The 283,421-nt window shown below is 48.0% G+C and overlaps 2 long non-coding RNA genes across 5 annotated transcripts; one reads left to right on the top strand and one right to left on the bottom strand.

Annotated features, from left to right (window-relative positions):
- The first annotated feature begins 16,926 nt into the window (after positions 1-16,926).
- LOC135177527 (uncharacterized) lies at positions 16,927-87,714 on the top strand. Of its 3 annotated transcripts, XR_010303091.1 has the most exons (6): positions 16,927-17,015; positions 17,310-17,436; positions 40,884-40,967; positions 75,036-75,152; positions 87,291-87,430; positions 87,553-87,714. It is a non-coding gene; the product is annotated as an uncharacterized LOC135177527 (long non-coding RNA). The 3 variants fall into 3 exon arrangements; XR_010303088.1 differs by lacking the exon at positions 87,553-87,714 and having other exon boundaries at positions 87,291-87,505; XR_010303090.1 differs by lacking the exons at positions 40,884-40,967; positions 87,553-87,714 and having other exon boundaries at positions 87,291-87,505.
- A 17,391-nt stretch (positions 87,715-105,105) lies between these two features.
- On the bottom strand, positions 105,106-245,788 carry LOC135177521 (uncharacterized). 2 transcript variants are annotated; one of them, XR_010303087.1, is made up of 5 exons: positions 245,658-245,788; positions 119,629-119,730; positions 119,056-119,160; positions 111,183-111,376; positions 105,106-105,523 (listed from the first exon to the last, which is right to left on the bottom strand). It is a non-coding gene; the product is annotated as an uncharacterized LOC135177521 (long non-coding RNA). The 2 variants fall into 2 exon arrangements; XR_010303086.1 differs by lacking the exon at positions 111,183-111,376.
- Between the last annotated feature and the right edge of the window lie 37,633 nt (positions 245,789-283,421).

The raw sequence follows: 283,421 nt of genomic DNA, 5'->3' as shown, positions 1-283,421 counted from the left end.
AGGCAGCATGTGCTGGGACATCAACGAATCTCTTAATCCTGCAGTAACGCTTTCACCTCTCACTTGAAACAGCTCTAACTTTTATTTGATGTAAGAATTGTGTATTCTTGTCCTTTAACCCATTGGCCATTTCTAGCAGACTTTGCTCACAACCGCAGCTCCCAGTGAGGACTGAGCCTCGTCTCGCCCGCATGCTGCAGTTGCGCATCTTCAGCCCTTCCTGGCAGCCTTTGTCCGCAGCCCCAGCTCCCGGTGCGCGTCTCCCCTCGGATGGCCTGTGTGCTGCAGCTGCGCATCTTCAGCCCTTCCTGGCAGCCTTTGTCCGCAGCCCCAGCCCCCGGTGCGCGTCTCCCCGCGGCTGCCCTGCGTGCTGCACTCCCACAGCTGCCTCTTGGGGCGCTGCCGGAGCGGGCCGGCAGGGGGCGCCCGCGCACCGCCGCCGCACGCGGACAGCCGCCGGGCACGACGGAGGGGCCGCGGCCGGGCCCCGGCGGCGCTCCCTGCCCTCGGCAGCTGCCCCACGGGTGCGGTGACCACGGGGACACTATTTGAGCTCTGGATTCCGGTTGCACAACAGCCTGAATCTGTCTTCAGATACTCTGCCAGTGAAAATGCACCAAAAGCGCCGATAAGCGGCGTTGAAGGCGGCACGCTTGCAGCTCTGCCCTTGTTGCTGTGCTGCCCAGGTGCAAGCGGGAAGCACCTGCAGGCAATCAGGCCCTGTGACCCGTCCGCCGGCCCGGCCAGGGCATTTCCCACCTGGCCAGATGCCCACGGCTCTCCCTCTGCTAGTGCTGCAGGTCCTGCACCCGGGGCACACAACCCCACGGTAAGTGACAGACGTGGGGACGTGCGGTTGGAAAGCTGCGACCTAGAAAGGCACCCGGGGCTGTTGGTTGAACGGGAGCCAGCAGTGCCCAGGTGGCCAAGAAGGCCAGCGGCATCCTGGCTTGTCTCAGGCACACGGTGGGCAGCAGGGACAGGGGTGATCATCTCCCTGTGCTCGGCACTGGGGAGGCCACACCTCAAGTGCAGTGTTCAGCTCTGGGCCCCTCACCACAGGAAGGACATTGAGGGGCTGGAGCCTGTTCAGAGAAGGGCAGCGAGGCTGGAGAAGAGTCTGGCGCACCTGGGCTATGGGAAGGGCTGAGGGAGCTGGGAGTGTTCAGGCTGGAGCAGAGGAGGCAGAGAGGAGACCTCATTGCTCTCTACAACCTACAGGGAGGTTGTAGTCAGGTGGGGGTTGGTATCTTCTGCCAGGCAACCAGCAATAGAACAAGGGGACACAGTCTCAAGTTGTGCCAGGGGAAGTATAGGCTGGATGTTAGGAGGAAGTTGTTGGCAGAGAGAGTGATTGGCATTGGAATGGGCTGCCCAGGGAGGTGGTGGAGTCACCGTCCCTGGAGGTGTTCAAGAAAAGCCTGGATGAGGCACTTAGTGCCATGGTCTAGTTGACTGGATAGGGCTGGGTGCTAGGTTGGACTGGATGATCTTGGAGGTCTCTTCCAACCTGGCTGATTCTATGATTCTATACAGCTCCCTACAGGGAGGTTGGTACAAGTAGGGGGCAGCCTCTGCTCCTTGGTGGCAAGAGGCAGGAGCAGAGGAAATGGTTCCAAGCTGTGCCAGGGGAGCTTCAGGCTGGATTCTAGGAAATACTTCTTCAGTGAAGGGGTTCTCGAACATTGGAATGGTCTGCCCAAGGCAGTGCTGGAGTCACTGTCCCTGGGGGGTGTTCAAGTGGGTCTTGGCTTAGTGTTGACCCTTCAGTGCTGGGTTGAAGGTTGGACTGAATGATCTTAGAGGACTCATCCAACCAGTCTTAACTCCTGATAGAATCGTTTAAAAAGCTTTCAGGTGTACCTTTTTAAAAGACAACATGTGGAGACACATGTTCGTGTTAAGTGTATCTCTAGGCCATTAAAAATGGCATTCGTTGTAGTGTAGATGTGAGAACCATTTCTGTTAGTGCTGAGAGCTTTCCCTGTGTATTTCCTAGCGCTGCAGGGGGTTGAATATTTTACTGAGAAGCATTGCTACTTTTTGCAGTGAAGCAAGTCATAACATGGCATTTCCAGCATCCTGGATCTGGAGGGACAGTCTCAAGGGCAATAGCAAATACTCCATCAAATGCAAGAAGGTTCCAATATTATGCTTTTCAGATGTAATTTTCTTTAGCAATATGCCCGATAATTGATACACAGGGGAGGCTTTGGAGAAAAAAAACACCTTGGTTTTTAAGCTTTCAAAGCATTTGTTTGCTTCTGGGCAGGGTTAGTTCTGACTTGGAACACCGTCTTCCATTTTGGAAACATATAAGAGATTTGTTATTGAGATGTTAGAGAGAGAGGGAGATCTTGTGGTCTGACACAAGTTTCAGAGCTCTAATTCCACATCCTCCTCAATATTTACAAGGCAATTCACTTGGATGTAGTCTGGCTTTACTCAGTGTAGTTCCTCCTGATCCATACAGTGCAGGAGAAATCAAAACCAGACACTCCACATCTGGTTCTGGTTTTCCACATGGGAAAAATACCTTGGAACCAAACCCCCAGCATCTGAGCTTCAGTCCATACATTTCAGTATTTCAGCTGAGGCATACCTCCAGCAGGGCTGCCTTGCCTGCTGAGGTACAGGTTAATTGAGTAGTATCTTTAAACAAAGCAGAGCACCAGAAGTCCGGACCTGTCAGTCACTGCAGTGCTGCGCCTCCAGCTAGCAGTGCCCTTCTGCCTGGCCTCAGCAGCCAGCTTTGACAGCCACATGTTTTCTGTGTGTCGCTCTCAGGTGCACCAAAGCAGCAGCACTGGCATCGAGACCCAGTGTGGCAGGGTTTGAGACCTTGCCAATGTTACCTCATGGTTATAGCTCTAAATGTTGATATATAGAATAAATTATAGGCCCTGAGGTAAAATCCTATAAGCATTGTGCACTGAGGGGATGATGACATTATAATTAACCCCGAGAGAAAGACTCCAGAGCTTGCTGTTGTCACCAGAGCCTTTTGTAATTACAGCTTTGTCTGTGGAAAATTCCTGTTTCACTTCTCTCCCTTTGTAATTCAGAGAACCAGTACACATTTTTAGTAGGAAAGTGGTTGCTGGTGGAGGAGTATAATCTGACAGCTAAAAATTATGACTATCAGCATTGGTATTTTACAGAGCTTAAATGGTTATCAGCCTCAAGTGTACTCGACTGATTGTGACAGTTCTGTCAGCAGGGGATTAATACTCACTGGAAGTTTTTTTTTTTTTTTGTCAAACCTACTTCTCCCTGCACAGAAGTCAGAGCAGGCAGAGAATGCATTTCAAGGCGTTTCAGTGTCTCAGAAGTTGAATGGTTCCCTTTGCAAAGAGGTAATGGCTCTGTGGAAGGGGCTTCAGGACATAGCACACTCTCTGCCTTGGGCATAGGAAGACCTGGGTATGTTTGCAGTATGAAACGGAGAAGGGAGATGGGGCATAGACATTGGTGGGTGTGCTCGGGTGAGTGGTTTTGGGACTACAGGTCTCTGTTCTGCCAGTCCGCTCTGGTGAGACCTCACCTGGAGCACTGCATCCAGCTCTGGAGACCTCAACAAAGGAAGGACATGGACCTGATGGAGCAGGTCCAGAGGAGGCCACAAAAATGGTCAGGGAGCTGGAGCACCTCTGCTATGTGGACAGGCTGAAGGAGCTTGGGGTGTTCATCCTGGAGAAGAGAAGGCTTCAGGTAGTCCTAATAGCAGCATGCCAGTGCCTGAAGGGGAAACAAGAAGGCTGCAGAGGGACTGTTTGCAAAGGCCTGCAGGGACAGGCGAGAGCAAAGGTTTGAAATGCGAGCAGAGCAGATTGAGATTGGATGCAGGAACAAGTTCTGCACCATGAGGGTGCTGGGACACTGCAGCAGGCTGCCCAGGGAGATGGTTGAGGCCCCATCCCTGGAGATCACAGGATGTTAGGTGTTGGAAGGGACCCAATAAGATCATTGAGTCCAACCCTCCTGCCAGAGCAGGACAATACTACCTAACACAGGTCACAGAAGAACACATCCAGACAGGCTGTGAAAGTCTCCAGAGGAGACCCCACAACCTCAAGGTGAGGCTGGACACGGCTCTGAGCAACCTGCTGCAGTGGAAGATGTCTCTACTGGCTGCAGGGATTGAAATGGATGACCTTTGGAGGTCTCTTCCAACCCAAACCATTCTAGGATTCTATGATTTTCTGTGCATTATAGAAAATATCCTTAGCAATGGAAAGATGAACAGAGAAATGCAGTTACGTCTACACTAAATGACTCAGTGATTCCTCTTTGTTCACTGAAACGGATGCAGCTGCAGCACTGGAATTGCAGTACTGTACTTTAGAAACTCATGGCACTTTTTTTCTCACAGGATCAGGCTCCAAATTGCATTTCTGCGTTTCAAGCTTTGGAAGGGGTTTTGTGAGTGAGCTTACAGCTGCCTGCTAGTGAGCTTACAGATTACTCCCTTGTCTTAAGCATCTTGAAATTTACCTTTTATAGACTTAGTAAATTTACAATTTGAGAAGAAAAGCCTGGCTGAGGCACTTTGTGCTGTGGTCTAGTTGACTGAATAGAGCTGGGTGCTAGGTTGGACTGGATGATCTCGAAGGTCTCTTCCAACCTGGTTGATTCTATGCTTTTACTGTGATTTAATGCTACAGCGTTCTGTTTGTGCCTTTGGATGTATCATAACTCCTTGCCTGCAGGTGTGGGTACATACTGATTCCATCTCACAGAGAATTACAAGCTTGTTAGTAAGGACAGCTCTTACTGCCAGAAGCCCTGCACCTTGCTGGGGCTTGCCTTGTTTGCAGCCGAGGGGGCAGCCTTTTCCTTCTGCAAGTGGCAAAGGGGCCCTGATTTTTTAGTTAGGTTATGGCATTGCACATCAGACAGTTATCTCAGTTGGGAATTCTGGCCAGTGTTCCTGAATATCCAAGTGCCCAGCATCTACATCATTACCCATGTTTGCCTTGGCAGCCTCAGGCTTAAACAATTCCAGCAAGTAGTGAGGTGCCCTTCCCTTCCTGCGACCGCAGGGCCTGGCCTGGGTGCGAGATCTGCACCTCTCTGCCCTTTGCTCTCCAACAACTGTTTCCAAGACTGTCCCCACGACCTGTGCAAAGCTGCAGAAATGTCTATCATTTCCTGATCAATGGGGCCTAAAACCAGCCTTGTTTTGGTGGCTTGCCATACTTTCAGTTTCTTTTCTCTAGGGTGGAAAAGCCATCATTTCCTACCAGACTTTCTGTGGGGCTGACTTCAGCAGGGACATCCTCCACTATAGCCTTGTCCAGCCTGACCTTGAATATCTCCAGGGATGGGTCTCAACCACCTCCCTGGGCAAGCTGTTGCAGTGTTCCAGCCCCATCGTGGTGCAGAACTTGCTTCTCCCATCCAATCTCAATCTGCTCTGCTCTCATTTCAAACCACTGCCGTCATCCTGCCCCTGCAGGCCTTTGCAAATAGTGCCTCTGCAGCCTTCTTGTTGCCCCTTCAGGTACTGGCAGGCTGCTGTTAGGTCTGCCTGGAGCCTTCTCTTCTGCAGGCAGAGTCAGCTGTGACTTTATTGATTGTTTATTAGCCTGAGAATATTTCCCCCTGTTAGCAGTGGCATTTGTGCAGTCTGATTTCTTACTGTTGTATTTCAGGATGTTTTAAGTTAAAGCAAAACCTGTGGGTACATGGCAAGGTCTTGTGACTGCTCAGAATCTTTACTATTCTGGCCTCAGGAGGGTGTATTCCCTAGGGACCAGAGATTTAATTCAGAGGAAAGTGGGACAAATAAAAAGTTTTTCTTTCGCATAGAAGCATCTCCAGAGCTGCTGGTGAGCTGGTGCGCTCTGTGCAGCTTTCTTCATGAGGACTAGGGGACATGGTAAGCTGAGTGGCCTGATAAGCAGTAAGGTCATTTGGCTGAACTTTGCTGTGAGCCAAGGAAAGTATTGATGATGACAGATGGACAGGCTCCTTTCTCCAAGCCTTGCTGTTCCAGGCCTGTCCTCCTCCTGATAAGTTACCTTCTGACAAAATCAGCAGCCGATATTTGGGGTCACTCTCAGCCTTGTGCTATCAGTTTTAGGTTGCTCGGCTAGCATTTTGCAATGGGGAAAGGGTTGTTAGTGCTTGTTATGCAATATTTAAGTTAAAAGGACTTGACTGCAGTAAGAAAAACAGATGGGAAAATCGGCTTAAAATTTGGCAAAGTAGAAAATCTTTTCATAACTTTTGTGGTAAATTGAATTCAAACTCACATTTGCTGTGCATATTATTCACACAAGACCCTTTTTGGCCATCTGCTCTTGCCAAATGCTAGAGATCCACATTTCATTTCTTAGCTGTGGCCTGCCAAGTTATATAAAGGAAACGTTTGCCCTCAGTGTTGTTTTTCCTAAATTATTTGGAATGCTGTGTCTCAGCCTCCTTTGGGTCTATTAATTTCACAGAGGTTCTGTATTCTGCTCTGTCTGTTCATCTTCCAATAACAGCAAATGTCTTCTAGCCAGAAATCCTTTATTCAGTTACTGTGCGTTCCTTGATCCCCAATGTGCTTCATACAACCTATGTCCATCTTCACTCTCAGGGAAAAACCCTTTTAGGAAGCTTTTTTTCCCCATGCTTTTTACATTCATCCTTGATCGATTTTTCCTTCCCTGACTCACTCTTTCCGTGTTTCCCTCTGTCACACTGATATCATACTTCTGTAAGCAACAGAAAAGGGAATCAGAATTTGCAATGGCAGAGCCAAGTGGACATGAAGGAAGGAGTCTTGCCTGGAAGATTTAGGAATACCTTTTGTGGAGACAAAGATGATAGCTTTCCCTGGAGCCTTGTTGAAGTGGATTAAATGTTCCTGGTATGTTGGTAGCTAGTGAAGTGTGATCTTGAAATGTTGTCTGTCTTTAAACATAGAGTCCTAGAATGGATTCTAGGTTTGGAGGAACCTCTGCTCCAACCTGCCCACCATGAGCAGGGACACCTCACAAGTAGACTCAGCTGCTCAAGGCCTCATCCAGCCTGGCCTTCAACATCTCTAGGGAGCAGGCAGACACAGCTTCTCGGGGCAGATTATTCCAGAGTATCTCCCCTCCATTCTCCATCCTCCTACTGAAGAACATCTTCCCCAGCTCCAGTCTAAGCCTGCTCTGCCTCAGCTTCAAACCATTCTCCCTTATCCTGTCTCTAGACACCCTGATGAAAAGTCTCCCTGCAGCCTTCCTGCAGGATCCCTTCAGCTATTGGCAGGCAGCTCTAAGGTCTCCTTGGAGCCTTCTCTTCTCTGGGCTGAAGACTCCCAGCTCACTCAGCCTGTCCTCACAGCAGAGGTGCTGCAGCCCTTGGATTATCTTTGTGGCCTCCTCTGGACTCACTCCAGCAGCTCTGTGTCCTTTTTGTGCTGGGGATCACAGAACTGGAGGCAGGATTGGAGGTAAGGTCTGAGCAGGGGACAGCATCCTCTCTCTTGGCTTTGCTTGCAGCTTGTTTTCAGAAGTGCAATGCTCTGGAAGTAGGTATAGGAATGTGGAGTTTACTAAGCCTTACCCAAAGCAGAGCTTTACTGCACACCCTTAGCTAGATCTTGGGCTGTTTCTGGGTGGTTTCATGCATACTGAGTGAGAGAGACCACAAGGTGAAGTGACACAGAGCCGTCACACATGGTGACACAGAAGGTGTTATTCATTTCTGTTCTCTGAGAAAAAGGAGTGATTCCACTAAAATTTTTCAGTGAATTTAAGAGTTGCACCAGTACAGATGTGTGTGTTTGTTTTTTTTTCAGTAGGCCATCCCTGTACTGTGGCTTCATTTGGCAGCCAAGAAAGAGTGCAATTTCCTGAGTAGCAGTGACAGAGAAAATAATTTGGCTACTGTGTTTTAGGGGCTGATTTAATAATTAAACAATCCCAGTTTCCAAAAGAAACCCATCTGGCTCTGGACTTCAGCATGGATGGGGTCTGCATCCCTGTCACTGACTTTCTCTTCTGTTTGAAAAGGTGGTGAAATAGATGTCAGTGTGAGAGGCGCATGGCTGAGGTCACACCGGCAGAGCCCCAGGCCGAGGCAGAGCTGTGCCTGTGCAAGCCTGAGCGTCACAACTGTGTCACAGTGGTGTGTGACTAACAGTGCAGGACTGTTGAGAAGGGTCGTGCCAGTGACATTATTAATGGTGGAATTCCAGGCACGTGTTTGGATTACCTTTTCGTTTCAGCCCTTTCCTGTTGTTGAATCTTTCTAGCAGTAATTTTTTCCAATTACAGGACTGGTTAGGGTTTTTTTCCTGGAGACACTAGACCTTTAGTGTAGGTAGGAAAAGTGCCTGCAATATGATTTACACAGCCATATCCTCCAAGGAGCTGCTGCATAGTGTGGCCTTCAAAGCTCTGCAGAGTGCATACCACAGCCAGAGGATGTAGAACATCTCAAGGGTCCCTGCGGCTCTTTAAGTCTTTGAAATAAACTGTTCCTTCCACCATGAGAAGGAAAAAATACACATTTGATTGCCAAAGCTGTGCAAACATTCGTCCAAATAAGGCTGATCAGTTGTGTAAAACTGAAAAGGAAAGAGCAGCAGCTAGGAGAGAGTTTCTGCTTGCACAGAGAGCAGCCTGGTGTTTGCTTTAGGACTGTGAGAGCAGAAGGTGCAGCATTTGAAAAGCAGACCTGTTTTCAGGAGCACACAGCTTCTCCTTCGTGGGTGAAGGGGTAGAAGTATCACAGCATCACAGAATGTTGGGGGTTGGAAAGAACCTCCAGAGATCATCCAGTCCAAGCCCCCTGCCAGAGCAGGAGTGCCCAGGACGGGTCACACGGGAGCACATCCAGGTGGGTTTGGAAAGTCTCCAGACAAGGAGACTCCACAACCTCTCTGTGCAGCCTGCTCCAGGGCTCTGGCACCCTCACCATACAGAAGTGTCTCCTTGAGTTGGGGTGGAGCCACCTGTGTTCCAGCTTGTACCTGTTGTCCCTTGTCCTGTCACTAAGCACCACCAAAGAGAACCTGGCACCTTCATCTTGACCCCTACCCCTCAGATGTTGACAGACCTTGATCAGATCTGCTCTGAGCCTTCTCTTCTTCAGACTAAACAACCCCAGATCTCTCAGCCTTACTTCACAGAAGAAGTGTTCCAGTCCTACAGTCATCCTGGTAGCTCTGTTGGACCCCCTGCAGCAGATCCCTGGTCAGAAGTGCTGGTCATGCTAGTTGTGGAGCAAAGTATCTCCATTTACTAGTACTGCCAAAACCATTTGATACTACCCAAAATGAGACTGAAAGTGGAAATCCTCAGCAGTTGTGGCAGTTTGCTGAAGTACTGTTCTTTCCCCAGTGTCTTATAGTTAGATCATACTCAGCTTGCACAAAGATGGGACAAAGGCAGCCTTGCCTATGGCAGAGGTGAAACCTATCATGCTATTTGTAACTGTAAACATTCAAATGGTTCCATCAGCAGTTCTCTGTGTGAAAGTCTCCTTTGCTAGAGGACTCTGCACAAATTTGCCCCCCTCCTAGTAGATGTGGCTCATGATGCTGTTCAGGCTCACCAAGTATCAGTCCTGCCTTTCTCCTGCTGTAAAGGAACTGACAATGGCAAGCAAACAGATTTAGAGTAATTGACTTACATATTACTAATTCCTTCTTGGTTGTCTCAAGTCTTTGTTAACCCTCAGTTTTATGTTTGCATTTCTTGCCTATATGGTCTTGCTTTCTTTCAGGGCCTCATTCTAGCTTCAAGTTTCTTCTTAGCACACTTGGTACTTGATTCTTTGCAGCATGAAATGTTGCTGCTCCAGGATACAGAGGAAAATTAAAGGAAAACAGTGAAATGATTTGTCAATGGTTACTTGTAAACTAGAAATAGAATCTAAAAGACATTGTTTGTGCTTGCCCACATCTGGCTAAATCAGACATTGAAAGAGAAGAGCTTTCAGAGTGAAGCTGAGTGCTTGGAAATAAGCTCTCAGGGTTTAAGGGATGCCACCAACAAGCTGCTTGAGGAGCAGTCTCTTTCTGTGTGTCCTGCAGACAATTTTTGCTCAGTCAGGGGTCAGTTATGATGTTTTATGATAAATAGTGATGGAAGCTTCTATTTCATTTTGATGAAGTCCTAAGCAGCATTTGCATGCTTCTTCATGTGCGTGACTGGGGTTAAACTGCTGCTTGAAAGGACATCTTGGGCAACATCATCACTCCTCAAGTGTAGTTTCCTGTCGTCTCCATAACTGGCCAGTCAAGACAGTACAACGAATACAGCATGCCTGTGAATGTAGAATGTTCTTGCATGCAGTCAAGACCTTCTTTGCCATCTGTGGGCCAACCTCCTGCATACTCTTGAAGTTTTTCTGCAGTAGAATTCTGTGAGACAGAGGCTGCTACGCTTCCCTCTCAAGCAAAAATGGAGGTTGTAAACTTCTTTCTAGACAAGGCCCTGAGCACGTAATGGATAGGAGGTCAGAACAATGCCCATCGGTGTGGTCTCTGCAGGAGTGGCTCTTTGGACTGCTGCCTCATCTGAGTACTGTGGCATGAAATGTTGCTGTCCCCTAGGCGGCTGAAAACCCAAAGCACTTGTCACGCACGTGGAGGATACGAGGGGAGAAATTATTGCCTGCAGACATTTTATGAAGGGCTGGGGCTTGCCGTGCCTTTGCAGCAAACTTGTGAAGGGTTCTTAACAACTCTGTGACTTAGAGTAAGAGTTCAGCTGAGAGGGGATTTTCCCTTTTAAAAAATTACAAAAACTGGAGGCTTGCTGTTCTAAAAGAGGACCATGTTATCTGAGCAGCATGGAAACCTATCATCTGCATGATGCTTTTGTGTCTGCACAGAGCACGTCATTGTCTAGGACTTTGTCCCAACGGGAGACAAATCATTGGGAGTGTTACACGGGTATAATCTCCTACAGGAACACTTCTATTAGAGGAGCAGAAGTTCTTGCTTACTTTAGCTTAGCACTCTTTTCATGTGATGCAAACAGCCCTAAAAAGGCTTTGTGGGATTGGAATCAGAACATCCTGGTATAATATTCTAGTTGTATTACTTCAGATGTACAACAAAAATGTACCCAGGCCATTCTTTTGTGAGGAGAAGACTGAGTCCTGCAACCTCATCTACATGGTCAGCAAAAAGGAGTGATTGAAAAAGCTTGCTGTGCTCCACCAAATGAGTAGTTGGGAATGACAGACTTGAGAGAGAGTAATCCATGGCTAAGGAAGAAAATCACTACCTAGTGGGTAGGAGGAAAAAAGGTGTAAAAGATGGCTGTTTTCAACTGAGGAAGCCCTAGAATTATATTTACATGTCTCTAGAAAAAGGAAGATCCATTTAATTACATGTAGGCATTGTTTTCATAAAGCACAGACATATGAAGAGAAATACCCAAATGTGAAATAAATAGCAGGCTGAAACCTCAGCATTGGACACTGGGAAAGAAAAAAAGTAGTTATGAGCTCTCCATGCTTCCAGGCCTCCTGCCTCAGGACCCAGTCCTTCTCATTCCAATAATCTTAACCAGCTGCATGCCGAGGTAATGCACCACAGGTGCAAGCTGCAGTCACTTCAGTGGGTTTATCAACAGCTGAAAACAGCAAATGGTAGAGGTGTTGCCATCCAGAACAGTTTGTGCCACTCAGATGTTTTGCTAAGGTGAGGGGTGGAGGGGATGCTATCTCAACCAGCAGCCACATGTGCCTTAAAGACTGCCATCTCAGAGTGTCTCATCTCCACATGAAATGTCAGCCAGCTGCTGCTCTTCTGGCACTGAGCTGCCTGTGCCTGTCTTCTCTTCAGAGAAGTTTCCAAGTGATCAGTGCTCTCCTAGGGGCACAGCCCTGCTTACCTGGAATTTTGTGTCTCCATGGCAGGCTTGTTCTTTACAGGTGGTGCCTCCTTGTAGTGCTGCCCACTTTGGAGGGCACCTTGGTTCAACACAGCCTTTCAGCAGGCTGCCACTGACCAGCAGCACCACAGGATGCTATTTGAGTGTCTAAATGACAGTGACTGTGTCACACCAAAGCCAACTGCTCGCTTATTTCCTTCTCAGGTTTCAGAACTTTCAGTCACACAGAGAAACCACAATGCCTTGTTTGCTTCAGAACACAGAGGGAGAAGGTTTACTCTTTAAGATGGGCTGCTTGGACACAAACTGTCCCTCAAACTGAAACAGATAGGACTGGGGATTTCCAATATCTGGCTTATCAGAATGAGTCTAAGTTGTCCTGGGATTGCTTCAAGTCAATCCTCCATGAGGGTTAGTTTATACATATACACAAAATGTATTACAAGAGGTTTGAGTTTATTTCTTATCTGTCATTTTTCTGTATCAAAGCCACAAGTTCTGAAGTGTGTTTTCAGTGGCCAAGCTTATGGCTTTGCATCACTTACTTGTGGAACCACTCCTCCAATCCTGCCTCCAGTGTTGGTGTCATCAGCAGAAGAGGACACTCAGTGGAGTGAGTCCAGAGGAGGCCACAAAGATGATCCAAGGGCTCGAGCACCTCTGCTGTGAGGACAGGCTGAGGGAGCTGGGAGTCTTCAGCCCAGAGAAGAGAAGGCTCCAAGGGGACCTTAGAACTGTCTGCCAATAGCTGAAGGGATCCTGCAGGAAGGCTGCAGAGGCACTTTTAATCAGTGTGTCTAGAGACAGGACAAGGGGGAATGATTTGAAGCTGAGGCAGAGCAGAGTTAGACTGGAGCTGAGGAAAAATTTCTTCAGTCCATGCATGGTGAGACTCTGGAGCAGGCTGCCCGGGGAGGCTGTGGCTGCCTGCTCCCTGGAGGTGTTGAAGTCCAGGTTGGATGAGGTCTTGAGCAGCTGAGTCTAGCTGCGAGGTGTCCTTGCCCATGTTGGGGAGGTTGGAGGAGATGAGCTCTGAAGTCTCTTCCAACCTGAGCCATTCTAGGAGTCTATGATTTATTACAGGCATTACTGGGAAGCATTAGTGGAGCAGCTTGGGCAGACCTTCATCATGGCACAGGAATGATTCCCCCTCAGGTCCTGGTTAGCCAGAGATAAGACGTGAAAATGGAGGTTGACCAGCACCAGCAGTGCTGAATACATTGGAAGAAGCCCAGAGGTGACTCCAGATGGGCTGTGCTGTCACCCTTCCACTCCCAGTTTCATCAGAGACTGCAAATACTGGGGTTTCCTGCAGGCCAAGTTGATTATACCATTTATAATGATTACTCTCATCCACATCTTGTCTTTCTTGCTGGCAGATACTTCTGATTACTTTTTTCACTGAAATTAATCCTCAAGTTCCCATTCATAATTCTAATGTTGTGTTCCTCCAATGAAAGCCACCAGTAGTGGAGTGAACACGAATTTGTGCCTCTTCTTTTTATTTCTTTTCCCTGCTTGGTCACCTTTCATTTATCTTCTCCTCCTCCCTTGACTTCCTTTTCCTAATACATTATTTTACAGAGAATCTGCTCTTTTTTCAGGAGTCCTCTCTGTTTTCTTTCCTGACTTTTTGGTGGTTTTTTTTTCAATGGAAAACTATTTTTTTCTCAAGTGCTGCTGATGTCAACGTGAGATGCACTTGTTTTCATCTGGCCAGCAAAACAAATGCTGGTTAGTATTTTTGCTGAGCTGGCAGGCTGGCAGTCTCTTCCAGTGTCAGGAGAGAGCAAACACCACTTGTAATAACAGATGCATTATGGTCACCCTGACTTTAGAGTGAAAAGGAGGAACCATACTTCAGCTGGAAAGAGCTGTCCATGTAATTACCATTCCAGCTGCAAATAAATATATCCCAGCAGTGGTCAGGAGAGGAAGTCTTGCTGTACAGCCTGTATGTCCTCCAGGCAGAATAGACAGCAGTGAGCTCAACCTGCTTCCTGCTGGCTGTCAGCTCTCCAGAGAACCATCAAAGAGCAGGTAGAAGTTGCCCTTAGGTCACAGTAATGCCCTCTGCATTTGACAGTGTGGGGCTCTGTAGTTGCTCTCTTAAAGGCTGCATGAAGAGTTGCTCTGATTACAGGACAGAAAAGCAACAGGAGATGTGAATCAGAGAATTACAGAACCTTAGAGGTTGGAAGGGACCCCCAGAAGTCATCAAGTCAAGCGCCCCATGCCAAGCAGGATCACCTACTGAAGTGATAACCAGTTGGGATGTACTTATTTGTTCAGAAAATATGTTTAAAAGCTGCCATGGGGCTTCATGGCAAGAAGGGAGCTCATGGTCCTTAAGTGAGGTCCAGGTTACTGTATATCATTGCAGTGGTGTCAGGAGAAGCTTTTAATCAGTGTGGTGCTACTTGCAGATGTTAAATTGTGAAGCCAGAGGGAGGGAAAGCAGGGTTTTAGGCACACAAGTGCTGCTTGCGTTTGAATCATAGAATCAACCAGGTTGGAAAGTTGCTTGGCAGAGAGGGATCTGAGGGTGCTGGTCTACAGGTGACTGAGCCAGTGGAGTGTTCAGACAGCCAAGAAGGCCACCAGCATCCTAGCTTGTATGGCCAGAAGGACCAGGGAAGTGACCTTAACCCTGTGCTTGGTACTGGTGAGGTCACCCCTCAACTGTGTTCAGTTTTGAGTCCCTCACTGCAAGAACGACATTGAAGTACTGAAGCTTGTCCAGAGAAGGTCAGTGAGGCCAGTGAGAGGTCTTGAAAACAAGTCCTGTGAGGAACAGCTGAGGAACTGGGATTCTTCAGCCTGGAGGAGAGGAAGCTGAAGGAAGACCTTACTGCTCTGTACACCTGCCTGAAAAAATGTTGTGGTGAGGTGGGGGCAGGCCTCTTCTTCCAAGTAGCAAGTAACGGGACAAGAGGAATGGCTTCAAGTTGCACCAGGGGAGGTTTAGATTGGATATTAGGGAAAATTTAATCACCAAAAGGGTCAGGTGGCACTGAAACAGGCTGCCTAGGGAAGTCGTGGAGACTTCATCCCTGGAGGTGTTTTAACGCTATCTAGATGAGGTACTTGGAGATACGGTTTCAGAGTGGTGTAGAAGGAGTTGTTAGGTTCTGGTTGTACTCAGTGATCTCCAGGTCTTTCCTAAGCAGGCAATTCTCTGAGTCCATGACTAAAGGAAGGCAAAGTAATGGAGCTTTTGCACCCAGGAGTGGAAAGCAGTAGGACCTGACAAGTCTGCAGAGGAGCTCTTCTTGCTTTGACCTCCTCATCCTTTGAATAGTTTTTCTTTCTTTCAGTGGAAAGTGTTGGCTTCCTTTCCCACCTTGTTTATTTTTCTCTTTTCTCTCGGTGAAAACATGTTTCCTTCCAGAAACGCACTCTGCCTGCCTGCCTGCCTGCTGGCAGGAGCTTCCCGCTGCCCCTAACACCTCTCACGCTAACCTGGGCTAACTCTAATGTGCCCATGTGCTTCTCACAGCTTGTCCCAATGCCAGCTGAAGGTCACTGCACCCAAGTCCCACCAACATGTGCTGGAATGACCTGGCTGAGTGTCTCCCTTTAAGGCAGTAGTTCTTCTGGATGATTCACAGGGACTGCATTTTTTGCTGCTGTTTCGGTACTAAAGACACTATTTTGATGACTCTTAGAAGCAAATCCCACAGTACTCACTCAGCAAAACTTCTGTTGACTTCAGTGACCTTTCCTGAGCAAAAAATGGCTTCAGCATTTGGCTGGAAATAAGCTCCCTGAAATGTGCATTTTTTGCAAAGCATGGGCAAGGTGTGTTGATTTTATTTGCTCCTGAAAATGACATCTGCCCATGACTTGGTCATCAGCTTCCCGAACCAAGAAACCCCCTCCCCATTGCTGAACCTAAATGGCCTTTAGGCATCTGATTTCCCCAAAGAATGCCAGGACCAAAATTCCTTTCTAAAGTGTTTGTGAACTGGAAAAAATGTGTGTTCTGGTTTCTGGCACATCTGTAAGCAAAGGTTGGCTGCTTTTCCTCTGCTTACTTTAATGATCATAATAGCTTTCCGTTACTTTTTGATGCCTATTAATAGCTTACCAGCAGGGAATCACAGTCAAAGAAAGGCTGACAAAATTCTGACTCAGGTGTAGCAAATAGTGAGTTGGGTGAGCAGATTTCTATGGCTTAGCAAAATGGAAGGTGCTGGTGGTGGGTCTGGACATGTTACTGTGATAGACTCAGCAGTGGTGTGTGGGTTCATTACTACAAGGCCAGGCTGGATGTGGCTGTGAGCAACCTGATATAGTGTGAGCTGTCCCTGCCCGTGGCAAGAGAGTTGGAACTAGATGGTCCTTGAGGTCCTTTCCAGCCCTGGCAATTCTGTGATTCTATGATGACATGTACCCAAAAGGGAAGATAAAACTGGACACCTAGCTCCTGCTTCAGTTCTGGAGGCACCTGTTTCTGCTGAGTGGCAGAAAGATGTGTGACAGCTGCTCACCTCCTCATTCACAACTGGAGATGCCTTCTGGCTACAGCTGGAGAAGTGAAGGAGGTAGGCTAAATTGAGGGCTAAAATTTGTCCAGGTTTAATACTAAAGCTCTTGCTTAGTGCAAAATAAAATGGATTTTTTTGGGTGCTCCTTAGCACTGTGACAGGACACAAGGTCCACCCAGCTCCTCTGTCAAAGCACACATAGTGTGGTGCTTTGAAGGGAGCAGATACAGGCATAACAGCACACGAGCTGCAATGGAAACATTCTGGCTGCCCGGATCTTGGCTTTTTTACTTGTGCAGGTGGATGAGGAAAGGTTATTTACCCACAGCTGACATCCCTGTCCTTGCCATGTGGGAAACAAGAAGTGCTGAGAATCAGAGGATGTTAGGGGTTGGAAGGGATCTCCACAGATCAAGTCCAACCCCTCTGCCAGAGCAGGACCGTAGAATCTAGTACAGGTCACAGAGCAATGCATCCCATGGAGACCTTGCTGAAAGACCTCATGCTTTGTATATATATATTTATAATCTGTATTTGGTTTTCTTTTTCATTTTTATTTCTTAGTTTCCTCCTTATTTCCTCATTTTTTCCTCTTAGGTGTGATTTGCTCTTTTTCAGCCAGCACAGTAAGCTAGTGAAGATGTCTGGTTACTACTCCAAGCAGAAATGACAGAGGGTTGGCCACGAACAGGTTGATTTCAATGAAAACACTACAGGCCAGTTTTCTTTTTTCTTTCTTTCTTTTTTATTTTTAATCTCCCTTCTCCCCCATCTCCCTTCTTTCCTTTCCATCTCCTATTTTCCCCCATCTTTCTTCTTTCTATCTCCTTCCTTTTCTCCCATCTTCCTCTTTTCATTTCCAACCTTTTTCTCTTCCATCTCCAACCTTTTTCTTCATTTTTTCACAATATCTGCCCCTTTTGTACCCCACACAGCACTTTCCCCTTTTTTCCCCCAAACTCAGAGCACCTGGATTCTCTTGCAGTCTCCTCCCAGCCCAGGTGTGACCACTTTGCTCTTTCTGCCCACTCCCCCTTATAATCGGCCCCAGGAAAGGCTGGAGCTCCAAACTGTGTCTGCCTGGGCAGAGGATCCTGCTCCTGTCGTCACTGGTGAGTCCCCATGGTGTGCACTGGGTGAATGGTAGTGGGACAAAGGCTGGGGGGGCCTGGTGGCCCCCCCCAGTTAGGCAGGAAGAGGCTGGATCAGGACAGTGGCACTTGTTTGGCTAGTGTGAAGAGTAACTGCTGAAGTTCAGGCTTCTGCTGGCTAAGCACCTAGCCCAGGAAGCGCCTTCCAATGTCACAGGTCATGCAGAGGCTGTACGGCCAGACAGGCAGTGCTGCCTGCAGCAAGACTTCTTTAAATGGCTTCTGCTCCATGTCCTGTGGCTTCTGCTGAACTTACTGCTCTTCTTTTGCTGATCCCATAGGAAGCTGATACATCATCAGTCATCCTTTCTCTCTTAAAATACATCTTTAGGTGATGCCTAATGTCCCTTCCAACCTAACCCATGCTATGGCATTGCTCTTTTCCTGTCTTGCTTCTTGTAACTGATTTCTGCACTGCAATTGATGTACTGCATTTATCACAGTATCACAGTATCACAGTATCACAGTATCACCAAGGTTGGAAGAGACCTCACAGATCATCAAGTCCAACCCTTTACCACAGTGCCCAAGGCTAGACCATGGCACCAAGTGCCACATCCAACCTTGCCTTGAACTGCCCCAGGGACGACGACTCCACCACCTCCCCAGGCAGCCCATTCCAGTGTCCAATGACTCTCTCAGTGAAGAACTTTCTCCTCACCTCGAGCCGAAATTTCCCCTGGCGCAGCCTGAGGCTGTGTCCTCTTGTTCTGGAGCTGGCCACCTGAGAGAAGAGAGCAACCTCCTCCTGGCCACAACCACCCCTCAGGTAGTTGTAGACAGCAATAAGGTCACCCCTGAGCCTCCTCTTCTCCAGGCTAAACAACCCCAGCTCCCTAAGCCTCTCCTCGTAGGGCTTGTGCTCAAGGCCTCTCACCAGCCTCGTCGCCCTTCTCTGGACACGCTCAAGCATCTCAGTGTCCTTCCTAAACTGGGGGGCCCAGAACTGAACGCAGTACTCGAGGTGTGGTCTGACCAGTGCAGAGTACAGGGGCAGAATGACCTCCCTGCTCCTGCTGACCACACCACTCCTGATACAAGCCAGGATGCCACTGGCTCTCTTGGCCACCTGGGCACACTGCTGGCTCATGTTCAGGCGGGTATCAATCAGTACCCCCAGATCCCTCTCTGTCTGGCTGCTCTCCAGCCACTCCGACCCCAGCCTGTATCTCTGCATGGGGTTGTTGTTTAACTGCCTTCTGGGGGGTCCATTTTCTATAAAGGGACTGACAAATGCAAATGTTACTTTGATGTTTTCCCCTCTGTGACAATTCCCATATGGGTTAGGAATGAGGAGCTGAGGAGAAAGGAAACAATTCTTTAAGTAATGATTGCTTGCTACTGCTGGAAAACCTAAAGGTTCCTCAAGGGACCTCAGAGTATGTCTGCTCCAACCTCCTCACTATGGGCAGGGACACCTCTCAACTAGACTCAGCTGCTCAAGGCCTCATCCATCCTGGCCTTCAACAGTCCCAGGCAGGAGACAGCCACAGCCTCCCCGGGCAGCCTGTTACAGAGTCTTTCCACCCTCACACTGGAGAACTTCCTCAGCTCCAGTCTAACCCTGCTCTCCCTCAGCTTCAAACCGTTCCTTTGTTGTTTTGGCTGATAGACTCCTTCATCAGTACCTTGTGCTTGCTGATTTGGCAGATTGCTTTGGTAAGATCTCTAGCTGGATGTTCATGTGGGCAAATATATTCTCTGGAGCCTACTGAAATCTGTGCCAGTAAGCAATTAAAGTGAGTGAAGATCTCAGCGGTGGAAAGCAACAAAGCCTGTAAATGCGAATGTTAGCTGGAGGCTTTCAGCACTTAATCTGCATAGTCATCTGCCAGGATTGAATATATTTTGCAAACAAATAAATATACTTGCAATGAGACAAGCTCACATTTAAGGCTTCCTGCTGAACAGGATCCCATAATTGTCACCTAATTGCCAAACAAGCTATGTTACATGGGAAGGAGGTTGGCTTTGGGATACGATTCCAGTAATTTTGGCTGTGCTGTTGATGGCTGGTCCACAGCCAGTGACATTCACTCCCTTGATCGAAGGGACTCGGGATCAGCTCTCTGCAAGAATCACGGATTTCTTCCGTGCTTCTCCAGAGGAAGCTGCCAATCATTCTTTTGCTGACTTTGAAGCTTCCTCCTTTTTTTAAAGCTATTGACTAACTCCCAGCTATTTAACATTCCTGAAGAAATTAGTAGTTTTCTCTAGTTGTCTCATCTTAATCACAGGTGAACTCGAAATGAGGAGTGTTGCAGCCATTGACACCTACTCAAGGAACCTCCTGATAAGTAGCAGGGAGCTGTCTGAAAAAAGTGTCTCTAGATGGTTCTCTGAAGGTTTAGTCCAGAAAAAGGAGCCCATGAAAAACAGCAGCCTTGAGCTTTAATGCTTATAGTCTTTTCAGGTCATGGGCCAAACTGCAGGCATGAGTCAGCTTCATCAGTTAAAATTGCAATATGTTGGCCTCAAGAAGAGAAAAGCAGTGTGAAGGAGCTGGTTCTGTTTTGTTCTGTTTTGGTTTTCCTCTGTCATTTTTGTAAAGCTAGAGAAGGTCTAATGTAAGTCTTGGTCAAAGAATTAAGGGTGGGTGAGCTGAAAAAAACACTACTTTGGAATTATGACTGAAGAGCAACAGTTCATTCTGTGCAGGCTGATCTGCAGAGCCGGGGCTGTGAGGAGAAGAGAGCAGGGGAAGTGCAGCAGTAACGAAGCCAGACCCTGGCTGCAGCTGAGCAGCTGCCAGCAAAGGGCAAATTAGCTATAGTCTCTTCCACATAAATGAAACTAGCTGGGGTGAAATAGCAATGGTCGCAGCTTGCTGTGCGCTCATTGTAGTCGCAGCAGAGTTGCACTGATGTGATTGTGACAAAAATTAGTCTCATGAATTTGGTATTCGCAGGTGGGAATTCTGATCCAGGCCTTGGAAAATCTGTACCATGTCCTGCTGAAAAGAGCTCAGCATTCATGCTTGGAGCCCAATTAAGGGTGTTAAGAAGTTTGAACCTTGCTTTGCAACCTGCTGTTGTTTTTCCTGGGAGCAGAAATCAAGGATTAACTTTAAGTGCTGCAGAAGCCTGCAGTAGACAGAAGGATTTATCAGTGGTCTTTTCTGCAAAAAGAAGTAAAAAATGCTTCAGGGGGGTTTATTTTTATTTGTTTCAACTGAAAGGTGGGAGATGCATGAAGGAGCAGGTGTGAGATTATAGACATTCTTCCTTTGCCTTATTTGCTTCCTTTGCTTTCCACTACAGACCTTTTGGCAGAGCCTTGTGCAGGCTGGCTCTGCACAAACTGGTCTTGCACAAACTGTTGCGGTAATGCCCTTTATTGTCTAAGGGCTTCCGTTGTCATTGTTTGGGATACCTTTGGCTAAGGTTCTTGGGGGGTAAATCAGCTTTTCTTTTGGAGAGGTTTTGGGTGACACATGACATCTCGCTCCTATTGCAGCAGTAGCTGGGCTGGAATGATGACAGATCTTGCACTCAGATTGTCTTCCACCTGGTTCTGAATACTCTAGGATGACAAATTGTGTTCTGACTTCCAGGCCCATAGTTTCAGCCCATAGTCCCCAGGATGCCTTCTGAACGGGCAGGTTGGGCTCTTCACACTCAATGGCTTCCTGGCAGTATTTCCAACAAATAATTAAGATGTTGAAAGCCTGAAAAACCCTGAAAACAAAATACCTGTCCTCAGATAGCTCTGCCAGATGAGCCTCAGGTTCCTTAAAGAAGGTATTTCCAAAAGCACAGTATTTAAACTGTGTCAGAGTAATAATCACAGAATGATCCAGAGATCATCCAGTCCAAGGCCCCTGCCAGCTTGTCCCTGTTATTCCATGTCCTGTCACTGAGCTCTACCAAACGGAGCCTGGCACCTTCATCTTGGCACCCACTCCTCAGATGTTGACAGACCTTGATCAGATCCCCTCTGAGCCTTCTCTTTTCCAGACTAAACAACCTCAGGGCTCACAGCCTTTTTTTATAGCAGAGGCATTCAAATCCTTTCATCATCCTTTTGGGTCTCCACTGGACCCTCTGCAACAGGTCGCTGTCTCTCTTGAACTGGGGAACCCAAAGCTAGACACAGTTTAGCAGGTGTGGCCTCAGCAGAGCAGAGGGAAGAAGAACCTCCCTAGCCCTGCTGGCCACACTTTTCCGGATGCCCCCCAGGATGTCATTGGCCGTCTTGGCCACAAGGGGGCACACTGCAGTCCATGCAGAACTTGCTGCCCACCACTACTCCAAGGTCCTTCTCCATGGAGCTGCTTTCCAGCGGGACAGATTCTAGTCTGTACTGATGCCTGCTGTTGTTCTTCCCCAGATGCAGGACCCTGCATTTGTCCTTAGAAAATGGGGTTTTGTAGTTCATGTGATTAATAGCATTCCTTTTTTTATCAAGGCTGTCTGGAGAGTAGAAGTAGCCTTTGCTTTAAATGTGGGTTTGTGTGCAAGCAACATTTAAAGAAGTGGTAAGATAATAAGTGAAGTTTCACTGTTGAGGAGCCAGCAGATCTCTATCTTTGGCTTGCAATGATTGAGTTCCATGTCCCAGTGGGAATTTTTTATTTCTTCTAAAAGACTGCAAGTGAAAGCTGCTGGTGTAAACACAGAAGAGCTGATGCCATTGGATTTGGCTCTGCTCCATGTGCCAGCAGTACCTGCTGCAGCCTGTGAAAGTGTTGGTCAGCAGAGTCTGAGTGAGGGCTGTGGTGGGAGTTGAGGAAGTTATCCCAGAGGTAGTTATGGTTTTACAGAAAGGGAGGAGGCTCTGGACAGAGCTGTGAGGCTGCAGGAAACTGCAGTGATTCTGAGAACTGATTTCTGACAGGAATCAGGCTGAAGAAGTTTATAGGCTTTCTCCTCTGCTAGGACATTTTTATTCCATAACAAAGCTGGTTTTGCTGAAAATATGTGGATGTATTTACAGATAAGTACTGGATTACGTTCCCTGTGGAATGTGTGTTTGGGTAAGCTCTGCATTATCTTCAGTTTATTCCAGAAAAAAGCAGAGACCAGAGGACAATTTATTGATAATGTGCTAATAGAGGGAAATGCAGTGAGAACAAAAGTGGGAGATGTGGTAGACAAAACAACTCGTGCACTACATCCAGCTAAAGAATACCAAATGCACATGCACAAGATGCTGGGATATAGGCTCTCCAGGTCCTTGCTTTGAGCCTTGTGTTAAAATTGTTCTGTGTAGTATTGCTGGGTGGTCACTGTCAGACTAGAGTCACAGAATGGCTCAGGTTGGAAGGGATCCCAGGGCTCATCTGCTCCAACCTCCCCAGTGTAGGCAGGGACACCTCGCAACTAGACTCAGCTGCTCAAGGCCTCATCCAGCCTGGCCTTCAGCACCCCCAGGCAGAAGGCAGCCACAGCCTCCCTGGGCAGCCTGTTCCAGAGTCTCACCATCTCGCTACCCTCCTCCTAAAGAACTTCTTCTTTGGCTCCAGTCTAACCCTGCTCTGCCTCAGCCTCAGCTTCAAATCATTCCTCTTTGTCCTTTTGCAAGACATCATGATGAAAAGTCTCTCTTCAGCCTTCTGCAGGATCCCTTCAGATGCTGGAAGGCTGCTCTAAGGTCCCCACCACCACCTCCGTGCACTTAGTAGAAGGAAAAAGAAAAAAAACAGACATTTTGCATGCTGAGAGCTACCTAACAAGGACAGTACATAGAACACATCTCCTAAGTGCTGGGTGGAAGGGATTGCTTGGCCCATCTGCTGTCCTCAGGGGTGTCGATGTTGTCCATGCTGTTGGGCAGATGGCTCCATCAGTGTTTCTCTGTGCTTAGGTAGAGCTTGAGTTCAGAGGATTGCTGAATGTTTTTACTGAAAGCAAGTTTTTGCACGGGCTGAACTGAAGTTGCTTTGCCATTTGTGATTAGCTGTTCTGCATTACCACACAGTGGAGAGATCAGTCTAGATTCTTACTATGATATAGCCAGGAGTGAAGACAAAAGCAAAGGGATGTTTCTGCTATGAATTGGATGGAACTTGGGGTGACTTTCAAAGCACATGGTCCTGTTTTTGCATTGGCTTTGCCACATGCACCATGAAGTGACTGTTGCTGCTTATTGGTCGGATCCTTTCTCATCATTGTGATGATCTCCCTCTCAAACTCTTTGACTTACCCATAACATCTGTAAGACACTGTTTTCTGATGCTTGTAGATCCAGGTGCTAATGATGCCTTTTCCTAAATATTTATCAGAGGGACCTATGCCACATGGCTTCACCTGAGGGGCTTTTCTGTGCTGTGTGGGAAGAGGAAACTGGATGAGCTCCTGCCTTTTGCAGTGCTGTTTTCTTACCATAAGTGTCCCCAAAAAAGGAGACTACTGTCAAGCTGGCTTTGAAAATACCTGACTCCTATCAAGGCAATGTCCAAGGAGTTCTCTGTCAATCTTTGAGATCTTTCCAGTGATGTTATTGAATGCAGTTTATTAACTGTGCAGGTATTCACAAACACCCACTCTTCTCATGGCCATCATCATGCTTTTTACTTCTTCTTGCATGGGCAGACCTTAGCATATCCTGTTTCAGTTGGACCTGTGTAAGTTAGAGTGTCTCATTGCTGCTGGTAATCTAAGAGAAAGCTCCCTTTCTAAACTTGTAGAAAGCTTTGGGAAACAGCCATTTTTGGTTGTTCCTCTGTTACTGCTGCAGGTAGGAGCAGTCCTATCTTATCTAATTGTTCATGACTAGGAAGCTAAGAAAACATAGAATTACCTTGAGGAACTCAAAATGGAAGATTTTCAGCAAACTGCTCCCTTGTAAGGTCTCCAGAGAGAGTGTGACTGTCCTCTGCTTGCCTAAATCTCCTCTTCACTTGCTTTGATGGGAGCTGTCCTTGCTCCTGCCCGAATGAGGACTGAGGGAGAAGGGCTTGCCCTGTGCTGAACGTGGAGTCACATAGGGCTAATACTGGCACTCAGTTTTTCACCTTCACGAAATCTTGTTGCCATAAGAGAAAATAGTTGCTTACTCCTGGGTGTGAGGGTTTGTGTCAGCATAAGCCAGAAGAGCCCCAGCCATGTCTGCGTTTTGGCCTTGCTGAAGGAGCGTCAGCAGAGCGCACAAAGCTCCTCTGTCTGCTGCCTGGGGAGCAGCTATCTGATACTCCAGACGTAGCCTGCCCAGCCACATGCCATGCTGCCATTCCAAGCCCTGACAGGCTGTATGTTTCTTTTTCCTCTTACTAGGAATTCCATGCTTAGGCTAGCCGTCAGAAGTACAGTCAGGTATTTGCTGGAGACCTGAACCCAGGAGAGAGAGTTTTTCTGGGGTCTCTTTGGCTCTCTGAACCTTTCCATGCACTCAGGTGGCCCTCAGGGACCATGTGGAGACCTATCCTCAAAACCAAGGTGCAAGAAAGTGAAATGTTTTCATGGGCAGAAGAGGTAGCGACCTGAGGTGGCCCCTGTAAATAACGAAAGTGTGCCAATGGTTTTGGTTGCATGAGCAGAGAAAGAGTTTGAGCTATCTAGAAAAATAAGGGGACAAAGAAGGCATCCATGGAGGACACAAGAATGGTGTGAGGAGAGTGGAAAAGGCAAAAATGGGAGTTTTGTGCATCAGGCTACAAGAATGAGAGATGGGAGGAAAGAAGAAAAGGAGGGAGTGGGTGTAAAATTCATGGCAGAATCTTTGTTGGGGTTTCTGTGTAGGAGAGTAAGGCAGAAAATTACTCAACAGGGCAAAGGATGGAAGAATTATGAGAAGAATAGATGCAAAAAAACTTCAGAGCTGCCTTTGCTGCAAGAAAAGGGATGAGATTCTGGAGGTAGGAGCAAGCTGACTTCTTGAGGACAAGACACAGTGCCTAGAAGCTTGTAGGACAAAACAGGCATAGAAGAAGGATCAAACATTGACCCAAAGCTGGAAGGGATGTAAGAACTGCTACTGATCTAAATGAGTGGGAGTTACCCAGGGCTGTTGGTGTGTTCTGAGCGTGAGGCCAGAGAAGGGATTTAGCTGTCACAGTACAGCCTTACCACTGTAGTTAGTTTAGTGTTCAACTCTTACAGCTGCATTAATTGCAGATGCCCTCCCCTGGGGTCTCTGTAGCTGTCATTGCCCCAGCTCCTGCTCCCCCCAGAGGGATGTCTCTGTCCCTTGGCATGGCTGCAGGCTTCAGGCCTAGGAAGAGCCTTGGTCTTGCTGTGGTTGAGCTGTTTCTCTCTGAAGGTTGGCACCTAAAGCCATTCTTCTTGTAAAGGGTGGTTCAAAAGAACCCAACAAACCCAGTTGTATGGCAGGTAGGAGCCTGCAGCCATTTTAGCAACCTCTGAGCTGTCATTTCCCTTCCACCCTCCTTGTCCTTGAGGAAGGCTCAGAAGGTGCTGCTCTTCAGATGCAGTCTGCTAGTCCTGACTCTTCTGGGGACTGGCAACAGCTTTCTAACTGGCAGCATAGTTCCATTCTTTGCATAGTTTCATTTACTGCGGTTAGGTTCCAGCCTCAGATGCTATCACCTCCTTGGTGTTCCAGAAAGATTAATTCTGTGCCCTGCTGAAGCTGCTGCTGTGACATAAACTACCTGGAGTATTTAAAGTGTGTGTCTGTAAGGCAAATGCTGTTCTTGTTTATCTTGTAGATCAGGGTTAAAAGCTTCTGTAAACGATATTTGGGGTGAACAATTCTCTTCACAGAGTCACAGAATGGTAGGGGCTGGAAGAGACCTTGAAATGTCGCAGAAAGAAACACAGGGGTTGTGCAAAGGGTTGGTGAACCTTAACTGCACACAAGGCTGTGCTCCAGGGGAGGAAACTGGAACTGATCCTTTGTTTGGTTCTTCCTTAATGTGCACAGTCTTTTCTATGAGAATACAGCTTTTCAAGGTGATGCTTTCTAAAGGTGGCTGTGAGTCTGCACCCAACTTTACTAAACTCTGTACGAGGAGGAAGTGGGTGGAGGTCATGATCTAAAACTAGATCCATGGCCACAGTTTGCAAATGACTCTCAGAAAAAAGACCTGAATGCCTGTAAGCTTTGAAATGCTGCTGCTGGAAATCTAGAGCTGCCTTCTGCTGTTGTACCTGAGGCTTTTCCCTTTTCACTCTTCAGCCATGACTCTGCCATGGAAATGTAAAAGAGCCTTCAATATGCCCCTTGGTTTCAGCATTGCTGATGAGTGGTCATCACAGAGGTGCAGCTGAGCAAAAGCCTTGCTGAGGAAGGGGAGTTAGCATGGCAGGCCCAGCACCTGTTGTTAGCACTCACAGCTGCCTCCAGTTCCAGCAGGCAGATTGCAGCTCAAGACCTGAATTGCTGTGACTCCATACGTTTTAAGTGGGGCTGCTTTGATTTATAGCAAGAGGGGCCTGGCATAATAAGAGTAACTTATCTCCTGCATATGGCATTGCTGATTGCTCTATGGCCATTGTTAGTGGAGAGGGCTGGGAATCCAAAAGCACAGCTCCTGAGGAGGCTGGGGCTGTTTTGCCAAGAATGCCAGATGCCAGCTTCCCCCTCAGGGTAATGTCTGCTAAGTCCCTAGCAGATCTGTTTGCCGTTGAAACAGAGTTAATATATGTGGCCTTTTAAAAGGCTGCATTGGTTCTGAAAAGGACTCTTTTGGGATTGGGTTGCAGAACTTGATACAGAGACGTAGAAGCTCATTAAAGAGCTTTATGGCATGGAGTCAATGCCACTGCCACCACAAGTCTGCACCATTTTTCCAAATGGCAATTCCAAGCATACTTTGGTTTCTTCTGAGCAAACCCAAGTGACGCTGTAGGAAACTACAGGCTAAGAAAAGAAGGAGGTGGCAGATGTTTCTCCATCCCAGGGAGTGCTGCTAACGTGCGGTGCTGGGCTGAGTATCACCATGAAAGGTTTTGAAATGCTAAGCAAAAGACAGTGTTATCCATAGGCCCCCCACCTACAAAATAGAGTTCAGATGTCAGTGACTGAACTCATGAGCTGATTGACAACTTGTTTTGACCAATTTCTGCTTTAAGAAGGGTCTGATCTTGGGTGATTTTCCTCCCAATGACATAAAATCTGACATTCTTGATGGTGTGCTTGATTATACCACATGATAGCAAAAACTAAAGCTTAGGCACTGGATTGGAATTTAAGAATTCAAGACCAAATTCTGAACAGTGATTTCCAAGCCTTCACTTCCTCACCACTTGTATAGTTCTGCAGCTACCTGTGTAACGTCCCAAATCCCCAGGGAGATGAAATTTTGCCTCTCAGTCTGTACAGAAGCATTTCAGTTGGGGTTTACCTCAGCACTTCACAGACATTCTGGCAGCCTGACAATCCTACACTTCAGTTGCTATCATGAGGTGACTTTGATTTTTCTTGCTGGAAGAATTCCAGATGAAAGTAATAAGAATTGCAAAGCACACTTTTGATAGCCTCAGCTTTGTTTTCACAGCTTCCTAAATGATTTGGAAGAAGCTGCAAATATTGAGAATTATTGTTTTGTAATTCTAATGCAACTTCTGCTCTGCCCAGACCCCACCTCCAATCCTGCCTCCAGTGCTGGTGTCCCCAGCAGAAGGAGCACACAAAGCATTAGAAGTAGTGAGTCCAGAGGAGGCCACAAAGATGATCCAAGGGCTGGAACACCTCTGCTGTGAGGACAGGCTGAGGGAGCTGGGGGTGTTCAGCCCAGAGAAGAGAAGGCTCCAGAGGGACCTTGGAGCTGCCTGCCAGTACCTGAAGGGATTCTGCAGGAAGGCTGCAAAGGGACTTTTCATCAGAGTGTTTAGAGACAGGACAAGGGGGAATGATTTGAAGCTGAGGCAGAGCAGAGTTAGACTGGAGCTGAGGAAGAAGCTCTTCAGTAGGAGGATGGAGAGAATCTGGAACGGGCTGCCCAGGGAGGCTGTGGCTGCCTCCTGCCTAGAGGTGTTGAAGGCCAGGCTGGATGAGGCCTTGAGCAGCTGAGTGTAGTTGTGAGGTGTCCTTGCCCATGTTGAGGAGGTTGGAGGAGATGAGCTCTGAGGTCCCTTGCAACCTGAGCCATTCTAGGACTCCTTGATTACAAGAAAACAAAGCAAGCAAAGGAGATGTCTACATATTTTTGCTTTCAACTTGGGTGACCATTCAGACACCAGACACAAAGGAACACCACAGAAGAGCTTTCACTGGTGTGCAGATACATGAACGTTTTGATCAATGACCTGACATTGCTCACATTCAGGTGGACTTGTACCTGCTGCTGTTCTCTGCCTCTACAGCAGACTGAGCAACACCAGAGAAGGTCCTTGTGTCCCTCTTGAAGAAATGCTCTGTTTCGTCTCCACTAGAGACATGACAGAGCATTTCTGCCTGCAGTTATCTTATGGCAGATGCTGGAAATAGAAGAGTGGTTTGGCTGGTACCCACCCACAAAGACTAAGACATTAACTGATGTTTCTGCAGTGCCATGGGACATGGCTCAGAGAAGCTCTGCAGCATTTGCTGTGAGATCCTCTGCACACCTGCAGAGTACATCTGCCAGGCACATACAGGAGTTCTGATCCAGCCTATCTTAGACATCTGTCACTGGTAGAGCCCTTCAGCAGAGCTGCAGAAACAGAAAATTCAACCCACACTGGCTTTTCAGGTGGAGGCACTTTCAAACAGCTCGTAAAAGGAACTTTACCACTACAGCTGTCCTAGTAGAACTTAACTAGTAAAGCTGTCACAGCTAGTAAACTATAGGTATGAAAAAAAGCTTTCATTATCAGAGCTTTGTGCACTATGACAGAGCTAAAACTACTCCTGCACTTCTCTCCCTGCCCATTGCTTAGCTTAGATGCTGTGACGCATGTCAGAGCTCTCTGCTGTTGCACTGACTACTGGCATAATAATTTCTATACGCTGAGTGAAGAAGTTATTTTTGGCTTCCCCTGAATAATCTCAAGTACAAAAATGTGAAGATTCTATGACACAGTGAAACAGGTCAGCAAATTGTGTGTTCCAAACTCCAGCTGGGGTGAGAAGATGAATATCTGGGTACTTCTTATGCTGGCAAGATTAGACACCTTGTACATATTGGCTGTTTTTTCAGAATTCAAGCAAGCACAGAGTCCTAGAGTGGCTCAGGGTGGAAGGGACCTCAGAGCTCATCTCCTCCAACCTCCCCAACATGGGCAGGGGCACCTCGCAACTAGACTCAGCTGCTCAAGGCCTCATCCAACCTGGCCTTCAACACCCCCAGGGAGCAGGCAGCCACAGACCTCCCTGAGCAGCCTGTTCCAGAGTCTTGCCACCCTTCTACTGAAGAACTTCTTCTTCAGCTCCAGCCTAACCCTGCTCTGCCTCAGCTTCAAACCATTCCCCCTTGTCCTGTCTCTAAACACCCTGATGAAAAGTCCCTCTGCAGCCTTCCTGCAGGATCCCTTCAGCTATTGGAATGCAGCTCTGGGGTCCCCCTGGAGAGTCGTCTTTTCTCCAGGCTGAACGCCCCCAGTTCCCTCAGCCTGTACTTACAGCAGAGGTGCTCCAGCCTCAGGTTAGACCCTGAGTAGACTGTCTTCCAGCACTGGCAGCCCTCCCTCTGCCAGGTGCTGCTGTGTGAGCACTGGCAGATGGCCTTTCCTTGCCTGGCATTTCACAAGATAAAGTACTCCTGCAGAGTATTGAGGACTGGAAGAGCTCTTGTCAGGGAAAGGTGTTTGCTTTCTCACACAGCAGCCTGTTGTTGTGACCATCAGCCTGTTGTGACCATCAGCCCACTGACTAAATGCAGTGAATGTAAAAACCTGAAAAGTAGTGGTAGGGGCACAGCTGAGTAGCCACTTTGGGAATTGCTAGGGTCTCTTTGGTGGCACCCACAGATAGGACAGAGAACAGTGGGTGCAAACAGGAACACAGGAGGATCCAACTTGGCATGAGGGCTGCCCAGAGAGGTTTTGGAGTCTTCTTCTCTGGAGGCTTCCCTAACCTGCCTGGATGTGTTCCTGTGTGACCTGCCCTGGCAGGGGATTGGAGTGGATGATCTCTGGAGGTCCCTCCCAGTCACTGCCATTCTGTGGTTGAAGCTTTGTGTTACAGACATCATACTCTTAAATATGCTTAACTAAAGCCCAAATGAGATGATCTTTTGCAAGAGCAATAAAAGCCCCTCAGATTCTGCACAGGTTGGATGAGCAAAGCAGCTCAATGAATGAGCTGAGCAAAAGCAGCTTGGTTGGCCCTTAGCTCTTCTGACTCTGGTGGGGATTTTATAACAAGCCCAGAAGAGCAACTCTAATAGGGAGCATCTGTTAAGCTTTCTAGCTGAGAGATGATGTTGAGGTGCAATTTTAATTAGGGTTGTGAGAGAAGGACAATAGAACAGAGCTTTTGCATTGAAGCAGGTGTGAGTCTGAAGCATTTGCCATCATAGCTAGGCACAGAAGCCAGGTTTACATTCATTGACCTTTGCCCTTTTGCTGCTGGATACCTTTTGTACACTGACTGCCTTTTGGAGTTCTTGTTATCTATTACTTTGTTTTCTCAGTCGAGGGAAGAACAGCATATGAAAAGCAACTGAGCAGGAAGAACTTTTTCTAGTGACTGTGGAAATCTGGCTTATCTGAGTTTAATGTCTGCAAGACTACTCCTGAAGCAGGTGCCTTAGTTATGTAAACTGCTGGGTTTAGCTTTACTTGTAGCCTACACATCTCCAGAACTTTAAAAAAGTGTAGATTCCATGAGGAGCAGTAAGTGAATGCCAAGCCCCCTCTTTAGCTTTTGGTCACATTAAATTCTTGCTCTGTGAATTCTGGGGCTAGTACAGTCCTGTGCACAGTGCAATATTAACTACTAAAACTTGGTTATATTTCTTTAGCATCTTTAACTTAATGAGTGCTGATGTAAATCCTTTCAGCAGCTTTCTCTCCTTTAGCTGCTGGGGGATTCTGCAAAGCTGCCTCACTGCTGTCTTTGTGTCCTTACCCTGAGAAGAGCTGCAGCACCAGTGACAGCCAAGAGATGGGCAAACAGCTGCATTTACTTCTCTGGGTTCAGCTCAGCTAGCAAGCTGGCTGCTCCCTTGGAAGGCAGGGCAGGTAAAAACAGTTGCTGCTTGCATCAGGTGAGCAGTGTTCTGCAGGCTCTTTGAAGGTGGGGCCACATTTGCTGCCCTGGCTGAATGCTGCCCATATAAACATCCCACCTCAAAGATGCCCTCGCTTTCAGACAGGCTTGCAGTTGTTGAGAGGAAGTGCACCACTGTGCCAGCTACCAGAAGCCAGACCAATACACTTTGAATCTGGGGAAGGGAGGTAAGAAGGAAAACACCCAACAAACTCCTTGAGTGATTTTGGAGACTTAAACAAAACAGCCTGAAAAGCTGAGGTCATATCTGAGATTTATCACTGTGTTTTGATAAGCCTTTGGGCTTAGCCAGTCCCCCCTACTCGAGGGACTCAGTGAAACTATAGCACACACCTTTGCAGCAGAATTTGTCACATCAGCTCCATACCTGAGCCTTCCTGACTGATGAATTACCTGCACAGACAAGTGAGGAGTTCAGAGCAAGGGGGAATCTTCCCCTTAGGAAAGTTAAGCCTGAGCAGTGTCACTAGGGAGTGTGACTGCAATGAGAAGAGTGGAAATTGTTCGTTTGTAACAATCCTTATCTAAAGGTAACTTCTGGATCTCCTGAACGAGAATTGGACCAAATCTACTAAATACCAAATGACTGTGTTGACATCTTGCTAGGAAAAGAGCTTCATAAAAAAGATGCTGTAGAAACTACTTAAGTCTTGGGTTAGTTGTCCAGTGCCTTTCACACTGCATGAGCACTGAGATGTTTCAGCAAGGGAAGCCAGCTTGGCTGTCTGCTTGGAAAAGCCAGAGAGAGAGTCCTCCTTACCAAACTTTAGGGCTCTGTTCTTTTCCAGTTCTCCTCTTACTAGATATTTATGCAAACAGAGCACATCTTTGACTCAAAAGCTGCCAACAGACGTATCCCTAGAGTATTCTGTAGGTAAGGGCCCTGCCTGAATGTCTCAGCATGCTGTGGTCATCCTTCTCTTCACTCAAGACAGAGTGGTGCCACTAGAAGTGGTCTCCTACAATGCTTCTAAAGACACAGTGGAAATCCATGCCTCCCTGACTTGCCTGTTTTCCTTCCTCTGTTTCTTCAGCTTTAGGAGAAAGCTGCCTGGAACCAGGGTGTTTGGGGAAGATTTTGGTCTCCTATCATACTCTTTTTAAAGTGCTTTTCTTCTTCCTTCATACATTTTACAATGTGGGAAGCAGAAGTGGAAAGTCCATGGGCACCTAACTGTCTGCTGTGTTCCAGGTCACGGTCCCTGTCCTGTGAGACTACATTCCTTCTGGAACGTTGCCATGTGTTTCCTCTTGGCTGAGGGGAAAATAAACCAAGCAGTAGGTAACATGCTGACAGTGCCAGCTGAATTCCAGCTGTGGTGACAAGTGCCTGGCATCCTCTGGACTTACCTACAGTCTTGTTAGTGAGGCACATTCCACTGTTGGTTGTTTCCAGAGAATCAGAGAGTCATCCAGGCTGGAAAGGACCCTTGAGATCATCAGGTCCAACCATGAACTGTACTCTGCCAAGCTAACCATTATAAACACACTGCTAAGCACCACATCTAAAAGACCTTTAAACACCTTCAGGGATGGGGACTCCACCACCTTCCTAGGCAGCCTGTTCCAATGCCTGACCACTCTTGCACTGAAGAAGTTCCTCCCAATGTCCGGCCTAAACTTCCTCTGCTGCAGCTGGAGGCTGTTCCTACTTGTTCTGTCATTACTGACCTGCAAGAAGAGACCAGCACCAACCTCTCTGTTGTCCTTTCAGGTAGCTGCAGAGGGTGATGAGGTCTCCCCTCAGCCTCCCCTTCCTCACACTGGACAGTCCCACTTCCCTCAGCTGCTCTCCACCAGACTCACTCTCTGGGCCCTCACCAGCTCCATTGCTCTTCCCCTCCAGCCCCTCAATGTTCTTCTTGTACTGAGGAGCCCAAAACTGACCCCAGCACTCCAGTGGAGTGGTTTTACCAATGCCAGGTACAGGGGGACAATCCCTGTCCTGCTCCTGCTGGCCATACCACTGCTGATCCAGCCCAGGATGCCTTTGGCTTTCTCTGCCCTCTGGGCACGCTGCTGACTCATCTTTAGCCACTTGTCCATTAGAATCCCCAGGTCCCTTTCTGCAGGACAGCTTCCCAGCCACACTTCCCCAAGGAGTGTTGCATGGGCTTGTTGTGGCACAAGTACTTGGCCTTGTTGACACCCATCCCACTGACCTCAGCCCACTGATCCAATCTAAGTCTCCCTGTAGAGCCTCCTTACCCTCAAGCAGATCAACAGTCCCACCTAACTTAGTGTCTTCTGCCAGTTTACTAATGGTGTGCTCTAGGGGTCCTAATGCTGAGCCCTGAGGAACACCACCTGGGACCAGCCACCAGCTGCATTTACCTCCGTTGAGCAGCCTGTGTTGGATCCAACAGAGTTTTGCCTTAGCAAGTAAGAAAGCAGTTCTGAACTGATGGATAGGTGCCAGCCAGCCGTGCACTCAGGAAGGTATGTGGAGCAGTGCCTATGAACATCAGCACTCTGTAACCCCAGGTACCAGGCTGTCCACGGCCGTCTGTGTGCCTGGCAGGGTGCAGTGACATGTGGAATGAGCCTGCAAAGGGTTCCTGAGGACAGAGGATGCATTTTATTTAAAGAAAGTGACATTGTACCTCATGCCAAGCTGAGGTCATTTCCTGCTCCTTTCTCTACTTCCTAGCTTGCCAGATTTATAAGTTTTTCTGGCACTTGCCAGAGCTCACCTGAAGAAAGCATTACTCAAATAAAGGCTGAAGGAAATATTTTAGTTCAGAATGCAGAGCCATAAAGAGTGACTACTGTATGCTAAAGAAAAAAATCCTCTCTAATTTTACTACTGATTCTGCACAGAAGCTGCATAAATAGGTCAGTGTTGCTGTGCTGAATAGCAAATTCACACCTCGCTGCTTACAGCAAGGCCCTGAGGCTGCCTTCCCTATCACTGAGCTAAGGAGGGGATCTCTTCCCATGTAAAGTTTGTCTGCTCTTAGCGTGTGCACTGGAACATGGTCTTACTGGCTGCAAGAGTGATCACCTTCAGGGTCTGCTTCAGTCAGTTACCCAAGAACTCAGTTACTACTTTTTAGAAATAAAGGGGCTTTAGTGTAATTAAATTTACTTGGAATGTGTAATTGAGTGGTTCCAGAGGGACTGTGGTGGCAATGCTGATGTTAATAAATTATTTCAAAGATAGAAAGATCCATCAGGACCTGGAGTCCCAAGGCCATGTGTGAGTGTAAGGTGCCTCTCAGTCACAAAGCTGTCATGCAGCTGCTGCTTCAAACTGTAGGAGCATAAATTCCCTGACCACGAATAAAGCTTTTTGGGTGCCTACAGTTGCAGCAGGGCCTTGTAAGTTCTGGCAAGATTGAAACATGTGCCAGTTAAACTGGGCCTGGGCTTCAGTGCCCTGGTAGTGTGTGACTAGTTATAATTCAGTGAGACCCTGGCTTCCCATGTGGTGTCTTTGGGCACCCATGGCTCCATGTGGGCAGGCAACTTGGGTATGTGAGGTCAACAACTATCACAAAATTGCTTTTTCCTAATGCTAGAGAAACCTGACTTGGCAGGGAGGTTGGACTTGATCTCTGGAGGTCCCTTCCAACCTCTGAAGTTCTGTGATTCTGATTTATTTGTTTATTTGTTTTACCAAGGAAAGGAGTATGACCTTGGTCTTTCCTTCTTTTTCCATGTGGAGTCACTAGCCAGCAAATTCCTCACCTGTGTCCTGGCTTCCTGATGGATATTTCCAGCACAGTGCAGATGCTCCCATCCATCATCTCTCTTCCCAGTCAGTAATGTTTCACAGCAAACTGGAGGTGCAGATGAGTCACTGGTCTCAGCAGTGACCCAGGTCTGCCAGCTCTGTGTGGGAAAAGAGTTTGTACAAATATCTCACCTGCTTCCATTCGTTCCTGAGCTGTGGGTTCCTCCTGTTCCATATGCTGGGGGCTCTCAGCAGGTGGACTGCCTGCTTAGGCTGTGAGGTGTCCCTAATGTGGTGGTCACAGAAATCATCGCCACATAAAGCAGTTCAACACTGCCTATGCCTGACCTGCTGAGTGTTTTGAGTGGTCTGTGGAGCACATGAAGTCTGAAATTGTGCTTCTATGCAGCAGGAGATGCTGGAGTTGCTTCTTCCTGGTGCTGTTTGATGAGTATGGAGTCTTGTTGGGTACATTTTGGGGAAGTTTTGCATTCCAGTGGTTAAGGGTAATGCCTGAGATAGCTCAGGCTGATGTCCCTCAGCTTTGCATCTTTAATACTATGCAGACAAAGGTGAAAAATAATGAAAGAAAGAAATGAAAACAAAAATACCTCTAATTAAATTGCCTTTTTTTTTTTCCAATTAATGAGGGATTTTACCTGTACACTGTCCTGAAGCCCCCTGTGAGAGTATAAAGAATGAATCAAGAAGGATGCTTTATCTCTTCTTTCTCTATAAGCAGAGAATGGATGTAGGTTTCGGTACTGATCTGCCAAGGAAAGTGGCTGCAGCAGTACTGCTATGTACTTTGAATTACAAGCTGAGTGGACTCCACTTGTAGTGCTTGGGAATGCAGTCTTTGGTCTGTTCTCAGTGAGAGATAAAATCATTGCAGCAGCAACAGATTGTAGGCACCGATGGACGTAAGTTCTAGGTTGCATCCAGGGGAGTGTGGGCACCAGAGCAAGGGAGGAGATTGTTCCCCTTGACTGCTGAGACCCTACTTTGAAGACTGCCTCCAGTTCTGCTGTCCCCAGCAGAAGGACACACAGCTGCTGGAGTCACTCCAGAGGAGGACACAAAGGTAATCCAAGGGCTGGAGCAGCTCTGCTGTGAGGACAGGCTGAGGGAGCTGGAGGTGTGCAGCCTGAAGAAGACTCCAAGGGAACCTCAGAGCTGCCTGCCAATAGCTGAAGGGATCCTGCAGGAAGGCCGCAGAGGGACTTTTCACCAGGGTGTCTATGGAGACAGGACAAGGGAGAATAGTTTGAAGCTGAGGCAGAGCAGGGTTAGACTGGAGCTGAGGAAGAAGCTCTTCAGTCCATGGGTGGTGAGACTCTGGAGCTGGCCGCCCAGGAAGGCTGTGGCTGCCTCCTGCCCATGGTGGGGAGATCGGAGCAGATGAGCTCTGAGGTCCCTTCCAACCTGAGCCTCTGTAGCATTCTGTGAGTCTGACTTGAGTGCAGCTATATTAAAACATAGCAGCAATAACTATGGCCCTCTGCATGCTAGGTTTACTGAACTAACACTTTAAATGATGACTGTGGACAGTGACAATTTTGGTCTTTCAATTTGATTTTGTTAAAGAAAACAAATATTAATTGACTCTGAGGTATTTAATACAGGAAATGAATGTGTTAGTGAGCATTGCTCATGCAGCTCTGAAGACAATGCTAGATTATCTCTTCCCTTGAAGAAAATGGGGGAGAGAGAGATGTGACTGGTACTTTGATACTCTGTGTGTGCTTGAGAAGGACGCTAAGTTCTCAAAGTGTTGCAAAGAAGTTTGGTTGGATGGTAACCAGCTAGTGAAGGGATTTCTTCCAGAGACTCTGGTTAAGAGGGAATTTCAGTGAAATGGGAGGGTGGGGATTTAATAAATACACAAATCCAGCCACAAGTGTGTGTCCCCAACAAGACAGTGGAGAAGATACTAAAAACTGAGGTGTGTTTAACCTTCTCCCACTGCAGGGTTTTTTCTTGCTAAGAGGCAGATTTGCACATCTGGCTGTAGGAGAGAGATTAATCTGAAAGGACACCTCTGGAACTGTGGCTGAGAGGAAAAAAAAGCAGAACATATTTTAGACCCACACTGAAAGGTTAGCCATGTGACTGCACAGCCTTGCAGGTCTTCTTACAGGAACACAAAACTTCTTTTACAGGCCAGCATCCAGCTCTAGGATGTAGAGACTGCTGGTGCAAAAGTTCTGGACTGTGCCAGCAAGCAGTGTGGGAAGTGGGGGTGCACCTGCCTGTGCACTGCAGCACACCTGGCAGCTGGGCCCAGTGTTCATTGTCCTTCTCTGTTCTTTCTATTTGTAATAAAATCAGAGAATCCTAGAACGGGTTGGGTTGGAAGGGACTTCCAGTCCAACCTCCCTGCAGTCAGCATGGACATCCCAACTAGATTTGGTGTCTTAGATCATTCATCAGCGTAATGTTGTTGAGTATCTCCAGGGATGGAGCCTCAGCCACCTCCCTGGGCAGCCTGCTGCAGTGTTCCTGCACCCTCCTGGTGCACAACTTGTTCCTCACATCCAATTTCAGTCTGCTCTGCTCTCATTTCCAACCATTGCCTTTGTCCTGTCCCTGTAGGCCTTTGCAAACAGTCCATCTGCAGCCTTCTTGTAGCCCCTTCAGGTACTGGCAGGCTGCTGTTAGGTCTGCCTGGAGCCTTCTCTTCCCCAGGCTGAACACTCCCAGCTCCCTCAGCCTGTCCTTGTAGCAGAGCTGCTGCAGCCCCCTAAGCGTTGTCATGGCCCTCCTCTGGACAATGCTCCATCAGGTCCATGTCCTTCCTGCGCTGAAGGCTCCAGAGGTAGCCACAGTGCTCCAGGAGACTCCTCAACAGAGCAGAAGGGCAGGATCACTTTTCTGGGTGAAGATACCAGACTGTCCCTGTTGCATTGGCCACTGTGCCAGGGGACCGTGGCTCTTGCAAGAGAATCTGTTCTTGTCTGACATGATTGACTCTAAGCAGCACTTTGGACACTCTTTATCATGCTGAGGCATCAAATGAGAACTGTTTTTTATTTTCTCTTAGCTAATTCAGGCTACAGTGTTTGGTTGCTCAGTGGTCACAGGATGGGCACTGTTATAAACAAAATCCTGGGGAATGGGGTTGAGAGCAGAAGGAGCAGTAGAAATGGGCAGAATGCTGCTGGAACATGGTCATCTGGGAACCTAAGGGAAGTCAAGGACCACTCTGAGCAGCAGAGGGATGTTCTCAACTCTGAGTAAATTCTCACACTTCTCACTCCTTGCCTTTGAGATTTTTGTGATGTGGGCTGATGCCTCTTACATGAATGTTTGCTGTGAAGTCTCTGGCATATGGAAAGGATCTTCCTAAGTGTTCTCTCGTTAAAATGCTTAGTAAAAAAAAAAAAAAGTTACATGTTTAGCTCTATAGGAAGGGGCAGAATGGAACAGTGGAGTTACCCTACTCAAACTCTAGGCAGATTTCTCTTTCAAGTCTACATCTAAACTCCACAATTTACAGCTCCATCAGCTGGTGGCAGCCAGGCGTTAGGGCACAGTGGTAAAGGGAAAGTCCTCCGAGGAAAAGCAGTAAAGCAATCCTGCTGCTGCCACCTTCCTGCCTTGTTATGGAAATAAGTAGGCAGTGTAGCTGTGACTCCCCATACCCATGGTGGTTACAGGCACACTATCCATCATCCTCATGGCCAGAGTGGTATTGCAGCTTTAACTGTTTTGGCTTGGGAATGCCAAGGGCTGGTGTTTATTTTAGGAAAAGGCAGCATAGTTTTCAGTGGCTGTCAGAAACTCTTGTTTTGTAAAAGCACTCCCACTCGTAAAACCAGCTACTACCTCTTGGAAGCTCAATCCCAGCCAAGATCATATGGCTTTCTGTCAGTTACAGGTTTTGAAAGAACCATAGAGTGGTCAGGGTGGTGCTAGAAGTATAGCCTGAATTTAGGCTGTGGTTTTCTTCTGTGTCCCTAAGCCATCAGGATATTGTTTTCTTCAAACATCAAGAAAACAACAAAACAAAGTAATTTCTGTGGTTTTGATGTTAGCTTGAGGATACACTGCAGCCCAGGCAGTGTGAGGTCCTTACCATACCATCTTAGAGTCACAGGATGGCTCAGGTTGGAAGGGACCTCAGAGCTCATCTCCTCCAACCTCCCCACCATGGGTAGGGACACCTCTCAACTAGACTCAGCCGCTTAAGATCTCATCCAACCTGGCTTTCAACACCCCCAGGCAGGAAGCAGCCACAGCCTCCCTGGGCAGCCTGCTCCAGAGTCTCACCACCAACAGACTGAAGAACTTCTTCCTCAGCTCCAGTCTAACCCTGCTCTCCCTCAGCTTCCAACCATTCTCCCTTGTTCTTCTCTAGACACCCTGATGAAAAGTCCCTCTGCAGCCTTCCTGCAGGATCCCTTCAGCTACTAGCAGGCAGCTGTAAGGTCCCCTTGGAGTCTTCTTCAGGCTGCATACCCCCAGCTGCCTCAGCCTGTTGTCACAGCAGAGGTACTCCAGCCCCTGGATCAGCTTTGTGGCCTCCTCTTGAGTCACTCCAGCATCTCTGTTTTCTTCTTCTGCTGAGGACAGCAGGACTTGAGCAGAATTGGAGGTGAGGTCTCAGCAGAGCAGAACCAAGGGGCAGAATCCCCTCTCCTGCCCTGCTGCCCACACTGTTCTGGCTGCAGCCCAGCACACAGCTGATTTCTGGACTGCCTGAGGGCACTGCTGGCTCCTGGGGAGCTTCTCAGCCACCATCATCCCCAAGTCTCTTTCTTCAGAGCTGCTCGATAGCAGGTATCAACATTTCTCTCAGGAGTACAAATGTACTTCTGCCTGAACAAGGCAGGTGGAGATCAGTGTGGGGACAATATTTAGCGTTACCAGAGTTGGAGCTGTTTAGCAGGCTGTTAAAGTGCAGAGTAGTTGCCACCTGTTTCCTAACGCTTACTGGTCTTGGAAGCATTCACTGAATTTAATAGTAAGTGGCATTCTCCAAAGATACCAAGGCAGAAGTGATGCTAGAAGTGTAACTGGAATTCCTTCCTTTAATCATGCATATTTAGGATGTGGAATTGGAGTCAGCTTTGTCAAACTATTTAGTGCCATGATTTAAAGAACTTGCAGATGTGCTTTAATATTTGCCATTTCCATATTGTCTATGAAAGGTTTGTAATATTCATGAGGCAGATAATCAGATGTGAGTTTGGGGTATTACCTGGCTTTAACTTGCTTTCTAGTAGTCTATTCTTCGTGTTTAATGTTTGAAATTCAGCTGGGTTTGATTGCATATCTTGCAGTGAGTCAGTTTTTAGTTTCCATTCAAGAATATTATAAAAATAGGTCTGATTTACTCTCTTAACCTCCTCTTTTCTGGATACTCTGAATAGGACTTAAACAATTGGACTAAACAATTACTTGGAAACATTACCCCCCCAGAAAAAGATGTATAGAAGCTGTTCCCTTCCTCCCCCCGAAGCTGTATACTTTGTCCTGCCTGGTAATTTCTGGCCTATATCAGAATTGTTTCTAAATGAAATTCATGAGCTTGTTATGGAAAAGTTTTGGGTGGTTTGTAAATGTCTTCTTTTGAACAAATCTGTGGAATGAGCAACCAGCCACTGTGTATTGCTGGAAATCTCACAATTCAGCCCTTGATTCACACAAAGGTCTTCTGTGCTCTGCTCTATAGGTGACAGTGCCTGAGGAGGTATAGCAAAGGAAACAGGAGGCTGCCTTCCTCATCTCTGAGGTGTTTGGCTGCAGACACTGCTAGGTACGATGCCTTCAAATGATGTGAGACACAGTGAGGCAGTTGTGTGTTTTATGTAGGGCTGTTTATTTTTAAAGCCTAGAGGAAAGGAGGTGAAGGTTTCCTGTATTCCATAAATACAGCTAGGTCACTGGATCCTATAACCTTGTGGTTGTCCAAGAGGAAATTCCATGTAACTCTAAGTGATTATGAGACTCTGTCTCTCAGTTTGTTTTCATCATCTCCTGAAAGCCTGCTAGGAGAGAATCAAAAGGTTAAAGAGAAGTTAGGGCTCAGTGTTGGGATGTGCTGAATGCTTCCTGCATCCCCCCTTCCTCCAGATAAGTTAATGGAAGGGAAAGTTCAGCTTTTCAGAGCAGGTGCTGGTCTGCACCAGCAATGTTCCAGTTCACTCCTTCTTGCCCCTCATGAGATGGTGACAAGTTAAGAGGTACAGTCTAGTGGTCACTGGAGATGCGCTGAGGTGCGGATGAGAGACTTTCAGTGAACACTTGGGTGCTAAGAGAAATGGGTTGTGTGACTCAGCATCACTCTTTCCTCTAAATATATATAAAGCAATATCCCAGCAGAGCAGGTCAGGACAAAGCCCTACAAGCAGGACTGCATTTTGGATAATAGAGCTGTCAGTGAATGTCCTTCTCAGATCTAGTTGCTAGGTTTTGAAAACAAACTGGTCTGAGGCTCAGTGCACTGCTGGAAGGCTAATCTAGGCAAAGTGATTCTGTATTCACAAAGTACCCCTCTGGCTTGGAGAGCAACAGACACAATGTTCTTCTTGCCTCCTCCTGCCGCGCTTAGGCTTGCAGCCTTTGGCTTCGGACTTTTGTTTTGGATCAGGTGTCAGGATGCTCCCTGGAGGTTGTGTTCAGAAACTGGGGGAGATTTTCATCCCTTAGGCAGTCAGGAGTTCTACCATAAGAATGTGGTTGGCCCAGATTTTCTGGATGTCATGGTTTGAGGGGTCCCAGGTTGTCCCAGAGCTCTCAAGAAAGCTACAGAGACTGAGATCCGTCCCAGGGGATGAACTGGTCGCTCCTGGATATTGCAGTTATGCTACTCAATCCTGCAAACACTTTAAAAGGAAGCAGCAAAGTCAATTCTCTCTCTCTTCTCCCTGCCTCTTCAACTCCCCAGAGGGATCCAGTGCTTATCTGGTAACTACCTACGTAAGCATAGGCTCTGTAGGCCGTAGCCTTCGAGGCCACCAGCCGCAGTGAATCTGGCCTGCTTGGGCCTAAATGGGAGGCAATGGTGGGGGGAGGAGAAAATGAGCACTGGGGGTTCGATGATGGTTTTTGGTTTGGCTGGGAGGAAGGTTTTAGGAGGAATTCTCACGTGTAAGGATTCGTGTATCGCACATCTTTAAGTACAACCTCTCTGTATTTCCCTCCCCAATTCAGCGAGAGTGGCTCTGTTTTGTGGCTCCTCTTCCTTGGGAAAGGAGTAAGGGAGAACAACCGGAGTCTGTCGCGCTCTCGCACAAAGAACTGTGAGCACAGCGTAAGGGTGGAGAGTGCGGGCAGCACGGGAAAAGTGCTGTCCCCCAGACAAACCGTTCTGCATTGCAGAAGCGCAGACGTGGTGAAAGGTGGCTGCAGTGCGTAGCGCTGGACAGCAGCTTGCACGGCGCAAGGTGAACGAGGGCGCTAATGCGGTGCCTCCACACCCGAAGCATTCCATGCTTGTGCAGACCTCCTGCGTGGTGCCGAGCAGTGTGGTCCCGGAGTGACCACGGAGCTGGCCATGTCGTGTGTTTCTTCTCCTCCTGCCTGCAGAAATGCCGGCGGCTGTCGGAGCCGCAGAGCCATCGGCTCCAGCCGTATCGGCAGTTAGACCCCCAGTTCCCAGCCCCGATCGGGAGCTGCCCAACCCAGCAGCAGATACTGCAAAGATGGCACTGGGCAGGCTCTGTGCTTTTGTACTTCTTTAGTGCCAGGCCAAAGCTATGACAGTGGATCAGATTCTTTTGATAGGAGTGAAGATGAACCTTTGAGTCCGCCTGGTGCCTTTAGTCTACTTCCAGCACTGCCATTAAATTCCTTGGATGAATAGTCACCCAAATGTATTGTATAGTTGCTCTCCATTCAGACAATTGACACTTGCTCTGCTCTGCCTGTCAGGCATTTCAGTCTGTCTCTATAACCATTTTTTGGGGGTGTTTAGCCTTATGCTTTAAGCAAAAGAGTAAATAAATGGTCACGTAAGAGAGGAATTAAAGCAGTGTTTTCCCTTCCAAGGAAATATGCAGGTTAGAGAGTTCTGTATGTAAGATGAACGGAATTTATCCAGCTGTGTCGGTGCCAGCCTTGCTAATGCCATCCCTGTACTTCATTTAAACTTGGAACGTTTCAGTGATGTTGGCCTGCCAGCAAGGTGGTTTTCTCTGGGTGTTGAGGACTGGAAAGGTTTCTGCCTTCATTTGTCCCTTCAGAACACCAAGCTGATAGCACAGGTGGATGTCCTCTCCTCTCTGTGCCCTGCTGTCTCTAGCCAGTGCAGTAGTTTTAACCAGCAGGATGGGAACACCAAGAGGGCACTGCTGCTCTGGGCTGAGACAAAGCTTTAGGGAGCTGATCTGAAATGTAATGAGAGAAGGTAATCATATGGCTGCTTTTTTTCTTTATGAAGTGTGGTGGCCTACTGCTTGCTTTTAAAGTTCTGAGGTGTAGTATAGTAGAGGAGAAGAGGAGGCTGAGGGAAGAACTCATTGCTCTCTACAGCTCCCTGGAAGGAGATTAGTCTTTTCTCCCTGGTGTCAGGTGATAGGACAAGAAGAAATGACCTGAAATTGTGCCAGGAAAGGTTTAGGTTAGAGATTAGGAAAAAATTGTCTACTGAAAAAGTGTTGAGCTGTTGGAACAGGCTGCCCAGAGAGGTGGTGGAGTCACCACCCCTGGATGGATTCAAGGAAGATGTGGCCATGGCACTCAGCAATGTGGTTTTAATGGCCATGGTGGTGCTGGGTTGATAGTTGGAGCTGATGATCTTAGAGGGATTCTCCAACCCAAGGAATTCTGTGATTCTGTTCTATGATCCTGTCGAAACCTCAGCATGCTTGATAGTAGGCTTTGTGTTGTTGCTGTGCTTGGGATGCAAAGTGGAGAGCAATTGCTGGTAGCTGTTATTTTCCAAGTGGATAACTGGGCATATGCAACATGGTCATTTAGCACAGGAGCCAAACAGACAGTTAATGACATGAGCTGTGTTTTATGCCAGATATTGTTAAACCCAAGAGCATTAATTCCACCAGGATCTGGACTTCTCTGAGGGATTTAACTCCTATCTGCTGTTTAAACAGGGAAAATGTATTTTGTTTCTCTCTTAGGTTTTGCAACATAACACAAACAAAGTAAGTTTGTAGCACAGGAAGACCAACGTTGTTTCTGCTTGCAAGCCAAAGCAGTCTTCACTGAAAATACATCTAAATTACACACTAAGAGAGTTTGTAGCTGGGATTTCGCTCGAAAACTCAGAGAAGTGACTTGAAATAGGTACACTATGGTTGCCATTAAATGTTCCCATTTGCCTACAGCCACCACATGAAACACTGGGATCACAGTTGCTGCTTGTGTAGCTGGAACAGAATGTGTGTTTGGGCTACCAAGGAGAACGTCCTTGATGTGTGATTTCCACAGTGCTTCAAGACACAGATCAGGAGAAACAAATGAATCATGCTTTAGATTCAAGGTATCTTCTCTTATGCAAGATTAGAAATAGATATGTCCAAGCAACACAAAATCAGAAGGCAGCTTCTGAAAGGCACTGGTGGAGTAGTCACACACACTGTAACCTCAAGAGAGAACTCCAGAAGTCCTATGCACTGTGATAGTACCTCCTCAAGCAAGTGAAAATGTTTGATGTAGGTCCAGTAAACAAATCCTCAGTGTCTACAGAGTGTTCACCCCAACTTCACCATCAGGGAAGTAACTCTGTCCCATCACATTTAACCAAGATTTGAGGATGCTGCCAGCAAAGACTTTGGTTCCTAGTGCCTCATCTGTCCTGAGCAACAGCTCTTCTTTCTGTGCTCACTTCTCTGACTGAAAATATTGCTTTGGGCAGGGAGCTGCTCTTTCCAGGTTGTGCTTTCAGAAGGAGATGAAAAACAGCTCATGTTGTAATAAGAACAGGTTTCTGATGTTTTCATCTTCTGGTGTCCCAGAAATACCAGGAAATCAGCCTCTTCAGAGGTAGGGACATAGGAAAAAACAGGAAAAAAATGTTTAGTCCAAGGGGTGAGTCATTCAGTCACAACCAATTCAACAGTTCCTCAGTCTCTCTTCTTATCTCCCATGGTTTCCCAATGCTTGCAGATGATTCTAAGGTTTATTTTCCATCAGCACAAGCTTAGCAGATGCGCCACACCAACTCTCAACAGAAGTCATACTGATTACAAGGAGCTGTTTTCATTCACAGAGCTGCAACTGCTGGGAGAGATCACATTGATGATCACCAAGAGACTTATTATCTCTGATGCTGAAGTTTTCTCTTTATCTCTCAGCAGGGTAAAATATATAGGAATGAAATAACAACTCCCCTTAAATCAAGTGCCAAGGAATATCATTTTTATGGCCAACAAAGTGGAACCCTGCCTCTCCTCAGCTCTGGCAGTTTTTTGCAGTGTCTATTGCTTGTACCACAGATTAGCCACATGGCTCTCAGGAATTTCACCAAGCTTTAGGCATAGATGTCCCTCTCCTGTGTACTGCTGCTTAGTGTTTGTCCTCACAGAATCACAGAGTGGTATGGGTTGGAAGGAACGTCCACAGATCATACAGTCCAACACCCCTGCCAGAGCAGGAGCACCCAGGGCAAGTCACACAAGAACACATCCAGGTGGGTTTGGAATGTCTCCAGAGAAAGACACTCCACAACCTCCCTGGCCAGCCTGCTCCAGGGCTCCAACAACCTCACAGGGAAAAAGTTTTCCCTCTTGTTCCCATGGCACCTCCTCTGCTCCAGCTTGTCCCCAGTGTCCCTTGTCCTGTCCTTGGCCATCTCTGAGCAGATCCTGGTTGCATCCTGCTGATGCTTCCCTGCACATCTTTAGCAGCAGCAGTGATGAGGGCAGCCCTCAGGCTCCTCTGCTCCAAGCCCCAGATCCCTCAACCTGTCCTCACAGGTGATGTTCCACTGCCTGCAGCAGCTCAATGACTCTGTGCTGGACTTCTTTTAGGCCATTCCACACAAAGGAGAAGTCTCTAGGTTTAAAATCTTGTTTTAAACCTGGGCATCATTGCTGTCAAAACAGCATTGTATGTTCTGAACCCATCTCTCAGTGCTTCACTTCCAGAGCTTTCTCAGTCCCTAAATGCATCATTATCCCTGAGGCAAACTGGATAGGGTTAATCTTTCCATGGGGAACTATCAGTGGGCCATGTTCCAGAGCAGATTCCTTGCACACATCATGCTTACATCAGATCAAATATATTTATCTAGGCCTTCAAATGCATTGGAATGGCTTTGAACTTAGCCTCTTTGGTAGTTTCCTTGGAAGACATCTTGAAGATGTGATGTGTGAAACAGATACCAGAGTCTTCAGTAAGATCTCTGTATCCTTAGAATCCACAGTAAAACACCTCTGCTCCTTCTGACATGTCTTTATGTGTTTTCTTCTGGCACTTTCAGACCAGGTAAAAGAAACACTAATCATTGCTAAACTCTCTTTTCTTCTTTTCCTGGAAGTCTGCTTTTATACAAAGATGCTAACCACACATTGGGCCCTCACTTAGCAGTCATTTGATGTAAGCAGGAGGAGCACTGCCTTGCAGGGCAGACTGGGAAAGCCATTGTGTCCAAAGCTGGGGCTGGGCTCCTGCAGAATGTGTTCCCTTCCTACTGAAACTGGATCCTCTGTTTCCAGTCTTTTCCTATCCCCATGTCCTGCCTGACACCTTGAGCAGTTTTGTACACATCTTAAATCAGTACAGCTCAGGTGGTGTGAAGCTCAAGCTTCACTCTGCTGCCAGTGGACTCTTTGATTACTACTGGGTGTAACCTGACACGTAGCTGGGGCCTTTTCCCACCTTCTGGTGTGCAAGGAAAATTTCCAGAGCCAATTGTGCTGTCTTTAGCGTCAGCTGCTGAAAGAGGCTTCTTCTGCCCCTGAAGTGCTCAGTCTGTTCCATACAGCTTCTATGGGGCACACACTGTTTTCTTTTGGGTCCTCTGGGGCTGTCCTGAGGGCCAGTGATTATGGTGCTGCCTGCTTCTTGAACAAAGGATGCTAATAGAGCCAGGTTTGCAGATAAAGGCAGAATCTTTTCTTAGAGCAGCTATTACAGCTGGGCAGAGCAAACAGACCTTCAGGCTGGACACAAGCCTGTCCATCCTTTTATCCTCCTATCAGAAGTTACTGTTTCTGCGTGCAGAATTGGTGTGGAGCACTTATAGAGGTTTAACAGTCATCTCACTTGGAGTGTTCTGGTTTGCCAGCCACCTCAAATCGCAGTGAATTCAGTCCATAGATAAAAACACCTATGTGTAATATTCAAAATGCAGTGCAGCTGTCTTTTTTTTTTAATACAGAAAATCTGAAAAGAAACCAGAAGAGCTCTGTTTAGCCTGCTCCCATAAAGTTAAGATTTAAAAGTGCCTCTGTCTTTCAGTTGTGTATCATTTGGCAACTTCAGCAGAGAGCCTCTCTAGCTAGAACAGATTTCAGCCATGGATTTTAATAAGGGTCTGGTCAGCACTAATGTTTTCCCTCACACTTCCTTTCTCCAAAAGCTCATATGCTCCTGGAATTAACTGATTTGAGGGCAGTAATCTCATTCCTCTAGCTAAAATAACACAATAGGACACAAAGCAGCTGGCAAGCTATACCTTAGTTCTAAGTCTTGTCCTTGTACAGAGAGGCAGGAAGAAGCAATTAGTCAGCTTCTGCAGCTGGCCTTGACCAGAGTGATCAACCCTGATCAATATCCAGAGCAGTACCGTAAAGGTCTTAGGGAAGGCAATCAGTTTGTCAAGTCAGAACCTCTGAGACAGAGCATTTCCTGCAGCACCCGAACTGGCTGCCTGCTCTGCTCCAGGTTGTGGGCCAGGTATGGACCTTTGTAATGTGGAATGTGGCGTTCCTCAAGGAAGGAAAATCAAACACAAATAAAAGTAGCATGTACGAACATGACAGAAAAAGGAAAAGGCTCAACTTAGCTTCCATCCTTAAGCTTTTGGTACCTGGAAATGTTAAGGAAAAGAAGTCTCATGGGAATGTTTGACCTGTCCTGCCAGAGCCTCTGGTTCATTCTTGTGCTCTCCTTGAAGTCATATGTGTCAATCTGTGCAGCCCAGAGCAGATCAGCAGGGACATGTACAGTGAAGCACTAGAGCACAATTTTTCAAGGACTTGCAATTCACTGAATCTAATACTAAAAATGGGATTTAATTCACTCAACCTTTTAGATCAATAAAAATATTTTAATGGGAAGTGAGGCAATTGTAAATACCTTTTCTCTTTAACAAATCCTAGCCAGCATTATTCAGCAAGGGACAATTAACAGCTTCTAGTTTTCTAGTAATTGCCCCTTCTTCATGATCTCTTTAAAGGCACTGGATCGTAGAATCACGGAGGGTGGAAATGACCTTTCAGATCATTGAGTCCAACCAGAACCCAACAGCCATGACCACTAAACCGTATCCTGAAGCACCACAGCTACAGCTTCTTCAGTGCTTCCAAGGATGGTCCCTCCCCCACCTCTCTGGGCAGTCTGTCCCAACCCTTCACCACTCTCTTAGTGAAGAAGTTTTTCTTCATGTCCAACCTAAACCTTCCCTGGCACAACTTTAACCTATTTCCTATCTTCCTATCCCTGGTTACATGGAAGAAGAGACCAAACCCAGCTTTTGGCTTGAAATTCCCCACAACTTGGTTGCATCAGATCCATTTTTTTGTCAGGCTTATCTGTACTGTTCTCCTCCTGCATCTCTGTTCTAAACATGTTTTTAGCGTAACCAGACCTGTATCTTGAGAGGTACCAAACAGGCAGTGCCAGAAAGTAGAGACCACAGTGTTAGATTGGTCAGAAGTGTGAACCTTCAGGTAGAGACTAATGAGCTGTTCCCTTCTGGAGGGCATTTTAACTGTCTGTGTTTTGCAGCATGCTGCTGGCACATGTGTATGTGTCCAGAGTTCTATTAGGGAGCTCTCTGCACCTCGTGGCAGGCGCTGGTGTAGGTTGGTGTGACACAACTGAACAGTGTGTTCCTGTTTCAGATTACAATAACAGCTTCAGCTTTTGGGAGCGAGGACTTCATGCTGAGGCTCACTGACAGGCATCCTAACCAAACATCTTGCTAATCAGCACTTAGTAGCTTGAAGCCAATTGCAAGAAGCTGAAATTATTCCTAAAGATTTTACTGCTGCTCTAGAAAAAGGTTTAGACTTGCTGTATGTAGCTTTGGGGTTGATTTTAGTTTGGGATTTCCATTCCTCACTACACATCAGCACCCTTGGGAGTACAGTGAGGCACAAAGACCTAAGGTGGGGTGTATGAACCACCATGGCATTCTGGGGTATCCACAGATATTGTTCTTTGTTCTGTAGCTGCATTAAGAATGGAGCAAGTCTAGAGGGGGCCACAAAGATGATCCAAGGGCTGAAGCACCTCTGCTGTGAGGACAGGCTAAGGGAGCTGGGGGTGTTCAGCCTGGAGAAAAGAAGACTCCAGGGGAACCTCAGAGCTGCCTGCCAGTAGCTGAAGGGATCCTGCAGGAAGGCTGCAGAGGGACTTTTCATCAGGATGGATAGAGACAGGACAAGGGGGAATGGCTTTAAGCCGAGGCAGAGCAAGGTTAGACTGGAGCTGAGGATGTTCTTCAGTAGGAGAGTGGTGAGACTCTGGAACAGGCTGCCCAGGGAGGCTGTGGCTGCCTCTTGCCTGGAAGTGCTGAAGGCCAGGTTGGATGAGGCCTTGAGCAGCCGAGTCTAGCTGTGAGGTGTCCCTGCCCATGGGAGATGATCTGTGAGCTCCCTTCCAACCTGAGCTATTCTGTGATTCTATGATCAGAAACCCATGAGAGCACAGTGAGGCACAAAGCCCTAAGGTGGGGTGTATGAACCACCCCAGCATTCCAGAGATACTGTTCTTTGTTCTGTAGCTGCTTTTAAAAAAGAAGGATGTGATTGTATCTGAGCTGCACAGAGCCTGTCTATGCTAAAGCTCCTTTGTTTACCTCAGCCTCACAAAGACTCAGAGGACCTGTGCACGTCACAGCTCGCAGTGCTATGACAGTGCTGGTTGTAACGGAGTAGAAAACATTCCTGAGTTTGTGTTTGCCTCTGTGGTTCTTATCAGCTGAATTTGTAAAATCGTGGTGCTGGGGTCCACCAATGCATCTTCTGCAGCTGTGTGCATCTCTAGGCATCTGGAGGGGCTGAGATGTGCTGAGCCAAATGCTGTTCAGCAATCATTTGAAAGCTCAGCGTCCTGCAAAAGCCTCCATCTTCAAAGGAGTTTGAAAGCAAGGCCAGTAACATCAGCTCCCAGCAGTAGCTCATGTGGTAGGGTCTGAGTCGTGTCAAGTGATTGAGCACACAAGAAAATGAGCAGCTTTCACTAGTGCCACTGCTCATTTCTTCCTGCCTCCTCTCCTTCCTGTCTCAGGTTTTGGAAACCACCTAACATTCTTCCTTCAAGAAATTACCTAAACACTGCTCTTGGCTTGCCATTGTGTGCCCCGAGGTTTCGATACTGAAAGCATCTCAGTGGTCAGATCATAAACCCTTGAGAATTAGAATCCAGCAGACAAGCATTAACAGACCCTTAAGTGCAGTAACTCAACCCAAGATGCTATAAATTATGGGGTGGTGGTGTTAAAAACGCTGCCTTCCTGGTAGCTGGCACCCAAAACGTTTTCATTTGGGTGTATATCAGGCTGCAGGGAGGCTGCCACTTGCCACTTGGCCAGTGTTCAGCTGGCAGAGATGTTTGTTTAAAGCTCAGGCCAGTCCAGGGCTGCAACTGAATATTGTGGTGTTGTGCCATGAGAAATATTTACCCTGCACTGGTTTGTTCTCCCTCCTCCAGTCATTCCCTTTCCTACCCCGGGTTTCTGGGCGAGACAATACTTGCCAGGTTTGGCCACTGGATCTACGGGCACTTGTGGCACACTGCTCGAAGGAGCTGATTGCTGTCGTATAAACATGCATGCAGTCAGGACAGCTTCATGATTTTCTCATGGCTCATGCACATGTGGTACACTTTCCTTTGCGTGACTGTGTGGGTTGTGTGATGCAAGGGGCAAAAGGAAGCTTTAAATTCAGGTTTCTCAAAAAAATTGTAGTTGAAGACTCATTTAGTTGAAATTTTCAATAAAAGGAAATGTTCTGTCCTGTGTGGAGCACTAGCTGCAAAGTGACAGAGAGCTCTGTGCTGTGACATAGCCAGGGAAGTTCAAGAGCCCTGTCCCCATGTGCTGGCTCTGGGAGCAGCACAGCTATGGCTACAGTCAGCCAAGCAGGACACTGCTCTTGGCATGGATTTTCTGAAGAAGCAGACAAGGAGACTACCCACAGTGCTGCAGACTGGTTCTAGGGATCCTGTGCCTGTGTGGAAGAGATTGTCAGGGAGCTGACTGAGAGACTCCAGCACAGAGCCGCTGAGCTGCTGCAGGCAGTGGAACATCTCCTGTGAGAACAGACTGAGGGAGCTGGGGCTTGGAGCAGAGGAGCCTGAGGGCTGCCCTCATTGCTGCTGCGGCTAAAGATGTGCAGGGCAGTGTGGGCAGGATGCAGCCAGGCTCTGCTCAGGGATGGCCAAGGACAGGATGAGGGGCACTGGGGGCAAGCTGGAGCAGAGGAGGTGCCATGGGAACAAGAGGGAAAACTTTTTCCCTGTGAGGGTGTTGGAGCCCTGGAGCAGGCTGCCCAGAGAGGTTGTGGAGTCTTTTTCTCTGGAGACATTCCAAACCCACCTGGATGTGTTCTTGTGTGACCTGCCCTTGGGTGCTCCTGCTCTGGCAGGGGGGTTGGACTGTATGATCTGTGGAGGTTCCCTCCCAACCCCTAACATTCCGTGATTCTGTGACATAAATCACGGCAAACGGGCAGGGAGATGACCCTTGCATGTGACATCCTCACAGAGGGGTAACCAGGGTTACTTAACAAAAGAAAGCAAAAGAAATGCAGACAGCTTATAAGGAAAACATCACTTAACTGTAGCAGTCACTTAGACTATGGAATAGATTCCCAAGGGGAAACAGGAAGCTGATTGTCTGAGTCATTTAAAAAGAACTTCCACAAAGCAATGGAAAATACAGTGTAGAACAGAACCGTTTTGGCAGCAGATGGAGCAAACTGCTTAGCACTACCTTCTCCTCTCTACCAGCTATGCTTTCGGAATGCAGAGCCAGACTCTAAACCCAGAGGTCAATATCCCCAGTCACACAGACCTGTGAATTTGATCACAGTCGGATTCCACTCTAGAACTGGACTCTGAAGTTAGGAAGCCTGGGAGGAGAGTGGGAGGCATTTTCCCAGGGAAGCCCAAAGCCAGAGTTCTGCCTTCATTTGAGAGAAAAGGGATCAGATTCTTCTCCGGGACAGGAATATTTTCCACACTTTTAAGAACTTGAATTGAGTCAAAAGTGGGTTGGAGGTGAAGATGGGTGAAAATTTGCAGAAGTTAAATAAAGCCTGGTTTGAGAATACTGGCTGGGTTCCACTTGTACCCTTTGATTTTGCTGCAAGTCACGCCAAGAGGATAAAAATACAGATGGATCAGAACTGGAACATGCACAAAGTCTGGAGAAGTCTTTGTTCAGATGCACCCAGTACTTGTATCCAAACGGTGTTGTGGTCCTCTCTGACCTGTAATTACAGACAGAGTGGTAAGAGAAGCTGCAGTGGCCTGAAACATGATGCAGGACTGCAGCCGAGTTCATGAAGAGCCCTGGCAGTTGGGTTGCTTTTGTTCTCTGCGGAACTTTTGCTCATCAGTGGCAAAAAGAACCAGAGTTGAATAGAGTGGTTGTCAGTGGCTCACACTGAAAAATCCAGAGACACCAGAGAGGTTTCCTTCCATCAAATCCCCAGACAAAATGCTAGAAAATAAGGATTTTTCCAGTGCTTTGATTGTTGTTGCAGGATTAGAAATCACTCAGGAAGTGTCAGCAGTGAACTAAGAGTGTGGCTGCTTCCAAAGGGTTCTGGTTTAACTTAAAGCTATCAATTCAAGGAAAGTCAACAGAAAAATAAGGATAGGGATGGGACAGAAGAGATTTATGAGGGAAACCTGTTTGGCTCATTTCTTGTGATAGATTTAGTGCATCATATCCTTCCCTGTCAACTCTACAGGCATTATGTTGCCATAATTACAGAGCTTTGGGTTCTTTTTCATTACTTAGCTAAAACAGTAGAGGAGCCCAGAGGAGAGCTGGGGAGATGTTTTGGTCTGCTTTTGAAAATGCAGAAAATATTTTCTGCCTCAAGTTTACAACAAAGCCTTTGGCCAGAGTCCAGAGAAGGCCACAAAGATGATCCAAGGGCTGGAGCACCTCTGCTGTGAGGACAGGCTGAGGTTGCTGGGGGTGTTCAGCCTGGAGAAAACTCCTAGGGGACCTTAGAGCTGCCTGCCAGTAGCTGATGAAAAGTCCTTCTGAAGCCTTCCTGCAGGATCCCTTCAGAGTGTCTAGAGACAGGACAAGGGGAAATGATTTGAAGCTGCGGGAGAGCAAGGTTAGACTGGAGCTGAGGAAGTTCTTCAGTGTGAGGGTGGTGAGACTCTGGAACAGGCTGCCCAGGGAGGCTGTGGCTGCCTCCTGCCTGGGGGTGCTGAAGTCCAGGCTGGATGAGGCCTTGAGCAGCTGAGTCTATCTGAGAGGTGTCCTTGGGCATGGTGGGAAGGTTGGAGCAGATGAGCTCTGAGATCTCTTCCAGCCTGAGCTGGAACTCCTCCAAACTTTCAATACATCCCAACAGTTGTGTTTGCATAGGATCAACTGGGCTGAGTGTTGCAATCTGGTTCAGGACCACAAATACAGAGAGATACTCTGTTGTACCAGGAGTTGATTTAACCATAAAAAATGTCCACATCTGGTGGCTTTGACCAGCACTTCTATAGACCTTTTTTCTCTGGAATCCTTGCCTGCAAAGCAGTGCACCCCCATGGTTGCCTAAATTCACTCTGTTTTCAACGGTGCTCTTGGTTAATGGTGTTCAGAATCCAGCCCATGACATCTAAATGACCGAGAACTGCAAACAGTGACAGGGAGAGGCTGCTTAAGTTCAAGGCTAGTGAAAGCAGTGTGAGAGGCTTTGGGGGGCTTCACAAACCCTGAGCAGCTGAGCAGGCAGTAAAGGGATTAGTTTGTGCAGCGGAGCAGTTTTGCCTGAGGTGTGCCAGATGTCTGAGCTCCCTGGGAGGACAAAGAGCAACATTCAGAACCCCCTGAGTTACTGAGAGCATCCTCCAGGCTGTGCTACCTCCCAGGCTGCTTTGTGGCCTGAAGAGCAAGTCTACTGGCTGGCACGCTCAGTGTAGCCCCAAATGAAAGCCTGTTTTATTGCTAATGTTACCCAACGCTAATATCCTTCCTCCAGGAAATACTGAGCTGCTTCTCTTCCTTAGAGCAGTGCTAGCTGACTCTGAAATCAGAGACCCTTTCCAGAAGTAGCAGACCTGACACCACCTTCATCTTCCCTCTGAAAACCATCTGTGACTGTTTGAAGCTAGGTTATCTCTACCCTTCCCTTCATTTTAGTTAAAAAATGAAAAGAAGGCAGTGGGTTGACACTGGTTGGACATCAGGTGCCCACCAGAGCCTCTCTGTCTCTGCCCTCCTCAGGAGGACAGAGGAGAGAAAATAAAATGAAGGGTATATGGGTTGTGGTAAGGACAGGGCTATCTTGCAGCAGCTACCACCATGGGCAAAACAGAGTCAGCTTGGGGAAAATTAATGTATTGGCAGTCCAATCAGAGCAGAGTAGAGAGACAATAAACCTACATCTTAAAACACCTTCCTTCTAGCCCTTCCTTCCTCCTGGACTTCACTGCACTCTCTATTTCTCTACCTTTTCCACCAGTGTGGGTCCTTTCCATGGGCTGTAGTCCTGCAGGAGCAGCCTGCTGCAGCGTGGGTCCCCCACCTGGGGTCAGAAGTCCTTCCAGCAGTGGGCTGCAGCAATGGGCTCATCTCTCCACAAGTTTGCAACTCCTGGCAGGAGCCTGCTTCAGTACAAGCTTCCAACAGGTCCACAGCCTCTTAGGGTTACAGCCACCTGCCCAAGTGTCCTTTTCATGGGCTGCAGGTGCATATCTGCTCCACCATTTACCTCTAAGTGCCACAAGGGACAGCCTTCCTCACCATGATCTTCATCATTCCTCAGGGGAATCCCTTCCCCAGCATCTGGAACACCTCCTCCCCATCCCTCTCCATTGACCTCTGTGTCTGCAGAGCTCTTTCTATTGCACATTCTCACTCCTCTCTTCTGGCTGCGATTTCTGCTTCACAGGTTTTTTTCCCCTTCTTAAATGGGTTACCCCAGAGGTGCTACCACCACTGCTAATTGGCTTGGCCCTGGCCAGCAGTGGATCTACCTTAGAACTGACTGGCATTGGTTCCACTGGAAGCTTCTAGCAGCTTCTTAGCAAAGCCACCTCTGTAGGCCCCTGCCTACCAGAACTTTACCACCTAGTACAGGTCCATAAAGTAAGCATGAAATGCACATCTTTCTCCTCCTCCCAGAAGGAAGCACCCTAAGTGAATCACATCTTTGTTGTGACCTCCTCATCTAGCCCCATAAAAAGGCTTCCAGAAAGGTGCATGTGGCCAGCAGGAATACAGAAGTCACTTTGCAGGTCAGAGGAGTCCTAGGCATCTTAGTGTAAATATATCTCTGGAGTGGTGCAGGACTGATGCAGAGTGAAGTGCTGGGTGTGGACATTCACTTCATTTAGCCTTTTCCCTCTAGTGCTTTCTGGCTTCCTCTGAAGAGTCTTCCTCTGCAGAGTCTTCCCCTGCCCGTGTTCCCTGGATGTCTGAACAGCTAGAATTCCGAGGTGAGGTACTGTGGCATTACCCAGAAGCCCTCCATTTGAATGAGAAACAGATGAGTTTTCAGGACTAGGAGAGTCTGAAGCCATGGATGCCATTTCCCATTGGATTTTCTGGGAAACTCCATCTCAGAAGGGCTTGAAAACTGGAATTGCTCTGCTCTACATTCAGAGGCCCTTGCCAGAGTATTTCATTTGGGTGTTGTTCACACTCTGCAGGCTTTAGTGATCCTCTGACTCAGGAAAGTAGATTTTGAACACTGCAGACTGAGTAATGTCTCTTTCCATCAGGACCTCTTTACCGTAGCCTGTGACTGGCACAGGTAGGCATGACTTACGCTGAAGCCTCACCAGAATCCTCACTTTTTGCCTGATGACCACCTTGTTCTGCTGCCATTTTACTAGAGATAGCTCTCTTCTGGGTTTGTGCCTAACTACATCATGCTTCCTACACAGCAGGGAAAGCTCTCTTGACCTTGCTTTCCATTGTCAGTGGAAGTTTGTCTCTAAATGAGTGCATTAAGAGAAGAGTTTCCACCACTTAGAAACAAACTTGGAAAAATCAGGGTACTTGAAGCTCATGTTGGAATGAGTCAATCTTACCCTTAGTTGGAACCTTCCTAGACTTGCTTTCACCTATAGTGCCATAAAAGATGGTCACAACCCCTGCCAATGCAGGTGCAGGATGGTTGACAGGAAGAGCTTTGTGAAGCAAGGACCTTGCAGTCCCATATCAGCTGTAACATTGCTCTCAGCAGGGCCAAATTCCTTCATGTGCTTTATTTCAATTTCAGTCACCAACATGTCAAATGTGTTTGGTTTGCAATGCTCCTGCCAGGAAATGGGCAGTGGCACCAAAATGCATCACCCAGGCCTGAGGCTGTGCTTTCCTGTGAAGCTGTAGTTGAGCTGGTAGGGATCCATGCAGCTATGCTGTTCCCGAGGAGATGCTGCAGTCCCTGTTAGCTGCTTTTCTAACCAAGTCAGAGCAGAATTCTGAGAACACTTCCAGGCACTCTGGGAGAGTTTTCATAGCCATTTGCTATGAACTTTTAATGAATAACCTCCTAGGCTTGATTCTGAAATCCTCTTATATGTTAAGCCAGTTTCTATTTAGTGAAATTACTTTTGATTTGCACTGAGAGAGATCAGACTCAAACCCAGAACCTCATTACACTCTTATTTCCTTTCTCAGACATTGTAAATCCTTCCTTGAGTAAGAGCAAACTTTGCATTTCAGGAGTGTAAAAGGGACTGATGTGCTCTAGACAGTTCCAAAGTTCACAAGATAAGGCTGGTACCACTTCTTCTGACCAAGTGGCAGCAATCCCAACCCATTCCCGAGCTGTGTGTTTGTTCAGCTGTGGCTGGAGTGCCTACTGAAATCATTTACAAGACTTCTGGTGCTGTATTTGCCTCATGCCAGAAGGTAACACTTCTGTGGTATCCCTGAAGTGAACTGGCAGAGAAGCCCTGTCAAGTCTGAAAGAGTTGTCAGTTGCCTGCGTGAATTGAACAGTCTGGCCAAGTGCCCTGCTGAGCTAAGGCAGCTGATAAAGCATGCACAGGCAGGACTGAGGGGAGAGTTGGGCTTGTGCTCCAGAGCTGCAGAAGCTGGTAAGGCAGGATGGAGTTCAGTGGAAGACAGCTGTATGTACCCACAGGTACCGTTCTTCAAACACAGTTACACACAGCCTGTGCCCTGCAGTGGCTCAGGAGCAAACCCAGCAGTTCACCCTTTCACAGTTCTGGTTTTCTAGACCTGACCTAGTGGGCTGAGCCAGGAGTAGCTGACATGCATGCAGTGCAGGGCACAGACCTCTAGAAGAAAAGCTGTCCTAAAGAGAGCTCTTCGTGCACAGTTGAGTGCACTAGAGTACAGCCCAGTCCCCAGAGGCAGGCAGAAGCCCAGCTGCCATGACTGCATGCAGCAAGGCAGGGTGCAGGCAGTGCTCTGGCAGGAGCTGCAGATGTAACTCCAGCTGTGATGCTCCTTGGTGTACTGAGCTGAGGCAGGCTGCACTCCATCTGCCCAGCCCTCAGCAGCCTTTCAGTGTGTGCCATTTTTCAGTAGCTGCTGAGACTGTGCCAGCCATCCTGGTGCAGATTGACTCACTCCCCCTGTAAAAGGCACATTGCCTGGACACACTCTGAATTGCCATCGTGTGGGATGGTTGCACTCCTTGTTGGGTCTGGCTGCAGTGATCTCTCTGGCCCCAAGAGGAGTGTGAAACCCTCTTCTGCAAACAAGAAAGAGTTACATTTTGGGGCTTGTGTCTCTGAAGTAAGAGGATTGCTTGGGAATAGAATTAAATGATGGAGAAAGTCTGCTTTGGACTAGAAGAGAGGTAGAAAATAGAGGGAGTTTATTTATATATATAAATATAGTAACTTTTTGGAAGTTGTGATTTTTCCATTGCAAGAACACCTATCTGTAGATAGTAAGTCTCATTATAAAACTGGAGCCCTGTGGCTTGATTGATTTTGATGACAATTGTTCTAAATTCCATGTTTAACCTGTAATCATCTGAAAAACAAAACCCTGTTAAGCTCTCTGTATAAGTAGATCTGCTCTTTGATCTGAGTTACACTGCACTTTGACAGCTGGATGTGTCAAATTGTTTTCTTCTAACGTAGAGGTGTTTCTTTCTCTCCTACTGACTTTCTTCTATCTTAGGATCAGCAGAACAGCATTGTTGTGCACTGTGCAGGGACTGGGGAATCCCAGGGCATTCCTCAGTCCGAGCGATAGTGACCAGGAAAGTGTTGGTACTGCCAGGAAATGAGTATTGCACACAATCACAGAAAGGCAGGGCTTGGGAGGGACCTCCAGAGAACATCAGTCCAACCCCCCTGCCAGAGCAGGAGCACCCAGGGCAGGTCACACAGGAACACATCCAGGAGGGTTTGGAATGTCTCCAGAGGAGATTTCATCACCTCTCTGGGCAGCCTGCTCCAGGGATCCAACACCAAAGTTTTTCCTCCTGTTTCCATGGCACCTCCTCTGCTCCAGCTTGCCCCCAGTGCCCCTTGCCCTGTCCTTGGCCATCCCTGAGCAGATCCTGGCTGCATCCTGCTGACAGTGCCCTGCAACAGCAATGAGGGCAGCCCTCAGACTCCTCTGCTCCAAGCCCCAGATCCCTCAGCCTGTCCTCACAGGAGATGATCCACTGCTTGAAGCAGCTCTATGTCTCTGTGCTGGACTCTTTCAAGCAGTTCCCTGAGGCTCTTCTTGAGCTGAGGGAGCCAGAACTGGACACAATACTCCAGGTGTGGATACACCTGGACAGAGTAGAGGTGCTGGAGAACCTCTTTCAACCTTGCAGCCCTAAGAAGCATGAACTAACCTTTTTCTGTATGTACACCATAGCAGTATTTCTTTTGTCTAAGGGAGGCAGCTGCAGACCAATTAGTAGTAAGCAGAAACATTGTGTTTTTCTGCAGTAATTTTGGAAAGCTGGAGGTGTTCAGCCTAGAGAAAAGAAGGCTCCAGGGAGACATTAGAGTTGCCTGCCAATAGCTGAAGGGATCCTGCAGGAAGGCTACAGAGGCACTTTTCATCAGGGTGTCTAGAGACAGGTCAAGGGGGAATGGTTTTAAGCTGAGACAGAGCAAAGTTAGACTGGAGCTGAGGAAATTCTTCAGTAGGAGGGTGGTGAGACTCTGGAATAGGTTGCCTAGGAGGCTGTGGTTGCCTCCTCCCTGAGGGTGTTAAAACCCAGGCTGGATGAGGCCTTGAGCAGCTGAGTCTAGTTGTGAGGTGTCCCTGCCCATGGTGGGGAGGTTGGAGGAGATGAGCTCTGAGCTATTCTGAGACTGTATGAGATCTCTTGGTGTCAGTAAGAATAACTTTACCTAGAATCTAGCTCGGAAGCTGGATCATCTCTGGACTTTTTGTAGTATGTGCCAGTGACAGAATGTTTTGCCAAGGGAGCTCCACCATGCAACAAGCTTCCAAGCTACCTGAGGTGTTTCTGACCTTGTAGCCTCTTTCTGCATATGCTCCATATAAACACAGTCCAGCAGACTGGTCCAGCTCAAACACTTAAAGCTCAGCTTGGTGTCTCTGTAATGCAAACCTGTTTAGCTTTAGCCTGTAACACCTACAGTGCCCTGCAGTCTTATCTGAACAGTCAATAGAGCTGAGCAATGAGAGAAAGAGGCCTGTTAAGTAATCTCAGCACTGCTGGATGCAGCTCTGACCCAGCTGGGAAATGTTCATTGAGTTACTGATGTTGCCAAGGGCTGAGTATTCCTCCAGTGATAAATTTGGAATGAGTTCTTGTTTTTCAGTTGTTTGTTAAGTCCTTTAGGCTGTGCTGCCTTTCAGTGATTGATTATGTAAGGAAAATATTGTGAAGATGTTGAAGTAAAAATAAAAAGCAGATATTTGCTTCCTGTTTGTCAGGAGGAACCAGAGACCATGCAGTGTGCAGCCTACACAAGCACTTCACTGCTGTCATGATAGGTGTGATGATATCAAACTCATGTGATTAGGACACATAATAAAATAAACTAAAGTCCTTCATCCCATCCTGGATCAGAAACATGACTCTGGCAGTTTCTTCAGTGGTGGCAGCCATATGCTGAAAGCTCTGGGCTGTTGCTTATGTTCTGTGTCTTGCCTGCATGTCTAAACCCCTGGGTCTTATGGCAACCGTAGCATACACTCAGAGAATGGGTTGAAAGGAACCTCCAAAGGGCATCCAGTCTGACCTCCCTGCAGTCAGCAGGGACATCCTCCACTAGAGCTGGTTGCTCAGAGCATTCTCCAGCCTGTCCTTGAACATCTCCAGGGATGGGGCCCCAACTAGCCCTAAAGGCACCCTGTTGCAGTGCTCCAGCACCCTCATGGTGCACATCTTGTTCTCACATCCAATCTCAATCAGCTCTGCTCTCAATTCAAACCATTGCCCTTGTCCTGTCCCTGCAGGCCTTTGCAGACAGTCTCTCTGAAGCCTTCTTGTAGCTCCTTCAGGTCCTGGCAAGCTGCTGTTAGGTCTGCCTGGAGCCTTCTCTTCTCCAGGCTGAACACTCCCAGATCCCTCAGCCTGTCCTTGTAGCAGAGATGCTACAACCCCTGAGCTTTTTCCTGTCCTCTTCTGGACTGCCTCCATCAGGTCCTTCCTGTGCTGAGATGAGGGCTCCAGAGCTGCAGGTGAGGTCTCACTGGGGCAGAGCAGAGGGGAAGGATCCCCTCTCTCCATCTGCTCTTAACTGGAGGGAGGCAAAGCAGTGTGAAGCTGAGCTGCTCTTCCTCTGCCAGCTGCTCCTCTCTCTTCACATGTCCATACTTGGAAGAAGAGCAGTGAGTTCTTTTGGACTCCTTCAGGCTCAAGGTTAGAATTTGAGGCTCCTTGCTGTTCAAAAGTAAAAGAGAAAAAAAGATTGATTGTGTTTTGAGCGTGCTCCTGGGTGTCTTATTGCTGTACTGTTTCTTTCTTTCCAATGAAAACCCAACAGATCTTTTGATTTGTGTGGCTTCCCACAAACCCAAGGCTTTGCTGTTTTCTTTCCTGAGCGGGAACACCAAAGTGATTCAATTTTAGAAATGCTGTGGTTAAAAATAGAAGGGCCCAACCGTTTCTCTCCTCACGGTATGTGAAGTCCAGTCAAAGTGTAATATTTTTGCCTACTGGTAGTTAGATTAAGTTTCCCTGGGCAGACAGAGTGTTGGAAAATTAGTAACCTCCTGCTGCTTCATAAACAATATCACACCTAGCTGAGAGCTTGAGAGGGACCCTGATGCTACTGCTGTATCCTTATTTCCCCTGATTTCTCCTTTGCAGTGCTGTTACCGTAAAGCCCTGGGGCCACTGGAGTGCCTGTGCTGCCCTGCACTAACGGGTGCTGCTCATGTGCATAGGGACAGCCTCAAACAACACATCAGCAGAGGAGTGGGGCTTGGAGAATCACAGAATGGGCTGGATTGGAAGGGACCTCCACAGGCCATCCAGTCCAATCCTCTGCACTCAGCTGGGACATCCTTCACTACGTCAGGTTGCTCAGAGCCCTGTTGAGCCTCACCTTGAATATCTCCAGGGATGCCCAACCACCTGTCTGGGCAACCTGTTCCAGTGATCCTTGGGAATGAGTCAAACAGCTGTCCCCAAGAAAAGCTTTGCCTGGATTTAAAAAGGAAGCAGCACAGGGTTTCTGTCTCTAGCCACTCTCTTTCAAGATGTGAACTGAAACTGCAGATTCTGATTTTTAGACCAATTCTCTGATGGTCTTGCTAGCTCAGACAGAAGGTCAGAAAAAGGAGTGTGGATTGATTCCATCTTTTGGGTTTGTGCCCAAAGGACTTGTATGACTCTGAAGATACCTTATGAGGCATCTCAGCCTGTCACTCAAACAGGGCATTTCTGTTTGCACAGTCTGCCATGGTGACTTCTTCCCCAAGGCCAACATCCAGCCCAGCACACCACACATTGCATTAGCAGTGGGCGTTGGCACAGCAGTCCTTGGACTCTTCTGAAGAGCTGCCCCACAGAGCGCTTACTGCAGTCCTGCTGGCCAGCACCCAGCAGAAGTAAGGAAAGCCTGTGAGTGACTCCTCCAGTAGCTGCTTGATGGTTGGTTGAGCCCGAGCTGGTAACCATCTTTGCCATACCTGCCTGCTGGCCACATTGCAAAAGTAGAGAGGCTTATGAGTGGAAGCTGACAGTGAAAAAATAAACAAAAGGGCTACCCTGACTAATCCTCATCATGGTCGCACCTCTTGTTGTAGAAACCATCAGAGGAAGAGAGACTTGCAGTGCTTCTAAATCTACTAGAGCCTCAGAAAATCCATTAGGAATTTATCTTCACTGCTTAATAAGAAGTGAATCTTACCCAATCAGACTTACTACCTCTGATTCAAGTAATTGGACAGCTTTTGTGTCTTTTTTTCCCTACATATTTATACTCCTAAGGAACTCCAATCATGATTTTACTCAACTACAGATAGTTGAGTACAGAGTAAACAGCAAAATGTGCTCTACGTCCAAGTACCTCTTTGACAGGCTGTTACAAGATTGCTCTGAATCTCACTCTTTTTTCCTTTGGCAATCATGGGTTTTTTTCCCCCCTTGTCTTCTCATTTTCTTGTTTGGGTTATGTTTTTTGAGTTGTTTTGGTTGGTTTGTTGAGGACGGGGGACACAGAATTTAGTAGTTTATTTACCGATATGCATGTATAAACTCTATCAGTCAGTACAGCCTGATTTCAGAATGATAGAAACACAGAATGGCTTAAGTTGGAAAGGACCTCGGAGCTTATATGCTCCAACCTCCCCACCGTGGGCAGGGGCACCACTCAGCTAGATTCAGTGGCTCAAGGCTTCATCCAATCTGGCCTTCAACACCCCCAGGCAGGAGGCAGACAGAGCCTTCTTGGGCAGCCTGTTACAGAGTCTCACCGCCCTCCTGCTGTAGAGCTTCTTCCTTGACTCCAGTCTAACCCTGCTCTGCCTCAGCTTCAAACCAGTCCCCCTTGTACTGTCTCTAGCCATCTCTGCAGCCTTCCTGCCAGGATCCCTTCAGCTATTGACAGGCAGCTCTAAGGTTCCCCTGAAGTCTTCCTTTCTCCAGGCTGAAGACCTCCAGCTCTTGGATCATCTTTGTGGCCTCCTCTGGAGTCACTCCAGCAGCAGTGTCCCCTTCTGCTGGGTACCCCGGAACCTGAAGGAGGCTTGGAGGTGGGGGTCTTAGCAGAGCCAAATCAAGGGGCAGGATCCTCTCTCTTGCCCTCTTGCTGCGCAGGATGTGCCTCTGGGCTGCCTTTCCTGTGCAGCAGGATTGTGCAAACAAGCAGAGCAGCTGGCCCCTGGCAATAAATTTCTGGTGTGTCAAAGCTCGCAATAAGCAGCAGCTCCACAGAGAGCCTTGGCTTCTCATAGCCCACAGATCACAGCTAAGATGCTTTCGGGGACTGCTGAGCAGATCCAAGGACAGGCAGCCCTACCAAACAAGAACAGAACTTTGTTATTGTGTATTGCGAAGAGCATGACAAGGAAAACATTTGGAGACAAATGGGAGTGCATCAAGATGCGAAGGAGCTTCTAGGAGGCTTTATTTAACTTATTTATTAAGACTGGAATTCAGCTCAGGCCAAAACATTCTGTGACATCCTGGAAAAAGTGCCCAGGGAAATGCAGAACAGCTGCGTCCTCCTGCCACTGCTCCCCGCAGCAGCGGCTGGCACCACGCTCCACCAAAGGGGCTCTTCCCTTGGGTGCAGCTTTGGGGTACAGAAGGAACCTGCAGAATGTGTACTAAAATGGTGCCAGATTGGCACAGGCTCAGCAAGTCATGATGGAACTTGTGTCTCATTCCTCTGTGGATTCAGCTGCTGTCCAGCCACCATGAGACTGCTTTCCCAGCCATAGTAATTTCAAAAGAGCCACAGAGGTGGGTAGCAGAGGCTGAGTTTAACATTTCAGATTTCGTGTCAGAGACAAGGATTTTTTCCTAGACTTTCTGTGCCCTGCTGCAGGCAAGACAAAGCTGCCCATCTGCAGGGATCGAGGGAAAAGCCAGTCTGAGTCTGCTAAGCCATTAAGACGTGCCTGCCCTTGTGCAGTGCAAAGCACCATGGAACAGAGCAGGCATGGCTAAGAGAAGCACCAGCAGAGGCTTTGGGCTGAGTTCCAGCACAGGCAACAGCAGGCTTAGAGAACATGTTCCAGGATTGCTTGAGACATAAGCAATAGAGCTTGCTAATGTACTGCTTCCCAGAAAAGAACAGGAATTCTGTCCTTACTGGGAAGACAACAGTTCTACTAAGGCAGAGGGGACTGGCACCACTAAGCCGCTCAAATCAGCTTCTGTGCTGTAAAGTGGTCACACTAGCAAGAGATGAATTTTTACAAGAGCAGGTCTAGTGAAGCCAAGCTCTGAAGCAGTTCAAAACTGATTTGAACTAAGCATTTTGCTCCTAGCAATCTGTTGAAATCAGTGTCATGATCAGCACCATTGCTGCTTCTGTTCCGCCGGGTCCTACCAGCATCCCAGCAAACTAAGCAAGCAAACTTCATGTGGAGTTGTGCATTCCTCCTTATGCTGTTCATCATCACGTAGCAGAGTTCCACAGACCAGGCATCAGGAGATTTAGATCTTGTTTTGTAGTCCGTGTGCAGGACATTAACAGATAAATACAATGGTTAAAAAAAGAATCCCAATGCCACCTAAGGATTCTCAGTCTAACTCCTGTCCTTCAGGAGGTTAATGGATACCCTCCAGATGCTATCTGATGTGTAATTAGCAAAGCACAAGTCATTAACTTTCCCAAAAGGCAGGTGCCTTGTCCCAGCTGAGATCATTGTGAACTTGCTCAGGTGGGACATAATGTTGTGTAAAACTCAGCCTTGGCACCTAGATGAAGACCTGAGTTTATTCATGTGGGATTTAGAAATGCTCACTTTCTCCAGGAAGACTTCAGGGGTACTTTTCATCAGGGTGTCTAGAGATAGGACAAAGGGGAATGGTTTGAAGCTGAGGCAGAGCAGGGTTAGACTGCAGCTGAGGAAGAAATTCTTCAGTAGGAGGGTGGAAGGAGTCTGGAACAGGCTGCCCAGGGAGGCTGTGGCTGCCTCTTGCCTGGGAGCGCTGAAGGCCAGGGTGGATGAGGCCTTGAGCAGCTGAGTCTAGTTGAGAGGTGTTGCTGCCCTCCCCCTCCCAGGTTGGAGCAGATGAGCTCTGAGGCCCCTTCCAACCTGAGCTGTTCTATGATTCGGTGTGACTTTGCCCTTTAGCAGAAGAGAAATGCATCAGCACATGGTTATGTGCCAGGGGCAGACACTGTAGAAAGTGTTGCCATGCTTTGCCTGCTCCAGAGTGTCTTGTTTGGGTTTCAAAGCACTGAGAGAAGTCTTCTAACGTTCTGGCAGGGACCCTTTTATTTTTGAACAGTGCAGAAAAATAACTGCACAGCAAAACTGCTGGATTTTGGGCTTCATTAATTTACATGAAACACTCAGAATTTTCCCTTTTTCACAAAGCAAGCTGCCACTGAGTCCCTGTGTGGCAGGGCTGGTAGCCTTCACAACCTTTCCTTACTTGAATGAGATATTTTGCTGTCTGATTGCCTGTACTTGATACAAATTGGGATGTCCACCCAGTAGGAAATATCAGTGTTTAATTGCTTGACTTCAATCCCTGTCAGTCTAAGTAGCTGAAATGCCACTCTCTGTTGGTTTGGGGCCCCTTCCTTCCTCTTGGCATGAGACATTCCAGAGTGTGTATGCAGAAACACCCACATCTTGTGGTGGGCTTTGTTCTCCAATGACATATTTCACTACTGAACAATGAACATGTGCTGATTTGATTTGTTGATGTGACCAGAAATATTTATTTTCATGTTCACACTGAATCCTGCTTGTCTAGAACAGTGAATTATCTGTATGCAAATTCCCTCTTGAGAACAGGAGAATTCCTGTTTCACCCTTGGAAGTGTTTTTTTTCCTAGATGACCTTCCCTATGAAACATTAATCTATTCAGCTGAATGTTTGCACTGTCTTAGGTGAGGACTTGGCATGTGTCCTAGGTGTGAATTGAGTGCCTGAGCCAGACCTCTCCAGAAGCAGTGGGTCCCCATATGCTGACCTTACTTCTTGGATTTTTAAGCTTCTCTTCTTCTGTTGATCTTTTTTATGTGGTTGGTTTGTTTGCTGGAAATTATTCCCTTCCTTCCACCTGCCTGGACACATCCTTTTGTGATCTGCTGTAGGTGATCCTGCTCTAGCAGGGGTCCTTTCCAGCCCCTGACATTCTGTGATTCTGAATTCCCTCCTTCCCAAATTCCTTCCTTTGGAATTCCTTCTGGAATTCCTTCTTTCTTTCTGACTTCCTCTCCTCCAGAGCTGTTGCAGCCGTGGCTGAGCCTGGCAGACTGTAACACCATGTCATACCCATAGCTCCAACACTCCTGGCTAGCATGGCCCTGTCTGCTGTTCCCTGTCCAGATACCCTCTCCCCTCAGGCCCATGGCATACCTCAGTGCTGTCACCTGTGACCATGGGGATACTGTGGAAGAGACTGAGTAGAGTCTTTCCTCTGAGCTTGTGGCTTCCTTCTGCCAGCCCAGAGCCTTCTCCCTAGGCTGTCCACAGCCTTGTGAGTAGATATCCAGTGCCCAGTCCTTCATTTGCTGCCCTGCTTTTCTGCCTGCAGTGGTGCTGGTTGTCTGTGGTGTGACACTCAGCCACAGCCTGCCCTTGCTAGGCTAACAATGTCCATGTGCCACACTGCAGGCACCACTGTAGGACCAAGTGCAGGCTCCTGCCCTTTGGCCACAGTAACCCCATGCAGCCATACAGACTGGGGGTGAGTGGCTGGAGAGCAGCCTGGCAGAGATAGACCTGGTAGTGCTGGCCGACAGCAGCTGAGCATGAGCCAGCAGTGTGCCCAGCTGGCATGGAAGGCCAGTGGCATCTTGGCCTGTATCAGGAACATTGTGGTCAGCAGCACCAGCACTGTCATTCTGCTTTGTACTGGCACTGGGGAGGCCTCAGCTCAAGCGCTGTGTGCAGCTCTGGGCCCTCGCTGCAGGAGAGATACTGTGGTGCTGGAGTGGGGCCAGAGGAGAGCAATGAGGCTGGGGAGGGGCTGGAGGGGAAGGCTGATGAGAAGAAGCTGAGGGAGCTGGAGGTGTTCAGCCTGAAGAAGAGGAAACTTAGAGGGGACCTTATCACTCTCTACAACTACCTGAAGAGAAGCTGTAGTCAGGTGAGGTTCAGACTCTTTCCCCAAGCAACCTGGGACAAGAGGGCATGGCCTGAAGCTGTTCTAGGGGAGGGTTAGGTTGGATATTAGGAAGCTCTTCCTGATGGAAAGGTGATTAGGCACCGGAATGGACTGCCCAGGGAGATGGTGGAGTCACCATCCCTGGAAGTCTGTAAGAAAAGATTGGATGTGACACTTGGTGGCATGGGTTAGCTGATGTGGTGGTGTTAGGTCATAGGCTGGGCTTGATGATCTCAGAGGCCTTTTCTTGCCTCGGTGATTCTGCGATTGGTTGTATTCTGCCCTGCACACCTGGAGTATGGAAGCACAGCACACTGGGAGCAGAGAAAGCACACAGAGGCACAACATTTCGCTTGTGTGTTTAGGACTGCTGCTAACGTGTTCCAGCATGTGGAGAAGGACAGATTGTCTCATTTCAAACTATGATCAATGAAGTCCTATAGAGCTTGGTTATGTGAACTGAAGAAAGTCTTAGCTGTGGGCTCCCAAGGGAAATGTGATCAAGCCTGACCTGCAGCAATGCCTGTGTGACAGCATTCTAGAGAACTAAGCAGCTCAGATGCATCATGTGAAGAACTGGCTGTGTGGCAGCTGTCAGCTCTGTGGCACGTTGAAGAAATGATTAATTTACTGAGAAGCCACCAAAAGGGGAGAGCTCTGCACAGGAGCACACAGCCTGAGGGTGCTCACACGGTGCCTACGGAGGTTTTTAACCTATTACTTCTTGAAGTAACTCATGGCACATTAGGTTGTTTCCTGTGCTGCTTTCTTTAGTTAGAGACCCGGTGGATGTCTTTGTGGTGATGTCAGATGTTGTTACTGGGAAGTAAAGCTTATCCCCTCAAGTGTATAGCACCAGGAGGGAGCAGAGAGTGACGAGTGGCTGGAGAAACTGCCTGGTAAGCAGCCTTCACAGCACAGCAAAAACCTCATTCAGAGAGTGAAGCCAAAGGAGAAATTAAACCAAAGTCAGACCTCAATGCTCTTTCAGGTTGCTGGTTTAACAATCAGGTGGAGAAGTTAGCTGGGCTTTGTTTTTCTTATTATTAAACCAGGAGCCTAAAAATATGAGGCCACTGTCACAAATAGAGCTGGGCAGGCTATTTTTACAGAAAATGGATTTAACAAAGCCTTTCTACAGTCCGACTGACCCTGAAGTCCAGTGGCCACTCTGCTGCCTTTGGCAGTATCTCAGAAATAGAAGGAGGACTAAAGAGATGATAGGAAATGCCTGGAGCTCCCAGAAGGGCTCATAGATCTAGCAACTGGGACAAGAGACAGAGCTGGAAACGGCTGCCTTAGGGCCTGGTCAGGGCAACCTGAGAGTAAGAACAAAAGAAGTGGGGAAAATAGCATGGCAGAGAACATCTGAGACAGAGAAAAGTGTTACAAAAGAAGACATCATAGGAAACCTGGTAAAAGTGAGATCAGTAGGTGAAATCTGAGGAGCTGGAAGGATGCTGGGCAACTTTTGCCATTGCACACAAAATGGGAAACTGAATAAAAGCAGGAATGGACAACAGGCTACAAAAGCCCAGAAAGCTTTTCCTTAGGAAGGGCTCCATAGGTCTTCAGGTTGGCTGTGTGCCCTTTGCCCAGTCCCCTGCCAGGAAGGCTGTGCCTGTGCAGCCCTCCACCTGATGCTTTTCCAGGTGGTCTGTGCCCAGTACCAAGCCTTCTGTCAGAGAACAACCTGAGTCACAGAAACTGGATGGGGATCCCCTTTGCAGACTGCCTTTTGTGTTGCCTTTGAGATCCTAGCCACGGCCCTGGCCTGAGTCATGGCAGAGCATGACCTAACCTGGGAGCAGGCCACTTATGTTGGATTTGCAGCATGTCTGCTGCTGGGGCTAAGGGCTCCTGGCTGCTCTGGAGACTGCTCTGAAGGGGTAGGGCAGCTCCAGCTGGAGGCCCCAGCAGCCTCTGTGCCATCCTTGGCCTATGTAGGGTAAGCACAGCACTTTTTTGTTTGGGGTTTTTTTGGTCAGTTGTGAGACATTAGAAATGTATTTGAGTGGCCCAGGGATGGCTTTTGCTAGTGCTTCATTGTGACTTCAAAGGCTGCTCTCAGTAGCTGTGCCGGTGGGAACTGTGTTCATACAGGCACTGCATCTGCTGCTTGGCAGCACCAGTGCCAGGCTGGCTGTGCTTAACTGAACTTTTCTTGTGAACACTTCTCTCTGGAGAGACCTTCTCCTGCATCCATGCTTGGGGCCACTTGGCTATATCTTATCTACTCTTACACATAACCTGTGGCATTTGGCACAGGTATTTTCACAGAAGAAAAGCAAAAGGCTTCCATGCTTTATAGAAGCACAGAATGGCTCAGGCAGGAAAGGAGCTCAGAGCTCATCTGCTCCAACTTCCTCACCATGGGCAGAGACACCTCACAACTAGACTCAAGGCCTCATCCAGCCTGGCCTTCAATACTCCCAGGCAAGAGGCAGCCACAGCCTCCCTGGGCAGCCTGTTCCAGATTCTCTCCCCACTCCTACTAAAGAACTTCTTCTTCAGCTCCAGTCTAAGCCTACTCTGCCTCAGCTTCAAACCATTGCCCCTTGTCCTGTCTCTAGACACCCTGATGAAAAGTCCCCCTGAAGCCTTCCCGCAGGATCCCTTCAGCTATTGGCAGGCAGCTGTAAGGTCCTCCTGGAGTCTTCTCCAGGCTGAACACCCCCAGCTCCTTCAGCCTGTCTTCACAGCAGAGGTGCTCCAGCCCTTGGATCTTCTTTGTGGCCTCTTCTGGACTCCCTCTAGCATCTCTGTGTCCTTCTTCTGCTGGGGAGCCCAGAACCGGAGGCAGGATTGGAGGTGAGGTCTGAGCAGAGCCAAAGGGCAGAATCTCCTCTCCTGCTCTGCTGCCCACAGTGTTCCGGCTGCAGCCCAGCACACAGCTGCTTTCTGGGCTGTATGAGGGCACTGCTGGCTCCTGGGGAGCTTCTCAGCAACCAACACCCCCAAATCTCTTCAGAGAGTGCTCTCAACCCACTCTGCACCCAGCCTGGATTTGTGCCTGGCATTGGCCCAACTCAGATGCAGGACCTTGTACTTTGAATACAGAATCTTCACTTTAATGCAGGACCTTGCCCTTTTAAAGGATGAAATGACATTTTAATGCAGAAACGCTACTAAACTGCAAACCCAAAACCCCGACTAGGGAAGCAGACTGTCAATGTGTGCGTTTCATTTCAGCAGTACTTGTGCCTCCAGAAAACTCTATTTCTTTTACCCAAAGGAGAGATGGAGAGAAAAAAACTTAAGGTCATGGTAAAACTGAAAAATAGAAGCATCCCCATAGCAGATGCTAGCTCTGGGTCACACTGGAGTTGTCACAATGCTGCAGCATTCTTACTAAATGTGAATGTGATGATGGTTTAGAGCACAGACTGATTGGGCCCTGCCTTTGAACCTGCTCTGGAATGAAGGGCAGCAGAGGTACCTGGTGGGCTGCGGGCAATGCACGTTCCTTAGCCCCTGTTGGGCAAAATGCAGCAGCTGAGCTAACCCTGTCCAAGAGCAGCCCAGGCAGGGCTGTCCAGGTGCTCACAGAAGCAGATGAGGAAAGCACAGCAGTCCTGCTCTGCCGAGAGGCAGCAAAATGATCCAGCAGAGTTGGGTATCCAACCATGCCTGACTGTGCCTCTGAGTGTTCTGCACAGGTTTTGCATCTGAAGATCTTTTCTCAGGCTTCAATTCTCAAGTTGTGCCGGGGGAGGTATAGGCTGGATGTTAGGAGGAAGTTTTTCCCAGAGAGAGTGATTTGCCATTGGAATGGGCTGCCCAGGGAGGTGGTGGAGGCACCGTCCCTGGAAGTGTTCAAGAAGAGACTGGATGAGGCACTTAGTGCCATGGTCTAGTTGACTGGCTAGGGCTGGGTGCTAGGTTGGGCTGGATGATCTTGGAGGTCTCTTCCAACCTGGTTGATTCTACGATTCTGTGATTCTATTCTATGATTCTTGGAATATGTTCCCTTTTATAAAAAGATGTAGGCTATGGTTGGTGAGAGGTCCACACACATCCCTCAAGATCTGAATTCATGAAATCCTATTTTGTTTGGGAATTTCTGTTCATGAGGTGAAGGATGTAATCTATTACCTGAACTGTAAACAAACCCCTCAGGAAGGTCCCCTAGGAGAGGAAGGAGAGCCTTTACAGTTCAGATTTTGGAGGTTTTCTGTCACAGCAGCAGAATTGCTGCCCTGGTCACAGTCCTGTGGCATCTGCACCTTGGGTGGGTTTGCCACTTACACAAGTGGGGTCCCAGTGCCCCATGGCTGGACATCACAGACCTGCTGCTGGCCACGGGGAGGGGCAGAGTTTCCGTGCTGGGCAGCCCTGCACCGCTGGCCTGTGGCCCTGTAGTCCTGGGAGGGATGCTCCCGGGAATGCCAGTGCTTGGGTACCACCTGTGCCGCCTTCCAGTGGCTTCCCTTATAGTTCAGCACCAGCCGATAGGGCCTCAGACCTCCTTGCCTCTGGCCTCTCTGCAGTGCCCGAATGCCAAGCATCCTGAACATGCATTTTCTGTGTAAGAACATTATTGCAGATGACTGTCTGGCAAAAAAGGCCTCTGGCTTGGAAAAGCATACCAGCTTGCAGCTGCTGCCAAAAGCACTGAACCTTTTCTGAGGGCAGACACTCTGGATGCTTCAGCTGGCAGCGGATCGCTGAGGGCTATTTTTCAACATCTAAAGTAGTATCCTTTGGGAAATGCCCAGTTCTGTAGAAGAATGTAAAGTGTGCCCACAGGATGCTGGAAGCCAGCCACCTGCACTGCTAGAGTAGGAATAGCTTCTGCAAATCAAAGTTGGGCTTTGCATTTTAACAGGACTAATAAAATAGACTGAAGGAAACTTGCACTAGAGCAGGAGTTTATTTTTAGGCAGCTCAGTAGCTGAAAATAGAAATCTCTATACATAGGAACCACATTTTGCCTCTGGTAAGGGTGTTTCTGCCTGAGCAGGCTTGGATGTGACTACTGGTGATGGATGAATTCTCAGTTCTGCAGTCATGGCCAGCCTCCCTTGCATCACTTTGGAACTGAAATGCTAAACCCAGAGCCTTAGACAGAAACTCAGAAAAAATCTGCATCAGTCTCTGAGGACACAGACATTCTGTGGTATGCTCCAACTTGCATTGAGAATGCAACATCCTTGCTCACTGCTACCTGCTGGGGCTTTTAGGAACATTTTGGAGTGAATCCCATAAGAGCAAGCCCTTTCTCCTCTCTGTTTCTCCTTTTTATTGATGTTTCCTCCTATCACACATGGATCTGAGAAGAGCTGAAGCATTCTGGGGGAGAGAAGGTAGAGGCTGTTGGAGCTGCAGAACAGTGAGCAGCATGCCAAGGATTGCCTGCCTGGTTATGTCAGGCTGCCTTATCGGTTACCATGACCCAGCAGGGTGAGATGAGCTGTAAAACTGGTTGAGAAATGAGTAGGTCAGAGAAGGAGCTCGAGTTCATCCTGCTGTGATTGCAGACCCATGACACTTTCCCCAGAAGCAGATGTGCAATGAATGATGTCATTTTGCCTAGGCTTAGTTGCCACCTCTGCCATCATTTGTTTGCATACCCAAGAGTTCAAGCAGCTCAAGAGGAACTTATCCCTCCTTATTCTAACTGGTTTGTTCCTTTGCCTTTATTCTAGTTTGTTGTAAAAGAGCAATTCACGATGCATTTGATTATAGCTATTTGTTCTAAGTAGCTACTCTGCCTTGGTGAAGTCACATCTTGGAATATCATGTCCAGTTCTGGGCCCCTCAGCTCAAGAAGAACCTCAGGGAGCTGCTTGAGAGAGTCCAGCACAGAGCCATGGAGCTGTTGCAGGCAGTGGAACACCTCCTGTGAGTCCAGGCTGAGGGAGCTGGGGCTCTTTAGGGTCTGGCTGTATCAGGGACCAGAGACTCACCCGTGGACATCTCCAGGTGGTTTCTAGGAAGTTTTAACCCATCACAGTCTGGCCTTGAAATGCCTGCTTCTGTTCTTGGAACAGCTCTCTCAAACTGTATTCACATCAGAAACTTGCCTCACCAGAAACTCCATTCTTCACTGTCTGGGTCAAATAGGTGGGGTGAGACATGGTGCTGTCAGTCCCAGGGGTGTAGCTGAGGTCCAGAATGGTGTCACACCTCTGTTCTGGTTGTGCAGAGGCAGCTGCCTCTTCCCATGCTCCCATCAGCCAGCAGAGGCCACCTGAGCCATAGAGGCAGTAGGAGAACAGCCCTGTGGCTGAGGCACCAATATGCCCACTTGGCTGAGCTTCCCTGTGAGGTGGGGAGGGGGATCAGCTCTGCCGGGCTTCAGCTGAAGCCAGGTAACTGAGGGGTGCTCCTCATGCCTTTCAGTCACCAGTGGGAGACAGGGTCCTCCAGAGTGAGTACAGGAACAGCTGCCTGATGCTTTTGCTCTGACTCATTCTTTAAAGCAGCCTGGCAGCCTCCAGGGACGATTCTGGGAGCCTGGCAGTACACGTATCCCAGAAAATGATCCTTGCTCAATGACTAAGGGTGCAGGTTCCTAACTGTTGCTCTGAATCACCTCACTGTGGCCAAGCATCTTCAGCTGTTGAGACATCTAAGCTTAAAGCAGACTCAGCCCCAGGAGTCCTGTTCACAGACACTTCTGCAGCTGTCACAAACCACACTGCTCTTTGCTGCCTCTAGGTATTTCCATGATTTTAATTGCCTCCCAAAACTCAGGGCTACCTGATATATTTGACTTTGAGACACACAGGGGCAGTTCTGATTTAAATGCAGAAGCAAAAGAGGCTCTGATCATTGTCCTCTGTTATTTCATAAGGCATGAATTTTAATGAGGCAGGAAGAGGTAGCAGCACCTTGATTTTGGCTTGCTGGGCTGTTATCTGTAATCTGTTTACTTGCTGCAGCTCTCTGAGAATTTTCTCTTAAATGCTGCAGTGTGCACAGCCCTGAGCAGTTTGTAACCGTTTTGGCCCCCATGTATTTCCTGGAAGCTGTAACTAGAAGCAGCTCCTCTGCTATAACCGAGGGCCTGGGTTCAATGCGGCTGCTTTCCTTGAACGAAGCTCAAGTCCCACCAGAGGGAACAGATGGGAGCTGGGTCCTGTGCTAGAGAACCCTGTCTGCAGCTTGTCCTGCAGCCAAAGATACCAGAATGCTTGTAACTCTGCCATGACTCTGCACCCTCTGCTTTCCCCTGTCACTTGAAATGGGTTCAGCCTTTCTAGGATGACCAGTGCATGCAGCCCTTTCTGGGTCTCCACTGAACCGAGGGGTGGTGGTTTCACCTGGAGATACTGGCTCTCCAGAAAAGAAACACAGGAGCAAATTTCCAGGCTGTTTGTAATTTTAATCATCTCCTTCCTTTCCCCAGGCCTTATCTCCAACTGCCAGGGCACAGACTTCCAGCCTAGAGAGTGCCGAGTTTCTGCCTAGTGTTTTCTCGTGGCTTTATCTCTCACTGCCTGGGTGGCTCCTCAGCTTTTCCCAGGTAAGCAAAGGCATTCCTAATCTCAGATGAAGTGGCTCAGGTGCCTCAAGTAGCAGCTTGCAGTGCTTGTGGAATACCCTCTTCACTCCTGGCAGACAGTGCTCGGGTTCTCCCTGCCTCTCCAAGCTTCCTGTGGCTGGCAGTGCTGGGTAAGCCCTTTCTGTTTCTGTGTGTTTGCCATTTTAACAAACACCTTCCAGTGTAAAAGGCATTAATATGGAACTGGCTTGGCCTTTAGTGGGTAGAAGTCTTGCATGTTACTAGTAAAGGGCTGCATTAAGTTCAAGATGAGAGAGGGAGTCTGTGTAATCTTTTTTCCTGGTGTTACTGCTCCAGTCAGAGACAAGGGTTAAAAATGCACCTGTTGCACAAAGGCTTCTTGCATGCTGATACGTTGGAGAATGCAACTCTTTGTTCTCTTCCATTCCTTATGGTGTGCTCATGCAAGCTTGTGCTTAATTTAATCCTTCTGCTTCGCTTGTGGTTTCTTGCTTAGTTTTTAGGATTGCTTTCTATTTTCTCATTAATTCCAAAGGGCAACTTCTACAGAGAAGAATTCATGTATCTGGCTCACAGGGGACACTGATGGCTTGATATGTGCAGTTTCACTGCATACTCATATTATCAATGTCTGAGAGAGTCTTGCTCCAGTCAAAAGTAGCAATCACAGAATCCTAGAATGGCTCAGGTTGGAAGGGAGCTCAGAGCTCTTCTGCTCCAACCTCCCCTCCATGGGCAGGGACACTTCTCAATTAGACTCAGCTGCTCAAGGCCTTATCCAACCTGGCCTTCAACAACCCCAGGCAGGAGGCAGCCACAGCCTCCCTGGGCAGCCTGTCCTAGAGTCTCAACACCCTCTTACTGAAGAACTTCTTCCTCAGCTGCAGTCTAGCCCTGCTGTGCCTCAGCTTCAAACCATTGCCTTTTGTTCTGTCTCTAGACACACTGATTAAAAGCCCCTCTGCAACCTTCCTGCAGGATCCCTTCAGCTATTGGAATGCAGCTCTGAGATCCCCTTGGAGCCTTCTCTTCTCTGGGCTGAAGACTCCCAGCTCCTTCAGCCTGTCCTCACAGCAAAGGTGCTCCAGGCCTTGGATTATCTTTGTAGCTTGCTCTGGAGTCCCAGAGCATTGTGACCCTGTCCAAAAGCAGGAGATGAGTGTGAGGATTCCTGTGTGACTTCTGAAGAGTTTCAGGTGCAGAACTGTGATTTTGCCTTTGCCACAGAGCCTGGTGAGCTGGTCTCTTATCTTTGAAGTGTGAAGGTGTTTCAGCTCAAGGAGCTGTCTGGGTGACTAGCCGAGGCTTCCTTCTACCCTGTTCTCCCCGGAGCACACTGCTGTAACAAAGGGCATCTCTGTGCCAGTAGGGTCCAGCCTTCTTCTGGTGTGAATAGGCAGTAGGCAGTGTTTACTGCCAGGGGTGTTTGTGGGCTCTGCAGTTTGGAGCAGTCACTCCCTCAGTCCTGAGAGACCTTCTCACTTGTTGCTGTGTGCAGAATTCCTTCTGAATCAAGATCCTCTGACCACAAAATCTGGGCTTGCTGTGGAAGTTTGCACTTCCAGCTTCTTCTGCTACCATGGGTGGCTTTGAACTACAATTGCAGATGCAGCTGCCATCTGTGCTCTGTGTAGCAATCACCTTTTCTGGCACCACTCCCATTCCTTTTACCAGTGAGAGGAAATAAGAGGCTCACAAACAAGCTTCCACCTTTCTGCTCATACCATTCATCAGCTAAAATAAGAGAGACACCTGGGGAGAAAGCCAAGTCTTTCCTCACTGAATTAAGGATTTGCTTTCTGCAATTAATACAAATTATGACATGGAGAAAAGGAAGCGAGAAGAATTTCTTGGCCATGAATTTCAGAGCTCTGCCAATACATTTCAGGAGGGCAGATGACCTGACAACAAGCCTGGGTCCTCATCTGGTAAAACAATAAAGAGAATTCCTCTGCAGTCTTCCACTTTAATTGTGCCAAGGGACTTCTTATAAAGGAGTTTAGGTAGGGGGAAGTGGAAACAGAGAAAAGCACCAATTAAATTACTTTGTGTCTTCTACAGTGAACAACTGGAATATATTACTGCACCTTGTCCTCAGTTATATTTCTTTTTGACAGAGGGAAGTTTCCCATTAATCAAAGGCTAATCACAGAGCTTTTCCATCTTTCCTTTTCCCTCATTTCTTACAGTCAGGGACATTGCCTGGATCAGTGTTAGTTATATAAGAAACTGATTGTAGAGGCTCCTTGCTTGCTTTAGAAGATGGAGTGCATAAGGACACGTTGCCATCTGCAGACCTTGTGGAGGCCCAGGCTGGCGCAGTCAGTGCAAGTCTTTCCAGTGACATCAAGGGGCTGTGGCTCAGGGCTGAGTGCTGTGTTTGCTCACTGCTCAGCTCTGCAGTGCTCTCATGCTGAGCAGTGCTGCTGGTGATGAGTTGATAGACCTTGCACTTTTTGGTGATTCTGCATGAGTGCCAAATCTTGTGTTTAGAAGAGTCTTTAGTGCAGTGAGCTTTGCCCTTCCTTAGAGATCACACAGAGCCCACAGGAAGAATATCTGTGCTTGGAGGACACAGATGAGCAGGACAGCTGTGTAGGGGCAGTTTTGGCTAAAGACTGTCAAACCCCAGAAAATTCAGAGTTACAGATTGGGTTGGAAGGGACCTTAAAGATCATCTAGTTCCAAACCCCTGCCATGGGCAGGGACACCTTTCACTAGACCAGGCTGCTGACAACCATCCAACCTGGCCTTGAATACCTCCAGGGTAGGAGCCTCCACAGCTTCTCTGGGCAGCCTGTTCCAGTACCTCACCACCCTCACAGTGAAGAACCCCCTCCTAATGTCTAATGTCAGTCTAGTTTCTTTATGTTAGAAGTCATTACTCAAGCTGCCATGAGACTTCAAGGTCTCAGGTTTAACTTCCATGTGTCCTTCCACACCTTCAGGGCAAACACTCCTCCTTCTCCACCTTATTAACCTTAGCAGTCACTGTTTGATTTGAGAGCAAACCAAAGAAGAGCTAAGGAAAGCAGAGTGTGTGACTGAGAGATGGTAACGTACTGAGCTCAGTGTCCATGAGTGTCCTGCCCTTTCTGGAACCAAAGTGGCCTACAGATGGCCAACGCTACTCATCCTAATAGTTCTGGAGTCACTTTGGACTTAAGCAGGGAAGATCCTGGAGATCACTTTATCTGAAGGGGAGGATGGTTGAGTTGTTCACCTGGAGGAGCTCCTCTGGGGAGGTGAGGGAAAGGAAGCAGCACAGGGTGCTGCTGTGGCACCTGGAGCAGGCCAGGCTGCCTTCTCTCTTGAGTTCACCTAGTTCATCTTGGTAACTGAGTGATTGGAAGAGCCTCAGCAATACAGAAGGAGGAACTGGGACAGGCTTGCTGCTTCTTCCCTGCTAAGAGTGGTAGGACAGCAGTGAGCAAAGGTCAATGTGGGTCACTCAGCCTTCCTGTAAACAACAGCAACCTTTTTAACAGCAAAGTGCTGCTGTGCATCACATTGTGGTTGTGTCTATAAAAAGAACAAAATGCCTCCCCCAGCCATTCCCCACCAGGATACAGTAATGAGATGCCCAGCTGCAGATGCAGCAGAAGCCCTTCCAGTTCTGCTCAGTTATTGTCTGTCTCATCTTTAGCAGATGGCTGGACGATGATGTCTGCAGTAATAAAAATATCAGAGCCCAAAGCTGCCAGCTGAGTTGGAAAAGTGGCTAATTGCTATTTCTGTCAGCTGGAGCCATTCTTTCTGAAGCCAGTAAGGGCCATCTTCAGCAAGAGCCATGTGAGAACATTTAGTAGCCAGATGAAGCACTACCAAACTGCTCCATCCCTGGACTTCTGGAAAGAATCATAGAATCAACCAGGTTGGAAGAGACTTCTGAGATCATCCAGTCCAACCTAGCACCCAGCCCTAGCCAGTCAACTAGACCATGGCACTAAGTGCCTCATCCAGGCTTTTCTTCAACACCTCCAGGGATGGCAACTCCACCACCTCCCTGGGCAGCCCACTCCAATGGCAAATCACTCTCTCTGGGAAGAACTTCCTCCTAACAGCCAGCCTAGACCTCCCCTGGCACAACTTGAGACTGTGTCCCCTTGTTCTGTTGCTGGTAGCGTGGCAGAAGAGACCAACCCCACCTGGCTACAACCTCCCTTCAGGTAGTTGTAGACAGCAATGAGGTCACCCCTGAGCCTCCTCTTCTCCAGGCTAAACAACCCCAGCTCCCTCAGCCTCTCCTTACAGGGCTGTGTTCCAGGCCCCTCACCAGCTTTGTCGTCTTTCTCTAGACACATTCTAGTACCTCAACATCTCTCTTGAATTGAGGAGCCCAGAACTGGACACAGCACTCAAGGTGTGGCCTGAGCAGTGCCGAGTACAGGGGAAGAATAACCTCCCTTCTCCTACTGGGCACACTGCTAGCTCATGTTCAGCTACTATGTGCCAGTACCCCCAGGTCCCTTTCTGCCTGACTGCTCTCCAGCCACTCTGTCCCCACCCTGTAGCCCTGCTTGGAGTTGTTGCGGCCAAAGTGTAGAACCCTGCACTTGGTCTTGTTAAATCTCATCCCATTGGCCTCTGCCCACCCATCCAGCCTGTCAAGGTCCCTCTGCAGGGCTCTCCTACCCTCCAGCAAGCTCCTAGCTTGGTGTCATCTGCAAACTTACTGATGCTGGACTCAATCCCCTGGTCCAGATCATCCATAAAGATACTGAACAGGACTGGACCCAGCACTGATCCTTGCGGGACACCACTAGTGACTGGCTACCATGCACCACCATTCTCTGGGCCCAACCTTCCAGTCATTTCTTGACCCACATCAGAGTGAATCTGTCCAAGCCATGAGCTGCTAGCTTTGCTAGGAGCTTGTTGTGACAGACTGTGTCAAAGGCTTTGCTGAAGTTCAGGTAGACTCCATCCACATCCTTCCCCACATTCACCAGGTGGGTAACCTGATCATAAAAGGAGATCAGGTTGGTGAGGCAGGACCTGCCCTTCCTAAACCCATGCTGGCTGGGCCTGATCCTTTGGCCATCCTGTAGGTGCTTTGTGATGGCACTCAAGATGTCCTGTTCCATCACCTTGCCTGGCACTGAGGTCAGCCTGACAGGTCTGTAGTTTTCTGGCTCCTCCTTACGACCCTTCTTGTGGATGGGTATCACACTGGCAGCTTCCAGTCTTTGGGGACCTCTCTAGTGAGCCAGGACTGCTGATACTTCGGGTTGGAAAGGACCTTCAGGATCATCCAGTTCCAACCCCCTGCCATGCACAGGGACACCTCCCACTAGATGAGGTTGCTCGAGGCTTCATTCAACCTGGCCTTAAACAGCTACAGGAAGGGAACATCCACAACCTCTGTGGGCAGCCTGTTCTCCCCACCCTCACTGAAGGAACTGTGTTAGCTGTGTCACACTGGTAGCAGCAGCAGACATTCCTCCTCAGTGAGCCAGAGCATGTCAGAGGCTTGCTTCAGCACTGCTTGGGCACAGGCACGTGCATTGCATAGCCAAGCACCACATGGCATGCCTTTGGAAGGGCACAGCTTACATTCCAGGTTCTCCCTGTGCTTCTTGGCACATGCTAGCTTTGATTAGCTGTGGGGCATAGAAACAGGTTCTGTGTTCTGGATTACACAAAACTAGGAGCTAAAGCATGAACTGAGAGCTGTCAGGAGGTGCTGAACAGATGGCCTGTGGTCTGCCTTCTCTTTGTATTTGGTAGCTCTCTCGATGCCAGAAGATCACACAGCACTAATTAAGTGCCTCATGGCAGTGGTCCTGGGAGGAAACCATTCTTCCACTCCTGGAGAGTCAGGTTCTTTCAGTCTTGGAGAGTGAGATTCTATGCCTCTGTCACTGAGAGGCACATTCTGGGCTGTATTAGTAACTTCTGTGAGCTTTTAACATTCTCAAAATGTAGATGAAGACTTTTGCAAAGGGCAGGTGGTCTTCAGAGCTGGGGGTTAATCACTCGCTGTTTGCACTCTTAGAAGTTCTGTTGCCTGTATTCTGAGGGCAATATTCATAGTTGAATGACTGTGCTGAGAGGTAGAGGGTTGCTTTTAATACTAAAGAAACTCAGTACCTTATGAGAACACTCCATTTGTTTATGGAGTGTGCTTGAGGAATCCTGCTTCTGGTGTTTGAGACCTTATATTTAGTTTCCGTTAGCATTATCTGTGTTATTAAAGAGAACAACTTCTGGATCTGTCCCACCTTTCTATTCCAAGTTCCATTCAGCAAGAGGACTTGAAGAAATGTTGTCCTGTTGCAGTGTATTAGGCTCTTAAAGTGTGTAGTGCACAGATTAGTGTTAGTTTATTCCAGGTTCTATGGCCAGGAAATGAATCAGTGTTTGGTTTGAGTGAAGGTTCCCAAAGCAGTTCATACACATTGCTTGTGTTTGCTTGCCTGTGAGCAGAGAGCTGCTTGCTTGGCTGGGCTTTTCCTTTCCCTGGTCACACTTTCTTCACTGGTTTGTTTTAGGATGCAAGTATCACAGAGTCATAGAATGGTAGGGGCTGGAAGGACCTTCAAAGTTCATCTAGTCCAGATCCCCTGCCAGAGCAGGAGCACCCAGGGCAGGTCACACAGGAACACAGCCAGGTGGGTTTGCAGTGTCTCCAGAGGAGGAGACTCCACAACCTCTCTGGGCAACCTGCTTCAGGGCTCCAACACCCTCACAGAGTTTTCCCTTCTGTTCCTGTGGCACCTCTGCTGCTCCAGCTTGCCCCCAGTGCCCCTTGTCTGGTCCTTGGCCATCCCTGAGCAGAGCCTGGCTGCATCCTGCCCACACTGCCCTGCACATCTTTAGCAGCAGCAGCAATGAGGGCAGCCCTCAGGCTCCTCTGCTCCAAGCTCCAAGACCCAGCTCCCTCAGCCTTACCTCACAGAAGATGCAGCAGCTCAGTTGCCCGAGGCCATTCTTGAGCTGAGGGGCCCAGAACTGGACACAATATTCCAGATGTGGCCTCACCAGGACAGAACAGAGGGGCAGGAGAACTCTTCTGGATCTACTCACCACAGCCCTTATAACCTGCCCCAGGATGCCCTTGTCTTTCCTAGCCATGAGGACACATTGCTGGCTCGTGGGCATCTTTCTGTCCACCAAGACCCCCAGGTGTCTCTTTCCCCAGAGCTGCTCTCCAGCAGATCAGCCCCAAACCTATCCTGGTCCATGGGTTTGGCCTTTCCCAGATGCAAGGCTCTACACCTGGCCTTGTATCCTGTACTGAGACTCTTCCCTTACCATTCCTGTACCCTGACAGCCACACTGACTGGTTTCCCTCTCAGTGACAGCCAGCTGTGGGCCAAAGCTGTGAAAGCAGCAGTGCCAGTTGTGCCTGGTCCTGATCAGCCCTTTAAAACAAATGCAGATGCTGCTGGCCCACCTTGGCACCGTGTGGGGAATGATGTCTGGCAGCAGCGGTGGCCTGGAGTGCAAAGACTGAGGGAAGTGACTCTTACTCTTTGTTTGCTGTTTCCCAGTTGCCATTTCAGAATCCCCAAGAGAACACAGCCTTTCTCTCTGGGTGGTTCTGTCCATTAAGGGTTATGTTTAAATCTGAAAATCCTCTAGATTCCAAAAATGTCCTTGGAGCCTTGCTTTATTTACAGAATAATCAACTTTTGAACCAAAAGTCCTCTCTCTGACTCGAGCAGTTTGCCACTGGAGGATTTCCTGAGCTAGGCACAGACCCTACACGTTTACCATCTCTTTCTTCCTCAAGTTCTGTGCTCTCCTCATTTCACTGCAGCTTCACACCTGCGTGCAGCCTTCCACCTTCCTGACACAGCAGGCAAGAACATGCCTGCTGCTGCCTGCTTTGAACTTACCACTCACGGTCCATACTTATCCTTGAGGAGGTGGTGAGCAGTTGGTCCCAATCCACCTTTGGTTTGCTTCCCAGGATTTTATAAAGCTTTGTGTACTTCTGCTCAGCTGAGTGCTTGCCAGGCACAGAAGTTCCTGTTCCTTGGTTGCTCTGGGCGTGGCAGCTGGTGCACAGGCTGCCATTGCTACTGCCATTGTCCACACCTTTCCTAGAGGTGCTGCATCTGCTCTGGAGACTAGGGACTCGGCTGCAGGTGGCATTCGACCTACAGCAGGGGTTTACACTCTGGCACAGCTCTGTGCTTTTCCTAAACTTCGTTCCCTACCTGAGAATTCCCAGAGTTGTATTTGCTGCTTCAGCTGCTGCTGAACAGAGAGCTTAAGTTAAACCTGTCCTATCTTCCAGACTTCTCCTGTGCTAGTGGAGGCCATCTCAGAAACTCTCCTGTTATATATTTGGAGTTTGTCCCCTCACTGATCAAAGCCCACTTACTCCTGACTGGTTTGGGTCTGCCATGGGCCTGCTGGGAGGAAGCTTTAGAAATCTTTCAGGGTGTTTTTAAAAGTCAGTTCACAACACTTTAAGGAATCTCCTTAAAGTGGCAGGAGATGCTTTCCATGCTCCTTAGCAGAATTCCTCAGCCAGGTGTGGGATAGCTGACCTGATGATGTGTTACCCTAAGAGCTTGCAGGCAAGAGATGTTGCTTGTAAGATTAAAGTATTGAATGGGACACTCCTGAGAGAAAGAATTCTCCCAAACATAGCTGAGCCTGGCACAGAGCCACTCCAAACATCTGCTTGGACCAATGTTAACATTTCTACCTTGCAAGGAACTGACTTTGAGATCAATGGAAATCTTGTGCTCAGCATTTTGCCTTCTCTTTGCCTTTGTGAGGCTGCAGTATGAAGTGTCACGGGGCAGGCTTCTCTGTTGCATGCTTCTGGCACACCCTCAGCACTGGTTCTGTTCTCTGCCATGAAGCTTGCTCTTGACAGCAGTTTTTCATTTCTCAGTGCCTGTGTGCTCTTCCATCAGCAGCTGTAGCAGGCAGGTCGTGTTCCTTAGCCACAGAACTTCCCCAGGAAGAGAAATCTCTGGTGCCTGTAGAACGGAGTTTGCAGGGCATTGCCAACCACCATGCTTAACGAACAGCCTCTTTGCTGCTGACCTCCTGCAGCAGGTTGCTACTCGAGGCTGCTGCACGCTTGCTGTGCCACCTCTGAGGGGAGCCATTAACCAGCAGTTCTGATGAGTGCCAGGGAAACCTCTCTTTGTCATGCTTGCGGGGTGACATGGGCCCGATTCTGCTCCTCTGCAAGTGATGCGAGTCACACACAGCCTGCAGCTGCAGGTCTGCACAGCAGCTGTCAGTAACACAGACATAAAATGAGATTAAAGCCCTTGCAGTACAGTCTGTTGGTTTCAAAGAGGTACAGGGATGAGAGAGTAAAATGAAGAAATCAGTTTCCATTCTTGTGCATGTGAATAGCTGCTTGTATGGGATTCAGTGAAGCTTAGCTGGGAGAGAAGACCTTCTCCACTCCAGAGTGTGATCACATCAAACTGTATCAATATAGAATAGTACTCTTGAGTTCAGCCTCTGTTGTAATGGCATTTTAGCCATTTGTTCAGGGGTGAGAGCATGTTGTAGAGTTTAAAAGTTCATTTTCAGCTGAAACCCTGAGTGACAAGCGTTGTTTGTAGGAAGACGATTTCACCTGCAAAGCTAGAGATGGGGCGCAGGAGGAGGCAGGGTACAGCATCACCATGGCATGTGCTGGCTGGTGTTGGCAAGGGAAATAAATATCCAAGGGCTTGTGCACTTTGTGTTACTCTCTAGCCTGCTGGAGTCTGGGCTTCCACTGTTAAGTGCTGAACTCTCCTGCTATGCTCCTAGGAGTACAGTTTAGTTTTTGGCAAGGCCATCAGCAACAGGACTGAGAATATGGCATTATTAGTTACAGTGCTCTGAGAAGCAATCCTAGGACTCTGGAGAAGTGGGCAAATGAGGTAGCTGAGGGCTGCACTGTGGGTGAGAGGTTAGTGGAAGCTTTCCCTTCTCGTGTGTGCTGGTCTGTGGGATGCTCATCTAAGTGCAAACACAATATGGCTTCATGGCTGCAGTGGAGTCCAGACACACAAAGACACACAAACAAGTCCCTAAAAGAGGGCACTTGCCTGTCTTTGAAACACACCAGTGTCCTGCAGGCCATTTCCTACCTAATCCCTCCAGCTGGAGCAGTCTGACTTTACACCTCCCAGAAGGCAAATGTCTGAAAAGTTAATTTGGAACCAGATTTGGTGCACGAGCTCTTCAGATGGCTGAAAAGTAATTCAAAGCACATTTTGTTCCTCTTCACTCTGTAGATGCTCAGGAGCAGCGTGACAATGCCAAGTGTGCTTGCTGAGATCCTGCTGCCATCTCCAGCTTGTGCAAAAATAAGTCAGGACAAAACCACAAAGGGGATAGTTGGTGCATCTGGTACCCTTTTTTTTGTTTTTCCTCCTCAGCAATGTTTTTTTTCCCCTTCTTAACAGAGGAGAGTCAAGAGAACAAAGGCAGTGGTGTCATTTCATCACCCCCAGCCACCCTTCCTTATTTCAGACATGCAGGGCAGACCCCCAGCAGGCTCTTGCCTTATGTTTTGTGACTCTTACCAGTGGTGCAAACTGTGAGGTTTTGCGAGGAGCAGAGGCACTTGGAGATTGCAGCTTGGATTGAGACCACTGCTAGATCACACAAAAAGATAGAATCCCAAAACCCAATCATATGATAACTTCTGGCTGAACTTCTGCCCAACTTGAACTGCAGTCAAACCTTGCTTTAGCTAAGCTAAGTCTCCCTTGGTCCTGGCTTTCACATAAAGGAGTTGTTATTTTTCTTGTGTTTTTTTCCATAGCAAATGAACAAATCTGCTTGGGATGTCCGTGAGGCTCCATGCACTGATTCACTCCCATAGTAGATGACTTAGCAAATGATCTGAGTTTCTGATTTCATGGCTGGAGGGAGTGAGAAGTGCTGTGTGGCTCTTGGCTGCCAGGCACTGCTTCAGCACACCTCCATGAACGTGCCAGTGCCTGCACTGATGGCTGCTCTGGGTCCTCTGTTTGATAAACCTTATGGGGCTCTCCCTGGAAAAACAGCAGAGTGGTTTGGCTTATCTGCTGTTACCTTGGCATGAGGAGCCCTCGTCTCTGATCAGCTGGGTTGAAGCGAGATGGGAGGACAAGTTCCACTGAAGTGGCTGCCTGCTGCTCAGAGCTGAACAGCTCTTTGCTGACAGCTCATGCACTCAGCATCTGGGCAGGCTTCGCATGGCCCAGCACCAGAACAACACATCACAGGAGGGTGTTTGGAGTGCTTGAGAGGCGATGATCTAAGGCTAGCGTTTAGTCCAAACCTAAAGAGCTGTTCCAGTGCGTTCCGGTCAGCCCTTACCTTGGGATTTAGGGCTGAAGGCAGGGATTCAAAATCTGCTTTTATTTATGAACACTTTGTGGGAGACCTGCAGAGTTTAGAGCTGAATAGCTCTCAGCTCTATAGCGATAAACATGCTGTGGAGTGCTGGGAGGATGCTGGTGGCTTTCTCAGGTGACTCTTCTGTACCCACAGGTCTGTGTGGTGCTTCACAGCTGCCACACCATCAGACATAGCAGGCAAGAGGCAACAGGCCTGAAAATCGAAGCTGTAATAATATAAATAAGTCATTGTTACACTGTAGCCAAAACCTATTGGCCTTTGCCAGATCTGGAGAGGCAGACACTGCAAACAAGTCTTTGGGGGAATAATGAGGATTTTACTGTAATTGCAAGTCATGTGCTTGCAAATTGCCTAACAAAGCTCTTACTATTCCTGGGCTGGGGCTGGAGTTGTTTGGGTTTTGGTTGTTTTTTTTCATGGTATGGAAATAGAGATTGGGATGCAGTTGTGGTTCTTAAATGCTGAGGTAGCTAACAGAAAGATCTGGCCTCCAGTTCAGAGCAGGACAGGTAGTATGGATTTATTTGGTTGCTATTGAAAGATGCTTCCAGCGGCTTCTGAAATGGAAAGCAAAGCAGCTCAGCTTGAAATGGAAGGGTAAGTTCAGCCCAAGTTTGTAACTGTGACATTTTAGTTTCTTTTCCTTGCTGATTCAAAGGTGGCTGTTGCCAGCTCTTTGGAAGTGATGTGCATATGCAAGAAACTCCTGTGCTCACTGCTTCAGGCCATAACTTGTGAACAGCCCAAGCTAGGAAGTGAATGGAGGCAGCAACTTCCACAGCATTGCCTAACAAGGCTCTCTTCCATTTTCAGGACAGCAGAAGGATGGGGGCAAAAGTTACAACCAGCTGAATGGACGCATCCTGAGCAAGCCAAAGGCTTCCTGTCAGACTAGGCAGAGATAAGCTTCTCGCTGAGCTTCATCTGCTGGCGTGTTTATGACCTTACCACAGGTATACAAAGGCCTCTCTATTTAACTGACCTGTTAAACTACTACAGCTTCCCAGAGATTCTTTCCTGCTCACTCATTTCTTCTGTTTCTTTGTTTTCTTCTACATGATCATTAAAAACAAAGGGCATAAAATGAAAATAGCAAAAGAAAATGGGAGGAGGAAAGTAGAAAGGCAAGAAGAAGAAAATCAAACCCTGGAGAGTATTTAGTTTTCATACCTTTTTTCTTCTTCTAACTTCACATTGAGATCTTGAAAAATGTAAAGTAAACATGAAGATTTGGGAATTTTCCTTGAAACATACTTCCCATTTTTCACCCAGCACTGCTGCCAACTTTCTGACTCCGTAGTACAAACAGCTTTTCAGCTGCTCCTACAATGGCACATTCAGAGAAAGATGCTTGTGCTGGTGGCACCTGCACAGCCACTCATCTGTGGCAGTGGAGGAGCAAGGGAAGGTGCCAATCAGATACTGTATGCAGACTGCAGAAATGCTTCTCCAGCTACCTGCCTGTGTGGGGTACTGCAGCTGAATGAAGGGAAGGTCCTGGAGTCTCCCTGTGCAGCTGTGCAGGGGCTGTTGGAGTCTCCCTCTCTGCAGATATTCAAAAGCCACCTGGACACATTCCTGTGTGATCTGGTATAGGTGATCCTGCTCTGGCAGGGGGGCTAGACTGGACAACATTTCAGGGTCCCTTCCAACCCCTACCACTTTGTGATTCTGTGAAAGCAGTGGGTAAGTTCTCCAGCGTGCATCCGTTTTATCTTTAGCGGGGAATGGTTTTTTTTGCAATGGCAATGTAGAATGGACACAAGCAGCACGGTGTAAAAGAAGTTAACATGAGCAGCAGATGTGAAAAAGAACTTGTTCCTCGCATCCAGTCTCAGTCTGCTCTGCTCTCATTTCCAACCACTGCCCTCATCCTGTCCCTGCAGGCCTTTGCAAACAGTCCCTCTGCAGCCTGCTTGTAGCCCCCTTTAGGTACCAGCAAGCTTCTTTAGGTCTCCCTGGAGCCTTCTCTTCTCCCTGAGCTACCTCAGCCTGTCCTCACTGCAGAGCTGCTCCAGCCCCTGATCGTTTTTGCAGCCCTCCTCTGGACCCCCTCCATCAGGTCCGTGTCCTTCCTGTGCTGAGCGCTCCAGCACTGCAGGTGAGGTCTCCCCAGAGCAGAGCAGGATCTTCTGTCTCCATCTCTGGCCACGCTGCTTTGGATGCAGTTCAGGCTGCCGTTGGCCTTTTGGGCTGCCAGTGCCCATTGCTGGTTCCTGTCCAGCTTCTCTCCCACCAGCACCCCCAGATCCTTTTCTGCAGGGCTGCTGTCACTTCATCCCCCAGCCTGCATCGATATCTAGGACTGCTCCATCTTGCACTTTGCCTTATCAAACTTCAGGAGATTCTGCTCAGCTCTTCAGCCTGCCCAGGTCCCTCTGGATGGCTCCCATCCCTTCCTCCAGACTTACCCAGAGGCTTACCTGAGCAGCAGCAACCATAGCTCACTCTTTTTCTTGTAATGTAAATTTGTAGAGATCTTTTTATCTTTTTTGTAGCTATAATTACCTGCTTGCATTAAGGAAGTGTGTGTATGTGACATGATGGATATCACAAACAGCTGTGTCTGTGCACTTCACTGCTTGCACTGCTTGCTGAACTGCAGAGGGCATGTTCCTCTCCACGCCTGAAAATCCCAGGGCCTAAGGGGTATTGGCTAGACACACAACTAGAGCTGTGAAATAATTCTTGCCACCAGTGTTTCTAATGAAGACCATCTGCAAATAGTTTTATTTTTGCTTCAGAAAAACAAAGAATTCCAATTGCTTTTAATCCAGCTGGACATTTGAGGGATTAGCTATTATCTTCTCATTACTCCTTTCACTGACAAATTGCTTTTAGGAGAAACTCCATGGCTGAACCAGTTCAGCAAGCAGAATATTCCATTTCATACATGAAAAAAAAACAACAACCAAAACCAAAAGAAAAAGCACAGCACCCCCCAAGAAAGCAGAACATAAGCCCCCCAAAGCAAACCAACCTTTTGCCTCACTATAGGTTGAGCTTCAGATTGTCTGGGTTCTGTTGGTGTGTTCTATTAGCTAATAATCACCTGTGTAGTGTAGGCCTCTGAGTAAGGTATTTCATCACTCTCTGAAAAAACAAGTGGGGTAATAGAAAAAGTATTTGTGATGTTTCTGGTGGATTGATTCTTACCTTTCAAGAATTTACTTAAAGGTTTGCATTTTGTTTGGAGAAAATGTAAAACAAACAAATGCAGGGATGGTGCATGGAGAAAAACCAGCCCAAAATCTGCCTGCATTTTTCACCAGACTTTAAGAGGTTTCCTCTTTGACTGAAGTGCCTCCTGGGTCCTGCAGCACTGTGCTTTACAGCAGACAACTCCTTGTGTGTTGATTGACCAGAAGGGAAGGAACTGTGGCACTGCAGTAAGCTAAGCATGAAATGCAGAGCACCACCAATGATACATTTGCCTTCTGCTCTGCAGCTGACTTCCCATAGTCTCAATTCTGTGACAGTGAAAGAGAATCATCGAATGGGGTTGGAAGGGAGCTCAGAGCTCATCTCCTCCAACCTCACCACCATGGGCATGGACACCTCTCAGCTAGACTCAGCTGCTCAAGGCCCCATCCAACCTGGCCTTCAACACCCCCAGGCAGGAGGCAGCCACAGCCTCCCTGGGCAGCCTGTTCCAGAGTCTCACCACTCTCCTACTGAAGAACTTCTTCCTCAGCTGCAGTCTATCCCTGCTCTGCCTCAGCGTCAAACCATTGCCTTTTGTCCTGTCTCTAGACACCCTGATGAAAAGTCCCTCTGCAGCCTTCCTGCAGGATCCCTTCAGCTATTGGAATGCAGCTCTAAGGTTCCCCTGGAGCCTTCTCTTCTCCAGACTGAACACCCCCAGCTCCCTCAGCCTGTCCTCACAGCAGAGGTGCTCCAGCCCTTGGATCATCTTTGTGGCCTTCTCTGGACTCACTTCAACAGCTCTGTCCCCTTCTTATGCTGGGGACCCTAGAACTGGAGGAAGGATTGGAAGTGAGGTCTCAGCAAAGCAGAAATAGGAAATACAGCACTGTATGCCCAGATGTGCACTGTTCCTTCCTCCTGTCTGGTCTGTGCCTATTCCCAGGCAGGGGAGGTCTAACTGCAAACCTGTTACAATCCTTCTGAATTAGGGTCCAGGAATGTTAGCTGCTAGCATGAGATTATTATTTATAGTCTTACAGTGAGCTTCTACTTTATTCAGCACTGGAAACAAACCAAATACCCAGCCTTGGTGTTCCTGTATGTAAGGACATGTTCCTTCTTCCATCAGAGGACAACTCCACCAAGTGCAAAGTGAAGCTACCATGATGTAGCCAGGGTGAAGAGCCTTGTAGAGGGCTGCGTGTTGAAAACCATTGTATGCTTTGCACGTTACTGCAAGCCCCTGGTGAGTTGTTCCTGAAAGCTATCCTAGGAAGTGACATAGAGAGTGGAGAAATAGCCTTGAAGGGCTGGAGATCACCTCTGCAGCGTTCCAGGGCTCTCCCTAGATGTGGGGCAGAGGTGGAAGCTCAGTCCCTGCTGATGGTGCCCACCGAGGGTGAGGTATGTATGTGCCATAGCAGTTTAGAAGGGTACTGAGAGCCTAGAAATCACTGCGTGGCAGTGTGGGGTCTGCCTTGCTGGGTGTGCTCTGCCAGACCAGGAAAATTCCTGAGAATCATCCACGCTGGTGAGCAGACAAAGAGGTTTCCTCCCTGGGCTTTGGGCTGGGGCAGGACACTGGGGGCAGAAAGGACCGGACACTGTGTGCTTTGTCAGAGAATGTGGCCTCGGGGCAGCCAGTGGGGCTGCTGTGCCAGGCCACTGCAGACACAATGACTTATATTCCCAATCAGGATTAATAATTGTCCAGGCCATCAAACATCAATAGCTGGACAGAGGAGGTTCTGTCAAGTTCCAGGCCACATGCATTCATGCACTGCCACACCGATTGAGAGCAGGGTGAGAGCCAGCAAAGAGCAGGGGGTTCTGGGCAATCTGACCTATTGGGTCCTGGGAACAGCATAGGTTTCAGTGCTGAGCACACAAATCAGCCATGCTAAGCCTGCATGGGAAAGGAACAGCCAGAACAAGCTGCTCATCAGTATGGCATGAGAGGAGTCAGGCTAAAGCTTGAGCAGGCACACACTGCACACGTGTGTGCTCCTCTGAGTGTGCCTTGGCTTCCTGACTGGCTACCCAGAGTGTCTGCAGCAGTGGCTGTCATCAAAGCAAGGAGAACCAGGTACAGACTTTTGTTTCTCTGGGAGAGAGGGATGCCACAGGCACAGAAATCACAGGTCTGCAGGCCGGTGGATGGGGCAGTGGAGAGCTCAGCAACTCAGAGAGCTGCCCTCTCTGGCAAGCTGATCGCTCCACCCAGAGCTCTCACCCTTACTGCCCTTGCCATGCCTCTGAGGCACACAGATCCTTTCCCACTGTGATTAGGTAGGAAACATGCAGCCTGGTCTGGCAAAACACTTGGGTAGGTGGCACCTTTTACTTCATGCTGTTCAGACTTGTGCTGGCTCTAGAAGGACATTTGGTAAAAGCCTTAGAGGGGAACTCAGGGCAAAAGGCAGCTGTGAGAGAAGCTGAAATGTATATAGTCAATGAGTGAATTGTCTGTTAGAGCAGTGGAGCTCACAGGTACAAAACTGCCTCCTGCTTATGCCTGTGGAGCCACTGGAGTTGCATTCACAGCACAAATTGAATGCAGAAGTTTGGCCCAGAGGTGTATATCTCATCTCTTGCCTGTAGAAGCCCATTAAATTAAACTCCAAACCACTGCAGAATGGGCTGCCCAGGGAGGTGGTGGAGTTGCCATCCCTGGAGGTGTTCAAGAGAAGACTGGATGAGGCACTTAGTGCCATGGTCTAGTTGACTGGATAGGGCTGGGTGCTAGGTTGGACCGGATGATCTTGGAGGTCTCTCCCAACCTGTCTGATTCTATGATTCTGTTACTGAACAAGGTGGCATTTTTGGCAGCTACAGTTCTAAGCAAGATACAGAGGGTTTGGTGAGACCTTTAGAGCACAACTGCTGTGAGCAGCATGAAAAGTGGTTTGTCCTCTCCATTGTTTTCTTTCCTTTAGTAAAAGCACTGCCAGAGCTCAGGCAGACTACCAAGGATGCAAAAGTTAAAGAATTCACAAGTGTGGGTACAATACCTGTGCCTCTGTGGGCCAGGCAGGGCACTGGCAGCCCACTCGGAGGGAAAGCAGGAGGAAACATGGCTGACTCATGGAGACAGGTGGAGGAACAAAGCAGTGGCTTTGGCTTGATGATGGAACAGACTGTAAAGGAAAATCTTCCTTGCCAAAGGACACAATCATTTGTGATCAGCTCCGTTGCTCCTGGCAGCACACACAAGCATTTCTCCTTGACGTTCCCTTGACTTATCAGCATATGAGGAAAGTCTTCTGGCAGTTAACAGGCCTGGTCCAGATGCCACAGCAGTCAACTAGCTAGGAAAAGAGAGTTAGTCACTGGGGAGCCAGTACCAAGGCATATAGCCTTTGTTATGACTCAGTGGGTAGGAAAAGGCTCCATTTCTCAGTGCGCCTTCATAGTGTTGGGCTTCTGGGTTCTTTAATCAGAAACATTAAAAATAGTCCTTTTGTGACTTCTTGAGCTGGAGCTTTTTACAAAAGTAAAATGGTTGAGATCTCAGCAAATGTAGACATCAGATGAGTGAGGCCAGGTCAGTGCTGTAGCAGAGATTGCCAGATGATTTCAGGGTACACTTAGTTCCCACATTTGTCAGGCTTTCAGCTTGTGGCCAGTATTGAGATTTTTGCCTTTCATCCTGATCCGAGAGGAAAAGATCCTAGCAGCTTAGAACTTTCTGCAATAGCAGAAGGGAATTTTTCCAGTGCCATTTGGTTGCTTTCTGATGTGAAGTTATTTGCTAAGGGCCACTTACTGCTGTAATTTTTAAAGGCCTTCTAATGGAAGCACTGGGATGAGGCAATGGAAGTTGGTGAATACTTCCTGTGTATGAAGACCAAAGCAGCTCATAATTTGTGTCCCTTGCCTCCCCTCCTGGTCTATTCATTTCTTAAGCTGGCATTATGCCTTCTGTTTGTGTTGGGCAGGGCCAAGCAGAGCACCTTGCTAAGACACAAGTCTCAGCCATACTCAGTGGCCTTAAGGAAGGGCTGCTTAAACTTCCTGCAGCCTAGGTTTCAAAACACAAGAATATTTTTGAATGCAATTAAAACTCTCAATAGATTTCCCAAAGCTGGTCCAGGATAAAGAACATTCTTCTCTGGCAACATGCAAATAATGGAGACAATCCTGACCACAATGACTCTGAAGTTATCCCTAGAGTCGAACTGGAATTTTTATTGCTGTGTTGCCTTTTCAGTCAGGCCACTTTTTAGCACTTTTAGTTCTAGTAGTAAAGGATAAATCCATGAGCAAAAGTTTCTGATGCAGTTGGAAGCAGCTCCTGCTTGTGTTGTTTCTGAGCTGCATGCCATTCCATTCCTAAGGTCTCCAGCAAGCTGTTCAGTGCTGTGCCATATATTATCAGGTACTTTGCCGTGCTCAGTAAGGGTAGCTGTCATTCCATACTGCTGGAACCCACCCTTAGCAATGCTTCGTGGTCTCTGGCAGTGGCTGCAAGTCACATAAGTAAAATGATGCAGATGGAGTTGACCCAGATGAGACACAGGCAGCCAAAAGCACGTCATAGCTCAGATACCACAACCCCACCTCATCAGCACAAGAATTCTGATAAGACAAGGTTAATTTGGTAACAGTTTGCAGCTGGGGGTGTGAGGCTGCATCAGTCAGACATTACTTCTGGGGACCCCTAAACTGGAGTTCAAGCAGTGTGTTGTCAGAATAGATTCATTGTTACAGTCCTTCCAGGCAAGAGTCCAGGCAGAATTCTCAGGTTTATGTCAGATCACCTCTCTGAAGAGAAGTCTCAGCTCTTTGCTTGCTGTTCTGAGCACTGCAAGGATGGAGGAGCCACTCACAACCACCCCATCCTGCACCCTCACTCTGCACACGCAACTGGGTGCCTGTTCTCAAAAGCTTAAGGTCTCGTGGGACAGGCAAAACACCACTAGGGAAGCAGAGACAGAGTGTTGAAGGACTACCAGCATGGTAAGCCGTGGCTCAGCTAGGAACAGCTGGAAGTGTCCCTGCCACTAGCCAGCACCCTATTAGTTGTGCGCCGCCGTGTAGCTGCTGGCAGCAGTTAGCCCTGTGTACAGCCCTTTCAGCTGCTGCTCCTGAAACCTGGGCCTCTGCATCACCAAACACATGTAGCTCTGGCTGGGCATTTGTAAGGTGTGCCAGGCGTAGAATATTGTGGAGTCTCCTTGAAGTCTACAGGTTTATGAGCTGAAAAAGACTTTGAACGTAGCTATTTCTTTTTTGGGCACAGATAGAGAAATATTAGAAGACAAACAATTATTCTTTGGTTGGTTAGCACCACCAAATTGGCACACACTCATTTCTGGCTGGGAACAGGAGTAACAGCTACCACCCCCCACTGCCTCCTCCTCATACATCCGAATCCCATGTTCTGTGGGTGAGCATCTACAGACTCTGGAAAGAAAGGGCACGTAAATTTCCCAGAGTATTTTGTTCCCATACTAAAGCCATAAGAGCCATCAAAAGCCAAGCCAGCATGGTAAAAGAAAAGCCTTTGATCTTTATCAGGCTCTAAACGTGGTAGTTAAGACCGTGTACTAGAGCAAAGGAAGTTAAAGACAAGCAAACCCAGCGAGCTCTGCTTTAGTCCTACTGAGCAGGCTCAGCGTTCTGAATGGCACCAGAGGTGGCTGATTGCCTGGGCTCACACACACGTGGACATAGCAGTTACACGTCCTGCAAGTGGGCACTTGCAAACACTCCCAAAGGACACTGACAACCCAAGCAGCTGCAGGACAGCGCTAGGCAATGACCTCTGCTTCAGAGTTATAAACTTGCTGTCATCCCTCGAGTTCAGATGGTGTTGGTGAGGTCACAACCAGGAGGAAATGGTACAAGCTGCACCAGGGAAGGTTTAGGTTAGACATCAGGAAAAAACTTCTGTACTGAAGGAGTTATCAGAGCCTGGGAAAAGCTGCCCAGGAGAGTGGGTGAATCACAATCCCTGCATGTTTTTGAGAGCTGTCTAGATGTGGTGCACAAGGCTATGGTGTAGTAGTGACCCTGGCAGAGTTAGGTAGTGGTTGGACTTGTGACCTTAAGGGTCCTTGGCAGCCGTGGTGGTTCAGTGGCAGTGAGGTTTACACTGATTTGGTATTCTTCTGAAAGGCTTGATAGCAACAAACCAAGCCCAAGGGAAATTCATTGAATCACAGAATCAGCCAGGTTGGAAGAGACCTCCTGTCCAACCTAGCACCCAGCCCTATCCAGTCAACTAGACCATGGCACTAAGTGCCTCAGCCAGGCTTTTTCTTCAACATCTCCAGGGACAGTGACTCCACCACCTCCCTGGGTAGCCCATTCCAATGCCAATCTCTCTCTCTGGCAAGAACTTCCTCCTAACATCCAGCCTAGACCTACCCTGGCACAACTTGAGACTGTGTCCCCTTGTTCTGTTGCTGGTTGCCTGGGAGAAGAGACCAACCCCACCTGGCTACAACCTCCCTTCAGGTAGTTGTAAACAGCAATGAGGTCACCTCTGAGCCTCCTCCAGGCTAAACACCAGCAGCTCCCTCAGCCTCTCCTCACAGGGCTGTGTTCCAGGCCCCTCACCAGCTTCACTGCTCTTCTCTAGACACATTCCAGCACCTGAACATCTCTCTTGAATTGAGGAGTCCAGAACTGGACACAGTACTCGTGGCCTGACCAGTGCTGAGTACAGGGGAAGAATAACCTCCCTTGTCCTACTGGCCACAGTATTCCTGATGCAGGCCAGGATGCCATTGGCTCTCTTGCCCACCTGGGCACACTGCTGGCTCGTGTTCACCTACTCTCTGCTAGTACCCCCTGGTCCCTTTCTGCCTGGCTGCTCTCCAGCCACTCTGTCCCCAGCCTGTAGTGCTGCTTGGAGTTGTGGCCAAAGTGTAGAACCCTGCACTTGGCCTTGTTAAATCTCATCCCATTGGCCTCTGCCCACCCATCCAGCCTGTCAAGGTCCCTCTGCAGGGCTCTCCTACCCTCCAACAGCTCCACACCTGCTCCTAGCTTGGTGTCATCTGCAAACTTACCGATGCTGGGCTCGATCCCCTGGTCCAGGTCATCAATAAGGATATTGAATAGGACTGGGCCCAACACTGATCCTTGGGGGACACCACTAGTGTTCCCCTGGGAACCCCTCTCTTCCTCTCCCACCAAGTGCTGGTAAGCACAGGGCTCCCTCTGTGAAAGGAACCCACGGCCCTTTGGCTGTGCTCACCACGTCATCTGGTGCATCATTGCTGTTAAGGGGAGAAGTTTGGTGTCTTGGCAGCAAGTCAAAGTATGGTTTGGCAGATCTATCCCAGCTTTGGTGCTCTGAGCTGTCCTCTCCAAAGAAGAGTTTCTGGGTGGTATTTTGACGCTGCGCTGGTTGCTGCTGTGTTCCTGTTGATGATAATGCTGCCACATGCCTGTTTTCTCAGCGGCCATGCGGTGTGAACGCTGCAGATTGATCTCTCCTGTGACCCTTTTTTTCCCAGAACTGGAAATGACAACAAATGAGCTCACCCTGCAAGGACTCGAGTACCTCAGGGTACCTCGGAGCAGAGCCAAGCCCTGGAGGGGGGTGGACTGAGCCTGCAAAGGCAGCTGTCACAGGAGAATAACTTACCCTCATCCTCCCAGAACTGACCCTTGGCCTCCTGGCTGGTTGGCCGCTGAGTGCCATTTCCACCCTCTGGGCTGAAGACTCAGGTGTGAAATCTTGTAACTCACTGCTTTTTAAGGACAACTTTCCTGCCTTTATGCCAGGGGCTGTGGTCAGGAAGCTGGCTCCCTTGGCCTGGGCACTGCCCAAGCACAGGCTGCCCACAGCCCTGCAGCTCAGTGCTTTCTGGGGGGTTTCATCCAGGTCAGCACATCACGGGCACCCAGCAGTCCAAGGAGGCTGGAAGGGGAATGCCAGGAGCCCTAGGGCTGCCCCTTCCCCTTGGGACACTTCCCAACAGAGCCTCTGCTGTCTCTGGGCCTCCTGGGCATTTGGCAAGACCTAACTCCTTGCTTGGTGAGGACTTGGATCCAGGAGCCCAAGATACACATGGGGAGGCCACGCTGGTTCCATGCTGGCTCACACTGGTTCCATGGAGCACTGATGGAAGTGCCCTTCCCTTACAGACTCACTACTCTTCGTAGCCTTAGGAAGCTCTTACTTTCACCCTTCCAACATCTTCAGCATGACAACCTTGCTCTGCTACTCCTCAGACCCTGGACACTGAAATAACTGTTTTGGTTTGCTTTACTTTAAGTCCTACTTGTTTCCACTCCATAGTCTGTCTTCTGGACAGAGGTGAGACAACATCACTCTCCAAGTAAGTCCTAGCATATTTTGGTATAGCTAATGTCTGCCAAGAAAGGCTTATAAAGGATTCCTTCACTGAGTTGAGGAAGCTGAGTTTCTTAATCAGGTAAAGGAGTCTGAGGCACAAAATCTTGCTTCAGAAACAGACATTCAATGGAAACTTTGCTTGGCACAGTAGCTGCAGCCATGCATCTCAAACCAAAGGCAAAGAGATTCACATGAGCCTCCCAGGCCTCAATGTTACAGCATTTCCAAATTGAAAACATAAAGTAAAATCCAGTCTTTTCCAGCCCAAATACTCAGATGTAGCTGTAAAAGCAGGCTGATAGAGAAACTGAGCATTTCACACCCAGACAGCACTTCTCTTGCAGCTCCACCAGGACAGGTATTGGAAATGTGGAGGTAAATAAACCTCCATCACCCAGTCAGTTCAATTAGTCAAAATAGTTGAAGGATCAAATCATGCATTTGACCATTTACAATTTAAGCTGCAGCCTCCCTTTGTTAACCTATTGCTGTCAGTGTTTAGACCTCCAGAGCACCAAACCCAGTCTGCCTGCCTTTGTTAACCTATTGCTGTCAGTGTTTAGACTTCCAGAGCACCAAACCCAGTCTTTTCAGAGCCTGGCTGCACAGAGAGGTATTGCTCAGTGATGCCAGCTTAGTTGGATTTTCACCTACTGTTTTTCAGTGTCCGTCTGCAGCTGTGGAGGTGGAAAACAAAACCTAATGCAACATTTAGCACAATTCCAGCAGGAGTTACCTGGGACCAAATCATGCCAGGATCCAGCAACACGAGGCTCTGAGGAACTCCAGGGACGTTCTTTTCCTCATTGCTGGTGCTGCCACTCATAGATTCATAGAATGATTTAGGTTGGAAGTGACCTCAAAGATCATCCAGTTCCAACCCCCTGTCATAGGCAGGGACACCTCCCACTAGAACAGGTCGCTCAAGGCCTCATGAGCAACTTGGTTTTCCTCTACAAAGGTCATTCCTTACTCTGCCAAAAACTGCTGGCAAGCATTTTTTTACATGAAACAATCTGTAATTAAACACTTGTAGATGATTGAAGTGAGTGACTTATGAATGCTCTGGGACACATAAACAACCCTCCAACAAGAACTGCTCCATAACTGCAGTTGACAAAGCACAGGATTTTGGAGTGCAGTTGCATGTAGTCTGTAAGAGCACAGCTTGATGTCTCTCTACTTAAAATGGGCTGCTGGGAGTCCTGAGCTTCCACAAGGGCCTTCCAAAGGTGGGGGAGTCAGCAAGAAAGGGTCATTCTTCCTGTTTTATTCAAGATGTAAAAATTCATTACCTGTTGGCACAGCTAGGGCTAAAGAAGGTGTGCGAAACCTGTGGAGAATGACACTGATTCGCCTGCAGAAAGAGCTGAAGGGCTTTGCCTTCCCCCTCACTGCTGCAGATCCTGTGAGCCCATTCCATGCCCACTCTTCAGTTCTGCAGTGTTGAAACAATTCTGTTAGTAGCCTATGACAGACACTGGAGATGCCATGGCTTGAGCAATGTTTGGTCTTGGATGCTGTAGTAGAAGAGAGGCATTGAGGGGCTGGAGCAGGTCCAGAGGAAGGCAACAAAACTGGTGCGTGGTCTGAAGAATAGGTCTGGTGAGGAGTGACTGAGGGAAACCTGGGGTCATTTAGCTTAGAGAAGAGGCTGAGGGGAGACCTAATTGCTCCCTGTGGGGAGATTAGAGTGAGGCTGGGGTTGGTCTCTTCTCTCAAGTAACCAGTGATAGGACAAGAGGAAGTGGGCTCAAGTTGTGCTGGGGAAGGTTAGGTTGGATATTAGGAAAACCTTTACTGGGAGAGTGGTGAGGGTTTGGAACAGGCTGCTCAGGGAGGTAGTGGAGTCCCCATCCTTGGAGGTGTTCAAAACGTGTACACATGGCACTTCAGGATGTGTTTTAGTGCTCACGGTAGTGTTGGCCTGATGGTTAGACCTGATGCTCTTAGAGGTCTTTTTAATGATTCCATGTTGAGCAGTTGCCAGCTTTTCAGTTGTGGTCTTCTCTTGAACACCACAGAGGCTTTGCAGCAGCAGATGAAGGACCCAGGGAGTTTTGACACTGTCTGGCTGCAAACTGAAGCCTTTGTGGGTTCTGTGCTGTGGTGATAGAGCTTGGGTGCTTTTTTGACCCACCACTGCTCTCACATTGTGCCCATCTATCAGTGCTGCTCCAGAATGCTGAGCCTGGTCAGTCTGTAGCTTGTTTAGCTTATGCTGCACTGCACAGCTGTAACTACTCCCCAGGGATTCTGGTTTCTGAGTGAGTTTCCATCAGCTCACAAGTGATCAGGTATTGCCTGGAGCCTCGAAGCAGAATGTACCTGAGTGCTCTAGGAGAGCAGCATGGCTCTGGCTGAAGAGCACACACCAGGTCAGGCTTAAACCAGGCTGGGGAATGGAGAAGATCTGAGTTTGATTTTTAAAATAATATTTTGACATTTCTGCATTAATTTCTTTCTAAAGAGGCTGGGCTGAAAAGGCCAATTCGAGATGAAAATAGCAGCCTTCTGCCCTAGGAAGGAAATTTCATCTGCCAGCTAACTGTACCATCCAAAACCACTCAAGGGCAGCAATAAGCAGAGAGCACACGTCCTGAACAGGTACCTGTCTGCTGCTGAGCCCAAGGAGGCTTAGGCCCACCGGGAACCATGTGGATCAGGCTGCAGGGCCTCATTTTGCAGCAGTAGCCATGACTGTCCTAACAACCCAGGCAAAGGAAAACAGGGAACTGGCCTCAGATTTGGTACATCCTGTCTGCCTGTAAGGCACAAGTCCAACCCAAACCTTCACTCCCAAACACACTCTAAATTTTCTGGAGGGTTGACTGGGGATTCACAGCTCTAACTCAAGTTACCCTCTGGTCCCAGTAATTGTATCTGGTTATAACAACCAACCTGCAGGCTTCCATATTCCTCCAGCAGGTTTGTGTTCTGCTCCACCCTACAATTATACTGTTACAAAGAATGAGTCTTTAAGCCAAAGTCTTTGTCCTCATAACTTTGGCAGCACCAGGGACTTCTGAATAAGCTTTTGTAGTTAAGCCCAACAGGTCATGCTGTTCTGATTTCTGACTTCCCCTCACCAGGAGCCATTACTGACAATCATTCAGTCAGGAGGGAACCTCCTTTGTCTTTTCAGACCAGTGGCAGCAGGCTCGGCTGAGCCTCTCCCTCCCTTCCTAATGTCAGGGCCTGTCCAGTCCCTCACATGAGTTTCTCTGTGAGCAGCTCTGTTCAGCAGCCTCAACAGAGGACTTCTCCAGTCTGTACAGGCACTTACGTTCCTTGTTCATGAATGCACTCAACAACAGGCAGAGGAACAAAAGTGTGGGACTCACCCTCCAGCCTGTGACTTCCCTTAAGGTGAGAAAGGGCTCCTTCTGCCTGCCAAGTGACAGGAAAGCACAGCAGCGCAAACAGAGCAGGAACGACACAACACTATGCCAGCATCGTACTGCCCACTCTGAAGAGTCAGGCTTTGGTCTTGCACGCATACGGCTTCAAAGTTTCCCAGCACTGCTGCTGAAAGTACCAGCAGCTTGGGCAGGACCTTACTCTCTCTTCCCTTGCACTCCTTTGAGGTTCCTGCAGGTCAGTTTCACAGATACCTCTGTTCCTGTCAGATGAATCCTTTCACCTCCAACTACTGGAGCTCTTTGCTTTCTTTCCCCACTTGACATAATAAGGATCTCTCAATAAGGTTTGGGTTTTGTTTGTTTGTTTGTTTACAGAGGGGTTAGCATTTGGGGAACTACTTTAAGCAGAAGGTTATTGCTAACAATTACTCTTTTCTGAAAGAAAAGTAGGCTGCTTCTTGGCAGCACCACCTGTGAAAAATAGGATCCTCCCTAGCACTTGGGGGAAATCCCTGCTGCCAGCTCCCACACAGCACATTATTTTCCCCTCTGCATTTTGTTGTCTCTTAAACCAGTAACTAAATGTGGAGAAGCAGAGCCCAACAGTCAGCTGCAAACCATGCTCATGTACTCACAGCCCTGCTTGCCAGAGTGCCAGCCAGCTGCAGGCCCACCTGCCTTGCTGTAGCCCCCAGCACGGGAGCCTGTGGCTCTCTAGATCTCCACATGCCTGCGATAAACTGGCATTGCCAGGCTATTCCTGTCTGTGGGAAGCTGTAGGAGGGTTTAGTACCTGTGGGAAGAGGACAACTCCCAGTCAGGTCTGGAATTGTTCCCAAGTCAGGGTCAAACATGCCAGCTGTCCTTTTGGCACTGAGCCTGCAGCACAACATACTGATTCTCCAGGAACAAAGGGAGTCAACCATAAGACTTTGAGACGTGAAACAGGTGAGCTATGCGTGATGGACACAACCACAGCATTGCCTGTTCCCTCGCAGCTGTCCCCTGTCCAGCTTCAAAACCACTCAGAAATTGAAAAGGAACCGCAGGCGCTTCAAATGCCAGAGAATGCAGAACCCGGTATTTCAATGAATTAATTTTCTCTGCAGAATTTGGAGGCAAAAGTGGACCTGAACTATTTGGAAGCAAGGCAAGTGCCTTTCAGCTTGCCTGAGAAACAGGAAGAAGTGGAGCATGGACTTGGAAATGCCTCGTGTGAGGAATCAGAGACCGTTTTAAGGGACAAATCTAAGCCGTGATGGATGACTTGTGGCTGTGACTTTTCAGTGGAGAGGAGGAAAGGATGTTTTTGATTTCAGGTTCATGGAAAAATCTCGTAAAATAAGTAAGAGAGTGGTAAACATGAACATGAAATGAGTCAGGGGATTTAAAATGCAATGCAAAGCCTGAAAATGTAGCCAGTGACAACCAGACAGACAAGCTATAAATATAAGTAGTCATGAGAAGCTGGCCTGATGTGAGTGGCCTGAGGAATCTGAGGGGGAAGAGCACATGGCATGGGAGGCATTGAACCCGAGTCCCAGAGAAGTGCTCCCCATGCCTGGGCTACAGCATTTGCAGAGTTTGCCTGTCCAGAAGAGCATGCTTTGGGCAGCACCCCTGACCTCCTGCACCACTCAGGCCGTGCAGCATCTGGCTCAACAGACAGATAAAGTAAGCCACTAAGTGCCTCATCCAGGCTTTTCTTCAACACCTCCAGGGACAGTGACTCCACCACCTCCCTGGGCAGCCCATTCCAATGCCAATCACTCTCTCTGGCAAGAACTTCCTCCTAACATCCAGCCTAGACCTCCCCTGGCACAACTTGAGACTGTGTCCTCTTGTTCTGTTGCTGGTTGCCTGGGAGAAGAGACCAACCCCCACCTGGCTACAACCTCCCTTCAGGTAGATGTAGACAGCAACGAGGTCACCCCTGAGCCTCCTCCAGGCTGAACAACCCCAGCTCCCTCAGCCTCTCCTCATAGGGTTTATGTTCCAGGCCCCTCACCAGCTTTGTTGCCCTTCTCTGGACACTTTTCAGTATCTCAACATCTCTCTCAAATTGAGGAGCCCAGAACTGGACACAGGACTCAAGGTGTGGCCTGACCAGTGTTGAGTACACGGGTAGAATAACCTCCCTTGTCCTACTGGCCACAGGGTTCCTGATCCAGGCCAGGATGCCATTGGCTTTCCTGCCCACCTGGGCACACTGCTGGTTCATCTTCAGCTACTACCTACCAGTACCCCCAGGTCACTTTCTGCCTGGCTGCTCTCAGCCACTCTGTCCCCAGCCTGTAGCACTGCTTGGGGTTTTTGTGGCCAAAGTATAGAACTCTGTACTTGTCCTTGTTAAATCTCATCCCATTGGCCTCTGCCCACCCATCCAGCCTGTCCAGGTCCCTCTGCAGGGCTCTCCCCTCCAACAGCTCCACACCTGCTCCTAGCTTGGTGTCATCTGCAAACTTACTGATGCTGGACCCAATCCCCTGGTCCAGATCATCCATAAAGATATTGAACAGGACTGGGCCCAGCACTGATCCCTGGGGCACACCACTAGTGACTGGCTGCCAACTGGATGTGGGAGCTCTGCATTTGGCATGGCTTTGGAGTCAAACTTACTTCACACAACCATCAGTTCCTCTCTGATCTACCAAACCGAAACACAGACTGTTTAAAGATTGCAGTCACAGGCGTTGCAAAGAAGTTTCTGTTTGGTCAGGGGGTTCTTTTTTTTTTGTAGCTCTATTTAAATTTGATTTGTTTTTTTTTTTTTGGTGCAACTCTCCTGATTTTACCTTTCCAAAAGTTAATAGAAAGAGTTTTGCGTGGCCTGAGGATTTGGTTTGGGTTTTTTTGGTGAAGGTTAATGTAGGAATAGATCTACTTACAAGTTGCAGCTCTAGTTTCAGCCACACAAACTAAGTTCTTGCTGCTACAGATGTGTCCCTCTGAGCAGCACTACACAGCTCTGTCTGCATTACTTCCTGCAGAAGGGTCCCTTTGCTTCTCCAGAATCCTCCAGCTCCTACCTGGCAGGCGTCTCTTATCTTGCTCTGTGAAAATGTCTGCTATGAGTATCAATTAATTATCATCAGTGTGCCTGCCCAGGCACTGCTGACACTCAGCAGATGCCTGGTGACATGCAGCCATGTGCCCTGACAGATCTGTACAGGGCCACAGGCAAGACTTTAAAAAGCAATGAATTCCCAGAGGCTAGAGATAAGAATCAGGAATAGCACCTTAGGAAGAACAGGCCCCATCCAAAGTCTATTGGGATTTTTGGTCATTCTCAGCATTTACAGCAGGGGTTCTCTGGATCTGTGAAGCGCTTCACTTTCAGGGGGTGATCTTTGAAGTTTCTTCTCACTGTTAGTGAGGATTTCCACTCTGTGGATCTCATTATTGGAAGGTGTTTCCTGCAGGAACTGTTCATTATTCACCCCTGAGTGCCCTCTGCAAGATCTTCCCATCATCATGTCACCTATTGGCAGCTCTCCCACAGAGTGCTCATGAGGGTATGGGGAGAAAGCCCAAGGTCATCTGCCCATGATCTGAACATCATCATGACCTGAAAGCAAACTGCTCTTATGGAGGATACAGGATGGCAGAATTCAATCAGATTAATATAGTGGTGAAACATTTCACATCAGTTTTCCTTCATCTAAACTCTCTCTTGCACCATCTTCTCCCAGAACTATGGTAGGTTTTCAGACTCCTGGAGACACTTGATCTATAAGCTCATTTTTTGTCTTCCTTAATGCTTTGGTAGAGTTACTACAGGAAAAAACACTGAGCAAAAGCACAATAACTGCTCTTGCATGCCCATTTATTGCCCCTTTTATTGGTTATGGCCACATTAGTTTACAATGTTAACTGCTTGCCTGTGTCTCATTGATTTTCTGCTACTTACCCACTTGTTAGCTCAAAAGGAAACAAGAACAGAAGAAAAGAATTTGGATATTCCAGTTTTGTACAGCTGTAGCTCCACTGCCACAAGACTCAAAGAGGAATTCTTTCAGTATAGGTCAGTGATGCACATGACAGTTTTGTAGCCTTTTACATCCCCAGCAACCATGTTTTCAGTGAACTCACCCAGGCTCCTTCTCTGACTCATGGGCAAGATCAGCAAAAAGGAATGCCACCCATAGTGTCCCTTTTGTGTCCCTCTGAATGGATGTTTGTCAAGCAGCAGGTCCTCTGCCATCTTCCTCATGTGGTGCATGCTGTAAGCAAAAGAACTTGCATGAAAGGCTTACCAAGATGCTTCTTCCTCTCTTCTGCCTCCCCCTACAAGGTCTGGAACACAGCAGAGGGATAATGCTGATGTCAGAATAAAGGCCACCAGTGTTAATTGTGAATTACTCTCCCCTGCTGTTCAGCAAATCACTTGCAAGCTCGTTTTGATTTCTTCACATTGTTTGAACACTTTTCAGCATTTGCTTGGGGAATTATCATAATGATATGATCTGCTCTTGTTTGCCCTGATAGCCCAGTGGCCATCCTCTGTGTTGGCATGGTTTAACCCCAGCTGACTGCTAAGCACTGCACAACTGATTGCTCACTCCACACCCCACACTTCCAGGGGGACAGAAGAGAGCATTGGGTCAAAAAAAGTAAAACTCATGGTTTAAAATAAAGTTGGCTTGCCAGGGCAGAAAAGGAAGTTACTAGTAACAACAATAAATAACAATTAATACTACTAATAATAACAATTAGAATACACAGAGCAAGTGATACACAATACAATTGCTCACCACTGATGGTTGAGTTGGTTGCCCAGGGAGGTTGTGGCTGCCTCCTGCCTGGGGGTGTTGAAGGCCAGGTTGGATGAGGCCTTGAGCAGCTGAGTCTAGCTGAGAGGTGTCCCTGCCCATGGTGGGGAGGTTGGAGCAGATGAGCTCTGAGGTCCCTTCCAACCTAACCCATTCTAGGATTTTGTGATTCTGTGAAACTGATCCTTACTCCTGGGCTCAAACCATGTATTTGCTCATCCTTGAAAGAATTACCTACCAAATTGTGGTTCCTTTGGGTTCCCTCTGAGCCAGGAGGACAGGCAGACATGAGTGACTGCAATGTCACTAACTAGACCACTGAAACAATCAAATGCTCCTCTATTGTTAATTTCTGTTTAGTCTGACCAAAAAGAGTCATCAGGGAGCTGGTATTTTTCTTTTCTTAATTAGGAGAGCAGAAGCAGGTTACATCATCTTTGCCACCTCTCCTTTGGTAGAAACTGCAGCAGTTTATCATTTGTTAATGGGATGGTGAAGAGTTAACACAGAACCCTTCAGAGCAGAACAGCCTCACGTGGTTTGCATTTTCTGGTCTGGAAACTCGCAGAAAGAGGCCTGCTGGCAGGTTACTGGAAAGACTGGGATGTCTTTGAAGTGGAGTGCAGCCTCTGTCATCATCTTCTACCAAACAATAGCACCAACCCTGATTAAACACTTCTCATGCATTTTCTTGTAATGGGCCTCACTTCTAAAGCAGGCAAAGGCAGCGCTGCACACAGACCAACCAGCACAGGCTGCTCTGCAAGCGCTGCATGGCAGCTCTGCGGCAACATGCTGCAGGAAGCCTCGGGTGATAAACCCTGTCACCACCCACCTCTGCTATCTCTTGATGGATGTGGAAAGAGTACTGTGGAGATCTTACCAGACAAATGCTTTTTACTGGAGAAAGTGAAAGAGGCACAGGAGTTTCTGCTTCAGTTTGCCTTTCCTTGCAGCAGAAGCTGCAAGTGCTTCTGTGCACTGTCATTTGCTCTGCAGATCCAAGCATCTCCTTGGCATTCAGGAAGAAAGGGAGCTGTGTCTATGTGTGTGTCTGCACTGACATGTGCATCTCTCACTACTTTCTTCCTTTCCCTCTCCATTTCTCAGTCAAGCTGCTGCTGGCTGCTGCTGGGTCTAGGCTGGCTATGGGTTCTGTCTGTTGGTGAGGAGCATAATCTGCTTTGTTACAGACACTAAGGCATTGGTAGGCAAAAGAGAGGCTGCTCTTGCACCCACCCCTGTGCTAACAGCGTGACTGTGCAAGATGCCAGAGTTTCTGCTGAGCTGCTCTGGATGCCTGTCCAGCCAGCTTGCACCCTGCCAGCATGCATCAGGGAGGATACTACCAGAGCCCAGCAGCCCCAGAGGTGCAGCTTTGGGATCATTTGATACCTTTAGGGTAACCAAGACATAGACCAAGCACCACTACAGGAAAGATAATCCAGGAAACTCTTCTGCATTTGGAAGTAGTTCCTGAACAGGTAGCTCTTAGAGGCAGGGCAGCACACACCACACAAACTTGGGCAGGTAACTGTAAAGACAAGCCCAGAAACAGAACTCTGCAGGCTGGACAGGATCTCTGCACTTCACCCACCCCATTGTGCTGCTCTGGGCAGAGCCACCACACCAGACTCTATCAGGAGACCAAGGCATCCTTTCAGTCAGGCCCAAAGGCAGCTTCCACATCAAACCACTTTCATAAAGACTATCAAAGGATAGATTATTTTGCCCACAGCCAAGGGCTGGAGGGAACACAAGAACATTACTGAAGGTTGCTACACTGATGAAGGGTACAACAGCTGAGAAAGTGGTACTGCTGCCTGTTGCTTCTGAGCTCTGATAAGGCAGTGGCTAACTGGGCAAGCCAGCCTGGATTCAGGGCTGGGATTCAAGGCAACCGGAAAAATACAGGAGCTGTTACTGGCTGTTAGAGGTCACAGAGAGCAAAGCTCCCTAACTCAGCCTGCAGAAGCAGCTAAGTTGTGACTGCTTCAGCAAAACAAGGGATAGCTCAGAAGCATGAACCCACCCACCCCTACAGCAGAACTTCTCAGAGCAATCCAGAGGATTCAGATCATCCCCACTGACTCTAGGGAGGGCAGGAGCCTTTCTCATTGTTTAGGAATGTTTGGGATATACTTACAATGGGAGAAATACAGACAACATTAGACAGTGGCATGGCATAGTAGTTTGTTATAGGCCTTTTATAGAGTTGGCTGCTACTCACATACTGTAAAAGACAAACCCCAAAAGGTCTGGAGCAGGGATCTACGAAATGGTTATTGACTGCAACCACTGGTTGTGTGCAGCACTACAAGAAGATAATGAAAAGCTATAAACCATCTGCTCTTATATGAGGTCTTGCTACAGAAATTTCCAGAGTTGTCCAAGTGTTGGAGTTTAGTCAAACAGAAGTTTGATTATTGACTACTTCTTCTACCTGCTCAAAAGCCACAAAACAGGAGTAGAATGACAAGGATAGAACCTGAGAACAGCTCAGACTGGAAGGGTGCTCAGAGCTCTTCTCTTCCAACCTCCCCATCATGAGCAGGGACACCTCAGCTAGACTCAGCTGATCAAGGCCTCATCCACTCTGGCCTTCAATATCCCCAGGCAGGAGGCAGCCACAGCCACCCCAGGCAGCCTATTCCAGTCTCACCACCCTCCTACTGAAGAACTTCTTCCTCAGCTACACTCTAACCCTGCTCTGCCTCAGCTTCAAACCATTCCCCCTTGTCCTGTCTCTAGACACCCTGATGAAAAGTCTCTCTGCAGCCTTCCCACAGGAGCCCTTCAGCTGCTGTACTCAATGAAAATCTTTGCATCACAGTTAAAAAGTAACAATTCTCTATTTTCTTGCATCTCTTGGAGTTGTGTTCATGCTGGAGAGCATGTAGCCATCAGCCTTAGCCATTTCAGGCATTACATTCCCATTATGTCTTCACTGCTATTGACATTAACTATTTAACTACTTTAAATGAATCTTAATAGAATTTCCTTGCAAAATTGGAAGCAAAATCTTAAGTTGCAATTCTAGACTTAAAGTTTCTACTAAGGCTCACTGTAAGCAAGAGTCAATGCAAGGTCAGTTGGAAAACCACACAAGCTGCTCGTTGCTAACGTTTAAGACACGCTGCAGGACTGAAATCTAGGCTGCACTCCTTTGTTCACTCAGCTCAGAAGCAGCATTTCTCCAGTCTCACATATTATGGAAATCCCAATGGATTTCCAAGCTGGATGCTTTGGCTTAGTCTCTTACTTTGTGTTTTGTTGTGTGAGAAACTTTGCACGGCAAACCAGATCTGCTCTCCTTAGCGTCTGCACTGCAGGTCACACTGAGGTGGCAGCTCCTCTGCCTCCAAGTTTACCTCTCCTTCTTTTCCTGTTTTCACAGGGAATGATGTTACTGGCTTGGTGCTGCCTACCTAAGTTATTTTGCAGTACCTTTGTCCTACTGGAAAGTTAAACAGGGAGTAGGAAATATTTGCTCCCAAAAAGCAGAATCCAGTTTCTTCCAGAAGTTTGTCAGGCAAGAGAAAAGTCCTCTGCCTTTTGCTGTGGTTTGCCGGAGCTTGTTTTCTTTCATGTTTTATAATAAGCTGTGGCATTTAATGGTGCCCTCAATAAACATCACCAGCATTTTTCCCCTCTTTACTTGCCAGTGATTAATGTCTGCTGTGTATTCAAAGAATTTGTTTTATGCTGCAACCACAACTGCAGCTTCCCACAAAAACAATTCCTAGTTAAACCCTCCTTTGACTCCAGCGTTTATTCAGTGACCAGCAGCTGTCCTGCAAGCACCAACAGGAGCATCTGCGGCAAGTCAGGCACCTGTCAGTCCCTTCCTTCAAGGCTTCAGCCCTTTTGTTAGCTTAATAAGGAGAAGGGGGTTGCTAAATGCATCCAGCGACAGAAGCTGAGAACAGTTCTACAGAGGACACTGCTCTCTTGTAAAAATATGTCGAGAGATAACACAGAGGTGCCAGGGCGCTGCATGCCGGCCACAGCCCAGGCTGGGCTCTGCTCCCGCTTATTCTGCTAGGGGGCAGTGGTCCTCGGGCTTCCTCAGGGCAGGAATGGCTCTATGGACCTGTCTAGGCTGCATGCATCAGCTGTTTGTGCCTCACCACTGAGGCGCAGATGATGAAGTGCTGCCGTTTTGCACACACCTGATACTGAAACTCAGACCACTTTGTCACGGAAGGCAGAGGCATGCCCTGGGAAAACCAAGCACCAGGCTTGTGCAGCACATCCTGACCTTTCAGACAGGCCTCCTGTGGGGGCTGTGACAGACTAAGGATGCCCTCCCCGCCTGACAAGACAGCTTCAGCCCCTCCTTCAGGACTTCTTTGCAGCAAGCATGTTCCTGTTTGCTCCAGTCAGTCTGCTAATGACAAGGATGAATCTTTCCCAGGCTGGTTTCCTAGATGCATGAATGTGGAGAGTGGAATTTCAACATTCAGAAGAGCCATTGCCTATCCATCAGAGAAACACTGCATGTAAACAGTTGGGATTGCTTTACCAAGCTTGTACATCAGTACACTCAATTCAGGTGCTGAAATGCTGTCCAGTCCAGTGTAACTTCCCTGACATTCCTTTTCTTGTAAGATATAGGCAAAAGAGTAACAGTTTCTTATCCCACATCTTAGCTGGCATCTTCCTTTATAGCAAGGCTGAGGAACCTACAACTCATCAGCCCTGTATGACTTGCTCTCTCACTTGGGGGGGTGTTAAATTCCACTAATCATCAAGCAAACATGTATCCTGCTAACAGCATGTGAATGGCTGCTTCAGCCCTCAAGAGAAAACTAAGTCCTTATGCATGCTCCATGGCAGCTCATAGAGAGACTGTGCAAAATGTGCAGAGAGGAGCAAAGCCAGGATGCAGCCCTGCCACGCTGGGTGCCACCTCCTTTGCCAGAGAAAACTTCTACTGGCTTTCAGGCCCTGAAGAGGGGATGTAAGGTGCCAGGTGGGAATCTCAGCTGCACTGGTCCATGCTCCTGACATTACCTCTCTTTGAGTCACTGCTGGACTTAGAACTGAAGTCAAGTAACAGGAACACTCATTTCAGGCATAAGACTTTGAAATGTTTGAGCAGCATTACCTTAGATCCAGAAGCAGCAGAGAGCAAAAGAGTTAATAGATTTTCCACTTATTTTCATCAGGCTCAGTGGCAAACAGACTCTGGGCTCAGCTGTCAAAGGGAGAGCAGCTCAGCTCTGAAGCGAGGGGAGGTGAAAGCTATTCATTTCCTTGCATGCTTCTTCATGGCCAGCAGCTCCTTCTCTAAAAATGTGACTGTGGAAAAAGTTAGAAACGTTTTGATTGATTCAGGCCTCCCTTGTGCATCAGGAATTGACTCCACCGATCCCAACAAAGGCTCAGCATGAAGCGGTCACTTCAGTCAGACACTAGCTGCACCCTGCCCTCCTCTTAGCTTGAGTGGTCTCAGCACTACTTTCTTTACTGTGTTCAGCAGTATTCAGACCTTGCATTTCTTTGCTGGCCTTAACATCAAAAAACTGCAGCAAGGAATTTGTCAGAGGGGCAGAAGGAGTTAATACTGAAATGAAAATCATTACAACTGAGAGGATGTTCTCCAGCTTCTGTGACTTATAACCTAAAAATAAAATGAAGTAGCTTAAAATAATAAGTTTCAACAAACCCCAGTAGCTCTCTCTGATCTACTCAGACTGGCTTGTTTTGCTTGGAGACTCACTACATGGAATTTTATCTATAAATCAAGCTCCTGGAAAAAAAAGCCCTTGCTGAAATCACAATCAGAGCCCAGTATTTATGTGATGATTTTGGTGAGAAGTTCAGTAAATATGTTGTCATCAGCTAGATTCTCAAGAAAACATCCCAGATTCTTTTTTCTTCAACTTGGAAAAATATGATTCAGTCATGGACAAGAAACTTGTGCCTGAGAAAACAGCTCCTAGCAGGTCTCCATAGGAGCACCCTCGCCACACGGCCCCCACTGTGCTTCTCTTCCCTGGATGCTGCCCACAGCTGACATCTGGGCAATCTTTTAGACACCCTCTACCTTTCTGCCCCACACTGGTCCCACTGGCACCTTTTCACTGCTGTCTCCTTCCTGAGCTTGAAGGTTTCTTGTTTTGATTGTTAACCACCCAGCCTTAGACCAGCAGCAACCCTGAAGATCTCACTTCTGTCCCCTTCTTTGCCATCTTCTCACACTGGTTGGCCTCACCCTTTTCCTTCCAAATCTTCCCTTCCCTCCTATTCCTGTTCTTACTCTTGTATCACCCCTGTCCCTTTCTCAGGGCATTCCTTCCTGGCTCTATCTTAGCTGCTTGCTCCTTGACTCATAGAACCGCAGTTACCCAGATTTACCCTATAGCTCATTTTCTTTAGTGTGTGGCTCTCAGGGGGGTTAGATCAATTTTCTTTCTTTTGCAGCTACTCTCTCTGGCTTAGCAGTGCCAGTCTCGTTTGTTTGGGCTCTGGTCTCCAGTGCCAGCAGCCACTGTCCTGATACTGGCTGATTGATTCCTCTAAGCTTTTCAGCAGCCTCTCTTTTCCCAGTCCTTGTCTTCTCAGGTATTTGGGTCCCTATTGTCTACTCCCATATGCCAGCTAGCATCTGAGCAGTGGGTCCAGGGATCACTGGAACACGTGGATAAAAAATAAATAGCATGCATCAGCTTTCATGATGGAGAAACAACATATGACTGTAAGTGAGATATAAATTAGAATTTAAAGCACACAGGAAGCATGAGAGATTAAGAAGCTTTGTAGTGAGCATTCTAAAAGACAGAAAACCTTTGTCCCTGCTGGAATTCTCTGGGTTTGGAGGTTGTCTGAACACCAGGACAAACGGGAGCTGATTTTGTATCATTTGCAAAGAAAGAGTGAGAAGGAAAAAGTAAAGCTTTGATGAAAGCCACTGGGCTGCAAGACTCTGCAGACACATTAAAAGCTTTACCTGCACAGCCAGGAACAAGCTCTGCTCATGTTCTGCTGCTGACAGAGAAGCAACCAAAATGTCAGATTTTGTAAGGAATAAGAGAGGAATGAATGTGGGGAAACAGTCAACTCTGTGATCTAAGGTAATAGCACAGCTTCACCCTAAAGACTGCCACTGCTGCTGCATATTCTGTCCCAGAACAAAAGGAGGTTGTGGGATTGGAGGAAGTCTAGTAAAGGGAGACAGGAGCAGGCAATTCAACCTTTAAAGTCTACAGATTGCACAGATTCAGGCTGTGGTGTGAGCAGGGACAGAAAGCAGGACCTTCAGCCTCAGAAACTACCTAAGCAGATAGGTTCAGTTTGGGTAATTTTCCTTCACACAGGATGTGCATTTGGTGAGGTCTGAAGAGATGTTAAAGATACTTTGAGAGCAGAAGTGCTGTGGAAATGTAGGTTAATAAACTTTGCATCCTGGTAATGGTTGTCTTCATCTGGTAATCCTTCAGCTTCCCAGCAGTGGAATACCTTCTGGCTTCGTCCCGAACTGCCTATTTACATAAAGCTCTCCGCGGTACTCTTTCAGCCTATGAAATAAAGCTTGCCTGTTCAGAAACACCCAGAGGCACATTCCAGGACATTTTCATCATTAACCTCTTCCTTGCTCTCTGTTTATGTTACACAAAGATGAAGCTTAAAAGCTCAGCAAGTCTTCACAACTGAGCTGCAGGCAGCTGCCTTGCAGTTATTCTCCTCATGTTCTCCTTTGAGAACTTCCAGCCCATGCTGCAGGCTCCATACTGTGTGATCCTCTCTAACTGCTGAGCATTCCAGTTCTGCTGCCAGAGCACAGCTGCACATCTTCTCTGCTCTTGGTTTGCCAGTTTTGATAAACTCTGTCATTTTGTCCCAGTCCCCTGCATTTCCTCAGACACAAGGGAGCAGAACTGTGAACAGTTCTCATTTCAGATGTGATACCCCTGTGTGGTGTGCAAGAAGGTGAACCTATGCTATGGGAAGCACCTCCTCTGGTATTGGTACTGCCTGGGGGTGCTCTGGACTTTACAGAGAGTCACAGAATGGCTCGGGCTCAAAAGGACCTCAGAGTTCATCTCCTCCAACCTCCCCACCATGGGCAGGGACACCTTGCAACTAGACTCAGCTGCTCAAGGCCTCATCCAGCCTGGCCTTCAACACCCCCAGGCAGGAGGCAGCCACAGCCTCCCTGGGCAGCCTGTTTCGAGTCTCACCACCTTCCTATTGAAGAACTTCTTCCTCAGCTCCACTCTAACCCTGCTCTGCCTCAGCTTCAAACCATTCCCAATTATCCTGTTTCCAGACCCCCTTAGAAAAGTCCCTCTGCAGCCTTCCTGCAGTATCCCTTCAGCTATTGGCAGGCAGCTCTAAGGTCTCCCTGGAGTCTTCTCCAGGCTGAACATCTCCAGCTCCCTCAGCCTGTCCTCACAGCAGAGGTGCTGCAGCCCTTGGATTACCTTTGTGGCCTCCTCTGGACTCACCCCAGCAGCTCTGTCTTCTTCTTCTGCTGGGGACAGCAGCACTGGAGGCAGTTCTGTGATTCATACAAACTCATTTTTCATCCTGCTGTTTTTGTGGCTTGTGCTCTCTCCCAGCCCACTTGCCCAGGCCTCGGTGCAGGCCACAGCAGCTCAGGTCCCATGGCTATTTTTAACTAGCAAGCCTTGTATGGGAAGGCTGAGGGCTACTTTCTGTTAGTCACGAGCAATCCCTCTGGATTTTTTTAATCCATTATTTATGTCGCCATGAAAGGCAAAATTAGTGCCAATATGAAACCTCTGCCTGCTCTCAGCACTGCTTGCCTATCAGCAGCAGGACTGCTCATGCTGCCTGTTGGGAGCTGGGCACTCCTAACTGGCAGCTGGAGAGCAAACAGACAAACAGGGCTCTGCTGATCTGAAGTGTTCCTCCAACAGGAGCTATAACCTCATCTTAACCAAAACAGGGCAAAAAAGTTGCCTTGGTCTCTCTACCAAAACTTGCAAGAACTAAAGTGTCAGGGACACATGGAGTTTCACGGACTGTTAGCATATAGAAGTGAAGCACCTGCACATGCCTGGGAGCTTGTTCAGTGTCCTCATCAATGACCTGGATGAGGAGACAGAGTTTGTTTATGATACAAACCTGGATGACACCCCAGAAGGCAGTGCTGCCTTTTAGGGAGACCTGGACAAGTTGGCTCCCCTGTTCAAGAGGGACAAAAACTACTGAAGAGAGTCCAGTGGAGGGTTACAGAGGTGCTGAGAGGATGGGAACATCTCTTTGCTGAGGAAAGGCTGAGAGTCCTGGGGCTGTGGAGCTGGGAGAAGACTGAGATGCTATCAGTGCTTATAAATACCTTGAGGGATTGATATTTGTAAGAGACCAGTGACAGCACAAGGAGCAGTGGGCACAAACTGGAACTTAGGAAGTTCCATCTCAACATAAGGAAAAAAGCTTTACTGTGAGACTGCCAGAGCCCTGGAGCAGGCTGCTGAAAGAGGATGTGGAGTCTCCTTCTCTGGAGAGACTTCAAACCCACCTGAACACATTCCTGCACAACCTGCCCTAGGCGATCCTGCATCCACAGGGGTGTTGGACTGGATAATCTCCAGAGGTGCCCATGTCCATTTCCATAAAGAAGGGAGAACAGTTCACAACCCTTCAGGTGCCTGTCCAGGCAGCTGAGATCTGAGTGCAATTCCAGCTAATGTGCTCATAGGCATCAGTGGTGCAATGATATAACCCAAGGAATCATCAGAAGAGGAACTCCAGCAAACCTCTGCTGCACTTGGGAACTGAGTTCAGAACAACAAAGGCATCAGCACAGCTGTGAAATGCCACTGAAGCAGCAGGCCTGGGGCTTCCTTTCCAGCTGAGTCAATACCCAGGTAATCATTGCATGCTTAATCCCAGGCAGAGAGGCTGTGACCAACAACACCAGCTGCATGAGGAAAGGAAGATTCCACATGGCAGGAGGTGGTGTAAAAGGACCCTGTGAGAGCTTTCTGATTCCCCAGGGAAGGAGTTGCCAGCTTTCTAGCAGGGAAGGTTGAGTCATCCTGCTCTAAGGGAACTAAACTTTGTTTTGGAGAAATTTGTGCCTTACAATTGTTTGCCTTCTCATTTTTTGTATAATGGTTTTCCATTTGGGTTGGCATTAGAGCTGGCAGTTCAGAGAAGGTTAGGGAATAAACTCATGGCACTTGCAGTTTGAGCAAAGGAAATAAAACCAATCTCTTTATGCCAGGTTTCTGATCTTACTAATGCAACAGGAAAGTTCAAAAGCTGGTGAGGTAAGATCTAAATGGTGCAGACAGACTGTTAGTGGAAGGTAAATAAAAATGTTGTTAATTTGTATATTTATGCTTGAAGAATTCATCACACTCAGAATCTGTTTACATCTCATAGTTCATGAAATTAAAATCAAGGTACAAAGTTGCAAAGATCACATAAAGGTGGTACCACAGTCATGGAGAAAAGGTCTTCACCTCTTAGCAGTGGTGAAGAGCTTGAACTTTCCAGCTTCAGAGCCTCATGAATATTGCAGGAATTGCCATTAAAAAACATCTCCCTAAAGCAAGCAATCTCCATCCCAGCTAGTACTGGCTCACATCCCTAACTCTCAGTCAGTGCTGATAAAAGGTCCTCACACAATAAAAACTCATCTCTCCTGAAAAACTGGAGTTTTACAGGACCAGAGAGTGGTGGGGGTTGGAAGGGCCCTCCAGCCCCCTGCCAGGGCAGGAGCACCTACAAAAGTCACACAGGAACACATCCAGATGGGTTTGGAAAGTCTCCAGAGAAGGAGACTCCACAACCTCTCTGCGCAGCCTGCTCCAGGGCTCTGGCACCCTCACCCTTATCCCTGTTGTTTCTTGTCCTGTCACTGAGCACCGCCAAACAGAGCCTGGCACCTTCATCTTGACAATCACCCCTCAGATATTGGCAGACCTTGATCAGATCCCCTCTTGGCCTTTTCTTCTCCAGACTGAACAGTCCTAGGACTCTCAGCCTTACTCCTGTTCCACAACACACAGCAGGGATGAAGCTCCTGGTGGAGAAATAGAAAGCTGGAACAGGCACGCAGGAGAGGAGATGAATCCCTTCTCAACACTCAAGCAATGTCCACAGGTAGGATGCATACTTAGGGATTTTAAGGCCAGGCTTGGGCCCTCAACACAACACTGGTAAAGGGAAATTTTCTCTGCTGCTGCTACATGCACAAAGGATTTCTGAGGTCTTCCTGGCATGTGTCACTAGCACCACATTCATTGTAAACCAAAATAAAGATGTAAGCTAGGAAGTTAGTTTGTCTTCTGTTAACAAAGCCAGAAGCTATCATCAGTTTTATGACTAAACTGTGGGAACTTTTCTGAATACTTTTTTACTGTTTAATTGCACCTTTGGCTGCAGTGCCTTCTTCCTTTGCAGAGGAAGAATCCCTCATGCTTTGTTCCAAATACCCCAGCCCTAGAGGCTGATGAGGAATACAAAGAACAGATGTGGGAACGCTGAAGACCTCTGAGATCTAACACAGTTCTGTCAAATAGCAGTTCTAAATTCCAATAATGACTCCAAAAAAGAGAGGTTTTTTTATAACCATCTGCATCAACCCTCCTGGCATTCACACAGAGTGGGGACGTTGCAAGTTACAGGCTTGGATGGGCCTTAAGCAACCTGCTTTGGTTAAAGATGTCCCTGCCCATGGCACAGGGGCTTGGAATTAGATGATCTTCAAAGGTCATTTCCAAACCAAACCATTCTGTGAGCCTATGAACAACAGAAAGGCAAACCCTTCTGCTTTGCACTGTCTGCAGGCAAATACTTCAGGACCAGACATAGGACATTCCCAAAGTGAAATTCAGTGTGGAAGGAAAGGGAAGAACCTCCCTCCAGGTAACACTGATTATTCTCTTTTCTTTAGAGTGTTGGTATTTGAAGCTTCAAAGATCCCAAGCAGCTAATTCCCTGTGCAAAGAGCAAGACAGCGAACACAAGCTGCTGAAGCTTATTGATCGCCAGCTGAGACTCCTAAGCTTGTTCTGCCTGCCAGCCTGTCTGAGGAATCTGCCAGTGGCAGGTGGCACAGCAGGCTGCAGCAGCAAATCCAGTGCTATCAGAGGCACATTTGGTAACTGAAGGGAATGGTTCAGTACAAGGCCAGAAGCAATGGCTTAGCAGTTGTGCAAATGTCATCCTCTAAGCACTGTTGCAGCAGAGTGACTGGGGGGTCCAGCGGTGCTTTGGCACAGCTCTGCTGCGGGGGCTGGCTGCCAAGAGCAGCTGTGCAGTGACAAGTCTGGAATGTCCTCTGAGTAAGGCTGGCTGCAAAGCTCTGTGGACTAGGAGAGTGGGAGGCTCTTGAACAGCTAGAGAAATATGAAAGCCCCATTCAATAATAATAATAATAGCAATAACAGTAATAATAAAAGGCGTTAAACTTAGTCATGTAAAGAAGGAAACATGAAAATAACCTTGGAACGATGATGCTGTTTAGTCAGCCTAGAAAAACAAATTGTGTGTGTTCAGTATGGGTCCTCTGAGGGTCATTTCTTCTGATGGGTGGCTCTGTGAGTATGGACCTCAAAGAGCACATCAACATTTAGTGGGTCAGGCTGCATTCAGCTTTCTGATCTTTCTACATAGTTCCATATTCCTACACAGTACAATCAACAGAGGATTGATTACAGCTCCCTTCCTGGCTGGCACTGGAGCCTTCCATGCATTCAGACCCATGTCTGTTACTGTGCTGCTGTGAACTCCTGCTTCTGCTCTCCAGGCTCAGTGCAAGGGGGCACTGACTGAATAATGAATCACAGAATTATAGAATGGGTTGGGTTAGATGGGACGTTAAAGTTCATCTTCCACTTGGAAGCTGCTACTCCTCACCCAGTCACCGCACAGCACTGTAAAAAGTCCCTCTCCAGCTGTCCTGTAAGCACCCTTCAAATACCAGAAAGCTTCTAATACTAGAAGGCCCAGTCCAAGAGAGACAGGGATCTACTGGAGAGAGTGCAGCACAGACCTACCAGGATGACTGAGGGACTTGAACATCTCTGCTGAGAAGACAGACTGAGAACTCTGGCACTGTTCAGTCTGGTGAAGAGAAGGCTGAGAGGACATCTGACCAGGGTCTGTAAATATGAGGAGCGGGTGACAAGATGAGAATTGTTCCACAAAACTGAATTAATTTGATTAAATTCCACACAGTAAAATTATTAAATCACTGAATTAAATTGTAGGGCATTTCTCCTACATATGATGGGTGATTTGAAGGAAATGCTTCTGCAGTGCTCCTTTCTGTGCTGCAAGCTCCCATACATCAGGCCAGAGCTGCAAATCAGCCATGTGCATCAGCCCAGGTGCAACATGGAGAACAGCTTGTTCATAACCACCTGAAGTTGGGACACCTCCATCACCACAGAGTGGCCACCAACCACAGCCTTCAGTGCTGGGTCTGCAGCTGTTGTCTCCTAGCTCCAGGCTCACAGGAACTACAAAGGGTTGACTTGTGGCTTCCTTCCATAAACTGCAGCTCTGGCTGCAGGTGTTTTGGGTGAGCATTTGCACAGATGAGGCTACAGAAGCCTTCAGTTCATTACCTCACTGAAGAGAGCTGCAGTATTTCTGCTTGCCTCCACCTCCACCTTCAACACCTGGCTTGGAAGAAGACTCTTGGGAGCTTCCTGTTTTGTATCAGCCATCTATAGGATGAAGCAAAGAAGTCTATCAGTGATGCTGCTGTGCTCAGTCTCCTGGGAACAGCAGGCTGAGTACACATCATGAAATGACCTGAACATTGAAAAATGAGAACTGAATCCTACTCTACAAATTCAACTTAAACTATATCCCTAAGCACCACATCCAAATGGCCCTTAATCACATTCAGGGTTGGTGACTCCATGACTTTCTTGGGCAGCTCGTTCCAGTGCCTAACTACTTGCTCTGTGAAAATCTTTTTCCTAATGTCTGATCTCAATCTACCCTGCCTCAGCTTGAGGCCATTCCTTCTTGTTTTGCCTCCAATTACCTGTGAGAAGAGACCAGCAGCAGCCTTTCCACAATGTCCCTTCAGGTAGCTGTAGGTAGCAATGAAGTCTTCCCTCATCCTCCCCTTTTTCAGTCTAACCATCCCCAGCTCCCTCAGTCACTCCTCATAAGATTTATTCTCCAGGCTCTTCTCCAGCTTTGTTGCCCTCCTCTGCACTCACTTCAGCACCTCCACATCTCTCTTGTATTGTGGTGCCTAAAACTGAACACAATGCTCCAGGTGTGGCCTCACCAGAGCAGAGTACAAGGGGACAATCACTTCCCTGCTCCTGCTGGGCACAGTGTTTTTAACAAAAGCCAGGATGCCATTGGCCTTCTTGGCCACCTGGGCACACTGCGGGCTCATATTCATCTCCTGTCTATCACAACCCCCAGATCCATTCCTGCCAGGCAGCTCTCCAGCCACACTGCCCCAAGCTTGTAGTGTTGCTTGGGGTTGTTGTGACTCCAGTGCAGGACCTGGCATTTGGCCTTGTTGAAACTCATTCCATTCATGTTATCCCATTGCTCCAGTCCCTCTGAACAGCCTCTCTGCCCTCATTCAAATCAACACTGCCACCTAACTCGGTATCATCTGCAGACTTACTGATGATGCTCACTATGCCTCAATCAAGGTCATTGATAAAGATGTTAAAAAGAAGTGGTCCCAACACAGATCCTGGAGGAGCACCATTAAATAAAGGTTTACCTTGAAGCTGCAAAAAAGACAACCATTAGTGAAAATGAATCATCCTTTTGGCAGAGGAATCTTATAATCCAGCATTTCTTCTAAGGAATCTCATCTCAGAAGTTTCTATATTAGAAGCGTCAAAACAACTTCCTCTCTGCACTCCCCCCATGGTCCTTATTTTCTGAAGGCATTAAACTATGTCTGCAACCCTCCCATATCTGAGAACCTCCAGTGCAAGGGAATGGCAAATTTTAATATTAAATGTCATCTAGTGCCTACTGTCAACCTTCTCTATGCTTTCTAGCACCAAGGAGCTCTGCAGGACCTGCCCCTCTAACAGGCAGAGCAGCACACTGCAGTCCAGATGTGCATCCCCAGAATGCTGGGTACAGCCTCCTCAGCACTGCAGTGTTTCAGCACTGCCACCTCCTTGCCTGTGCTCCACCTGGGGAGCGTGTGGGCACAGTTTCAGTTCTGCAGGAGAATGAATTGGCTTTCACTCAGCAGTTTGATATTTCAAAGTCTGGGTTTGTGCCAGTTTGAAACAACAGCCAAACATTTCATCATTAGCTGTGAAAGGCAGGAAAGCTTCAGTGTGGCAGCAGGGCATCCCCAAAGCATCGATCCTGTGAGCAGGGAGTGTTCTTAAGACAGGGTAGGAAGGGGATTGCCCTGGAAGTCTGCTCCTGACGGACCTGCTCCAGAGCTGCACCCTTCAACTGCTGAAACCCCAGTCTTTGAGCACCTCCCCAGCTGCCTGGCACCTGAGGGAAGCAGGGAAACAGGCCAGTGTCTCAGCAAAATATTTCAGTCTGTCTGACCTGGTGAATTCCATCCAGAAAATGTTTAGTCAGAACCTTTCCAGTCTGTTCAGTGTGTAGCTGCAGGCCGGTACTGTACTGCAAAGGAGGTGACTGCTGTGTGCAGCACGCTCCTGCGCAGCAGTAGCAATGCTGGCATCCAGAGAGCAGAACAGTGCAGGGTGACCAGCGGTCTTGGTCCTCTCCCTCCCAAACTCACACCATATAAAGTACCAAACTAATTCCATCGTGCTTTAGAATTCCTTACTATAATTGAAAGGAAGGCCAAAAATGCTTCAGTCACAGAATCATGGAGTGTTAGGGTTTGGAAGGGATCTCCAGAGATCATCCAGTCCAATCCCCCTGCCAGAGTAGGAGCACCCAGGGCAGGTCACTAAGGAACACATCCAGGTGGGTTTGGAATGTCTCCAAAGAAGGAGACTCCACAACCTCTCTGGGCAGCCTGCTCCAGGGCTCCAACACCCTCACAGGGAAAAAGTTTTCCCTTCTGTTCCTGTGGCACCTCCTCTGCTCCAGCTTGTCCCCAGTGCCCCTTGTCCTGTCCTTGGCCATCCCTGAGCAGAGCCTGGCTGCATCCTGCCCACACTGCCCTGCACATCATTAGCAGCAGCAGCAGCAATGAGGGCAGCCCTCAGGCTCCTCTGCTCCTAGCCCCAGCTCCCCCAGCCTGTCCTCACAGGAGATGTTCTACTGCCTGCAGCAGCTCTGTGACTCTATGGTGGACTCTCCCAAGCAGTTCCCTGATAACCTCTTCCACAGGACTCTGAGAAGCAGCTGGAATGGTACCAGTCTGCAGCAGGAATGGCCTGGAGCAACACAGCAGCAGCTGAGTCCTGGTTGTGCAGATTAGTTTGTGTGACACAGGATAGAAATGTCTCTCTTGTGTTAGTGAAGGAGAACAGTTGCAGCACACCAAAAATAATGTCATACAACTTTTGTGAATATAATTCTGCCATCTTTATGGACTCTTACTGCAAGTTTATGGCCATTGCACAGTGATGGTCATGAACTTCTGGATACTTTTTTCCTCCTTGCACACTGATGAATTGGTGTGGATCAGCAGGATCCAGCTGAAAACCTTCAAGGCAGGCTTGCCCTCTAGAGCCCTGCAGTTCCTGCCCTGTGCTTTTTAACCTTCCATTTGATGGCTGTGGAAACATTGCATAGAGAACAAGGGAGTGTGAGGCACAGGCAGCTTTGGGATAGTGCAAGGCACAGGCAGCAGGATTCCTCACAGACTGTCTAATGGGATCATATTTTTGTTTGTTTTCTGTTAAAAGGTGGGAAATGCTGAGACAAAACTTGTAAAAATAGAAGATAAGATTTTTCAGTGGGGCAGTGAAGTGTCTCCTTCCACTGAAATGTTTTGCATTTTCCCAGGAATAGAGGTTTTTACTTTTGCTTGGGGCCTTTTTCGGTTGTTGTTCAGTTGTGTTCCCTTTTCCTGCATGGAAATCCACACATATTCATAGAAATTAGAAAATGAGTAAAGAGCTTTTTTGATCCACAGTCCTTATCCGAGTTACTGTAAGGTGTGTAAGGAGCCACAGAACAGGGAGCAGTAGAAAACACTCTACAGCAAAGGCTCCTCGCTCAGTGCAGGATGGAGCAGGAGCTGCTCTCCCACAGTCCACACTGCACTCATTGGTTGTCTACAGCAGCAGGAGACAGAATCAGCTCTTGAAGAATTGGCCAACACATACAAACTCATGGACTCATAGGATCCCTGAATGGCTCAGGTTGGAAGAGACCTCAGAGCTCATCTCCTCCAACCTCCCCACCATGGGCAGGGACACCTCTCAGCTAGACTCAGCTGCTCAAGGCCTCATCCAGCCTGGCCTTCAACACCCTATAGGCAGGAGGCAGCCACAGCCTCCCTGGGCAGCCTGTTCCAGACTCTCACCACCCTCACTGAAGAACTTCTTCCTCAGATCCTCAGCTCCAGTCTAACCCTGCCCTCTCTCAGGTTCAAGCCATTCCCCCTTGTCCAATTGCTAGATCACAAGTAGAACACATTTCTGGTTGTACTTCAGGCTCCTCGGTGTGAAACATTGGTCAGAGATGGAGAGACTGAGACAAACTAGCAAAAATAGTGCCTCGTTACCCTGCCACTGCTCACATCTGTTTGATCTGGGCTTGCTTAGCCACGGTCAGAGCTCCTCACAACTCCGTGTTCCTCACACACAGGTAGACCTTTGTCCCTCTAGCCCCCCTTTGTTTCCGCATGCAGGGGTGGGGGAGGAGCGGTAAGGATGGTCTGCAGCCCGCCCAAAGCCCCAACCCGGCGCAGAGCAGGCAGAGCTGTCGGCCAGAGCGTTGTCCGCAGGTGGCTGGAGCAGAGTGCAGCTTCCCGCCGGGACTCAGGTGCCAGAGGGCTGGGCCACTGACGCTGGGCTGAAGGCAGAGCTTTACCAGTTTCAGCCCCTTCCCCCAGCTCCCACATGGCAGCAGCTTGTTTTCCTTTCTGTGGGCATGCATTGTGTGATCCCTTCTGTCCTGGCCCCGCAGAGCAGCGTCCTGCCCTGGCCACTGCTTGTCACACAGCACCCAAGTCCTTGTGCCAGAGCAAGTGCAGCCACTGCCCTGCAGGCCTGTGACCAGCCTGCCGTGCCCTCACACAGCTCTGCTCAGCGCCCAAGGGAAAAAGAGGTGTCAGAGTCTGTGAAGGCTCTGGGAACTTCCCCTGGAGGTTAGACACTCCGCTCAGAAGCAAGCCTCCACTGCCTGTCTGAGGCCCCTGCAGGCAGTAGTGCAGCTCTTCTGCTGCCTTATGCCAAACGCAGTCCCTCCGGGGCTGGTGCTGGGGGTGGTGCTGGTGTGACCCTGGGCTGACAGAGTCCCTGCCACTCACCCAAAGCAGAAGCTTCACTGCTTTGCTGCACCTGCCCCAGCCACTTACTCTCTAGACTCCTTAGGCTTTTACAGTTCTGTAGGAGCTCACCTTGCTGGTTTGCATTAGCTTTTCTGTCAGCTGCTTGCAGTGAGCTGCAGCCTCAAGAAAGACAGGCAGCACAGGACTAGAGGTTGTGTCCAATGCAGGATCACCACAGGACTAAAATGCTACAGTGGAGAAGTTCAAAGGCCCACCCAGGAAGTTGTTGGAGAAGCACTTTGCATCCCAGTGCAGCCCTGCTGAGGCTGAAAGATAAGTGAGGCTACTTGCCTTGCAGTAAAGCACACTGTAACAACTCTCGATTGCAGCCTGAGGGAGCTCAGGATGACAGCAGTTCTTGCTAGACAAGAGATGCTGAATTATGAGACACCTTCCTTAGAGCAGAGGTTTCCTTCCACAAGAGTTAGCAGAAGTGCAAACAGATTGCCTCTGTGCCTGAGGTTGCCTGAGCTGAAGCATGATAGGTAGAAGTGCTGCCAGGAGCTGCCTGGAAGAAGCTGACACCTCTGAAGACCTTGCCTTGCTCTGTTGTTTTCCCAGGAGAGGACTGCAGTCAGAGGAGAAATATGGTAGAAAGTGTGCAGAGTGTAATGCCTGAGAGCTGCTGAAATGATGGGCCCTGGCCTGTCCTGCTGCACGTCAGTGAGAGTAACAATGTGGGAAAGATGATGTCAGAGCAAGATGAGAGCAAATTTGTTCTCAGAGCTGTGAGAGCATGCAGAGGGAATCCGGAGCAGCAGTGAGTCATGGCTGGAAGGAAGCAGAGATGAGAGGATTGAGAAAGGGGAAGCTGCTGGACAATTTCTTAGCAGTGCAGGGTGGGAGGAAAAAGCCACCCTAGAGGATGACCCAATGCAGACTCTGCAATGGAAAAGAAGTGTTTGTACCAAGAACCGTCAAGTTGAATTCCAGCTTGGAATAGCTCACCCTTCCAGACCCCTGTGCACAAAAGAGGAGAACAGCACTTAGCCTGGTACCTATAGCTGGGGATGTGATGAGAAAAGCACAGAAAAGCTGGGAACAGAGACATAAAGCACCACATTCTTGCACCATTTTGGATTTCTTCCAAGAAAGCTTTTTGGCTTCATGCTCTGAGGCCCACATAAAGAAATTCAATTGTTCCCATCCTCCAAAGAAGGTAATGTGGAGACAGTTATGTGAACTTCCACAGCCTTGAAGTAAGTGTGCTTCCACTGCATCAAGATCTTGCTGCTTGGTATTTCTCAGGCTATCAAGCATATGACTGTTCAGAAGATGAAGCATTGATTCTGGCAGCTGTGCCAACAAGCAGACACAGACACATGGCACATGTACACTTACAGGCTGCCTTACCGGTATGGCTGCCACCTGTGGACTGCCCAATATTCCTTTCCTTCACACCCTTTTCTGCCCAACTTCTGTTTCTTACCTTCTGAAATTAAAAGTTCGTGTGGATCAAACCTAGCATTGATTTCAAGGGTTTAGAGTGTCCACAGCCTCCCTGAGCAGCCTGTTTCGAGTCTCACCACCCTCCTACTGAAGAACTTCTTCCTCCGCTCCAATCTAACCCTGATCTACCTCAGCTTCAAACCATTCCCCCTTGTCCTGTCTCTAGACACCCTTGTGAAAAGTCCTTCTGCAGCCTTCCTGCAGGACCCTTTCAACTGCTGTAATAAATGAAATTTTTGCATCACAGTTAAAAACTAACAATTCTCTGTGATTCTATGGATCCTAACTCAAAATAATATTCACAGAGTGGCTCAGGTCAGAAGTGACCTCAGAGCTCATCTCCTCCAACCTCCCCAATATGGGCAGGGACACCTCACAACTAAACTCAGATGCTCAAGGCCTCACCCATCATGAAAAGTCCCTCTGCAGCTTTCCTGCAGAACCCCTTCAGATGCTGGCAGGCAGTTCTAAGGTCCCTCTGGAGCCTTCTCTTCTCCAGGCTGCACACCCCCAGCTCTCTCAGCCTGTCCTCATAGCAGAGCTGCTCCAGCCTTTGGATCATCTTTGTGGCCTCCTCTGGACTCACTCCAGCAGCTCTGTGTCCTTCTTCTGCTGGGAACAGCAGAACTCAAGGCAGGATTGGAGGTGAGGTGTGAGCAGAGTAGAGTCAAGGAGCAGAATCCCCTCTCTTGCCCTGCTGGCCACAGTCCTCTGGATTTACCTTCAGACCCTGAAAACACCTCTGATGTTTTTCCTTCAAGCCCAGCCAACGTCTCTCTCTTTATCTAGAAGAGAAAAATGATTGCAGATGAGGCAATTTCCTAAGAGTTTTGGGGATGAAGAGAATCCAGGTCTATTAGGAAGGCAAAGCCAAGTGTTTCTCTGAGCTGCATGGGGATCAGGCACCTGTAGCTAAATTCTGTCTGAAATACAAATATGTCCTGATAGGCTTTTATTTGACTTGGCTCGTGGGCTGTGATCAATCTCAGGCTGCCTGAATAGCAGCTCTGTTCCTGCCCTATCAGTCCTTGCGTGCTGTTGGAAGTTTGGCATTTTCCAGGCATGGATGAATAGGTTAATGAATACTTCTATAAAAACCTGTGTGCACTGAAACACTCCTGCAGCTTTGCAGAGCTCAGTCATGGCACTCCTCCTGTGCCTCTCCTGCACTAAACCTTTTTCTGCCTTGTTTTTTGTGAGTAAAATAACTTCTCTTCGGCAAGCCATGAATGATGCAGTTTTTGCTGCACACATTGTGCTTGGAAAGAGATGAGCTTGAGCACAGCAAAGCCAAGGCAGGCACCAAGTACTGCAACATTCTTGTCCAAATCAGTTCTCACTCTCAGTCTTGCTCTGATTGCATCTGCTGAAATACAGCTCCTGTTCTGGCTTTGGAAGATTTCCATTCACTGTAAGGCTCAGACCATTGCTGAGGTCACTGTTTACTTTGAACAGCAATTTGACAGAAAGAAAGAGCAGGATGGAAGGTTAAGAAGCCTGGCATGCAATGCATCATTAAATGAATCATGTGAGAGCTGTGTGAAGATAAACTTCTCTATAGCCTCAAGCCATGGCCTTATGGGGCCATGTCCCACAGTTCCGTGTGACTGCAAGTTCTGGTGTAACTGCAGCAAGTGATGCTTGGTATTGACAGGTAAGAGCCATGGGGACTCCTCCTGACAAAGCCACTGCATGCAGCTGTGTGGAGCAGTGCAGAAGACTGGAGAGCAGTGGGGGAGGTGCACCGTCCCACACATACCTCCTTCGCAGCTAATACTGAAGGAGCAGAAGACACATTCCTGGTATTACCGGGCAGTAGCTGAAACACAAAGCCCTGGCAGGTCCTGAGGACAGACTTGGATGAGAGCCAAAAGCCTTATCGCAGCGTAAGCCGTGCTTAGGCCTGCAAGCTGAGGCACAGGGGCAGTCTGGTTATGTGCTGCTGGTGAGCAGGCCATCCTGCTGTGTCTCTGCACCAGCCACCCTGACTCCATAGCAAGGCAGTCCCAGGAGCTTGGCTTGCGTTTGCTAAAAGGTGTTTCAAGCAAAAGAAGTATGCAATGTGTCACTTTTGCTGCCAGAATGGTCTGTGCTCCACAGGGGCTGCATAAACTTCAGATCCAGCACTTTGTTCAAAATGTTGGCTTTGTCTTCCGCATGTCAGAGAATTCCCATCGTTACATAAGGCATGGATATGGACTTGCATGGATATACACCTGCATGGATGTACACTGGCACCTCAGAAATGCTTCTAGTTCTTCATCGCAGTAGTGACTTCCATTTTTGTCCATGGCAAATGAGAAGCTGCTCTGCACTCCCTGATGAAGTTTGGGTGCTCGCAGGGTGGAAGCCAAGCATGCTTGCTTCCAGCGGCATTTACTGTAAATCACCAGCGGTCCCAATGCAGAAACACTGCTGAAGTGTCGCCAAGATAAGTGATTTAGAGGTGAACCTGAAGGAGGAGCATAAACAAGGCTGTTTCAGGTGAAGTTCCATGTGCAGACCTGCCCCTTTTCCGGGACCTAAGGCCTGCGCAGATTCTGGAAGTGGTCTGAAGGGAAGGCTGATGGATCAGCTGGCATAGACAAAAGCACACCTGCACCACACAGACTTCTACAGGAAGCAGGACTCTTTTCACAGTGTAAACTTCTCAAGATATATACTTAGAGGATAGGGAACTCCCAAGGGGAAAAAAAAATTCAATTTCCTCCAAATGATATTACTAAATCCTGGCTTTCTGCTTGTGTCTGCAGCACACCGAGGCAGGGAGAGGGACGCAGGCCTGGGTGTGAAAAGAAATCTGTTCTTGAGCATGAAGAAGCATCACTAAAGGGTTTTACAACAGTGAACTAGATCTAAACAAATCTAAAAGGCAAAGAGTTGAGGTGCGACAGGTTCTTTGGAAAGCACTCAGTGCCTTTAGCAGAGGTAAGGGAGCACACAGCTTGCTTGCAGAACTCCTTTGGATTCCTGTTTAGAAGTGCACACGATCTACCTGATTCCTGCTGTGAAGCTGCTCTGCTGGAGGCAGAGGAGAGGAAAGCTGGCATGCTGAGGCACAGCTGTGGCTGCAGTAGTAAGAAATCTGCTGCATCACAAGCTGAAAGAATTCAAACTGAAGTGTTAGCAGTGGAAGGTACAGGCCACAGTGTCAGGGGACAGACAGTGCACACAGCGCTTCCGAGCCTGCAGGCAGGGATTCTGAGCCCACAGACAGAGCTCCTGAGCCTGCAGGAGGAGCTTCCAATCCTGCAGGCAGTGCTTCCAGGCATGCAGAGGGCACTTCTGCTCCTGCAGACAGTGCTTCCAAGCCTGCAGACAGTGCTTCTGAGCCTGAAGGCAGTGCTTCCAAGCCTGAAGGCAGTGCTTCCGAGCCCACAGACAGAGCTTCTGAGCCTGCAGGCAGTGCTTCGGAGCCTGCACACAGCACCTCCCAGGCTGCAGATAGAGGTTCCGAGCCTGCAGGCAGCACTTCTGATCCTGCAGTCAGTACTTCCGATCTTGCTGACAGTGATTACGAACCTGCAGATGGAGCTTTCAAGCCTACAGACAGCACCTCTGAGCCTGCAGACAGCGCTTCTGAGTGCGTTGAAGGAGCTTTGGCCTAAATACACCACAACACTTTGGGACCTATGGGGATTTTGACAAACCAGAGCCCCAAATCACTGTGCAAGAGCTCCACAAGGAAAGAGCCTACCCCATGGTTCCTGGCTCTGGCTTCCTTGCATGCTCAGCATAGGTCCCAGTCTCACCACACTAAGGCATATTCAGTACCATGGAGGCAGGAGGGTGCTCCCATTCCCTCTCTTACCAGCTCAGCCCCCAGCTCAGCTGGGTTCTGGACTCAAGACAGGTGCATTGAAGGGTTCTTCACTTGTCCAGGGCTATTTCCGAACCCATACAAATGCCTCCTCTTCCAGCCTCCTTCTGCCAGCCCTTCCAGCTGAGGCTGGCTGTGGCTTTGTTTACTCAAATCTGGAAAATCTCTAGGGATGGAGATTGCCACTTCTCCTCTGGGTACCTGCCCCGGGGCTGTGCTACTCACTTGGGCAAAAAGTTCCTCATTCTGGCTAATCTGAACCTCTGGTTGCAGTTTCTGTTGAGTTCCCCTTCCTCATTTTTTTGGGCTCCTTGAATATTCTGAAGTGCAGAGCTGATCTCTAGCAGGCAGGAAAGATGAGGTGTGAGGCGACTTGCCTGCCAGCTTAGGCTCAGGGCTGGGCACATTGCAGGAGTTAGAGAGTTCTCAATCAGTTCAGGCAGTTTTGGCTGAGGTTTTATCTGAACTTGGAAGACAGCTAAGAATAACTTGACTCTACCATTAAGTCTCATGCCCCAAAGGGTTGGCCACCACTCATTTTAGAAAACAAATCTGCTGAGATTCATTCATCTTTCTCTTCCTTTGAGAAAAGTGTGAGGAAATCACAACCATTACAAAGAAAAAAAACACTCAGTGTAGAGCATGCTAGGCAAAACAGCCAAATTCCTCCCCCTGCAAATCTCACGCTGCAGGAACCATAGAATGGCAGGGGCTGGAAGGCACCCCCAGTGGTCATCCAGCCCTGGGCAGTCACATCCCATCCGTGTGCTCCTTGCTGCACTCTGGCCTCCCAGACTGGAAATGCAAACTAGAATTCCTTACAGCCTACAAGGAGGGAGCTTTTCAAGGATCTGACAGCCAGTGAAGACTTCCAGTCAGTGAAGCCTGTGAGACAGACTCTACCTGCACAGCACCAGGCGCACACCCAGCAAACACAAGCCAGATCCAGCCAGAAGCCAGGTAGGTCCAGCAGCATCACACAGCCTTTGGCTTCCTGTGTGCTGCCAGCACGGGCAAGAGCCTCGGCCCACAGCAGCCCAGCATGATTCATGTCTGCCCAGCCACAAGCACAGGCAGAGAAGGGAACTCTCTGTGGCAACACCTGGAGCTGGCCCTTCTGAAAAGCCTGCCTGAGCTCCCACTGCTCTTCCAAAATGCACTCACATATGGTGCCTAATTCCTGCCTACGCTCCTGGGTGCCCTTGGTTCAGCAGTGAAGTGATTCACACCACTGCAGAATGGTAAGGGGTTGGAAGGGACCTCCAGAGACCATCCAGTCCAGACCCCCTGCCAGAACAGGAGCACCCAGGGCAGGTCACACAGGAGCACATCCAGGTGGGTTTGGAATGTCTCCAGAGGAGACTCCACAACCTCTCTGGGCAGCCTGCTCCAGGGCTCCAACACCCTCACAGGGAAAAAGTTTTCCCTCCTGTTCCTGTGGCACCTCCTCTGCTCCAGCTTGCCCCCAGTGCCCCTTGTCCTGTCCTTGGCCATCCCTGAGCAGAGCCTGGCTGCATCCTGCCCACGCTGCCCTGCACATCTTTAGCAGCAGCAGCAATGAGGGCAGCCCTCAGGCTCCTCTGCTCCTAGCCCCAGATCCCCCAGCCTGTCCTCACAGGAGATGTTCTACTGCCTGTAGCAGCTCTGTGGCTCTGTGCTTGGCTCTCTCAAGCATCTTGTGCATGTCACAGGCACTTCAGGAGTTCTCCAGCCTTGAAGCGTGTTTCACATTGACATATTTTATTCTCAAGCAAACAAATGAGAACTCAGCAGCAGGCAAGATCCGCAGAGAAGAGCTTGCTGCTCCTTGCTTTGCTATTCCAGCTTCATGTCACTGAGTCCAACTGATGTTGCAAAATTGGTAATGCTGCTGTAGACTAAATGGTTGAATAGACAGCACAAACCAAGCACCCAGCATGTGGCAAGTTAGCAAACAGAGCTGTGAGAACAGCTGCTAGCTCTGGCTGCATCTGTGCTGTCATCTTAGCCTAAGGGTTGAAGCTACACTTCAGCTGAAATCCCTTACTCATCAGATCTGCCTGCTGCTGGCTTCTGCCTGCTCTGCAGCTGAAAAGCCAGACAGCTTTCCAGGTAGGGAATGGAGGCACTGCCTTACGTCTGCTCTGGCAGCAGCAGAATAGGATTCCCCAAGATGGTTGGGGAACTCAGGTCCACAGAGGGTCACACAGGTAGAGCTGTTGTTACAATCATAGAATGGCTTAGGTTGGAAGGCACCTCAAAGATCATCTAATTCCAACCTCCCCCCATAGGCAGGGACAGCTCCCACTGGAACGGGTTGCTCAAGGCCTCATCCAGCCTGGCCTTGAACACTTCAAGGGAGAGAGCATCCTCAACCTCCCTGGGATACCTGTTCCAGTGTTCTACCACACTCATTGTAAAGAGCTTCTTCCTAACATCTATTCTAAATCTCCCCTATGCCAGTTTAAATTCATTACTTCTCACCCTGTCATTCCAATACCTTGTTACCAGGCTTAAAAACACTGACATCTTCCAAGACTTCAGCCATGAACAAATGTGCAGCCAAGAGGATCACACCTTCTGCTTGTTTGCACAGAAAACTGTCTTGCCAAGGCATGACAACACTCTGCCGTGCACTGTCATGTGGGCCCTCACGCTCTGCCCAGTTATCTCCCAGCACTGCCTCTGCTCTGAGTGCATCACAGAGACCATCCTGCAGTTGAGAGTGGCTGCCCTCGAAACAGCACTCACCAAAACCTGGCACTGGCAGCACTTAACACTCTTCATAAGTTTCTGCAGCTCCACATGCAAGGCAAAACCTTTCCTTCCAACCTCATTCAGAGCTCTTGCATCCTTACTGTCCAAGTTTCTTTCCATGTGCTACTACTAAGAACCAGGACAAGGGGTAATGTGCATAAACTGCAGCACAGGAAGTTCTGCCTCTTGTGTCCAGAGAAGGGCCACGAGGATGAGCACAGGGCTGGAACACCTCTCCTACGAGAACAGACTGAAAGACTTGAGGCTGTTCAGTCTGGAGAAGAGGAGGCTCCAAGGTGAGCTTATTGTGGCCTTTCAGTATCTGAAGGGGGCCTACAAAAAAGCTGGGGAGGGACTTTTTAGGCTATCGAGCAGTGACAGGACTGGGGGGGATGGAGCAAAGCTGGAGGTGGGTAGGTTCAGGCTGGACATGAGGAGGAAGTTCTTCACCATGAGAGTGGTGAGAGCCTGGAATGGGTTGCCCAGGGAGGTGGTTGAGGCCCCATCTGTGGAGGTGTTTGAAGCCAGGCTGGATGAGGCTGTGGCCAGCCTGATCTAGGGTAGCGTGTCCCTGCCCACAGCAGAAGTGTTGGAACTGGATGACCCTTGTGGTCCCTTCCAACCCTGACTGATTCTGTGATTCTAACTTCTTTACTGTAAGGGTCCCAGAGCACTGGCACAGGCTGCCCAGAGAGGTAGTGGAGTCTCCTCCTCTGAAGACTTTCCAGCCCTGTCTGGATGTGTTCCTGTGTGACCTGCGCTAGACTCTATGGTCCTGCTCTGGCAGGGAGGTTGAACTGAAAGTCCCTTCCAACCCCTAACATCCTGTGACCTGTCCTACTCCATATGCAGCCCTGCAGCTGTCACCCAGCTGTCATCTTTCTCTTGGGCCTTGAACATGCAGGAGTTTCCCTAGGGGCAAAGGTTGTCCTCTCATCCAGCTCCTACCTGCACCTTCTGTCTCTCTGGCTCCCTCAGCAAATGCCTCCCTTCTCCATCATGTCCACAGGACTCCTTGTTCACCGTAGTTTTGGGTTCCTGTTTGCTGCCTGTGTTCATGACTGGATGCTGCTATGGCTCCAAAGAAGCAGTGTGTGACTTTTCTCCAGGTTACCCCTTGCACTTGCAAGGCTCTCATATTATTTTCCTCCACATCTCTTCTGGGCTGCCAGCTCAGAAAATGGGCAGCGCTTGGCTACTGCTGTCCTTAGCCCTTTCTGGTGTTGCTGATCTGTGGCTTCCATTCCACTCCTCTTTTACAGGAATGCTGTTTGGTGGCTTACAGTTAGAGGTGCAGGTTTCCTTCATGTGCTTCACACTTGTGTTGTCTCCAGCATGATTCCTGACTAGGCCTTTGTTGGAGAAATTCTTGCTAGCAGAGGACACAAAATCATAAACATGAGCAACCCATGCTGGGAGTGTCCTTGAATCCATCTTGGGAGTTAGATACCAGGCACTGGGTGGCTTCCCCCCACATGCAGCTGCAGGGGGTGGAGTGCAGCTGCAGGTGGGCAGAGTTTAGCCAACCCCAGAGGCTGACCCTCAGATTGTTATGGTACACTGACCTATGCATGCCTTACAAGTAACCCTGTACCCTCTATATGTAACCAATCTTGGTGGAGCACGCCTCTTGCTAGAATGCATATAAGTCTCTGCATCAGGGAAATAAAGCAGACTATGACCATCTAACCATATTGGTGAACAAAGAGTCATTGTACCCAGGTGCTGCACCGGTTTATGCCAATAAGCCTTCACACACCAAGAACAGCATCTAGCCAGTAGCTCCTCTGTGCACACAGTTCAGTTGTGACTCTTTGGGTCTGGACCAATGGATCAGTACAGAAATGGGACAGCAGTATCTGGAACTTCCTGAGCACAGGGGGCAGTAATTCACACACCTCGGGACACAGCCTGTCCCTCAGAACCAGCCTGGATGCTCACCAAAGGTGACAGCAGGCAGGCGTGAGAATGCATTTCCTTTTCAGCATGCCAGTGGTCATTAGGCTGTCTGCAGTGGCACTGCCGTGACACTGGCCGGCTGAACTTCAGGCTGACATGTCAGATGGCAGGCAGAAACAGATCCCAGCTGAGGAACCTGCTTCCCATGGAGAGAAGTGCCCTTCACCTCAACTCAGCACCACCTACTCCCTTGTTTTCCCCAGGAGCTGGGGTGAATTGCTGTGCAGATGCCAGGCAGCTGGGCAACCCAGCTCAGCAAAGCAATACATGAACCCAGCTTCCATCCACTGCTCCTGGCAGCAGCTTGGGTGAGAGCTACAAGAGCTGCTGCTAATACCCACCCTGCAAAATGTCACTGCTCCTGCATGCCCCAACAGATGATTTTGTTGGTTGGACACTTAAGGGCCAAGGCCCTGCCTCTGAACACCTTTAATCAGCCCTGCAACATGGAACTGCTTCACCTAGCCACACTGAGGGAGGCCTGCCCTGAGCAGGCTTAGCTGCAGAAGCAGGGCTAGGGAAGCCTTCCAGACCTTGGCAGCACTCTAGATGTGTGCCCTGGGCAGGACCTGTGCATATGGGCTTGAAGCAGCTCTCATTCACTTTGCTCTGCTTCCCAGGCTGCACCATGGAGAGGCAGCAACCAGCTCTTGCCCAAGCTGCAGTTTCAATAGAGCCTTTTGGGTCAAGAAGTTGAAATTGAGTGGGTTTTATCCCCTCCAATTCCTGTCAAGTGTACTGATGGATACTTTTTGCACATCAGTGACTTGGGCAGAGTTGGTTTCCAGAGTCCTGAAACATCCTTTGTTAACCACTACTTGATGGTTTATACTCCCTCTATCACTTTTACCTAGGTATGAAATCAGGCACTTTCAGAATGCTTGAAAATGCTGCAGGACAAGAAAAAATTCCCTCCTAGCTCTAACTAAAAGCATTTATTTGGGGAAAAAAACCACCTTCTTCTAGAAATGAAGCCCATTTCTGTATTGTGATCAGTCACAGGTTAAAACATGAACCACTTCCAGTTCAGAGACCTGCTTTCCCTTACATCATAGCACTTGAACCAATACTTCTAACATAAAAATGTACCCTTGGCTTTTCCTTACAGATGAGGAAAATAAACAACTAAAAAACAATGCTGGCTCACTGTATGTGTTTGTAATGACAGCTAAAACCCATCTGAAAACCATAAATCCTGAGCCATAAATCCAATAAAAGAGAAAGTGAGGCAGAATGAGCCATCTAAGTTGCATCTTGAAATTAATCAGGGTGAACAATATTTTCCTTAGTAATGGTAACTATTTTCCAGTGGATGGAATGGTATTACTTGAGGTTGTATGCTTGATAGCTGGCTGGAATGAGTTAGACTGGTGCAAACTCCCCTAATGACAGCTCTGCACAGGAGTTCAGACTGGTAAACAGAGAACAAAAGCAAGAGAGGGGATGAGGGATTAAAAACAGTCCTAGGGCAACACAATCTGAGAGATTTAATTGATAACAAAGAGTCTCGGGGGTTTTGTTCAAAGGCATTGATCAGCTGCAGCTGGTTTGAAAAAGCTCCAGAGGCAGCCACTGAGAGGATCCAAGGGCTGGAGCAACTCTGCTATAAGGACAGGCTGAGGGAGCTGGGGGTGTTCAGCCTGGAGAAGAGAAGGCTCCAGAAAGACCTTAAGGCTGCCTGCCAGTAGCTGAAGGGATCCTGCAGGAAGGCTGCAGAGGGATTTTTCATCAGGATGTCTAGAGGCAGGACAAGGGGAAATGGTGTGAAGCTGAGAGAAAGCAGGGTTAGACTGGAGGCTCCTCCTCTGCTCTGTTATTTACATGGCTCTGATGCTTTGCACATTGCTGCAAATCTCATTGCACTCCCAGTTATAATCCAAGGGTTTTGAAGTCTGAACTCAGAGGCATCTCCATGCAGAGAGCATGGTTGGTGTGAGCAGCTTCACAGAGGCAGGGCCTGTACCCATGAAACAACTCCTGCTCAGATACTACTTTATGATACCTCAGAAGTGAGTCCTCCCTTTCTTTATACTGTTTATATTTGTGCAACTGTGTGGAAGACAGAATGGTCGAATTACTGCTGCTTCACCCCGCAGCTCTCTCTCTGTTGCCCTCTACCTTCCTGACAATGTGTGCAGGTCAAACGTTTAACCTCACAGTTCAGAGATCAGCTGAGACTTGCCCTCATTTGACCCACATGAACAATAGGATGACCTCGTATCCAGTATCTGTGCTCTAACCAGCCCAGCTACCATGGCAATTAACTTGGCAAGGTTTAAAGCCACTCTGAAAGTTGCTCAGTGTCTGAGGAATGTGAATAGCAGAACAGCTGGTTTCAAGAATCTCACACTTTGTGTTTCTTATACTAAGAATTTTGCTAATTACCCCTCTATTGTTTGTTCTCTCCTATGACATAAGGCCCAAACAGATCTACTGACCTCAGAAATGTGTTTTCCTTGCAAAGGGAGTAAGTCCTTACTTAAAGCCAGTATTTACTTCACATGTCTAAAATAGTTCTGCTTTGTTTTCTGCATAAGGGTTTCATTTGTTTCTTGAGTTGCTGCTAACACATGCTTTGAGCAGGAGTTGGGACCAGATGGCCTCCAAGGTCCATTCTAACCTAAACGATTCCATAAGTGTCTTCAGTTGTTGAAGCAGAAGCTGCTTTAAGTTCTTTCCTGCTCAGTACAGGACTGGCCACAAAGGAAACAGTTCACCAGCTGAATTGCACTAGGCCTGGTTTGGTTTTCCAGCTCAGTTCTAACCTGCACACAGCAGTGGTTTGTAAATCCTGTATCTCAACACTTTCAACTCCATGCTACCAACCTGAGTCCTTCCCATGTTAATGCAGTGCCTCTTTCACCAGAGCAAGACACTCCTTCAGTCAAGATCATTGTCCTTCACTTCAAATAAAAAAGAACTGAAACCTTGCATTAGCTTTTGTTTCTGTAAAGGAAACCAACCTGGAGTTTCAAGCCCAGGATGGTACTTTCAGTCACGAGTGAGAAGATGAAGTCTGATCCATGACCACTCCAATGAGTTATGATGTGAACATTCCATAAATCAGAAGAAAAGCCTACCAGTATGCAGGGAGCTAGGAAAGCTGAGTTTCCAACTCTAGCAGGTCATGAAAGCCTGACACTGGAAACCACTGCAGTCATTTACAGTGCACACTGCGATCCTGTGTTAAACACAGAAGCGGCTCCAGCAATAACAACCCAGCCAGCAGTAAATGTCAGAGCTGTAGCTGTCATGCAGCACTGCTCAATGTGTGCATTATGACATTATTTACTTACAGGACTGCACAGTATTATTTCCACAGGACTCCTGCCTCTAAGTTCATCTCATGATCATTTAGTGTTCAAGCTCTAGTCCAAAGAAATTAGATCTCCCTAGGATTCGGCACCAGTCTGGCAGCCTTACAGCCCTATTTTCCTACAGCCCACTTCCTCTGATATCCATTTCCCTCCTTACAGATGGATGCTTGGAGTCTCAGTCTTGGCCACCAAGATCCTTGTGCTAATACATTCCTCCTGCAATCACCTCACCACCCCTGCAGAGGAAACAGAAAGCTTTGTGCTTTGCACTGCCTGATCTGGATGAGGGCATCGAGTCAGTCATCAGCAAGTTTGCAGATGACACTAAGCTGGGGGCAGATGTGGCTGGGTTGGAGGGCAGAAGGGCTCTGCAGCGGGACCTTGACCGCCTGCACAGATGGGCAGAGTCCAATGGGATGGGGTTCAATAGCTCCAAGTGCAGGGTGCTGCACTTTGGCTACAACAACCCCATGGAGAGATACAGGCTGGGGTCGGAGTGGCTGGAGAGCAGCCAGACAGAGAGGGATCTGGGGGTGCTGATTGATACCCGCCTGAACATGAGCCAGTAGAGTGCCCAGGTAGCCAAGAGAGCCAGTGGCATCCTGGCCTGCATCAGGAATGGTGTGGTCAGCAGGAGCAGGGAGGTCATTCTGCCCCTGTACTCTGCACTGGTTAGACCACACCTTGAGTACTGTGTTCAGTTCTGGGCCCCCCAGTTTAGGAGGGACATTGAGATGCTTGAGCGTGTCCAGAGAAGGGCGACGAGGCTGGTGAGAGGCCTTGAGCACAGCCCTACGAGGAGAGGCTGAGGAGGCTGGGATTGTTTAGCCTGGAGAAGAAGAGGCTCAGGGGTGACCTTATTGCTTTCTACAACTACCTGAGGGGTGGTTGTGGCCAGGGGGAGGTTGCTCTCTTCTCTCAGGTGGCCAGCGCCAGAACGAGAGGACACAGCCTCAGGCTGCGCCAGGGGAGATTTAGGCTCGAGGTGAGGAGAAAGTTCTTCACTGAGAGAGTCATTGGGCACTGGAATGGGCTGCCCGGGGAGGTGGTGGAGTCGCCGACCCTGGGGCAGTTCAAGGCAAGATTGGATGTGGCACTTGGTGCCATGGTCTAGCCTTGAGCTCTGTGGTAAAGGGTTGGACTTAATGATCTGTGAGGTCTCTTCCAACCTTGTTGATACTGTGATACTGTGATCTTGGAGGTCTCTTCCAAACTGGTTGATTCTGTGACTCTGTGATCAAGGAGCCTGGAAACAGAGAGTGCTGAGGTTTTACTGCATCCTCTTTTGGTACCAGTCCCTGACTTAGGTCTACTACAAGAGTCCCAGCTCACTACCTTGCTTGCTACACACAGGAGGCTTTCAGAGCTGCACCCTCAGAGGCACACTGAGCCCACACCTCAGCATTTGCAGGCCGGGACAGGTTCATAGACTTGTAGAATGGTTTAGATTGGAAGGGACCTGAAAGATCATCTAGTTCCAACCCCCTGCCATAGGCAGAGACACCTCCCAGTATCACAGTATCACAGTATCACCAAGTAGCACAAATTGTTCTTTTTTTTTTTCTCTGAGAGATTCTTAATTTATTCAAGATGCAGTTCCACATCAACAACAAGGAGCACAGGCTGGACACCTCGGTGTCCCCTGCCAAATTTGATGTTGCCATTTCAAGCCATTAAAATTTCCCACAAAAGAGGTAAGCAGAATATTTTGATATAGCCAGAATGATGTCTTTTCCCTAATTCTGTTCTTGGAAATAGTAATTTTGACTGCAATTTTCCAGAAAGATTCAGCCCGAGGCAGATCCCCAGTATGCAAAACTGAAGCCAAATAGTTAAAGTTTGGCAAAGTTCTAAGCAATAGAGAAATGATTTTGTAATGGAACTTATGGGCAGTTTTAATAGGTGGTGCCACCAATCTAACCTACAGCACATACAAAAGGCAGTTAATATTCCATGGCTTTCTGGAAAATGCCTCTTTTTTTATTATTTCCCTGCCAGAAATAGCTTGGTAAAATTTTTCTATATTTGCTGTTTTCATAAACACTCAAATGATTGCTGAATTCTACTAAAGCTCACATTGACAGTGTGAGTTTCATCAGGGAAGAGGGATAAGGATGTCTTACAGGAATCATAGAATCAACCAGGTTGGAAGAGACCTCCAAGATCATCCAGTCCAACCTAGCACCCAGCCCTAGCCAGTCAACTAGACTATGGCACTAAGTGCCTCACCCAGGCTTTTCTTGAACACCTCCAGGAACAGCAACTCCACCACCTCCCTGGGCAGCCCATTCCAATGCCAATCACTCTCTCTGGGAAGAACTTCCTCCTAACATCCAGCCTAGATGTCCCCTTTTTCTGCTGCTGGCTGCCTGGGAGAAGAGACCAACCACACCTGGATACAGCCTCCCTTCAGGTAGTTGTAAACAGCAATGAGGTCTGCCCTGAGCCTCCTCTTCTCCAGGCTAAACACCAGCAGCTCTCTCAGCCTCTCCTCACAGTGCTGTGTTCCAGGCCTCTCACCAGCTTCACTGCTCTTCTCTAGACACATTCAAGCACCTGAACATCTCTCCTGAATTGAGGTGCCCAGAACTGGGCACAGGACTCTAGGTGTGGCCTGACCAGTGCTGAGTACAGGGGAAGAATAACCTCCCTTGTCCTACTGGCCACACTGTTCCTGATCCAGGCCAGGATGCCATTGGCTTTCCTGGGCACCTGGGCACACTGCTGGCTCATCTTCAGCTACTATCTACCAGTACCCCCAGGTGCCTTTCTGCCTGTAGTGCTGCTTGGAGTTGTTGTGGCCGAAGTATAGAACCCTGCACTTGGCCTTGTTAAATCTCATCCCGTTGGCCTCTGCCCACCCATCCAGCCTGTCCAGGTCCCTCTGCAGGGCTCTCCTACCTTCCAACAGCTCCACATCTGCTCCTAGCTTGGTGTCATCTGCAAATTTACTGATACTGGACTCAATCCCCTGGCCCAGATCATCAATAAAGATACTGAACAGGACTGTGCCCAGCACTGATCCTTGGGGCACACCACTAGTGACAGCTGCCAGCTGGATGTGGCACCATTCACCACCACTCTCTGGGCCTGGCCCTCCTGCCAATTCTTGAGCCATATCAAAGCGAATCTGCCCAAACCACAAGCTGCCAGCTTTGCCAGGAGCTTGTTGTGGCAGTTGAGGGACAGGGCATGTGCATCTGCACCATTCACAAGGCCGTGCACAGTTGTGTGCTGTGGTGAACAGTCTAGCAATAGAAAAAAATCGCTTTGGATGCAATTCTAGAAGCAGTAAATGTTCTAAAATTAGTGCCAGAGACAGCTGGACTAGAGATAGCACTGAATGGTGTTTGTATTCATATAAAGATCACAGACCCATGGAATGGCTCAGGTTGGAAGAGATCCCAGAGTTCATCTGCTCCAACCTCCCCTCCATGGGCAGGGACACCTCTCAACTAGACTCAGCTGCTCATGGCCACATCCAGCCTGGCCTTCAACACCCCCAGGCAGGAGGCAGCCACAGCCTCCCTGGGCAGCCTATTCCAGAGTCTCACCACCCTCCTACTGAAGAACTTCTTCCTCAGCTCCAGTCTAACCCTGCTTTGCCTCAGCTTCAAACCACTGCCCCTTGTCCTGTCTCTAGACACTCTGATGAAAAGTTCCTATGCAGCCCTCCTGCAGGATCCCTTCAGCTATTGGCAGGCAGCTGTAAGGTCCCCCTGGAGCCTTCTCTTCTCCAGGCTGAACACCCCCAGCCTGTCCTCACAGCAGAGGTGCTGCAGCCCTTGGCTCACTTTTGTGGCCTTCTCTGGTCTCACTCGAGCAGCTCTGTATCCTTCTGCTGAGGACAGCAGAACTGGGGGCAGGATTGGAGATGAAGTCTGAGCAGAGCAGAGCCGAGCCAAGGGGCAGAATCCACTCTCTTGCCCTGCTGCCCATACTCCTCTGGATGTACCATGCATGATCTGACCCACTCCTAAGCCCCAGCCGGTTGGCATGAATACACAACCCAGAGTGCCCGGTGCTGTGTGTTGACTGAGAGGTACCAGTGGTTGTCTCACCTCACAGATACACAACAACTATGCCTCAGAGAGCACTGCAGGCACTGAAAGAGCTTCCTAACAGTATGGAAGAAAACTACAGCTGGAGCAAGCTTCCATTGGCTAGAAAATCAACCAGTTGAGTCCTGCAGAGTGGCCAAAATGACGTCCTCACAATAATTAGAGCACTAAACATTTCCTGCTCTGTGCAAGAAGGTGAATATTCAGAGTGGGTTTTGTAACCTGGCAGGTGTCTGGGTGCACCACGACTCTCTGCCACAAAAGCTTTACTTCACCTCCACCTTCACGGAGACTGAGCCCCCAGATTAACAGCAATGGGAAATGGGCGGTGTCTGCACCGCACCCAGCAGTGGCACAGCTGGCACAGCCAGGTGCTTCCACGCACCCCACACTGCCAGCTTCTGCCAGCCCAGTACATCACCTTGCTGGTCATGCAGGTTCTGACTTATGGTCTTGTAGGTTATCTAGGCCAGGGAGTCACAGAGCAGAGTTTTTAATGTGTCTGGATGAAAGCTGCTTTTTACTACCCTTGCTAAAAGTAAAAGGATCTGATCTGTCTCCATTAATTTAATGATTAATTACATCAAGCTACATTAAACACATGTAATAGAAACTGATTTTGACAAAGTACTTTAAAATTCATACAACCTAATTCAAGAGACCTCATCTTGAATACTGCGTTCAGTTTTGGGCTCCCCAGTTTAGGATGGACAGGGATCTGCTGGAGAGGGTCCAGCGGAGGGCTACGAGGATGATTAAGGGACTGGAGGAGCATGGCTTATGAGGAGAGGCTGAGAGACCTGGGGCTTTTTAGTCTGGAGAAGACTTAGAGTGGGTCTAATAAACATCTGAAGGCTGGTCAGGGACGGGACTTGTTCCCTGGGACAGGACAAGGAGCAATGGGTGTAAATTGCAGCACAGGTGGTTCCGCCTCAACACAATGGGGAACTTCTTTACTGTAAGGGTCACAGAGCACTGGAACAGGCTCCCCAGAGAAGCTGTGAAATCTCCTTCTCTGGAGACTTTCAAGGCCTGTCTGGATGTGTTCCTCTGTGATCTGTGTTAAGATTGTGTGGTCCTGCTCTGGCAGGGGTGTTGGATTCGATGATCTCCTTGGGTCCCTTTCAACCCCTAACATCCTGTGATCCTGTAACGAGGACGGTGCAAGGCAAGAAAACTGCAGCTAGGAAAGCTAAAGGAGTAAGCCGTAAAGGCCTCTCCATGCAATGCTCTTACTGAAAGAGCACATCTGGATCTGGTGCAAGCAGCACTGCATTTCCAACCTGCAGTAGCTGCAGCTGTGCCCTAGGAGCAGAGGACAGTGTTAGTTAAAAAGTTTGGGTGCATCGTCAACAGCTTTGTGATCTCAGTTCTGCTGCTGTTAGAGGCACATCCTGCACACAACATTCCCACTAACTGGCATTCTTGTAGGCACTTGGACTGAAGTGTTTCAGTATGGAGCCCTGTGAGCACTGCCAGTTCTGGCCTCTATTTTGTGCAGACCTCAAAAGCTAACCTAGGGCTACAGAGGGAGAACCAGGGGCTGGCTGTGATAGTTACTGTGGTGGCACAGAAATAGAAGCAGAAGAGCCAAGCAGTTCCCAAAGCCCAGCATCAGGCAGAACTCTTCTCTAGGAAGGCTGCTGTGCAGCAGCACATCCTTGGAGCCAGCAGCAGGAGGAAGCAAGCTGTCCTCTGCCTTGTCTATTAAACAGATTACTCCTCAATGATTTCTTTTTTTAAGTATCTAAAATTAGCATCCATCTTGTTTAACACAGCCAGCCCTCCTGGGAACCAGGGAAGCTTGCTCATTAATGAAAAACTGATTGCGTTGTCACAATTAATGAGAGCCTAATGAATGGGCTGTTTGTGTTGGAGCTAACTTTGCAGCTCCACAGAAGTCTGTCAAAGCAAAGTCCCTGAGCCACCACGAACTCTTGGCAGTTGTGTGCTGCTTCAGAAGTGCTGGACATGATGAACCTGGCCTCACGGTGCCGTTCGCTAATATTTGCATAAGCAATGACAAATGAGCTACATCTGAATACAGTGAGTGCCTGTCTGGGGAGCTGAGGAGGAGAGTGGGCATGGAGGAAAAGGAAACTTGCAGTTGGATTTTCTGCCTCAGATTGGTGTAATGGAAAATGTTATTCCCCAGTCACCTTCTTGACTCCTGTTTATTACACAATGTCCTCTTGCTTTCCAGTTCAGCTCATGCAAGCTTTCATGTTTCTGCTGAACAATTTCTTAGATACTGGGGGCCAACAAATCAGATCTGCCTTTTCTAACATGTAGCCAAGTATAGGCCAGACACTCAGCTGGACAAAACCACAGCTCTCAGAAGAGCCAGCATCCCGAAAATCACACTTCCCCTGTCCACCTACTCAGTAAGAAACTGCCACATCTTCAGCCACAGTCATATCCTCTTAATTTTCTACCAATGAAACACAACAACTCCATTTCCCCAGGTTCTGTTCCTGAACAGTGGAATTCTCACAGACATCCAGTTGCTGATGTTAGATCACTGTGATCTTTTCTCAAGCTGCATTATGCCTGCCTAAAACTGAGTCCATTTTCCCTAGGCAGCTGAAGGCATTCAATACTTCTGAGAAGTGTACTCAGCAGCAGTTGGGGCAGAAGGGCTTCAGGATCCGGATGGACACTGCACAACACTCTGCAGCACTGAAGCCTTTCAGATTGCAAGCTGATAGCCACGATCCTTTCCTGAGAGTTCAAGGAGGCCTGACAGCTGTGACTTCTCTGCAACTACCTGAAGGGAGGCTGTAGGCAGGAGGGGGTTGTCTCTTCTCCCAGGCAGACAGTGACAGAAAAAGAGGACACAGTCTCAAGCTGTGACAGGGCAGGTTTAGGCTGTGTGTTGGGAAGAAGTTCTTCACAGAAAGAGCAGACACAGGCTCATGAGTGCAGAACTCTGCAGACTCAGGCTCTCCTGTTGCTGCCCCAGAACTCTCCCTCGGGGACAGCCACTGCCCCTTGCCCATCTCCTGCCTTGCCATAGCCCAGCTGCCCTGCTTGCTGTGCCTCCCCTGTGAGCTGATGCAGACAGTCTGCCCCCGGAGCTCTCCTTTGCTTAGCTCTCTGCTGCTTTGCCAATCCAAACTTTCTGACAGGCTTCCCCAATCTTTCCTGCTGCTCCAAGGGCTTAGCAGTCTGTGAATGCTTGGCTGTACAACAACTGACTTGGCCTGAATCACATGGATGGGTTGACTTGACAAATGAATGACAGGTGTACTGTTCACCATCTTCTACCTCTTTCTCTCTGCTGAATGGCTCTCATTAGGTGCTGTAAGAGGCACTGAGCTCTTAATCAACAATCCATGTGCCTTAGCCTTTCTTTTTAGTTCAAATAGTAATATTATTCAGGTGTTAAGAATTGTCTTCAAAATGCTCCCAGCCGACAGAAGACAACTGGGAACATGCAGTAGCAATTTGCTATTCATCACAAGAAAAAACCAACTCTCACAGCCTCATTTCTAGGTGAAAATTGCCCTGCAAGGCTGCCCCAGGGGTGCCATCCACAGGGCAGCCAGCTGGTGTCTGTCCTGTGCTCTCTGGGTGAGCTCAATTCATTGCCAAGGTGTGAGAACACTCTGCTCTAGCTGTCTGGTCTCTTCTGTGCTTTGAACAGGGATTTCTGATCTCTGCTTACTACCAGAGTGTCTTTGCTTTGCTCTGAATTGGTTGTGCTTCTCTACAGCATGGCTTTCTTCCCAGGGATGTTTGACTACAACCCACGATGTGCAACAACTACAATTCATCAACTTTCAATAAGAAATGTGTCAGTTTTCCTTTCTCCAAAACCTTATTGTCGAGAGTGAGTTCATGATTCTGTGGAGAAGAGGCAAAATAGAGGAAGGCAGTTACTGCCTCTCTTCTCCAGGTGTCTCATTGATCCATACATTGTTAACCCTGTGTCCAGCTTGCATTTAGCTCTGACATGGGCTGCTGCTTAGACCAGAAACATGGCTTGTGTGCCTAATCCATGTAGCTTTATCAGTTTGTCCCATAAATGGTAGTATCACTACCTATATATCTTGTTTTCCTTAAGTACTTGACCTACAATAGCTACACCAACGGTGCCCACAAACACAAGAGCTTACCAAATACTACCATTAGATCCTCTACACAGAGCACATCAAAAATATCAAACCCATACTGCAAGGATGAAAACCCAACTCATCATTTAACACAATCACACGTAGCAACTCCAGCTGTAACGAAGAGTGCAAAGTAATAAAGCACCTTCATTGCAGAGGGAGTTAGGTGGGGAAGTCACTTCCAAAAGTGGAGCACCACAGCACTGACAGAAGTAGATGTGCCACTGCCTCACCACCATGCCAGATCTGAGACATGCTGAGTCTTCTGCCATTGACACAGAACTTCTGATCTAGCAGACACGTCTGGGTATCAAAGGCAGCTCCTCAGTCAGCAGAACAGTTCTCTTTCTGCACTTGGCATCTTGGCTGCTTAGCTCCCAGACAGAAATATTATCTGACTATACTAAGATTCTGCAGGAGCTGCAGAGAGAAGTCAATGAAATGAGGGTGCCTTTTTGTTGGTCCACGTTGGACAAAAAGGAATGGGATGGCAGAGCAGTCACCTCAAGAGCCTTGTCTTTGTCACCGTTTAGTTATGGCTTTGATCCACAGAGAAGAGATCCAATAGCTGAAGGGATCCTGCAGGAAGGCTGCAGAGGGACTTTTCATCAGGGCGTCTAGAGACAGGACAAGTGGGAATGGTTTGAAGCTGAGGCAGAGCAGGCTTAGACTGCAGCTGAGGAAGAAGTTCTTCAGTAGGAGGGTGGAGAGACTCTGGAGCAGGCTGCTCAGGGAGGCTGTGGCTGCCTCCTGCCTGGGGGTGTTGAAGGCCAGGTTGGATGAGGTCTTGAGCAGCTGAGTCTAGTTGAGAGGTGCCCCTGCCCCTGGTGGGGAGGGTGGAGGAGATGAGCTCTGAGGTCCCTTCCAACCTGAGCCATTCTAGGATGTGAAGGTGGCCTTTCAAGGCAGAAAAGTTATCTTGCACTAAGGTTAATCTAGCCCAACTGCTGTAAAGACTCAGGCCAGACTGTATAGAGATGCTGCCTTACAGTGCTGTCCTTGGGTAGAACCATGTCACAGGAAGAGATGACCTGAAGAGTTCCGACTGCGACTGCTGCAGTGACAGTAACATGTCAGGGTTTAAGAACCAGGGGAGAACAGCAAGGAGCAGAATACTGACCCTAGGCTCAAGGGATCAGATGTCAGCTCGTTCAGGGTTTCTGAAGAGCAAAGGCCCGAGACAAGCTGTCTGGCTTTCAAAGACAGCCTCCTGATGTCACAATAACAATCAGTGCCTCTGTACAAGAAACGTGGCAGGCATGCTGGCAGTGAGTGAGGAACCCTTCAGTGAGCTCTGCTTTGGCTGTCTGCAAGATCAGTGGTTCTAGCAGGGTCCCATAGTTCCTCTTTAGAGAGACACAGATTGGATGCCAGGCAGCTGGATGGCAAACTGAACACAAGTCAGCAGCAGACCTGGACACTATCAGCCAGAGTGTAACATTCAGAGATCACTGCTCTCTGTCTGGCACCTGTGGAATTGTGTTCAGAGCTGTGTTCCAGCTGAGATCTCCCTTGTGTGTACTAAAGCATATCCAGCAGGACACCAGCAAGATTAGCAGGGCTCTTGGAAGTAAAGAGAAAAAACTTCTGTTGGGCTTGGAGAAGAGACCAAAGGGCAATATAATGGTCTTGACTTCCACCAGGGTGGAGAGGCCTTATTAGAATCATACCTCTAAGCCTTCTAATATTGCAAGTCGCTGAGAAGCTGTACAGGACGTGCCATAGCCCCTGGCATCCTAAACCCAAACAACTAAACCAAGCCCGCTGTATTGTAGCCTAGGTAGATGGGTTCACACCAAGTGCTGCAGAACCACCCCTGTACTGTGATTTCAGTGCTAGCACCACTGCTGGGACTGATGACCCTGTGTGCCATGGCAGCCAGAGTGTGCAGAGCTATGGTGAGGAACACAGCAGGAAGAGAACAACTTTCAGGTTAAAAACACAACTTGAGGGTGGCTTCTGTTTGTTACTAAATTGTTGTGGTTCCATCTGTGGCTTATCTTAGGTTTTTTTGGTTACAGGAAGCAAAGCTTGCTGCAAAGTCTTGGAAAGCAAAACTGAGCCTGCAGTTATCTTTAGAATATGAAACATAAACCACAAAACCAAATTCTGGGAGTTTCAGCCATCATGAGTAGAGTCTAGAGAGAGAACTAGAATCAAGGGCATGTCTCGAGGAGTAAGGGACAGCCCAGTTTGAGCCAGTGGCAAAATGAGATCCTGGCTGAGCAGTGGTCAGTTAATTGTTGGCTATGGAACCCTCTTGAGGAATAGGAGGAGTTTGTTTGTGTTTTGATCCAGGGCTGCTACCAAACACTTCTCTTTTAAAGACAGTTTCCTTCACTGCTGTATCTTTAGATGAGAAGATGACAACAAGGAGTAGCTAAAGAAAAACATCACTTATGGAGATGTTGGAAAATCAAAAAGAAAAACATCTTGATTTCTTGTTAAGTGTTTGTCTGACTTCCTGAATGCCTGGAAACGTGAGTTAATTCCTCTTCTATGAGACTGCCTAACACACAGACCAGAATGCTCTAGCAAAATAGCTTTAAAAATAGCTTTTTGTTTTGGCTTGCACTAAAAACTGCTCTGAGTAGCCTCCTGGCTGGGTGCCATTCATGTAAAGGCACTGAGACTGTGAAATGAATAATCCTAATAATTTTATCAGGCATTTTATGTTGCAGCATGCTTGAAAACACTGAAGGAGACTGACAGCTCTTTTTATCTGTTTCTCTTTAAATAACTGCAGCATAAGCTAAGGGAAATGAAGGTTGCCTCCTAGAAAGAAAGAAGGCTGATCCAGCCCTTTCCTTCATCTTTGTGGCCCTCCTCTGGACTCACTCCAACAGCTCTGTGTCCTTCTGATGCTGGGGATATCTCCTTGAAGGTACTGAAAGGCTGCTATTAAAAGCTGTGTCGTGTGCAGGCTGGACCTGCCCAATTCCTTCAGCCTCCCCTCTCTGGATAAATGGTCCCAGCCTCCAGACATTTTGGTGGCTCTCTGCTGATCTTGCTGCAGTTCCTCAATGTCTTTCTTGTACCGGAGGCCCATAGCTGGATGCATAGTTCCAGGTGTCAGCTAAGGAGCAGTGACTAAAGGAGTACAAGCAAGTCTTGTGGCTAAAGGCCTGTATGCAGGTATTCTGCAGGCAATAAACAGAACAAACCCGTTGCTCCCAAAGGATGAGTCCAGGCGAGGGACTGCAGTGCACAGCTGGAGCAGGGAGGTCCTGCTCATGCAGATACCTGTTCTCACCCTCGGGCTCACCAGAAGGAGCGAACGCTTCCACCACCATACTGCAGTCACTTTTGGCTTTCCTTTGGTAAAGTACACAGAAGCCTTTGGGAAGTTCCACTCTGGCAAGCAGCTCCACTGCCCCAAAGTGGCTCTATTTTAAAGCACTTTCTGGGGGGTTTCACTACTCAAAGCCTTCGTTTTCCAGCCATGCTACCATGAGAGCCCTTCGCACGGGAGCTACGTGGACTCTACTTTGCTTGGCAAACCTCAGAGCATAAAACTCCTGAACTGTATTTTACACCTCCAGTGCTCAAGCCTTGGCAGACAGCTAACAGTGGGGAGATCTGAAGACAGGTTTTCTGGCACTGGACTGGAGTGTTTAAAGCTGAGGTCCAGCAGCAGGCTGGGACATGGCTTCAGAAGGATGACTTTGTTGTTCTTTCTCACAATGCCCCACAGAGCTCATGCCAACACATATAGAGACAAATTCTGCTGTCGGCCGTACCCAAGTAAATCCAGAAGTACTTCAATGAAGCTCATTGAATTGCACTGCTTTTCTGTTTATGTTCAGAAGAAAAATGCTCCTTAATTTCTAAGAGAAGCTGGTCACAAGGTGTTATGCACACAGAGGTGCTCAGAGCCTAGAGATTTATCAAGGTAAGTTCCGCAGGGTGCTGTGAGAGTTCCTGGGTGAGGGCCTAGGCTGCAAATTGCCAAGCTGCCATCTATGAGGTAAGGCAGAAGCTCTGCCAGACTTCCCTTAGCATGATGGTCACAGTGGAAGCCTTCCTGTGCTGGGGCTGACACGGGAAGGCTTGGCTGGGAGCATCCCCAGAGGCAGATCCCAGCAGGCTGCGTACAGGAATTTAGTGTGCATCAACTTCTCATGCCATGGCCACCAAGGCCTGGGTTTTCTCCTTTGGAGACAAACCACTTGCATCCAGAGGGCTGAATTTCTGTGTCTAGATCTCCCATGAAAGGGTTTGTGACCCTGAGCTGCACATAGGTTATAGGTAGAGCTGTGAAATGATGCGGCAGCAACAGTGCTGATGAATTCATCACCCAGGGAAGGGAATTGCTCTGTGTTTTAGGAAGGACAAAGGACATTTGACTCAGCTGAATGTTGCTGCCTTCTCTGTCTTTGTTCAGTTCCCTGTCCAGATCTGGCCCAGTGATCCCCAGTAAACTTTCACACTGTCTCACACCCAGCACTCATGCCCCCACATAAACTCCTGTGCTGATTTAGAAGTGCTCCTTGCTTTCTTGACCTATCACTTCTCATTTCTCCCTGCTCCTAGGAGGTTGTTTTACACTGATCAGCCTCGCCCCAAGGTGTGCCACACTATCCTTACCCCACTACTGACCATTACAGACAGCACACACAGAGCCTAGGCAAACCATAACAGCAGGCCTCTGCTGAGCACACTTTAGGCAATCTTCTTAGCAGGGCCTGTTATGACAGGACAAGAGGTGATGGTTTTAAACTAAAAAGGGTGAGATTTAGAGTAGACATAAGGAAGAAATGGGTTACAATGAGGGTGGTGAAACACCAGAAAAAAGAGGTGGTAGGAGCTTCACCCCTGGAAACAGTCTAGGTCAGACTGGATGGGGCTCTGAGCAACCCAATCTAGCCAAAGCCGTCTCTGCTGACTGCAGGCCAGTTGGCTTAGGAAAGCTTTAGAGGTCCCTTCCAACTCAAAGCTTTCTAATATACTCTCACAATGATTGTCAGAGTCTCAGATCAGCAAAAGAGGACAGCTGGGGATCGTGGGCATAGGAGCAAAACAAAGGTGCCAGGAAGTCGCACACTGCTAGTCTGTGCTCCCCAGAGGCACTCTGCACCGAATCTGCTTTGTCCCAAATACCATTCACTGAGTTGCAGAAACCTGGGTAGCAAACACTGGAATTCTTTGCCCAAGGACATCCAAGCCCACACAGCCTCGCTGGTGCACTCATCACCAGGCAGCAGGCTGGGCTGGACAAAGCGAGGACTCTCCCAAAGCACCGAGGGACTTGGGCTTGCAGCAGCCAAGAACCAAGAATCCACAACGCACAGCAGCCACTGCCGTACCTGGGGAGTTAGGTGTCTGCTCTCACGGTTTGAGGCTCTGCTTGCAGCTGACACTACTTATCTATTGGTGTCAGCAGAGCAGGGAGCGGGAGCGGCAGAGCCCAGGGCTCGCTCTCAGGTGAGCAGCTTAACCCCTAGCTTACAGAAACACTCTGCTCCCACCTATTATTTGTCTTTCCTTACATTGCTTTCCATGTAGGAGAAATACCTCAGTGTAGAAGAAATACCTTAGCAGGTATCCAGCTCACTGCCCCAGGAGTTAGCTACCCTGTCCATTTAACACTGCCATGGATCTCCCAGTCCAGCTGGAGCCCTCAGACTACAAGCAATATAACATGTTACAGACAGCTACACCAGCATATCTGCTTGATGAGTTCATCAGTAACAAGGTGGAAGATTCCCATTCTTTTTAAGCAGGCTGCTGCAGAAGCAGATGCTGCTGGCAACTTCTCATTTGAGCCAAGGTGCTAAAGTGGCCTCAAGACTTTAACAAGCAGCAGAATTAGTGAGCCTAAGTCAGCAGAAGCTCCATGGGTGGCTGCATGCAGTAAAGCACATGCACTTGCAGTGAAGCAGACATGCCTGCAGTGAGGCACACCCAATTGCAGTGAGGCATACAGGTGCTTGCAGTGAGGCACACGCACTGGAGCACATGCAGCTGCAGTGAAGCGCACACACACTGGCAGTAAGGCACGCACGCTTGCAGTGAAGCACACACCTTCTGTTTGAGCTCTGGCCTATGAGAGGTCCCTCTCAGACAGACACCATTCACTAACCTCCACCCGCAGGCACAGTTGAGCTCATCTAACCCACTCCTGCAACCAAAACACCTCCCAGACAGGTAGTTCATCTCCCTGCTTGGACTCCATCAGGTTAGGACCTGTTTAGAGGTGCAGTGTCCTGCTCCATTCATTGTGCTAGCTCTGACTTCCTAGTGAGCCAGTTTGGCTCATGAAACCAGCTCAAAAGTTATTTCTTCTGCTGGGTAAGTTTTGTGTCAATTCAGAAGCTGAATTCAGTTTTCACTGGGGATCCAGTGGAAGGCAGAGCTGGCAGAAGTGAGAAGGTGTCCGATGTAGTTTGGGACAGAGGAAAGAGCAGTGAAGTAAAAGGAATAGGGAATTTGGTGCTTTGGAATAATCACAGCCTTCAGGAGAAGGCTGCTGTCAGCTGGATGCTTACATGGAAAGGTTTAATGTATGTCAGGCAGTGCAGTGCAGTCTTCTGGAGTGCAAGTTACCATGTCATGGGAGGCATCACTGAGCAGCCACAAAACAGCCAGGCCAGAATCAGCAACAAAAAAAACTTATGGGAAGATCCAATGCAGCCATTTTGGCGGTGTCATGACTCAGATCAAAGAAAGATCTAAATAACTTCAGTTGGTATATAGCCCATGCCTGCAGCCTTCTTCATCCCACCCTGAGGGGAGACAAAACTAAGGTAGAAAACCCAACCTGTTCCAGATGAAATAGAATAACCTCTCAAGAGCAACAGCTCCATGCAGTTGTGCTGGCTGTCTGGCAGTAACCCTATGAATTAGATAAGGGCACATCTACACCTTAAAAGCCTCTATTCAGAGCAAAAGAATGCAGTGGGGAGCTGCTGTCTGCAGCCAAGAAGCTCATGTGGAAAGCTTTTGAACCCTAGAGCCCTGTGTCACAAATGGTATCTGCAAACTGCAGCTGATGAGTGTCTTCAGTTGGTGAGGTCTCCCAAAGACCCCTGCACACAGCAGCAATGAGAGCCTGAGCTGGGGTGGGAAGCCATCAGCTCAAATGTGCTCTCTCCCACAGAAGAGAAAGCCTTGTGAGGGCAATCAACAGGACTTGGCTCAAATACCTCGTGTTTTTTTTTCCTTACCTCTTTGTCAGGGCTGCTAGAAACCTGAGCTCAGCCTGCTGCTGGAGCTACAAAAGATCCTGCAGAATTGAGCAGAGACTTGGAATTATACTTGGGACACGGCTGCCACACAAAGCCCTGCTGAAGGTAGTCACAAAGCTGTGACAGTCCAGCAGAAGTGGTGCCAAAGGAAAGGGCTGTGGCCAGCAGTCAGTGCAGTTCTTCTTAAGGAATCTAGCAGGGAGTGGGCTCTGTAGGAGCTGCTAAGCAGCCTTTCCAGTCCCACAGGAGAAAGCTGCCAGTCGGCCTGTGCCTGCAGAGCCCTGGGCAGCATCTTTGACTCAGATCTCAGTTAAGATCCTATCGGTGTCTAAATATTACACAGGTTCTTACAAAGAATCTCAAAGTCTTCAACATTTCCATCATTCTCCTAATTTTCTGGCTGGATCAAGTCCAGAGGAGGCCACAAAGATGATCCAAGGGCTGGAGCACCTCTGCTATGAGGACAGGCTGAGGGAGCTGGAGGTGTTCAGCCTGGAGAAGATTCTAGGGGGGACCTTAGAGCTGACTGCCAATAGCTGAAGGGATCCTGCAGGAAGGCTGCAGAGGGAGTTTTCTTCAGGGTGTCTAGAGATAGGACAAGGGGGAATGGTTTGAAGCTGAGGCAGAGCAGGGTTAGGCTGGAGCTGAGGAAGAAGTTCTCCAGTAGGAGGGTGGTGAGACTCTGGAGCAGGCTGCCCAGGGATGCTGTAGCTGCCTCCTGCCTGGGGTTGTTGAAGGCCAGGCTGGATGAGGTCTTAAGCAGCTGAATCTAGTTGAGAGGTGAGGCCCATGGTGGGGAGGTTGGAGGAGATGAGCTCTGATTTCCCTTACAACCTGAGCCAGTCTATGGTTCTACAGCCATCCTAAGTCAGCCTGTGATGTTTTGGGTGTTACCCACCCCCACACACAATGAAATCATCCAGACTAGACTCAACCATCTAGAAGTTAAGGAATGAAACTATATTTACAGCTTAGCACAATTTATAAGCATATATGTACACACACACACACATATATATATAGTTATATGCAAGCTAAAAATGATACCGAAACACAATACCCCTCCCAGAAATCAAAGTCCCCAGGAGGGCTCCCAAGCCCACTTCCCCCTTCCTCTTTCCCTCTGGAAATAACCAGATCACATGATAAATCTGGAGAGATCCGAGGTGAGATGACAAAAACAAAACAAGGAATTCAGAGGGAAAAAGGGTTAGGTCAGATTAGAGCTAAGGCAGAAGCAACCACAGAGACCAGACCACCAGAAAGAAGGAACAGAACAGAAGTGAGAGATAACTGAGGAGTGTATGAGAAGTGAGTATCTTATCTCTATTCTGACTAGTTGCATTTCTCAGCAGAAGAATGGGTCATATAGGGTACTGTTGTGGGTTTTTTCTTTTCACAGCTAAGGATTTAATTTCTCTCAGTAAAATATTCCAGTTAGCCTCAAACCAGCACACAGCCCTGTGCAGTCATCTTAGGTGGTGGAAGGCATCCTAAGTGACACCAGACACCTTCATTTAGGCAGCTGCAACCCTCTTGCTTTCCACCATTGTGATGCACTGCATTTGGGAGGGCATGGAAGGAAGCAGCAGCTCTTCAGAAGCCCTCAAGGTCCTGTGCAATAATTCACACAAAAAAGGATGTGATAAAGACTGCTAATTAAAGCACTTTTGTGGCTGCAATCAACTGCCTTTCTGTAGATACTTCTTCAAGTATCTTCAAGGGAACAGAGGCAGAATCTTCACATCTCCTGCTTTGTGCCTAAGTATGTTGCTGGAGCACACCACAGGTCACACTAGCACAGTGTTATGTGACTGTACAGTGTTACAGGAATGGTTATTAGGAATTTAGCTCCTGGCTGTGCTCCTTTTGTGTGCATCCTCATCTTGATCCCTTCTGCACAGTATCACAACTGAGCTACTCACTAGCAGGAAAGGCCAGCAGCCTGGGTTGACTTAAGTGCTCACAGGGCACAGCCTCCAAAGGTGGATTTGCAGTTTAAACCTGAGTTTTAAGAGTTACTATAATTCAGCCACAATTCAGAAGCTTCACCCTGCAAAGACACAGCAACAGCAATGCACTGGGCAAGGTTTCACCTCCGTGGTAATCAAACCCCCTTTGAAGCCTAATTGTCATCTGTTTGATGTAGGCATTGGTTCTGCTGAAACTGGGTGCCCAGCCAGTGCAAACAGTCCAGTAATCCTGAGCCTTTCTTAGGCTCCGTGAGGATTTTAATGGCTTTTTCCACATTTCTTGCTGGCAATATCATACCTGCACAGAAGCTGAGTCGTGCTCTTTGTGTCGGTTTTGTTCCTGATTTACAGGCCAGCTCTCTAATTGCACTCTTAAGAACACACAGTGCATTCAGAACCTGTGCTAACAGAAGATGCATTTGAGAAGCTGTTCATGTAGGCTGCCCTGTGGAACATAGCTCAGTGCCCGTGGTGCAGAGTATTTAAATAACAAAAGTAATCAGAATATCTGCAGCTCTCTCATACATGTTGGTATAACTGGAAGGTGAAGACCATTAGAGGATTCCTCTCAGTCTCAGGTAGAAGAATGCTCTTTTACTTCCTTTCTCTCTAAGTATTTTGGGGTTGCTTCACTACTACTTCATTCATCTCACCTCTTTCCTTAACAGAACATACTAGTGGAGTTTTCCTGAAGGTCAGCCAAAGAGAGAGACTGTGACACAGATTTCCACTATAGCAGCCTGCCAGTACCTAGGGGGCCACAAGCAGGCTGCAGAGGGACTGTTTGCAAAGACCTGAAGGTTTGAAATAAGAGCAGAGCAGATTGAGATTGGATGTGGGGAACAAGTTCTGCACAAGCAGTGTGCTGCAACACTGCAACAGGTTGCCCAGGGAGGTAGTTAAGGCTCCATCCCTGGAGATATCCAAGGCCAGGATGGATAAGGCTCTGAGCAACCTGATCTAATGGAGGATGTCCCTGCTGCCTGCAGGGGGTTGGACTGGATGAGCTTTGGAGGTCCCCTCCAACCCAAGCCATTCTGTGGTTCTGTGTTGGTACCATAAGAGTGTATGACACCCCACAGCCCTCAGCTGCTGCTGCTCTTCCTTTGAGACCACACAAAATCTTCCCACATAGGAACAGATGTTGACAGCCTCACATGGATTTAACACCAAATACCAATACTGGAACCTGCAGGTAGCATAACAGAAGTCAGGATTTTTACTGACTTCTAGTGGCTGCAAACCCAGAAGCCCGAGGCTGTGGAAACCAGCTGCCAAGGACCAGCCGGAGGACTGGCAGCTGAGGCTGCACTCCTATGCTTTGCCACCCATGTCTTGGTGGCTCTTTGCCTTTATGGTAGAGAAACTGGTGAGACTAAACAGGCTCCTCAGCTGCTCCTCCTCCAATGAAGACCATTAAAATATCAGCAGAGACTGATTGCCTTTGAATGGCAACCACCAGACCACCAGACATAAGTGGAGAGCAGCCTATGGCAAACCTGTTTTGACACAATCCTGGGCTCTGCAGGGGAGATGTGAACACCATGTCTGCTTAGCAGAAACTCTTGAAATGAACAGGCTTTCAGTCTGAAAAAAAACTATTTTGGGGTGCCCTGTGAGCTACAAGTGACCTTCTCAAATACTCCTTGTATCAGTGTAAAGTACATGTGGGCTCCTGCCACAGAAACTAGTGAGTGTAGAAGGCCTTCGTGGCTGAGGAAAGGTCAGACATGGGACAGCTGCCAGCTGGGCACTTCTCTCTGGTGGGCGTTCCGCATTACCAAAGAAAGGGCTCTCCAAAAGCATGCAAGAGCAGCTCTCAGCCCATCAGGTACAGCTGAGGGCTGGCAGGCTTGGGTCACTCCTGCTTTTGAGGCTCAACAGCTAGCTCAGCTGATCTGCCACTGCTGGTTCACTGAACTCTGTGACACAAGCAGCTCTTAGCCCAGCCCAACTAGAGTGACTTTTTAATTACCTCTGCTAAAGCTCCAGCAATGCTAAAAGTTCTCCAGTAAACCTAGGAAAATACTCCTAAAGGTGCTATCAGCTCCTGTCTTCAGCAGACACATTCTCAGTGTGCAGCATAGGAAGAAGGACCGGAGGACCTTAAAGGGCTTTGCTAAGTGGAACCATTCCATAACCCCATGCCTCACTGGTGCCTTTCTGAGCACCTGAGGATAACAAACCAGGGCTCCATTCTATACAAGTGATTTTCCTCTGGTCACTTTGAACTAATTACTTAAATCCAAGTGGAATTTACTATGGAAGAAAGCCTTCTAAAAGCATTTGAACTGTGTGTGTTTTGTTAGAGCTTATGAGAGAACAGGGAGAAAGAAAGGTGGCAGGAAGTGAGTCCAATATAAAACTGAGTGGCAATATTCAGCAGCAGAACACAGAACACATAAAATAGGTTAAGATAATATAATCCATCTTAGGAAATCATGGGTTTAGAAGTAAAAAAATCCAGAACCTCCCTGAGCCAGTTTCATGCAGTCCCATATACTAAGGAGCAGATTTTATTTGCAGAATCACACAGGGTTTTCTCTCTTATCTTTCATCTGCAGAAGAATCCTGCTTGGGGAGCTGAATCAAAGTATCACAGGTGGAGGCATTTCCTCTGCGCAGGCCTCTGTGTCATTTTGCATCAACAAGAAGAGGCACAGTGGAAGAAGGCAGAGATTAGCAAAAGAAGGTCCTGGGACTAAGAAAGCTACAAGCCTCCCAGGAGAGTGGGTTTCTATCCCTGCCTCTGCCCAAGGTTTCATAGGATCCTAGAATGGCTCAGGTTGGAAGGGTCCCCAGAGCTCATGTCCTCCAACCTTTCCATCATTGGCAGGGACACCTCTCAGCTAGACTCAGATGCTCAAGGCCACATCCAGCCTGGCCTTCAACACCCCCAGGCAGGAGGCAGCCACAGCCTCCCTGGGCAGCCTGTTCCAGAGTCTCACTGCCAGGTAATGTTCATATCCAAGCTCTAAGGCTCAAATGAGACTTCAGTTATCCTGATACTGAAAAGGTCACAAGTTAGGCATAGGGCTTCAGGAGACAAAAATCTAACCTAGGTCCTGATTATCCCTCCAGTCCCTGTGAAGTGAAGAGTGTGAGGCAGGTGGGAGCAGGTGGCACAAAACCAGGTGTGCAGATTGGAAATGCATCATTGAGAGGCACCGAACAGAGGACTCAACCTGTACCACTTTCCTTCCTGCATGAGGCATTTCCCCAGGCCTGGCATCCATGGCCCAGAGCCCTGTTTGACTGCTTGACTTGTCAGCATGTCCACTCAGCACATCCTAATGCACAGGGAACTGCTCCTGTTGTGTGGAATGTTGTGATAACTGAGATGCTTGCCCCTGCAGTAGAAGCTGTGTCTCTGGCAGCAGCCCTCAGCTATGCTCAGCCATTTCTGAGGAGAGGCCTTTGCACTAGGTCAGATTTACAGCCACCAAGGGCCTGCCATCTCCATCCCAGCAGTGACTCACTTCTGACTCACTTTTGACCTTCATTTGTTTTGCCCTCCTTTCCTTCCACTTTCTCTGCCTTACCCCAACGTCTTTGCCCAGTAAGTTCCAGGGTCCAGGACCCACATCAGTCCATTCCTACATTTCATCCAATACCTCTTGAGTGCAGACTTCTTGGCCAGCTGCTACTCAGGCACCAGTTCCCTGCTGCAGCATCCCCCAGCCTGGGTTTGCTCTGTGTCCCTGCAGCTGCTTTCTTTGCTCCCTTCCCAGGGTAGCTGCCCAGCTGTCTCTTTGGCTTCTGTAACACACAGCTTCCACCTCCACACTGTCTGCACCCAGCTGAGAGGAGAAATGAGGTGCAGAAAGAGACATCCTCTGCCTTCTCATGGCCAAATATTTCTCATAAGTATTTGGAAACATAGTGGACATATTTTTGGTAATATTTAAAAACTAGTTTTCAGCAGCCTAAAATTCCTCTTTCTGTGGTTTTCAAGATTATTTTTTTTTCCCCAGCTTCTTGATGTATATTTTGGATCTGGGGGATCTGGGAGGAGAAGGGTGTGTTAGCATCTTCCCAGAACACATATTTGAGTCGCTGTGAGCACACAAGTGAATGGGAGCCAGAAATAAGCAGAAAATCACTGCTACAACCCATGCTGCAGCTCTGAACCAGCAAGGTCCCAGTGAAGGAATTCCCTGTGTTCTGACCTGCCCAAGGGGCTCTGTTTTTAGTGACAGTTGCTGCCAAGCAGCCATACAATCAATCTCCAAATGAAGCATAGCATTGCTTTGGTTGGAAAAGCCCTCTGAGATCATCCAGACCAATCAGCAACCCAACACCACCATGGCCATCAAACCATGTCCCCAAGTGCCATTACCACACCTTTCTTGAACTCCTCCAGGGATGAGGACTCCACCACCTCCCTGGGCAGTCTGTTCCAATCCCTGAGCACTCTTGCAGCAAAGAAATTTTCCCCAATTTCCAACCTAATCCTCCCTTGGCACAACTTCAGGCCATTTCCTCTGGTTCTATCACCTGATACCATGTCCATTGAAGACACTACCCACATTTTTAGAAGCACATTCCAACTTTCTATCAAAGATATTGCCTCCAAAAGCCTTCTGCCAGTCTGCTGCATGCTACAATCCACAGAACTACATTTTAAGAGTTATGTTTGAACAGTAAAACAGGATCAGTGCAACCCCAACACCAAGGTAGGAACAACTCATCCCAAGCATCCTGCAGTTAGGTGCCAGTAATACAGAGTGCGACTGCACCTGCAGTAGCTGAAGTTGTCTACTTCAATGTCAGGAGCACAGAGCAGGGTAATGCATGCAGAACAAGAAATAACATTTCTTTATCATGGACATTATTTCTCCCAAATTAGCAAGCCCCACATTTCCCCAGCTCCTGACTCTGCATGGCAGACAGCCCATCCCTCCACAAAATGTCCAAGCCATAGGAAAAGGAGAGGGTAAGCAGAGACAACACTTCTTCATCCTGCAGCAGCACACCACACTGCCGTAACTGCAAGCACAGGCAATTGTCTGCTGTCCTACCTGCCTCACCTGCTTCTCAGTTAGGCTGGGGGGGAGAAGACTACAAGATGGGACCTGCCCAGTACTGAACAGTATTACTAGTTGCATGTTTTCTTTCTCCTTTCGTCCTTGGTTGACCTGAGAAACTACTGCAGTAAAGTTTTGCTGCTGGGCATTCATCTCTAATTGAGTTTCTAACATCACTTCATACACTGCAGATGACATTACAGGAAATGCAAAACATTTCTGCAGTGTAATCTTTCAAGTGTTCTCCAAAGGGAAATACTTCAAGAGATGTTGGTGGAACATCTGGCCTGTGTGATCCGAGAAATCCTCAGGTGAAGCAACAGGCTGGAGAACATTCCTGGTGTGTGTCTTGCACCAATTACCTGTTACTGGACACTCTGAGAAACAGAACATTGCAAAGCGGGAGCACAAGATCCTAGAGTGGCTCAGGTTGGAAGGGACCTCAGAGCTCATCTCCTCCAACCTCCCCACCATGGGCAGGAACACCTCTCAGCTAGACTCAGCTGCTCAAGGCCTCATCCAACCTCACCTTCAACACCCCCAGGCAGGAGACAGCCACAGCCTCCCTATTCCAGAGTCTCACTACCCTCCTGCTGAAGAACAACTTCCTCAGCTCCAGTCTAACCCTGCTCTGCCTCAGCTTCAAACCATTCTCCCTTGCCCTGTCACTAGACACCCTGATGAAAAGTCCCTCTACAGCCTTCTTGCAGCATCCCTTCAGCTACTGAAGGCAGCTCTATGATCCTCCCAGAGTCTTCCCCTGTGTGTGAGGCATAGATGTGCAGCCTGAGTGTGGCTGGCTGCTCTCTGCACTGGTGTAAGTTGTTGCACAAAGCTGTTTATCTGCATCACTATTTATCTGCCTTACACTGCACCTTGCCTTTGAAGAGGAAGGGAGAAAGGAATCAAGTGAAAAATGCATCCAGAGCCCTGGAGGAGGTGGTTGTGTAGATGTTCCTCCTTACACTGCTGGCTCTACTGACCTGTGTTCAGACAGGGCAGCAGGCAGGCTCGAAGGCACAGCTCAGCTAGCCACATGGCTGGACCAGAGTTGTAGAGGCTTTAAGGAGATGAAAGAAGATATAGACAACAGCTCAGCTATTGCTGGCAAGTCTAGAAAAAGCCAGCACTTTGCACTGTGCTCTCAGTAAGGAATCTCTGTCATACAGCTTGCAGTCCAGCAGTGCCTGCCGAGCGCCGCAGACAGTCCAGCAGGCTTTAGTGAGCTCTCCCCAGCCACTGCTTCATCTCCCACTGCTTGCTCCCTGGACAGAAACTGCTAGTGAAATTTAAATTGAGGTTTCTGGTCTAAAAGCAGCAGCTCTACCTGACACAAAACAATCCTCCTGACTGCCTGACTCGCTAAGAGCCGAGTGAAGTGACAGCTTCTCTCATCTGGCAGCTTCTCCTTGAGTATCTTGCTGCTCCCTCCCAGAAAGCATAGAAATATTCTGGCAAAGGAAAGAGACTGAAAAGAAGATACTTTGTTCCCTCAGCTTTTGCAGGGTTGGGCATGGAGGATGGAAAGGTATCTGTATGTCACTGAAGGTCAGCATTTCCCCTGGCATTATGCACTTGACAAACAAAGAGAAAGCAAAGCCCCAGCCCCAGGAAGAGCCTGGCACCATCCCTGCAAATCCAGCAGCAGACAACACTAGCAAACAACCCAAGGTAAGCTCTGGGTGGTGTCCAAAGCAGCATCCAACTGAGGATCTGGATCAAACCTTTCTCTGAAGATTTATGTAGGACAAAGAGATTTTCTGTTCTTCCTTTGGGCACCTGATGCTAAATCCAGATGGCTGACTCCTGGTGTTGGACACAGCGGCTGCCCACTCATCTCTTGTGCAAATATTTTCCCTCAGCCAAAAGCAAGCCCGTTTGGTGTTATGGAACACAGGCGGAGGCAGCCAGCAGCCAGAACGCTTGGGCACTCCTAACAGCTTCATCCACACAGAAAACAAACCCAGCCAGCCTCCCTCTGGCTAATCAATAGCCAGGCAAGAGAGCCACTTGGGGGTTACATCAGATAAAGGCTGTGCTCCTAGCAAACAGAACACTTCTTTTGAAGGCTTTCCTAGTCAGTGCTTCCTTGACAGGCTTGGGGCATTTGGGTTTCCCCCCAGATATAAGGTGTTGCACTGTTGGTGCAAAGTGGTCAGGCAGAGTTACTATTCTTATCTGGAACCTATGAAATAAGTCTCCTTCACTGAAGAAAAGGGCAGATGTTTCATCAGGCTTCACTCTACCTGAGCCCACTTATTGCACAGTGATTGTGAGGAGGGGGACATTCTGAAGATGTCACAAGTTCTGCCGAGAAGAACAAGGACTGCACATGGGACCTGTGCCTGTCTCAGGGCCGCCTAAGTCATATGTGATGGTCTCTGTCTTGTTCTACAAACCACACAGATTGATGGTTACGAGAAGAGATTAAAGTTCTCCTTACTCTGCCTACATCCTCCTTCTTCTGCCTGACTGGGCTTTTCATCATCACTGTTCCCTTTGTCCCCTTTTCTGCTGCAGTTTTCAAGTCCACCTTTGGGCTCTTTTCTTTTTACTACTTCCATCCCTGTTATCCTCTCTCTGTCTTGAATATTTGACTCATGCCATCATGGACATCTTAACAGAGTCAGAGGTGAAGCAGCCACCCAGAGCAGAGCTCCCACAGGCTACTTCAGCAGCCTTGGTATGCAGCTAGAGAAGCCCAAAGAGCAGTGACAGCTGGTCACAACCCAATGTTTCTGTGTGGACACCTGGTCACCTAATCTGCTAACGGCTGCCATGGGCACTCTGACTTCCCTGATGAGCTCACATCCACAGAACGGATCTGAAGCTTTTGAGTTAATTGTAATGGAGAGGAGCTGAAACCAACAGCCACAAGAAGCAGCCTACTGAGTGAAGCACACAAGTGTGTCCTCAGCTGTGGCTGAAGGAGAGGGTCTGCAGGGAAAGGATGTGACCCTGCCCCTTTGTGAGATACATTTCCTTGCACTCTGCCAACCTTCAGAGAGGAAAAAGTGGGCATGAGGCCTCTGCACTCCCTCTCATACTCTGCACCTGGACTGGATGCCCACAGATTTGTGTAACTCCTGCTGCACCAGCAAACGTTCTCTGCATCTGCAGCTCCCCATGGCTGCAGTCTCCTACCCATGGCATGAAGAAGCATTTTTGTCCCTTTACCTTTAAAGTAGTCTCCTGTTGTTTACTCTAGGAGTCCTTTGGTTGGTGCAGAGTGCTGGGTCCCTTCAACCCCTAATATCCTGTGATCTTGGTGATTCTGTGGAGCGTTCTCAGCTGAGCCTCTCAGCTATCTCCTCTCCACGCTGGTCTCTCCTCTCTTGAGCTGGTATTAAACAAGGGACAATGAGAAAACATAACGTCAAATTTAGGTGGCAAAGACATCAGTGTGCCTGAAAGGTCCTGGGAAAGGAAAAGATTCTGACCAATCTGCAGTTCTTTCCCTGAACTATGCCTCTTTTCCAGGCTGGGCGAGCAAGCATCATTTGCTGAGTGACAGCCCAAAGCCAGGGTTTCTCTCCCTCCTTTACAGGACACTTTGAGAGCTTTCTGACTCTCCAGGCTTGTAATTTCTCTTTCTAACACATTCTGTTGAGGCACCCCTGGGGTGTCCAAGGCCAGGCTGGACAAAGCCTTAAGCAGCTGATTCTAGTTGAAAGGTGTTCCTGCCCATGGCAGGAAGGTTGGAGTAGATGAGCTCTGAGGTCCCTTCCAGCCTGAGCCAGTCCAGGATTCTGTGAGATGTGAGAGGCCAGAGAACAGCAATGTGCCTTACATGCTCATCTGGACCACTGGGCTGCCTCTGCCCTGCCCACAGCCCAGCATCTCATTTCATCCACGTGGGGCCATTAGCCCCTGCTCCAGTGATGCCCCAGCAATGCCAGGCTACAGCTCCACACAGCCCTGCTCTGCCCAGCCACTGGCCCCACTGTGCTGGGCTCTGTCCATAGCCTGACACACAGCTTTACCTCAAGCTTACCTCATCACTATGGATCCACCTGCCCAGAATCACCACCTCTGACTCTGCCCCTACCTTGCCCCTTTCTGACTTACAGACGCTGGGCCTGCCCCATCACCACACACTTCTGATGCCCTAGGCTCCACGCTGAAGCTGGCTGTCACCTCAGGCTCTCCCATTCTCCCTCACTGGTGTTGGTGGGACAGGCCTTGCCCTGCTGGTTCCCTGCCCAGATGGCTGTGATGCTGCACTCAGCTGCCATCTCCGCAGGCCTCAGGGAGCAGCTCTAAGGTCCCCCTGGAATTTTCTCCTCTCCCAGCTGTACAGCCCCAGCTCCCTCGGCCTGTCCAGCAAAGGGAGCAAAACCAAATAGGTTATTTTTAGGGACTCCTTAAGTGAGAATAAGAGAAAATTGGAACAGGCTACCCAGGGAGGCTGTGGATGCCCTCTCCCTGCAGGTGTTCAACATCAGGGTGGGTGAGGCCTTGAGGAACCTGGGTTAGTAGACATCCCTGCCCATGGCAGGGGCGTTGGAACTGGATGATCTTTAAGGTCTCTTCCAACCTAACCTATTCCATGGTTCTATGAAAATGAATATGCAAACAGAAAACAGATTCAGAGAGAGAACTGGAACCCTAGAAACTGCATTAGAGAGCAGATTCCTTTGCAGCTAAGGCTGCTGCAATCAGTTTATTCTGTTGTCCAGCTGAAACAGATTCATTCTCTGAACACACTGCTCCATCTTTAAGGTACCTAACTTTCCAAAGAAGGATTCCAGCACAAGTTATAAAACACTTTTCACCACTTGCTTCCTCAACACACATTTTTCAGGTGAGTCAACTGACAGACAAGAGACTGTTAAGCATGTATGAGTGGCTTGTTGGCAAGGAATGGCATGGAAGCCGGTCTACAACTACCTGAAGGGAGGCTGTAGCCAGGTGAGGGTTGGTCTCTTCTGTCAGACAACCAGCAACAGAACAAGGGAACACAGTCTCAAGCTGTGCCAGGGGAGGTCTAGGCTGGATGTTAGGAGGAAGTTGTTGCCAGAGAGAGTGATTGGCATTGGAATGGGCTGCCCAGGGAGGCGGTGGAGTCACCGTCACAGTATCAGTATCACAGTATCATCAGGGTTGGAAGAGACCTCACAGATCATCAAGTCCAACCCTTTACCACAGAGCTCAAGGCTAGACCATGGCACCAAGTGCCACGTCCAATCCTGCCTTGAACAGCTCCAGGGACGGCGACTCCACCACCTCCCCGGGCAGCCCATTCCAGTGCCCAATGACTCTCTCAGTGAAGAACTTTCTCCTCACCTCCAGCCTAAATCTCCCCTGGCGCAGCCTGAGGCTGTGTCCTCTTGTTCTGGTGCTGGCCACCTGAGAGAAGAGAGCAACCTCCTCCTGGCCACAACCACCCCTCAGGTAGTTGTAGACAGCAATAAGATCTCCCCTGAGCCTCCTCTTCTCCAGGCTAACCAATCCCAGCTCCCTCAGCCTCTCCTTAATAGGGCTGTGCACGAGGCCTCTCACCAGCCTCGTCGCCCTTCTCTGGACATGCTCAAGCATCTCAATGTCCCTCCTAAACTGGGGGGCCCAGAACTGAACACAGTACTCAAGGTGTGGTCTAACCAGTGCAGAGTACAGCCTGGATGAGGCACTTAGTGCCATGGTCTAGTTGACTGGATAGGGCTGGGGGATAGGTTGGACTGGATGATCTTGGAGGTCTCTTCCAACCTGATTGATTCTATGAAGCCAAGAGTCTAAACTCAGAGTGAATAAGGAGAGCATCTCCTGAGTAGCTAAACTCATTTATGTATTTTTGTGAATTTACTTCCTTGGCTGGAGAGCTTTATTGGTTCCACAGTAAAAATAATGATAATGAAACTCATAGCCTACTCCCACTTTAGTCTTTAATTCACAGCAATTTTTTTAATGACCAAGGAGTTTTATTCTCTTCTAGGAATGCCTGAAGGCAGCTTAGAAAAATGAGAAGTATCCAGTAAGAAATGTCAAAGTAGAGCCAGCTCCTTCCAGAGCTATGAATTCTGGACACTTCTATAAATTCATTTGTTCTATTTCTTTTTTTCAGAAAGAATAATTTTCTCCCTTTCCCACTCCTGTCTATGGCAGAGAACACAGTTTGGTTTTCCCTTCCATGAGAAAAGCCATTCCTGCAGGTCCCTATGTTCTCACCACAAAGGTTAGCAAAATGGCAAACCTCAGCAAAAGCAAAGAAGAATATCTCAGTTGTCCTGAAAATAAGTCCAAGCCTCCTACTCAGAAAGTGCCTCTGCCAAATTGCAGCACAGATTGGTCCCATGGTGAGGGATCTTGAAAAGCAAAAGTGAAGCTTCAGTTTAGACAGGAAAAAAAAGAGCAAAAGAACACTTTTGTGTTATAACCTGAAAACCAAAACCCAACAGACAAAAAAAAGCAAAGAAGCAAAACCCACCAGAAACCCCCAACCTGCCACAGAAGGAGCATAAATCACAGAATCACAGCATGGTAGGTGTGGGGAGGGACTTCAGGAGAGCTCCTAGTCCACCCTCTCTCCTAAAGCAGGATCACTTAGAGCATGTCAGCCTTGTTCTACAGCTCGTTCTGCTGTGATTGCCTCAATAAAGCTTTGCTTGAGAGTGGACCTTAATTAGTTGCTCAGACCTGAATGCATCAGAATTCTGAGTGAGCTTCATGCCAGACTGCAAAATAAAGAGCAAAGTAAATCTATCAACATTCATAACTTGGTCCTAAGCTACCTATATGGCCATATAAGATTCTAGGTAGACTTTAAGTCCTTCAAGCACTCCAGGTTCAACGCCGACCAGTGAACAAAACACAGCTGATTTTCCACTCTGCTGTCCATAAAATCACTAGGTCCAATCAGAGAATGCTAGAATGGCTTAGGTTGGAAGGGAGCTCAGAGCTCATCTGCTCCAAACTCCCCACCATGGGCAGGGACACCTCACAACTAGACTCAGCTGCTCAAGGCCTCATCCAGTGTGGCCTTCAACACCCCCAGGGAGTCAGTTATGACCAAGCTGCCCAAACATCACTCTAACTCATGAACATCAATTTTGGCCTCTATGCCCACCCTGAGAGCTACTGTCCCTCAAAGTGTAGGTGCTTGCCTGATGGTCACTAATTAGAAACTCAGTCTTTATCTCACCTAGAAGGCAGCTGGAGCTGTAAGAGTCTGCTGAGGCTCATTGTTAGTTGTCCACACGCTGCTTTTGACGACTTTGACTCTCCCTGATATGTTAAAACATTCAGATGAACACTGACTGGAGTCAAGTCCTCTGGGTGTTACTTTCCCAAGGCCTAGGCACCTTGAAACAGTTATTGATAAAATTTTATAGTTATGCTAGACTCTGTTCTCTGCAAGCTTTATAGAAGGGGCTTCAGTGGAGGAGAGATCAGCATAGCTAGGTCTGGTGTGTGACAGCACTGCTGTGCATCAGCTAAAGCCATGGGTCAGATGCATGAAAGAAGCACCTGAGAACCACTCTGCAGCTGATTCCAAGGTGTCCTGCATTCACTATCCTACAGCAGCACTGTACAAGAGACACACAGCAGACTTGGCTTACACTCCCATGCAAAAGGCATGACATGAACCCTCTGTAGCTGTAACCAAGTCACAGACGTTGCAAGTATCACTTTAAGCCACAGACCTTACGTAGAACACTGGAGGATAACAGAAAAGTGGTGCTCTAATAACTGAACTAAGCACTTAAAAATCAGCACAAAAGCACAAACCCACTTTCTGTGTGGCATTTGGACCCTGAGAGACTGCAGACAGTCTGGGTCTGTCTATCTTTGCTAGGTCTGCAGACTGTCCTCTGAAAAACATTTGGTCTCAGAGTCCAAGAGCAAGTCCTCTGCAAAGATCATTTGATGATGGAATGCAGATTGCTGCTCAATCATTTCTGCTTACCTCCACCAAGGTGAACATCTCTGGAATGTCAGGATTAAAATAGTCAGAACGTTCTTCCTAGCCATCCCTGGCTACAGATCTGACTGCTGTGTTGCAGTTAAGCTTTGATTTGCTGACAGAGGCTTCTACAGTGAAGCTCAGCAGACCCAAGGTGCTGCAGCCCTGACGCCAGCGTTCTCACATTTGAGGAAGGCCTGTCAAAACCATGAAGTTTTCTGTTACTCAGACCTGTCTCTTAGTTTTCCTGTGTTGGAACTCTCATTTATTTATCTCTTGTCAGCAGTGCTTTCATACCACAGCCCTAATTTTATCTGGTCGGATGGCATTTCCAGCAGGATTAATTCTGTCACTCTGCAGACTCTTAATGACCCCCAGCTCTGGGTACATAGCTATCAGTACAAAGCACATGAAAAATAGCTACCCAATAACAAATTGATTCTCCATCCCTGAAATGTGCTTTGCTTTTCTGCCACTCACCCCCCACAAGTCTGATGAGTTTTGCAGCAGACTCCCCTGCCTCTTTTAACAGAACTACACATCTGTCAAAGGCAACTGCGTGCACTGCCGGACGGGACCAGCGGTGGCTGCCAGTCTCTTTTTCCCCTTGCCAGCTCTTCCAGGTGCATTACAACACTTTATCAAATGAGAAGATCCTGAATTCTCTTCCCCTGACCGTGGATTTCTAACTGTTCTTGAAACTGTCACACACACTGTCAACAACGCTTCTCTGCTAGGACTGTTCAGTGTCTGAGTCGGCAACAATCAGGACCGGTAGAGAAGAAAGGAAAGATCTTGTCCTGTCTCCTCCTAGCTATTCACTAAATGCAGCTTGGACAGGCTTGGTGGTAGATTTCCAAACACTAACACTCTCTCCTTCATTTTCTGCTCAGAAACTGGACAGCTTGCATCTTCTAGCCACACTCACAGGCCATAGATGTCTCTCCAGGTATAGAGGAAAGTGTACACCCACACAGCCCACTGGTGTTCCTCCAGGAGAAGGCTGCTCTGGATGCCCTCCCCTTTGAAGTCTGCACAGCTATGCTTGCAGAGGTCTGTGTATCTCTCCAATCAACGCAGTTGTACTCAGCCAAACTTGTCCCACAGCTCTTAACTAATAATAATAATAGTAACAAATTATTTCTGACTCAGCAAAGCAACCACAAAGAACAAATCAGTTATGAGCTCTCCTCTGGTAACGTAATGCCACAGGTGTCAGAAGGACTGATTTACAACTGGTTTTCAACTGAGCTGTACACAGGAGGGCCCTGTGCCTCGCTGGGTATATCAGTAAACATCAGGATACAAATATAAAAGTTTGCCTTTACCTGCAAGCAAACAAACCCCAATGGTGTAGCACAAGAACGTCACACATTGGGAGTGGGAGAGGATGGCAATGGGACAGCTTTGCTGGCCTGAGCAGAAGCACATGGAATTCACCCCCACCCTTTCATATAATCAGGAAACCATGAAACGAGTCTCACAATCGACTGTATCAAGGGCTGAAGCAGGATTCAAATCACACAAGCACTTGAACCTTGAGAGAAACTAAGGAGGGAAACTTGGAGTACTTCAGATTTGCTCTGGGAGTTTCTCAACGACAAGGAGAGTTCCCCTCTAAATACTCAGTTCAGAAATAACCTGCCTCAGCTCTTCACAGCGACCTTACTAACGCAGGATCCCTATGGCAGTACTATAATGGAATGGCTAAAAAGCCATTCAACAGAGCTGGCACCAGCTGCAGGGGCATTCTGGTCAGACTTTGCAAAGCCATCAGCTACCCCCCTGCAACCACTGATGTGTTAGTGCATCTGAGAACAGCACTGCTCAGGTCACTGCAGGGCTTACAGAGTGCTGGAGCCAGGATTTTCCAAGTCCATTTGGTGCCTAAGAAAGGGATCTTCTTTTATTGCCATTGCAGTGCTGCTAGGAGGCAGCCCATTCATTGCTGTGGAAGTAGCCCTCCAGGTCACTGCAGATCAGAGCAGGTGCACCAGTGGCTTTCCAGCCACCATCCAGCTGTGCTTCGCAGCCTCAGGTCAATCCCAGGTGACTCCGGGTAGCTTGGCTCTGCAGCAAGGCAAGCACAGGCTCCTTCAGACTGACCCTAGGACAAGCCTACAGGCAGAAAGCCTTTTCCTCAGTGGCTGCTACCTACACATTTGCAGGCTCACAGCCCTGCAGCTCAGCTCTCCAAGCAGTGTGGCTGCAGCCTCTACAGATCTGAGGATCCTGATGAAGGCGGCAAACCTCCAGCTTTGGTCACAGCCTGCATTCATCAGGAACGTCTCCAGCACATGTCAGCTATGTTCTGTGGTTCCAGCCAGCTGAGCATGGTGCTAGCAGCAGCACTGGCCTGCTGTGGGGACATCCCCTTCATTCTATCAACGCAGGAGGAAAGGCTCAAGCCCACAGAGGTATGAGGTGCTGAACCCCCAGGTAAGATTAGCCCCTAGAGAGGAATTAAGCAGCTAAATACTCTTTTGTCAATCCAGACCTGAGCAACCAAATAGAGTCATTGTGGTCTACCCCCCAGCTTAAATAAACACCACCTGAAACTTGTCACATATGGCACCTAATTTTGCCAGAGTCTGCCTCTAAGTACTCAGCCTTCACTTTATCAAAAAGGCTTTTGCCAGAAACAGCAGGGCAGAAACTGGAAGCAAATGAATCAGGATATCAGGACAGAAGTGGTGCTTTTCTCACAGTGAATTAGTAATTGTCATTTCCAGAGCAGCTGGAACAGTACCAAGGATAAAAGACCAACACAAAGATTGCTACAGAGAGACCCTCTTTCATACCCTAGGAGAAGCAAGCATCTGGAAGCGAGGCTGGGTGCACTTACTGGATGTGCTTCAGCGAAAGAAACAGTGGAAGAACTTTCATACCAATTTCTGTGAGCTCAGCAGTGATTGCCTTCTGTCAGCTGCTCCTGGGGGCTGCTGTGCTCTGGTAGAACCAGCTTTCTGCTGAAAGAAATGGTGCAGCTGGCCACACGGAGTCTCTGCAAGGTGGCAGCCTGAGCAGCTGGAGATTTAGCATATAACAACTTCAATGTGAAAAAAAAAATCATAACTGGTTTACGTTCCCCTGGAGAGATCAAAAGTGGAAGTTAGGTTCTGGGAGAACCCAGCAGACACACACTGAACTGAAACGAGCTGGAAGGAGTCTCTGGTCCCATTGCTGCCCACAAAACCCAGCCTGGCAGTGTGTAATGTTGGTGCCACAGGTCACCAGAGACTAGCAGAGACTGACACTCAGCACAGCACTCTCTTACTCTCCAGAGCCTGTACGCTGATCACCACTGAAATGCAGCTGCTCCTCTGGGAGGGGTGGGGAGACTCTGGCACATTGTGGAGCAGGAGAAGAACCCAAGTTCTCATTTTAACTGAAAGCCCTGGGGGGAATGTTAGTGATGACTAAGCTACAGCACAGCGCTGTTCTGAAGGTGAATCCATGTGGTGTAGCAAACAGAAGCTTGGGGCCTTTGCTAAGGGTTTGGGTCTGTCTCTCCTGTCTGGCACAAAAGGCCTGTGATAACAGAAGCATGCCAAGGGCACCAAGATGATAGATCTGCCCAGAGAGTTCTCCATGCAGGAAATTATTTCATCACTACCTAGAGGCTTCAAAATCTCAAAGAATAATGATCCAGGAATGCATCAAGGTTTGAATGCTGGTTCCTGGTAAAAGCAGCTATGAAATACCTGCCCATCAACTGTCTGAGCCCATGATGCTCTGCGAGTCATTGCTCAGTGCCTCTGGGATCTCAGCCTGGATAAAAAGGGAACAGTGAAGCAGATGGTGTCAGATTATCAACATGCAGCTCTTGCCACTTACTGTAGAAACTGCTGGATGCTGAATAGTTTGGGATTGAGACTGCAGCTTAGGATGTTCTTCAGTGGGAAGGTGGTGAGACTCTAGAAAAGGCTGCCCAGGGAGCCTGTGGCTGCCTCCCACCTGGGGGTGTTGAAGGCCAGGCTGGATGAGACCTTGAGCAGCCAAGTCTGGGTAGAGATGAAGTAGATGAGCTCTGAGGTGCCTTCCAACCTGAGCCATTCTAGGATTCTATGATTTTATGAAATGTAGCTCCTGCCTTAGGTGTCTGCAGGGGAATTTCTGGTACCCTTTGGGAAATCTGGCCCATTTTTTGTATAATTCCTGAAGAAAATGGTCCAGAAGATCCCTCTACACCATACTGCCACAAATGGTGGCTCTTTGTGTCCAGATGGTATCAGCGCTGCTTTACTGCTGCACTTGTCTAAGTCAAATGGTCTTCACAGAAAGAGCTCTGGTGACTCAGCCTCTTCTTTCAACGGCTTAAGAGTCTCTGCAAAAGGAAATTTAGCACCACAGTTCCACCAGCAGAGAGGGCAAATAACAAGATTTAAAAACAGAAATACTGCAATTCAGATTTTCTGTCTGGTGGTGTGGATCTGGCTGGCACATACAGGGGATTTCCCAAGAGTGAGCACCCCACGAGTGATCCCTTGGGACCTGAGCAATTCCTCCAGGAATGTCTTGAGATGTGCTACTGCTATGTGTCCGAAGAGCTCTGCTCCTGACTGCCTTACCATTAATCACAAGGAACTGCAGGCACAGTTGACTTTAGAATCATAGAGAGGCATAGAATCATAGAATGGTCTGGGCTGGAAGGGACCTCTAGAGGTCCTCTAGTCTGGCCCCCCTGCATTCAGTAGGGGCATCTCCACTAGACCAGGTCACCCAGGGCCCTGTCAAGCCTCACCTTGAATGTCTCCAGGGAAGGGGCCTCAACCACCTCCCTGGGTGAACTGTTCCAGTGCTCCACCACTCTCATAGTAAAGAGCTTGCTCCTAACATCCAATCTAAACCTGATTTTCTCAAGTGTGAACCCATTGCTCCTCATCCTGTCACTGCAGGCCTTTGTAAACAGCTTCTCTCCATCCTTCCTGCAGGCTCCCTTTGGGTACTGGAAGGCTGCTATTAAGTCTCCCCTCCTCCTCTTCAGACTGAACACCCCCAGCTCCCTCAGCCTGTCCTCATAGCAGAGATTCTCCAACCCTCTATCATCTTCATGGCCCTGCTCTGGACTCTCTCCATCAGGTCCATGTCCTTCCTGTATTGAGGGCTCCAGAACTGGACACAGTACTGCAGATGAGGTCTCAGTGGAGCAGAGTGGCAGAATCCCCTCTCTGGATCTGCTGGCCACACTTCTTTTGATGCAGCTTAGGGCTGCCTTCTGGGCTGCAAGCATGCACTGTCTGCTCGTGTCCAACTTCTCCTCTACCAGCACCCCCGAGTCCCTTTCCAGAGCACTACTCTCTAACACCTTATCCCCCAGCCTGCACTGATAGTAAGGATTGTTCTGTCCCAGGTGCAGGACCCTGCACTTGCTCTTGTTGAACTTCATGAGGTTCACCTGGGCCCACCTCTCCAGCCTGTCCAGGTCCCTCTGGATGACTTCACATCCCCCTGGTGTGTCAACACCACCACAGTTTGGTGTCATCTGCAAGCCTGCTGATGGTGCCCTCAATCCCACTGTCTATGTTACTGATAAAAGTATTAAATAGCACAGGTCCTAGCACAGACCCTGAGGGACACCACTTGTCACTGCTCTCCATCTGGACTTTGAGCCATTGAGCACCACCCTCTGGAAGCAAGCATCCAGCCGATTCCTTATCCACTGAACAATCCACCCATCAAACCCACACTCTGGCGAGCAGGATGTTGTGAGGGACTGTGTCAAAGGCCTTGCACAAGTCCAGATAGATCACATCCATAGAGTGTCCCTGATCTCATGACTTAACCACTTTACCATAGAAAGCCACTAGGTTAGTCAGGCTGGACTAGTAATGCTGTACTACTGACTGTCATGAATCACCTCCCTGTCCTCCATGTGCCTCAGTACAGCATCCAGGAGGGTCTGTTCCATGACCTTCCCAGGCACAGAGGTGAGGCTGACAGCTCAGTAGTTCCCAGGGTTCTCCTTTCTCCCCTTTTTAAAGATGGGTATAATGTTTCCTGTCTTCCAGTCCCCAGAGACTTCCCCTGACTGCCAGGACTTTTCAAGTATCACGGAGAGTGGTTTGGCAACTGTGTCAGCAAATTCCTTAAGGATTCTGGGATGCATTTCATCAGGTCCCATGGACTTGTGGATCTTCAGGTTCCTTAACTGATCACACATCCTGTCTTCACTTACAGTGGGAGGGACTTTGTCACCCTGGTCTCCAACTTGTGGGCCAACCACATGAGAGCCATGAAGAGAGGGGGGGCCAGTGAAGACAGAGGCAAAAACGTTGTTGAAAATCTCTCCTTTCTCCCCACCTGCTGATAGCAGTTCCCTGCTTTTGCTCACAGCTGGGGGGATGCTTTCTTTAACCTTCCTTTTCCAGATAATGTACCTGTAAAAGCCTTTCTTGTTTTTCTCAGCATCCCTTGCCCAGTTCAGTTCCAGCTGTACCTTGGCCTTCCTGGTCTCATCCCTACACACCCAAGCAACATCCCTATACTCTTCCCAGGACACCAGTCCCTTTTTCCATTTCCTATGTAGTCCCTTTAGTTTGACCAGCAGGCCACAGCTCAGCCATGGTCTCTTTGCCTTCTTTCCCTGACTTCTTACACATGGAGACTGAGATCTTTTGTGCTCAATAAAGAGAATCCTTAAAGATCTGCTGGCTTTGCTCTGCTCTCTTGTCCCTGAAGGCTGCTTCCCATGGGGTCTCATTAATTAACTCCTTGAAAAGCTGGGAAGCTTTATCTCTTAAAATTTAGAGTCCTAACTGTGGTTCTCTTCGGCTACATCTGCCTTAGGACAGTGAACTGCACTAGGGCATGGTTGCTGCAGCCCAGATTGCCTTCAACTTTGACATCCCTGATGGTTTCACTTGCATTTGTGACCAACAGGTCTAACAGTGCTTCCCCTCATGTAGGGCTGCTGATTTATTGGCTTAGGAAGTTATAGTCCAGGCACTCTAGGAGCTCCCTGGATTGCCTGCAGCCAGCTGTGCTACTTTCTCAACAGATGTCAGGGTGGTTAAAATCTCCTAGAAGGATGAGAGCCTTTGACCTGTCTCCATTCCTCCCCATCTCTTCTAATAGGCACCTGATTCTCTTCCCTCCCGTTTCTTGAGTCACCTCCCTCTGCTAGGGGGGTCTGCAGAGCCTGCTACCAATCACCCAATTTGCTTTCACACACACATTAAAATGCTGCTGGTGACCATATCAGGAATGCAAATCTCTGTCACTCAATCCTCAGCTGAATTGGGAGTATAAGGAAGAGAGATTTCCCCTCTGTTTGTATGCAGAATGAAAAGCTTTGGCTCACTTCATAAATTACAGCTCAGATGCTAAAGGCAGTAAAAATGAGAGGATTTCACAGAATCCTACACTGGCAGCTTGAGGCTGTTCCTACTCATTCTATCACTACTGATCTGCAAGAAGAGACCAGCACCAACCTCTCTCTGTTGTCCTTTCAGGTAGCTGCAGAGGGTGATGAGGTCTCCCCTCAGCCTCCCCTTTCTCACACTGGACAGTCCCACTTCCCTCAGCTGCTCTCCACCAGACTCACTCTCTGGGCCCTCACCAGCTCCATTGCTCTTCCCCTCCAGCCCCTCAATGTTCTTCTTGTACTGAGGTGCCCAAAACTGACCCCAGCACTCGAGGGGTGGCCTCACCAGTGCCAAGTACAGGGGGACAATCCCTGCCCTGCTCCTGCTGGCCACACCACTGTGGATCCAGCCCAGGATACCTTTAGCTTTCTTTGCCCCCTGAGCACGCTGCTGACTCATCTTTAGCCACTTGTCCATTAGAATCCCCAGGTCCCTTTCTGCAGGACAACTTTCCAGCCACACTTCCCCAAGCCTAGAGTGTTGCATAGGGTTGTTGTGGCCCAAGTGCAGGAGCAAGAATGACCCTGTGGTGAAAAGGCAGGCCTATAGAGAGCCTGCCTGTGTCTGCAGAGCTCACAGAAGTACTGTTGTAGGAGGCTGTTAGTGCACAGGCAGTGTAACCCTAACTCAGGTAACTGCCATTTGCTATCTGCATTCCGGGAACAGTCACCAGGGATGGAGTTGCTCTTGGCTGGGTGAGGCCATCCTGCTGCACACTGACATGTGCCAGTTCACATTTCCAAAGGGAAATCTTTGTGGTTAGAACCTGAACCTCTGTGGATTAACCTACCACTATATTTAAATCACTGCAAGCCAAACCCTACTGCTGATGCCTGTAGGAAGAGAGCAACACGCAACATGCAGCCTGCTTCAGTCCTTGGAATCTTGCAGATCAAAAGCAGAGGCCTGTGCTAATGAGCAGGAGGATCCAAATTCTGTTTCCACTCTTAACTCTGCCTCCCTTAATGATTTCAGAATACAATCCAAGGCGTGACTTTAACCAGCTCAGATGTAGGCACCTATTTCACAGCACTCACCTAGACTACCTCTAAAGGAAACAGAGTAAATGAAAAGTATCTTCTGAGATGTTATCTACAATAGGTATGGTAAGTGCTGCCTAGATACACATCTCTCCACTGATGAGCTAGATTAGATGGCCCAGTGAATCAGATGGTCTTGATTCTAACTTTACTGGCCTAGTCTGGGTCTAGGGCTCCTCAAGAGTCAGCAGAGGAACATAAGCATAGAAGTCATCACACTTTTTGTCTTTGCAGGATAAACAGCTTCTGATGTTGCACCTGTACCTCCACTGACTGAAGCAACCAGCCTGGGAAAAACTCCCATCCAAAACAACTCAAGCTGCCTAGGATGGATGTCACTTCTGGACACATCTCTTGGACCTGGGTAAAGCAAACAGGTATAAAATTGTTCTCAGCTAGATCTCAGTGTTCAGCTAGATCAGTATCAACCAGGAGTATCAGAAGAACATGGAGGAGCTGTTATCCATTTAGAAGCCAACTGGATAAGGACTGTCCCATCTCATTAAGACCAACATAAGCAACTGTTAGCATGTGAAAAGGAGTCCAAACTGAACCTCTGGGGAGAACACCCAGGCTGTAACTACCTCACTGGAAGGTTTTGTGTCCCCACAAGTTCTACCAGAAGAAGTAAACTCCTTCTGATGTGCTGTTTTCTGCAGAACTCCAGCTCTGTGGCACAGCAGTAAACTGGACAACAGCCATGCAGAGCTGCAGCAGTGCAACTATTTGATTTTACCTCCTGTGTCAGTGATGAATTGCAGCACATTCTATCATCCAAACAACTGTTTTCCCTCACAGACGCTCAGCCGTTAGCTTTGGCTTACAGAGAGGAGCAGGCTGAGCAAACGCAGGGCGTAAGCAGAGCTCATTGTGCTAAGAATAGGGGCTGAGGGAGCACACACACTGCCCCTGCACTAGCCACTTGTCCTTCAGGAGAGAGACAATTTGTTCATTAACACAGTCAAATGCAGCCATTAAACGAACACAAACCTTAGAGAGGAAAACCTCACACAGACCCTTCTCCTTCCAACCACTTTGTTCATCTGACCCTTCTCATTTGGCTTCTCATTTGTATGTTTTAAATGAGCTTTCATTGGTTGCATAATGACAGCTATGTGAAGAATGGTCACACATACCTAGGCAGTGAAGAACTGAAAGGAAAGATGCAGATCATTTAGCAAATACCTAGACTGTGAGTCAATATATTTTTGGATGCCTCAGGTTTTAGCAGTGTGTGATGGAAATTACGAGAATCGGGGACAGAGAGGCTGCCGCTGCTGCTGCTGCTGAATTATGGCTTAGGATTAAACCAAAGGATTCAAACCTTAGAGCAGGAAAATAGCAAAGACAGATTCAGCACAAAGTCTAAAGCAGGTGAAAATAAAGAGATGGGATTTGAAAAGGAGTCTGCCTGCAGCAGTGAGATTTAAACACTCCATCTCTGCTTGTCAGGAGTTGTCTAAACGTCTGTTGAGGAACCAAAGGGACTTGTCTGATTGCTTTATCGCTTTTATCACTTGATGTGTTGTTCTGCTGCCCTTCACAGCTGAAGAGCAAACACACCAGAAGTTGATATTCTAAGTTATATTTAAGCCCCAGACACATTTTTTGAGCAAACTGCAGATTTAGCTTCTCTGTTTCAGAAGGTACCACAGGACATGTGGCTCAGCCAGACTCCAAGCTCACCTTCCTAGGAGGGGCTCACCTCAGGCTGATTCCTTCAAAGGATCAGGAGGCAGTCCCAGAACAGCAGGAATATTTTTGGAAGTCCTGGGTTTGATCCACTATAGAAATAAATAATAAATTTTTAAAAGGTAATGAGTTTAGCAGTGTTAAATCAAATGCTGCTGGAAAGATATCCACAAACCAGTTCAGTGTGGAAATATTTTCATGTTGGCTTACAAACTTTAGCTTTTACTGAAAAGGGAAAAATATATGACCTTCATTTATGCCATAAAAGGGAAAACTACAAACACCATTCATCCTGCTTTCAAAACACATCAATTGCTCTTTACAATCTAAGATGCTAAATCACTGCTTTGACTACAAAATGACTTTGCTGAAATATCACAGCCTAGGCTACACTTCACAGCAGGAAGAGGACTCATTTTCACACCAGGGCAGAGTCACGGAACAGCTCAGGCTGGATGGGACCTCAAAGCTCATCTGCTCCAACCTTCCTACCATGGGCAGGGACACCTCTCAGCTAGACTCCAGGATTCATCCAGCCTGACCTTCAACACCTCCAGGGAGGAGGCAGCCACAGCCTCTCTGGGCAGTCTATTCCAAAGTACTGGAAGACAGCTTTCAGGTCCCCTTGCAGTCCTCTTCTCCAGGCTGAACACCCCCAGCTCCCTCAGCCTGTCCTCACAGCAGAGCTGCTCCAGCCCTTGGACCATTTTTTATGGCCTCATCTGGACTCACTCCAGCAGCTGTGTCCTCCTCCTGCTGAGGACAGCAGTACTGGTTGCAGGATTGGAGATGAGGTCTGAGCAGAGTAGAGCCAAGCCAAGGGGCAGAATCCCCTCTCCTGCCCTGATGCCCACACTGCTCTGGCTGTAGCCCAGCACACAGCTGCCCGCTGGGCTGCATGAGGGCACTGCTGGCTCCTGGAGAGCTTCTCAGCAACCAACACCCCCAAGTCTCTTTCTTCAGAGCTGTTTTTAACCCACTCTGCACCTAGCCTGCAATGATTTTCAGTTTGGAATGGTGATTGCCAGATCCAAAGCAGAGACCTTTTCAGTTGCTTTGTGACTGACTCTCACTTGTAATACTGCTTTACACTGCCTATAGTCCTCTCTATGATGCACTCCAGCACCTCAGCAGGAGGCAGAAGTGCTGTACAGAACTGTGATGATATATTCCTCCATTTTATTGTTTGGGGTTTTTACTTTTTATTACTTCATATTTTCTCCATTTTCATTCCTCTCCTACACTGATGTGGTTGTTTTCTTCTCATCAGATGTTAACTTTTCCCTTATCTACAGTAGTTTTAGTAACACCAGCAGCTGGCAGGTTCATGCCCTCACTGGTGACAAAGGGCTGCTAACATTTTTTCCAAGCATTAATATTCTTTCTAAAATCCTGGCCTGAGTCATGAATTTACTGGGAAAGAAGAAAAAAAGAAAGAATGAGTGAATGAGCAAACAAACAAAAGAAAGAATGATAGCTGCAAACAGAAGGCAGCTAAGCTGGAATTTTTGAGGGTAGCTAGAGAATTCGATACCTGTGAGAAGCAGGTCAGAGCAGTGCTACCTGCAGGTGCCTCGCTGGGCGTATCTACACCATCAGCACTTCTCTAATATTACTGCAGATTTGCTGGGAAGAAAGGCAATAAATTAAAGAATGCTGCCCTAGACAAGAGCCAGGGGACAATGAGCTTGTCAAATCAATCCTCCTTCTGTTCCTCTCATGTCCTGCAGGTAACCATGATCTATCTCTTCTCTGCACCAGCCATCTGGAGCCCTGAGCAGACCAGAACAGGCATTTTCTGTTCTGCAGAGGCACTGCTCACACTGCTAACAACCAATCTCAGCATCTTCATTCTGGGGCCCCCGCAGAGGAGGTGACAGTAGATAAAGTATCTGTGAGTATCCCCTGCAGGCTTGCTGAAGCATCCCTTGTGTGTCTAACAGCTAGTGCATGACCCACAGACCTGTCCTGCCCATCAGTACTGACAGAAAGGCCTAGACAGGGCCGGCTCAGCTCACTGCTCTCAGGAGACAGTTCCCATCAGACCGTGAAGCTATTTCCCCTCTCACTTACTCTCTGTGTCCTGCCCCACATACCTCTCTGGACCTGCTCTTGAACTTTTCCTTCATGTCCCTATCTCCAGATTCCTATGCTTACTATTCACTGACTGTTCTTCTTTTCACAGATCTACTTCTAGAAGTGTAACGTATGAGCCCAGGCTAATGAGTGACATAAACCTGGATGTGCTTTTGAAGGTTGAGTACTGCAGCCCCGGAGCTGCCAGACAGATGAGGCTTCAGATGGCACCCACTAAAAGCAGGAACTGTCAATGCCATTTGCAAAGTATTGGATGGCATCCTTGAGTGGTCAGCATGCCTAGGGGAACTGGACACTCACAGAGCATTGCTGGACATTCTGTGGGCTTGGTTTGGACTTAGGCACCAAGGCAAGATGCACTTCTGGATCCTTGGTTTAAGGTAAAGCAGCTGCCCAGGATGGTTACAGAAACGAAGACTCAGAATGCCCCTGACAGTATTGCATGGGCAGAGCAGTCCAGTGCTGCTTAACACTTCAGGCAGGGTGATCTGATTTCATAGCCAGTAAGAGGAGGTTGGAAAGCACCAATCAAGTGGAAGAGATACTCCAAAAAGGTTCACTCCCTAAGCAGCTCAGCACCTAGAGTCTAGCTAAGGGTGGCTGTAGTCATCTCTTCATCTCCAGCCCTTTCACTGCAACCTTTCAAGTCTACAGAAGTCGTCTAACACCAAGAATGTGGGTTTGGTGTTTACTAGGAAGGGAAAAAGAAAGAAGCATTATTTGCTGATGAAACAACAGGAGGTGAATGCTCTCTGAAGCTGATTTATGTTTATTTCAGCTGAACTTCAGAAAGGAGAAAACACTGCACCTCGTTATAAAACCGACTGCCTAGGACCATTAGGCAGAAGAATTTCCGTTGTATTTCAAAGGAATATTAAGACTCAGGAGCACCTTAAATCAGCGTTTGAATGGCAGTTTTTAACTTGCATAGTTGAGATATTTCTCCTGGCAGCATTTCCCTAATGTCATTATCACTTACTAAAATTCGATACCATCTACAAGCTGAGCCTGAATTCTTGACACACACACCAGAGGTAAGTCTCCTGCCAGCTTACAGAGCAGCATGTTTTGGCAGTTATGGAGACAAACCTTTCTCCTCTGCAATGAGGAAGTCTCACAAAAGATGTAAATGCATAGGCACTTCACTTGTATGCAACTTACTCACAAGGCAAGAAACTCCAGCACACAGCCCTAAGCTACTGCAGCTCCTTTGTGTCAAACAAAACGAAAGACCTCTGACTGCTCTGCTGTTAGCCTCATTTCTAATATGAGGCCAAGGCTGGAACTTCAGGCTGTGATGCTCACTGATCTCTAGCACAGTGCACGGGAGACCTTACACAAGGTCTAGAGCACCTCTGCTGTGAGGACAGGCTGAGGGAGCTGGTGGTCAGTCTGGAGAAAACTCCAGGGGGCCTTAGAGCTGCCTGAAGGGATCCTGCAGGAAGGCTGCAGAGGGACTTTTCATCAGGCTGTCTAGAGACAGGACAAGGGGCAATGGTTTGAAGCTGAGGCAGAGCAGGCTTAGACTGGAGCTGAAGAAGAAGTGCTTCAGTAGGAGGGTGGAGAGAGTCTGGAACAGGCTGCTCAGGGAGGCTGTGACTGCCTCCTGCCTAGGGGTGTTGAAGGTCAAGCTGGACGAGGAGCTGAGTCTACTTGAGAGGTGAAGCACATGGTGGGGAGGTTGGAAGAGACGAGCTCTGAGGTCCTTTCTGACCTGAATCATTCTGTGAATATTAATTTGAGTCAGAATCACAGAACTCTTTTGGTTGGAAAAGGCCTCTAAGATCATGGAGTCCAACGATTTTCTCTCACAGAGTGTATGTCAGGACCAAACCTAAATAACCTTTCTTCATCAGAAAAACACAAACAAGATCACCAGGCATCAATCCTGCTCCCCTTCAGATATTCTCTCTGAATTCAACAGACATAACACAGAGCCTTCAGTGAGCCCACAGTGCACAGAAATGGTCAGAAGAATTAATCTGCCTTCATCACACAGCCACTGAAACTGTGCTGCATAGCTCAGGAGGAGCGCTAGGAGGGAAGCTGCCACAAATCTCTTACAGAATCAATCCATTGCTACTGAAATCTATGCTCCTGAGGCTGTAATACTGCTTCTGGAGCTCAGCTCTTGTCCTTATCTCCTACTAACAGACTTCTAGTGGCCAGTGTTACTAACTGCAGTGGTAAAATACTTAAGTGTGCCTTCTGGTAGTGACAATCTGTTAATCCACACGACAAAAAATTAATCTATCACAATACCCTACAACAATTAATCTACCCTAACATTAACTGGTTACAATGCCTTGTTTTATTCCTTAAGGTGAGCTTTCCCCCTAAACCATGTGGCTCTTCTGGCTGTGGGCAGAGTTGGTTTCATGTACATGGATAAAGGAAGTAAAAGTTGTTCCTGTAAAAAAAAATAAATCAAAAACCTTTTAAAGCCTAAGCATGAAGAGGATGATAGGGAAGCTCCTCAGAACATGCACATCCCTGGGTTGCAGTGCACATAGGTACCTGCTGCTATAGCATCACTTGGGATTAAGAAGTGGTAACTGAAATGGAAATAGTTCCATGTCAGTTTCCCAGAGTTTTTACTGTGCTTTGTTGTGGAAAGTAAAGCAAAATGGTGAAATATTTGTTCAGACTTCACCTTGGCCTGGGATCAAGCAAGTGTTCAGCCACAATCTGCATCAGTTTTTATTTTGCTTGTTGGATTCCTTCTTGATTTTTTCTGTCATTGCTCAGTAGATGAACTATTACCTTAATGATGATTTTTCTTCCCTCAGGTGAATGCAGAGAGTGTAAAAGCAGTAAAATGTTGTACAAGAGTGTATAAAGGTATGGGCTGCTGATACGAAGGTGACAGATGACTTCATGTGGGAAAGGGAGGGAATCAGATAAGGAAAACATGAAGGGATGGGAATTCAGAAGGAATTTAGTATATTCTCTTCATTTTCTGCTGGGCACAGCTGTTGAAATTTTACAGGGTATCCTTAACTGTCCACACAGGGTCAGAACAAAGCCACCCTACATGAAGTGTTCTGCTAGCAATTATGGGTAGTAAATGTTAGGTAGTAGTCAAACTCGATAGCACAGAGGAGGGGAGACTGCCTCAGCTCCATGACCCAGGCTCCACCAGCATGGATGCTGAGCACATATGGGGCCACACATGCCACACACTTGGAGAGAATGACCAGCCTCATCTAGTGTCCCTCTGGCTGGTCAGGATGAAGAGCAGTGCAAGGTCTCTCCTCCCTCATTTTTCATGAGGGGCCTTTGCTCTGTGGCTTACTGAGACACGCATTGAACAAACTCTACTCATCCAACATAAACCTGCTCACTTTTTGTCTTCTCCAGGTAGATTTCTCTGAAATTAGTAAGCTGAGTCAGTTGCTGAAGGGTAGCATGGACATTGACTCGGAGTTGGTTCAGGTGTGAGTACTTTCCCCTTCAGAATCATCACCTTCTTTCCCCCTAATGGTTATTGGCATCTATCTTTGATGGCTTTTTGAGTGATTCAGTGGGTGAAAATGATGCCAGCACTAGTAAGTCTGTACAGTTAACAATATAGTGTGACTGAATTCATTCTAGTCTGCTGCTGCTGGGAGGGGGCAGCTGTTTGAGCCTTTCCCTCTGAGCAAACTTCAGCAACTTCTAACAAACTCTGTCAACAGCTTTGAGCTTTTGTCTTCAGCTGAGTCATCACTAGGGAGGGTCAAACACCCACTCATCATATTCTGAGGAGAGGACTATGACTGGAACAGCTACATTGGCACAGCAGTGAGCAGACTCAAACAGAGCTCCTGGGGCACAAGGCAATTCTTGAGGCTGCTGGCACTGCCTGGAACAGGCGAGCTGTCCTTGCTTTCAGGAGGCAAGCTCTGTCTGAGGAGCAGTGCAACCAAGTCAAGGATCTGTGTGAATAACTGAGCAGATCCTGTTATGCCTGGGGACTTCTCAAAGAAGATGACACCACCTTCATAGGGACTCTGCAGAGGCAGGGGCCTTGCATCCCAGTTAGGGTGTTATAGTCTGGACAAGTGGGAAACCAGACAAGTTAAACACTGGATAGCTGGGCTCAAGAGTAGTGGTTAGTGGGACACTTAGAAGGGAGTACTGCAGGAGGTCTAGCCTGGCACCTGCACTGTCCAGCACATTTACCAACAAGCTGCAAGCGAGGGACTGCACTTCTTTCAAGCTTGCAAGTGGCATCAAATCTGGGAGAAAAGGCTACTGGGGGCAGGGCTGCCATTCAGAGGAACCTGGCAGGTTGGAAGAATGGACTGACAGGTACTTTATAAACCCAACATGGATAAAGGCAGGGCTCTGGACCTGGGAAGGAAGACCCCCAGCACCCACAAAGTCTGGGAACCAAGGGGCTTGGAAGAAGCTTTGCCGAGCAGGACCTGGGTGTCCTGGTGGATGGGCAGGGGAAAGGTGCAGATGAGCCAGCTGTGTGCTTTGGCATCAAGGAAGGCCAAAAGCACCCAGGGATGTGCTTACAGTGGCAGAGGCAGGAGACCAGGGAAAGCAATTGCCCCTTCTAAACCCCTGTTAGACCACACATTGAGCCCACGTCCAATTCTGGGCTCCCATCACACAGGAGAGAAATTGATAACCGCAAAAGGTTCACTAGAAAGAATCACATCAAGATGGTTATGGAATGGAGCACTCCACCTGTGAGCATAGCTGAGGGAACTGGACTTGCTTAGCATAGGGAACAAACAGTTTTGAGGACACCTAACAGCAGCCTGGCCACTACCTACAGGGAGATTGTTAACAAACTGGAGCCAGTTTATGTTGCACAAGGTAGGGAAGGGCAGCATGGACAGCAAGTTGAAAGAAGTTAAGGCTGGATATGAGGAGACAGCATGACAGCAACCAAGCAGAGGAACACCTTGTCCAAAGAGGTTGTGTGGCAATAGAAGGGGCAATGGCCTCAAATTACAGCAGGGCAGATTTAGACTGGATGCTAGGAACAGATTCTTCACTATGAGGGTAGCAAAACACTGGAACAGGTTGCCCAGGGAGGTGGTTGAGGCTCCATCCCTGACGATACTAAAGATGGAGGCTGGACAAGGCTCTGGGCAACCTGCTCTAGTGGAGGATGTCCCTGCTGACTGCAGGGGGGTCAGACTGGATGACCCTTGGAGATCACTTCCAACCCAAACCATTCTATGATTCTATGATTGCCAGCTTTGGAGGGTTTCAACACCTAACTGGATAAAGCCCTGGGTAACCTGTTTTGATGCACAGCTGGCACTGACTGCACAAGGGGTTGGACTGGAGATCTCCTGAGATCTCTTCCAAAAAGAATCATCCTGTGATCCCAAACTAGCAGTCAGCTGCGTGGCTCAAGCAAAGGAAGAAGGGCAGGCTGTTGACCCCAGGCAATACAACGCTCTCTCCAGCAGCACAGCAGACATGGTCATTGCTCCAACAACAGATTTCCTACCAGCCTGATTTCTCAGGGGAGAGGACACAGCACATATTGCCCAGGTTTTCTCAGTGGGTCTGGCTTCAGAAGGGAAATAGTCAGCCTCAGTTTAGTCTGTGCTCTGCTCCCTTCAGCCAGATGCCTCTCTTTAAACTGGCTTCATTTTAAGTGCTGGAGCTACACCTCTGAGGTCAAAGGCCTCTGTGTTTAACAGAAGCAGGACCTTGAGCTCTTGTTGAACTGGAATCACAAAAAGGAAGGTTGCCTGTGCAATCTGTCCAAGGCAGGTCTGTTTTCTTCATCTCTGCTTTTGAAGTAAACCAAAGAACAAGGAAACTTTTCTTGTCATTTAAGTGTGTCTGCAACCTATAGCCTGCAAAAATTAGTGTCACTTGTTCTGGCTGTCCCATGACTTCAGAAGAGATGATGCTTTTAGCTAGCTCACATTACTTGAACTGGCATCTGCAGCAGTGTGTTCAATATTAGGTCACAGAAAGTATAAATAAACAGCAGTACCAAAAGAAACCCAAACCTTGCCATGCTGAACTTGCTCAAATGTGACAAATAAAATGAGTCAACCTTTCTAATCTTCAAGGTTACAGAAAGTTCTAACTCTGGCACCCCAAACAGAAAAACCTAACATTCATCTTCCTAAATATTCATGGAATCATAGAATGGGATCCTAGAGTGGCTCAGGTTAGAAGTGATCTCAGAGCTCATCTGCTCCATCCTCCCCACCATGGGCTGGGACACCTCTCAACTAAACTCAGCTGCTCAAAGCCTCATCCAGCCTGGCCTTCAACACCTCCAGGCAGGAGACAGCCACAGCCTCCCTGGGCAGCCTGTTCCACAGCAAACAGGACAATACCTAACAAGTGAGGTCCTAAATGTTGCAGATGAAGCAGAGAGGGTTTGTAAGCCACTGTGCAGCAGACATGCCCCAGGGCACTCCAGCATTTGACAAAACATGGCCATCTCTGTGGCCTGACTGCCACCCACCTGCTACAGAAGTGACAAGGGTAGCTAATCACAGCTGACTGCTCCACACAGCTCACTGGGTTTAAAGCGGTCCCTGTTAAAAGCCAGCAGGTTATCCTCCCAGGAGCACATGGGAACAGATGTGACACTCCACAAGTCCTGTGCTGCTCCACAAGGGAATGCTGTGGGTACCACCACACATCTGTCAAAGCAAAGAGTGCTGGGGTTGGTGCAGGATTATTTTATATAACTAATACTGCTCTTGGGCTGAAAGCTCACCTTTAAGTGCCGTGACTTTATTATGGTTATTACTTCACTTTTCTAGGGAGCCAAAGGGGAAAACAACTTTTGAAGAGAATTCCTTCCAGATCAGGCCTTCCACGTGTAGGCAAGCTGCATCAAAATAACAGGCCCTGCAGGCTTGGCATCCTGAAAGGGAGCTCTGCTTCAACGGTGTTTGGCACCACGGCCTTACTGCCTGTCAGCAAGAGATCAGAGGACAGATAACCTCACAGGAGTAGCTGATTCGCCCATCCTTCAGAAGCCAGCCCACCAAGCTGCCAGTCTTGCCAGCTATGCTCTGTCTTCTCTCTTTGTGTAAGGACATTGAGGAGGTGCAGCCATGAACATAAAACCCAGATGTCTACTCAGTCAGATTTTGCTCTGGTCTGATCAGGAAAAGATTATTTCAGTTCACTAAGAGCTTTGGTCCTCTAAGGTGAGCACACAGCACAACTTCAGATGCTGCTGGCCAGGACTGTCTGGTTCTGTCTTACTCTGTGGGCTTTGTGAGTGCCCACATCCTCTGCCTGCACATCCCTGACTAGCTCATTGCATTGCAGAGTAGTGTAAAACTATCGGGAAGGCTGAAAAATGACCCAGCACAGTAAGAATCAGCTCTTTAGCTGATAGAGGAAAAGCCTTTGATGTTCAGACCTGCCTGAAATGAGAATGTGAGTTGGAGAAGACTGGCTAAAGATCAATTGAAACAAAATGGAAGAAACTAATAGGTAGGAAACATCTACCTTTAAACAGCAATTAGAGACAACTGACATCTGTGAGACCTCTGTAAAGGCTATGCTGGAATGAGGAGTTTCCTTCTGACTTGCCCAGCCCACATCCAACAGCAAGTACATTCATGCTGGCACTGGCTGGCTGAAGTGCAGCTGGTAGCCTTTTCCTCTGCAGTTCTCATTTCTTGGCCTCTCACAGGGAGAATTATTCCTGTACACTTTTGGTTTCATTAGCAGCAGCACTGCCTTTGAGACCCGATGGTTCTGCCTCTGCAAAGCTCTCAGCTTCAGACCATCCTCCAGTAGTTTTAATCCCACCACAGAGACCAGAGTATTTGAAGATGTGTTTGAATGACTGAGGCTTCACAAGCAGAATGCTGTTTTCCCCTGGCTCTTTGACGTGACCCACAGGAGAAGCGTTGGTTATTGAAAGCTTAGTGATGAGAACACGAGAGTAATGTAAATATTTCTTTTAACTAAATACACAGTCAGAGAATCACTATGGTTGGAAAAAAACTTGTAGACTGTCAAGTCCAACCATTATGTAACTCTACCAGAGATTTTAAATGCAGTCAGGAATGGAAATTCAACCACTTCTTGGCAGTCTTTGGTAACCCTTTTGGTGTAGAAGTTTTTTGTAATGTCTAACCTAAATCTTCCCTGGCGTAACTTGAAGCCATTTCCTCTTGTCCTATCGGTGTGGCTTGTGAGAAGAGATCAACACCCACCTGTCTTACAACCTCCTTTCAGGTAGGTGTAGAGAGCAGTAATGTGTCCCCTTGGCCTCCATTTTTTAAGACTAAACAACCCTGTCTCCCTCAGCTGCTTCTCATAAGACTTATCTTCAAGATCCTTCACTAGCTTTGTTGCCCTTCTTTGCACACACTCCATCACTTCATGACTCTTTTTATCCTGTGGCACCTAAACTGAATGCAGTACTGGAGGTGTGGCCTCATCAGTGATCACAGTATCATAGCACACCTTTATGTCCCGCTGGTTGCAGGTGTAACACATAACCTAAGAGTTCAAACAAGGGTAAAAAGCTGTTTAAAGAGACATTTAAGCATTTTCCTCCCACAAGTTGCCAGGCTGCAGGCCAGTCCCTGGTCCCAGTTCCGAAACTCGCCCTGATCCCTTCAGCAAAAGCACAGTGCACTGCTCCTGCTCTTGCCTTCCCAAATGCAAAAGGAGTCAGTTTCAACACTCAGAACCGCAGATGAACTGAAAAAGCCTTTCAGAACAGAACAGAGATCTGACCAGCTGTGAACAAGTGTCAAGTGGCACAGGGAACCTCAGAATGCAGCACATACAAACCCACCTCAGGAGCAGCCAATCCAATGGCATTGACTGGCCAGAAGTTTGGACATTCTTTTCCTCACTTCGGAGTGCTGACTGTAGCCTACAGCTCCCGTCAGACAGACATTTCACCACAGAACAGCAGTAATCTCTGGGTTAGCTAGTAAAACGAAGCCCCTGGCAGAAAAGGAGCTCTCGTGCTGAAGACTTTACAGCCTTCACCTATGGCAAGCTGCCACAGCAGCATGACTCTGCTCCCTGACAGAGGCACAGCTACTGCGTTGTCATTTCAGGTTCAAGCAGATGATCTGAGGCACAGCCAAGGTTCATGTAAACATGTGGAGGAATTTTGCCACTGTGAAGGTGACAGAGCACTGGAAGAGGCTGCCCAGGGGAGTCGTGGAGTTTCCCTCTCTGGAGATATTCAATACCTGCCTGGATACACTCCTGTGTGATCTGGTATAGGTGATCCTGCTCTGGCAGCGGGGTTGGACTGGATGAGCTTTCAAGGTCCTTTCCAGCCCCTGACATTCTGTGATTCTCTCATCTCTGAGGTCCCTTCCTGAGCCATTCTAGCACTCTGTGCATGTATCCCTCCTTTCCTGTCCCCCCACTAAACCTGCTTCCAAATGGCACAATGCCATGTCAGCCCTCTGGCAAATGAGGGCAATAATGGGATAGGAACAGCAGATTTTAGGAATCTTTTTCAGAATACTGTTTGGATGTTGGTTTCAATTGATTTTAATCATAAACATTGCTCTGGAAATCAGTTTCGACAATCTGGTCTCATTACCAGGAAGCAGAGTATGTGATCACTGTGGCTGATACCAATGTATCACCCCACCTCATCTCAATGGAGAAGATTTGCAATCAGCTCTTTCACAATGGTCTGAAAAGATTATCCAAATAAATTACCTGGCAGCAAATTTTGCCCAGGGAATCAGTTCAAGAAAGCTCTGCAACAATTCCAAGTTATTTGTAGACACAAAAATAGAAGGGAGAAGGGGGGAAAAAAAGTCAAGTCCTTAAATGGTTACAGTATCACAGTATCATCAAGGTTGGAAGAGACCTCACAGATCATCAAGTCCAACCCTTTACCACAGAGCTCAAGGCTAGACCATGGCACCAAGTGCCACATTCAATCCTGCCTTGAACTGCCCCAGGGACGGCGACTCCACCACCTCCCCGGGCAGCCCATTCCAGTGTCCAATGACTCTCTCAGTGAAGAACTTTCTCCTCACCTCCAGCCTAAATTTCCCCTGGTGTAGCTTGAGGCTGTCCTCTTGTTCTGATGCTGGCCACCTGAGAGAATTCCTTTAAGGATCAGAGAAGATGCCACCTGAATTCCTACTTGGTTATCTGTCTTCACCTATGTAATTAACTAGATTTTGTAACACAGGGGTGGATAATCCTGGATCATCCATTCTGTTTCCAGCTTAAATGCTGTCTTAGTTTGCTGCAGTCTTTGCCACACACACATGCCACCACACCTACAGAGCTAAAGGAAAAGCTCTGAGATATCTCAGTCACTTCACTATGAAAACACAGCAAAATAGGCAATAACATCACTCCAGAGGGAAAAAAATATTGCACCTTCCACAGCTTCTTGCAAGGACTTTTCTGTAAACAGCTTTGTCTTCACATCTACCACCCAAACCCTTCAGAGAGAAAAAAGCAATTATTTGCTCACGTGAACTCTTTTTCCAGTGTTTTTTATCTATAGACAAACTAGGCACAAGCAGGAGAATGGAGCTGTGAATTTCCATCACACTCTCCAACAGCTCCTAATCCAGGCTTCCAGAATCATGGCATCCTTCAGGCTGGAAATGACCCCTGAGGTCATCAGGTCCAAACATGAACCCTACTCCACCCAGCTCACCACTAAACCACACCACTAAGCACCACATCTAAATGACCTTTAAACACCTCCAGGGATGGGGACTCCACCACCTCCCTGGGCAGCCTGTTCCAATTCCTGACCACTCTTGCACTGAAAAAATTCTCCTTCCTAATGCCCAGCCTAGATCTCCCCTGGTGCAGCTTGAGGCTGTTCCCTCTTGTTCTATCACTAGTGACCTATGAGAAGAGACAAGCACCAACCTCTCTCTGCTGCAGAGGGTGATGAGGTCTCCCTTCAGCCTCCTCTTCCTCACACTGGACAGTCCCACTTCCCTCAGCTGCTCTCCACTGGACTCATTCTCTAGGCCCTCACCAGCTCCACTGCTCTTCCATTCCAGCCCCTCAATGTCTTTTTTGTACTGAGGTGCCCAAAATTGACCCCAGCACTTGAAGAGCGACCTCACCAGCACAGAGTACAGGGGAACAATTGCTGCCCTGCTCCTGCTGGCCACAACACTGCTAATCCAACCCAGAATGCCTTTGGCTCTCTTCGCTCCTAGGCCTGTCTGCAGTAACTTAAATATTTGATAGCTTGCTTATCTGGCTCCAGAATCAGGATCTAGGCTTTGGTGGGAAGCCTTTGGTCAGATTTGGCAGATTAATTTAATGATGGCACTCGCAGCTAAATGGTTGAGAAATACCTCTCCATTGTCCAAGGGGAAATAACTCATCCAAACCAGCACCTATTTTAAGAAGCAGAGCAGAGGGTTTTGGAATGGCTGAGTGGAAGCAGGTCTGACACGCTCCACAGGACGAGCTCTCTTCCTCAGGCTGTTTTGCCATGAAAATACCAGCATCTACTAAAAGAAGGGAGGTGTTTGGTGCCAAGGAATGCTAAAACCATTTGGGGAGCTGTGTGTGGGGAAAATAGTGATAAATATTCATTACAGAGCTTTCATCCCTAACTGATAGCTTTACCACCCTAATTTGTAGGGTAAGTCGGTGGTCCCAGGAGGTTTCATTTACATGCTCATGCAATACAGAGACTCTGAATCCTGAACCTTTGAAATTTCTGTCTGGCAAACCTCCTGCAATTTGAGATTAAATTGCTGACAGCTATCTGGGGCAGCTCTTGCTGCTTTAGGCATTGAGATAAAAACCCTAGGAATGCATCTCCTGCCAGAAACGGATCTTATCCTTTAATCATTATGCCATTTTTCTGCCACTGACTTGGGCATCTTCTTCTTAATTAATACTTGGACTGCTGGTAGATCTTTTCAATGTATGACTCATGCAAAACAATGGCTCTCCACAAGAAAGTAATATTCAGATTCAACCTATATTAAATCTCTGCAAATACAGCATTAACATCTCCAGGCAGTTATTAAGATGGGGGTGGTAACAGCAATTGCTTTGAACTGTGCAGATTCAGAGCTGTAGTCTCAAGTGAGAGAACACAGAGCAGGACTCACTGCAGCACCTGTGACTTTCTACTAGGCACAGCGTGGTTTGACACCAAGTGAATGGGTAACTGCTTTAAATATAAACTGTCCAATGTGGTTCTTTTCAGTCCCAAACTTTTACAGTCCTCAAGCATCATCCCTGCCTCTGCAACCTCTGACTTCTACTGAAAGTGCTGTGAGGAAAGGGAATCATTAGGAACCTTTCTTGTAGGCAGTCCTGAGAACCACACTTCCTCCAGTCAAGTCTTTCTATTTGGATACTTCCCTGAAGAAAATGCCTCCATGCCATTAGCTTTGGACTTACTTCAGAGATCTGTGAAAGCCCCACCATGGTATTTATCCTGAAGGAACTCTAATCCATAGTTTACTAAGAGCATTTACTGAAATACAAAGTTGTTTCTTAACCTCACTTCTATATGCCTCTTTTTTCCATGCAGAGTGCAAGATGCCAGTAGTTTTCCATAAAAACTGATGTGATCAGTGGAAGTGTCAGGACACATGAGGTCCTCAGCCTTCCTTAATCCTTTCCCAGCCTTCCTTCTAATCAAAGAATGCATGTTTCACACAGCAGTGCAAGATGCCTTGCTGCTGCCCACTCAAAACTCCCACTAGAAAAGCTGCAAGGCAGAAGTTCAGCCAACCTATTATCCTCCTCTGGAAACTTTGGAAAGCAGAATATCATGGTTTGTGCCTCTCCATCCAGAGCAAAACAAGAGAGGCCTGTTGCTCAGGTAAAGTAGTGGCAAACTGGCAGCTGGACAGTAAAGACAGACAAGAAGCAACATGAATTTCTGATGCACTTCAGCAAAAGGTCATGACCAGAATGGAGGAACTCTTCAATGACCTGTTTAATGTGCCTTGACTTGGTGGGTTTAGTAGTACAACATACTGCTATCAGCTAAAGGAGGAGCAAATACACTGCTTGTGCACTGTATTACAGCAGTCCAAGAGCAGCAGTATTTTAGTCTCATCTCCTGAAGAAATGAGTTCGCTCATCACGCTGCCCTAACTACGCCTCCGATGCCAAGCAAAGGTGAAAGCAAGTAAAGACGCTGTGAACACACTGCATTCCCACCAGCTTCACAGAGGTGCTCCGCTAGGCAGAGAGAACAAACCTCACACACACAACTGAAGAACCTCCCATTGAGCAGTTCAGAGTTCATAAATCAAACACTTACTCTGCTACTTCCTGCAACAACTTAGATGCTTGAGCGTGTCCAGAGAAGGGCGACGAGGCTGGTGAGAGGCCTTGAGCACAGCCCTATGAGGAGAGGCTGAGGGAGCTGGGATTGGTTAGCCTGGAGAAGAGGAGGCTCAGGGGTGACCTTATTGCTGTCTACAACTACCTGAGGGGTGGTTGTGGCCAGGGGGAGGTTGCTCTCTTCTCTCAGGTGGCCAGCACCAGAACGAGAGGACACAGCCTCAGGCTGAGCCAGGGGAGATTTAGGCTGGAGGTGAGGAGAAAGTTCTTCACTGAGAGAGTCATTGGACACTGGAATGGGCTGCCCGGGGAGGTGGTGGAGTCGCCGTCCCTGGAGCTGTTCAAGGCAAGGTTGGACATGGCACTTGGTGCCATGGTCTGGCCTTGAGCTCTGTGGTGAAGGGTTGGACTTGAAGATCTGTGAGGTCTCTTCCAACCTTGGTGATACTGTGATACTGTAACTTCCTGATGCTTCATCACCAGACCTCTGCAGGGTGACGCAGGCACATCAAATATACAACTGCTTCTATGCTGCAGTTTACATGTGAAGTGTAGAAAATCAGTGGAGTATTTCATGTGCATCTTGTGACCTCAGCATTTAGCCTAGCTTAAGCCCTTCTGTGGCTACTAAAGAGTGCATTTTATCATGTGGAGAAGGACCAGGGACCAGAGGTGAACCATCCCTTGCCTTCATGCCTAAGTGAAGGTATCCTAGTCATTCTATTTTGCTGCACACATCCAGGAATTAATCTTGAGTGACAAGTTGGAACTAATGGACTAAGCTTGACTGATATTTGGGCTGCAGCCCGGGGTCTGTTGAAGCTGGAGCTTTCCAAGAGCTCAGTCTCCTACAGCCTACTCCCAGGATGTGGGTGTGACACTCTGAGCTCTCACTGTTCCCTGCTGGACTGACCATTTGACCAGATATTTCTCACCAGTATAAATCTAACTGCATCCTTGTGCTGCCTATCAGCAGCTAAATAAAGAGTTGAACACCACTGAAGATGCTTTCATGGTCAGCTCTGATGCAGAGTTCTGCAGCACTGACACCATTTGTCAGAGGCAGATATCTTCTGTGGAATCTGCTCTCCTGCTGTCTGCCAGATGCCAGCTTTATTGCCTTCCAAAACACAACCTAAATCAGCACACATTGCTTCATTTTCATTTGCAGCTATTTGGGAGGTTTTGTGTTTCACCCCACACCATTTGCAGTAAGGCTCTGGGGTGTGTATTGATGTTACTGTTGGATTCTTTTTAAGCTATATAGTGTCTTTCAGCAGCAGCTATGAAAGTAGTCTCTGGTACAAAACCAATGCAACAATTAAGTCTGACTTTTGCTGGCAAGGTAACAGCAAGGTCTTGGTGCAAGCTTATAAGGCACCTTTTGCATGTGGCAGTAGAGCAGGTCCCTAGAGGCACTCTGTGTAAAACTATTTCCTGACCTAACAGCAAACATCTAGAACTCAGATGGACCACAGTAAAGTCTCGAGCAGCTTGCCTAGAAAACCAGAGGGTTTCTGCTAGAAGCTTGCCCACTGTCAAGGCATGACCAAGCAACTGCCAGAGCTCCTTCCCTTCCCCAGGAGGCACCGAAGTGATGGAAGGCAGCTTGGCAATGACAGTGCATCAGAAAAAACATTGCCAGGGGTCTATCAGCAGCTCTTCATCCTGTATTAGTGCAGTATTTGAGTAAATCCAGTGCTGGATTAGTTTATTAAAAGAAAATCTTTTGAATTAAACTCTGGGTTTTGGCCACAGAAGAACAGAGACTTTTGTTACAGAGCAGAGACACTCAGTGGGTAAAATAAAATTCTTGCTTGTTAGCATTCTGTGTCTCCATGTAGAGACACAAGAAATACACAAATTACCTCCTTGCTGTTCTCAGAGCTGAGCATCTGGCCTCACTGGTGAGCTTGTTTCACAGCATTCAACTGACAAGAGCTGTTGATATCCAAAATGAAGTGAACCCAAATAGCAAAACCGCAGTGGAATGCTTTCTGATCTAAGAACCACTTCTATGGGCAGCAGAAGCTCTCCCTTGAGACACAGCAGAGAGCCATGAATACAGCAGCCTGAATTGCACTGCACAGCAGTCTGTGGGGCTCATGCGTCCGCTGCAGCAGGCAGAGGGAAGCCCTGCAAAGACAAGGGGGAGTGCTTTCTTACAGCAGAACGGGCACCTCCAGCAGCAGCGACCTTATCCTAAAGGCACCCTTCTACACCTTCAGCTTTATGGTGACCAGCCCTGGCCCACAGCCCAGGAAAAGTCCTCAGCTGGCCATTTAGCACATGAGCAGGGGCAGGCTAAGGCACCCGACACTGCAGAACACAAAGTCAGGGCAGGCCTTGCTCTCAGCACAGAACTCAAGCTGCAGTTGGCCCCTCCACAAAATCTGGCTACACAACTCAGACAATTTCATTTCATTTCATGTTGCAGTAAGACTGTGCAGAAGTGTACACACTAAAACAAAGCCTGATAAGCGCAACTTTATGTCCCAGACCTTGCCTGGCAGCCTGCTTCAGGTCTGGCTCTGCACTCGAAGTCCAGGTAAGAAAATGGGCATCGAGGGCAAAAATGCTGTAAGGTTCCTCCTTCCCTCGGCAGGAAGTAACCTTTCCCTCTACCAACACAGCTGACTGCAGGATTATGTGTAAATGGTCATCAGGCTCAGCGACAGGAGTAGGGGCATTCCCTTTGCCAGGAGAAAACACCTTTAAAGGACTGTCAGGAAATGCTCAGCTCAGTTCCACATCCCATAATAAAAAGACATCAGCCGTAGGGAGCTCGTTGTTTTCAGCTCCTTGAATATTCTGAAGTGCAGAGCTGATCTCTAGCAGGCAGGAAAGATGAGGTGTGAGGCGACTTGCCTGCCAGCTTAGGCTCAGGGCTGGGCACATTGCAGGAGTTAGAGAGTTCTCAATCAGTTCAGGCAGTTTTGGCTGAGGTTTTATCTGAACTTGGAAGACAGCTAAGAATAACTTGACTGTACCATTAAGTCTCATGCCCCAAAGGGTTGGCCACCACTAATTTTAGAAAACAAATCTGCTGAGATTCATTCATCTTTCTCTTCCTTTGAGAAAAGCTGAAGTGTGAGGAAATCACAACCATTACAAAGGAAAAAAAACACTCAGTGTAGAGCATGCTAGGCAAAACAGCCAAATTCCTCCCCCTGCAAATCTCACGCTGCAGGAACCATAGAATGGCAGGGGCTGGAAGGCACCTCCAGAGGTCATCCAGCCCTGGGCAGTCACATCCCATCCGTGTGCTCCTTGCTGCACTTTGGCCTCCCAGACTGGAAATGCAAACTAGAATTCCTTACAGCCTGCAAGGAGGGAGCTTTTCAAGGATCTGACAGCCAGTGAAGACTTCCAGGCAATGAAGCCTGTGAGACAGACTCTACCTGCACAGCACCAGGCGCACACCCAGCAAACACAAGCCAGATCCAGCCAGAAGCCAGGTAGGTCCAGCAGCATCACACAGCCTTTGGCTTCCTGTGTGCTGCCAGCACAGGCAAGAGCCTCGGCCCACAGCAGCCCAGCATGATTCATGTCTGCCCAGCCACAAGCACAGGCAGAGAAGGGAACTCTCTGTGGCAACACCTGGAGCTGGCACTTCTGAAAAGCCTGCCTGAGCTCCCACTGCTCTTCCAAAATGCACTCACATATGGTGCTTGACTCCTGCTCAGGCTCCTGGGTGCCCTTGGTTCAGCAGTGAAGTGATTCACACCACTGCAGAATGGTAAGGGGTTGGAAGGGACCTCCAGAGACCATCCAGTCCAGACCCCCTGCCAGAACAGGAGCACCCAGGGCAGGTCACACAGGAACACATCCAGGTGGGTTTGGAATGTCTCCAGAGGAGACTCCTCAACCTCTCTGGGCAGCCTGCTCCAGGGCTCCAACACTCTCACAGGGAAAAAGTTTTCCCTCCTGTTCCTGTGGCACCTCCTCTGCTCCAGCTTGTCCCCAGTGTCCCTTGTCCTGTCCTTGGCCATCCCTGAGCAGATCCTGGCTGCATCCTGCCCACGCTGCCCTGCACATCTTTAGCAGCAGCAATGAGGGCAGCCCTCAGGCTCCTCTGCTCCAGTCTCCAAGCCTCAGTTCCCTCAGCCTGCCCTCACAGGAGATGTTCCACTGCCTGTAGCAGCTCTGTGGCTCTGTGCTGGACATCTTTACACTGCCCCCTGCATTTGATAGGGCCGAACCTACTCTTAGTTCTCTCTTCATCTACCATCAGTAGGGAAGGTGGCTGGTAGCAGCTGTAGGTGTGCTGTGGATAAGCCAGTATTAGACTCAGGCAGCAGGTTCCAGGTTTGGGTTATCCAAGGGCTTCGCATGTCCAGAAGAACCTCCAGCAGGTTGTTATCCCAAGAGCAGCAGTAGCAATGTGCAAAATGAGAGCTGCCCAGGAACTCAAGTGCTTGTCAACTTGCACAAGGCAGCCCCACAGGTGCTTCAGTAAGGGGATGCTTTGCTCAGGCAGCATTTCAGCATGGGCTGCCTTAGACATTAAAGCTCCTCTCTACTTGAAGGGCTGCTAAAAGCCTTACCACACAGCAACAAATGAAGCCTCAGAAGAGGACTTCTAAACTGTCCTGCTCTGCTCCAGAAGCATCCAGCCCTGTGCCCAAAACCATCCAGCCATAAACAAGGCCTCTCTGTCTCTCACATCAGTGCCCTCTCTAGATCTCGGGCTATGGCACGAAGTGGCACAGGGCAAGTTTCTCTAGCAGAAGGCGCTATGTAGGAAGCCTGAACATTCTTGGTTGTGATTTTGTGGTCCCACACAGACATCCTTCTATTAAACAGAGCAGCTTCTCAGCTCATGGTTATTGTTCTGAGATAATTTGATATGACAGGTCCAGATGCTTGAAACTGCTGTAGTGCTCACAGACTGGGAGCAATAAATTACAGAAAAGGACACATTTAATTCAATTTATAGAGGATTTGGCACTGTCAGAGGTATGGAATTTCTAGCTGAATGTAACACAGACCCCATTACATGCTCCAGGGAACCTTGGAAGTGAAACAGTGCAAAGCAGAGGGCATTGCTGTGAGGCTGGAATCATCTCTCTGCTCAGCAGCCCTGCACTGCTGTCACAGTAATCAGCATTGGCCTAGGCTTAAAACAATCAGCAGAACAATTCCCTAGTATCTTGTATTGTCTTGAAGTTGTAGGAATAGGATCAACCTAAAGCACAAAACATTTTTATGTGCTTATATTCCTTTTGCCAAGCTGAGAGACTTAGTACTTCTAACAAATCCACTGCTACCTATAATGAACAAGAGCAAGCTCATTCTGCACGCTGCTATTCCCTGACATGCCTCAATGCAGCTTCCTGAGGAGCTTTCCATCCCTTCTCATCCTTCCCACTGTTCAGAAAGAGTATGGATGAAAAGGGAATGTAAAAGATGAAGACTCTATACGCATAGAAGCTTTTACAGAGAGGTGTGGCCAGGAGCTTAGTCTCAGCTGAGTTGTACAGCGAGGACAGCCACTCTATCCCCTACTAGGTGTAGGGAATGGCCATGAAAGAGAAGCAGAAGTCATCTCCAAATTGAAATGGCCATATTTCCACGCTCATGCTTCTCTCACACCAGAAGTTAACATTTCCTCTTTTTTCCAGGCAAAAGCCACCTTCCTGCTGACAGTTCCAGAATCATGCTTTCAAGCAGCAAAAGTTTTCCCTACTTGTTTACTCTTAGCTGCTCCTCCCCACACCCTGCACCCTGCCTCTAGCAGCACTTCCGAGACACAGGCTGAGCAGAGCTGGGGAAATAGCACATCCCACCAACTGCCCCTTTCTGCCCCAGGCTGTCAGCTCTTTTCTGAGAGGGGGCTTGCAGCTGGAGAAGTAGCTATGACCTCGATTAACCCTTTCTGAGCTGTATGTGGATCGATGTGGGCATGAAGCACATTCCAATTGGATGTTCCAAACAGGAATGACAGAGCAGAGTGGAAGCAAACCAAATAACACCACCTTTTAAATGCTGCTAAATTGGTATGGTTTGTTATGGCCTGAACTGTTGCTGACAGTTGCTGTTCCACCAGCTTCTCTGTACCCCCCTGAAAGCACGGACAGTGTGGCTGTAGCTGTGTCATGTTTCCTAGCTGCTTTGTTTGCCAGTGTGCATTCAGTGGCCATAACTCCCACGATCTGATCTGACCTGCAGCTCGGCAGTGTAAGGTGCAGCCACCTGCATGTGCAGCTAGCTGTCTTCCTTTGTGATGCAAAACTGAGTGGCATTCGCCCTGGCCACAGCACACTTTTCTTCTTCCAGATATGCACATCATCATACAATATCATTAGGACTCCCTCAGGCTTGAGCAGAGCTCTAGTTTCAGACCTCCTAACTAATATTCTTGACAGGCATCCTTTCAGGCACCAGTGGCAGCTGGAAGGAAAAGCTGAGCAGGTTAGAAATGACTGTTGGGCTTTGCAGACAAAGCAGAGGGACAAGGTCTCAGGTGCTGTTACCTCGAGGCTCTCCAGGCAAGGGCTCGGGAAGCAGCAGGCGCACTCAGCTGCCAGTGAACGTACAGCTACACAGCTCCCGACACCAGCACAGGGATGGCTTCATTCACACCTCTGTCTGAGAAAGGAGATGGTTTTCCAAAGCTGTTTGTACAATAATATGCAGAGTTCGGGCAACAAAGAACTGCGAGGCCAGACCAGCTGTGGGGCTACAACACGAGCAGAATTTGGTAGATCTGGTGGGACATGAGTGCCCAAACTGGGACAAGGTCATGGACAGCCAAAGACTGAGAAAAACAGAGTGTGGAGAAGAAGAGAAGTCACTCTTGTGCGGAGGAGCTCCAGTAAGAAAGTGAAAATGTGTCTATGGAAAGCCTCTTTGTCAAGACAAGTAAGGAGCACGAGATCCTAGGTCTGTTAGAGATCACTTGCTTAGGAGGGAGAGCATGAAGCCTTCTGCAAATAACCAGCAGCAGTCTCCCAGTCACAAGCTCTTGTGTTTGCAGAGGATTCCACTCAGCAGCTGTCTACCAGGAGAGCAACAGCATGTTCTTCATGATGTTCACAGCACCTTCAGAGCACAAATGCTGGAAGCAAGCAGGTGGGTGATACTGCAGTTGTGCTGTTACTCAAACCACCAAAGACTGATGACAAATGCAAGGACATATGCAAAGTGCAGGCAATCTAGCTGTAATTTAGGGCTTACTTGAAGGGAGTTGCAAAGGTGAAGAACTCTCTGCTAGTAAGAGTTGGTAAACGTAAAGAAAACAGGCACAAAATGTGACATGCGAGGTTCAGAGTGGGTAGCAGAAACTACAGCCTCACAAGGAAGGTAATGCATCAGTGGAACAACTAACCAGGAGGCAAAATCCTGTCTTAGAGGTGTTCAAGATCTGAGCAGGGTTGTGGCTGAGCCAATTGCTTGGGCAACAGTCCTGCTGCAGTGGCATGCTGGAGTAGAGACCTCCAGTCTGACTCTACATGCATCTCACAGGACTTCACAGATTTCTTCTGAAACTGTTACTTCAAAGTATTTTCCTCTGTCCTTCAGCATATCCTACCCCAAATAGGTCACTAAACACATATGATGATTCAATTCCCCAGCCAAAGGAATAAGAATAGACTAATTTCTCCCAAATGAATGCCTCACCACTCTTAGCTTGGGTAATAACAGAATCTCTATTTTTATCCCATTATTTTCTCTAGCTTCTTCAGAAGGCAATTACCTCCTAACAAAGTGGATTACACTACTAATACATTTTCTGTGTACCCAAATGTTTTTCTGCTAGGCTCTATCAAGTCATTGTTCCAGAAAAGCACTGGGAAGTGGATACACCAAGAGCACCACGAATTAAATGAGTGTAGAATCAGCTGTCAGTCAAAGTTGATTATTCTCACATTGCAGATATCCTCTGCACCACCATCTGGAATCAATATCCAGACAGCAAAATACCAATTTTCCTCCTTAACCTGCAGTTCACAAGCAAAGGGGAGGGCTGGATGATACCAGAGAACAGCAAGGCTGCAGAACTTACTGGTACAGAGAAGTTTCTTACAGAGCATTATGATTTTTCTTGCAGGCACTGATCAGTCTCCTCTGTCCTGCCACCAAGCCTGCAGCTCCCACTGAAGCCAACAGCAGCTGCAGATGTTCCAGCTCTTTAGAAGTCAGACTGCCTTATCTCAGGTGTTTGTTTACCTCCAGCACAGTAATTAAAGGCTAGATCCTCACAGATATTCAGGCACTAACATGAAGCTGATGGAACATCAGCGTCTAAATATTTTGCAGGCTTTACTCTAAAGGTAAGCCCACATGTTTGCAGAACATCTGTGCTCCCAGCACTCCTCTGACTCCCTGCTTTCAGCCTACCAGCACTGAAAGCCCTTTCAAACATTCCTGGAGGGAAAAAAAATAACCCAAAGAATTGAGCCCAACCCAATGCTTTAATACAGATTTGGAGTAAGAGAAAGGATTTCTGAAATTCCCTCTGTTCCGGTGTTTACCTGAGCGTGTGGATACAAATGGGTTTTGTGCTTGCTGCTGGGCTCAGTTTGAGTACATTTGAAAGAGCTTTCCCCACCAACAGAAGGGCAACAAAGCTGGTGAAAGGCCTGGAACACAAACCCTATGAGGAGAGGCTGAGGGAGCTGGGGTTGTTTAGCCTGGAGAAGAGGAGGCTCAGAGGTGACCTCATTGCTGTCTACAACTACCTGAAGGGAGGATGTAGCCAGGTGGGGGGTGGCCTCTTCTGCCAGGCAACCAGCAACAGAACAAGGGGACACAGTCTCAAGTTGTGCCAGGGGAAGTATAGGCTGGATGTTAGGAGGAAGTTCTTACCAGAGAGAGTAATTTGCCATTGGAATGGGCTGCCCAGGGAGGTGGTGGAGGCACCGTCCCTGGAGGTGTTGAAGAAAAGCCTGGATGAGGCACTTAGTGCCATGGTCTAGTTGACTGGATAGGGCTGGGGGATAGGTTGGACTGGATGATCTTGGAGGTCTCTTCCAACCTGATTGATTCTATGATTCTTGGCTGTTCTTAGCATATCTAAGGCATGATCGCAAATAAGCTTCAGCTAAGTGACTGCAGCTCCCTCAGAAACCACACAGTGGCTCCAGTTGGAAAAGACCTCAGAGCTCATCTGCTCCAACATCCCCACCATGGGCAGGGACACTTCTCAACTAGACTCGGTTGCTCAAGACCTCATTCAGCCTGACCTTCAACAGCCACAGGCAGGAGGCAGCCACAGTCTCCCTGGGCAGCCTGCGCAGAATCACAGAATCATAGAACCAATCAGGTTGGAAGAGACCTCCAAGATCATCCAGTCCAACCTATACCCCAGCCCTATCCAGTCAACCAGACCATGGCACTAAGTGCCTCATCCAGGCTTTTCTTGAACACTTCCAGGGACGGTGCCTCCACCTCCCTGGGCAGCCCATTCCAATGCCAATCACTCTCTCTGGGAAGAACTTTCTCCTAACATCCAGTCTAGACCTCCTCCAGCACAACTTGAGACTGTGTCCCCTTGTTCTGTTGCTGGTTGCATGGCAGAAGACACTGACCCCCACCTGGATACTGCCTCTTTTCAGGTAGTTGTAGACAGCAACGAGGTCACCCCTGAGCCTCCTCTTCTCCAGGCTAGACCACCCCAGCTCCCTCAGCCTTTCCCCACAGGGCTGTGTTCCAGGCCCCTCACCAGCTTTGTTGCCCTTCTCTGGACACGTTCTCTTGAATTGAGGAGCCCAGGACTGGACAGCGGACTCAAGGTGTGGCCTGAGCAGTGCTGAGTACAGGAGAAGAATAACCTCCCTTGTCCTTCTGGCCACACTGTTCCTGCCCTTAGCTCAGGATGCCATTGGCTCTCTTGCCCACCTGGGCACACTGCTGTTCAGCTACTATCTACCAGTAGCCTCAGGTCCCTTTTTGCCTAGTTGCTCTCCAGCCACTGTCCCCAGCCTGCAGTGCTGCTTGGGGTTGCTGTGGATAAAGTGTAGAACCCTGCACCTGGCCTTATTAAATCTCATCCCATTGGCCTCTGCCCACCCATCCAACCTAGCAAGGTCCCTCTGCAGGGCCCTCCTACCCTCCAACATGTCAACACCTGCTCCTAGCTTGGTATAATCTGCAAATTCATTGATGCTGGACTCAAAGAAAACACTCCTGTAGCCTCCCTGCTACCCCAACCTTGCCACTCCAGCTCTGTACAGACACCCACACATCTGTGTGACTGAGCCACCTTCTGCTAGCTCTGATTTGGGCAGAGCTGAGGGGGAATTTGCCTCCCCAGACTGGCTTTTTCCTCATGCTAGACTCGAGTTTGCTGACTTTCTCAAGGCAATGACATTTCACCTGGCTCACAGAAGGCCTTTCTGCAGTCACAGACCCTGTGTGCTTTACTGTCAGATAACTCAGATCACGTCTCAGAACCGTGTCTACTGTACATTATTTTGAGGCAAGTACTTTAGGAAAAGCAAAAGACCAACAGTCCTGAGTGAGCACAGCTTCCTTCAAGGCCTCTCACACTCCACCTGCACACTTTCTCATCTCTTGAACCAGGACAGCAAACACTACAGAGGAAATTCTTTGTTGATGACAAAGGTGCTGTAGTTTCCCCACTTCCTGCATCTCCCCTGTCATCTTATGTAGGTTTACTTTTCCATCAGGTCTAACTCAGTCTCCTTTGAGCTCTGATAACCTCACTATTTAATTCAGCAGCTGTCACTTTTTGTACATTTGGTTTTAAGCATCCAATTGGATTAACATTTCCTGGAGCCTCTCTTGAGCGTCAGAACTTCAGATGTGTGCGTGGTCAGAATCTGTCCTTCATGACTAGGAAGAGGCCTTTGATGCCAAGGAATTCCACAATAAAAGCAAAGATGGGAAGTGATTAATAAAATATCACTGAGGATAATTTGAAGATGTTTCCAGTGTTTAGTAAGAAGTGTTTGACCATTCTTAGATGTTGGCAGTTCTGAGTCATAGCCTCCCCTCTCCAGAAGATGACTTTCAAGTTGCCTCCTCTCCATGAGGACAACCAGAGGCAAGAATTTCCTCAGAGATAAGTGTACTACACTGAGTTTCCACTGAGCATTCTGTTAAGTCAATAAGATAAATGGGCTGATGTAATCACTTGCCTTAATTGAGCAACCACTAAGTTGAGCATTAAACTCAGATATGGAAGCAGTAGCCCACAGTTAGATCCCAATTAGATACAACTCTTATCAGGAGAAATCTTATCTCGGCACTTGCTGTTATCAAGAGCAATGGCAGAAAGCCTCAGCCACAGAAAGTAAAGTAACATGTATTATTGCTAACTCCCTCTGCATGACTCTGGGACTGAAATTTTAGGGGGAAAATGTTCATTCGATGGGTTTTGTTCACCCTTTAGTATTTTTTCCCTCCCCTAATTAGGTGGAGTACACTCTGGGACAAAAGACTGGATTTAAACTGCAAGAAAAGCCTCAGGGCAGAAGCACATCCTAGCTGCTACGTCAATTCCTCACCAAGACAAAACGTGCCTCTGTTTTTTAGGTGACAACTTTTCATGAAACCCAGAAACTACCAAATGCAGCAATGGCAATGAAGAGAATTAATCTTCAGCCTGCTTTGTCAGAACTATCAGCAAGAAATAAAACCCTCTGGACCCTGAGCAAGCCTTCGAAAAGGTCACTGTTCTGAGCTTAGCAGATAAGACACAAGGTCCTCTATTTTGGGAGGAAGCCTCCAGAGCTCCTTCCAATCAAATGGCCCTACAATTTCTCAGGCTTGCTTGTAGTAAGCCTGGCTTCCACCCTCCCTCCCCTTCCAACCTAGTTTAAAGCATGATTAATGATCCTAGCCAACCCCTGCGATATAAACCTCCTTCCACTTGGAGAGAGGAGCACCCCATGTGCTGCCAGCAGACCTGGTGTCATGTGGGGGAGACCCACGGTCAAAGAAGCCAAAATCCTGCTGGAGGCACCAGTCTCAAAGCCAAGCGTTGAGCTTGTGGATCCTCCTCACTCTCTCTGGGTTGGTCCCTTCAACAGAGAGGACAGAGGAGAACATTACCTGGGCTCCCACTCCCTTGACCACTTGACCCAAGGCCCTGAAGTCTCTCTTGATAGCCTTTTTTTTCTTCCAAGGTCATCATAGCCTATCTGGAAGGTTAGCAATGGGTAGTAATGTCCAAGAACCACAAGTCTGGGAAATCTGTGAGAAAAACCCAGGAAGGCGAGAAGTGGTCCTGACATTAGCATTTGCTGCTCAGAACCTCATAAACTAACTGGACCACAGCTGAGGGAAGCAGCTCACTCCCACTGCACAGTGCAGCAGGTCTTCAAGGAACAAAATCCTGAAGAGTTACTCTGGCGGAGTTAGGAAGGGGACTTCAATTGATACTATTAGAAGCAATCTGGGACAAAGCAGTCTTATGAAGTGGTTCACTGCAGCCCAAATCAGATTTCAAATTCAGTCTCCAGGCAGGTCCTCCCTGTTGCACTGTGAACCCTGCTGTCCATAATGCCACACACTAGGCTAGTACTGACTGTCACAGGAGACAAGAATCTGTAGTTCTGCTTCTAGCTTACTGGATAAAACCTCTCAGAGCTGTCCAGCAGCATCTTGTAGGGGGGTTCACTTTGCTAGACTGGAGTCCAGATTTTACTGGTTTATTGTTACTGTTGAAGTCTGTAGTCATTTTCCTTTGTACTTGCAGAGCAATGGGATTTTAAGGATGCAGGTTGTTCAGAGCCCCATCAAGCCTGAACATCTCCAGGGATGGGGCCTCAACTACCTCCCTGAGCAACCTATTGCAGTGTTCTGGCACCCTCCTGGTGCACAACTTGTTCTCACATCCAATCTCAATCTGCTCTGCTCTCATTTCCAACCATTGCCCTTGTCCTGTCCCTGCAGGCCTTTGCAAACAGTCTCTCTGCAGCCTGCTTGTAGCCCCTTCAGGTCCTAGCAGGCTGCTATTAGGTCTGCCTGGAGCCTTCTCTTCTCCAGCTGAACAAGCCCACCCTCCTCAGCCTGTCCTTGTAGCAGAACTGCTCAAGTCCCCTAAGCATCTTCATGGCCCTCCTGTGGAGCTGCTCCATCAGGTTCATGTCCTGGCTTCCATAACATCTAAATGCTGTAACACAGAAAAGTACTTTCATGCTTTGTTCTGTGAAGTCTCAGGAAGGCAAAGGCAGCTCCCAGAACTTGTCATGAAGGACTCGTCTCTCTGCTTGGGAACTGTAAAAGAAACAGCTCCCTAGAGAACCTGGGAAAGTAAACCAAGCAGACAGAAACACGTTTGGTATACTCCCCTCATGATGTTATTTTAAAGGCTGACAGATGCTATATTTGGTAGGGCAGAATCTTCCTTGGAAAAAAAACTAAAAATGAATGAATCCCTCCCACAAATTTTCCCACTCTTATGCTCTGTGGAGGTGCTGGTGAAGCACAGCTGCAGTAGTACACAGCACTAAGAGTCAGAGTAAAGAACTTCTGCAGACAGTTTTATCACATACAGTTCTGTAACACCTGCTAGCAATTACAGTTTATTTGCATTTTCTTGACTTCTAAATTTGCAAATTCTTCTGGGTTTTCTTGGCTGCCAAGAAGGGACTATCAGGTCCTGCTTGCAAACAGCAAGCAGACTGAGCACAGCTGACCTCAGATTGCAGTCAGTGGTACTGCATGGAAGCAGTGCTCTGCTGATACTTCGAATGAGCAGAGAAAATGACATGGGGAGCACACCCCTAAAGGACAACTTGGTGCTTATCACATGTAGCTGCCAGCCCTGCAGTGTGCAAGGCATGCATGTGAATATTAACACAGCTGGAGAAGTTTACTCAGTTGGATCCCTCTTCTGGTCAACAGCCTTGACCATGACTGTTCTTGAATGCAATCTGCTCTGTTTGGAAGGTAAAGGCTAACTGCTGCCATAAAATGAAGGCAAGAAGCAAATGGTTATTGTCACCTTTGCCAGGAAGTGACAGAGCTGCTTCTGGGCAGAATTTCTTGAAGAGCACTGCTGGTATTCACAGAATGGCTCAGGTTGGAAGGGATCTCAGAGCTCATCTCCTCCAACCTCCCCACCAAGGGCAGGGACACCTTGCAACTAGACTCAGCTGCTCAAGGCCTCATCCAGCCTGGCCTTCAACACCTCCAGGCAGGAGGCAGCCACTATCCTCTGCAGGGATTGTTTGAAGGAGCTATTCCACCAACACAAGTCTCCAGACATTAAAATTTTGACTCCTTGCTGTGGTTTCAGCCCCCCCAGACACTGACAAAGCAACCATGCAGTCACCGGGTCACTCCTACCCGCTTGGCCCATTGCAACATCAGTAGCTGTTCAAAGCAAGTTCATCAGAATTATTTTATCTTCATAAAAGCACTGCAATCAAACAGCATTTCCAGCACTACTTCTCTACCATTTCCTTCCTCGGATGACAAAGTTGTTCTTCCCTTTATGTGTGGCCCCTAATGTCGTCATTTTTCAGTCTGAAAAATGCACTCAAATCAGCTGCTGGCAGGGCAAAATGACCTGACCTCAGTGGATACAGACTGCTGTTGGCACACCACTGGTACCAGCTGTACTGCCTGCATCCTCCTGTGCTCCTCTTTGAGCATCCATCACAGCACTTCTAACTGTGCCATGCAAAGGGCACTGCAGGGCCCTGTTAGCACCCCAGTTCCATGGACAAGACTTAACCTGACTGAGCTCAGCTGCTAGCTGAGGCACTCAAGCCTCCTGCTCTGAGCACAGTCTGAGCTTACAATGCTTCACTGTTTGGCTGCTTCTAGGTGATAATGAACTTGGCATCCACTTCCCCCTCCTGAGAGGTTTCCAGGAGACTCTACAGAAGCTGTTTGCTGCTCCTAGTTTTACGTAACCATCTTAGTTTCAGCATGCAGAGAGGCTTGTTCTTGTCAACTCCTTATCTTCAGGGCTGCACTGACAGCTAAACGTGAATCACGCTGGCATGAGACCTGTATGTTTATACCTGACACACAGTTAGGGCTTACTTAAAAGCCAGAGTTCCATCTGCTGGCTAACAGCACTGTCAGTGTGTTACCCTATGGCTTGGGCAGCCCTCTGCTGACCATACCAGTGGCCCTGATGCACCTCTGTCTATACACAAGCTGATGTTACAGTGGCAACTGAAGAGAGGCTCACAAGTACATTGCATTGCCTGATAAATACCTTGTCTTGTCCAGCTAAGCCTGAAATTCAGATTGTAAACCTGCACTGTCAGTACGTCACAAGCTAGGCTAAAATGCACTGCACCTTCTGACTCAAGTCCAGCAAAATCTCAGAATCACACAGTTGTTCTGGTCAGAAAAGCCTTTTAAGATCAAGTCCAACCATTCCCTAACTCTACCAAACTGCTACTAAACCACACAGCTTAGCACCGCTCCTGTGTGTCTTTCAAACATCCCAGCAAAGGGCATTTGACCACCTCCCTAGAAAGCCTCCTCCAGTGTTTGAGAACTCTTCAGTGAAGAAGTTCAGCACATCAAAATAAAGAGTTCAGACAAGGCTTGTTTGGCATTGCTAGGGAAGGTGAAAGATGTTGAAGGCAAGCAGCACCCACCCCTGAGGTTTTGGCTGCAGGAACCAACTGCTTCTGTGCAAATAAGCAGAGGTCTGTCCTCCCACCTACTCCTCAGTTAAATCTAAGCAGCATAGCTCCAAAGCCCCTGTGAAGCACAGCACAAGGCTGTGGAAGCCAACCTGCTACTCCACTGCCTGCAGGCTTTCAGCTTAAGCAGCCCAGTTATGGTGTAGTACAAAACCCCAACAGCAGCTGAAATCTGTACCACCAGACCCACAGCAGCCTGAGGTGACTCTGCAGACAGCAGGCAAGCACACAGCTCATCTTAACACATACTGACTATTCTTGGCACCCTAATCTGAACAATCTGCAACCCTCCAAGGCCCACTTGAGATCCCCTTCTTTGCCCTTCCTTCCCTGCACCCTATGGTGATATGATACATTCTTCACATAGGAATGAGACCAGGGAGAAAACAAAACTCTCTCAGGTAGAATATGTTCAGGCAGTCTGTCAACAGCTCAATGCAAACACTGCAGCACTGCTTTGGAACAACACCCACTGAGTGCATCTGCAGCTCAGCACAGGCTCTGCTACAGCTCTGGTGACTGCTGAGGAGCAGTTGTATCAAACGTGTGCAGCTGCACACTCAGTGTTAGAACAGGGGCTGACATTTTAATGAATTAAATGGGCAGGCAGAGAGTGGCCCAGGCTGGAAGAGACCTCAGAGCTCCTTTCCTCCAATCTTCTCACCATGGGCAGGCTCACCTCTTGACTAGACTCAGCTGCTCAGGGCCTCATCCAACCTGGCCTTGAACATCCTCAGGCAGGAGGCAGCCACTGCCTCCCTGGGCAGCCTGTTCCAGAGTCTCACCACCCTCTGTTGTGGGGCACTCCAAATCCCTTCTCCTTCCACCTCCATCTCCAGAGGTTTAAATGGGAGGTGGTGGCACAAAACTGCTTTCCCCCCACCCTTGTGGGCTTGAAGGGAATCAAAAGGCACCCTTTCCACACAGGTACCGACTCGTGGGAAAGCCTGTGCTGGAATCAGCTGGTCCTTCTGTCTCACCACAGCAGGAGGAATTATTGCTGCATCACTTCCACTTTCCAGGCAGAAGGACTCCACAACCTCAGTTAAGACCTCCAGAGCCTCGAGAAGCACACATCTGTGCAACAGGCACATGGGGTCCTGCTGGCTGCCCAAGGGAAGGGGAAACCATTTGGGGAATGCAATTAAGAGAAGGATCCTTCTGTGCATTTAGGACTGCCAGCACAGGACTTATGCCTGAGGCTACCAGGCCCCAGCATTTGACACCTCTGCAGCTCTTCCAGAATCAGGCCAATGCTACTTTCTTGACTGACATTTTGGAGGCTTGCTTTGAGATTATTAAGTGAGTGCCTTTGGAGAGATGCTGACCTTGGCACCACCTCACTGGGATGAGGCCAAGCTAGCCTCTGCAAAACATTCATTCTGTGGGAGCTGGGCTCCAGAAGAGAAGGCTCCAGGGAGGCCTTAGAGCTGCCTGCCAATAGCTGAAGGGATCCTACAAGAAGGCTGCAGAGGGACTTTTCATAAGGGTGTCTAGAGACAGGACAAGGGGGAATGGTTTGAAGCTGAGGTCCCTTCCAGCCTGAGCTGTTCTAGGCTTGTGATGCTGAAGAGAGGGCTGTAATGATACAAAAGATTCCTTAACAAGGACTGAGTCTGCTCTGGGTATGCTCAGATCCCACAGCTTGCTGCTTTTGGCACCAGCCAGTTCTCTTTGCTCCAGTCAGTTATTAGTGGGGGTGAGGACCAGCACACCAGAGGCAACTGAAATTCCACAACTCATACCCTGCCAATCCTACAGCAAATCAGACTTTGTACCCCTGCCTCCTCCTGGGCCTACACCCATTTCCCTGGTTTTCAGCACCTCTGGGATGAGATTGAGCATGCCAAACTTCAGGAGTGCCAAGACCTCTTTCAGCAGGCTGTGGTGGGTGCAGGGGCAGGCATGGTGATATCTTGTTAAGATTCACATCCATAGCAGAGCTGTGGTGCACCTTCAGTCCCTGAGCCATCGCTGCCATTCCTCAGGAGCCTGCTTTCCTCCCATCACTATGCCATTAACCCTCTGGAATATCAACTAGTGGCTTTGAGGCCATCTGCAGCACCTCAACTATGTAAGGATTCCTCACAATTTGGGAAGAAGAAACATGAACTTTGTAAGATGCTAGGCCCAGGTGCAGAAATATTCTGTGTTGATGCAGCCATGTCTGCCAAAAAAAAAAAAAGGTATTATTTGTGCTCAAAATGTCTGAATTGTTAGCAAAGGCTTAGCAAAGCATGTAGATGCTTCCCTCAGGGGAAGGGAATGCACAAGAAAGGACATCTTTGTAAGACCAGAATGCTTTCCACTTCACTGGGCAGGCTTCAGGACAAGCATCAGATGAAGCAGGCATAGAGAAGCAAAACTCACATCCTCCAGTCTAAAGATATGCTCCTTCAGCCACACAGAGAGCTGCAACATGGAAAGGAGGGATGAGAGGCCTCTGTCAATGACCTCTTGTGCCTGTGCTGGAAGAGCAATTCCCACTGCTTCAGCACTGAGGGCCTTCACGGGACACGGATTACCCTTCCTAAAGGGAAGGGTTAGAGTGCTCCTGAGAGCTTCACAGGGATGCCTCTCCACACAGCTGCTGATGGGCCACTGCTAGCCTGTGGCACCCTGGCAGACCAGAGTTCCTCTAAAGCAGTTTTCTCATAGCTGCTGCCTCTCAGGAACTGGTGAGCCCCAGATGCTGAACCTCCACCAGGTGTGCTAACTCTGGCTCCTGCCTTTGGTAGCTCTGTTAGAGGCTGTTTAACCTTCAATCTCAGACTGTTACCAGACACTTGACTCCCTGCTCTGGTTTTTGAGGCCTGTGAAAGATTAGTGCCTGGGCTTGTAAAGTTTTTTACTTTGGGGTTTTCTATTTGTTGGTTGGTTCAGGGTTTTTTAACATAGCAGAAAGCTAAGCTGCTGAAAGAACCACAACACTGGAAGAGCAGAAGAAAGATCCTGCCTGCTGTGGCCACCACAATCACAGGAGTTTAGGATAACTGCTGAATCAGTTCTGATAGGATAAACAGGTCATTGAGAATGTGAGGATAAAACAGAATGAGGACAGATTCTGCCTCTGGTCTCTCCAGTTGTGATTTTAAAACATTTTCAAAGTATTTTATAAATACTGTAAACATCATTTTTTTTTTTCACCCTGAGAACTCCCTTAAGCCCCAAGGGACAAGCACCTACCTACTACCAGTCAGTGTAGTGAAAGAAAGAACTGCTTGCTGGGACTTGCTGAATGACAGGCACAGCCTGGCACCTGTCCTACTGTTTGCCAGGTGCCTGCACAGTGGTGCAGATGGATTCAGGGCAGTGAGGGGTTCACACTGCACTAGAGTGAGCTGGAGCCAACTCCATCTAGTCAAGTAGGCTGGGATTTGTTATCCTTTTGGCATTTCATCTACCACACTCACATCTATACTTTCTGCTGCTAATGTTACTTTTGATCTTCCCCTCAGCCTAGGGAACTTAAGATGAAATCATAGCTAAGATATGCAACACCCACTTACAGGAAAAACCTGGGACAGGCATGATATAGGTACTAGTTACACCCTTTTTAAAATCATTTTAAAAACGAGCCTCTAAAGATAGGGGAGGCTAAACAAACAGAATTTACCATCTCCCTCTTTATAATCTGGAATAACACTAAATCTGTATCTCAACAATCTCTAAAGTAACTTTTTCAGCTTATTATGCACAATGCAGATGGCTCCAGCACTTTCTAGAAGTTAACATCATTCTACTTGTAATTATTTCAAGAGCTTCCCAGAAGACAGTCAAAATCTGCATGGATATTAAGAATTAGAAAAATGAAAATACCTTCTCAAAGGAAATGTTACAGGTAGCTATTCTATTTACTCATCCAAAGCTTATCAGTTCAAGCATAATCTCAGCTGTTGAGTAACGTATTAGATATTGATAGAATCACAGAATAGCTCAGGTTGGAAGGGATCTCAGAGCTCATCTCCTCCAACCTCCCCGCCATGGGCAGGGACACCTTGCAACAAGACAGTTGCTCAAGGCCTCATCCAGCCTGGTCTTCAACATCCCCAAGCAGGAGGCAGCCACAGCCTCCCTGGGTAGCCTGTTCCAGAGTCTCACCACCCTCACGCTGAAGAACTTCTTCCTCAGCTCTAGTCTAACTCTGCTCTCCCCTAGCTTCAGACACTGTTTCCAGGCTGAAGCAGTTGGGTTTCACACATGTAAATCAATGCGCTGTGCTACAGCACTGGACAGCTCAGGTCTCTGCCTGCAGCAATTCACGGGGACACAGCAGGAGTACTATCAGGCTATGGCACACAACTGACACTGCTGAACTAGAAAGTAAGGAGATTTAAACAATAATCACAAGCTCAGACAAATCATTCATTTGAGGTCTACAGAGGAAGAACCATTTCCGAGCAGGAAGCTACACAGGAGAGATTGGCAATTAATTCAAGCTATAAAAGAACACAGCACCTCCAGCTAAGGGGCGAGTTTGCATCTGGCTGGCAATGAAAGGAGTATCAGTCTAGAGCTCTTCTGCCACCACTGCACATTTGCATATCAGTGATAAGACTGTCCTGGGGTTATCTGGCAGCAAAGCAGTCCTGCTGCAGTGCCACGTGTGCAGACAAGATACAAGTTCAGCTCCAAGCCCTCTGCTCACTGCATGCCCCCTGAGCAGACTGACAGGCAGTGAATGCAGCCTCTGGCTTCTGCTGAGGCTGAATTTTGAGTGACATGAAGGACATGCAATGCTGCTGCAACCAAGTGTACCACAACCCCTTTGTGCCCCTTACATATTACATTCAGGAAATCAGTTACAGAAGTTCCATGGATGAGCTACCAGCCTGCCCCAAGAGCTTGAAAGAAGCTGCCTGGCTAACCACTGACTGACTCAAACTCTGGCAGAAGGATGCTGCAGCAGATTTCTGAACCACATCTTTACATCTTTTTCCCACTAAATTATTCAAACCAAAAAAAAGGTCTCCTTAGCATAGGAAAAAAATACAAGTGATAAGGGCTTGGGATGAGGCAGCATTTCAGATTGCAGCTCATGCTAAACCTCAAAGCAACGCATGCAGCTGCCATAGTGGAGCCGTAGGGAAGCTGCCTCAGGAGGCAAGAGCAGGCCTTACTCTCCTCATAGAATTGAGGCTGCAAAGAGATGAAGGAGGAGAAAGATTCCCTTTGCCACATTCTGCATCACCAACAGAGATATTCCCTGTGCAACAGGTCCATAAAGGAGGCTTAGTACTGCCGGAGTCCAGCACCGCAGGGAGCAGAGAACTGGGAGCAAAGCAGTGCAGGCCCTGGGGAACAGGCAGCTCAGTTCCTGCTTCAAGCTCAGCAGCTCAAAAGCAGCTCCCCAAAAGCATCAGCACCTCACATGGGAGGCACTGAAACCAGGAAGAAAACTCTTCTCTAACTGATGACCCTTATCCAGGAGGCTTCCACCTCCCAAAATAATAAACCACATTTTTCCAATATTTTACCTGGAATTCCAAGGCTTTTTTTCTTGGAATGCCAAAGCACATAACACTTCATCACAAACCACAGCTGGAGGAGGCAGCAGAGTAGCATGGGAAAGTTTTCTAAATGCTTGCACTTTAGGATCAAAATTTGGCATCCCTACAAAACAGGATGCAGAAACAACACAGCTTCGAGGGAACTGCCCTAGGTTATCAGAAAGGCTGGAAGCAGAAAAGCCCCAAACAGGGCAGCAGGAAGGATGGGTCTGATGCTTCAGTTTTCACGCTCCCTCTGGAAAGCAGAGCCACGCTGGCTGAGAAGAGCAGCGTGGCAGGTAGCTTGTCTGAGCGCTGGGAGGGAAAAGCTGCTGTGAATTAAAGATTCTTCAGTAAGTGCTCCTCGGAGAAGAGTTTCTTTGGAATGTTCTTCTAACCAATTAACTCCTGCCAGTTGCTTTCCACAGCAGGCTGGCTCTAGGATAGGGACAAGAGCATAGCTCAGTTACAAGCAGACAACCTCCTGCATCAGGACAGCAGATACAGTTTCAAACAGATGTCCTCTTCAGATACCTGATCAGAGACCTCTTAGCAGCAAATGCCTCACATCAGGACAATGATGGCCAGACAGGATGTGAAACTACACTGAGGAATCATCATAGGCTCCTCCTCCCATGCAGTCTGTGTGGTCAATCACCACCAGGAGCCTGGGAACTCCAGGAAAACATCCCCAAAATAAGGGCTACAGCTCAGCTATCTTCATGACACTGCAATGCCAGCTTGAGAAGCTGGATGATAGTGTCTGGCTACTCTGCCAAATTCCATCAGCTGTGGCAGGAGGAAGTGCTGTAGGAAACATGTATCTGAGATAGAAATCAGGTCACCTTTGGCTAGGCAAAGCCTGGGCAGCTTGATCATAGGGTGATAGCTTAAGAAAGGAAGCCTAAAGAGACCATGCATGTCTCTCCCTGGTCAGGAAGACAAAGATCCTTGCCCATCGTGATCATTTCTGCAGACTGTGCATGCAATGATTCAGTAAGGGACACATCAAGGCAGAATGAAACTTTGGAATATGTGCCAGGGAGATGAAGAAAAGGAGTCTGTGGGGACATCTAAAGACATGCTCTGTGTCAGCACTCAGCCTTCAGCACTTCACCCATGTCATCTTCACTGATGTCAGCACATACCTGTATGCTAGCTGCATTTGGCCAGCACTCTGTAATCCAGAGGTGTCCAAAAGTACACCTAGAGCACAGGACAGCAAAACGCCAGCCTGGACAGTGAGAGTGGGCCTCATCCTGTGAATTACTGAAGCCTTAATACCTCTCCCAAACATTTTGATTTAAGATAGCTCTGAGTTATGCCAAGTGTTACTAAGAGCTGGTGAGAAATCCTAGAATGGCTCAGAGCTCATCTCCTCCAACCTCCCTACCATGGGCAGGGACCCCTCACAACTAGACTCAACTGCTCAAGGCCTCATCCAGCCTGGCCTTCAACACCCCCAGGCAGGAGGCAGCCACAGCCTCCCTGGGCAGCCTGTTCCACAGTCTCATCACCCTCCTACTGAAGAGCCTCTCCTTCAGCTCCAGTCTAACCCTGCTCTCCCCAGCTTCAAACCATTCCCTCTAGTCATGTCCTCCTTGTTCCCTCGATGAAAAGTCCCTCTGCAGCCTTCCTGCAGGATCCCTTCAGCTAGTGGAAGGCAGCTATAAGGTCCCCCTGGAGTTTTCTCTTCTCAAGGCCTGGTAACCAGATATCATTTCTGACAGAGGTTCTCACTGCTTGGGGATCTGCACATCATACCCTGAAAAGGACACAGACCAGTGGTGAGGCATGCATGGCTCAACACTGCTGGTTCTTGTCTGAAGAAATGAAAGTGCTGCTGTAAGCCTTTGGCAGGGAAAGCTCTCATCCCAGAGTCCCTATCTCCTTCTGTCTCCAAGCAGCCACTTTGTGGTCACTCATATCACAGGGCAGGACAGAGCAAACTGTGCTTCCGCACAGCTTTACAAGAGCAAAAGTGAACAATTTGATAGAAGCTGCACTTCTGCACAAGAGAAACAAGCAAGGCTGCTATAAATTACTCCTACCCGTGCATTATGCATCCCATAGCACTGGATTTTGTAACAGCAAGCAACGCTCTCCACACAGCCGTGGTGTGCTTGGGTCACGGCAGTGAGAGACGCAAGTGAAACGTCAAACAACACTGCACTGACTGTTAGCAGAATCACTCTCTAAAACACATGATGTTTCTAGCAGCTCTGCTGGTTCCTGGTAAGCAACAGGAAGGAATGAGGGCAGATTGAGACTGAAGATGAGGAAGAAATTCTTTACAGTGAGGATGGTGAGACACTGGTACATGCTGTCCAGGGCAGTCATGAATGAGACCTTGAGCAGCCTGGGCTAGTGGCAGGGGATTGGAACTGAATGGTCTTGATGGTCCCTTCCAACCCAACCCATTCTATGAATCTATGAGACGTGAGCAGAACCAGCAGTGACTTGAATAAATGGGATGTGACAAAAGCCTGCTGGTGAACGTGTTTGTTTCATGAACTGAGGTCTACCCAAGAAACGTATTAGTGATGAGTCACTGCAGAAGTGAGAAGTTCAGCTTCTCTGTGTGATTCACGCCACAAGAAGCTGAGTGTCTGTATATGCCAAGGCTTCCTTTGAGAAAATGTAGTCTGTGATTTATATTGTTTTGCTATCTAAGTATTGGGCAATAGTTTAATCTCAAACAGATCCCTTTTCCATACTTCAGTTCATTAAAAAAAGCACCACCAGGTGAAAACACACAAGCAGAAAACTGTCCATCACAGCACTGCTCTTGCAACAGGCAGGCAGGGTTACTCAGCCATCACAGGGCTTGGGTAGCACTGCTTCTCTTCAAGTGTGTGAGAGTTATGGCTGCTGGGAGCAGCTGCTCACTCCAGGGCAATGTTTGGTAACCTTAGCAATACCTTAGTCAGTTATTTATTTAGTGCTCCACAGGTCCGCCCCTTTAGCTTGTCAAACTGAGGGCAGTGCCTGGCAAGGCAGCAGAGCCCAGCAATGCCAAGCTGGTCTGTGTGGTGGGTGTTGAATGGTGCTCTGTGTGTTTGATACCAAAGGGCTCCAGTTTCTAAAGTGCTGTTTGTTAGTCTGGGAGATCACAGTATCACTCCACAAAAAAACACAAACCAAAACAAAACGCCCTTGGAAACAAAATTAATTAGTCTGTTGCTTCACTGATTGATCTATGAAATCCCTGCCAAGCTGTCATGTCTCACTATCTGCCAAATTCTAAGGTTTTAATGTTTTTCAGATCACTCTCTAGAACAAAGTCCAGCACCACGCAGGATCTCTCAGCCACGTAAGTGTAGTTCAGAGACCACTGAAGTGACAACTGCTGCATGGCAACTCCATCCCGACCTGCTGCACACACATCAGTGACCGAGGGGCCAGGCAGTGCAGGAAACGCTGAGCAGCATCTCAAAGGTGGCTGGCACGAGGCTGGGTTGGTACAGGCAGGGCTTTTGAAGCAGATCCTCAAGGGCTTGCATGCTGCTGATTAGGTTGGGGATTAATTGGCCAAGGCAGGAATTATGAAAATAGAATTATTTCTATTTTTCTGAAGACCCTGCCCACAAACCATATACAGAACTAGGTTCTGTACATAAACTGAGGTTTACTTACAGGCTCTAACTTGGTTGGGAAATCTTCACAATTATGCTTGTGGGCAAGTTTAGTGATTTAGGAAAGTCAGAAAATGGAAAAGGCTAAGCTACAACACAGCTTTACCCCACTTATAAATCAGGCTGAGCAGAAAAACTAAGGGAACAGCAGACTTTACTCACGGAGATGAAGCAGGAAATCAGCTGTGACCCCTTGCTGAGTTTCTCTGCAACGCGGCAGCCTCCTGACACTGCAACCTATATCCAGTCATGGATCCAAGCAGCAAGAGTCCGATCAGACACAACTTCCACGAGGCAAAGACTCATGGAGCAGTACTGCCTTGGTAGCACATGGGAAAAACCTGCTAGCTTCTTCCTCAGCTCAGGAAGCTAGCAGGAAGTCAGAACACAGGGTGGTCTGAGAGAAGCCAGGTCTAGCTCAGATGGACCCAAGGACCTGACAAACTTGCAGACTTCAGGGAGCAGCAAGAGCTGTGCAAGAGCAGTGCTGCAGCGGCACCGCACCGGCGGGAACTCCACACCTTCTTCCTCACTCCACTTATGGTGTTTCCTAGACAATGTGTCCACTTGCCATATATACGGTGCACAAAGAACCCAGCCAACCACCAGGCGATTCCAGTGCCAGCTTCCACAGGAGTCTGCACACATGTGGAAAAGGCGTCCTTTGTTGTTCCCCCTTCAAACCCTCTGGGGAGGGAGGTGGGGGGAAGAGAAGCAGTTTTTAATGCCTTCTTCCTCCATTCAAACCTCCAGAGATGGGTAAGAAGGAATTTGGAGTGCCCCATAACAGCTGCTAAGCCCTGATGTATGTGTCTCATCCACATGATGCAGGAAACACAAACCACATTTCACTGATTTGGGTTGCTGTCCTGAGCAGGAACCTGTTCAGTCCTTCCCTGCAGTTACCTGACTTTGCTGTCCGAGGGCTTTGAAGGTTTGTTCTCTGTGGAACAGATGATTCAGACCCTCCTTTGGTCTGAGAAAAGCAATGCCAACAGGGCGTTTCAGTTTTGCTGAAAATGAACCCAGACTCCAGCTGAGGACAGCTTGCAGAGAGGCTGCTGCTAGCTGGGCTGTCCTGTGGCAGCAGTGTCGGTGGCATCAGGGCTGTTACTCTGCTATCAGCACAAGTGGCTGGTGAGCAGAGGGGCAGCACAGGCTGGAGACTATAGGGACAAGGGTGCCAGAAGATGGAGCGTGATGTGTTCTGGCTTCTCCTGCCCACACTGCACATCTTTCCTCACTGCTGGAATGATCCCTCCCTTCAGATCTGCTGTGGCAAAAGAGCAGCAGCAGCTGCAGAGCAGCTCAGCATGTGGGGAGCAGCACAGACTGCAGCAGGTGTCTCTGCCAGGGCACAAATGCCAGGGCACAAATGCCAGGGCACAAATGCCAGGGCACAAATGCCAGGGCACAAATGCCAGGGCACAAATGCCAGGGCACAAATGCCAGGGCACTGGCACCTCTCAGCCCCACACCCCTGCGCCACAGCACTGCTCAGCACTCCTGCTTCCACAGTTCTATCCACACTCCCTGACAATGCCTTTTATCTCTTCTTCTATAGCGCTGACTCCAGCTCCCCAGAGCATGGGAAGCAGCACCCCTAGAGCTTCCACAGAACCACTGGTTCCTCTCTTTCGAGGTTTTTGTGTGATACTGTGAAGGTGGATTCTCCCCAATACCAAATTCATGGAAAATGTCAAGCAAAGACTTTTCCCCCCAGTGCAAGTCAATTTTTGGCTGTAAAAGTAAAGCAGTCACCTTCCAAAATGCTCTGTAGAAGCTGCCACATGAGATATCAGCCTCCCTTTCTCCCTGATGGCCCTGTTTGTCCTGATGCCATGACACAAGCAGCGTAAGGGCCTCTATCCCTTGTATGAACACCAGCTCATCACTGCAAACAACAGGAGATGCAGCTCCACAGGGAACTCTGGCCCACAGGGAAGATGAACCCATAGCGCATGACAAGAGCTGCCCCAGCTGATGTCAGCTTTGAGGTTCTAGATCAATGGTGACCATCTAGGCTCTGAATTCTAGGGTGGCTCTCCAACACTTCAAGCTCTTTGAAGACCTTAAAACCCTTTTCTTCTAGTTTTGCAAGTTCAGGCTTAGCTAGGCCTGCTCTGGAATTGCCTGCTGATCTGGTTAGCTGGTGTGAGGATGTGCTACATCCCCAAGGACAGTGAAATCTCCAGGAGACAGAACAACATTTTTTGAAAGCAAGTAAAAATAATCAGTCAAAGAAAGCAAGAAGTTGTGTAAAGCAACCTCAGATCACCTAAGGTCTGCTGCTTCTCTTCTCATGCACAGAAGTTTTAGCCCACAAACAAGCAGACTGGAAGAGAGTTTTGAAAGCACAGAAGTCAGAGCAGAGCAGTTAGTGGTAAGCTGCTGACTACAAAGAAGGCAGTTTGCAGGGAAGAGCTAAAGTTCCAGATTCCTGGAAGTCAGACACTTGGGTACAACCTATTGGAGGCTTTTCAGAACTCAGACCTGGATGTGAAGCTGCTTTTCAAATGCGAGGCGACTCCTTCCATGCTGGAAGGTTCACAGCCCTGGTAAAGGCAGACTTGCAGCCTGCATAGGATAGTAAAGAAATGGCATCAATGCTTCACCAGCTCCTGGCAGCCAGCAGGGTGCCAGGAGCAGGCAGAATCCCCTACCCACATGGTGTGTCTCATTTTTCCCAGGCATGTGTCTTTCAGTTTTGCCTTATTGTCAGAGAAGGGGGTTTAGAGGACTTTGCCCCTTCGGTACTTGGGATTGGTGGTGGCTTCTGTGCAGAGATGCTGTTTGCATTTCTAGGAATTCCAACATCATCTTCAAGCCCTGCAGCTCCCCAGGCAGGATCTCCCACAACAGCACACCAGGACAGACCAGGCCTTTCATAACAACGCAAACAGAGCCAAAGGACTGCAGTAAGCTCCCAAGAGAACATGGGAGAGAAAGGAATCCAACTTCTGCAGAGTGAAAAAGCCTCATATAAACCAAACAAAAATATTTTCTCTTTCAATAAACATCTGTAGGGACAGTTAGAACATTGCCGTTGCTGTGGGAAGAGGGAGGATCTAAACCCAAACGTTTTGCTCAGAGGACACTTCCATTTTCCTACAAATACAGGTCTTCTCTTCTTTAGCAAGCCTTTCAGGTGTCTCTTGACCAGGCACTATGAAGCACCAAACCAAGGCAGCTTGCCTTGCCTTTGATGTCACACACAAACAACAGGGAGAGGCAGCGAAGTGCGGGCAAAGCAAACCTCTGCCAGAGAACAATGGAAGGGTCATCGGGTTCCTCTAGCATCACTAAGCTGACTTGGTCAGCCTGCAGCACCACTGACAAGGTCTTTTGAGAAGCTTTTAAGAGCATCCTCCCCCTATAGAACCAGGATAAATTCTACTTTTAGAGGGATTTATAATTATTATAATTTTAAAAAGCAATCTTTGACACTTAGCAGTGAAGGAATTTTGGCCCTCTCACTAATAGATGAGGTTGAGATGACAAAAATCTTTCCAGTTTCTTGCCACTGATTAAATTCCTTGAGTTCTACCTAACAGTTGCAATGCTCCACTGTTTTCCAGTTACTGGTGGTGTCTACCTATATTTCTACTGTTTAAAACAGTAAAAGTCAAGCTTTCACTTGTTTGTCTTTCTCCCAGTTCAGTAGCAGTACTGCAGCAAACTGATTCTGTCATTAGCAGATGAAGGTCACCCTGCTGACTGTTGTGTCCTCGTAATGTATTTGGTCTTCATTTCTCAGCAACTTCTTCAGTTGAGGACTCTTGAAAATGCTTTCATCCAAAGCCTTAGTCCTCAGTCTGTCCACCACATCAGATCTAATGTGGGTAAGTTCCTTCACCTTCTGAACATCCCCTATCATTTCCCAAAGAACCACAAGCAGGTAAAGCCTCTGACAGGCTGCACCTAGGCACCATGGATCTGCAGCAGCCTGGGTGGGTTTGCTGGGTTCCTAAATGTTTTGCCCTTGGCTGTGACAGCTGTCAGGCACTGTAGCAAAAATGCAGTGATTTCAGCTGAACTAAACAGAAAATCTTTCACTTCCAGATTCTTTCACCTGCTTTGGAAAGAAACAGTTTCAATAACTTCAGGTTTCCACCCCAGAAGTGGCAATAGTGACTTCACTACGACCCCAAAGCTTTCAAAAGATATGGAGAGATTGATCCAAGCCAATCTTAAGAAAAACAGAGGAGAACCTGCCTAGAAGTATTAAGGGCCAAGAAACCTCAGCATCTCTTCTGTATAGGAACTAGTTCCAGTTCCCACCCCACTCAGAAATGTGAGTGGCACTGGTGCACTACTGCATGGCCTCATGAGAAAGCTGTGCAACACACCACGAGTGACTTCTTGGGGGAATAATCAAGTGGCAGAGAAGCAGGACCCAAGTGTAGCAGGTCTGCACAGGTGGCCTACAGTCTCAGCTCTGGAGGAAAAGGATGTGCCAGGAGTCACACTTGTGCCTTCTTAGTTCTGAAGAGATTGAAAAGCCAGGCAGCTCCTGGGTGGGCATTTTGCTGAGCACCACCTGGCTTCACAGCAGCATTCAGGCTGCAGCACTGGCTTCTCACTGCATGTCACACACATTCCCTTTTGTCACCTAGTGACAAAAACTGGGCAGAGGGGCAAGGTAATATCGGAATTAAACAGGTTGGAAAAGAGCATCAAGATATGGAGTCCAACCTATCGCTAACATCTTCCCAATTAACTAAACCATGGCACTAAGTGCCTCATCCAACCTCCTTTTAAACACCTCCAGGGATGGTGACTCCACCACCTCCCTGGGCAGCCCATTCCAACACCAGACTGTCTTTCTGTGAAGAATTTCTTTATAATGTCCAGCCTAAACCTGCCCTGGTGCAGCTTGAGACTGTGTCCTTTTGTTCTGTCGCTGGGTGCCTGGGAGAAGAGACCAACCCCTGCCTGGCTACAATCTCCTTTCAGGTACTTGTAGAGAGCAATGAGGTCTCCTCTGAGCTCCTCTTCTCCAAGTTGAACAACCCCAGCTGCCTCAGCCTCTCCTCACAGGGCTGTGCTGCAGCCCCCTCACCTGCTTCTGTGCCCTTCTCTAGACACATTCAAGCACCTCAACATCTTTCTTGAATTGAGGAGCCCAGAACTGGACACATCACTCAAGGTGTGGCCTAACCAGTGGTGAGTCAGGGGCAGAATGACCTCCCTAGTCCTGCTGGCCACACTATTCCCGATAGAGGCCAAGATGCCATTGGCCTTCTTGGCCACCTGGGCACACTGCTGGCTCATGTTGAGCACTGTCAACCTGGCTACTGCTCCACAGCAGCATCCTGTTTGTCTGAGCACAGCAGCTGTGCAAGGAAGGCACTGGCAAAGAAGCTGACACACTGAAGGGGTTTGCAGGTTAGCAAACAAGAGCTGAGTACCCCCACAGCAACAGTGTTCAACATCCATCCATCTCTAGTGAAGCAGGGGCTGCTTAGCACAGCAGAGCAACCTCAGAAGGAGTTCTTGTCAGTTTTCAATAGTCAATGTAAAACTTAACTTGCTCCTGTTTCCTCAAGGATATCATCACATTTCCCATGTACTGCTTTGAGCCTGAGATTCAAACTTAAAGGATGAGCAGTAAGAAGCTACCTTTTTGTTAATCTTGTAAAAACATTAAGCAGATATGATTCTGCTAAAAAGTTATAAATCCTCAACAAAAGCTTGGATCTGTAAATCAGATCAGAACCAGGTTAAAACTCAGCTACTTCCCATTTTAGCGTGCGACAGATTTTTTCACATCTAATATCAAGCAGCAAAGACTTTCTTCATCAGTCTCACTCCTTACACAAAACACCATTTGAGTTACCTAATTGAAGACACCAGCTGAGTGTTTTACCAGAGAGCAAAGTATTGCAATCCTCTCTCTTTACCAACAAGCCCACAAATTTTGCTGAAACAGTTGAGGATTTGCTTGGACTTGAAAGTGACAAACTACTGACGCTTGTCCAGTGCTGCCCTTATGCAATTGTGGTCAGGTTTCACAATCTGGCTGCCATCAGCATTGTTCCTCCCATTTCCACATTTAGGTTCATGGAATTAATCTATTTCCAATCAGATCATTGACTGAAGCCCCACCAAGAATCCTGCAGGCTGGAACTTCCATTGTCCTTTAAAGCAGAGCCATCTCATCCATGGTTCACTGCAAGCCCCACGCCTCGAGCCGCGCACAAGCAGCTGCAACAGCACTCTGCAAGCAGCTTTCCTGACACATCCAAGCTCCTGTCAGCCAAACAGCTCAAGTCTTTACCACACCAACTTGTAACGCTACAACAGTGTAACAGGTGGTGCTGGCTCTGACTGGGGACATCTCAAGTGTACACTTGAAAGTCTACAGCCTGTGGCGATGTTGGTGCACATTAACCATACCCACAGGTGTGCTAGTGCCAGGTAGAAGGCAGATCACAAAGCCACTCAGAAAGAACACCGAGCTTTGACCACTCTGCCTGCTGCCAGCAAATCCATTTTCTCTCCAACTACTTCTGACATTCCAGTTCTCTGAGCAATTCTAAACAACCACTGTTTTCCAAACATCAGCATGCTACAAAAATGCTTTCTGCTTTCCCCCTAAACGCAAAATTTCTTTCAGAAAATAACCCAGGGCTGACGTCACCACTCAGCAACACTGAGCCTTGCAGGCTGGAGATCTGTGATGCTGTTTTGTCAGAGCAAAAACGAGAGCCTAAGCTCACAGGAAAATAATCTAGTCCTCAGACAGGGAGGAAATCTTTAGGTTTCAAACAGAACAGCTTGGGGTGGGGGGGATGTAGTTTGGGTAACTCATCCTTCAGGTTTTTTGGTCTGCCTCCTTAGGCTTGGGCATCCATCTCCAGAGACACTCCAAGAGCTTGGGCTTTTTTGGCAGGGTGAACGTTCCAGTGCCCTGGCAAGGATGAAAGTGAAGTATTGTATGAGAGTCCTTAATTTCACTGCTGCTCTTCCTAGTTAGGTGAAGGCATGCTTATTGACTCAGGTGAATTATTGCCTCCAGCAGCACTTCCTTTGTTTCCATATCATCTCACAAAACAGGCACAACATAGTATTTCTTGGTTTGTATAGCATTCATGTTCTTCATCATTTCCAGAAGCCTTTCTTCTGTGCGCACTCTGAAACACCACTAGAGTGACACGAAGACATTAAGAAGTGCAAACAAAAGCAAGGCTCTGGCTTCCCACACTGAGCAAAAGCAAACTAAGATCCCGGGCAGAGGAGTTTCTTCCTGTTAGAAAATCACAACAACCACGTCAAGTGAAAACAAAGTCACTTTAGTTTCACTAAGGCTATTTTTAATCCAGGAGCTGCAGCTCATTAAGAAACAAACCTTGGTAGCAGTGGTGTAAACAAGAAGCCTCTTCCACAACCTGAAGTACCAGAGGACATGGCAGCTACTCAAGAGATTTTACTGAATTACTTCAGCAGTTTGCAGTTCCTTGCTTAATCCCCTGAGGTTCTAAGCTTAGTCCTGTCTTGTTGACAACACTACATCACAGTTCTGGACCCCCCAGTTTAGGAGGGACATTGAGATGCTTGAGAGGGCAACGAGGCTGGGGAGAGGCCTTGAGCACAAGCCCTACGAGGAGAGGCTGAGGGAGCTGGGATTGGTTAGCCTGGAGAAGAGGAGGCTCAGGGGTGACCTTATTGCTGTCTACAACTACCTGAGGGGTGGTTGTGGCCAGGAGGAGGTTGCTCTCTTCTCTCAGGTGGCCAGCACCAGAACAAGAGGACACAGCCTCAGGCTGCGCCAGGGGAGATTTAGGCTGGAGGTGAGGAGAAAGTTTTTCACTGAGAGAGTCATTGGACACTGGAATGGGCTGCCCGGGGAGGTGGTGGAGTCGCCATCCCTGGGGCTGTTCAAGGCAGGATTGGACGTGGCACTTGGTGCCATGGTCTAGCCTTGAGCTCTGTGGTAAAGGGTTGGACTTGATCTATGAGGTCTCTTCCAACCTTGGTGATGCTATGATACTTACTGCAGGCATAGAGAGAGGGATAGCCAGTGCATTTGCCTAGCTGGAGAACAAGCCAGGGATATATGCTCTGCCACACTTCACACCTGCAATTCAGCTACAGACCTGGGATCTCAAGGTACAAAAAAGATGCCACACTTATGAAATTTATGCCTGCCTTTAAAAGGACAAAGAAAATAAAACTAGGGTAAATGAACAGGCTTTAAACCACTTTTTAACAGATCAGGGAACTGAAAGCTCTATGACAACACCATGAGGAAAAGAGAAAGATTACGGATCAAGAGAAATGCAAAAATGGGTTTTGCCAAGCGGACATTGCACAACCTCAGCTAAAACCTTTAGTGAGGGAGCAGCAAATACCTCGTAGGGTTACTCCTTACATACTAGAAGGGAATTACTTAGAGTTATCCCAGATTGACCAAACACAGATCAGGTTTGGAGTCCTGGGCAGAATGATGTCTCCACATGAGGAGCCTGGCAACAAGGAATGCCTAAGCTACCACCAAGGACTTCTGGTTAAATACTTTATCCTCTAAGACACACAAAGCTCAATGTTAGACCTTCAGTCCACAGAGATGAAAAGTGGACTGAAAATGCTGTAACAATGGCATAACACACAGCATAGGAGGTGGTGCAATGAAAGAAGAAAGAAAATGAGCTAGGAGGAACATGCTTAATACAGAGAATTAAAGCAATGAGAAATGTTTGCTCCCATTTCTTGCAAAGCACTCCGAAAAACAAGCTGAACATCAGCCAAATCCTAATTACAAAAACCCAAACAAAATTAGCAAGATAAACATTTTATTACAGACTGCAGCCCATGGGATAGACTGGCTGCTCTTAAATTGTTGCAGAAGCAGCACTAAGACCTCCAGATTCAGGGCTCAATAAATTATGAATTTCAGCTAGCTTTAAGCAGGCCACAAGAACCTGAGTCCTCCAAGCTGAGGAGTTTTCCTCCCAAGACAAAGTGGCAGGGACAGGATGGGTCTAAATCTAGGATTTTTACACATGGAGTGACTGGTTAAAAAGGGTGGAAGAGTTACCACTCTGTCAGTTAGAGGATTTAAACATTAAAAGTTATAAACCAGAGAGCATCACAAAAAAATTATTCAAGATATGCCCTTCCATGGTATTAGTGAGTGAAACCCAATACACAGCTAAAAGCAAAGCACCCTCCAGAGACTTAAAGAATATCCATGCAGGAGGATGCATTAGACACTGATAATCCTGCTCACTGTGTCTCAGGTTAAAACTTACAACACATTTAATTAGAAAGCCTTTAAAATGCAGAGTTTCAGCAGAAAGGTTAAATCCTGGCACTAGGCTGAAGCAGGACTTTGACAGAGTTTTTCAGAAAAAGATGGAGTCCAAGCAGCAGGAGGAGGGAAAATGCTATTAAAAGTTGCTTTGCACAGCTACACCTCTGAGTTAGGACACGGACCTGGTGGTGACTGCAGATTAAAAACTGAGCAACATGGCGGAAAGGAAAAAAGACACACCTGTTAACACTATTGAAATAGTGGAGAAGCAGACTGGCATGAAACCCAGCACAAATCCTGGCTCTATAGCACTTGCTGCCAAACAGCTGTGACCATGGCAAGCACAGGACCATGCCTGTTTCTGGCCTCATCTGAAAAGAGGAAAGGCAAAACAAGGGACAGTGACAGATGCCACAAAGGTGACCCAAAGGCTGGAGCACCTCTGCTGTGAAGACAGGCTGAAGCAGCTAGGGGTGGTCAGCTTGGAGAAGAAAAGGCTCCAGGGGGACCTCAGAGCTGCCTGCCAACAGCTGAAGGGATCCTGCAGGAAGGCTGCAGGGGGACTTTTCATCAGGGCATCTAGAGACAGGACAAGTGTTCTGAAGCTGAAGCAGACCAGGGTTAGACTGGAGCTGAGGAAGAAGTCCTTCAGTGTGAGATAGTGAGACTCTGGAACAGGCTGCCCAGGGAGGCTGTGGCTGCCTCCTGCCTGGGGGTGTTGAAGGCCAGGCTGGATTAGGCCTTGAGCAGCTGAGTCTAGTTGAGAAGTGTCCCTGCCCATGGTGGGGAGGCTGGAGCAGATGAGCTCTGAGCTCACTTCCAGCCCGAGCCATTCCGTGACTGTGATCAGTGTGGAAGACTCCCTGATGATGCATTGCTGGACTCAGACAGATAACTGTTACAGCACACATTAGTCACACACAAATGCACCTGAAATTCTAGCAGGTTTAGGGGGGTTTCTGGGAATGTCCCTTTGCTCTTCAGCAAGGCTTTCAAACTGCTACCAAATTGGTAGCAGTGTGCGAAATGCTTTCTCACCTTCAACCCTTTTCAGACAGGAGTCAGCAGCATGGTCTTACAGCCAAGGAACAGCATCTGCAGCATGATCCTGCCCCTCCAGACAGTACTGCTGAGTCCTCATGAGCACTGTCAAGTCCAGTGTAAGAGGGTGCTGGAGTGCAAGCTTGCCAATGAACTGGAGTGTCTCACATCACCAAGCTCACCAGCGAAGTGGGGTGTCTCTCACATCATCTCCCACACAACAAGCAGTTGAGAGTGCTGGGACTGCTCAACCTGGAAGGGAAGGGTATCAGTATGTGCAGACACCTGGTGATAGGAGGAAAGGGGACAGAGCCGCAGTGCAAGGACTTGAAGCAATGGCCACAAACTGAAATCTCCATTCTTGAAGATACTAAGGACCAGACACACCCCAAGTCCAGCTGGTTAGGCCAAATGTAAGGACATTTCCTCCCTGCAAAGATGACTCTTAACTACTGCTGTAAACTAGGTGAGAGAAGCCCTTCCGCAGAATTCCATTGGAGGTACGCTGCATGGTGCAATTTCTGCTGACAAAAGGCTCCCATGTGAACTTACAGCCTGACCAATTAATACCACTTCCTGCCCACCCTGCTCTTGTGAGACCCAGCATTATACTCAGGAGTGGTTGCATAAGGACACAGCTAATGCTAGAGGGAAAATCTGGGTCATAACCCGAGTCAACTCCACAGGGACGGCACCCCTAGGTTGGAAACAAACTAAACAAAACAAACCCAAATTAAACACCAAACAAAAATCAAACTGACCAAGCAAACAAAACCAAACCAAAACAGCCACAGCACTTCTACTGCTATTGAAGTTGTAATTGCATTGTAGAAAAGCAAGATGTAGCAACTCTGTCTTAAAAACATCTGGGTCTAAAGAGCATTCTCTAGCACAGCCTGCAATGATTGTGGAGCCTTTGGTAGGTCAGCCCTAGAAACTCTGCAGAGCAGGAACCCAGATAAAGGACACTGGCAGGAGCCAGGAGAAGCTGAATTCTCTACGTTACATACAGCAGCTTCAGCCAGAAGCTAACCAAGTCACTACCACTACAGACTAAATATTTTCCAGCTACAGAGGCTTTTTACTCTTTAACACAATTATAGAATAAACAAAAGGTGCATTTTAAAGATACCCCCATCCACGACCCCTTTTTACCTCCCTATCTTTATAGAGTTGAGCAAAAATAACAGAATTTCTTGACTATTTAGGGGCACCTTGCAAAATGCAAGAATCTTATTATATAGCACCTAGAAACAGCATAGGGGATGGCTGCTGGAGACATCTGCAACACTTGACACTGCACATGAACAATCAGAGGCCAAATTAATCAGCCTTTAGAATCACTGAAACGAACTCTTACTGCTGCAGCTAATTCTAAGTGAACCAGCTCCTTTTAGTCATAAGCCCTGATCTCAAAAGACCATAAGCTCTGGAGCTCAGGGTTATCAAAGCAAACAAAAAAGACAGCCTGAAGTGCAAAGAAAAGCTCTGCCTACTCTGCCTGAATGAATTTCGCCTCTCCAACTTGGGTACTTCTGCCAGTGTGAACTGAGTCAGGCTCTCTGCTTCAGTTCCCTTAGCTCAGAATCCTTTGGCTTTCAGTACTTTTTGTCACACCTCATATTTTCTAACTCTTGAGAAGTTACTTTTGTTTAAAGAAAAAGCAAAGTGCCTTTTTTTTTGTCTAGATGATATTGTCTTCAACTAACTGCTTCTGGAGAAGTAACAGCAGCTGCTGGGGGTATCTCCTGATCAGCCTTGGGCACAGCTTCCTACATTTGTCTTTTTTCTGGAATTGGATAAAGGACATGAAGATAAAACCAGATTTGTGTATCAATTCCCAAGACACTTAAGCAATACATTCTTTTACCTACTGCACAGAGCTGAAGCAAATGTCCTCAGCTCATTGGGGTTGCCAAGTCAAAAAAAAACACACCCACAGCTCTGTGCATCTGCCTAAAGAAAAAATACATTAAAAATAAATAGAACAGCCCCAAGCAAAAACAAAGGCACAAAGCTCTTGCCAGGAGCTTGCAGAACTGCTAGGATGCTGGAGCCCAGTGTGCTTGGAAGTGTTTTTGGGGGGAGACTGCAGCAATTTTGTCTCAGACTTGGTACAATTTGAGGGTTAAAAAGATTGCTGCCTCTGAAAAGTCAACATAAAACCACCTACTGACAGGGGTTTCACTTTCACAGGACTGCCTGTCTTTGCAGTATGAAGGCCCTGAGCAGAGCCCTGATGATTTCAATGCTGCTCTTTGAATGGTGGCAGCTTGGAAAACACTTGTCTGTAATTCCATGGGTACTTCAACGGACCTGGCTCATGAACATATGGCCACAGAAATAGGAAGAGAGACTACATGACCAGAAAAATACACTCCAGAACAATGGACTGCAAACATCTGACTAGGAATTCTAAGTCCATAAAGGCTCACATCCACCTACACAGGGGTTTTAGGTCTGACACTTCAACTCTGCAAATGCATGGACCCTTCTTACGAGAAGATGCAGGACAGAATCTCTGTTTTGATAGAAATGTCACCATTTAATGAAGATAAAGGCAGACTACTTGGGATGGAACACAAGAACATTATTTGCTACAGCACCTAGGTGGTTACCTGAGGGAAAAGACATCTGTGACAGTCTCACAGACACCAGACCTCTTGCACTTAGTTGCAGAGAAGGTAGCTTGTTTATGCTCCCCCTTAAATCCACAGCATTAGACAATGTGAGCTCTGAGCACTGGAGTGCCCAAACTCTGATGAGCTTAGAGCATGAGGAACATAGTGATGGAGCCCTGGGTCTACTGACTGGACTAGTTCAGAAGTGGAGGACTGTGATAAGCCCCCACCAACATCAGAATTGCTCTTCTGTTACTCCACCTTACCCCTTCCTTTCCAGGGGTTTGAAGAAGCCTCACCCAAGCATACCAGTGGCTGGGATGCCTACATGAGCAGCTTTTTTCCATTGGGTCAAATCCTCATTTCTCCCCATAATTTCAGTTGCTTTCTGCAGTGCTACCACTACAGAAAACCAGGGCACTCTGCTCTTGCGTAATTTACACGTGGATAAAGGTACCAAACTTTAGATTCCTACTTTGGGTTTTCCATAATCTCCTCATAATTTGAAATCCTACTTAAGAATGAAAGCAGCAAAGAGAAAAGAACCAATACTCAAGGGATTCTTGGACAAATGGCAAGCAAGGAGAACTGATCTGAAGCATAATGCGAGGAGGATGCAGAGAACTAAAGCACACAAGTCCTTGTCCCAGGATACTCCACCCCAGCCTTCTGCAGTTGAAGCTGTATCTATTGCTGTTCAAGATGCTCAAAGACTCCTTTACTTCAGTAAGAGCGGGATTAGGCTCTTAATCATCAGCTCAGAGCCACATTAAAAATGCCAGTGTGAGCTGGTTTGAAAAAAAGTATTTTTATTGTGAAATGTTCCTTTGGACCTCTAACAGGAAAATGCTTTGCATTTTTTTCTTGCAGAATAGGCCCCAGACATTTGGGCAGTGTGTGCTGTGAGTCAGCACATGGAGCCTGTGCAGCACTCTTCGTGCAGTCAGACCCCTTCAGGGCTGTGTCAGGACTGCAGATGCACTGTTCTGGGTGTTCCACAGGCAGCTTAAGATCAGACTGGGCAAATCATGTCTTAGCCTGACCCAACACTTAAGGCACACAAAGCTGGAGCTTCTAAACCTTCCCATTTGCACACTTGTGGCCAGGAGGGCCAATGCCATTCTGGGGTGTATTAAAAGGGCTGTGGTTAGTAGGTTGAGAGGGGTTCTCCTGTCCCTCTACTCTGCCCTGGTGAGACTACATCTGGAGTATTGTGTCCAGTTCTGGCCCACCTAGCTCAAAAGGGACACAGAAGTGCTTGAGTCCAGCAGAGAGCCACAAAGATGATTAAAGGAATGAAACATCTCTCTTATGATGAGAAGCTGAGGGAGCTAAGCTCTTTAGCTTGGAGAAGAGGAGACTATGAACATTGATGAGGTCACCTCTCAAATATGTAAAGGGTGAGTGCCAGGAGGCTGGAGCCAGGCTCTGCTGGGCGATGCCTGATGACAGGACAAGGGGCAATGGGTGGAAGCTGAGGCACAGGAAGTTTCATGTAAATATGAGAAGGGTTTTTTCCCACTGTAAGGCTGACAGAACACTGGAACAGGCTGCCCAGGGGGGTTGTGGAGTTTCCGTCTCTGGAGATATTCAAAACCTGCCTGGACACGTTCCTGTGTGATCTGGTAGAGGTGATCCTGCTGGGGCAGGGGGCCTGAACTGGATGAGCTTTGGAGGTCCCTTCCATGCCCTGACAATCTGTGATTTCACTGAGCAGGGACCTCAGGGAGACTCAAACACAAAGAACCCTTTGGACACAGAGTTACGAGGAGACTCCCTGCTCCTGAGCAAAGAGTGCAGGGCAGAGACTACACATTTGCTGTGTCTGAAGCTGCACAGCCTTTGCGGGAAGGGCTCCCTTGTGCCCACGCTCTGAGCCAAGCCAGCGCTTGTTTGCTGCGGCTGCAAAGCAGGAGAGCAGGAATGCCTCATAGCATTACTTGCTGTCTCCTCCACAACGGAGTCTTTGACACAACCTTTGGGGTGCAGGAGAGGAGTCACCTGCAGCAGACACATCAGAGAATGCCTTTTTCCAGGAAAAAAAAAATCCTTCTGCAGGGGCTGTGGGATCATTTGGATTGGTATTTTGATGTCAGTGCTTTCACAGGAGGAGGAAAATAAACCATGAAGAATACTATAGCTGAATAATTTCTAGAGCAGGTGAGTCCAATACCTGAAATCAAATACTCCAAAGCATCTACTGCTTCATTCCTTTTTCTTTTGCTTCCTACTCCTCATCTTAGGTGGCCTTGGAATTTTTTGGCTCATGTTTTCTAACAAAAATAGTCCACTAGAAGTCACAAGCAACTAAATGGTGATACTGAATTCAATAAATAGCTAAAAGGTTGGCCACAAAAACAGATGACTGCCATTTTTGAGCTTTGACTTCTCTAAAAGCATCTGAAATTACTCTTTAGAAGTACTTTATATTTACTAGTGACATGGGGGTTGTCATACAGGTTCTTGACAAATACCAGTGAGCAAAGCCCTGGTGCTCAGGCTCCCTGGGACAGAGGTCTGGGCTACCAAGTTGTCTAGTTGTCAACAAAAGCATATGTTGGGCTCCTCAGTTACTACTGCTGTTAGCCCCCCCACGGCAAGCTCTGCAGGTACTACTGCTGTCAGCTGCCCTGCTTGGTTCAGGATGTAGAAATAGCTGCTTAAAGCCCCTGAGCACTGATTGCAGGCAGTGAAGAATATTAAAGCAGACACTCATTACACTCTAAGAGGTAACAAAAATATCTTTGGAGTGGGAGAAGCAGTTTTGGTGACTTGACTGCTTTCAGTTTCTGCAGTGTCTTCAGAGCAGCCAGCAGACCTGTGACATGCATGGCCCATTCCATTTGTCACCTGGCCAGGACAAGAAGGAAGTGCTGTTTGCCTTGATTCATCACTGATCTCTTCACCCTGAAATGCAGCCAGGAGCACAAGCCCAGTTGTGTGCCAGATGCATCAGGGCATGATGGAGCTCCCAAGTAAGTGGTTGCCTATCTTGCAACTCTATCAGTCAGAGCTGACAGCTCTCAAAGCCAAGGGCTGCCTCCATTTCTGCAGATGTCTGAATTGCTCTTTGGAGCTATCCCATGCATATGTAGCACTGCAGCTCTTTCTCATCCCAGTGGTTTGATGTGCACACACTACACTTCCTACCTTATCCTCCAGTATTCTCAATAAGGAGAGCAGGGGTCTCAGTGCTATTTTAGCTACTGACTGCTATTTGGCTGTCAGGAAGGTTAGTCTGTAGACAGTGCTGGAATTACATATTAAACTCAGCTTTTCTCTTCAGTACAGTTCAGCCCCTAGCATTTTGAAGGAAGAGAAAGAGAAGTCAAGAGGGAAAGCCACTAAGATGTAGCTTTGGCAGCTTCTGCTGATGCTGTTAGCATACTGTAGTGTGCTTGTTTAGGGCACCAGCTGCTATGGTGCTAACTTTCGTCAGGTCACAGGACCTGTACCAGTTCATACCAACAGCTCCAGCTTTCATCATCTCTGGAGAACTTTCTTGTATTCCCTGCTGCCAGATGCACCCTAACATGTTCATTTCTTGCCATAACCCAGTTTTATTTTGCCTTGCAACACTTGCCCCCCACTCTTGCCATTGCTCACCTCTACTTACATGTTCCTCTGTCACACCATTTTAGAGTCTGCACTGGATGGTGGCTCATGGTGCCCACAACCTGAGCTTCAGCCTATGTGCTAGACTTTCACTGTGGCTTTTGGCTTCACCAGAACACTAACCCTCCCCCTAGTCTAAGAGTTCTGCAAGGGGTCACCAAAGCTAAGGGCTGCTTGGGAAAGAAGTCACTAGAAGTAAATCTAAGAGATTAAGGAAAATGCTCTAGGAACTGAGGTCAAGGTAATTCATAAGCAGTTCCAGACATGCATAGCTGTAGCTGAAAATGCTGCAGAGTTTATACCCATATTTCCAATGATCATACACTGAAGGTAATGTTAACTGCAGACAGTCACTCCAGCCGCTAACTTGATTCAAAATACAGTGGGAAAAGGTCACCTGTCAAAGCCAAAGTGATAAGAGAGCAGTTCCCATTTCAAAGAACACTACTGGCACAAGGCAACTGAAGCACAGGAATGGAGAACAGTCTAAAATCTGGATAATTCAGCACAGTACATGAGGAAGGATGGCAGTGACAAATGTGTCCATCACCATTTACGAGCAGTGAATGGGAGTTTGCTGGTTGTTAGAAGTGCATGGTTGTATTCTGAAGCCATTTTACATGGATTGGAAGCCCTGTTTAAACCTGACAGATCCTCTTCTGCAGCTCAAAAATCACCACAGCAGATAGCAAAGTCTCCATCAGTAAAGTATTTCAAGCAGTTTCTATCGCTTGCAGCAGGCAGTCATTAGAATTTCCTAGACCTAGGAAACAGCAAGTTCAACAGGTCCACCTTCCTACAGCAACCTCTGTAAAAGGTTTTGGATCTCTTTTCCTCATCAGTAATTTAGGCAAAGCCTCTCTCAAGGTTTCTGCCATTCATCAGACTGATGTACATTTTCATTACAAATCAGCTCTTAAAAGCCTAGAAGTCCTCATTTTTATGATAAACAAAACATTTCTTCAGCATGTTTAAGTGAAACTGCAGTATTCAGAGACCCGTCAGTATGGAATGACTTCTAGAATATTAATGGCATCCTACTTTTCAAATATTTAAAACTTTCCAAACTGACTTGCCCAAATTCTCTAAAAAAAGCAGATGATGTCTTTTTTCCTGTAGGATTCTGCAGTACAGGGCATTCCTGGAAAGGAGGAAACTAGAGCAGAAACAAGACAAAAAAACCAAAACATTTCGTTCTCCTTCGTTCAAGAGACTATGTTGGAATGGAAAGTTTGAGCTCCTTCTTACCTCTCCCAAGCTAGTTTGCTCAAACTGTCTTTGCACTCTGTAGTTATCTGGACTGTTTTCTGTATTTACCCTCAGCAGCTGGGGGTGAAACAGCTCAAGACAGTCTAGCTGATAGCAGCAAGAGCTTCTCAAAATCTCTTTTGGGGTTGTGCTGGAGAGCAGCCAGGAACTGCTGCTCTTGCATTGGTCTCCAAAGGGCAGCATTCATTCTGTAGTGGTGGAGCACAGCTAAACCACAGCTGCTGCTAAACCTCCTACAGAAACAAGGCAGCACACAGTTTAAAACAACCAAGCAAGGAACCACTGCAGCAAAGAAACAGGCTGTCTGCACACTTAAACTTGAAGAAAGCAGCACAGCAAGCCTTCACCAGTGCCTCACTGCAAGTATCACAAACCACTTCCAAGCTTCCTGCTGGATTAGGTCCTTCTAGGTGGTGCAAGTCTAGGACTTCTGTAAGAGAAAGCAGACTGCACCCTATGCTCTTGGCCACCCAGTTTGACAGCTGCAATGTCACCACTTGGTTTACAGACCATGGGGCCTGAAGACTGGACAGAGAATATTGTCCTCATCATTTCAACATGCATTGTCATTTCACCCACTCATCTGAAGTCAACATCTCCAAGGCCAAAAAATTCAGGGGAGCACACTGTAAGGAAGCTCTCCAGAAGCTTAAAGATGGCATTGATGGGCAAAGGTCTGTTGAACATTTGAGGATCTCAAGTCAAAAGCCTTTCCATATACTCTGCAAGCACAATGCTTGTTTCAAGCACACTGGTTCAAAGCTGGACACATGCAGTTGCTTGAGAAGGGATTACCCATCCTACACTTAGCTGTGTTGATAGCTACTTGAACAGCTCAAACCCTTCTCTGAGAAAGGGCTTTTGCAGTTTGTGGTCAAAGTACAGAATGTCCTGGGTAGGTCAGCAAGTTCTGGTGTTACCCACACTCCACACAGCCCTTGACCAAAGCCCGCAAGGGCACGAGGCTGCCGAGTGACTGCATCACTAAAATATGCCAACCCCTCTTACATCACAAGCTCCACACTGGGTCAAGCCAAGCAGGGTGACAGCAGCAGCAGCAAGACACTCACTTATTAGCTTACATTTAGTTTGACAAACCAACACATTCCTAAGTCTCTCATGGAACCCAAGCCCGCAAGATTCTGTGTGTATCCTTCCCCTGGAGTGCACTAAACACCTCTCCAGTCCTTTGTGTTTTCTAGGCACTTAGCAACCCCATCACCGTCAGCTCTTCGATGCCATGCCAAGGGCACAAGGTGATGATGAACACGAAGGCACATTTCTCAGCCTAAAGGCAGGAGAAACGCCAGCTAAGATCTCAGGCTGTGCTGGTTCACAGTTCTAGGAAGCCAGGGCAGTGGCACTGAGTAGCAAAGTTGCTGCAAAATTTGCTCAAATCACATTCATCTTACAAAAGTTGAAGAGTGATCCTGCAAACACTGCCTTAAAGGGACTGGTCAGAGTGCAAGTGAGCACAGCTAGGCTTTTAATACATGGCCTGGAGCTAACCAGTTAACATCTGTGCTGTGGACAATTTGTAGCATAGGAACAAAACCAGCAATCCACCTGAGGCAGATTGTTGCGAAGTGAGCTCAAGGAAAGCCAAAGAGACTGCTGAAGGTTGTGGCTTTACATCCATGGACACCTCAGAATGCTGGAGCACCTCTGACACTCATGGTCTGGGGGACACTGGAGCACTTGGCCACCACAGAGACTCTGCATGCTACACAGAACTGAGCAAACACAAGCCAAGATCAGTTAGTTGATGAGCGCTCTTACATCTGAAGAAACACAGTAGAAATTGCATCTACATTAACTTGTTTCCCTTCACCTTCTTCTGTAGGTCTTTATTTTTCTAGTGAGTGAGTTACAGACAGGTAATTGAAGGAGGTTGTTCCATGGTGTAAGCTGGCAGAGAACCACTGCAGGCACTGAAATCAGAACAATTTACATTCTCTGGACATCTTGAAGCACAGGTACAGTTCCAAAGCTGTGTAAATTGGGCACTGCTTGCAGACATGTTCATCTGACAGCACTAACACCTTGTCTGCCTCCAAGAGTGCCTGGACCTCCTGCACAGATACTCCTCAAACTTTATGTTCACGTATTAATAATTCTGGCAAAGTGCTTGCTCCTAACAGGTAGCAAGATAAGTGCCTTTGAAAGACACCTATGTTTGGCTCCTTCCAAAGGATGAAATTCAAACAAATCCCATTTCAGCACTATGGGACACCATTCCAGTGTCCTGCCAAACTACAGACTCAGCTCTTCAATGCAGTCAGGGAGATTTCATATCACAGAATTGTAAGGGGTAGAAGGGACCTCCAGAGATCATCCAGTTCAGCTCCCCTGACAGAGCAGGAGCACCCAGGAACACATCCAGGTGGGTTTGGAATGCCTCCAGAGAAAGAGACTCCACAACCTCTCTGGCTGTTGGGTATAGTGTAATATTAAATGCAGTGATTCTATAGAATTGTCTGACTGTGGTATAGCTATTGGAAATTGAAATTCTCAAGGTCACACGGGAAAAGATCACCTCTGTGGGAAGGTCAGCACTGGTCCTTCCCTCAAAATACAACTGCACACCAAACACCATAGAATGGGTTGGAAGGGAGCCTCTAAATATCCTGTCTTGGTTACACAGCTGTCAGGAACGCAATCAAGCACTAAAGCAGGAACCCTCCTGCTGGCCACAGCAAGGTGCTTGAGGTTATCAGTGAACATAAAGAGCTGCATTACCTTTTTCTCCAAGTACAAAATGCAATACAGTACAAGAGAGACCTTTCTACCTTCTTCAGATACCTGAACCCTCCCTCTTGTAGTTTTATGCTTTTCAAACATGCATTTCAAACATTATGAGCACATACGAATCCAGACCACAGTGGTTTCCTAATAGCGTAAACTTTATCAGCTTCCCAGACCCCTTAGACAGTCAGCAACATACAGCCTGGATGTCACTGAGGCTTACACACCAAAGTGAGAAACACTTGCACTAAAGGCAGCCCAGGCCAGCTGCCACCAAACAAATATGACTTTCATTACTGCCTTCAAGAGGCTGGGCTCACTTGCAAGAGGAGCACTGAGATCCCCTCTAGCCAAAGCTCTGAGCACAGAGGAGCTAAACTCATAGAAGAAAGGAGCAAGTGAGGGTTAAGATCGGAGTTTCAGAACCCTTTTTCCTGAAGTGATGCTGCAGCAAGTTATTTGTAAGGACACACGAGAGGCCATCCGGCAGTCTCCTGTGGAGGGAGTATGTGTCAGACATCTTTCAGATGTCTGGTCTGCCATCCTGCTTTGTCCTTCCTTCTACACCCTCCTGGCTATGACTGACAGAGCTCTGCCAAACCATCTGCGTGCCAGACTCCAGCCATGCCAAGCACAGCCACAGAAGGGCTGCAAGGTCTCAGCCCCTGTGCCAGGACACTGCTCCTCTGATCAGCTTCCTTCATCACCTGCTCCCTGGATTATTTTGTTCTCTTTCCTTTAAAGAATGCAAGGGAATCATAATGCAGCTCACAACTGGACCAAAGAACAATTCTCTTCTGGGAAACAGCGACTGTACTCTTTGGTACAAGAAACAAGGAGGAGCTGCGCATTGGAGAGAACTTTACCTATTTATCACAGCTTCAGTTTACTACAGGTCACAGACAGAAGACTGAGGGGGCTTAGTCATCTCTTGCCCAGTTAAGAAATTGGCCTTTCCAGGTGATAAAAAAGGATGTCTAGTCTACTAAAATTCCTGTAAGTTTTCACATTCACCTATACCTTGAGAAGTTTTTTCACTAAACCTCACCAACAGAAAACTAGTCACCAGATTAACCCAAAACATGTTCTGGAGCAAAAGCAAGAACAGCCACTTAAAGGCAAGGGTCACCTCAGGTGTCATTTGTCATGATGCCAAACCAAACACCACTGGGATACTCAGTAGGGGAAGCTCCCCATAGCTGAGCTGTGTGCTGTAAGGCAACACATGAGATACTTCAGAGAAGGGGACTGCAGACAGCATCTGTGATGGTATAAAGGGCCATTAGATACAACTGGCTGCAGACCAAATCAGTCACTTCAATACCCATATTACAACACCAGGTCTTTCTGAAGCCTCAAAAAGTCCCTCAGATCTTTTTCCTTATGAAGGCAGATGATGATCCTGGAGTCCTGTGCACACTGCTGGCATTTCCTCTCACGAGAGTAGAAGCTAACTGAAGCCTTTACTCGTTGTATTACTTAGCACTAAGCTGCCCTGACACAAGGAGGCAGCGAACGGAAAAGAGTGGCTCTGAAAACTCCATCATGAAGTGGACTCTTCTGGTCAAGAGCAAGCAGCAAAGTTCCCCAGCAATGACCAGTATTTTTACCCAACTTGTCATCCTGTGGTCATTCAGAGGTGAAGTTCCAGTCCTGCAGTCAGTGACTGGGACATGTCCTTTCCACAGCAACAATGTTCAGTCAGGAGGAGCTCCCTGGTGATTACTCACACGTCAGGAATCCCAAACATACATCTCTCAGTGACATGGATAAGGCATGGCATGATGCATTCAGCACAGATGAGTCAGCATATGCAGCAGCTAAAACCATCTATGGCAACTTCCTCCTGCTCATTAGGACCAATGCCAGGCAGTCTCAATAAACAGAAGCAAGGGGGGAAAAGCATTTGTGATACTTCACTACCTTGTCTCTCTCTCTGTTAAGCAAAGGTTTCTGCAGTTCATGCTGTCTACACAATACAATTTAAGCCTCAGGCACAGCCATTTCTTGAGGTTTTGGGGTTTATTTCCTTAAAATCACAGCTGCAATAATCCACCCCCGGAACGCTCCAAGTCCATTCTCCTACCTATCACTTAAAGAACAGCCTATTAAAGAAAGCTGCACGCACCAAGGGCTGATCTATCACAGTGTTTCACTACCAGTATTACTTCAATAAACTGCTATTAACCCTTCATCAAGCAGCTCCACATTAGCCACCCCTATGCAAACCACAAGGAATCAGCTGGTTCCGTTCACTGCGCTGCTCCTCTCAAGCACAGACACCTTAGGAAGATCAGTGCAGAACAAAGATTGTCCTTTCCAGGATCAAAGCCGCTCTTCACCATCTCCTCACCCTACGGTAGCAGTGTGTATTGCTCAAGCCAAGACAGAACGCCGTTTCAAAACTTCAAGCGACCAAACATTTACTTAAGGCTATGCCACATCAGCTGCTGTGCGTTTGGCCACGTGAACTCTGAAGCCAGCTTCAGTTTACCAACTGAATTCTATTTTAGGGTGTTTGGTAAGAGTTCTGTTTCAAAAGCACAATTTCCCATCAAAGTTTCACCGTAAACCATTCGTGCAAGTGTCAAACCGAGCAGCCGGACTGCCCAGGAGGGAATGTTTCTTTTAGTCACTGCTGTTACCAAGGCCCAGGGCTACACGTCGGGCTCTGTGTCAGCAAAGCAGCGACGCCTGACGTTGCCTGAACTAGCACCCACGCCGATTCGCACTGGAACAGCCTTTTCACCCCAAGTGCTTTTCTGAATCAGACCTGACACCGCATGCCAGACAGTCACCCGGCACAGCGAGCGGCCCCGGGCTGCGCGCAGCAGCAGCAGCTGAGCTCTGCCCAGGGCAGCCGCAGCCTGCTGCCCGCTCGTCCCGCGGCACGGAACAGGAGCACACCTCCAGCCCTCCCACACCAACGCTGGCTGCCCCCTCCAAGCTGCCTCTCCTGCTGACCCTGCTATGGCCAGAGCAACCGCCAGCAGGCCCTGGGAGCACCGGGCTTGAGAGCTTCAGACCGCCAAGCGAGAGCTTCTGCAGCTCCTCTGTCAGCGCACTTACTGCTGCAATGTTTGGGGTGGCTAAGAGCTCACTGCAGCCTGTCACACTGCTTGGCCACTCGCCTGGCTCCAGCTAAAGCACCTCAATGTAAAGGACTCCAACTAACACTTTCTAATTGAGTAAACCCGTAATCAATTAAAGCTTCTAGAATACCAGTACCACAGGCTGAAGTCCTCTCTAGAGGCAGCTCAGCAAGCCACAACAGCCTTCCCCTGGGGCATCTCCTTGCATTTCTCATCTCTGAGCAGACATGTTTTGCCCTTGGAGTAAGAGCAGAGGTCAGCAATTGTTTGGTCTTCCCTTCTGAGCCTGGCATGAAGACCAGCAATTAAGTCCATCTGAGAACAGATGGAGAGATAGGCAGAGGTCATCAGTTCATTAGCTCAGCTCTAGGAAAAAAGGCCTTTAAGGTGATCAGACTGCAGTAAGATGGATCCAGCTCGGTGCCTTGGAAAACGAGGCATAGATGTGAAGGGAAAGGAAGTGCAGCTGCTACTTCTAAGTGACAAGCAGTCATCCAACCATTACAGTTCTGCTTTTGTTCTTGCCAGTCCCTGACCAGTTCCAGTCCAGCACCCCAGCTGGAATATTGTATAGCAATGCATCCATGCTCTAGGGAGATGCCTGTTTGGGAGAACTTAAATAATCCTTTTAGGTTTTTCTTTTTGCTATCTGAGTGCTGATGATTTACAGATTGCACAGGAAGCCTGCTATCAGCCAAGGCATGACTGCACAACCAAGGAATCTCCATATTTCAGGGAAACGTGTAGGCCAGTTGCTGGAAAGTGTACAGATGTCCTCTGTGACTGCTCCAAGACTCAAGCAGAGGATGTTTTCCTGCGGGTGCTCCATTTCCCCCGGAACTCTGTCCTTATAAGCAGAAGCAGGGCTGGAGCGCCCGTGACGTGCGGCGTGCTCCCATGCATGCCTTCCCTGGGACTCACCAGCACTCCAGGCTGCTGCCCGGCCTCTGCCGAAAGGGAAGTCGCTAGAAATACCACACTAATACTTTCCACTGCGTGAGACCTTCAGCCCCGCATCCACAAAGGCTGACACCTCCGTGCGCAGAGCAGGGCGAGCACTGCCATAGCTCTGGGCCAGGAGGAAGAGTTGGCTTAATTGTGTTATGAGTTGACGTCTGCCCTGGTTTGAGTTAGAACAGAACTGATTCTGCTTGGTGCTTTCACAATATGGCTCAGCCTCAGTACCTGCCCTTTCTGCCCCTGACAGCAGCCCTCCAGACGGCGTCTGGCTCCAGCAGCGGCACCACTCTGTTGCTGGGTTGTTACCAAGGGCTGGTCTGCAGGCCAAGGTCGCTGCTAGGTCTTGTGTACTGCACTAGGGGTACAGAATGCAAAAGGCAAGGAGTTGTTGAAAGTTCAGGTGACCTGAAATTGACCAGCAAGGCTTTCCATGCCCTATATGCTATACTGGGTAAAAAGGTGAGGGATCACAAGCCTAAAGCTCTCCTCCTCAGTGGCCACAGCCTGAGGAGGACTCTATCTGCTCTGCCTTTGATCCCAACCCATGAGTTCCTGTCTGCTGTAGAGTCTAGGCTGGAACTTCTTCCACAGTATCAGCGGGGACAGTGACATAACTGCCATCAGCAGGGTTTGTATATATTTCATTTGGTTGCTATTTTCATTAAAGCAGTTTTAGTTTTCTTTCCCAATGACTAAGGCTCTCTTTTAATCCCTTTCTCTTTCCCTGTGGGAAGGGAGAGAGGTTAACAAAAAGCATCTGTCCCTTCAGTTGCAGGCCCAGCCCCAGCCCTGGACAAGGTCTCACTGAGAGTTCTGAACAGGCTCTGCCAGAGTCTAGGTGCCTCTGTAAGCTTTCCTGACCCCACTACACTTGGGGAAGGAAGAAAGCTCAGGATACACCCAGCAAGCAATTCATAATGTATAAATTACTTGCTAAAGCTTCTATCATGAAATCACAGATAAAGCTCCTCTCTCACAGTTAAACACATTTCACATCTGAATGCCAACTATGAATGAACTTGAAATCAAGAAGTAGCAAAGAATTATTTTGCTGACCTCCAAGCCTGTGTGCACAACATTATGCCTCATCATCTGTATGCCCTGTGTGTGCAAGATAAAGCCTAAAGCCTCAGCCAGGCCTTGTGAGGGAAGCATTCCAGCAGCTGTGTCCCCACACTGTTGGGACTCCCACTAGCACCTGCAGATCAGAGCAGCAGGGAACCCCAGCAAGAACCTTCTTTGCCTTTAAACCTGGGGTGTCACTTGCTAAACAATGCAAGTGTCAACCATATTATGACAAGTTCTCAGAGGGCATTTCTTGGGGAAAGGAGAGAGATGGACTTTCACCTTAGATCTAAAAGTTGAGAGAGCATCTATACATACATCAGACACTGAAGCCTGGCCAGGTCTGTTGCAGAGCTCTGCCTCATCCTGCACTTCGACTTAAAGAGGTGCTATGATTGTCTTCATGCCTTTAAGCAGGAAAGAACGAACTAAAAGGAAAAGATCATGCACCATCTAGTCCAAAATATAGTCCAGAGCAACTATGTAACTGCCAGAAAACACAAGGGCAAAGTGTTAAACGGGGAGGATTGTTTAGCAGCAACATCACTGGGTATTAGGCCTGCTCCTCCATCAGGAGGTTCCTTCAGGCTGCATGCTGAAGGGACCACACAACAGCAGGCCACATGCAGGGACACAGCAGCCTCTGCAGCCTTCTTGTAGATTCTGATGGAGGAGGGGACAAGCTAGTGGCAGCAAACCTGAAAGCAAGGGACAATTCCAACAGAGCACTGGTTAGAGAAAAGCCAGGTCAGGCTGCTCCAGGTCATGTGGCACGTGAGAGGTCACTGGGCATCCACCCCCCAGACCCACAGAGGTCACAGACTTGCCCCTGGACTGCTTCCCTCTTCATCTTTCCTGATGCACAGTCCATGAGGGTTTCAGTGCATTCACCTCTCTGTGCCCTTCTGAAGCAAGAACCACCCTGCTCCAATGCCATTCAGTGCACCTCCCTGTGCAGTCTCTTCTATTAGTGGATCACAGCTGCAAGGGTTCATGACAAGTGGACCTGCCCAAGGCTGTGAAGTGTTTCTGTTTCCTTCACTTAGCACAAGCATACTTGAGTGAGGAGAGCCTTGGAGGAAGCAAACCAACACCTCTCCAGAGGCAGCCATTCTGCTCCACTACACAACTGCACTGGAACATCCCAGGCAGCAGATCGCACCAGAGAGTCCTGGAAATACAGCTGCCCCTGGGAAACCAAGCTGATAAAAGACTCATGATAAAGACCCTAAAACAAAAACCCATCAGCAATTAACACTGAGATTCAGGTTGCTCCTACAAAGAGCCAAAAATGTTCCTTGTATTTTAAGTACCAATTCCCAGCAGCTTGCTGCACACCTGTCGATGCACAGCTTCACCTTCAGACAGCAACAGGCTCCAAAGCCTGTGGCCACAGTCTTACCCATTAAAAAAAATACATATTAAGTAGTTTGCCTTCCTTCTCCCACCAAGGCCACGTTTAAACCAGGACTGGGATTCCTCACCCCAGAAGGCTGCCTAGAAAATCAAATGCCAGCCTTCAGCTGTGCTGAGCCCCAGCAGGGTGCAGAGCAGAGCCTGACCAAGTTGTGCCTGCAGGCAGTACCAGGTGAGAGGGCTGCTCCCAGATCACTACATGTGCGATCTGAACTGCACGTGTAAGACACACAGCCTGCAGTCACTGCAGCCCAGCTCCAGCACAGCAGAACAAGAGCCCCATGGCTTTCCTCAAAAGCTAGGCTCTACTCAGTTACTTAAGCTCATATTCCTCTACTTCCACACCCAAATCCACCTCCCTCCTACCACAATCACGTAACAAACGTTCCAAACCCAGGGCACACAAGGGATGAGCAAGGCACCTCCAGCCCAAGTGAAAGAATGAAGTTTTTCCACTCACCATGCGCTGTACAGTAGGACCTTAGAAGACAAAGATGTTACTGGAAACTTCCAGATGCAGCTAAGCTTCCTCCTTCCCCAGGACTAAGGTCCTGTTCAGCTTACTCAGCCAGCCCCTCTCCTAAGTACTGACTGCCCTCACTGCTAAAGAAGGCAAAAACCTCTCCCTTTAAGTACCTCATCCACACCTGCACCCATCAGGCTCTGCTCCCTCGTGCCCACCCCAGCAATCACATTAGCCAGCTGGGCTACTTCAGGGCTCACCACTCAGCCTTTCCCTTCCCACTCACTGATGCACAACACCTGTGCAGCAGCCAGCCACAAACACTGTGTCAGGGGCACCTCAAGTCTCCAGTATAAATTAACTCCTGCCTTTTCTGGCTTTGGTATGAAAACTACTCTCAAATCAGACAACAGTTTCTCCCTGTTGTGACTTTTGTCCTATTCATTTGCCTGTTATGTCTGTGCAAAGATATAATTTGCCACTGGTTTATCCCAGTTAATGGAAATGGGGATCAAAGCAGTCAGAGACAAACTGAGAACATGTGGGAGAGGATTTGTCTCCTATGTCCCTGACACAGCAGAGAGCATGAGCAGTGAGTATAGGACCATGGAGTGCAGTTAAGATGTCATTCATGCCAGCAAAGCTCTCTTAAGACACAGCCTCTGTAGTGTCTTGGTGTTTGCAGGACACATAGTGCAGCAGGGACAGCAGCAGATCCCAGTGGTGCAGTGAAGTCTGTAACAGCAGCATGTTCTCTTCTTCCCTGCAATCAGTCTCACACAGATCTATGACTTTATTTTCTTGAACACTACCATAAAAGCATGGCATCAAGCAATCCATATAAGTAAGATGAACAAGAGCTTTGGCTATCTGCTGCTGTATGTTCTGTATGTATCTGCTGCCTAAGATAGTGATAAGCACAAGCAGGTGTTTTTAATATTGATGATTATGCCACAGGACGTTCTGCTGCAATTGCTGTGTGCTGCTGCACTGCAACAGAAACTCTTTTCACCAGCATACCTTATCTGAACTGTCTTTGGTGTTCCTTTTTATCAGTTCTGGCTCCAAATCCCCATCAAATTCAAGGATTATTTCCAGACAGAATCTCAAACCCTACAAAGTCATAATGAAACAAGGCATTACCCAGAAATTAGGGGTCTTGATACCTAATAATGTCCCCTAAACCAGTAATTTCCTGTGTGAAAACAAACTGCTGAACTTTGCTTCCCTGGTGACTCAAAGCAGGTTTTCTCGTGAGGTGATGGTTTCAGTTGTAGCTACCGCAGCAGTCCAAACAAACAGGACGGAACACTCCAATCCTGTTCTCCTTTGTAGCTCATCCATGTTCAATAATAAACAGAAAGTGAGCCACAGCAATGTTATCATACTTATTTGCATTACTAAAGATGTTTCAAAGCAAGGACTCCTCTGCTACTGCTCATCTACCAAAGCAGCCCAACACCGAGTGCTCCAGTGCAAGTGTCCAAACTTTGGGATGTTTTAGTTATATTTGTGTTTATTCATTTCAATACCACCCCAGGACATCAGCTTTTAAATATTAAAGCTTCATCTTTGTTGTTAATAAATAGTCCATTCTTCACTGCAGAGAAGTCCCTGCACAGGCAGCCAGGATTGATTTGTGGCCCAGGATGATTGCTGGTTAGCAGCATCCTCTGAAATTCCCTTGAATGCATGGTCAAGGTCACCTACAAACTGGCAATTGAAGTTCGATACAAGCAGGTCAAAGTCAGACTGAGGAGCCCTTTGTATAACCAAAACATGGTGATTTTAGCAGTCCAGTAGGAGGAAACTGGACTGAGAAGTGTGACTGGACCAACATGGGACCGATGAGCTATTAGCAAAGACATCTGTGGAAGCAAGCATAGGCTGCAGTCATGTTCATCAAGGACAAAAGGCATTGTTTTGCTGTTTAAAGTCATCTGGTGGTTTAATCTCACCTGGTACTTATGGCAGAATCATAGAATCAGAATCAACCAAGTTGAAAGAGACCTCCAAGATCATCCAGTCCAACCTAGCATCCATCCCGAGCCAATCAACCGGACCATGGCACCAAGTGCCTCATCCAGGCTTTTCTTCAACACCTCCAGGGACAGTGACTCCATCACCTCCCTGGGCAGCCCATTCCAATGCCAATCACTCTCTCTGCCAACAACTTCCTCCTAACATCCACCCTAGACCTCCCCTGGCACAACTTGAGACGGTGTCCCCTTGTTCTGTTGTCTGGCAGAAGACACTGACCCCCACCTGGATACAGCCTCCTTTCAGGTAGTTGTAGACAGCTATGAGGTCACCCCTGAGTCTCTTCTTCTCCAGGCTAAACACCAGCAGCTCCCTCAGCCTCTCCTCACAGGGTTGTGCTCCAGGCCCCTCACCAGCTTTGTTGCCCTTCTCTGGACAAGTTCCTGTACCTCAACATCTCTCTTGAATTGAGTGGCCCAGAACTGGACACAGAACTCAAGGTGTGGCCTGAGTAGTGCTGAACACAGAGGAAGAATAACCTCCCTTGTCCTACTGGCCACACTGTTCCTGATCCAGGCCAGGATGCCATTGGCTCTCCTGCCCACCTGGGCACACTGCTGGCTCATGTTCAGCTGCTATCTACCAGTACCCCCAGATGCCTTTCTGTCTGGCTGCTCTCCAGCCACTCTGTTCCCGGCCTGTAGCACTGCTTGGGGTTGTTGTGGCCAAAGCATAGAACCCTGCACTTGGCCTTGTTGAATCTCATCCCCTTGGCCTCTGCCCACCCATCCAGTCTGTCCAGGTCCCTCTGCAGGGCTCTCTTACCCTCCAACAGCTCCACACCTGCTCCTAGCTTGGTGTCATCTGCAAACTTACTGATGCTGGACTCAATCCCCTGGTCCAGATCATCAGTAAAGACACTGAACAGGACTGGGCCCAGCACTGATCCTTGAGGGACACCATCAGTGACTGGCTGCCAGCTGGATGTGGCACCATTCACCACCACTCTCTGGGCCTGGCCCTCCAGCCAATTCTTGACCTATTTCAGAGTGAATCTGTCCAAGTCATGAGCTGCCAGCTTTGCCAAGAGCTTGTAGTGGCAGACAGTATCAAAGGCTTTGCTGAAGTCCAGGTAGACTCCATCAGCAGCCTTCCCCACATTCACTACATGGGTAACCTGATCATAAAAGGAGATCAGGTTGATCAGGCAGGACCTGCCCTTCCTAAACCCATGCTGGCTGGGCCTGATCCCTTGGCTATCCTGTAGCTGCTTTGTGATGGCAGTCAGGATGACCTATTCCATGACCTTGCCTGGCACTGAGGTAAGCCTGACAGGTTCTGTAATTTCCCAAATCCTGCCTGACAAACCTGGTGGCCTTCTATGAACAGGTCACAACATTAATAGATGAGGGGCGAGCAACTGATGTCATTTACCTGGCCCTGAGCAAGGCCTTTGACACTGTCCCGCACCACATCCTGGTCTCCAAGCTGGGGACATGTGGGTCTGATGGGTGGACCACGAGATGGATAAAGAACTGGCTTGATGGCCTACCCAAAGAGTGGCTGTCAATGGGGCCATGTCCAAGTGGAAGCCAGTGACAAGCAGAGTCCCTCAGGGATCAGTCCTGTTCAACATCTATGTTGGAGACATGGTCAGTGACACTGAGTGCACCCTCAGCAAGTTTGCTGATGACACCAAGCTGTGTGGTGCAGCAGACACGCTGGAGGGAAGGGATCCATCCAGGGGGACCTGGACAGGCTGGAGAGGTGGGCACAAGCCAACCTCATGAGGTTCAACAAGACCAAGTGCAGGGTCCTGCATCTGGGTCGAGGCAATCCCAAGCACAAATCCAGGCTGGGCAGTGACTGGCTGGAGAGTAGCCCTGAAGAGAGGGACCTGGGGGTGCTGGTGGATGAGAAGCTCAACGTGAGCCAGCAGTGTGCACCTGCAGCCCAGAAATCCAACCAGAGCCTGGGCTGCATCAGAAGTGTGGCCAGCAGGTCGAGGGAGAGGATTCTCCCCCTCTACTCCACTCTGGTGAGACCCCATCCAGAGTACTGCATCCAGTGCTGGAGCCCCCATTACAAGAGGGATGTGGACGTGCTGGAGTGTGTCCAGAGAAGAGCCACAAGGGCTGGATCACTTCTCCTATGAGGACAGACTGAAAGAGCTGAGGTTGTTCAGTCTGGAGAAGAGGAGGCTCCAAGGTGACCTTCTTGTGGCCTTCCAGTATCTGAAGGGGGCCTACAAAAAAGCTGGGGAGGGACTTTTTAGGGCATCAGGTAGTGACAGGTCTATGGGGAATGGAGCAAAGCTGGAGGTGGGTAGGTTCAGACTGGACATGAGGAGGAAGTTGTTCAGCATGAGAGTGGCAAGACCCTGGAATGGGTTGCCCAGGGAGGTGGTTGAGGCCCCATCCCTGAAGGTGTTTAAGGCCAGGCTGGACGAGGCTGTAGGCAGCCTGATCTAGGGTAGGGTGTCCCTGCCCCTTGCAGGAGGGTTGGAACTAGTTGATCCTTGTGGTCCCTTCCAACCCTGACTAATTCTATGATCTGCCAGCTCTCTCAGAGCCCTAGGATGGATCCCCTCTGGTCCCATGGACTTGTGAGGACCCAAGGGGCTCAGCATGTCCCTTACTTCTTCCTCCTGGATTACATGGGGACCATACTGGTCCCTGACTCCATCTGCCAGCTCAGGAGGCCAGTTGTCCTGGAGACAACCTGTCCCACTATGGAAGATTGAGGCAAAGAAGATGTTAAGCACCTCTGCCTTTTCCTCATCCTTTGTCACTGTATTCCCCTCTCTAGCTAATAAGGACTGGAGGTTGTCCTTGCCTCTTCTCTTGCCATTAATACATTTATAGAAACATTTTTTATTCTCCTTACCAGCAGTTGCAGCCTAAGTTCTAAATGGGCTTTTGCCTCTCTAGTTTTTTCCCTACAAGACCTAGCAACATCCTTGAACTCTTCCTGGGATACCTCCTCTTTTTCCCAAAGGCCATACACCCTCTTTTTAATCTTTAATTCCTTCTGCAGCTCCTTGCCCATCCAGTCTGGCTGCCTCCCTTGTCAGCTCATCTTCCAGCACAATGGCACAGCTGCTCCTGCGCCTTCAGGAGTTAGTTCTTGAAGCAGGTCCAACCTTCCTGGACCCCTTTGTTTTTAAGGGCTGTTTCCCAAGGAACTTTCTGAGTCACTTCCTTAAATAGGCCAAAGTCTGCCCTTCAGAAGTCCAGTGTGGAGGTTTTGTTGATGTCCTTCCTGGTTTCACCATATATTGAAAAACCTATAATGTCATGGTCACTGGACCCCAGGCAGCCTCCAACCACCACATCCCCCACCAGCCCTTCTCTATTTGTGAGCAGCAGGTCAAGCAGGGCTGCACCTCTGGTAGGCTCACGTAACAGCTGAGATAAGAAGTTGTCCTCCATAAACTCTAGGAGCCTTCTAGACTGCCTCGTCTCTGCAGTGCTAAAGTCCCAGCAGATGTCTGGCAGGTTAAAAGTCACCCACAAGAACAAGAGCAGGGGAGCTTGAGGCAGCCTCCAGCTGCTTAAAGAATATTAAATCAACCTCTTCTTCCTGGTTGGGTGGTCTATAACAGACTCCATCCTGGATGTCAGCCTTGTTGGCCTCCCCCTTAATTCTCACCCATAGCGACTCAATCTGATCATCCTTAATCTCTATCTCCATGGCATCCAGAGCATCCCTAATATAAAGGGCCACTCCTCCACCCCTTCTCCCTTGCCTGTCTCTCCTGAAGAGTCTGTAGCCACTGATTACAGGATTCCAATTGTGTGAGTCATCCCACCATGTTTCTGTGATGGCAACAACATTGTAGTTTTCCTTTTATGCCAAGGCTTCCAGCTCCTCTTATTACCCATACTGCATGCATCAGTGTACATACACTTCAGCTGATGGATGCTGATCAACTGTGTTTTATTTATAGCTACAGCTGCCCACTAATCTCCAGAGTGAACAATACCCTGACAGCATCTTTAGTCTGCTTCTTAGAGAGAAGATAAGCAAGTGACCAAGATATTTCACTGCCTCTCTGCACTTGCCCCAGGAAGTTTTGGTCCCTCTGCCCATTTTCAGCCAGGTTTGAACACAGAGTGGGCATCTCAAAAGCAGATAAGTTCTGTGAAACCCATTAAAGTGGGAACAAGAGAGAGACTCAGAGCAGTGCCCTGGGAGAGAGTGGCAAGTGGAATTCAGCTGGTTGTGTTCTGCTAAGGGTAGGCAATGAGCCAATCAGCAGAGGGCTGGAGACTGAAAGGCTCAGTACACATGCTGCCACTTGTCCATGAGATGCTGTAGGGATTGCAGGATAATCTCAGATTATCTGGAGGTTGAGGAGTAAGTTATAAATTAACACAGTGAACATAGAACATAAACTTACAAGAAATTGCACCTCCTTCATGTAACTGCTTGTACAGAGCTTTTCTAGTCCTGCCATAGTGGCAAGACTGTGACAAGGAGTTCTGAGAGGAAAAAAAGAGAAGGTCCCAACCTCAAGTATTTCCTAAGCTAGAAAAGAACAGCAACAGACATCACTGTCTGAGTCAGGATGAGATAAAAAACGACAAGCAAAGATGGCCAGTGACAATCACTGCTGCTTCTGTTCAGTCTCTGTACCTTCTGCTTCCTTTCACCTTTCATTCTGCTTTACACAAACTGCTCCAAAGCTTTCTTTAAAAAAAATAAAGTAAGTAAGTCAGCAAACTTTCTACTTAGCTGGCCTGCCTTTCCACTTTCACCTTAGCTGGCCTGCAGAGAACTCTTCTGCAGTTTCCCCAGCTCACTCCAAGATGACCTGTGGAGCCAGTCAGGAAATGTCTCGCGATTAGGCGCTGCTTTGATGTGCTGCAGAGATGGTGCCAGTGGCAGAGAAGACTATTTGTAATTTGAGTTGTAATCAATTTTCAGGAGAGAAAGAGCATTTTTTAAAGGGAGATTACGTGCCTAGTCTTGCCTGGTTAGCTTCCAGGGGATACAACAGGATGTTGCAGGAGCATGGGGCTGGATCCTCACCTACAATTCACGCTATGCAGGAATCTTTCTCAACCTCATACAGGAAGCTCCTAAGAGATGGACACAGAACAGACTGGAAGTGAAGCAGACTAAGTCTGACCTCTCATTACTGTTGTTCCCTAAGCAGAGCAATGATAGAAGTCACCTTCCCAGGCCTGTTGTTTTTCCCACAGCTCACAGACCCACATTTAGCACCTGGTGCTGGATCTACAGTCAAGGCAATTCTAGCCCTTCTCCAGGCAATGGCCTTGATGTTTAAATCTCCTTTCCTAGAGCCTTTGTGTCCTGCACATGGGAACGAAGGGATCATGTAGCTGGTCCATGTGCACAGCTCCCCTTGGCATCACAGGGACTGTCACACCATGAAGGCTGGGGCACGGGAGAGGGCTATCACTCACCTAGATATTGCTATCTCAAAGTAGGGCTATTAGCCGAGGTTTGGTGTCCAGGCTTCCTCTGTGTTAATGGGGAAAGAAACAGAAGTCAAGTGAGAGAGGTGAATCTGTCCAACTGTCTTCAACTTAGGAAGGATATCTCATCTCCTTTCTGCTCCCTCAAGGATGCCTAGTGGTAAGATAGCTAAAATTAGTCCTACAGGATTAAAAAGTGGAGACTTCCACACTTCCAAGAGGGAGAACAATAAGCACCCCATTTAAAGAGCAGACTGTGCTAAGGCTGGTATTTGCACTCAGTGTCAGAGATTGCCTCCCAAGATCTAACCCTCCAGAGCTAGAGAGCAGAGGAAATAAACAACACAGACTTCATTGGAACTGCATGGGGTGGGTGTCCACAGATTAAAAGACACTGAGAAGAACCATCTGGTGCGTGGCAGCCAGGAGAGCCATCTGCAGAGGCAGCGCTCGGGAGAGCCGGGAAGGCGCTGAGCGGCCGCACAGCCATGTGGCTCGCACAGCCCCACACGTGATGAAAGCCACATGAAAGGGGCATGGCCTGCCCTGCCCTCACGGCTGCCAAGGCAAGCAGGCAGGGCAGGCAGCAGCCACACTATGGGCACAGGCACAGGCTGCAGAACCACCGGCACAAGAGGAATGTCTGAAGTGCAACAGGAGACAGAAAATCATAGTGGAGCTCTGAACCCCAGAAGTAAGTTTTACTACCCAAAGCTGGAGTAATTTTTGGCTTCTGTTTGCTAATGCCTGAACTACCTTGGAAGGTCTTTGTGTTGGGTTCCAAATGGAGCCTATCAAATCTAGTGTGCTAATAATGCCCTTTGCTGAGATGGGAGCCTTGCCGCGCCCAGGCAGAAGTACCGTTAGAAGCAATGCTTGCATGCTAGGTTCCACCTGAAATCGAACAGAAAAGGTCTTCTGAAGGCCTAGGACAAGAGCAGCAAGGGTCTCCTCTCTTGTTTTGTGGAGATGAGAGCAGTGCCAGGTATGCTAGATGCTGCTTTAAGATTTTGCTCATCCATCAGAAATTGCTGCTGCTGTTGTTGCCTTGCTGTTATTATGGACAAAGAAGCAGGTATCAAGGGCTTAATCACTTAACAGCCTAACAAGAACTGCTGAAACAAACTCAGGATAGCACAAGTAGTTGTTACTTAGAAGATGCAGGACCTTTCTTTCTAAAGTCTCTAGGATTTTATACTAAAATCCTTATGTGGTTTGACAGTACAATGATCCACCAGAACAGTCCAGTTAAGCTCCATCAGGAACCCATCAGGCACACTGAGTGTAGCCATAACACACCATCGCCAGGCAGAAAATCTTATTTGGAAAAGCTTCTCCTGTGATTTTTCACACAGCTGACTCTGGACATCTCCTTTCCTGATCCTACACAGTCTTCTGGAAGAACAGGACTAGTTCACATGAGTACTCCTGGGAAGCGTGTGCTAAAATGCCATGTAACAAGTTGGGAGCATGTCCTTAGCCTGCCATTATGGAAAGTCCCTTGTAATTCATGCTGCTCAGTTTAGTACTCCTCATCTGAACCTGCCTTTGTTTGGTGACATGAGACAGGGGGGAAACAATACCTTCACAGGTAATGAATTCTAAAGGCAACTGAAAACTTTTCCAAAGATAGGACATAAAGCCAGGAGAAAGGCTTCCATCTTGCTTTGCCTCAAAGCTTAATTTGTGAGATGCATTTTCTTATTAAGTGAGGCTCAAAGGAAATGTTAGAGCAGGCTGCTCAGTGGCATTCCCCTCTGGTTGTGCTGCCTGCTCTCCCAGTCTGTGCAGAGAAGGATATCTTCAGGCAGAGCATGAGGGTTGCACTCAGACTGTAAAGACAGCTCACATGTAAAACTGAGTGCAGGGCTGAAATGTAGCAGCGCGGAGGGATCAGAACCTCCAGATGGACTTCTGGTTTTTTGAGACCAAAGGACTGGGACGTTGTGTTTACTGCTGCTGGTGCCAAACCGAACAATGCTGAGGAGCCTGTTGCTGCCCCTCATGAAGACAGGTGCTCCTAACTACAGCACATGCTCACTGGAACGACAGATCTCTGCAGCTCCTGAGGAGACTTCTCGCCCCTTGCTGTGTTTGCTTTAATGCCAAGCATGTCACACTGTGGTGACAGCAGTGTGCTCCCCTCTGAACCCAGCTCTGCCTCTGCTGTAGGATCCTCTCAACAGCCTTGTCCCAGGCTTCAAGAAAGGCTGCAAGGAGGTTGGCCTCTAACTGTGACTGCTACTGTAATGATTCCCCAGGAAAAAAAAGTCCTTCCTTTGGACATAGAGGAGTTCACTAAGCAGCACCAAAAATCTTGGGATCAGCGGAAACACATTAAAAACCCTTGGATCTCAAAATAACTTTAGTACAAGTGAGAACAATCAGTGACAGGGTTAAACAGTGCAAGGAGAAGAAAGGAGTGGAGAAGCAGAAAGAACATCTTTCATTGAAGAAAGCATGGAGTGGCCATGGCTTGACTTAGCAGCTTACAATGTCCATCTGAATTCAGAAGGGCTGTGCATCCCTGCCATGGCTGTATGCAGCAAACTCCTTACAGCAGCCTACTCGTGACGCTTTCTGTTCACTGTGCTGGCTTTCAGAAACAGCCAAAACAACCCTAACCAATAAACAATCTCCCTCTCACCTTTGCAACCACAGTGACCAACACAGATTTCAGTAGCTATTGGAAAAGACCATGGAGATACAACCTGTTCTGCCCAGTCCCTGCTCCTTTCACTGTTTATGTCAGTCTGTCTTTCAGGACCCATGCCTGACTGACTGTTAGTGTTGTCTTCTAGTCTCAGAAATTACTGCATTTTACTTGGAAGAAATATTTGCTCTTTCAGTTGGCACAAAATCATCCCAAAAAACTCCAAATCTCACCACACACACACAAAAAGCAGCTCCAAACGCCATCAACCTAGCATGGCTCTCAAACGCGTGTAGGTCCATGGTCAATGGGATAAGCATGGCTGGCATCTGAGTGGAGCAGCAAAACAACAAAGGTCTGGTAAACTGCAGCTTGTGCACACAGGAGACTGGAGACTGTAGCTCAGTTTACACCGTTGAACAATCTAACCTCCACCGAAGGGCCAACATGAAAACATCACTCCATGAGGAGCCACCTCATGACTCACCTGTTACAAAGGGATTAACAACTGCACAGGACAGTAAGCAACCAGCAGAGCACAGCAAAGGGCAGGTTTACATTGCTGAGGAGCCTGGCAGAGCAACTCCAGTTCCTGCTCCATCAGATGCTCTCTAGCATCACTGCCCAGGCATGGCATATAAATCAGGCTAGTACAAACAGGAGGTTGAACTAGGATGAAGCTGCATACCACTACCACTGATGTGCCTCTGCAGCACTCCTTCCCCTTCTCCAGCCATGGCAGTCATATGCTGGACCTGCATTTTCAGCTGGGTTTGAATTTCTTAGGGCCAAATGTTGTCACTCCCCATGGAGACAGTAGCTCTGGGGCAGTGACTGCTGGCTGCATCTGCAAGCACTGTACTGCCAAGGCTGGGAAGCTGCACGCTGCTGTGCTTCTGTGTGCACAAGTGCTCTTGCTTGCTTTTTCTCTGCCACAGCTGCTGACACCATTTACCTAGAATCTTTAGTAGCAGTCAAGGATTCCTGCCCCTTGTTTTTTAGCAGCTGGTCTAGAGTGTCTTAAACTAAAGCCATCCTCCCAAGTGATGAGAACAGGACCTACAAGCTTGCAGGAATGCATTGCATGCTGCTTGGAGAGGTTGAAAATATTCAGCATCTGAGCAAAACCCTTGGGAGCAAAATATCTGCACCCCACAAGGATTCTGCAGTGGCACAATAACCATTTTCATTATGCCAAGTCTCCTCTCATGGAGCAAACAAGGAATCTCCTTTTAGCTTTTGCCATTGGCAAAGAAAAAAGAGCATTTTTCAAATAAATATGCACAAAATGGCCACACTGTGGTGTGACCCACACTGGTCTGACCCAAAATCTGAGCCAGATTTTAATCTACATTTTTGAAAGACTTCCAGCAACAGTTGAATTGATCCTCCTATAATATCCCCTTTGAAAGAAAAGCCATCAGAGTTTCAAAGCTGGTGCTGTGTGCAGGACTTGCTTCCAGAAGTAAACACTTCTTTAAAGCAGCCATCACTGCTACTGGTCTAGGAGAGAAGAGAGGCAAGGCAGCACTTGCTGTGACTTCTCACACTTGACTAATAAATCACATTTCTGCAATTAGTTCTTTGGCACCTAGGTACTGAATCTTATACAGGACTATTGGCTTCAGCCACTCTACAAAAGCTTGTGGACGGCCACTACTTGAGGCATCTGAATAACCATCAACTGTTCTCTCCTTTCCTTGTTCACATAGCTACGCAGCTCTGGAGAACCAACCAGAAACCTCTGCCCTGATAGAATCACACAATCAGTCAGGGTTGGAAGGGACCACAAAGATAGGAGAAGGAGGAAGAAGGAGATAAAAGATGAAAGAAGAAAAGAAGGAAGAAATTAATAAGAAGAATGTATAATTAAATATATATTTACATCACATTGATGAGGCTAAAACATATCTGTAAAGCTACTTAGCATTTGTGGAGCTAAGAGCCAGGAAAGAGGGAAAAGGAAAGGGAATGTAAGAAAGAGAGAAAGGAAAATACCAGAAAAATGGAATAGGGAGAGAAGAAAGCCACAAAGAGGAACCCCTCTACTTCTGCAAGCAAGCAGAGCACTTCAACCAGGACAGGAGTGAGATGTTCTTTACAGCTAGGGATTTGCACAGATAAGAGAAATGAGTCACAGTGACACAACAGGATGGAATTTATCCCAGCTGTTTGTGTCCTGTGGCAACCCCAGATCAGCAATATCAGAAAACTGAAATAGGAAACCCAGACTACAATAAATATTATTCTTGTCAATAAAGAACAATGCCAGAAGTACTTCTGACATCTGTCCACTGCTTGATTGTGTGCTTGTTGCTTGGCCATTACATTTTCCAGGCAAGAGGCACCTGGTGATCTCTGCTCTTTACTTGGCTCCTATGCTGCTCTTACCTCTCCATGCACTTGTGTTCATTCCCTCCCATGGATTTTATATTCCAGAATAAATCTGCAGACCTAGTGCCTTCCACATGCTCACAGCACAGCCATTGTCTGACAGCAGTCTGGAATCCAAGCAGACATGCTGCTCACACTTTGATCTCTTTAGAGTCCTCAAAACATCTGTCTGGAAAATCCAGCTTTCCTCAGAATTATGTGAGAAAGAGCAAATATCTGTTGTGAAAGCCAACAAGAACAAGCTGGATAGAAAATGAACCAGCTTCCATTTCACCAAAATCACAATTTGCAGGTTTATAGAATTGCACTTAATCAGCAATTTAATAAGAAAATTAAACCCCAACTCTGATCAGGTTCAGAACCAACAATAACATTTTACACTACGGAAAGGAAGAAAATTCCTTTCTTCATCAGCTACTGGAAAAGTATTCCCTAAACTAAGATAATCTCTGGTTCTTATTTGCCCCAGGAACAGCACCGCACATCTTCTTCCCTGCAATGTTATTTATTAATTGTTCTGTTAGCATCAAATCTAAAGAGTCAATCACTACAAACTTTGCCCATGCCTGTGCAAACAAAATCCACACATTCAGACTGAAGAGCCAACCTAAGTTCTGATGCGTCCTAACAGGCTCCATGACTCCAGCAGTGCTGATGCAATGGCAAGAGGTTACAGAGAGCAGTCACTGGATTAGCAGCTGCCCTGGGCATACCAGGCCTGTTCTGCTAGGCAGGACAATGAACCACCTCCAGAATGCCCACATTTACCCAGCGCACTAATCCTTATCATGAGCTTTATTTTAAGGTGCAAGTGGGGATCAGTCACAGAATCACAGAATGGTGGGGATTGGAAGGCATCTCCAGAGGTCATCCAGTCCAGCCCCAGTGCCAGAGCAGGAGCACCCAGGGTAGGCAACTCAGGAACACATCCAGGTGGGTTTGGAATGTCTCCAGAAAAGGAGACTCCACAACCTCTCTGGGCAGCCTTCTCCAGGGCTCTGGCACCCTCACAGGGAAAAAGTTTCTCCTCCTGTTCCTATAGCACCTCCTCTGCTCCAGCTTGCCCCCAGCACCCCTTGTCCCTGTCCCTGGCCACCCCTGAGTAGAGCCTGGCTGTGTCCTGCCCACACTGCCCTGCACATCTTTACCAGCAGCAATGAAGGCAGCCCTCAGGCTCTTCTGCTCCAAGCCTGCCAGCTTCCTCAGCCTGTCCTCACAGGAGATGCTGTACTGGAGTCTCTCCAGCAGTTCTGAACCAAGTGGCACAGAACTGGACTCAGTATTCCAGATGTTCCCTCACCAGGGCAGAGTAGAGGGGCAGGAGAACCTCCTTTGACCTACTCACCACAGCCTTTCTAATCTACCCCAGCATGCTCTTGGCCCTTTTGCTCATAAGGGCATATTGTTGGCTCATGGTCATTCTGTTGTCCACCAAGACCCCAAGGTCCCTTTCACTAGGGCTGCTCTCTGACAGGTCAGTCCCCAGCCTATCTTGGTCCACGGTGTTCTTTCCTAGATGCAAAGCTCTATCCTTGTCCTTGCTGGATTTCATGAAGAGCTGCTCAGTTTCAGCAGCAAGTAAAAATGCAGGCTAGGCACAAGTAACTGCCTGTGCTGTGTGACTGCAGGAATCACTGCAGTGCTGCTGGGCCTAGACTCCAGCTGCTGTAGGAGACACGGGTGTGCCTGGGAGCTAGGGCTAAACACCGCTGTCGAAAGCCAAGAGACTTTCTGGGGAGGCTCCCAAAGCTAGTATGCTGTACACAGCACCACTGCTCAGAGTAGCAAGATGATGTCATTCTGATTTAAGGACAGAGAAATATTAAATCAAAGTGAGAAATCACATCTGCAGCAGAAATACCTTTACAAATAACAGACTAAAGCAGCAGTGAGTGTAGGCTGCTGCCTCTTCACTGTTGGGAGTTCTCTAAAGGGAAGTATCTACCAGTGAAATATGTACACAAAGCTGAGAGCTCTGCAGTGGTAGCAAGCAGACATCCTCAGACATCTGCATGTTAACTCTTTCTTGCCTTGAAATTATTCCTGGCCACAACAGAGCTAAGATGGAACAGCTGAGGCGTGCATTATGGAGATGCACTGCAGAGGTGGCAGTCCAGATCCACTTCCAGAACACACCACATGGCCTCTGGAGCTCCCTGCACACCCAAAGCACTCTGTGATTCTAGGACTGCAGTTGGCATGGTATCTGCAGGAGGCAGGGCCCGAGTGCTGCAGTGGTGGCCAGCACTGCAGCTCAGCAGGTCAGTGCTGCTTTCATTTGCTGGCAGGCAGAAGAAAACAGGTGCAGCAGACACGCAGGAGCCACCTGCACGCAGCCTGCAGCCCTTCTTTGCTGAATGCAGGTGGCCATCTGCAACACCTGGCAGCAGCCAGGGTGTCAGTCAGAGCCCGCTCACTGCAGCTTTGGCCAAAAGGGAACTGTTCCAGCTTCTCCTTAATTGCTTCTGACATCTCATGAAGCAAACAAAACAACAGAGAAAAAGCATTCTGGCAAAAAAAATCCTCTGCTTATATTTCAAGCTCTCTGGGAGGAAGGGAGGGGATGACTTCTCACCTGCTGCTTATCACCAAGAACCACCCCAAAGTCAAGTACGTCACTCTGCAGTACCCATCTTTTCGTCTTCCTTACACCCCAAAGCCACGCAAAGTCTAGAGCTCTGTTCAAATGCTACTGAGACAACATAGCCTAGAATAGGCCCTGAAGCTGGTGACTTGGGGCAGTTAGTGCCCAGTCAAAGGGACATGGGTGACAGTATCACAAATGTGACAAACACAGAACCCATGTGAAGTGTAACACACAGGTATTGCAGGTAGCTTTAGAAATCAGGATATCAAGACCTGTTGATTACAGTGACACAGCACTGCTTTTACCCACTGCACTTGTTAGAGCTACACAGCTCTGAGCTGTCTGAAGTGGGCAGCCAATGCTCAGCCAACCAATGCTCCTGCTGCTCAGCCAGAAGGGTTTCTTCAGTGTGGCATTGTTCTGCCTTCCCAAGTGAATATCGGTGTCACAGACTGCTACTCCTAACTTGCTTGGTTCACTTCCATGCCTTCCATAGCACCTCTGTCAGCTCAGGCTCTGCCTCTCCACACCACAATGGGAAGGAATAAAGGGTGGGGGTTCAGCTCAACTAAAATCAAGGTATCTAGGCCATATTCGTTTTCCACTCACCTCTATAAGCACAGGGAAGAGACAGAAATCCCCAGAAGAACTCTGCCAGCTATCCTGGGAACTGCTATCTCACGGAGATGAGTTACCTGCTGGCAGTGTCCATGTCTCTCTCCTGTACAGAAGAGATGTCCAGGCAACTGATTCTATTAGATGCCTAAATGTCAGTTGCCTAAAGCTATATGTGCTGAATGCCCCTTGAAATATCACACTGGCCCAACAGGGTGCTCTGTTTTCTTCATTTGAAGCTTTTCTCCAGAACCCAAACTCTTTTCCCTCTGTGGCCATGAGCAGATGGGTAGGTGGCCTAGCAACTGCATGCTGACAGAGCCCATGCTGCCCTAGCTGGAGTGGTGTACGAGTGCTCCCTGAGCACTGAACTCACAATAGCAGTCAGCTTTCTAAGAACACCAAGAATGCATGTCCACTAGAAGCTCCTCAGACTTCATTTTCAGATGGTGCTTTCACGCTTCCAAATAATTACCAGAAAGAACTTGTCTGAAGCCACTCTGATTCTTCACATTACTGCACTGAGATTCTTTAGCTTCTTTGTGCTACTAATGCTGTCCCTTGGGAAACTCCTGAGATGTGGAAAGGGACTTCTTAGCTTGATAGCATCCACTGGGAAAAACAATGTCTGTCTCTGCTCTTCTCCGAGAGGAACTGACTGATGAACAACCACAAACGCCTATGCACTAACTTCTATCACAACCCTAACCTTTAGGAGGCTGCAACCAATTGTTGCTCTCCCGACACAGACACTTCTGCACAGAACGTCTGTTGTTATTATTCAGACTTCTTCTGTTGTTGTTTTCTGCTTTACACCCCAGCAAGAACTCTCCTCTCTCCTAAAAACTTCAAGAGAAGAAAAAGGCAAGCAAATGTCACATACTTGCTATATCAACTCATAAACCCACAACACAGACAAGAAATGAGTTCAAGCCAAAAAGGCTGGGGCCACATCCCCATCCCAGCCCTCCCACAGAATGAGCAGACTGAACTGTTCTGGTCTGGATTCAGTTCTGCTGTAGATGGAAATCATTTACACTGGTTAAGAACAGCTCACCAGAGAAAGGCAGCAATGCCACTGAGTTCGGTCACCACCACTATGCCTCTCCGAGGCCACAGTGTCTCTAAAAACATGCAAAGCCAGTAAGTCTCTGCAGTAGAAAGCAGGAACAAGCATCTCCCTCTACAGCTCTCTTAGACTGAGATTCTGATGGCATCTCCCTGCAGAACTCCTTAGCTATCCACTGAGTTAACTCAGCTCACTGACACCACCTACACACTGCTGCTGCCTTGAACTTCGCTTTCTGGACCTTATGCTACACCTGGTTCTCAATCTGGACCTCTGGCTGCTGCTGGTGTGACTGCAGACTCCGAGAGCTCCTTCTCCAGCCAGCCAGTCATGGGCTACAGTTGTATTTTGCTCCTCTTAGAGCAGAGGAAGAGGATTTCTTGGTCTGTTCAGCCTCCTGTCCACACATCTGCAACAACTGCAAGCAGCTCAGAAGAACATCCCCTCTCAGCATGCGTGCATTCAGATGAGGGCTTGTGTAGCCACCTTCAGTGAGATCAGTGGTCAGCCTCATTTCTACCATTGGCTGAAAACAGATATACTCCAAAGGGAAAAAAAGCCTATTTATAGCCTAACAGCCACTAAATGCCTTCCTTTGTTAGATTTCACTTGTGCTTATTCAGAGTTTCCACATGTGAAATGAACAAAGCATCTCTTGGATGAAAGCTGACACCCTAGAAGACACCCAAGTTAATTTTTTTTGGTATCTCCTGATGCTTTTTTTCTAGCATCAACTACTTGCCTCAGAGTAAGAAAGGAGGAGGGGCAGACTTTCTGAGGGATCCCAGAACATAGCCTGTAGAGTTTCACACCAGCAGGTAAAATTCTCACTCTGACAGACAGCTAATTTCTAGTGACACCAAGGTGTGCAATACAGCAAACACCAACACTGTGGGACTCAAAGCAGGTAACAATCAGTGAGAACAAGTGCAGGGCAATCTTTCCTCAGCAAATATTTGCTCATGTGCTAAAACCTGTGCTGGCTCTACCATTCCCTAGGCTTTGAAACTCTTTGCAGCTTTGTCATAGGCCTTAGTTTGTGGGTGATAGTATTTAATCAATGCAGATCTGGACGACTGGATCTGCCTGGCCCCTCTAAAAAGTTTAGCATCACTATGAGAAATATGAAAGTTAAGATAACACTAAGAGGCTCCATCATTATCTGATACCAAATTTTAAACTACCTTAATCTTTTTTAAGACTGGAGAATCCCAATGCACTGGCTCTCAATTACTTTTTCATGGAGCACAACAAGGATCATCTGCCTAGCTCAGAAGAGATGGAGTAGTCACATCACTCACTCCCCACATCAAGCCTCAGAGCTAAATACACATGCCAAGCTGTAGTATTGCTGATGGATGCTTTACTCTCAACTGACACAACTGCAACCTCAATGCAAACTGTAAGAGCCTAAATCCACTACAAAGCAAAGAGTATCCTGGCTTATGTATTTCTGTATCTTCTGCTTAAAATAGCAATGCCAGTCCTGACTCATTTGATGCTACAGCCTCATTTAAAGAAGCACAGGGTGACAAGCAGAGGAAAAGAGATCTGCTCTTTATTCTTCTGTACACTTATGAGCAGAGCTGGGACAGTTACTCCTGTCACAGAAGTTGATCTAAAGTTCCTCTGTCTCTGCTGAAATCATGCAGCTTTCTGGTGTTAACCTCCCGTGTGACAGACACTGGACCATGGTGCTGCTTCAGACATGGGATATGTAAGGAAGAGCAATAAAAGAGCCACCACAAGTCCTCTGCAGAACGTGAGCACTGCTGCAAGCAGATACTGTTCACCGACACATTGTATAAGGCCTTACATAAGACTGGGCTGCCTTAAGCAGAAGTAGGAATTCACAGAGCCAGAAAACACTTGGGGTTTCTTGACATTCCTGTGGGAGCTTCTTGTGAATGTCTTGAAGCTGAATGTCCTCAAGCAAACCTGTAATCTCACTTCCTTTTTGGTGACAGTGCAGATATTCATGTCTTGGAAGTATAAGATGCTACAAAGGCTGAGGTTGAACTGCAAATGCTAAAGCAGTACATGGAAATATTTATGTGCCTTATTAATACTTATTAGAACAGAGAGAAAGGAACTGAAAAAGACACAACCAGTCCAAAGCTTTTGAAAACAAGCAGCTACTATGGCAATTGGACTGAGACAACACTTGGAATTGGCTAGTTTATCTTTTGCCCTCCTGCAAAGACAGCCTCTTAGCACTGCCCAGGTCAGAAGTCAAATGCAGGTCTGATGGCAGGATCACCAACAAGCTGGCCATGGTTTTGCACTGCCCCATCAGCAATCAAAGCCAGTTTGCCCAGACAGCAAACCAATCACTTTGCTGCTACATTTTGCTTCTCCAAGGACTCTGAATCATCCTGTTGTGCTGTGTACTCCTCCCACATGCAAGGTCTCACATGAGGCAGCCTGTCCTTCCTAGCAAGAGAGGCTGCAATGGTCCCTGGTGAGCATGTGTAATGCTGCTGCTGAGCTGGCCAGGGATGTAACACACAGCACCAAGAGCCAGCCTGGGAGCCAAGAGCACAGCCTGGGGCTGCAGTCCCAGCAAGCCCTGTACAGTAGCACGGAACAGGGTCAGCTGTCTATCAGATTACTGCTGTGCTACAAATGCCATAGAGTGCCAAGCAGGCAAACAGCCTCATTTTCTTGCATGATGATTTTCTGTCCCATGGGGGGTAAAAAAAGTAATCATCTAATTCAGCTCAAAACATGCGAATTTTCCAACAGCATTTACCATGCTGGTTTCAGTGATTCTTCACTTCAAAATTCTTCTGGATCACTTCTGGCATCATAAATCATTTAGGCTGGAAAAAGTCTTCAAGATCACCAGGTCTAACCATTAACCCTGCTCTACCAAGTTCACCACTAAGTCATATCCTCAAGCACCACACCTACACAACTTTTAAACACCTCCAGCAATAGAGGACTCCACCACTCCCCTGGGCAGCCTGGTCCAATGCCTGACAACCCTTTTAGTGAAAAAATTGTTCCTAATGTCCAGCCTAAACCCTCCCTGGTGCAGCTTGAGGCCCTTCCCTCTTGTTCTATCACTAGCTCTACTTCTTATCCTCATATAGGGTTTTGTTAGAGGGTTTAAGAGTGTTACTAGATTGTACAGAGGACTCACCCAAGTGAACACAGCAGCAGTACATCCCTCCTGAACGCAGATAAAGCCTTAGCAATAATTACAGCATGCACACATAGAAGAGTATGCAAAGACTAAAATAGCTTGGTATTAAGATTTGATTCTGGCAACGTGCATATGAGAATCTGCAATTCCATCTGAGCTGAGCAGTGAGGGAGAACTACAGATATCTTGCTCAGTTCTCCAGAAGGAATTTTGAGTATGTCACCCAATCACGGCAAAAATACTATCAATTCACATTTCTTGTAAGCTGGCACCTCTGTGAAGCATCTGTAAGTCAATCAGGAATGGAGTCATTAGGCTGTGAGGGGCAGAGAAGATGGTGCAGAAGATGGCAGTGATACCCCACAGTGCACAGGAGCAGCACTTTCCATGGCACAGCAGCAGTGACAAACAGTGCATTCTGATGATCACTTCGTGCAGGGATGATGTTCACAAGTTTGTTATGGTAAACTGTGGAAAAAAACCACCAGAATTATTGCCCTCTCCTCAGTAAGCTCTGAATAACATCTTGAAGGACTTGCCAAATAATTGAGATCATGCTTTTGCTTGAAAACAGAAGAGAACTTGATTTAGCACCGAAGGGAACACAAGTGCTAGCCCAGCAAGAGGCACTGCCAGCAGGCAGGCAATGCAAAGTGCAGCAGCCACTGGATTCCCACTCTGTCTTGATCTCCATCTGCACTACCTGAATCACTCAGCTGGAACTGAAGGTCCTGAGCCATTTCCAAAGGGTAAAGTTAGGTTATTTTTAGAGTATTTGCTTTAAAGCAGACTGTATCCCAAGGTGAAATGATGCCTGTGTGTTTCCAGCAGCAGGCATGGAATAAAATCTTGCATTGTCATGAGATATAAAGTGAGGAAGTTTAGAAGTAACAACAGGAGCAAGTGCTGGGAAACAGCTCAGTGAGGATCTTTAACAGAAACCATTGTCACATATCCCTTGAAAAGCTCCTTCAGCTGAAGTGTTTGGTTCTGAAGCACTTAGGGAAATCAGAAATTTCTTATGGAAACCAATTGTTACATTGTTTGGTACTTTAAGTCTGTGGGAAGCTGAAGTGGGAGGATTTCTGGCAGGCAGAAGGATCTTTGGGGGTTTAGGGAAGGTCCTTTTAGTCATGGGACTTGTTGAAAAGCTCCTGGTTTAGGAAAGCTCATTTTCTATGTTCACCTGGTTTTCCAAAGGCTTGTCTTTACTCAAGGGAGTACCAAACGAGAGAGATACCTGTTGAGCTTTGGGGAACTCATGGTCTGATGCTTTTGTATGTCATCTAGTATCCAAAGGGGGAAAAAAATGAATGATCTCAGCACTACAGTGACAAGCTGAAGGATAAGCTGGTGCCATGCTAACGGAAGAACACAGAGCTCTGGCAAGTCATCTCCACTGTCATTTCCATGACTCCTGCATTCTCAGTGTGATGCAGTTCAAATGCTGCTGTCATACACAATGTCATCCAGAAAGAAGGTTATTAGCTCTTTGGGGAGCAAGGATTCATGGACATCCACCAAAGACTTGCAGTAAGCCTTTCTGGAGGGTCTTTTCTGTAACATAGAGAGGCATTTTTGCCTCCAGGACATAAACTAATGCTAGGTACATTCTAGAGAGCAGAGCTGAATAACATTAACTAATCTGTCACAGAATTGCTTTGCGTCTTAGACCTGTAGAGATTTTGCAACAAGTGCATCACTTCCCAGTGATCCTCTGTGCATTTAAGTACCTAGAAGAGATTTGGGCATAATGCTTAGCTGAGGTGTGTGGTCACTTCAGTTCTGGAGGAGGTTGCAGGAGCATGGCAATCTCATTTCAGATACAGCAGTGCGTACCCATTTAACTTCAGACAGGACAAATACCTAGACACCAAAATGAAATAAATATCAAGCCTCACTCAACACATCTGAATGCATTTAGGCTTGCAAGGGCTCACTGAGAACCAGCAGCCTCAAACTCGACACTTCCTCAGCCCCCTTGCAGAGGCACTAGACAAAGACATGGATGTTGTGGGAGCTGAGCTCTTGCACTGGCACCTGACTGATCGCCAAGAGCTTTAGCATTCATTTCAAAGTAAGCAGGCACACACCATTGCCTGGGAAAGAGAAGAATACTCTGAGTGAGCAATCTAACCTGAAGGGGACCAAACTGACAAAGAAACACATGCTAAGCATCACTTCAGAGCTGGACTGTAAACCTCCAGGCAGTGTTTGGGGCACACTCAGTTACTAACGATCTGCAAAGGACCTGTCCTGGCTACATCCTGCAGCTACACGGCAGAAATGAAAAGCGAATGACAAATGCCAATGTCAATAGCATCACCTCCTTATAACACTTCAGCAACTGCATTACCAACGGACTGTCATCTGCAAATATCTTCTTCAAGTTCCTCTTCCCAGGGATGTGTGAATCTTGCTTTGGGAAAGCTCAGGTAAATCTGTCCAACTGAGAGCCAGGAAAGGGAGCTTGTAGGAAAGAGGGAATTTCCTGAAGCCAGGATGACCTCATTCCCTTCAGAGTCCCACCAAAGTGCCTGGAAGATTCCAGTGGCTCAGTGGAGGTTTACAAGATGATGCCTGCTGCAAATGTTCTTTGAAAGAAGACCTGGCAGGCAAGGTTTGCTTTGGACATGAAGGGTTTGCTTTGCCTTTGGTACCTGTGTACAGAATTGGCACAGCAGGTGAGCTGGTGCTGATGGGTCAGGTTGTATTTCTGCTGCTGAATGACTTTGCTCAAAAGGACAGTGTGCCCTGATCCTGTCACACAATTTTATCTCCTTCAGGTCCTCACAAATTCTAAGGCAAATTTTCTGCTACTTTGCCAAGAAGCAAAATGAGCAGATTTCACTGAACTGAAATCTGCAAGCTGGCTGCTGCTGCTAAAAAGTGCTGATCTCAGAGAAGAATTGCAGATGATCAAGACACCAATCAAGCCAGCTACACCTAAGGGCAGAAGAGTGCAAGAAGAAACAGAGTTCTGACAATCTTTTTGCAAAGCTTAACCCCAGTCTCAGGTTAGTTACCAGGTGCTACATGCCATGGGGCTTGCTTGGGAAAGGCCAGCACTGGAACCACAGTTTGTTACTACACACTTCAGAGCTTTTGTTTCCCTTGTTCCTTCATAAACACACTGGTTGAGAATCCCTCTTCTGCAGCTGCCAGAGGCACTCAGTCTCCCAGCACACTCACATTCCCAGCTCTAGCCTGCTCTCAAACAGGCAAACGCTGTAAGGTACAGTAAACAACTACCTGCAAACTGCAAACCCACAGGATTTCAATCCATGTAAACCAGCAGTTCAAAATTAGATCTTCTGGCCAGCCAAGAAATGGTAAAGCATGGGCTTGAGTTTCACTTTTTGGGGCAGAATGAAGACTTAAAAAAATGTACTTCCAAGTTGTTAGCTTTCCCTGCGATGTGCACAATGGCAGCGCTAGCACACATGCACTGCTCCTCTGCAGACCGGGGCATGGATCCTGGTTACGGCAAAAGGCAAGGGATTTGCTTCACTGGAGAGGAACATCCCTCACCTTTAGATAAGCCTGAATCTGGATCTGGCCTTTAGGGTTTAGGCTGGTTTCTGGAACAGGCAGTCCTGCTCTGCAGGCTGCAACAAATGGCCGAGTGATTCACTACAACTTGATGGCCTCAAACACAGCCGTCCATTCTCTTTGGAAGTGGAGGCCCACTCAGAAGGCTTATCTGGGCAAGATCCTGACCAAAATCTCATTGAAGCCAGAGGAAAATTTCCAGCAGCTGTGAGTGGCTTTGAATCCAGATAAATTCATCTTTTCACCCTCCCTCCAGAGCTGCACATCAGCAAAGACACATGTGGGAGAAGCCCAAAGGGACAGGCTGGGAGTGGTAGGGCTCAGAAAAGCTCTGGGAGGGTCCAGGTCCCTTCCTCCTCTTCTCCTCAGTAAGAAGTGTTCAGACTCCCCTTTGGTCATCTAATTGGGACTTAAATTGCAATCCTTCCACATGTTTGCCTTGAAGACGATTCTAAGCAAAGATATGTTCATAAGCTTCACACTCAATGGATTATCTGGGGAAGTCATGGGGAAAGCAGAGACAGCAATGGAAAACCCAGTGTGTGAAAATCCCCTTAGGTAAGAGCACTCTTAGAATTTTCTAGAAAGACTCTGCAATCCTTTCTTAAACTAAAGCTTTCATCCAGCAGCCACCCACAGCTGGGGAGTTCACAGGGCTAGTGTCAGCCTGCCAATAGTGCCGTGGTCACACTCAGACCCAATAGCCTCGCAGGGAAAAATCCACATCAGGGCAAAACAAAACAAGTTTGATAACTGTGATATTTGCAGGTAGGAGACAGAAAATTCAATTAATAACACCTGCCATCTACCCTGCAAGGAGTCAGCACTGTCACTGCTCAAGATACAGGCCAGAAAGCTGATACCAGGATCTCACTTGCAAGAGTGAATTCCAGAGGTAGGTTTAGTATGGACTTAAACATTGACATCTAACTTCAAATCAGCTCATGAAGCACAGCACTCAGAGGAAGCATTTAACAGCTCTGCAAGGGCAAGATGCAATATCCTCACTCAAAATTGCAGGCCTTTGGCACAGGGCACAGAGCAAGGAAAAGGAAAGGATCAGGCATCACACAAAGAGCATGGGCATTGATCTGGACACACAAAGAGCATGGGCACTGATCTGGCCCACTGCTAAATTGATGCTGCAGTTGAGACTGGAAATGGGATCAATGTGCCAAACAGACATCCACACCTCTGCGGCTGGAATCAGAACTCAATACACGACCCTGGCTCCATATCGAGGGCTCAGCAATGCCAGCTGTAGATGAAGTCAATTTCCAGTGATGTCCTCCAGGCCCGAGAGCCAGGCAGAAGCAGAACAGGAGGGAGTTCACCTAAACGAAGAGTTTCACACTGATTGCTGTTGTGCTGAGGACCATTCCTGACATAAGCCAGGCCCACAATTAGTCTGTGCATGTAACTTGAAGAGCTGTTTTCTCCTGCTTTTCAAAACCAACTGGACTTGTGAGATCACCCACAGACTGCATCAAAGTATCTAAGGATAGATGGACACAGTCCTTTCCTCAGACAGCCATTCTGATCTTCTGCAGAAATTGGTCTCTGCTGGTTTTTCAGGGGCAGCTCTCAATCTCTTGCCAGCTCCAATAACCTGCCAGCAGCATTTCACCATTGTCATTCCTTACCAACCCTGAGGTTTTCTGCCTACTGCTCATGCCAGGCAACTGCACTCTGTGCCATTGCTATGGGACCCAGCTCAGGCTCAGTGATTCTTGCAAGGTAAACAAGACCTTAGACAATGTGTTAAAAAGCTTCACTAATCCAGGAGTAACCCCACTATGAGGGCTATTTCTGCACAGCAAAAATTAAAGCAGAGGGGGCGGGCAGAGGTCAGGAGCAACAACAAACATCTAATGAAGGTAATCCTGCCAGACTGATGTGACATGACTGGAGGAAGCAGGTATGAGTGTGTGCATATGTGGGAGACTACACACACCTTTTGAAGAATTCTAGACTAGAACCTCTACGGCCCAGAAAATAAAATAAGAGTAAAATGGAATCCACCCTTCATTGGAAAGCACAGTCATGACATCTTTGGCACCTCATCCAGAAAATCTTTGCTTCATGCACAGCATTGTGTGATCTCAATTCTTTAAATCTAATTTTGCTCACTGGGAAATCCTCATCAGTCCTCTCTGTCTATGGAAATATCAAATACGTAGCTGAGGTCATATGAAGTCTATCATCAAAATATATCACTTCCTTTAACAGGCTAAAAGCCAAGTTTCTCTGCTGGCCAGTGACAAGACGCTGCACACACTCTTCAGACAGCCAAAGCAGAAGTGCTCAGCTGGCTCAGGGTGTTACACAGGCCCCTGCTCTGAAGCCCAGTCTGAGAAAGAGATTAAGACATCCTGACATCCCCAACGATGGCAGTTAAAGCACTGACTATGCTGGCACAAGCTCATCAAGAAGCACATGGCTGGGAGGGGGGGGGGGGGGGGGGAATCAAAGACTATTTCTCTTTGCCACTTGGAGTGATATGTCATCTATTTGAAATAATAATGCCATGGGTATTTGTCTGTTTATCTGTAGCTAAACAAGATCAATGACACTGTAAAAGCCACAGCAAAGGCCTTCCTTGGCAGTATCAATTACAAGTCCAACCCAGGACATACAAAGAACACAGAGGTAAGTGTGGCACTCTAGAACACAGAGAACATTTGCCAACATTGCCTAAGACTTCAAAGACAAAATTTCTACCCACAAAAGATATTCTACCCCTCGGTTTCTATGTACCTTTGCAAGTCATTGGATTAAGGCTGTAATTCCCATCATACCACCAATGCTACAGCGAAATGCCATCAAAACACAAGGTCAAGCAATGTTTGTCATTCCCTTATACCAAAAAGTACAGGTGAGAAAAATAGAGGAGGTCTCACTTACACAGAAGCATTTGTAAGCCTAAGACACTTCAGGCACTGTAAAGGATTTTACTATTTTTCCTCATTTTAGGAGTTGCTGTTTCCTTTGCACAGGTACCAATTCCTGACCCAAATAGTACTTTGAAACACTTGTACTTGGAGCAAAAACCTCGCCTCAGAAAGCATAATCATATCTTGCTTGATTTACTAACAGCAACAAAACCCAATTAATGATTGACTCTGTGCCAAAACAAAAAACTGAGCTGGTTGAGGCTTTGTGTAGAAAAAACCTGCTCAGGATTTCATGCAACTGCAAAGTCTTGCTCTCGCAGCTAAACTACATTAATCTCCCAAAGACATTAATAGGGAGAGCATCAGACTATACACCTGACAGAAAAAAGGAGGAAAGCCCAGAGAGACCACCACAAGAGGAGAAATACCGAGGATTGCTCTCTAGCAACATAGCAACTGCTGGTTGTTCAGACCATTGCAACACCCAAGTAAGCACTCTGCTCTGCACAGGACATGACACGCTCCTGCTGCCAGGGGTACTCCTCCCATCTCCAGAGGATTCCTTTGTGTTGCCTTCTGAGGGTTTTCAAAAAGCAAATAGTTTTTCTCGCTCTGCACATCCTGAGTGCTGATCTCAAACTCCTTTGCTAGGGTAGTGTGTTCTGGTGTACGTTCTTTTGTATTAATAATTTCTACAGTAATCTGCTTTCCCCACATGACTGGATTAAAGTTTTATGGGGCCCAGGGTAAAACCAAACAATAAGAATAATCTCACTGTCACTATCACCACGTTTCACAACAATTCTGTCCTCATGTTTTCCTCATTCCATCTTTTCCTCCTCCCTTTTTTAGACAATTAATTTCTCTACTTGCTGTCCCTCAGCCTGAAGCCTTCCCTGCTGCTCACATGAAAGAGTGTAAGTTACTGACTGTTGAAAACCTCAGCTGAAACACAGCCAGGTCAAGATGAGGTTATATAAAAGTCTAAAGGCAACTTTTTTAGGTCAGAGTCCCAGCGGTGCAGATTCCAGTGCAGGCTGCACTTAACGCTGTAGCTGACAGTGCTGATTAAAGGAACACTATGGCTATGGACAGGCCTTCCAGTGCATCTCTGCCATGCACATGCTGCACTTGCACCATGCCCAGGCTACCAGCCAGGCATTCAGCTGTACTTCTACACAGAAAGGAAGAAGCTTCAAAGCAGTTGGTTTGTCCAGAATTACTGTATAAAAGTCCTGTGGGTTGGGTTTGGGATGTGGGGAGCTGAGGGTTTTCCCCTTCTGTATGGCGATTAGCTAGTTGTTGAAATGATAAACAAAACGAAGAGCCTACTCACTGCAAACACTTCATCTTGTGCATGCTGGTTTTCCCTTCCTCACCCCCTTGGCTCCTGCCAATTCACCACTGCAAGGACTCTCCGCACACAAAAGGAATTTGTTCTGGTTTTTAACCTTAGTAGAGTGGCCTTTACAGTCTTTTGGTTAAGCATTCTTACGACTGGAGAGTCCTCTGATCATTTCAGACACAAAGTCTCCTGGGAATGCATTCAGTTTGGTTGCAAACCTTGAGAAAGCTTCAGCAAAGTGAGTCTGGGACTGCAGACATGACCGGTCCAGAAGACAGCAACAATCACTGCAGCTCTAGTGTCCTCCAGAGACAGTCACTGCATTGGCCTCGGCTGCCTTCACCAGAAACTCCTCTGCTCCCATGTGCCATGCTTGCAGATGCTCTTTTTCACCTAGGGGTCAGGATGCTCAGGAGAACATGGCAGTATATTCTGACTTTAGGGTGCACAGTGTCCAACTGTGGATCCCACTGCACATCACTCACTGCTCTGCAGGAAGTTCTTCACGTAACTTGGCCACACCAAGGACCACAGGTTCACAGCAAGTCATACTGTGCTAGAATTAGTGAGTTCCGTCTGCAGCCAAAAACCAAGCTCTGAGGAACAAATGCTTTTCCCTCTGAAAGTCTGGAAGGAGAACTAACCCAAAGCAAACCAGGACTGACAGGAAAGAGAATCCTGTCACTTGATCACCAGGTCAGAAAGGTTTACTATACCCACACGAATCAGCTTGCTGCTCTCAGCAGGTTAACACTCCAGTATCACTGCCTGTGTGAGCATTCAGAAATGAGTAAGATGAGAACAAAGAGCCCCTGACACCATGATTTGGGTTGTCATTCAGGACTGGAGTCCAGGCTGTAGGCAACAGCTTGCTGTTTCTGCCCTCACTGCTAACTCCAGACCCCTAAAGACACAACCCAGCTACCAACCTAGCAGTTAGAGAGCTCATACTGCTTAAGCAGACCTAGCAAGATGCAAGCAGATAATGCAGAATCAGAAGGCTGCAATGGACCTGGTGAAATTCTGGAATAAGTATAGCAGCCAATTTCTGTCTTAAAACTAGAAAGCATGCAGAAAGCAGCAGGCCCCTCGCTATCATCTAATTCTTAATCAAATGTATTTCCCTCTGTGAGGTTTTTGTGCAAGAGCTATAAACCATGTGAAAACATGAAAGAGGTTACATACAATATAAAAAACATACAAAATAAACCAAAAGGAGGCCCATGCCATCTACCTAGTCCTGCTCTCAGAATCATCTTCAACTATTCTACCTTCCAAAAAGTTCCCTGAGCCTTCAGCTCTTGGTTGTATGTCTTTACCTCCCCTAGACACCTGCATAACGTTTAAGCTTTGCTAATGCAGTTCACCCACAGCCTCCTCACCCCTTCCAATGCCAACAGCACTTTGCTAATGTTTTTTAAGGCAATTTTGTAAAGAACCAGTACAACTCATCACCCTTTTTTGCTGCTGGCTTTTGAGTGAATGTGAATAGCAGTCTGGTGGGATCAGTAAAAGCAATCTGTTAACTGACAGAGACAGAACTGTGTAAAACTCTTTGTCTGACCAGCAGCACCATGTCTTGGATATGCTCCATGTATGCCATGACTACCCTGCTGTGTGTGCCACGCTCCTTGCTGAAGGGACAAGAGATCTGAGGTATGATGAATACTTATCTGGCTCACCACATGGCAGGCAGAGCAAGCCAACGGCAAGATACAGGTGTGCAGCCTGTTCATCCTTCGCACACCCACTAAGTGCTCCCAGGAATCTTCTCTTTTTTCCCTGTTGAGTTTCAATGTTTCCCTTTCTACCTGACTCTATAGTTACTCCTACTTTTTGGAAAGCCCTCTGGTCATTTTGCTGCTAGACAAGTTCGCATTTTAATCGTGGCCTATGCAGAATTACACAAGCTGGGAAGACAAGGAGTGAAGCACAAAGCCAACATTCCAAACCAGGGTGAGCTTCCCACTTGCAAGAAATAACAATGGTAATTAAGGAGGAGTTTTGCAATTATAAAAATGCTGTAACTATGGAAAGGAAATAAAGTACTCTTGGTGTCACTCACATCCTTGCACGCTGAAAGCACTGCAAGCTACTGTTCTTAAAGATCCTGTACAGGGAGAAAGTAATAAACCAACAGGCTCAAAAGTGACTGCCATGAGTTAACATTCTCCCCAAAAATGCATCAATGTATGCATCATAAACACTGCCTCTAGCTCCCTTTTGTGGGCACAACTGGTTTGCCAGCTAAATATCCTGTAGCCTTTAGATGCTTCCTGCATTTAGGCTGTCTGTATTCAGCCATAGTCCTCTTTAACCTCTTGGCAGCCTCACTATCTGGTTTATCTATGAGCAAATTCAAGATCCAGAATGCCTCTTTTGACTGAAGAACACTTCTCATGTTTTCTTTCCATCAGAGTGAGACGTGGTCAGCAATCTGTTCTCTTACTAAGGATGTCATAAAGAAGGTACAGAGTGCTTGGCCTGACAACCTACCATCAGGAAGAGCACATGCATCGTGGTGCAGTCAATAGCAGCTGGTCCATTCCAAGTCAGGTCCTAGACTCATGCTCAGAACTGGCACAGCAACACCTGGCAGCTGTCTCATTCTAACTCGTTAAAGCTAATGGTCTCTCACAGCCTTATGGCCACGCATGCTGGGATGCACAAAGGTGTGCAGAATTCCACTTTAAGTCCTCCAAAATCCAGAGATGAGAGCTGCTCAGAGAACTAACTCCACAAAGATGCTTTTTCTTAACATGGCACAGGTAAGGGAGTCTAGATTTATGGATTGCTTTTACATTCAGCCTACATGGGCTACCTAAGCTCACATAACATCTTCCAAGGCAGAAAAAAGGAAGGCAGGAAGCAAAATGCCTAGTTCTTCACACCAATCACACATTCCACTGCCCTTTTAGTTCCTGCCTTCTGAAAGCTCTGATTAAACATGAACCCCTTTGTTCAGAGTGCCATTTTCTGTGGAGCGTCACTGGCCAAAGACAAAGCAACATGTTCAGCAATACAGGGGAAGAGTCTAGCACATGACAAACTGCAAATCTACACAGAGATTTAGCCACAGAAACTTTTTCCTGATTTTAATCTTTGGGGGTCTGATTTTATCTAAAAGCAGAAATGCTCTCTCTGAAGGTATATACTTTATTAAATGCACTATGGACATACTTTATCTGCTTCTGGCTCTGCCAGTCAATTGGAGGCTGCAGACACTGGCTGTACATGCATACAGGTTATCTGCTAGGTCAGCAACTACAGCAGTATCTCTGCATTGATGAACCAGCTCTACGCTGCTCAGAGAAACTTCAAGTAGAGAAAATTGTAGTTGGCATCTTCCCTCTGTGAAAAATGCCAGACTGCCAGTGTGAGGCAGTGCAGTGCCTCAACTGCCCCCTGAGGGCGAACCTGAAAACAGTCAGTGCTTGACTAGAGGGACAATGGAGATAGCCTTGTGTTAGTGCCTTCAGTGCCAGCTGGACACCAGGTGTGGCACACACCCTCCGGGTCAGTGCTGAGCCTGAGGAGCTGCAAGACTGTGCATTTTACTGCAGACCCTTTGCCAAGACATAAAGTAGGCTATATGCACAGGTACACTCAGGTTGCATCCCAGTGTCTGCCTTGGCCTGACATTTTGACATAGGTTCATTTGGACGTGTCCCAAGCAGCCTCACGTTGGATGCCTTCAGCACTACAGCAAATCAGGCTCCTTCTTAGGAAGCTAATCACTTACACTGGGCTGACACAGCTAAGGTTGCTTTGAGGGAGCACAAAACCTGCACTGGCTGCTTCTGAGACTGTTACTGCCCAAACCTTCACTCCTCTAATTTCCACCTCTATAACTGAATAAACTTAAACAATACTCTCAAATACTTTTATAATGAAGGCTACAATACCGATGGTAATTCCCAAACAGAAGATGAGCTTTGCTGGCTTGCTCTGTGCAAGGATGGCAGATTCTGGGTCTTCACTTCCCTGGGCAAAGCTGGCCTCTACCACACTCAGATTCAAAATGCTCTACTCCGCATAGAGCACCGTATGCAAAACAGCTAAGGTGAAATTCACCACAGTAAAGACCAAATCCTGTACTAAGGAAGAAGAAATGAAATACAGTGTGAAAATAACAATAGAACCCAAACCAACATGACAGGACTCGAGGTCTGTATACACCACAGGCAGAATACAGATTAATGACAGTATACTGTGGCAAAAGGGAAGTTAAATGAAAGGAGTAGACCACTGTTAGCCCAACATACACCATCAGGAATATTCTCCACAACAGAGAGTAATTATTATTCTTCACTAAGTCTTACCAGGGCTGGAAGAGTGCATTGCATAGGAGCTTTGGATACCATGCTTCCCAAAAAGCTAAGGATACAGTCCAACGTGGAGAAGAGGATCAGAAAATAGGACTTAGTCAAACAAGACTGAAGAAATTGTCTTTGCTTAACCTGCTAGGGTGAAGGGGGACATGACAGCAGGCTTTCATGTGGCAAAGGCTGCTGGTAAGAGGACAGTGTGCAATCTCTTTGTGGCCACTGAAGAAATCAGAGCAATTTACAATAAAGAAACCCATGTGATGGAAGACTCTGTAAAGGTAGAGAGGTGTAAGCAAACTGCATGGGCAAGCTGTGGGACTTCACTGAACAAAAGGCTTACAACAACAGGTTGGGCAATGAGCCCCTCAGGATGCTCTGCTGTGCTTGAGCTTGGTTTACTGCAGAGCACTGAGTTAGACAAGGCAGTCATCTGACAGCCCAATCCCTCACACCACTGTTAGAATTCTACAACACTGTCTACAGCACAGCAATGTTACAAAAACAAGTAGCGGTTTAGGTTCCTTTGTACTTGTATGCCATGTTGTTACCTTCTTGTCTCACACAGCTCTCTGTGCTTGAGGTGCCATCGACAGCTCCAGCTTCTTTTATAATGACATTCTCACCTGTCTGCTCTATGTCCTGACTTCCCTGCTTACTTTATCTGCTTCTGTGCTTTCATGTGACTTGTGGAAAGTTCCTTAAGAGTTCTGTTCTTTGTCAGATTTGTGTCTGGAAGTGTCTGGAGTTCTCAGGTGTGGAAGGAGAGTGTTCTGTTGCACAGACAGAGCAGCCAGACACAGTCTCATCTCAAACGCCTCACTTCGGACAAAGTTAGGAAGAAGATGTGGCCCTGCTAACACCATTAAAGCCGAATAGAAAGTCATGTGCACTTTGCTAGATGGGTGAGCTTGCTAATAAAAGGAGGCTGTAATGGAACAAGTCATGAACTTAAGGCTCATGTGCCCCACAGGACTTCCCTACGCCTAAGCAAAAGTGTCCCTGGGCAGAACTGCTGCAGAGCAGTGCCTGTGCTTTGGTTCTTTTCTGTAGACCAACCCTGTAGCCCCAAAAGGGCCCTAAGAAGTTATCCTCACCAAAGATCAAATATTTGGTGTCTATGATTTCACTGGGAGTTGTCAGACTGTCGTGTTTCATGTCGTGTAAGATGTTTTGTTTAAGTGAACGTAAAGAGAGGTGGGTAGTGGGAAAAATCCGTTTGATTTCTGGGGAGGGGGAGGGAGGTCTGTGCCACACTTTCCCCTCGTTTAGGCCCTGGTGACTCTCCAGACCAGTCTGCTCTCCTCTATGTGCTGTGCAATGAGGCAGCACTATGGTACCAAACAAACTGCAAAGACAATGTCCTCAGCATTTCTCCCTGTTCCCCACAACCATTAACCTAACAGGCTTTGGGAGCTGGAGGTAATTGCTCCAGAGATGATGCTGTACGTGATGTGAATTTAGGTGTGAGTCACAGAGGGCTGCACTTCTAAAGCAGTGCAAGAACCTGATCCTGAGGCATTGTATTCATGCCAATGCTCCTTACTGACATTAGCAAGCCAGTGGGGCCAATGCTGTGCCTAAAAGCTACAGGAAAAAGAAAGGCTTTGCAGGGTTCAGCACTGCTTTTATAGTCTCTGAGATAAAGAAAAGGCTGGGCACGACCTGAAATGGCAAGAAATGTGCCCATGTTGTCTACCACCTTGTCATCTCCTGCATGTGCATTATGCAGCTTGCAATTCAGAAGTAGCAGACTGCACGGGAGTTTCAACTGGGGTGTGTCAAGGACTCAGTCATAAACTTCAGAGATCATTTTATTTGCTCAAAATACTCTCTTGGCAAGACATCTTACTTCCCAGCCCCCAAGGCACTGCTTGGAATAAAAGCCTGCAAATAACTGTACCAGGCCATGCTGTTAGTCTCCTTCCTCAATGCCAAACAGAATCTCCTCCACTCTGTGTTCTTACTAAGCTGTCTCCTGTTTGTCTGTGCACATTAAGCAACAGCTGCTGTCTCAGATTGCTGCAGGTAGCTGCACAGAACAAGGCAATGACTAATGCCAGTGCTTTGTACCCTACAGCCCAGCAGTGGAGTGCAGCGTCTGCCTTGTCAGTCTAGACCAAGTTCATTACACAGATAGACATCATATAGGATGGTCTGCCAGTTTTCACACAAGGAGAAAAAAGCAGACAGCTACATCTGCTGTGATAATGTAGAGAGGACTTTGGAAGTTACCAACAGCCTTTTTATTTTATATTCCAGTCCCTTCTGGACACTACACCTGAAGCAACTGGCCTTTAAGAAACTCCCAGAGACATCACTTGTTAGCAAAAAATCCATCTTCCTTCCCAGGAGCACACTGCTGTTTGTTCACCATTTCTCTCAGTTATTTGAAGCTCTGTGTGTTTCAGCCTGTCTTTTTCCCATAAAGATGGCATTCCCTTGCTCAACCCCATGACTGCGGGGCTGGAAGGGTCCCTGAAAGATTATCCAGTCCAACCCCCCCTGACAGATCACACAGGAATGCATCCAGGTGGGTTTTTAATATCTCCATGAGGGAGACTCCACAATGCCCCTGGACAGCCTGTTCTAGTGTTCTGTCACCCTCACAGTGAAAAACTCCCTCCTCATGTTTACATGAAACTTCCACCCAGAACTGGACACAGTACTCCAGATGTGGCCTCACCAGGGCAGAGCAGAGGGGCAGGAGAACCTCTTTCCACCCACTAGCCACACTCCTAATACACTTCAGAATGGCATTGCCTCTCCTGTCCACAAGAGCACATTGCTGGATCATGGTCAGCATCCCATCAGCTAGGACCCCCAGATCATTTTCCCCTTTGCTGCCTTCCAACAGATCAGTCCCCAGCCCATACTGATACCTGGGGTTGTTCTTTCCCAGATGCAAGACTCTACACTTGCCCTTCTTGAATTTCATTACATTTCTTCCTGCCCAACCCTCCAGCCTGTCCAAGTCTCACTGGATGGCAGCACAGCCTTCTGGTGTGGCAGCCACTCCACCCAGTCTGGTGTCATCAGCAAAATTACTGACAGTGCACTCTGTGCCCTCATCCAGGTCATTGATGAATATATTGAACAGAACTGGTCCCAGTACTGACCCCTGGGGGACACTACTGGTCACAGGCCTCCAACTAGACTCCATCCTATTGACCACAACTCTGCCTTCTTTCCTTCAGCCACTTCCCAATCCACCTCACTACCTGATCATCCAGACCACACTGCCTCAGTTTAGCCAGAAGGATGCTGTGGAGACAGTGTCAAGTGCTTTAGTGGAATCAAGATAAACCACATCCACTGCTCTACCATCATCTGTCCACCTGGTTAAGCCCTCATAAAAGACTATCAGGTTGGTCAAACATGACTTCCCCCTGGTAAAACCATGTTGACTGCTCCTAATGACCCCACTGTCCTTGGTATGCTTAAGGACAGCACCAAGGATAAGTTGCTCCATTACCTCTCTGGGGACAGAGGTGAGGCTGACTGGTCTATAGTTACCTTTTTTGAAGATTGGAGTGATGTTTGCCCTTCTCCAGTCTCCAGGCACCTCTCCTGTCCACCATGACTTACTGAAGATGGTGGAGAGTGGTCTGTGCCAGCTCCCTCAGCACCCATGGGTACATGCCATCAGGACCCATGGACTCATGGATGTCCAGATTGCTCAACTGTTTCTTAACCCAGTCCTCATCAACCAGGGAAGACTCCTCTGTCATGCCTTCCTCTGGTGCCTCAGCTGTCAGGGGCTCCTGAGGACAGTCTCCAGCAGTGTAGATAAAGAAGGCATTTAGTAACTTTGCCTTCTTTGTGTCCTCTATCACCAGGGCACCCACCTCATTCAGCAGAGGGCCAACACTGCCTCCAACATTAGCTTTTGTTGCAGTGTACTTGAAGAAGCCCTCTTTGTTATCCTTGACCTCCCTTGCAAGGTTGAGTTCCAACGAGGCCTTAGCCTTCCTAGTTGTTTCCCTACACCCTCTGACAACAGTCCTATGCTCCTCCCAGGTGGCCAGCCTCTCCTTCCATGATCTGTAGATTCTCTTCTTCCACTTAAGTTTGCTTAGCAGTTCCTTAATTAACTGTGCAGGTCTCCTGGCTACCTTTCTTGGTTTCCTGTTTGCTGTACCATCTTGAGCTTGGAAGAAGAGGTCCTTAAATGTTAACCAACTGTCATGGGCTCCTCTGCCTCCTAGTACCCTGTCACATGACAGACCCAGCTGTGCACTGCTCACAGCTTTCACTGCCTTTTCCCTTTGAAAGATACTATGCTATATGAAACCGTGGCATGATTAGGAGTGCTTTGCTGAGCCTGTGCAAAATGGACTGCTTCTGCCTAAGAAGAAACAAGCAGAGCAAAGTTTTCTATAGGATATGGCACTGTGTACAAACATGGTGTCGTGTGGTTTGAAAAGGCATGGCCAGGGCAATGGCCTGAACTGTGGAAAACCCCAGCAACTCTGCCACGCACTCGAATTAGAACACCGGCCACAGTAATGCGCTGCATACAAACAGCACAGCCTAGGTGCCTATATCTAAGGTTACCTTTGATCCACTGCTGACAAAGGAAGCACCTGAAAAAGCCTTTTGAAAGGTTTTCTTCTCATTATTCCTTCAGAGACAAAGGAAATCCTCTTGAACCCTGAAGTACAGTGAAACTGTCTAGTTTCAGTACTGGAGGGCTAGGGTATCTTTTGCTTCATCCTATTTTAACTATTCTAACTATTTCACAGAAAGAAAGGCTTTTACTTTCGGGGGGGGGGGGGGGGGGGAGGGAGGGCTTAAAAATTACTGGAGGGCTTCACTTCGGCATTGCAGTAGCACAAGACCCTGTGCAACTCCAGTGAGAGAATCCTATCACTACAGTTAATTCCTTTAGAGCATATTCCTCTCAGCAAACAGCAGCACTTTTGCCAACCCCAGACCTGACTAACAGTGACAAAATGTGCTGCACAACCATTGTGACCTAGGACAAATATCTGCTAATGAAGGGCTTAAGGCTCAACTCAATAAGCTAGGTGTGCATTACTCAGACATTGCAATTCCCCCCACTTTTTGGTATGAGAACCGGCCTGCATTTGATGCAAGAACTTAAAGGAGACAAAATGCCCAACCTGATGTGTATGTACAGGCAGCTTGCAGCCACGGATTGCACAGGGAGTGTGTCTGCAGAACAGAAGCACTGAGAAGCAGGGTGTCCTTCTCAGGCACATGCACACCAACCCATCCCTTAACTACGTGGAGTGACTCTTTCAGACTCGACTGAGATCTGCTGAACAAAAATGTCCTGGGCTCCACCCCAGAGAGAAAGGGCTATGCCCTGCATTCAAACTTGCAGTCCTCCAACAGGTATTAATTGCTCTGGGAGTTAGTTCCATTACCAAGAGCACAAGGAACACCACCAGAGCATTTGCCACAGGAAGTCATAAATGATGACAGCCTTCCCATCTGATCTCAGGCACTACAACTAACCCAGTTAACTGCTTCTTTAGCAAACACAGAGCACCTCTACGATGGAAGAGCAGTGGGCTGGAGCACCTCTACTGAGAGGACAGACTGAGGGAGCTGGGGTTGTTCAGCCCAGAGAAGATAAGATTCTAGGGAGACCTTAGAGCTGCCTGCCAATAGCTGAAGGTATCCTGCAAGAAGGCTGCAGAGGCACTTTTCATCAGGGTGTCTAGAAATAGGGCAAGGGAGAATGGTTTGAAGCTGAGGCAGAGCAGGCTTAGACTAGAGCTGAAAA

The sequence above is a fragment of the Pogoniulus pusillus genome, chromosome 1 (genome assembly GCF_015220805.1).
Source record: "Pogoniulus pusillus isolate bPogPus1 chromosome 1, bPogPus1.pri, whole genome shotgun sequence".
Taxonomy (NCBI): Eukaryota; Metazoa; Chordata; class Aves; order Piciformes; family Lybiidae; genus Pogoniulus; species Pogoniulus pusillus.
The sequence above is the reverse complement of the archived record's forward strand: the minus strand, read 5'-3'. Positions and strand labels throughout refer to the sequence as shown.